Source organism: Acinonyx jubatus, chromosome C1, assembly GCF_027475565.1.
Source record: "Acinonyx jubatus isolate Ajub_Pintada_27869175 chromosome C1, VMU_Ajub_asm_v1.0, whole genome shotgun sequence".
Classification (NCBI taxonomy): Eukaryota; Metazoa; Chordata; class Mammalia; order Carnivora; family Felidae; genus Acinonyx; species Acinonyx jubatus.
In genome coordinates, this window is record NC_069381.1 from 76,687,596 (window position 1) to 76,975,953 (window position 288,358).

At 36.9% G+C, this 288,358-nt stretch overlaps 3 protein-coding genes, 1 long non-coding RNA gene and 2 pseudogenes across 13 annotated transcripts in view; 4 read left to right on the forward strand and 2 right to left on the reverse strand.

Moving 5' to 3' along the window:
• Positions 1-3,416: 3,416 nt before the first annotated feature.
• LOC113599256 (uncharacterized) lies at positions 3,417-38,968 on the reverse strand. The gene is made up of 2 exons (XR_003420015.2): positions 38,404-38,968; positions 3,417-3,965 (listed from the first exon to the last, which is right to left on the reverse strand). It is a non-coding gene; the product is annotated as an uncharacterized LOC113599256 (long non-coding RNA).
• BRDT (bromodomain testis associated) lies at positions 38,584-117,765 on the forward strand. 6 transcript variants are annotated; one of them, XM_027058614.2, is made up of 20 exons: positions 38,584-38,881; positions 40,407-40,510; positions 49,948-50,088; positions 50,251-50,490; positions 51,280-51,417; positions 55,708-55,822; positions 60,909-61,081; positions 61,690-62,043; positions 67,067-67,195; positions 73,818-74,006; positions 74,598-74,767; positions 74,850-75,139; positions 75,226-75,339; positions 75,416-75,565; positions 83,216-83,274; positions 85,594-85,765; positions 92,813-92,913; positions 111,781-111,986; positions 112,630-112,804; positions 117,629-117,765. In XM_027058614.2, the coding sequence occupies exons 4-20, from the start codon at positions 50,302-50,304 to the stop codon at positions 117,695-117,697; spliced, it is 2,793 nt and encodes a 930-aa protein (XP_026914415.1). In that variant the 5' UTR covers positions 38,584-38,881; positions 40,407-40,510; positions 49,948-50,088; positions 50,251-50,301; the 3' UTR covers positions 117,698-117,765. The 6 variants fall into 6 exon arrangements, with proteins under 6 accessions (XP_026914415.1, XP_053070398.1, XP_014919914.1 ...); XM_027058613.2 differs by lacking the exon at positions 38,584-38,881 and adding an exon at positions 40,192-40,312; XM_053214423.1 differs by lacking the exon at positions 49,948-50,088.
• On the reverse strand, positions 90,344-91,847 carry LOC106968064 (protein S100-A11-like; annotated as a pseudogene).
• A 17,408-nt stretch (positions 117,766-135,173) lies between the features above and the next one.
• On the forward strand, positions 135,174-177,115 carry EPHX4 (epoxide hydrolase 4). Its single transcript, XM_027058618.2, has 7 exons — positions 135,174-135,518; positions 137,772-137,857; positions 151,028-151,185; positions 152,739-152,867; positions 156,687-156,790; positions 160,926-161,074; positions 175,093-177,115. Exons 1-7 carry the CDS (start codon positions 135,288-135,290, stop codon positions 175,322-175,324), a joined length of 1,089 nt encoding a protein of 362 aa, XP_026914419.1. The 5' UTR covers positions 135,174-135,287; the 3' UTR covers positions 175,325-177,115.
• A 227-nt stretch (positions 177,116-177,342) lies between these two features.
• LOC106968112 (lysophosphatidylcholine acyltransferase 2B-like) lies at positions 177,343-179,326 on the forward strand (annotated as a pseudogene).
• Positions 179,327-191,913: 12,587 nt separating this feature from the next.
• BTBD8 (BTB domain containing 8) overlaps positions 191,914-288,358 on the forward strand; it is a 114,362-nt gene continuing 17,917 nt past the window's right edge. For 2 of the 5 annotated variants that reach the window (XM_027058608.2, XM_015064429.3), the window contains exons 1-15: positions 191,914-192,264; positions 197,004-197,201; positions 215,541-215,761; positions 218,676-218,793; positions 250,660-250,749; positions 259,131-259,211; positions 260,436-260,532; positions 267,469-267,557; positions 267,998-268,100; positions 278,190-278,372; positions 279,062-279,199; positions 280,086-280,215; positions 282,631-282,692; positions 286,707-287,418; positions 287,675-287,759. In XM_027058608.2, the coding sequence (XP_026914409.2) occupies positions 192,116-192,264; positions 197,004-197,201; positions 215,541-215,761; positions 218,676-218,793; positions 250,660-250,749; positions 259,131-259,211; positions 260,436-260,532; positions 267,469-267,557; positions 267,998-268,100; positions 278,190-278,372; positions 279,062-279,199; positions 280,086-280,215; positions 282,631-282,692; positions 286,707-287,418; positions 287,675-287,759 (2,456 nt within the window). In that variant the 5' untranslated portion in view covers positions 191,914-192,115. Of the gene's footprint in view, positions 192,265-197,003; positions 197,202-215,540; positions 215,762-218,675; positions 218,794-250,659; positions 250,750-259,130; positions 259,212-260,435; positions 260,533-261,827; positions 261,956-265,926; positions 266,127-267,468; positions 267,558-267,997; positions 268,101-278,189; positions 278,373-279,061; positions 279,200-280,085; positions 280,216-282,630; positions 282,693-286,706; positions 287,419-287,674; positions 287,760-288,358 lie in introns of those variants that run through there. The other 3 variants (XM_053214424.1, XM_053214425.1, XM_027058609.2) reach the window with 3 other exon arrangements.

A 288,358-nucleotide genomic window follows, 5' to 3' on the forward strand; every position in this document is an offset into this window, starting at 1 on the left:
TAATTTATTATTTGATTTAAACAGTTATGCATTTCATCAGTGTATTTCATCAACAAATATTTCCTCTACTGGTGACTGATATCTACCAGAATGAGGTTCCAGAATGTTGTCCCTGGCTCACATTTCAGAGAAAGAGTTCTAGACCAACAATCAGGCCCTTTCCTTCCCTGTCTGCCTTTCTCCCTACAAATGGCCTTTATTTAGTCCTTATAAAATGGCAAGAAACTCTCTGACCTGAGATGCTGCCCACCTACCCACTTTGAATCAAACACTAGGCTTGAGGACTACTGTACCTCAGTTCCTTGTAATCTGAGTCAAATACCTGGGCTGCTTCTCCTGAGCTCCAGTGTGAAGATAAAGTACCATCAGGCCTTAAGATACTAAAGGAGTATTCTGAATCACCCCCCAAATTAAACTAGGTTCATATACAGTATTTTTTCAATTGTGATGGAAAAAACATAGCCTAAAATTTATCATCTTAACCATTTTTAGGTTTGCAGTTCAGTGTTCACACTGTTGCACAACACATCTCCAGAACTTTTGCATCTTGTAAAACTGAAATTCTATACCCATTGAATAACAACTTCCCCTTTCTCCCTTCCCCCAACCCCTGACAACACCATTTTATTTTCTGTGTTTATGAATTTGACTACTTTAGATTCTTCCTATAAATGGAATCATACAGTATTTGTCCTTTTGTGACTGGCTTATTTCACATGGCATAATGTCTTCAAGTCTATTCATGTTATAGTATGTTATGGGATTTTCTTTTTTAAGGCCAAGTAATATCCCATTATATACATTTTATTTAGTAATTTGTCCATTGATGAACATTTGTGTTGCTTCTGACTCTAGACTATTGTGAATAATGCTACAATGAACATGGAGGTACAACTATCTCTTTGAGAGTCTGCTTTCATTTTTGTCTATTTACCCAGAAGTAGGATTGCTGGATTGTCAGGTAATTCTATTTTTTACTTTTTGGGGATCTTCTGTACTGTTTTCCACAGTGGGTACACCATTTTACATTCCTACCAACAGAGCACAAGGGTTTTCTCCACATCCTCACAACACTTATTTTCTAGTTGTTGTTGTTTTTTTTTACAGTCTTATGTAGTTATTATGTGTATTTTTATTGGCTTTTATTTTATGAAAAAAATATAACAACTCTTCATTAATCCAAATATTTTTAAAAATTTTTTTTAACGTTTATTTATTTTTGAGAGAGAGAGACAGAGCATGAACGGGGGAGGGGCAGAGAGAGAGGGAGACACAGAATCAGAAGCAGGCTCCAGGCTCTGAGCCATCAGCCCAGAGCCCGACGGGGGCTCGAACTCACGGACCGCGAGATCGTGACCTGAGCTGAAGTCGGACGCTTAACCCACTGAGCCACCCAGGCGCCCCAGTCCAAATATTTTAATTACCTGGAACACAGACAAGTAGTCTCCAAAGAAAAATAAGTAGTTTCTCCAATATGAAAGGAAATCACAGTAAGAACCAAAATTACAAATATACATTAAGGTAAACTATATTTAAAAATCAGAATGAAACAAGTGAATCATTTTTGCAATTGCTTGATCTTTTATATAATTAAAATAGTAAGAATTTGAATTTGTTTTTAGTCAGCTATTTGTTCAGACAATAGCATTGTATACATTTGAACATTACAAACGCTATGATATACTGCATTATAATAAGTTTAAAAATATTAAGCTGACTTTTTCAACTGTTTTTGAAATTCTATGGAAATAAACATATCAGAATGAATGGTGTGTGTTTCTCTGATACTTGAGAGATTTCTAAGAAGTTTTCCTATCAATAGTAGGAGGGCCTATTATAATATTAGTGCTTTAAAACTTACAAAGTACTGGGGCGCCTGAGTGGCTCAGTCAGTTAAGTGTCCGACTCTTGATTTTGTCTCAGGTCATGATCTCATGGTTTGTGAATTTGAGCCCCGGGTTGGGCTCTGCGCTGTCAGTGCAGAGCCTGCTTAGATTCTCTCTCTCCCTCTTTCTCTGCCCCTCCCCCTGCTCATGCTCGCTCTCTCTCTCTCTCTCTCTCTCTCAAAATAAACTTTAAAAAAAAAAGAAAAAGAAAAACTGAGGTACAAATTATCTGTCCAAAACCATATATATGAGTGGTTAGCTGAAACTCAAAGCCAGGTGTTCTCTCTCCAAATCCCTAACTCTTTTCACTCCTCCATGAGAAAACATAGTTCTATTTGGATTAGTTTAGTTTTGAAAATATTTTTTCACATCATTTTGGGGTCTCTAAATACACAGAACATTTTTTTTTCTTTTTTCAAATAAGGGCTCAATTAATTACATTCTGGACTTAGTCTCTGTGTGGGAAGTTAAAGCAAACATGCAATGCCAATACAGCTCCCGGTTATGAAGAGTCAACATGAAAACAAGTTATTGTCACACATCCAGATGACAGGGGTCAGCAGCCCACACCCACACAAGAGACTTGGCTTATGAAAGAAGAAGTTTGTAGATGAGGACCAGTGCCATGCTTTCCACTCCCTTCCTGCCTGCTATGCCTAGAATCTCATAGATCAGCAGAGATGCCTTCCAAGGCTTCCAAAATTACTGAGGGTTTGTGCAATTCTGGAAACAACAGCAACCCCAGGTTCTGCTAAAAGTCTAACGGATTGGTTAGTTCACTTTTTTTTTTTTTCTATGCCAGCCTAGGCCTCTTTCTCTCATAAGAGAAAGAATTTAAAATTCAGATATCATACAATCAATCAATACTAAGATAAAATAAAATAAAAAATAAAAATAAATAAAATTCAGATATTGAATTGCTGATGGCAAATTGTGATTTACCCATAAGAGGTTTGAAATAGGACTCTCAGGTGAATTATAAATTCTTAAACTTGGCTCATAGTAGGTATAAAAAGCATACATATATTCATATACATATATTTATAAGTTCATATTTCATATACATATATTTATAAGTTCATATATATACTGGGAAGTACATATATTACATATTATATAATTGTATATGGATACAGATATATCCACTAGGAGCCAGGAATCTCTCCAAAATATGCTGGAAATTTTGATAATTGAATGAATTCTTACGAAGTTTGGAAACTTAAAGAGAGAACAGTGGTAAAAGCCTATGTTTTGAAATTAGAAAGATACAGGCTTAGATGTTGGTTCTCCTACTTGCTGGCTGTGTGAACTTGGGCATACTGCTAACCCTGATTCCTTATCTGTAAAAGGGAAATAATAACATCTACCTTTTAGAATTTCTGTGAGAATTAAATGTAAAACAACGACAGGCTTTGCACACTTCCTGGCACATAGAATGTGCCAATACATTGTAACTGTTATTAGCACAGAGCCTTCCCATCATTTCTCTTGGCATCAATTCCTATAGAATAATCTTATTAAGGCTGAAGATATAGGTGATTAAGCTGAATCTATAATGACACTCTGACATAACTTAGAATTACATATTTGAATAATCCTTAGGGACAGTTTACTTAACACTTGTCTCTAGGGTACAGGAAAATGTTAGTTATTTGAGCTTTCTAAATTTAGTATTCCAAACCAACAAAAACTTAATACTTCTCCAAAAGAAATTTTGATAAGATTTTCTATTACTCACAACTGTTGATGAGTTACTTTTGCTTGTACTGAGTTGATCATTCTCACCTCTAGATGGAAAGCAATATTCAAAGCTCTTTTGGTTGAAAGTGATAGAAATGACACTCAAATTAGCTTAAGAAAAAGGGAATGTATTGGCTCCAGCAACTGGAAAGTTGAAGGGTTGGTTTAGCTTCAGATGGTGGTAAATGTTGCCAGAGCTCTGGCTCCCTCCGTGTGTTGGCATCATTCTGCAGAGAGCTTCTTCCATGAAGCCTGGGGTTAGGACCATAAGCTGCAGGCTTATGTGGTTCTTTCAGCTTGACAGCACAGAGTAAAAGGAGCTCCTCTCTCTCCTGGCAGCTATAGATCGGAGAGAAACAAATCATAGAGAAGATTCTTATTAGTTCAGAGTAGGTGGGGCACTGCGGTCATCTGGCTGGGACCACATGGCCTGGGGGGAGGAGATTCCCAAAAGAAAATCAAGATCTGATTCCTGACAAAGGAGGATGGTAAAGCAAGAGATACCAACAGCAGATAGTCTGAATTGGATTGTCTGAAAACAAGGACCTGAGCAAGGCCATCACGGCATCTATTAAAATATACACTATTTCATGGAACCACATAAAAATGTTTCAAAGGGCATTGGGATGGGACATGCTTGACTCATGACTTAGCTTCATGCTAAGCTCCACATGTGGTAAACATCTGCAAAAAAAAAAAAAAAAAAAAAAGAACTTGTTATCCTCATGTGTTCTGTATCCTAAGCAGTACGGTATGTGTGTGATTACATGGAAAAAAAGGAAATTATTTTTCCATATTGCAAAAGCAAATAATACTATTAATAAATAATAATCACATAAATTAATGAAAAAGAAACAAAGGAAATATTCCTCCATATAAAAAAAGGACATTGGGATATTAATAATAATAGTCTAAAATTTTGCAAACTTCAAAATAAGAACAAAAGAGTTACCATTCTATAACCGATTTACATAATACCAAAAATAAAACAAAAAGAAGACATTAGCATTACTTGCATTAGCAGATGACTGTTGAGTCCATTTTTCTAAGTGAAACAGTACAATTCTTTTTGCAAGGGAAAATAAGTTACTGTGAATACAAAGTGCAAAAAGGAAAACTCTATTTTCTTTGTTTAGCCCCATTGATGAAAATAATTTTTAAACTCCTGATTTCATTCCCCAGCATTTCAGTAACCAAGTTCATAAAATACTGATGCCTTTCAAATTAGAAGATTCTTGCTGAGACCTCACTCTGCTCTACAAACATGATCTCATCTTTCAGCTTGGTTACATTCCAAATCCAGGAGTGAGGGCAAGTTTATGATCAGGGAGGAAAAAAAGGAAAATATTTACATAAGCCCCATAATACAACTTTTCTAAAAATCAAAAAGAAATCCATGCTATATATATATAAACTCTCTGATAGAATCCAAATAGAGAATAGTCACAGAATATGGGGAAGAGGTTTGAAAAAACAGCCACCCTTTCTTTGCAATGGAAACATGAAAAAGAATGAGATGAGCCATCTGAAGACACCCTCCCAAGAGTGACACACCCAAAATTTGATGCCTTATTATCAATCTAGTGCACAGTGTCTCCCTAAATCACCAACATATTACATTAAAAATCCCATATGGAAGTTATCACATCCAAACATCAACTTACTAATTAATATGTAATAAACTGGCATCCCAGAAGTGAAATATCGCAATGAGGAAGCTTTTGCAACTCGTAAGCTGAACATCAAGACTTTTCCTTTCTTTTTTTTTTTTTTTTTTTTTTTTTTTTTTGGTTTATCTCCAGAGCCCTTCTGAAGGTCAACGGACACTGTACACCCTATCATACATGGTAAGTTACTAGTATCACTTTAGGAAAATCTAATTTTTCCTCAACTATTCTCTAAATATTTACTAAGTTAGGAATGCCTGGGTGGCTTAGTCGGTTAAACATCTGACTTTGGCTCAGGTCATGATCTCATGGCTCGTGAGTTTGAGCCCCGCGTTGGACTCTGTGCTGACAGATCAGAGACTGGAGCCTGCTTCGGATTCTATGTGTCTTTCTCTCTCTGCCGCTCCCCTGCTTGTGCTCTCTCTCAAAAATAAATAAAAACTTTAAAAAAAACTATTTCCTAACTTCTATCCTGACAGTTTTGGTATCTTATCTGTACCATTTCAATTTACCTAAATAGGGTATAGTGTAACACCACCAGCCTTTAGTCATGATGTCTTTACAACCAAATGTGAAAGGTAGACTGGACAGCTTATTCACTCAATACAATTAAGACATATTTATTCTACTCTGTATAATTCCATGTTAGATCTGTGTTTGAATTATGGAGTTTCTTTCCTTAACATTCTAATTTCATTGTAAACTCTTCCATTTTTGATTCAGATTTTTCAATCCATTTAGATTTGGATTAAGATTCACTCTGTTGTAGCTCTCTCTTTTCACTTACATATGTCCCTTAAAGTATGCCTTCGGGTCCCCCGCTTTGTCCAGCATACAGCCACTTATGCCTAGGTGTTCAGATAGCATTCCTTAAGTGAATGACTAAAAGCCCCAAAAAGTTCCAAAAAAAGGGAAGATACTGTTCCCAACATGCATTTTTAGCCAGCATTTATGCTGCCAACCCCTATTTTGCTGAATGAGTATGAGGAAAGCATTCTGTTCTTTCACTGGCGCCTTCAGGAAATGCTCATGGCTCAAGCAGAGAACTACTGCTTTCTGTTACCTCCCAGGTAAACCCCCTGCAGACCCTCACCCCATCTGCCCCAACTTACAACAGCAAGTCAGCAAGTCTCCAGCTGAAGTTTCCTTTCTTTTTTGTTTTTTTCTTTCTTTAAGGGATATTATTTTTTTAAGAGAGAGAGAGAGCACAAGCAGGAGAGGGGCAGAGGGAGAGAGAGAATCCCAAGCAGGCTCCATGCTCAGTGCAGAGCTCACTTGGGGCTCGACGCTATGACCTTGGGATGGATCACGACCTGAGCCCAAAGCAAGAGTCAGACGCTCAACCAACAGAGCTACCGGTACCCCAAAGTTTCCCTCCTTTAGGTCCCCTTGAGTTAGATCAGTGAATCCAAGGGGAAAGAGAGGGACAGCCCACTTCGGTGTGCATCCTACTAGGGACCTGGCTGCTAGGAAAGAGGTTCTCTGATCATGTGGGATGTTGTTCTAGATTAAGCAGTGTTCCCTCATTTGCCCCTCCCCCTCACCACTTCCTTTTGGTGACATTCATTGAAAAAATAGGTTAGAAGTCTGGGCTCTAGCCCAACAACAATGTCAAGTTTGAGTCCTGGCTCTGCTAATTCTGTGACCACAGGCCACTGAATCTCTCTGAAGCTCAGTTTCCTCAGCCATAATTGGGGGTTGGTAATTATTGCTGTGAAGATGAAATGACACACTCCATATAAAGTACCCAGCACAATAAGTGCTATTACATGTCAATTATCATTAGAACTTGTTGTCAGACATGAATTTAAATGTTGATTATTATCCCTACTTTGGATTCAAAAGGCAATCTAAATGTAAAGAGATGTATGGTTTTCACTCAGCTGTAGCCTGGCACAGAGGAAAGCTGAGGAACTATGTCCAAACTTCAGTCTTGTTACTTATTGTTTATTTATCTGTTCAGAAAAGTCTTCTCTTTTGTGAATTATGTCTGATAAGACCTGCCTCTCCATATATGTCAAGTACTGGCTCATAGCAAATACTTTATAAATGTCAGTTCTCACTCTCCAATCCAGAACGGATCGCTCTGGCAAGGTTCTAAATTGAAGATAAAGTGACTAATTAGATCAAGGGATAACAAATAAAACAGCAAAATCTGTTACCAGCTCTGCCACTAGCTAGCTGAGTAATCTTAAACTCTTTGGCTCTCCTACAGAGAAAAGCAGAATTTTCTATGGAGATGTATATAGATTTAATCATAGAGAAAGCAATCACTTGTATATAGTAAACTATGAGCTAACGTGATGAACTTTCCTACTCTTTTAAATCAAGAAAAATAATATATCATGATATATTTATTCTATAGGTGTTCTTGGACTCAATCTATAATGATCTCAAGAGCATTTTGATAGCATGTTATTTATTCTTAGATTAAGATGTGGTTAAATGTTAAGCATTTCACTTCCACCTACCAACATAAAAGCTACCCAAAACCATCTCTTTAGCTCACTTCTGTGTCCTCAACATGTTGAACTGTGCCTGGTATGTGTGAAGACCTATAATACTTGCTCAAGTAGTGAACAAAAGGATGATGGAAAATGGTTCTTTATGACATGCAGTCAGGGCTCCTATCTCAGATCACCTGATGTTTACAAGTTGTTGGGCAACTTCCCATTACTAAGCATTCTTTTCAACCCTTAAATGATAGACATGTTAGGCAAGAGGGTTCACGTCTCTGTAAAATCTGGTAACACAAGCAGGATCCAGTCAAGTACTAGGGTTTTTTTGTTTGTTTTGTATAGATTATAGTGCAATTTTAACAATAACAAGAAAAAAAATGAGGATCTGAGGCTTTAACTCTACAAGGTCAAAATCACTAATTAAAAAATAAACTTTTTTATTAAAAAAAAGAGATTACCTTATTTCAATAAAATGTTTTGACCTCTATTTTTGCTAAAGCACCTTCTTGTTTGGGCATTGCAGTAAAACTGTATGTCAACTTTGAGACTGTTAACCCCAAAATTCTATTTTGTTTGAGATAAACTCTTCTTACAGATTCATCTCAAAGAGAAGACATCTTGTTTTTCTGTTCAGGCATCTACTGATAAGCAGCCAGCTGTTTATGCTCCAAACACTTCGAACACACCCCAAACAATGAGATCTGTGAAACTGGAATGAAGCTTTGAAAAATATGAATAACAATGACAATTATGATAAAAGATTAGCTGCAGTATTCAATATTTTCTCATGCTCACTTTTATGTTTAAAACTAATAGTACTAGTTTGAGAGTACTAATATGTTTCGTACTCTACTAAAAACACTTCTTGCTTTAAGTTTCAACTGCCCACCCAAAATATCAATTGAAACCAAAAAGTAAGCACTTTCATTTATTTATATTTCTACATCTACAAATACCCAGAAAACACAGCATCCATACAGTATTATTTTTTAGAGGAAAGAAATATGCTCACAGTGGAATGTCTCTGATGTTTATATTAAATGAATGTAGATACTAATCTCTCAAAGAATCTGAAGACTTCCTTTCCGTCCTAGACAAAGTAGAGTCCTCTGATTTAATATTTAGTTTGTTCATTAATCATCTTAGCTCTGCATTTAAAAAAAGCCCAATATGTTTTACAAAGCAAAACTGCTGACTCCTTGTTTACTTAAAATATGGTAGAAGCAAGCATGAACGAATCATAGAAAATACATTTTCGTTATCAAAATACAAAAGATTAAAAACATACTCTGTCTACATTAATAAAACTTTCAAAGGGATCGCAACCAATTCTGTCAGCCTCAGAAGTTCCTATTTTGGCAGTTAAAAGAGAAGAACATGAAATATTTTGTGAATTATTTTTCTTTGTGGATAATTAAACACAAGCCATGAGAAAACAAATGTACAGATGTACACCATATTTTCATCACTCTGAAGACTAGAGTCATTTATTTGGAGATTTAATATTCAAAAGAACTATGTTTGAGACATGTTATTGACTCTTCTCCTAGATTAATGTTTTTTGGTAATTCTATCAAGCTTTGCCCCCGTGTTCTCCTTTTTATTTGAAGTAACTGAGTTTGGTTATCATCTTTCTTCTTCTAGGGAAGCCAAACACACTGCCAAATAACCATGCATATTATTAAGGTGTGAGTGTCGGGTGAGGGTTGGCTCTGTATGCTGACAGGCATATCACAAAAGCAACACCATTTCTCCTGGGGCCTGAAAGAATGTAGAATGTGTCTTCTTCTGTTGGGTGTGGGAACTGATGTTCATAAGTAGACACTGATAGGTAACTATATGTACACTATATTCATATATGTACACTACACACACACACACACACACACACACACACCCTAAACGTATATACACACTTACAACTATCATAAGGACTAGGCAGAAACAGTATACAGTGCCATAAGGCTGAAAATAGGGGATTTGATGTAGTGGGAAGAGAGAGATGTCAGGATAGCTTCCCTAATAAAGTGGGTGTATTATTAGCTTCCCTAATAGAGTGAGAATATGGGGGAAAAGAAAGTATTCCAGACTCAGGGAGCAGTGAGGAGGGTGCCCGGGGAGCTGGAGAAATGTCAGTGCCACCGAAACTCACATGCAAAGCTGATAGGGATGGAAGAGGAGATGAACTCAGAAACACAGGCAATTGTTAGATCAAGGAAAGCTTTATGGTTTTTTCTCCAAGGACACTGAAGGGTGAGAAGTGTGCTTGCATGCTGAAATCCTCACTCTGGCAGCAGAGCTCGCAGGAGGGTCTGGGGCAGTGGGGCTAGGTGTGGGGATCTCTCGTAGTGTTTCTGCTGTAGGAGAGTCACAGGGGGCCTGCTGCTAAACTGAGGATGGGAGCAGCAGAGACAAGAGAAGGTAATATCAACTGGCCAGTAAATGTAACCATCACCTTGGAGAAAGTAGAAACTTCATCCCTTAAAATGCTGCAAATTCCATGCAATAGATTTTCTCTCATCATAGAGTAAAGCCATCTGCTGTGTCACTGGGGTTTCTTCCACTTTTCTACTCATTCTGGAAAAGAGTCTGCCAGCTTAGATTCTATCAGCAGTACACCAGGGGGAGAGGGAAGGATGTCTGACAGTGAGTTTCCAGGCTATGGCAGAGATGGGAGGAATCTGAGGGGGGCCATATATCTTTGGGGGGGCCACCACTCAATCCAATACATTCTCCATTACCCCTCACAGCCAATTCATCCATAAGTCCTGGAGAATGCATCTTCCATTTTTATCTCTCAGCCATCTCTCCTCATTGCTATGAAGATGCTATGCTCCACTGCTTTATTGCCACGACCCCCACTAAAGGTACTTTGGGTCTCTTGAGAATTTCTGCAATGGCTGCCTAGCCATTGGTCTCCGGCTTCTTCTACTCTTGGCCCTCTCCTCAGAGTTCATTCCCTATAGAGCAGCTTTTTAAATATATAAATCAGACCATATCACTCACATGCTTAGAAACTTCCAAAGCACTTAGAACTCCCTTTGCACTTAGTACAAAATGTGGCATTATCCAGTGCCTGCTCCCATACCCAGCCATCCACCAGCCTCTCCTGCGAACAGGCCCAGCCATGTGGGCCTCCTTCTAACTGGCCAGAGAGGCTGCCTCTGGCTGCCCTGCGTAAGGTGTTCTCGGCTACCCTCTAACACAGCACCCTATCCGTGACCCCTTAGCATTTCTCCACTTGGAATTCATTTACCAGTTTAGTCGCCATCTCTTGGCACTGCACCCCTCAGAGGTAGGAACCAAGCCCTTCTTACTCAGCACTATATATCCAGTGATTGGCTAAGTACATGGTGGACGCCCAATACGTAATTTGTTAAACAAATGATTGAGCTGATTAATTAATGGTTCCCATTGCTTATAGAACTAAGAACAAAACTTGCCTGGCATTCCAGGTCCCTGGCCTCTAGTCACCACCTACCACTTATGCTGCTCATGGGCCACTCTCAGTGGGAAGCCCCAGCTTCTACATATTCTGTCTTATCTTCCCACTTTGATTCATGCCATTTTCTCCTTCAGGAATGTCTACTCCCTCCTTTTGTTTACTACATCTTGGTTGTTTTTCTAGACCATTTGAAATCTCTCCTCCTCCAGGAAGCCTTCTTGACATCACCTCCACCTATGTTATTCTCTCCCACCTCTGTTTTCTTCTGGCTACTTTGTGGCACAAACTGTTCTAAGTGATTCTCACCTTTGCCTCCAACTGGACTAAAAGGTATAAGAGTAACTCTGTTTTATGCTTCTTTGAACGACATTATAGGAACTGAGACAATGCAATGTCCCAGAAACCAGCTGGGACTATTTTCTAGTCTCAGTCCTGTCCACAAGTAGCCATGTGACCCGGGGCACTTTACCTCACCTCTCAGTTTATTTTCTTTATGTGTAAAATAAGGGGTTAGACCATATTATGTCAAGCCTCCTTTAGTCCTAAAATGACAAAATTTTAATAATCAATCCATTTATTTAACAAATTTGCTTCAGAAGTGGCTATAGAGATTTAGTTATTATATAAGGAACTCAGAAGAGTGCCAGGAACTGAGAAAGCCCTCACTAAATGAGTTGCTGGTTACTTCATTTTTTTTTTCCAGCATGAAAATGAAGGCTTGGTGATTTAAATAAAGTAACCCAAGGTCAACAGCAGGCAATGACAAAGCCCATGACCTCCAACTTAAAAAAAAAAAAAGCTTTCCCATGTGATAATAACATGTGATAATATGTTGTGATAATAACAGTCACCTTACATACAGAGATTTTATAATTTAAGATTTTATTTATTTATTTTTAAATGTTTCTTTATTTATTTTTGAGAGAGAGAGAGAGAGAGAGAGTGCATTCAAGTAGGGGATGGGCAAAGAGAGGGGAAGAGAATCCCAAGCAGGCCCCATGCTGTCAGCACACAGCCTGACACGGGGCTCAATCTCAGGAACTGTGAGACCATGACCTGAGCCGAAGTCAAGAGTCAGATACTTAACTGACTGAGCCAGGTGGCCCCAAAGATCTTATTATTTTTAAGTAATCTCTACACCCAACACAAGGCTCGAACTTAAAACCTTGCAATCAAGAATTGCATGCTCTACTGACTGATCCAGCCAAGCGCCCCTACAGGGATTTTAGTTTATAAACCTTTTCATAATCATCTTATTTCACCTCCGTACCAACCCTGTGAGGCAGGTATTATTATATTATTTTTCACACAAGTGAAAGTTCAGTGAAGTTCAGGGGGGCTGAATCACTTGCTGAAGGTCTCACAACCAAGTGAGCAGGTAAACAAGGATCACACCCAAGACTTGAGCCCCCCAGCCTAAATTGTCTCTAATATGCCACACCACACTGCAGCAAGGTACAATTAATGAAGTGAACATTGTCAAATCACGTTTCTGCCAATAAAAGCGTAAGCTAAAAACATACCGACAGAAAACTTAGCAACTTAGAAAACTTAAGAACAATCATTGGATGAATTGAAGTGATAGTTTCTGCTATTCTACTCTAGTGGTCTTCCAGATCCATCCAGGGCTCAGTGCATGTGCGGTTCTCATTAATACTAATGTGAATCGCACACGCCAGCTCTTCACAGAAAACACACCCGAAAGCACTCAGCCATTTAAGAGGCAGAAACTTCCAAGAGTCAGGCACAAGAAGTCATGTGACTAGGCACCCTGCTACCCACTGACTCTGTCTGCAGACATAGTGTGTAAGCTTCATAACTCAAACTATTTTTCCCCCTGAACATCCTTTGAAGGTTGGGAAGATGCAAAAAGATGCATTTCAGGATCAATCCCAAGCCAAAAGGGGAGGTTGGAAAGCATTTATGGTTTGTTTACTTTTTTTTTTTTTTTTTAAGATTTTATTTTTAAGTAATCTCTACACCCCACACGGGGCTTGTGCTCACAACCCTGAGACGAAGAGTCACATGCTCCACCAGCTGAGCCCCTGGTTTGTTTCCTTTTTAAAAGCTAAAATGGATTTATATTTTCAGACTCTTTCACCATGGGAAATTTAGACTGACTAGCAAATTTCCAGGAAGGTCATTTCCCTCAATTTGAGTGAAACTGTGGAAAGAGGCCTGGACTACAAGGCCCAGGACATGGGTTCTAGTTCTAGCTCCAGTTTTAGCTTCTTTACTTGGATAAATCCCTTAAACTCGAGCCTCAGTTTCCCTGCTTGAAAAAGAAAACAGATTAAAAATAAACAGAGGGGCACCTGAGCAGCTCAGTTGGTTAAGCGTCTGACCGGCTCACGTCATGATCTCACAGTTTGTGAGTTTGAGCTCCACATCTGGCTCTGTGCTGACAGCTCAGAGCCTGAAGCCTGCTTCGGATTCTGTGTCTCCCTCTCTCTGCCCCGCCCCTGCTCACCCTCTCCCTCTCTCTCTCTCAAAAATAAATATTAAAAATTAAAAATAAATAAATAAATAATAAACAGAAAAATATCTGTCGTGCCTACTTCACAGGGGCATCATGAGATATTGTTTGTGAAAGTATTTTGCCTACTATAAAGTATTCCTCAAATAATTAATTAATATTACTGCTCCCAAAAGGTGAACCTGAGGGGGAAAAAAAAAAAGCCTCCATTTGCAAAGTATATATGCATATCCTGCCACCTAGTGGCCACATGAAGTTATTTTTAATTTTGCTCCTGGTATTAAGATCAAATTAAAGATATAAACCTTGTTAATATTTTTAGAAACTTTGACCCAATCCACTCAACTTATCAAATCTCCCATCAACTTTTTCTGACTCTATGTTTTATCACCGATGGAGCAGAAAAAATAATCATCAGAAACATAATTACAAAACATTAATCTATTTGAACTAAAATTTATAACCTGCCTAACACCACATTTTTTTCCATGTCAGATCTGGGTTTTTTTACCCCAGCATATAATCATTTAACATGAGAGTAGTTATCAGGTGCTGCCTTGTGCCAGGGCTACAGCAGGCAATGAAACAAAGTTCCTGCTTTTAAGCGAGCTTACATCATAGTGGCAGAGGCAATCAACGGATAAATATAAAATATGTTAGTTGATAACGAGTTGTATGAGAAGAAACAGAGTAGGGAATAGAGAGTGACTGGCAAGGCAGTACACGTTCCACTTCAGATACCATTATCAGGAAAAGCCTCTCAATAGGAAACCTAAAGTGAGTGGAGGCACCTGGGTGGCTCAGTCGATTAAGTGTTCAACTCTTGATTTTGACTCAGGTCATGATCTCATGGTTCACGGGATCGAGTCTGGCTTCAGGCTCTGCGCTGACAGCATGGAGCCTGCTTGGGATTCTCTCTCTCTCTCTCTCTCTCTCTCTCCCTCTGCTCCTCCCCTGCTCGTGCTCACACTCTCAAAATAAATAAAATAAACATTAAAAAAAAAAAAAAAAGGAAACCTAAAGGAAGTGAAGGAGAAAAATGCTAAAATTTGGGAGGCAAGAGTATTTGACTCCGATGGAACAGAAGGTACAAAATCCTGAAAATGGTGTAAGTTTGACATGACTGAAGAACAGCAAGGCCAGTGGAGCAGAGAATAAGGGGGTGGTAGGGATGCCAGGTTGGTAGAGGCCATGGTTAGGAATTCACATTTGGCATTGGGATCCCTGAGTCCAATAGGAAGGCATTGGAGGGTTATGAGTAGTGGAATGACCTAATCATTCTGAGTAACCCTCTGACAAACAAAATAAAATACCAAATAACCTGACAGACAAGTTTAATGGAATGCCTGGGGAGAAATGGTTCCCGTAAGAACATAAATTTCTCAAAACATTTATACAAGCAGCTCTTTTAAGGGAACTCACAGGGAGGGTGATACAAGAAGAATGCATAACATCTTTACACTGAAATAAGTTAAGTCAGGAAAGCCAGAGTTATTTTTACTCATGATTGCCTCAAAAAAAAAAAAAAAACTTTGGTAACAATTGTGCATAAATGCTGAAGACACTCTTCAACGCAGAAAATAAATATTTACTGAATGTCCACTACAGGTAGGTGACCTGGCAAGTTCAGTTTGGATCACACAAGACAGGACTCTGACCTTAAAAGCACTCAGAAGACATCTAAGGAGATAAAAGGCATGCACATAAAAGACAACACAAAGCAATGTATAAATGCTGAAGGGGAGCTGGTGCCAAGGCCACAGTTCATGGGAGAAAGGGCTTTGTGAGCTGCAGGAACTGAGGCAGGGAACACGGTGGGGGCAGGGTTAGGAGAGGTGGCCTGGGTCTAGGACAGAACCCAAAAAAGTCAAGAAGCTGTGCCTGGAATTAGAGGCTCACAAAATTTTAGAACTGGAAGAAACTCATCACAAGAAAAAAAAAAAAAATCTGTGTCTATGTATGGTAATGGTTGTTAACTAGACTTATTGTGGTGATCATTTCGCAATAGAGAGATGATACTCGACTTACAATGGTTTGATTTACAGTTTTTCAATGGTGTAAAGGTGATACGCATCCAGTAGAAAGCACACTTTGAATTTTGAATTGTGATCTTTTCCCAGGCTATCCATATGCAGTACAATGCTCTCTCGTGATGCTGGGCAGTGAGCCGAAGCTCCCACTCAGCCACACAATCACAAGGGTACAAAGCCAATACACCTACAACTACACTGTACCCATACAACTATCCGGGTTTTCACTTTTAGTACAGTATTCAATCAGTTACATAAGATATTTAACACTTATAAGGGTGCCTGGGGTGCTCAGTCAGTTAAGCGTCTGACTCAATTTTAGCTCAGGTCACGATCTTATGGTTAATGAGATTGAGTCTCTCGGCCGGCTCCATGCAGACAGTGTGGAGCTTGCTTGGGATTCTCTCTTTCCCTCTCCTTCTGCCCCCACCCCACTTGTGCACTGCTCTCTCTCTCAAAATAAATAAACTTTAAAAAACAGATATTCGGGTGCCTGGGTGGCTCAGTCTGTTGACCGACCGACTTTGGCTCAGGTCATGATCTCAGGGTGCATGAGTTCAAGCCCCACATTGGGCTCTGTGCTGACAGCTCAGAGCCTGGAGACTGCTTTGGATTATGTCTCCCCATCTCTCTCTGCCCCTCCCCCATTCACGCATGCACGCTCTAATATAAAAAAAATTTCTTTAAATTTTTTAAAAAGGTATTTAACACACTGTAAAATAGGTTTGGGTGGCTCAATTGGTTGAACATCTGACTGATGGTTTGAGTTCAAACCTCATGTCAGGCTTACTGCTGTCAGCAAGGAGCCTGCTTCAGATCCTCTGTCCCGTCTCTCTCTGCCCCTCCCCCCCCAAAATAAATAAATATTTTTTAAAAAAAAGAAGGAATAAAATAGGTTTTGTGTTACATGATTTTGCCCACCTGTAGGCTGACCTAAGTGTTCTGAGCACATTTAAGGTGGGCTAGGCTAAGCTATGATGTTTAGTAGGTTAGGTGTATTAATCATGTTTTTGACTTACAATATTTTCAACTCAGGATGGGTTTATCAGGATATAATACCATTATAAGTTGAGGAGGATCTGTATACAAATATTGAATCATTATATTGTATACCTGAAAATAACATAATGTTATATGTCAATCATACACACCTCGGTAAGAAAGAAAAAAAATTGGAGATGCTTCAATCTATTGCTCTTGTTTTATAAAAGAGGAAAATCATATCAAGATCCTATACTCTTAGTGACAGATCTGGACCTAGAACAAAAGCTCTTGAGTTTCAGTCCATTGCTTTTGCACATCACCACCAGGAAAATGACAGTGAGCTTATTGAATTCTCAAAATTATTCATCAAGGTTGGAATGGAGCCTCATGGGACCATGGAGAGAATGACCAGTATGCTGGTTAGAAAAAGGATACAGATATAGCAGCCAGATGGTCACGTAGATGGAAAGTAACTAGACATAAGATAATAGACAATATCTATTGGTCTTTGCCACTGGCTCCTGGCACAGAGCTCCTAAAACCCTTGTTAATTTCCCAAGTGACAAGAGCACTGGGAGCATCTTTTGTTCTAGTATTTGGTCTTTGACCCTGCTTCCTGACATAGGGCTCCTTAAATCCTTGTAATTTTCTGGGTGATAGGACTGTCTTCTTCTAAGAAGGTGACTCTGGATGAAAGCTGGTCACTGGAAAGACTAAGCCATGATTAGAAGCTTGGAATTTTCAGACCACCCCCCATTCTCCTAGAGAAGAGCTCAAAATGGAGTTAACCATCAATGATACCTATGGATAAGGATTCCAAAAAAAAAAAAAAAAAAAAAAAAAAAAAAAATCCCCAAGCTACGAGGTTCAGGGAGCTTCCAGATTGGTGAACACATGAAATGCTGGGGGAGTAGTGTCCCTGGAGAGGGCATGGAATCTTCCCTGCCCCTTTCCACATACCTTGTCCTTCACATCTCTTTCATCTGGCTGTTCATCTGTATCCTTTATCTTAGTTATTTTGTTAACATTTATTTATTTATTTTGAGAGAGAGAGTGCACGTGCACGAGCAGGGGAGGGGCAGAGAGAGAGCGAGAGAGAGAATACCAAGCAGGAGAGGAAAGTGAGCTGAGAGCCAAATCTTATTCGTCCCAGAGAAGGACAAGAATCAAGGCTAACTTGGGTCCACTTTCCTCTCTCTTTTCTTTTCACTTCTCCACTCTTCCGTTATCTTCATTCATTAAACAATATTGAACTCATGCCAAGCAGACAGTGTTAGTCACTACAAGAGATGCAAAAAATGAAAGGGACATTGGGTCACATTAGTCTTGCTCTGAGTCTGATGGTGAGGAGAGAATGTGTATGGCAAATATCTTAAACAGAAAGAAGAGAGTAAGGACTTTGACAGAGCACTAAATGTTTAATGTACTAGTTGTTGAAGGTATATTCTATAAATGGAGGACCTTTCTCTTTGTCTATGGGCTGCTCCCTGGTCTTTGGCAACATTAAATGAATGAATGAATGGGAAATAAAACTGGAAAAGTAGGTGAAAACCTGAAGAGCCTTGGATGACAAGCTAAATTTTCACTATTTTTGCTTATTTAAAGACTGTCAGGTGCATAGACTTGGATTGAGAATAATCCTTGTTTCATGACATACTCTCATCATTGGATCATCCTTTATTAAATAATAAACTAACTAGTTAGTTTTAACAAGGCAAATAAACATCCATGAACCCAGCCCCAACATAAAACCTACCACTTAACTTTGTCTATCTGTGCACACCTTTCTTCCTACCCCCTACCTCACCCTCCAGGCGGAATCCTGCTCCTCAATCTTGTCTCCATAATTGCCTTTCTTTTCTCTTTCTTTTTAAATTTTTTTTTAATGTTTATTTTTGAGACAGGGAGAGACAGAGTATGACCGGAGGAGGGGCAGAGAGAGAGTAAGACACAGAATCTGAAGCAGGCTCCAGGCTCTGAGCTGTCAGCACAGAGCCCAGCATGGTGCCTGAACCCACAAACTGTGAGATCATAACCTGAGCTGAAGTCAGACGCTCAACTGACTGAGCCACCCAGGCATCCCTTTCTTTTTGAGAGAGAAAGAGAGAGAGAGAGAGAGAGAGAGAGAGTGCAGGGGTGGGGCAGAGGGAGAGGGAGAGAGAGAATCTTAAGTAGTCTCCATCCCCAACACGGAGCTGACAGGGGCTCGATGTCTTGAACCGTGAGATCAGGACCTGAGCCGAAATCAAGTCGGACACTTAACCAACTGGGCCACCCAGGCGCCCCCTCCTTACTTTTCTTCTTAATAGGTTTGTTTTAACAGATAGATGATAAATATTTCCTAAAAGTACTTTTTAGTTGTTTATGATTTTCTTCAAAGAGTACCATGTCATAAGCTTTTGGGACATATATTTTTTCACTGAATCTGTTGTATGATATGCCAGTATGTATATATGCCAGTTTATTCATTCACACTCCTGTCAGCAGATGAGTTATTCCCTGGTGTCTGCTATTGTTAACTGTACTGTTAAGAACATTCTCTACATGTTTCTTGGTGTAGATGGGCTGGAGTTTCTTTTGGGGATTTATCTAAGAGTGCAATTTCTGGGTTGTAGAGTATGTGAAATTTCAATTTTAGAAAATATGGGGTGCCCGGGTGGCTCAGTCAGTTAAGTGTCTGACTTTGGCTCAGGTCATGATCTCACCATTTGTGGTTTGAGCCCCACGTCGGGCTCTGTGCTGACAGCTCAGAGCCGGGAGCCTGCTTCCAGTTCTGTGTCTCCCTCTCTCTCTGGCCCTTCCCTGCTCATGCTCTGTCTCACTCTCTCTCTCAAAAATAAATAAACATTAAAAAAAATACAAAAAAAAAAAAAAAGAAAAGAACGCCGAACTTTCAGAAAGTGTTTACATCAATATGCTCTCTTCAGACTCATTTTAACTTCTTAAAAAATTTTGTTTAATGTTTTTATTTATTTTTGAGACAGAGAGAGGCAGAGCATGAGCAGGGGAGGGGCAGAGAGAGGGAGACACAGTATCCAAAGCAGGCTCCAGGCTGTCAGGACAGAGCCCGACACAGGGCTCGAACTCACGGACTGTGAGATCATGACCCGAGCTGAAATTGGACGCTTAACCGACTGAGCCACCCAGGCACCCCAGACTCATTTTAGCTTAATCACCTCTTTTAAGGCTCTATTTAAATACAGTCACATTATGAGGTACTGAGGGTTAGGACATCAACATACAAATTTTGCAGGGTAAGGGGGTTACACAATTCAGCCTATAACACCTTCTATTCCTTATTTACTAAAAGTTGATATATGAATGGAAATTGAATTATATCAAATGCTTTTTTTTGCATCTATTAATAAGATCGTGTTGTTTTCCTCCTTTAACTGTTAATGTGATTATTTTCACTTGTGCTAATTTTAATATATGTTTATTATAAGTCGGTATACTATATTCAAACTTATTTTTCACTCTTCTTTCAGGTTCACCCCCTTCATCCTATGAAGGGTAGCAAAATAGACCACCCTAAAATATACCCCTTTGGTACACTGATTATTTTGATTGTATGTACTTGGAAACAGCAAATTCAGGGAAAAGTTTTCTCTGAACTAACATGTGCCTAAAGACAGATCCTCTAATAGGAATTCACTTGTCACAAATCCCCTCCCCAGGAGTTTCATCAACCAGGGAGGATTGACCCTTGTCACAGGAGATGAGAAGCCAACACCAAATCCTAACAAACTTTGTCACAAGCTGTCATACCTCAGATCTGTTCTTCCAAGGGCTCATTCACCTCTCCTAAAAATCAGTTATTCTTCCCTAATGGGCCTATGTTTCCCCCTCCTCTTTTCTTGTTAAGATGAAATTTAAGTCTAAATTCTAAGCCACTTCAGAGTTACTCATTTTTCCCTGGGTATCTTTCATAAATACATGAGGCATATATGCTAATAAATTTCTGTTTTTGTTTATCTTTTATTACAAGGGTCTCAACTAGGAACCCAGGAAGGTACGGAGAAAATTATTTTTCCTCCCCTATATCTATAATCAGCACAAAGCAAGAAAAAGTTTTTCCAATTTGTGTCAAGTAAAAGCCTACTCCTGAATTTGGTAATCTTTAAAAAAATTTTTTTTACATAAAGTATGCAATCTTGTAAAAAAAATTTTTTTAAGCAGAAATTTAAATCCACAGACATTTCAGCTCCTTTCTAATGGGTTTTAAAAATGGGGTGCAATGAATAGAAGCCCAAGACTTGATCCATGAAAATAATATAATAATAACAATTTTACTTATTATTGTTGGTATTTGTTGTGGATTAAATTGTATTCCCAAAAAAGTATATGCAAGTCCTAACCTCCCTATCCCCATATCTGTAAATGTCATCTTATTTGGAAATAAGGTCTTTGCAGACATAATTGAGATGTAAGATGAACTGTCCACAAGATAAGGAATGCCAAGGATTGCTGGCAAACCAGAAGCTAAGAGAAAGGCATGGGTAGATTCTCCCCTGCAGCATGTCCCTGCCAACATCAGGATCTCAGACTTCAACCCTCCAGAATTAAGGGAGAATATATTTCTGTTGTTTCCCATCATCCAGCCCGTGGTACTTTGTATTTGCAAACAAATACAGTATCTCTTAAGTCCGGTAAGCATCCAACTTCGGCTCAGGTCATGATCTCACAGCTCCTGAGTTCGAGCCTCACGTGGGACTCTGTGCTGACAGCTCAGACCGTGGAGCCTGCTTCAAATTCTGTGTCTCCCTCTCCCTCTGCCTCTTCCCCACTCATGTTCTGTCTCTCTCTCTCTCTCTCTCTCTCAAAAATAAACATTAAAGAAAATTTAAAAAAATAAAAAGAATAACTGTCTTTACTAAAGAGAGTAAATGCCTCTCTAAATCACAAGATTCCCAGTTTACTCTGAAATTAATTCCCAGCTAGTTATATAAAACTTTGTCATGGGGCGCCTGGGTGGCTCAGTCGGTTAAGCGGCCGACTTCGGCTCAGGTCATGATCTCTCGGTCCGTGAGTTCGAGCCCCGCGTCGGGCTCTGTGCTGACATCTCGGAGCCTGGAGCCTGTTTCAGATTCTGTGTCTCCCTCTCTCTGACCCTCCCCCATTCATGCTCAGTCTCTCTCTGTCTCAAAAATAAATAAACGTTAAAAAAAACAAAAAACTGGGGCACCTGGGTGGCGCAGTCGGTTAAGCGTGCGACTTCAGCCAGGTCACGATCTCGCGGTCCGGGAGTTCGAGCCCCGCGTCAGGCTCTGGGCTGATGGCTCAGAGCCTGGAGCCTGTTTCCGGTTCTGTGTCTCCCTCTCTCTTTGCCCCTCCCCCATTCATGCTCTGTCTCTCTCTGTCCCAGAAAAAATAAATAAACGTTGAAAAAGAAATTAAAAAAAACAAAAACAAAAAAACCAAAAAACTTTGTCAGATAAATGTCACATAAATAGCCTTAAAGATCAAGCAGGGAAGAGGAAAACATCTTAGTGATAGACCCAAAGCCTAAAATTAATCTTTTGAGTTCTTTAACCTATTGGTTTTGTATTTTATAAGGTCTACCTTCTTAGTACGATTGCTTTGTCTTTTACTTCTGAGATTGCATCTTATATACTTCTCCACTTTAAACAAATTATGTACAATTGTTAGGCAAGTACCAATTATGGCAAGACATTAGTTAAAATTAAAGCACTTCTTTTGATTATTGTGCATAAAAAACATTCATTCTGCTTTTGTGTGTGTGTCCATTTCTTCCCAGTACTTTATTATGAATTTTTTCAAACAAATAGCAAAGATGAAATAAATTTGAGTACCAGTATGTCACTATCTACCATTTTACCATTAACATTTTTGTACACTTGTTTCATCACCTATCCATTCCTCTATTGATCCATTAATCCACCTAATTTTCTGATGCATTTCCAAGTAAGTTTGAGAAATCAGTACATTTCCCCCTACATACTTCAACTTGTGTATAATTGACTAGTGTCAAATATTTTTCAGTTTAATTTCTTTTGACGTAAAATGTACATACAATAAAATGTTCAGATCTTAAGTGAACATTCAGAGTTTTGACAAGTAATATGCCTGTGTCACCCTAAACTCTATCAAAATACAGAATATTAACATTACCTAAGAAGGTTTCCTCATACTCCTCCTGGTCATTTCCCACCCCCCTCCACCCCCACCCCTCCCAAGCCACTACTTTTCTGATTGTTTTTCGTCCTTTTGCCTGTTCTAGAACCTCATTCATCATTCTTATTTTATTTTATTTTATTTTATTTTATTTTATTTTATGTAAGTATTTATTTTACCAGGAACCAAATACAGAGGTATTTTAATTTCATTGGATTCTATTTAATGTAAGTATTTATTTTACCAGGAACCAAATACAGAGGTAATTTAATTTCACTGGATTTATGATGCTTTGTTTGGACTCTCTCTTAAGAAAAGTTGAAGTGGGTACGCTAATCATCATCCTGCTTTTTTTTTTTTAATTTTTAATGCTTATTTTTTGAAGGAGAGAGAGAGAGACAGAGTGTGAGCAGGGGAGGGGCAGAGAGAGAGGGAAACACAGAACCTGAAGCAGGCTTCAGGCTCTGAGCTGTCAGCACAGAGCCCACAATGAGGCTCGAACTCACTGAGCTATGAGATCATGACCTGAGCCAAAGTCAGATGCTTAACCAACTGAGCCACCCAGGTGCCCCATCATTATTCTGCTTTTAAAATGGACTTTGCTCAGATAAAAATGTGTGCATCAGTAGGAAGGTAGACAGTCAAATCACTATATGTAAATTTTTTTTATTACACAAGCCATTTGTTAACTTCCACATCTAACAGGAAGGATAAAACTTAGAGGAGAATCTTTCATTCACAAAACTGTGGCAAATTTTGTATTTTTATTTTTTTATTTTTTTTAATTTTGTTTATTCATTTGTTTTTTGAAACGGGGGGGGGGGGGGGGAGGGGCGGCGCAGAGGCACAGAATCCGAAGCAGGTTCCAGGCTCCAAGCTAACAGCACAGAGCCCCACATGGGGCTCCGACTCACAAACGGTGAGATCATGACCAGAGAAGTCAGATGCTTAACCAACTGAGCCACCCAAGTACCCCAAATTTTGTAATTTTAAAATGAGATTGTGATATAATAAAAATTAAATATTTGGTCTTTGTTCCAGTTCCTGGCATAGAGGTCCTAAAACCCTTGAAATCTGTAGAGCGATGAGTAACTTTTCTATGGTAACAAGATGATTCAAGGTGGGAGCCCCTAGCTAGTTCCAGGATGGGGGGCTAGCCGTCAAATAAACCACTGGGTAACCAGAGAGTTCGAACTTTTAGCCCCACTTCCCTGGTCTTCAGGGAGGGGAAAGGAGTCAGGAGACTGAGTTCAATTACTAATGGCCAATAATTTAATCAGTTGTGCCTGTGTAACAAAACCTAGATAAAAGCCCCTAGATGATGGGGTCTGGGAGCTTCCAGGCTGGTAAACACAATGATGGGCCCAGAGGGAGGCCTGTTCAAGACAGCATGGAAAGTCTGTGCACACACACTCAACCTCTCCCACCAATACCTCACCCTATGCAACCCTGCAGTTTGGCTCTTCCCAAGTTGTATTCTTTATAACGAGCTGGTAAGTATAATAAATAAGGTGTTTTTTTCTGTGCTAAGTCATTCTAGGGAATTATCAAACTTGAGGTGGGGCAAGGGGCTTCATGGAAACCCCTAAATTTTAGTCTGCTGGGCAGAAGTGTGAGTACCCAGGCTTTCTACATGTTCACTATTAACAATGGCTTAAATTTCTGCTTCTCAGTTATGTTTTAATAGGAATATGGCCCATGACCACTAACTATGTATTTGGTGCTACCTTCTCCTTATAAACGCTAGTGTCAGAGAATTATATAAAATAAGTGAGGTGCTAAAGCTCCTGTTGAGAGATTAAGAGATCATCAACATAATAGAAAAATAAAGTTGAAGGTTTAATTGGGATTGTGCTTTTCTGTTACTCAATTAGTCCAGTAAGTAGACCAACTCTGATGACAGTTTGGAACCATGTAAAAGCAGCTCAGAAATGGGGAAGCTCTTCTCAAGCTCATGCCACTGTGGGTCATTATGTATCATCTTTCCTGAGGCTCAAAACAGATTCTGGAGTCATTTGAGAGATGTCTCTCAACCCTTTGTTTTTTCGTTCCAATTGAAAATCTCTTTCCTGATGCTGCTCATCAGGTTTTCAAATGACTGCTGCCATTTCCATATTTTGGTCACATTATGTATTTTATTCTGATTTGCTTGCAAGCCCTTCATGTTGAGGTATTTCAAGGATTTATCGAGGAAGAATTTGGTGTAGTTATAACATATGCCAACCTAGGAATGCTGCTTTTTTTCTTTAATATTAACTAATCTCTACACCCACCATGGGGCTTGAACTTATAACCCCGAGATCAAGAGTTGCATGCTCACCTGAGTCAGCAGGCACCCCTAGGAATGCTGCTTTTTATACAAGGGTCATTTCTTTTGCTAGGTATTAGCAACCTAAACGTTTATTCTTCATACTTATTCATTTTAAGTGTTGAAGTAAATGTTAAGTTTCTCCGGCAACATACACAATCCTTAGTTTTCTTATTGCAATTCTGATTTGTCTTTTTCTTGCATATTACTAGTGTGGATTATAGTTAATGTCTTCAACTTTATTAAGTTCTTAGACATCTTCTTAATACTGCTTCATCTCCTCTATTCACTTGTTTAGACCCACAGATTATTCAGTAAGAGATCCTGCTGCATTGCCATGACCTCTCAATATCTTAACAAGAGCTTTTAGCACCAGCAAGTATCTTCTTTATTTGGACAGTTCATTTTGGCCTCAATCCTTTGCAGCCATCTGCTGTGGCAGTTGGGGCTCAAAGGTGCCAGAGGGACCCACAGCCCCAGCAGAGACATTCCACATACCTGAAGAGTTTCCTCAGTGGTGGAGCTAACAGGGCTTCTGTCCCCTGCTCCATATCTGCTTTTTAATCAAACAAAAAAAAGAAAGTAAACTATTATAATATTTAATATACACAATGACACAGGTACCTAGACTAAGGAATGTAGGTAGACATTTGTTGTATTCATGGATGCCCAGCATTTTTTTATTAGCCTTTCCACATGGGTAGAAATTCCCACATTATGAGGCCATTCGCCTCGCTTGAACACACAGCAGGTGCAGTGGCTCTGCCAGTTAGTGATACCATCAGACTTCGATTCATTGATTCAGGAGTAAGTAAGAAAGGAAATTAATTGGGCTCTGAAAGGAATGTCTATCCTTGATGGCACAGTTGATGGCAGAGGCATCCAACTTTGGGGGGGTAGCGAGGACTGTAAGGTCAAGTTCCTGATGCAGAGAGGTCACCGTGAAAGACAGCAGGAGCAACTTGAGTAAAGTTTAGTGGGGCAGTTGATAGCAGCAATTTCCATTTAAGGCTAGTTCCACAGCAGGTGTGGAGTATTCCTGAAGTTTAGCTTTGAGTCTAGACTTCTCAACAATTTTGTGAGCTCCCTAATATCTGGTCCTTTTCCTGCTTAAATTAGCTAAGGTAGACTCTGTTCTTCGCAATTAGAAACTCTGATACAGCAAGATATTGGGAGTGTAAGTGGGAGCTAATAGTCGCAACCTTACTCAATAGTGAGTATTAACAGGAATAAAATTGTTCATTTTCAGCACACTGTAGTTGCAATTTTCATGGCTCTGCTTAAGAGTCACATAGGATATTATGTGGTATAATAAAATATAGGTATTTAATTTTGTTCCCCAATCCTGGCACAGAGCTCCTAAAGCCCTTGGAATCTCCGGATAGAAGCATGGGAGTGCCTTTGTTATTCAACACAAACCCTTTGTGACCACACCCGAGTTTGTGCTAACAAGGCGGCTCCGGGTGAGGCCCCTAGATTGCTTCAAAATGTGAGCTGGTCACCAGAAAGACCATTGATTAGAAGGTTGGAACTTGCAGCCCCATCCCCGACCTCCAAGTAGGGACCAGAGATTGAATTCCGTAAAAACTCTTAAACAAGAAGGTACAGGGAACTTCCCTGTCAGTCAACACACACTGAAGGGTCTGAAGGTTGGCTGCCAAGGAGAGGGTATGGAAGTTCCACACAGGCTCCCCTCACCTCCACCCCTTATCTTGCTCTGTGCATGTCTTCCATTTGGCTGTTCCTGAGTTGTATCCTTCATAATAAACCTCTAAATGTAAGAAAAGTATTTTTCTGAGTTTCGTGAGGCATTCTAGCAAATTATGCACTTAAGGAGGGGTCATGGGAACCCCATGGGCAGAAGTGTGGATGGCCTGGGTACCCCGTTTGTGAGTGGCATCTAAAGTACGGGCAGTCGTATGGGACTGAGCCCTTAACCTGCTGGGTTTGTGCTAACTCCTGACAGTGTCAGAATTGAATTAAATTACTAGAAACCCTGTTGTTGTTGGAGAACTGGTTGTTGGTGTCAGAAAAATCACACATTATATAGTTTGACTTTAAAAGGTTTCTGCAAATAAGACACAAACTGAAAATAATAACAGAAGCAGTATTATAACAGAAGTATTAATAAACAGCAGTGTTAATAAACAGAAGTATATTATGAGTTTTCCAGGTAAAAACTGTGGCACTTGATTAGATATAACAAGTAGTTATAGAATGAAGAAGAAAATCTCTGCTTTTTAAAAACTCATGCTATGGAAAGAACATTTTGAAAGTTGATCTATAAAATTATCTCCATCGTTTGGCAATTTTGTTCCCCAAAATGATGTAACTGTTACCTCTAAAGTCTTGCCTGGACAGTAAAAAGACTTGGAGATGTAATTTATGATTTGTTTAAAAACTTCAACAGGTTTTGAAACTATTTGCTAAAAATACTAAAAATGCAAAATCTCCTGGTTCACAAAAACATTGGTTAACATCAGGAAAGAAAGAAATTTACTAGCCAGGTCTTAAAAACTGAAAAATTTGTGTAATGAATTATAAAAATGAGTATCAAGACTTAGTAAGTACATGGTGCCTGGGTGGCTCGGTCATTAAGCATCTGACTTCGGCTCAGGTCACAATCTCACTGTTCGTGAGTTCAAGTCCCACATTGGGTGACCCCGAGCCCTGCTTCAGGTGAGCCCCGCTTCTTTCTCTCTCTGCCCCTCACTCATTTGCATCCTCTCTCTCTCTCTCTCTCTCTCTCTTAAAAAAAAAAAAAAGACTTACTAAGTACGGGCAACAGTGTATTTCCATTTGAATCTTTGTATCTTGGTGAGATATCTTTATCAGATAGAATTGTTATTAAAACCAATACCAAAATAAACTGAACTAGATCTTTAAATCTGAGACTGAACCCATAAAACTCATTAAAAACAAAAAAACAAAAAACCAGAGGCAGGGGCCCCTGGGTAGCTTAGTGGTTAAGTGTCCAACTTTGGCTCAGGTCATGATCTCACAGTTTGTGAGTTTGAGCCCCGCATCAGGCTCTGTGCTGACAGCTCAGAGCCTGGAGTCTGCTTCCATTCTGTGTCTCCCTCTCTCTCTGCCCCTCACCTGCTCTCTCTCTCTCTTTCTCTCCCAAAAATAAATAAACATTAAAACAAAAAAAACCCCAAAAAACAAAGGCAGTAATTTCTTTGACAGTGCCTTTGCAACATTTTTCTAGATATGTCTCCTCAGGAAAGGGAAACAAAAGCAAAAATAAATTCCGGGGACTACACCCAAATAAAAAACTTTTGCACATTAAAGGAAATCATCGACAAAACAAACCTACTAAACAACCTACTAAATGGAAGACAATATTTGCAAATGATATATGTGGTGAGGGATTAATACTCAAAATACAGGAATATAGACCTCTTTGTAATTCAACAAAAAAAAACCCCAATAATCCCATTAAAAATGTGTGGAGGGGGGCGCCTGGGTGGCACAGTCGGTTAAGCGTGCGACTTCAGCCAGGTCACGATCTCGCGGTCCGGGAGTTCGAGCCCCGCGTCAGGCTCTGGGCTGATGGCTCAGAGCCTGGAGCCTGTTTCCGATTCTGTGTCTCCCTCTCTCTCTGCCCCTCCCCCGTTCATGCGCTGTCTCTCTCTGTCCCAAAAATAAATAAACGTTGAAAAAAAAAATTTAAAAATGTGTGGAGGATCCAAATAGACATTTTTCCAAAGAAGACATCCAGATGGCCAACAGACACATGAAAAGATGCTCAACATCACTAATCATCAGGGAAATGCAAATCAAAACCACAATGAGATTTCACCTCACACCTGTCAGAATTGCTAGTGTCAAAAAAAAAGAAGAAATAACAAGTTAAAACAAGGATGTTGAGAAAAAAGTAACTATGTGCACTGTCAGTGGGAATGTATTTGGTGCAGCCAGTGTGGAAAACAGTATGGGGGTTCCTAAAAACATTAAAAATAGAAATATCATATGACACAGTAATTCCACTGCTGGGTTTTTTTTTTTTTTTTAATTTTTATTCTTAATTTAAAGAGAGAGAGAGCACGAGTGGGAGAGGAGCAGAGGGAGAGAGAAAGAATCTTAAACAGGCTCCATGCTCAGTGTGGAGCCCAATGCAGGGCTTGATCCCATGACCCTGGGATCATGAACTTAACTGGAATCAAGAGTCAGATGCTGAGCCATCCAGGCGCCCTTCCACTACTAAGTATTTCACCCAAAGAAAATGAAAACACTAATTTAAAAAGATATATGCATCCCTCTGTTTACTGCAGCATTGTTTACAATAGCCAAGATATGGAAGCAGCCCAAGTGCCCACTGATAAATGAATGGATCAGGAAGATGTGACACACACACACACACACACACACACACACACACACACACTGAAATATTACTCTGACAAAAAAAAAGAATGAGGGCTAGCCATTTGCAACAACACAGATGGCCTAGAGGGTATTATGCTAAGTGAAATAAGTCAGCCTGAGAAAGACAAATACCACATCATTTCACTTACATGTGGAATCTGAATAACAAATCAAACAAATAAAGGAGCAACAGATCCATAAATATAGAGAACTCAGGATGGCCAGAGGGCAGGGAGGTGGGGGGATGAGTAAAAAGGGGTGAAGGAGAGTGGGAGGTACAGGCTTCCAGTTATGGGATGAATAAGTCATAGGGGTGAAAGAGACAGCACAGGGATTACAGTCAATGCTATTATGATAATATTGTATAGTGACAGATGGTAGCTAAACTTGTGGTAAGCACCACATGACACACAGAGGTGTCAAATCACGATGCTGTACACCTGAAACTAATGTAATTTGTATGTAAAATAGACTTCAATAAAAAAAGGAAAAAGCAAAAAGGAAAAAATTACCTAAACCTTAATTTAAAAAGCAACAAATATGTACAAATGCATTACTCTGACTATATCACTTATTACATTAAATATTACGGGTGTATGCTAAAATTTTTACTCATGGGATACCTGGTCATACACGCACACAAACTGGATTGGTCTATGCCAGTGTTTTCTAAATGTTATTTATGGATGTGTACATCAGAATCTCCAGGGTATGCCCTTATATGCTATTTCTTGGGCCTTGTATTCAAGACAAACCAGCACCAAACTGACCTATTCTCTTGGGTTTAACAAGGGGTGAAAGAGAATTAAACATGTAATAATTTCATGATGCTGTGACTCCTGTTTTTTATTGCTATTGTCTGTGAAGCATCTCAAGTCACTCACCAGTGAGTTCTTCCCACACTTTAATCCATTGATTTGCAGCATTTCAACACAGATTCCATGTTAAGTAAAATCAGCATTAATGAAAAACCTAGACTTTATGCCATCAGCTGTTATTTACGTGTTTTTGTCACTTAGTGAACTAAAGGAAGGCACCAGAGATAGAGAAGACACAAATACAAGGAAATGAGTGAATACAGCTAGAAAGAGAAGAGCAGAGATGGCTTTTCCTTCCAGGACATTCTTGCCTCCCTGTTTCTCAATCTCCTCAACTCCAGAGACTTTCATTTCTACCGTTTTTCACCCATCCACCTTGGACCCAGCCTTCACTCAGAACTGCATGACCTCCAGGGCTTCAAAGGGAGTTTTCCTTTCTCTGATCACATCCCTCTTCCTTCCCCTCCGCCTGAGTTTGTTGACCTGCTTTTCCCTGTTGTAACTCTGGTCCCTTTGCCCTTCTCTTTTTTATCAAACCAGCTGGATGACCTCATTTCCGGTTTCTCTTCCCCTGATCCTTTGCCTAAAAAGGATCTAACATTGGGAAAGGGTTGTAAAACCCTGTTCCAAATGCTTCAGAGCCCAGAGTCCTTCATGCTACTGACCTCATTTTTTTTGTGCAGAGTGCCCCGCAGGGCCTGGTTAGAGGTTCCCTACATACTTAGGCGTGAGCATAAAGCGTGAGCATACATGCTGGCGTGAGTATAGCCCATAGACACAATCCAAAGCCCTACAGCTGACACTTATCATCTGGGATTCTAAGACTTCTTAAAAATTGAACTTAACAAGTCTTTGAATGCTATTCAAAAGTATAGAAAGCATACACCTATTAGATTTCTATACTCAAGTATTTGTTAAATAGATGATAGTGAAAAAAAAACAACAAAACTGTTCATTTTCAACAATTATCGCATTGGAGACTTTCGCTTATAAAAGAGACAGTAACAACACTGATTAAAATAGAATGAAAGACATATACGGGTTTTAAATAAGTAGCATTATCTCTCTGAAATTATATTACCTTATTGTACTTTCGAGAGACAATTTGCTTATTCTATTAGCCTGAGGGATCATAGGTTATAACACATTATCGCATTACTTATAATTTGAATTGCTTCATCTTCTGGTAGAACTTAGGATAAAGAAGTATAAGCATTGATACTGTAACAGTGTTGGTAGCTACACTTGTGGCCAGCCCAGCATAAGCTATAGAGATGAGATGCATCATTACATTGTACAGCTGAAACTAATGTGTGTAACATTGTGTGTCAACTACACTCAAAAAAATTTCTTAAATACAAGCATTAATGGGGTGGCTCAGTCAGTGGAGCATGTGACTCTCAATCTCCGAGTTGTGAGTTCAAGCCCAACACTGAGTATAGAGATTACTTACAAACAAAAATCTTAAAAAAAAAAAAAAGAAAGAAATATAGGCATAATTAATTCTGACTTCAAACCTCAGCATTTCTAGGTGAATACATAGAAGTTATAGATTCAGCTATATAAAAAATTTTTAAATAAAAAATTTTACCATTTTAAACATAGTCAAAAATCCTTTTTTTAACCACTAATAACATGTAAAATTTATCTACATGTCAATAATTAGCTCTCAAAGTAAAGTAAAACAAATTCAAAGGAAAACTAACCAAAATGAGTATATAAGAATTTCCTCCCCTTTCATGATCTGTACTCCACTTTGTCAAAATAAAATCCTTCTGTTGCTTATTTTTCTCTGAGGAGCCTTTGTGTACACTGTAAAAATTACCTATGTGCCAATAACAATTTAGGAAGTGGCTGAGTAACAATGTGCGAGTCTCCAATAGAAACGAATCCCTAGAATGTATTAGGTCAGGACAAGGGGTCAGAATTCACTAAAGTTAACATAAAAGGCTCCTAAGAAACAAAGAATAAGCAATGAGCAGACAACAAAAGAATCTTGACAAAAAGGTCTGGTTTCCTTTGAATTTAAGTGCTCTCATTTTACTAATGGCTCTTTCTCTGATTCTGTCAGAGGGGAATTTCGCCCTTTTGAATAACTTATTTTAGTTTTGGTAAAAGAATTCAGATATGGGAAAGACCCACTGGATCACTGAAGGGATCTTCTTCAGTCTCCTAATATGGATTATAATTGTTGAAAGCAGCCAAAAGACCGGCCATTATTACACACGTAAATTTTTCCTGTGGTCTCTTTGCTTTCTCAGTACAATAGAAAATATATGTGCCAATTTCCAGCCAATTGGTAGGGGTTTAGATCCATAGAGTTTTCATAATTTCAATGACATTTGAAAGCTGGTAGCCTGTTTAAATTGCTGGGCAACACCAGCAAATATTTAGGAACTCCCTAATCCACTCCAATACAAGATAGTCTCCTGTACTTAATACAGGCCATGTCAGGGAACTTCAGGCCTCTTCTCAAGCATAAGTCAGGGCACCATCTCTTACTTTTCACTTTGGACAGTGGATTTCTCAACTGAGAAATATATATCACTTTACACATTTGTCCCTTTTGGTGAAGAGTAGGTCTTTAGGCATAAATCATTTATTCATTATTAGACCACTATTAATTGAATACCTGCTATGTGCCAGATACTCTAATAGGTACTGAGGATAAGGCAGTGAACAAAACAGACAAAAATTTCTTCTAATGTTTATTTTTTTATTTTATTTATTTATTTTAATATGAAATTTATTGTCAAATTGGTTTCCATACAACATCCAGTGCCCATCACCTACTTTTGAAAGAGAAAAAAACATACGAGCAGGAGCGGGGGTGGGGCAGAGAGAGACAAGGACAGAGGATCTGAAGCTGGCTCTGTGCTGACAGCAGAGAGTTGGATGCGGGGCTCTAACTCAGCAACCATGAGATCATGACCTGAGCCGAAGGGACACTTAATCAACTGAGCTACCCAGGCACCCCAAAAGACAAAAATTTCTTTTCCGAGCTTCCATTCTATGGAGAGAGAGATATATTAAGTAAACGATTCTATAATGTATCAGATGGTTATATGTGCTATGGAGAAAACTATAGCACACAAAATGATTCGGGAGTGCGGGGATGGCAGTGGTAGCTGTTCTTTTCTTTAAAAGGCAGCTTGACAAGCATTGTTGTGACCTTTCCTTCAGTCACACTAAACTGTAAGGCAAAGAGTAGATGTAGACCTAAAAAGGATTAAATTTTAGGTTTAATAAGGGTTTAATGAACGTTGTAATCTTCCCAAGCATGAAATAAGGAAGAGGAGGTAGAGGAGTTAGGAGTGATTTCAAGAAGGGATTATCATGATTGGCTGTAATATGAAAGCTGGATAAGAAGGGAATAGGGGACAGTAGGTGGAAGGATAGCAAAAAAGGTGATAGGATTAATGGGTTACTGACTGATTCCTGTGTAAGTGAGGAGGTGCAGGATTGTCAGAGTCCTTAAGTTCCTAATACTGTCCTGGGACAGAAATCAGAAGCCCCAGTGAAATTTGATCCTCCATTTTTATTTTGGAGTATGTGGCTCATCAACACCCCTCTTCAGCCCTTTAGGAATCTAGACTTGGACAAATGGACACTTCATAATGGGTCTTCTCATAAAGAGCCTGAAAGTGCAATCAAAGCCAAACAGAGAAGCATCCTTGTTACTCTAGAGGGCTGGGAATTTCTGAGGACTTCCAGATTAGGTTATAGCCTTTTCACAGATTCTCTGTAACTTCCTACTGGACCTGATTTATATTTTTTATGCTGATAGAAATTCTTTATATCATATAGTTTCAGCATTGTAGATGCAAAATTAACTTTTAGTATTTTCCATTGTGATTTTATTATTTACAAAATCTTGATTGACAGGGTTAATGGGACCAAATCTTACAAATAAATCTTCTTAAGCTGATTAACTAAACTCAAGCTTTGTGGTACTACTATATAAAATTTGTGGCTCTTTTCTCACAGATGGGGCTCATGATTACTGCCCACCTCCCCAAAATTATTTGTAATCTTTATTTGAAATGATTATATTAAGATAACTCATTGTTTGTTACACATGTACATTCACATCCAAATTTGAATCTTCTACACATTTAAGTTACATTTGAGAAATATATATTCAATTATATTTAATACTATTTCCAAAATAAATTTGATAAAGGAAATTACAAGCTTTATACCTATGGAAAAACATTACACATTTTGTTAAAATGTTTAACATTTAAAAACTCGTTTAATTTTGCTTTTTAAAAAATTTTTTTAACGTTTATTCATTTTTGAGAGACAGAGTACAAGTAGGGGAGGGGCGGAGAGAGAGGGAGACACAGAATCTGAAGTAGGCTCTAGGATCCCAGCTGTCAGCACACAACCCGATGAGGGGCCTGAACTTGAGATCATGACCTGACCCGAAGTCGGCCGCTTAACTGACTGAGCCACTCAGGTGCTATTTTACTTTTAAAATAGAATGGAAAGTCTGCTGGTAAAAATATTGATATCTAAGGCAAGTAAGTAAAAGGTCAAAGTTTTCAACTATGAAATTGAATAGGGAGGAAGTAAGACTGGGACTACAAGCCATACCTCCCCTTGAGTTAAGTGTAGGTTATTTGACTCAAAACATTTTCTCATGCTTTGTCAACTAATAGGCAGATGGTGTAGAGCCTTGGAGATCACTGCAAGACTTTTTCACTATGAGGGACATGGGTAGCCATTGAAAAGTTCTGAGGAGTGGAGTGACGTGAGATAATTACCAAGATCATTCTATTGCTGTATTGAGGCTAGACTGAAGAAGACCAAAGGGAGAAGCAGAAGCATTGGCGATCTGTCTGCTGCAATAAACTAGATGAAACATTATATGGACTTGGACTAGTTTGGATTCTGGATAGGTTGTGAAAATGTAGCCACAAAGATTTGCTGATGAATCAAATCCTTTTAAACTTGATTGGCTGTAAGATGTGAGACAGGGGATGACTGAATTTTTTTAATTTTTAATTTTTATTATGTTTATTTATTGTTGATAGACAGAGAGAGACAGAGCACAAGTGGGGGAGGGGCACAGAGAGAAGGAGACATAGAATCCAAAGCATCCAAAGCAGGCTCCAGGCTCTGAGCTGTCAGCACAAAGCCCAATGCAGGGCTCGAACTCACAAACCGCGAGATCATGACCTGAGCTGAAGTGGTACGCTCAACCAACTGAGCCACCCAGGAGTCCTGAAATGTTTAGCCTAAGTAACTATTATAAGATTGGAGCTGCCATACACTGAGATGTGGAAGACTGTGGGCAGAGCAGTTTGAAGGGGGATTATCAGGAACTCAGGTCTGGACATAAATACCAAGTTTAAGATGCTCATTAGACTTTCCACATGGAGATATGCAGTAGGCAGTTGGAAGTATGAGTCTGGAGTTCAGGAAAAGGGTTCAAGATAGACATGTAAATTTGGGAGCCAAGGACAGATAAGCCTTGAGACTGGATGTGCTGTTCCTAAGGGTGTTTCAGTAGGGAGAAGGTCCAAGGACTGAGCATTGGAAATTCCAACATTGAGAAGAAAGAACTAGCAAGAGCTGACTTTCAGATTTAGCAACACAGAGTTAACGTATTTTTATTTTTAGTAACAAATTATCCTCTATAGCTGTATGTATTAAATTGCTTCCAAATTTCTATACAAAACCATTTATAAATTTAAATTCTTTTTTTATGTTTATTTATTTTGAGAGAAAGAGACAGAGTGGGGGAGGGCTAGAGAGAGAGGGAGAAAGAATCCCAACAAGGCTCCACACCCAGCACACAACCCACTTCAGACCGGAGCCAGATAATCAAGAGTCAGACACTTAACCAATTGAGCCACCTAGACACCCTGTAAATTTAAATTCTCTCAGTTATCTGGGGATCCTTGTAAATCCATAGGAGACCAGAAAGATGGGCTTCCTCTTGTTGAATGTGATGCTAGAATGTAAGATGGAAAGTTGAAAATGTCTTTCATCTATATTCATGTGATATATTGATTTAAACTAAAATGGAAATTTATGTTTTTCTAAAAAAAACCCATAATTACAACTATTTTATGTCACAGAATAGTCTTGTGATATCTTAGTCTTACTGTATTATGCTGTTACTGGTCTTCAGCCACTTTTTTACCAATAATTTAGAAGCAACTTTTCTGTATTATCTGTCACACATTCCCTGGAAAATCTCAATACTGGGGAAAAGCAATTATCTTCTCCATGAACAATTACAAATTTCTCCATCTTAACTGTCTCAGATATGTCTTACTAAGACATTTTCCCAGTCAATTTTTTCTCCTGTTCTCCATAAACATTATTTCAAAACTATTCAAAAATATTCAAAACTATTTTACTCTTGTAACTTCTTTCCTGCCTTCCTCTCCCATCTTTAACTTAGACTGAATTTTGAGCTGTATAATAAACACACCATTCAAAACCTCTATCCAGATATTTTATGGGCACCCTAAATTCATGTTCAAAACTGCACTCATTATCTTCCTCCTCCCCCAAACTTGCTCCCCTCCTACAATTCCCTTTCCAGTAAATGGTGCCTTCCTCCAAATGCTCAAGCCAGAAACACCATATCATCTTTACATCCACTCTAACAGCAAATCTTTGGGAGTCTACCTCCCAAATAAACCCATTCTCCAGATTCTCCATTTTACAAACATTTTAAGTTTCTTTAAAAAACTCAAATCTGTTTTTGTCACTCTCCCCCTCACTACCTCCCCCACCTTTAATTCAAATCTGATTTGTCACAGTCCTTAAAACTTGGCAGGATCAAAGGATAATGTACTTAATGATAATACACTCTGACTTTTGATACTTTGCATTCATGGTGCTTACTGTGTAGTGGGGAAAATAGACATTAACTATTTGCCTGGCTGTAAAATTACAATTGTAATGGGTGCTATGTAATATGGTTGTAATGAGAGTGTATAATAGGAAGACCAATCTAGTGGAGGCCTCCTTGAGGAAATGACTGAGCTGAGACCTGAGGGTAGGATGGGAGTAGAGAGAAGAAACCATCGTAGAAGCCCTGGGGGGAGAGGGGGAAGGAAGGGAGGAGAGAGTAATAGGGTACTGGAAAGAACTAAAAGGTCAGTGTGGCTGGAAATACGGGAACTGTTGGTGGGATGGTTGGAGCTGGAGATAGAGAATTCAGGTAGGCCTTGTAGCATTTTTTTTTTTTAAGTTTATTTATTTTGAAAGAGAGCCCGTGTGTGCATGGGGTGGGGGAGGGGGACAGAGAAAGAAGGAAAGACAGAATCCCAAGCAGGCCCTGAGGCCATCAGCACACAGCCCAATGCCTGGGCTCTGATGTGAGATCTAGGACCTGAGCCTGTGAGATCATGACCTGCAGCAAAATCAAGAGTCGCATGCTTAACCCACTGAGCCACCCAGGTGCCCCCTCTTGTAGTTCATCTAAAAGGTTTTGATATTTATCTTAAAAGTAATGGACAGTAATTGAAAGGTTTTAAGGGTGTTAACAAGATGAGATTTAGCTTTTTAAAAGATCACTGGAGTGTGGACTATGCGCTTCTCTCTTATATTGGTTCTCAGGAGGAGAGCCAAAAAGTTGACAGCTGAACAAGATTTGCACAGAGTCATTCCTGGCTTTTACTTCCTTTGACTTCCCTTAGGCCTTTCCCAGCGTAAAGGTCACACCCTAGGTCTATACCTAGATCACACCCTAGTTCCAATCTTTTTCCTACCTAATAAGGGTTTAAACAACAAAAACAAGAACACAAACATGAAATCTAAACCAAGTATACGCTACGGTATTGACTCTTCGGTGTTAAATACACTCTTCTAATACACGTCCACAAATAAAAAGGAGGTAGTCGCCAAGACTCTCAAAATCTTAAATCACTCTCTTCACGCAGCTGTCTTTAACTTTGGGGGGAACTGGAGAAAAGTACGAAAACGACGAAAACAATGCAAGCCAAAACTCAGGACACCCTCCCCCCCAAAACAACACAGGTCTAATGCATTGAATTGTTTTAACGATAAACTCTTGGGTGGCACTCCTTCTCCTAAACCCCCAGCTCTTTGCACCATACCTGGCATTCAGTAAAGGCTCAACAAACGTGCACTCCCAGGGTGAAAGACCTTGAACCTCGGCAAAAGCCGGACTGCGGAGCTGATACCTCGCGCACTTTACCCGCCGCCAGGCTCCAGGCGTGGCCACGTGACACGCTCAGGCCAATGGGCGGGCCGCCTGCCCCAGGTCCCCCATAAAGGCGCCTGTCGCTGCCGGCTAGTGGCCGCCGCCATTAGGGCGAGAGCTGGCGGCGACGGTCGGTGAAGGACTGCTACCTCGCACCGCTTCATCTTGTGCAAGCTGGAGGGGACGATCAGATAAGGTTTTTTTCACCAAAGGTAACAGAGCCTCTACCTGGAGCATTGCTTTGGGATCCGGGCCCTCGGCGGGACCCTGAGTAGGAAACAACCGTTTTTTTCTCTTCTCCCCTCCCCCATCAACACTGCGACTGGCGAGGCAGTTGGGGAGGCCATACCGGTGCGTGCGTTGCTGCCCAGGTGAGCTGCCAGTTGCTTTTCTTTGGCTTACCAACTGCAAGCTTGTTGCCCCAGTGGACCCTTTTAAAAACTGGGACCTTCCTCTTAAACGCTTTGGCATTTTTTGCAAGGAAGGGGTGGGAAGAAGGAGGTTAGGGCGAGGGGGTGACGTTCCGGTTACGCAACCGCCTACTCCCAACTCTTGAAAAACATTCCTGGTCTTTGTGCAGCTCTTAGGCCTAGGATTGGTGGGTCTCTAGATGTACTGTAGTTTTGGGTGTGCAGAATAACAGCTTTAGCTGTTGCTGGCATTTTATTGTTCATCCTGGGTATCATCGTTTGGGACAGGAAGATCCCTAGCCTTGATTTATTCCTTTATTTATTCGTTTAACATTATTAAGCTCTTAACATGCCTAATTAATCCTCTGTTGAGTGCGGCAGGTCAGGCTCACCTAACCTCAAGGCACTGGCTTACGTTAAGAATTCAGATGAAGTATCTACAAGTATCTACGTGGTGCTTTGGGACCCTTGGGAAGGACCCGAGTGGGTAGAAGGGGATGGGGGAGGTATCTGGGTAGAAGTGATAAATGAGCTGGGTTTTGAAAGACAGATAGAAATTAGCCTAAAGAGTGATGGGAGGAGCTCTGGTAAGCAGAAGAAAAATTTCAAAACCATGGACAGGTGTGAGCACAAAGTGGGGGCGGGGGGGGGGGGTCAGTGAAGAAGTGTAAATTTTTCGGTGTGGCTTATGCAGGTTGGGGATTAGGATAGTAGCAATATGAGTCTAAGGAGATAGGCAAGGGGGTTTATATATGTGTATATCACGAACAGCAGTGGGTTGAACAGTGTGGTTGTAAATTACTGAACAAAAATCAAAACCTCACTTTTGTATCAATTCAGGTGGGAGTAACAAGTGATTGAACAAAAAAAGTGGTTTGGGGGATCGAAAATAGAAATACCCTATGTACTCAGAATATGTAAATTTATATCCCAGAGTCAGGGAGTGTGTAGATGGAGTTTAAAAAAAACAAAACAAACAAACAAAAAAACCCAAAGAGCAAGGGAAGAACCCTGGAGGATATTAATAGGTTAGCAGAAAATGAGATGATGAAGGAGATAACATCCTCTGGATTTCCAGCCTGACTTCATTTGTTCCCATATCACCCAGTTCCTATCTCTGTCAAAGCAGTAATTATCGGTATCCTGTTGTAATTACCTATTTGTAAGTCTCTATAAAGAGACTGTATCCTCAATTCCTAGTTCAGTGCTTGGCACCATTGTAGGTGCTTTATAAGTATGTAATAAAAGAACAAATAGAATCTGGGGGAAAAAAATAGTGGTATCCTGGAAACCAGATAAGAATTTCAAGAGAGTCAAGATAGTCTAGTGACAGATATTGCTGAGGTCAAGTAAGATGTAACTCAAAAAGAATCCATTTAACAACTAAGTATGGTAAGTATTAGCCTTAGTGTAGGGGGAATTTTAGAGGCATGGCTGGGACAGAATTGAGTGTGAGGTGGGGAGTAAAAACAATGTCATTTTTTAGGATGCTCCGGTGTGAGGTATAGAAGAGAGAAGACTGAGGCTTCAAGGAGACAATAAGATCAAGAGAAGAATTTTTAAGGAGACTTGAGAAAGTGTATATGGAGGGTAAGCTAGTATAGAAATGTTGATGATACAAGCAAGAGAGATCAAGGACCATTGTTATCTCATTATGTAGAGTACCTGGAAACCAAGTTCTAGACAGGGAAGGTGTCCCATTTCTAGAATGAAAGGAGTAGACGACAAGATTGAATCATTGTGAAGAGTATACATTTTCTAGAAATTATCTGTTTGACTTTAAGTGAAGCCTGATTTTAATTTGAAGAAACCATTTTCTCCCTTGAATTGGAGACTGCTCATTTGATGAGGCAGGATTTGGAGTCCCTATTTGAGCTCACACTGGGTGGATTGTCTTTGACCTTTCTGAGCCCTGGAACCATGTGGTATTCAGAATCAAACTCTTGAGTTCCTTGCTGTACTGCTTCCCTGCATGTGTAAAATCTACCATGAAGTTCAACCAGAAGTACCACCACACAGCAGAATAACTTATTCTGTGCTATTTATTGAAATGATGGAAGATGGTTTTGAACAACCTTTATTCAAAACCTCAAAGTTCAGTTCCATCCAAAATTGAGTGTTAGGCTCAAAATATATTAATTTACATTATTTTGTTTTTCTTTTTTTTTTTTTTAACAGTTTGGCTGCTTTTAAAAAAAAAATTTTTTTTTAACGTTTATTTATTTTTGAGACAGAGAGAGACAGAGCATGAACGGGGGGGGGGGGGGGGGGCAGAGAGAGAGAGGGAGACACAAAATCTGAAACAGGCTCCAGGCTCTGAGCGGTCAGCACAGAGCCCGACGCGGGGCTCACAGACCGTGAGATCATGACCTGAGCCGAAGTCGGATGCTTAACCAACTGAGCCACCCAGGTGCCCAATTATTTTGTTTTTCAATCAGCTCAATTCCTTGAGACTTCAGTAAGCATATAGCGCAATACAATTTAATACTTGCACCATTGAGGTGGTAATAATTGAAGAATTTTGTAAACATTTTTTTCTTGGCAAACTCAAGAAGTTGGTTTTTGCCAAAGACATCAGACTCTTCCTGATATGTCTGTGCCTACATTGAATTTGAGGTGAACTTGTATGTTTCTTGTAACATTTTGGAAACATGTTTTAGCTTATGTGTGCATTTCAGGAAACCTTTGGCTTCGTTTATAACTTTTGTCAGGAATGACTGGAATATTCACAACCACTTCAAAGACTTTTGTTCCTTAGAAGTTTAAATTTTTATTCTTGTATGTTGTTGGTAGAGATATAAATTAGAATCTCTCAATGGCAATTAAACATATAGCAATATGTAAAAGTGTTGTCCTAAAAATCATTAATAGAAATATATCCAAAGGCCAGGCCAAAATTTATATATATATCTCTAATAGGTATTGGCAGATGTAAGCAATGATGTATTTATGAGGATATTGATTGCAACATTATATATATTTAATGGGAAGCCATTAAAAATAGAGGGGCTGGGGGTATTTGGAGGCTCATTTGGTTAAGCAAGTGACTCGATCTCTGTTCAGGTCATGATCTCATGGTTTGTGAAGTGAAGCCCTACATCAAGCTCTGCACTGATTGTGAGGAACCTGCTTGGAATTCTCTCTCTCCCTCTCTTTCTGCCTCTTCCTCTCTCTCTTTCTCAAAATAAATAAACTTAAAAATGGAGCTGCCCTGGGACCATTTCTAATATGAATTAAGTGTGAAAAAGTTTCTAAAAGGATGCACAAGAAACTGCTAACAGTAAGGAGGAGTCCTAGTTGGCTAAGGAACAAGAATGGGAAAGGAAACTTTGTATGCCACGTGGATGTTAAAATTCAAATAAACTCATTTTTTAATGAAGTCTATAAATAGTATATCATTCTTAAGAATTTTTCCAAAACTCAAAAGATTATTTTATAATGAGCTATTAAGTGAACAAAACAGGTCTGATTTTCAGGGCAGCTGGGTGGCTCAATTGAGTGTCTCTTGATTTCAGCTCAGGTCACAGTCCCAGGATCATAGGATGAAGCCTTGCATTGGGCTCTGTGCTGAGTGTGGGGCCTGCTTGGGATTCTCTTTCTCTGTCCCTCTCCCCTGCTTGCATGTGCTCTTTCTCTAAAATAGAAAATAAAATAAAATAAACATCTGATTTTCAGCCAATTTGTTCAGGGAACCATAGAAGGATCTGACAAGGTGATACTAATTATGTGATTATCTTAAAGTAAACCAGAACTTTTCAGAATTTGTTACATTGTCTTTGTGCAATTGTCAGTGGTGGTTGTTATGTAACATTGAATTGTTAAGAGATAGAGATTCTTAAGAGATGAATTCTCATTCTTAAGAGATGAATTCTTAAGAGATGAGGTAAGATTTCATCTGCCTTTGCTGTCTTTCCATGGATAAAAAGTGTCTGAAAGCAGAAACAATAATAAAATGACAACTCACCATGAACATTGGAAACAACAGTGAACTTTCACAGAGATAAGAGAGGCTACAGGTTATGTATATTTGGCAGTATACTTGTAACTCCATAGTTTAATCATGTTGGAGTATAAGTAAGTGACACCTTTCAGCTGATTAGAACCTACCATTATATCAAATAAGGTGAAAATATTTTGGGGGTTTGTGTTGCTGAACTATTATGCTGGCATTTTGTTTTCTATTACTGAGAACATTTTCTAATAAAAACTAATAATAAAATTATTAGGATTAATAATAAAAGAAAGGCTTTAGAGAAAGTAGAATCGTGTCAGCTAACAGAAATTTGCCAAATATAAAATACCACAACTCCTTAAAAAAATTTTTTTTAATGTTTTATTTATTTTTGAGACAGACACACAGCATGAGCAGGGGAGGGGCAGAGAGAGAGAGGGAGACACAGAATCCAAAGCAGGCTCTAGGCTCTAAGCTGTCAGCATAGAGCCCAACGAGGGGCTTGAACTCACAAACTGTGAGATCATGACCTGAGCTGAAGTCAGACACTTAACCGACTGAGCCACCCAGGTGCCCCCACCACAACTCCTTTAAAAATTTTTTTAGATAAGGGGGTGCCTGGGTTGCTCAGTCAAGCATCTGACTTCGGCTCAGGTCATGATCTCACAGTTTGTGAGTTCGAGCCCCATGTCAGGCTCTGTGCTGACAGCTCAGAGCCTGGAGCCTGCTTTGGGTTCTGTCTCCCTTTCTGTCTCTCTCTCTCCCTATTTCTCCCTCTCTCTCCCTCCCTCCCTATCTTTCAAAAATAAATAAACATTAAAAAATTAAAATTTTTTAATAAGAAATGGAAGATTAAAATACATTTAACAGAAAGACTGGGGTAATTACAAAGAATATTTTATAAAGGAAATAATTATTCTTTTGTCCAATGATAAATCAGAGCTCTTGTTCATGATCAGTCCATCTGCAGCCTTCAGCCATAGTGTACCATAAGTTTATTGCTTAAAATTTCCAATATATAGAAAAAATAGACCAAGAACACCTGTATATCTACCAACAATTGTCAATATTTTGCCCTGTTTGCTTGTGTATATAGGTTTTTCTCCCAAATCATTTAGAACCTATTTTAATGTTGTTATTCACATCAAATTTTTTGAGCATACATTTAAACACTTTTCTTACATAATCACTATACTATTCTCATATCTATCCTAATGTATTCTCAAACCTGTCAAAATGAACAATTCCATAATTTTCCCTAGTTGTCCCCAAAATATATTTAATAGTTGATCTCAAACCAATATTTGATCTAGGATGATAAAATTGAGTTCTGTTATGTCTTCAGACATTTTCTTTTATAATCTTTTTATAAAAGACAGACCATTTGTCTTTTTTTACTTGTTTTAGGTCATTTGTCTTATAGAATTTTATATATTCTACATTTGTCTGTTTTCTTAATGGTTTTGTTTCATTTTTTTTCTAGCACTGTCCCACAGAACTTTCCTGCACTGATAACAATGTTTTATAGCTGCATTGTCCCATATAGTAGCCAATAGACTTATAACTTATGGCTATTGAGCATTTGAAATGTGGATGAGTTTTTGACTTAGGAAATTTTGGTTAATTTGAACTTAAATACTTCCATGTGGCTAAAGGTTGTTATATTGGACAGTGCAGCTCTAGCCCTTTAATTTTTTTTTAAATTTATTTCATTTTGAGGGGGAGAGAGAGAATCCCAAGCAGGCTCTGCACTTTCAGCACAGAGCCTGACATGGGGCTCCAAATCACAAACCGTGAGATCCTGACCAGAGCCGAAACAGAGTCGGATGCTCAACCCACTAAGCTACCCAGATGCCCTAGCCCTTTAATTTTGTTACAAGAAAATTAAATCTAAAAGATTGTTAGATATTTTTCGCAAAATATGTAGGTGAACCTACAATGATAGCTCATCATCACCCAAAGTCCTTTGTTTGCTTTAGAGTTCACTCTTGGTGTTGTATATTCTGAGGGTTTGGGCCAATGTATAATGGCATGTTTCCATCATTATGATCTAATATGAAGTCTTTTCACTGCCCTAAAAATCCTCTGTGCTCTCCATCTTTTTCTCCTTCCCTCTCCCCAACTCCTGGTAACCATTGATCTTTTTGCTGTCTCCATAGTTTGCCTTTTACAGAATCTCATAGTTGGAATCATACAGTATGTATGTAGCCTTTTCAGATTGGCTTATTTTGCTTAATAGGCATTTAAGATTCCTCCATGTCTTTTCATGGCTTGATCGTTCTTTTATTTTTAGTGCTAAATAACCTTCCGTTTTCTGGATGTTTCCCAGTTTATCCATTCTCCTTCTGCAGGACATCTTGGTTGCTTCCAAGTTTTGGCAAAGTTTTAATAAAGCTGCTATAAACAACTGTGTGCAGGTTTTTGTGTGGAAAGGTGTTTTTAAGGAAAAAATTTAAGGCTGACTAGAGCATACCTACAGACATAAATACTAGCAGAAATTAATTATAAATAACTAATTTGTAAAGGCAAATTACAAATAAGACTTAATTACAAATAAGACTATAGAAAATATAGTCTTAAAAGCAGGAAATATAATTATGTATTGTATACTCTTTAGAGGAAAACTTTCTTAAACCTAATTAAAAAAGGAACCTACAATAGCAGAAATAAAGGAATTATTAATGAAATAATAGGATTCTGGAAAAGGGGAAAGATCTTCATGGAAAAGGGGAGGCACTTATGACGTAAGAGGAAATAGCAGGAAATAAAAGAAGTCAAGGGAAAGTAATTTTTAAAGGGTGTCTCTTCGGGATACCAGGGTGGTTCAGTTGGTTAAGCATCCAACTTCGGCTCAGGTCATGATCTAACGGTTCGGTTTGTGGGTTCGAGCCCCACAGTGGGCTCTGCTGATAACTCAGAGCCTGGAGCCTGCTTCTGATTCTGTCTGTCTCCCTCTCTCTCGGCCCCTCCCCAACTAGTGCTCTGTCTTTGTCTTTCAAAAATAAATGTTAAAATTTTTTTTAAATAAAGGGTTTCTTTTATAAACTGAGATCCTTTGCAAAAGGGTATAGTGGAGTTGAGGTTTTGATGAGGGGAACAGGTTTGGAAAAGGCATTTTTTTAACTGATAAGCATTCATTAAGTCATTCATTCATCTTTTTTTTAAGGCAGATTCCTGAGCAACGAGACTTAAAACATTCCTGAGCAACGAGACTTAAAACATTCTTTAAAAAATTTTTTTTTAATTTAATGTTTATTTTGAGAGAGAGAGAGACAGCATGGGCAGGGGAGGGACAGAGAGACAGGGAGACACAGTCTGAAGCAGGCTCCAGGCTCTGAGCTGTCCACAGAGTCCTACACAGGGCCTGAATTCCCAAGTCATGAGATCATGACCTGAGGTAAAGTTGGATGCTTAACAGACTGAGCCACCTAGGTACCCCAAAAGTAAAACATTCTTGATTTCTTCCCCTATTTCTCCCTATATAAAAAGTCACATCTTCTCTATCTCTAACATAAAACTGAATCTGAACACTTTAATTCAGCCTCTGTAGGCTCTGTCCTAGGCATTAGTCAAACAAGACCTCAGTCTGTCCTATAGCAATACAAACAAAGCAGGAGAGAGGGTTTGGGAGACAGATAGTAAACCAGTAGATAAACAAGGTAGTGGCAAAACAGTAATAGCTGAGGGATTAACATTGCAGACAAGAATGCCTATTTATGGGGTGCCTGGGTGACTCAGTTGGGTAAGTGTCTGACTTCGGCTCAGGTCATGATCTCACGGTATGTGAGTTCGAGCCCTGAATCGGGCTGTGTGCTGACACCTTGGAGCCTGGAGCCTGCTTTGGATTCTGTGTCTCCCTCTCTCTCTCTGCCGCTCCCCCACTTGTGTTCTGTTTTTCTCAAAAATAAGTAAAACAAAAATTTTTTTTAAAATGCCTATTTAAAATAAGGTTGTGAAGGAAAAGCATGGAGAAATACTTGGACCACACATAACAAAGGTTTTGTATTCAGACTATATGAAGAACTAAAAATCAGTAAGATAATAGCAGACAACCGAATAGAAAAATGGGTAGGACACTTCAGCAGGTGATTGACAAAGAAGATATTCATGTGGTCAATAGACATTAAACAGGTTTTTCATATCATGAATCCTCAGTGAAATATAAAAATCACAATGAGATCCCATCATACGCTCACCAGAATGGCTAAAATGGAACGCAGTGATAATTTTTTTTTAATTGAAACAATTTTTTTTGTGTTTTTATTTATTTTTTGAGAAAGAGAGCACGCAGGGGAGGGGCAGAGAGAGGGAGACAAGCAGGCTCCTCACTGCTTATGCAGAACCAGATGCGGGCTGGAACCCACAAACCATGAGCTCATGACAAGAGTCAAAGAGGCTCAACCAACTGAGACACACAGGCACCCTGCTAACCCTAAATATTAACAAGGATATGGAATAAGTGGGACTCTCAAACTGCTGCTCCTATAAATTGGTACATTTTTGAAATCTGGTATCTCCTAAAGTTGAATATACAAAACTTATGACCCAACATTTTCACTTCTGAGTTTATACCCAAAATAATGTATGTGCATATTCACCACAAGCATGTTCATAGCATGTACAAAGATGTCAGACACTGTAAGCAACCCAAAAGTTGCAAGATGAGTTGGATTGATTGTACAGTCCAATTCAATCATAATATACTATACAGCAATGAAGACGAACAAATAACAGATAAATCTCAAACATAATATTGATGAAAGGCCATACGCAGTGTAATACATAGTAAATAATACATTTATGTAAAGGTCAAGAGCAGTCACAATTTAATCTATGGGAAAGAAGTTATCTTAGTGGTTATCTTTGTGAAGAAGAGGGTCTAGTAATTGGGACACTCCAAAGATAGGTTAACTTTAAATAATTGCAAAACAGAACCAGTTTCAGTTGTAACACTAGACCATCCCCTTTGTTAATAACATTAATGGTTGTAGTCCATGGGCACCTGGGTGGCTAAGTCAGTTAAGCCTCTGACTTCAGCTCAGGTATGATCTCGTGGTTCACAAATTCGAGCCCTGTGTCAGGCTCTGCTGACAGCTCAGAGCCTGGAGCCTACTTCACATTTTGTGTCTCCCTCTCTGCCCCTCCCAGCTTATGCTGTCTCTCTCAAAAATAAAAACATTAAAAAAAAATAAAAAATTTAAAAAAAAGTTCACATTTGTATGACATGAGAAGAGTGTAATGAAGTGAAATAAATTATAAGATTGTTAATCGCCTTCAAGTTAATTCACTTCAGTGTAGTGGTTCTTAATCCTGGCTATACATCACAAGCACCGGGGATATGTAAAGAGTAAACTGATTTGCAAGCCCTGTCTCCAAGGGGCCTGGGCATTTGTCATTGGTATTTTTAAAATGATCCACAACACCTCACACCCATTATAATGGCTGGTAATTAAAAAAATAAAATTAGGGGCGCCTGGGTGGCTCAGTCGGTTGAGCGTCCGACTTGGGTTCAGGTCACGATCTCGTGGTCTGTGGGTTCGTGCCCCGTGTCGGGCTCTGGGCTGATGGCTCAGAGCCTGGAGCCTGCTTCCGATTCTGTGTCTCCCTCTCTCTGCCCCTCCCCCGTTCATGCTCTGTCTCTGTCTCAAAAATAAACAAACGTTAAAAAAAATATATTTTTTAAATAAAAAAAATAAAATTAAATAAAAGTGTGAGGAGGTGGAGAAAATTGGAACCCTGTAGACTGTTGATGGGAATGTAAAATATTGCTGGTGCCATGGAAAACAGTATGGGACTCCTCAAAAAAAAAAAAAAATTACCGTGTGGTCCAGCAGTTCTCACTTCTGCATTTCTGGGGTGTATCCATAAGAAATGAAGGCAGGGTCTTGAAGAGATAACTATATACCCATGTTTGTAGCAGTATTCATAATAAGCAAGAGGTGGAAGCTAACCAAGTGTCTGTTGAGGAAATGAATGGATACACAGAATGTGACATACAGATAATTAAATATTGAACTTTATAAAATGAAGGAAGTTCTGACATGCTACAATATAGATTAATCTTGAGGACATTATACTAAGACAAATATTATATGATTCCACTTAGATACCTACTAGAGTAGTTAAATTCATAGAAACAGGATGGTGGTTGCCAGGGGCTGGGGTGAAGAGAGAATGAGGAGTTATTTAATAGGTATAGAGTTTCAGTTTTGCAAGATGAAAAGGTTCTAAAGATTAGTTGCTCAAAAATGAATATACTTAATACCACTGAACTGTACACTGAAAAATAGTTAAAATGGTAAATTTTATGTATTTTATCATAATTTCTTTAAAAAGATCCAGAAGTGATTAATACGTGGTTGAGAACTAACACTGCTTTAATTTTTTTTTTTTTACATTTATTTTTGAGGAACAGTGAGACAAAGTGTGAGTGGGGGAGGGGCAGAGAGAGAAGGAGACACAGAACCCAAAGCAGGCTCCAGGTTCTGAGCGAGCAGTCAGCACAGAGCCTGATGCGGGGCTCGAACCCATGAACTGTGAGATCATGACCTGAGCTGAAGTCGGACGCTCAACCGACTGAGCCACCCAGGTGCCCCTAACTAACACTGCTTTAATGCAAACAAATACACTGGCTAAATCTAACACTGTTCTAAAAAAATGGACAATTTATTTAAACTCGCTTTTTGTTTCATTGATGTACTTCGTAGTACCTTTGCTCTTTTATCCTTAAAGTAATAATGCTGTGTAGGAATTTTAGATATTGTCTTACTGAAATACGAAGTTTTACTTTAGATATAGTAATATGCACTAAAGACTAGCATTTTAATATGTGTCATATTTCTTTCTAATAGGTTTTAAAAGGCACACTTTAGGGGTGCCTGGCTGGTTCACTCTGTTGGAGCATGTGACTCTTGATCTCAGGGTTATGAATTCAAGCCCCACGTTGGGCATGGAGCCTACTTAAAAAAAATAAATCACTTAAATTAGCCAGAAAAATCCTTTATTTTGCCTTTCTTTCACTGAATTAATAATTGTAGAGTAACTATAAACATTCCTGTTAATTCTTTTTTACCAGGAACTTACAGACTTTTTCTGTTAAGACCTCAGTTTGTGTTTTAGAAAGGCAGAAGAAATACTGTGAAATTTTAAATACCTTAAATCATCCAAAACTAAGGCATACATAATGAAAGAACTCTTAGTACTTACATAGAAAAAGGTTTGTATTTGTGTAAAAATGGATTCATTTATCATTTGGCTTTTCTGTCTTAATCATGATGTACTGCAAAATATAATACCACTCTTTAACCCTTTTTAGTTCCTATAGAAACTATATTAAATGTGCTTTGAAAGTAACTTAGTTTTGTATTTGTGTTTTAAGGACGTGTATTTGTAGGCAACATTGTACTATCAGTGTTTGACGCAGTTAAGAATGTCTCTGTCAAGTCGACAAACAGCAATTGTTAACCCTCCACCACCAGAATATATAAATACTAAGAAAAATGGGCGATTGACAAATCAACTGCAGTATCTACAAAAAGTTGTCCTGAAGGCTTTATGGAGGCATAATTTTTCCTGGCCTTTTCAGCAGCCTGTCGATGCTGTGAAACTAAAGTTGCCTGTAAGTGTGTCCTATGATTATGTTAACTATAAAAGAAAAATCCCATAGATCTCTAAAAGAAATAAACTAGTCTTTAATATTATAAAATATCTTTAATAAAGACGATTTATTCCATACCACTGAAGAATTTCCCAATGAGCATTTTTTTTAAATGACAAAGCTCATTTTTCTAAGCATTAATTCTTATTTTAACAGTTTGTAGTAAATTATAGTTAATGCTTTCTTGTTATAGAATGTGTCACTTTTTTTTGAATGTGTCGTTTGACCTTTTGATGCAAGGTTGTCATGAATGTCACCTTCTCCATGAAGTTGCTCTTGACACTTTTTGTCTTAGAAGCATCATACATAAGACTTAGAGGCATCATACATAGAATTCAATTTTAGGTCTTTTGTTAGGAATTTTTAGCCATCTGGTAACAGAACGGTTAAGTAATTTGTTAAGTAGTAAACCATGGCACTGGGATTATACTCTGGGTCTGTCATACTTCCTAAATTCTAGGTTTTTCTTCATGCCTTTCACTTTTTATTTTCCAGTATAGTTCTACTTTTATGTTCTTGTCTTTGTTAGTCTTATTTGTTGTTTATTTTTTTCTCTGAAGAAAAATGCCATGGCAGTCAGCTTTGTTTCTCATCACAAAGGTTTTGTTTTCTAGATTATAGCCTTTTAAAGGTAATCAATTGCTCTTTCTAGTTACACGTATATAGCTTCTTAAATTTCTTTGTGTACCAATAGTTGTGATGAATTTGTTCTTACTACTAACATTTAGAATTTTTTCATGAAAACCACAGGATTATTACGCCATTATAAAAACCCCAATGGATTTAAATACAATTAAGAAGCGCTTAGAACATAAATATTATATGAAGGCTTCAGAGTGTATAGAAGACTTCAACATAATGTTCTCAAATTGCTATTTATACAACAAGGTATGTAAGGTTTATGTTATACTTGATTATTTTTTTGGTCTTACATATAGAGGATGTGCATAAAAAGTGTGCTGATTTCAGTTTTCATACCTTGATTTGGGGTATTTGACATTTTTTTTTTAATTTTTTTAACGTTTATTTATTTTTGAGACAGAGAGAGACAGAGCATGAATGGGGGAGGGTCAAAGAGAGGGAGACACAGAGTCTGAAACAGGCTCCAGGCTCTGAGCTGTCAGCACAGAGCCCGACGCGGGGCTCGAACTCACCGCGAGATCATGACCTGAGCCAAAGCGAGATCATGACCTGAGCCGAAGTCGGACGCTTAACTGACTGAACCACCCAGGTGCCCCTGGGGTATTTTACATATTTTTAAGGATACGGGTTTTTTTTTTGCTGGATTTCATAATTTTCATGTATCAATATTTTTTCATGATCTATTTGCCATAATTTTGCCTGAAGAGGGAGGGAGAAATTCCCAAGCTGACTCCACCTTGTCAGTGCAGAGCCCAACATGGGACTTGATCTCACAGACCATGAGAACATAACCTGAGCCAAAATGCCAATGATAGCTGGTTTCTGTGAATAAAGTATCATTTATGTGTTCTTTACCATACTTCTGCCATTTCAGTTATAAATGATAAACCAATCTAAGTTAAATGTTCATGGTATGGATTCAAACAAATTACGTACATCTAAACTTCATGACATGACAAGTTAACCTAAAGATAATGTGTTCTATTCCAGTAGTAGTGTTTGCATTTGTGTTGATGCATTCACTTGTCTGATACTGTATGTGGACATTTTGACCCTAATTTTCACTTTTGCTTTCACCTGTAAAACTGGATTTGTGTATTAAGCTTTTTCTCCATATAGTATTCCTGTTTCCTAGAGTACTGCATCCTTTTTAAGCTGTTCCATATCTAAATATTTTAAAACTTGCATCCCATTTACTCAAAATCACTAGTGATGCTGAAATGTAATAGAAATTTGGTTCCCAAACTATCAGTGCCACCTTAAATTTAAGACTCTTAACAAGAACCATATGATCCTCTCAATAGATGCAGAGAAAATATTTGACAAAATACAGCATCCTTTCTTGATAAAAACCATCGAGAAAGTAGAGATAGAAGGAGTATACCTCGAGATCATAAAAGCCATATATGAATGACCCAATGCTAATATCATCCTCAATGGGGAAAAACTAAAATCTTTCCCCTAAGGTCAGGAACAAGACAGGGATGTCCACTCTCACCACTGTTATTCAACGTAGTATTGGAAGTCTTAGTCTCTGCAATCAGAAAACACAAATAAAAGGCATCCAAGTCAGCCAGGAGGAGGTCAAACTTTCACTCTTCGCAGATGACATGATACTCTATATGGAAAACCCAAAGGATTCCACCAAAAACCTGCTAGAACTGATCCATGAATTCAGCAAAGTCGCAGGATATAAAATCAACGCACAGAAATCAGTTGCATTCGTATACACCAACAATGAAGCGATAGAGAAGTCAAGGAATCGATCCCATTTAGAGTTGCACCAAAACCCATAAAATACTAGGAATAAATCCAACCAAAGAGGTGAAAAATCTATACACTGAAAACTATAGAAAGCTTATGAAAGAAATTGAAGAACTCACAAAAAAATGGAAAAAGATTCCATGCTCCTGCATAGGAAGAACAAATATTGTTAAAATGTCAATACTACCCAAAGCAATCTACATATTCAGTGCAATCCCTATCAAACCAGCATTTTTCACAGAGCTAGAACAAATAATCCTAAAATTTTTATGGAACCAGAAAAGACCCCAAATAGCCAAAGCGATCTTGAAAAAGAAAACCAAAGCAGGAGGCATCACAATCCCAGACTCCAGACTTCAAGCTATACTACAAAGCTGTAATCATCAAGACGGTATGGTACTGGCACAAGAACAGACACTCAGATCAATTGAACAGAATAGAGAACCCAGAAATGGACCCACAAATGTATGGCCAACTAATCTTTGACAAAGCAGGAAAGAATATCCAATGGAATAAAGACAGCCTCTTTAGCAAATGGTGCTGGGATAATTAGATGGCAACATGAAGAAGAATGAAACTAGACCACTTTCTTACACCATTCACAAAAATAAACTCAAAATGGATGAAAGACCTCAGTGTAAGACAGGAAGCCATCAAAATCCTTAAGGAGAAAGCAGACAAAAACCTCTTTGATCTTGGGCACAGCAACTTCTTACTCAACACATCTCTGGAGGCAAGGGAAACAAAAGCAAACATGAACTACTGGGACCTCATCAAAATAAAAAGCTTCTGCACAGCAAAGGAAACAATCAGCAAAACTAAAAGGCAACTGACAGAATGGGAGAAGATATTTGCAAATGACATATCAGATAAAGGGTTAGTATCCAAAATCTATAAAGAACTTAACAAACTCAACACCCAAGAAACAAATAATGCAGTGAAGAAATGGGCAAAAGACATGAATAGACACTTCTCCAAGGAAGACATCAAGATGGCCAACCGACACATGAAAAAATGCTCAACATCACTCATCATCAGGGAAATACAAATCAAAACCACAATGAGACACCACCTTACCCCTGCCAGAATGGCTAGCATTAACAACTGAGGCAACAACAGATGTTGGCGAGGACACGGAGAAAGAGGATCTCTTTTGCATTGTTGGTGGCAGCGCAAGCTGGTGCAGCCACTCTGGAAAACAGTATGGAGGCTCCTCAAAAAACTAAAAATAGAACTACCCTACGACCCAGCAATTGCACTACTAGGCATTTATCCATGGGATACAGGTGTGCTGTTTCAAAGGGACACATGCATCCCATGTTTATAGCAGTACTATCAACAATAGCCAAAGTATGGTAAGAGCCCAAATGTCCATCGGTGGATGAATGGATAAAGAAGATGTGGCATATGTATATATATGTGTGTGTGTGTGTGTGTGTGTGTGTATATATATATATACACATATATATATATATACACACACACACACACACACACACATACATACACACATACACAATGGAGTATTACTCAGCAATCAAAAAGAATGAAATCTTGCCATTTGCAACTACGTGGATGGAACTGGAGGGTATTATGCTAAGTGAAATTAGTCAGAGAAAGACAAAAATCATATGATTTCACTCCTATGAGGACTTTAAGAGACAAAACAGATGAACATAAGGGAAGGGAAATAAAAATAATATGAAAACAGGGAGGGGGACAAAACATAAGAGACTCATAAATATGGAGAATAAACTGAGGGTTACTGGAGGGGTTGTGGGAGGGGGGATGGGCTAAATGGGTAAGGGGCATTAAGGAATCTACTCCTGAAATCATTGTTGCACTATATGTTAACTAATTTGGATGTAAATTTTAAAAAATTAAAAATAAAATCAAAAATAAATAAAATAATAAAAATAAAATAAAAAATTTAAGACTCTTAGTCAATATGAATTTTTTTAAAAAATCAGAACTAATGGTATTCTGAAAGTGCCATTGGAAACTTCATTTTAATTTAACAATGTCAAGTGTATTTTTACATTTAACATATTAAAATGAAGTTCATTAATTTTCCTGACATACCTAACTCGAAGTCAGTGTTCTCTGCTTTAGGCTTTTTATCAGTAGTGAGTAAATCAAGTGGAAGACTTCCAAGCAGGTAGTTAAGATTTAAAAACTGAAAGAAAAAAAAAGGGGCAGCTGGATGGCTCAGTCATTTAAGTGACCAACTCTTGATTTTGGCTCAGGTCAGGCTCAGGTCACCCTGGGATTCTGCTGAGGGTGGAGCCTGTTTGGGAGTCTTTCTCTCCCTGCCTCTTTGTCCCTCCCAGCTTGCGCCCATGCACACATGCTCTCAGAATAAATTTTAAAAAAAGATTTAAAAACTAAATTAGCTCTGCAGTGTCATTTTATCACTTATAGTTAATTGAAAACAATCACATCAAGTCAAGTCATGTACTTTGCACAGCCATGAATGTATTTTAACTTATTTGTGAGGTAGAAATTTTAATTTCTAAAACCTTTCTGTATTAGTAGGATTGGTTGGATTGTAATCCTCTATTACTCATAAAGGCTACCTGGGTTATTTTTAGAAGTTACATGTTACATTCTAACGTGACTTGTTAGAATTTAAAATATGAGCCGCTGCACTATTTTGTAAACTTAATTTAGAAGCAATAAATACTGTTTAGTAAATACTAAGAGTACTGTGTCACTGTCTTCTCTAAGGTAGCCTGAATTGTTGACCATGTTGTAATCTTATATATTTTCTAGCCTGGAGATGACATTGTTCTTATGGCACAAGCTCTAGAGAAGTTGTTTAGGCAGAAATTATCTCAGATGCCACAAGAAGAACAAATTATAGGTGGTAAGGAAAGAATAAAGAAAGGTAAGACAGAAAAGTTTTATGTTTTCTTTCTTTCTCTGTGTTTTATATTATATGAATGTGTACATGTGCATGTATAAATATAATGACTAGAACTAAATAAATCCCTCAAAGGAGATAGGCAATCTGAAGTCCTTCTATATCCTATTTATTGGTATAAGGTGTCCATTTAAACAGTAAGGCAAACTTTGAAAACAAGGATGGCTATCATACAAGATTAGAGAGGATTGTCTCGATTATGGCCTTGGAGTCTGAGATTTCCTATAGCACAGTGCCATTCACATAGTAAGCACCCCATAAATTTATTAGTATTTTTAGTGGATCTTGTATCTGTGCTATACTAATAAGAGGGCAAAAATTTTCAATGTTCCTTGTACCAAAGATCCCATAGCTAAGAAAGAAATGTTACTGTTGTGTCTGAGGATTCTCCTATCTTTTAATTCAAAACATACAAACAAACAAACTTTAGAGGGAAATATTTTATAGCTAATAATCATAATATTTAAGTATGGAGTTACAAAACTAATCTTAGGTATTCAGTTGGATTTATGGTAGAGGTTAACCAAAGTTGTCATAGATGAAATGTTGGTTTATTTTTAGATCACTGCAGGTGTACATTTTGGCTAAGTTTCTTAATCACCATTCCATGTTAGTTTCTTCATGTATAATATCAGGAAAATATTTAGCTTTTGTGTTTGTAAAGTATATAGTTAAGTGGCTGGGATATAGGAGACTTATACCACTATAAGATTGTTTTAATTGATAATAATGTGTGCTTTTTTCCTTGTTGTTGATAGATCTTTAAGATGGGTCATGACTTAAAGCTTTACCCAATCCTGTGAGACACTCACTGTTTATTAAAGTTATTATTTGATTCTCACCTTTGGAAAAGGTTGTCCTTAAGTCTGACAGTAAATGGCCTAGGGTTCTGCAAGAGTATATCAGTATGCCATTTAAATTGTTAAAGCAAAGTGATAATTATTGCTGACTTAAATTATCAAGCATGGTAAAAATTATTTATCTTTAGAATGCTTCCCTTAAAAAAATATTTAATACTTTCTTGGTGGTTAAGTTGTAGCTACTTGTTTCAGATGCTCAGATTATTGCTAAAAGCATAAGATTCCGTCAGACAAAAGTTCTTTGACTTTGTTTTTCTGTCATTATGTATTTGGATGTTTGTCACTTAAAATGCACATATTGTGATGGTTACAAAGATGTATAACCAACCTAACTCAGCTTCAATTTACATTTTAGTTAGAAATAAAACTTTAAAAAAAATAAGACATGCATTATAACAGATGAAATTACACATAGTATGTGCTATAGTCCAAAAGAATAAGACATTCATACTGGCAAAGCTGGGGAAGGCTTTAGGGGTGATAGAAGCTGAGTTTGGTCTTGAAGGATTGGTAGAATTTCCAAATAACTTTTTTTAGGAGTTTTCTACTGCCAGAGTCATGTCATTTTTATGCACAGTGGTAGGGAAATTGTCATATGACAGCCAAATAATGTAGTTATGTGTTGATACATTATGGCAAAGAAGAAATTTAAATTTAGTACATTAAACTGAATTGATAGATGAAATACTTGAGTAACTTTTAGGTGCCACCACGCTGGTCAGCATTCTTGAGATATATCAAACAAAACAAAAACTTTTGCCATCTTGGAGTTTACATCGTAGTAGGAAAAGAGAGGCAAACAAACATGATGGGTTCAGAGTGGGCCTCATTAAGAAGTTAAGATTTGAACAAAGAAGAACATTCCAGGCAGGGGGATCAGCTAGAGCAAAGGTCTATAAAAGGATTCTTTCCATCTCTGTCACTTTGGGCCATTGCCTTCATGAGCTGGATCAGTCTTCATGTGACAATATTTAAGTAATATTTTTCTATTCTCATTTTACTTGATCTTAATCAGTATTTGCTTTAGAAGGCTACTGTCTCTTTCTTGAAATGCCTTTATTCTTTGTGCACACTCTAGTTGTGTGAGCTTACTTCCCATTCTGTAGTCCTCTTGGCATTATCATTCTTTTCTAAATACTGAAAACAAACTTTTTTTTTTGAGAGGGAGAGAGCAGGGGAGGGGCAGAAAGAGAAAGAGAAAGAGAATCCCAAGCAGGCTTTGCACTCTTAGTGCATGGGGCTCGACATGGAGCTCAAACTCACGAACCATGAGATCCTGTCCTGAGCTGAAATCAAGAGTCAGACACTTAACTGACTGAACCACCCTGGTGCCCCTATTCTTTTCTATTCGATTTCTAAAGTATTGGGGTTTTCTTTTCAGGGCTTGATATTAGTTATCCTTTTTCTAAATTCCATCTGTATGCTATTAATCCTCAAATCTATATCTCTAACACAGTCCTCCCTGAGAAACCAATTATTATCTTCAAGTCACTGGACATTTCCACTTGGATGTCTTATACACATCTCTCATTTACCTTGCTTATAGTTAAACACTGAACTTCTTAGGTTATTCTGTATAACAGAAAATGGTACTAATAAACAGTTATTCAAGCCAGAATAGAAGTTGTTCTTGATTCCTTCCTTCTTTGATTCTCTCTCCCCTTCTGTTCATTAGTAATCATTTGAATTCAATCCTAAGATTGTTTTTGCAGTAATACTAACTTGGGCTACAATCTTCTTAGCCCCTGTGATCTTGATTGTTCTGTGTTCTCTATACAATAGCAAAAGTAGTCTTTTATTTTTATTTATTTTTAAGTTTATTTTGAGAGAGAGAGCATGAGCAGGCGAGGAGTAGAGAGGAGGGGAGAGAGAATCATAAACAGGCTCCACCATCAACACAGAGTCTGATGTGGGGCTTGAACCCATGAGCCACGAGATCATGACCTGAGCTGAAACCAAGAGTCGGACGCTTGACTGATTGAGCCACCCAGGTGCCCTGCAAAGGCAGTCTTTTAAAAATAAACTATACATCAAAAAATAAAAATACATCATTAACCTGCTTAAAACCTCTGTAGCTTCTCATATTAAAATGAAGTCTGAATTCCTACCGTGGCCTTTTGGGATTAAATCTTTGCCCATTTCTCTATTCTCATCCTGAACTACTTTCATCTCACTCATTGAAGTTTTCCCTACTGATTGTCTTGGAATACAGTTTTACTGCCACCCCATTCTCTGGCTGGTTACTTCTTTCCAGTAACATCTGAATTGATACCTCTTCAAAGAGACTTCTTTGGCTATCTTCTTTATAGTAGGTCTCTGTCTTTTGTCAGTACTCCCATTTATTTCCTTTCTAGTGCTTAGCATCAATTGTAATCAATTTGATTACTTTTTTTTTCTATTTCTTATACTAGACAATATGGTCAACAAGGACAGAAACTCTCTATCTTGTTCATTATTGTGCCTGAGCACTTAGAATGGTGGCCTGATACATAATAAGCATACAATAAATATCCATTGAGTCCTCTTATGTCCCAAGTACTGTATTAGGCACAAGGGATATTGTAGAGATCAAAACAAAGTTCCTTTCCCCTCACAGAGCTTTTTGGTTTTGTTGAGGAAATTGGTAACACTAAGTAAATGTAAGTATTTCTCATTATACTTATCTGTTTAGCTCCTGAGTTCAAAGAGCCACAGTTGGAATATCAAAAGATAGGAGGTTATCTCAGTCTCTTTGGTTCCTAAGTTTTAGTTAGTGAGTAATGAGAAATAAGAGATTGAGGAATACCAGCCCTGTCTTAAAATATATTCAAAAATATTTGGTTCCTGAGTTTGTTAAGAATTTGGAGGGTCGGGGATATCTATATATTCTATGTCAAATGTGATAAGGGCAAAGAAAAAAATAAGAATAAGAGAACAAGAAAGTGGTGGGAGTGGAAGGAGAAACTTGTTCTATATAGGGTGGCTTGAGAAGGTAACATTTCAGCAAAGGCATGAAGGGAATGTTGGAGTGACCTGATGAGGCTATCTCCTTACAGGCAGAGCAAATTGTCTGCTTATGCTAACCAAATTTGAGGACAGTAGGCCAGTAGGCTAAGTGAAATTAGTGAAGGGGTGGAGTGATAGGAAGTGCGGTTGGAAGGAGGGCAGAGGTGGGGACGTGGGGGAGGAGCATAGGTAGAGAGATGACACAGGTCCTTACAAGGCATTGTAGGGACTTTGGCTATTATTTGAAAAGATTAGAAGTCATTGGGCATTGAGCAGAAGTGTCATGATCTTATTTGAATTTAAAATATCACCTCGAGGGCTATTTTGAGAACAGACTACAGGATGTAAAAGCAGAAGAAAGAAGGGCTCATAGGATACTACTGTAGAAATCCAGTTAAGAATTGATGCCTGGGACCAGGGTGATTACCACTTGTAATTGTAATCAGATTCTGGATAAGAAGATAGAGCCAAAAGAGTTTGCTGATGGATGGGGATATTGGGTTTGAACGACCGTGGAGTCAAAGATGACTCCAAGGTTTATGGCCCGAGTGATTAGAAGAATGGAGTTACCGTAGCAGCCCTCTTGGTGTAGTGGGCAGCACATTAGTCTCATAGTCTGAAGAATGGAGTTACCTGGATACAAGGATGGACTTTTGAAATAATAGATTTCAGAGCGATGTGATCCAAATGTCTTAAGTGTTGGTGTTCTCTGGGAACATACAAGGCAGAAGACCATATACAGTGGTTCCTTCGGCAGAGTCATCTGAAGGATATATTGATAAGAAGATTATGTTCATATCTATTGTTTTGTGTTAACCAATGATGGGCTCTGTCATAGTTTTAAGGTTCTTGGATATTTATGCAGAGCATTCTGGAGACCTCACATAGTATTATGTAGTTTGTCTCCAGGATGTCTAAAATTTACTGAAGCTACTCACAGAGCTCTATTAGTGTAAATTTAAGCCAGACACCTTTCTGAATAAAATTGATAAGTCTTCCATTAATATCAGGTTTGAAGTCTCTAATATTATATCTAAATTGGTCTAACAAATGTTAGCAAGTACCTGTGGGAGGGTTTCAAAGGAGAATGGGAGTTTCCTGTGTTTATATTGCTAAAAAGCTGAACTAAGTGAATTAAAATAGAATACTAATAGAAAAATAGTTTTATATTTTACTCATATTTACTCTGGTTCACACTTTACTAGGGATTCAACATAATGTAGCAGTTCCTTCTGGTAAAGAAAAACAATCCCCCAAAGCACTGGACAAAGTATTTAAGCAACAAGTGATTCCCTCTGTATTTCCTAAGACATCTATTTCTCCTTCAAACATGTCACAAGGTACTCTATTCAACACTACCTCACAAACAGTGGCCCAAGTAAGTTTACTATGACTTTAAAATGTTTCAGTGTAAGGGATTGTTGTAATGACTAAACCTTTTTTTAAGTTGATCTGAAAATTGGTCTTCAGTATACTACAGTCAATCTTTGTGTACATTTTTTAACAGATCTAGAATGTGAACCAAATTTTAGAGATTTTTAGGTAGAATTTGAACTGGCTTATATATTTTTATATTAGTATCAGTTGCCCAACTACCTATTTTGTGTGTGTTATGTAACTTCTTTTGAATCATAACTTGATGGGTTGATAATTTAAAATTGTATACCGTAGCTGATTTCAGGTATTCAGAACTTGTTTTTGCATAACAGTGACTTTTATTGCTTCCCATCTCTCATTGATCTCAAAGGTTTGCATAAGACCATTCTTTGGGATGTAGGAAGAAAATATTTGAGCTATTAATTTACCTGTAGAAAAGAAATTAACTTTTACTAATATTTAATATATAGACGACATGGTACTGATAATTTTTTCCTTTTTTTTTTTGTTTTTTTTTTTTTTAACTGTAGGAGTAACCATCAAAAAAGTTTGAAAACTGTTGCTGTGAATGTCACTTTAATTACAGTTGTTGTTATTGAATTGTTTCAGGTTACAAGGGGTGTGAAGAGGAAAGCAGATACCACGACTCCTACAACTTCAGTAGTTAAAGCAAGTGGTGAATCTTCCCCAACACTTGCAGAAAAAAAATCAGTGAAAATGCCACCTATGAAAGAAAATGTGCTGAAGACTGTTTTGCCGGATTCTCAGCAACTATGTAAAGTCATAAAGAGTGTTGAAGTGACCAAACAATTAAGGCACTGTAGTGAGATTCTTAAAGAAATGCTTGCAAAGAAACACTTGTCCTATGCATGGCCCTTTTATAATCCTGTTGATGTTAATGCTTTGGGGCTCTATAACTACTATGATATTGTGAAAAATCCAATGGATCTTGGAACTATTAAGGTAAATGTTTTCTTAATAGGAAGAACTTCTTTTCTTAATTATAAAAGTATTCTTGTCGTTGTAAAATTTTTTTTCAAGTTAGTTAACATAGAGTGTAGTCTTGGCTTCAGGAGTAGAACCCAGTGATTCATCTCTTACATATGATATCCAGCGCTCATCCTGAAAAAGTGCCCTCCTTAACGTCCATCACCCATTTAACCCACCACCCCACTCCAGCAGCCCTTAGTTTGTTCTGTATTTGTAAGTCTCTTATAATTTGAAACCCTCAGTGTTTTTATCTTATTTTTCCTTCCCTTCCCTTATGTCTGTTGTTTCTCATATTCCACATATGAGTGAAATCATGATATCTTTCTCTGACTTAATTTCGCTTAGCATAATACCCTCCAGTGCCATCCACATTGTTGCAAATGGCAAGATTTCATTCTTTTTCGTCACTGAGTAGTATTCCAGTGTGTGTGTGTGTGTGTGTGTGTGTGTGTGTGTGTGTGTGTGGAGAGAGAGAGAGAGAGAGAGAGAGAGAGAGAGAGACCATATCTTCTTAATCTCAGTTGATGGAATTTTGGGCTTTCTCCATAATTTGGGTATTGTTGATAGTGCTGCTATAAACATTGTGGGTGCATCTGCCCCTTTGAATCAGCATTTTTGTATCTTTTAGATGAATTCCTAGTAGTGCTATTGCTGGGTCATAGGGTAGTTCTATATTTAATTTTTTGAGGAACCTCCACAGTTTTCCAGAGTGGCTGCCCCAGTTTGTATTCCCACCGACAGTGCAAAAGGGTTCCCCTTTCTCCACATCCTCACCAATATCTGTTGTGTCCTGAGTTGTTAATTTTAACCATTCTGATTGGTGTGTGGTGCTATCGATGAGGTTGAGCATCTTTTCATGTGTCTATTAGCCATCTGGTTATCTTCTTTGGAAAAGTGTCTATTCATATCTTCTGCCCATTTCTTCACTGGATTATTTGTTTTTTGGCTGTTGAGTTTGGCAAGTTCTTTGTACAATTTGGATGCTAACCCTTTATCTGATACGTCATTTGCAAATATCTTCTCCCATTCCATCAGTAGTCTTTTTGTTGACTTTCCTTTGCTGTGCACAAGCCTTTTATCTTTATGAGGTCCCAGTAGTTCATTTTTGCTTTTATTTTCCTTGCCTCTGGAGACATATCAAGCAAGAAGTTGCTGTGGGCTAGGTCAGAGAGGTTGCTGCCTGTTTTCTCCTATACGATTTTGATGGTTTCCTGTCTCACATTTAGATCTTTCATCCATTTTGAATTTACTTTTGTGTATGGTGTAAGAAAGTGGTCCAGTTTCATTCTTCTTCATGTTGCTGTCTAATTATCCCAGCACCATTTGCTAAAGAGACTGTCTTCTTTCCACTGGATACTCTTTCCTGCTTTGTTGAAGATTAGTTGGCCATATATTTGTGGGTCCATTTCTGGGTTCTCTATTCCATTGTTCTGTGTGTCTGTTTTTGTGCCGATACCATACTGTCTTGATGATTCTAGCTTTGTAATACAGGTTAAAGTGTGGGATTGTGATGCCTCCCGATTTGGTTTTCTTTTTCAACGTTACTTTGGCTATTTGGGATCTTTTGTGGTTCCATATAAATTTTAGGATTGTTTGCTCTAGCTCTGTGAAGAATGTTGGTGTTATTTTGATAGGGATTGCACTGAGTGTGTAGATTGCTTTGGGTAGTATAGACCTTTTAACAATATTTGTTCTTTCTACATCACTGTCTTCCCACATTTTTCTTTATAAACAAAATGTTTAAGTGTATTTGAACACATAATGAAGTTATTATAATTTAAGCCCTGTAAGTTTGCTTGAGAAGTATCAGAAATATTCCTAAAATATTTTATAACCCCGGCACTTGATAGAACAATTCTCCTAAAAGCTGCTTCTTGATCTTTTCATTTTCTGTTCTCATATGGGCACACGGGTTAAGAAGTCTCACACCATTTACTTCTATTCTGAGGGGTAAGTTTTAAAACCTACTAATGGCACTTTGAGAATTAATTGAGACTTTGTTTTCACATGTGAACCAAATACTAGTCTCTTTAAAAGTCAGAGGAATTGTTTTGGATGTGCCTTGTAAGTACCGTCTTAAAATTTTTTTTTTTTTATGTTTATTTATTCTTGAGACAGAGACAGAGCGTGAACAGGGGAGGGGCAGAGAGAGAGGGAAACACAGAATCTGAAACAGGCTCCAGGCTCTGAGCTGTCAGCACAGAGCCCGACATGGGGCTCAAACCCACGAACTGTGAGATCATGACCTAAGCCGAAGTCAGACGCCCAACTGAGCCACCCAGGCACCCCAGTACTGTTTTTAAATATACACAAAAGCTAGGTTTGTATGGAGTTGACATATCTGAACTCCTCCTCTGACTTCTTGGTTTTATTTTAGCTAATGTTATCCAATCACCAGTAACTTTGGTCTTATTGGAGGGAAGGAGCAACTTTATACATGTGAGAAAAGTAAGTGTGTGTGTGTGTGTGTGTGTGTGTGTGTGTTGTTTTTTAGATGCAACATACGAGTGAAATGATATGGTATTTGTCTCTCTGTCTTATTTTGCTTAGCATAATACCTTGTAGGTCCATCCATGTTGTTAGAGATGACAAGATCTCATCCTTTTTTATGGCTGTGTGTGATATATGTGTGTGTATGTGAGTGTGTGACTGTCTGTGTGACATTCTTTATCCATTCATCTGTTGATAAACACTGAGGTTGCACCCATACCTTGACTATGTAAATAATAGTGCAATAACCAGAGATGCATATATATTTTTTGATTTAGTGTTTTTGTTTCCTTATATGAATTATTTATATATCTCGGATATTAACTCCTTATCAGATGAATCATTTGCAAGTATCTTCTCCCATTCAGTTGGTTGCATTTTTGTTTTGTTGATGATATCCTTCATTGTGTAAAAGGTTTTTCATCTGATGTACTTTATTTTTGCTTTTGTTTCCCTTGCCTGAGGACACATCCAAAAAAATGTTGCTAAGGCCCATGTCCAAGAGATTACTGCCTATGTTTTCTTCTAGGAGTTTTATGGTTTTATTTAGGTCTTTAATCCGTTTTTGAATTTTTGTGTATGGTGTACGAAAGTGGTTCAGTTTTCATTCTTCTGCATGTAGTGGTCCAGTTACCTCAGTACCATTTGAAGAGAGTCTATTCCCTACTGTATATTCTTGACTCCTTTGTCATAGATTGACTATGTAAGTGTGGGTTTATTTCTGGGCTCTCTCTATCCTGCTCCACTGATTTATGGGTCTATTTTTGTGTCAATAGCACACTATTTTGATTATTATAGCTTGGTAGTATATTTTGAAATCTGGGATTGTGATTCCTCTAGCTTTGTTCTTTTTTTTTTTTTTTTTTACATTTATTTTTGAGAGAGAAATAGTGACAGTGTGAGTGGGGAGGGGCAGAGAGAAAGGGAGAGAGAGAATCCCAAGCAGGCTTTGCACTGTCAGCACAGAGCCCAATTCAGGGTTCGAACCCACAAAAATCGTGAGATCATGACTTGAGCTGAAACCAAGAGTCTGACACTTAACCAACTGAGCCACCCAGTCTTCCCGGTCCTCTTTCTTAAGATTGCCTTGGCTATTCACGGTCTTTGTGGTTTAGGATTGTTTGTTCTAGTTCTATGAAAATTATGATTAGCATTTTCATCAGGATTGTATTGAATCTGTGGATTTCTTTGGGTGATATGGATATTTTAACAATATTAATTCTTCAAATTTCTGAGCATGGTTTATCTTTTCATTTGTGAAAAGACATTTCTTTCATCAGTGTCTTATAATTTTCAAAGTAAAGGTCTTTCACTCTATTGGTGAAATTTATTTTTAGGGAATTTTTGTTTTTGCTTTTTGATGCAGTTATAAATAGGATTGTTTTTCTTAATTTTTCTTTCTGCTACTTCAGTATTAGCATATAGAGGCAGTATGTTTCTGTATATTAATTTTGTATCCTGCAACTTTACTGAATTCATTTATTCTTATAGTTCTTTGGTGGAGTTTTTAGGGTTTTCTGTATATAGTATCATGTCATATACAAATAGTGAGTTTTACTTTTTCTGTACCACTTTGAGTGCCTTTTACTTTTTCTTGTCTAGTTACTGTGGTTAGGATTTTCAGTACTATATCGAGTAAAAGTGGTGAGAATGGACATTCTTGTCTTCGTGGTCTTAAATGGAAAGCTTTAAGTTTTTCACATTGAGTATGGTGTTAACTGGGTTTTTCATATATGGTCTTTATTATGTTGAGGTATGTTCTCTTTAAGCCCACTTTGTTGAGAGTTTTATCATGAAAAGATGTTGAAGTTTGTCAATTTTTTTCTGCATTTATTGAGATGGCCATATGGTTTTTATCCTTCATTTTGTTCACATGTTGTATAAGATTATTGAATCATCCTTGCATTCCTGGAGTAAATCCCATTTGCTCATGGTGAATGAATTTTGCTAATCTTCGTTAAGGATTTTTGCATCTATATTCATCAGGGATATTGATCTGTAATTTTTGTTTGTTTTTGTTTTTGTCTTTCATTTATTTCAGCTTTGATCTTTATTATTTCCTTCCTTTTACCAATTCTGTTCAATTTTTTACGTCTTTTCATTTTTAGGAGAATTTTAGTAAAAACCTTTCATTTAGATGTTCAGGGTTCTTTTAAGGAATTTATCTTTTCACCACTTTCCTGGGATCAAACTTGTCTATCCAAGATTACCTGGAAATGCACTGTTTTCCTGCTTTTGTGATTTTGTTTCTGTTTTTTGTTTTTGTTTTTACTTGGAATGTCCTCCTTCCTTATCTCTGCTTGTCAAAATTCATTGGATATTTTCAAAGTCAAAAAATACCAAAACAAATATAGCAGAATTTTTACATATGTCAAATTTGGAGGGTGGGTATCTGTTTCTGGTATTGTCTATGTTCTTCTGTTATTTGAACTATTTCGTAATGTAGGTGCTCAAATAATTTTTGAACTATGTTGTTTGTGAATCCTGTAATTTTTCCTTAATTTAGGGAAAAATGGACAACCAAGAATATAAAGATGCATATGAATTTGCGGCAGATGTTAGATTAATGTTCATGAATTGCTACAAGTACAATCCTCCAGACCATGAAGTAGTGACAATGGCAAGAACACTCCAGGTAAGTTGATAGGTGTGCTCTGAAAGTGAATTTCTTCTTTTTTTTTTTTTAATTTTTTTTTAACATGAAATTTATTGTCAAATTGGTTTCCATACAACACACAGTGCTCATCCCAACAGGTGCCCTCCTCAGTACCCATCACCCACTGTCCCCTCCCTCCCACCCCCATCAACTCTCAGTTTGTTCTCAGTTTTTAAGTCTCTTATGGTTTGGCTCCCTCCCTCTCTAACCTTTATTTATTCCTTCCCCTCCCCCATGGTCTTCTGTTAAGTTTCTCAGGATCCACATAAGAGTGAAAACATATGGTATCTGTCTTTCTCTGTATGACTTATTTCACTTAGCATAACACTCTCCAGTTCCATCCACGTTGCTAGAAAAGGCCATATTTCATTCTTTCTCATTGCCATGTAGTATTCCATTGTGTATATAAACCACAATTTCTTTATCCATTCATCAGTTGATGGACATTTAGGCTCTTTCCATAATTTGGCTATTGTTGAAAGTGATGCTCTAAACATTGGGGTACAAGTGCCCCTATGCATCAGCACTCCTGTATCCCTTGGGTAAATTCCTAGCAGTGCTATTGCTGGGTTATAGCATAGATCCATTTTTAATTTTTTGAGGAACCTCCACACTTTTTGCCAGAGTGGCTGTACCAGTTTGCATTCCCACCAACAGTGCAAGAGGGTTCCCGTTTCTCCACATCCTCACCAGTATCTATAGTCTCCTGATTTGTTCATTTTGGCCACTCTGACTGGCGTGAGGTGGTATCTCAGTGTGGTTTTGATTTGTATTTCCCTGATGAGGAGTGACATTGAGCGTCTTTTGTTTGTCCAGAGCATCCAGGAGCGACTGGATTATTTGTTTTTCGGGTGTTGAGTTTGGGGAATTCTTTATAGATTTTGTATACTAGCCCTTTGTCCAATATGACATTTGCAAATATCTTTTCCCATTCTGTTGGTTGCCTTTTAGTTTGTTGATTATTTCCTTTGCAGTGCAGAAGCTTTTTATCTTCATGAGGTCCCAATAGTTCATTTTTGTTTTTAATTCCCTTGCCTTTGGGGATGTGTCAAGTAAATAATTGCTGCAGCTGAGGTCAGAGAGGTTTTTTCCTGCTTTCTCCTCTAGGGTTTTGATGGTTTCCTGTCTCACATTCAGGTCCTTTATCCATTTTGAATTTATTTTTGTGAATGGTGTAAGAAAGTGGTCTAGTTTCATTCTTCTGCATGTTGCTGTCCAGTTCTCCCTGCACCATTTGTTAGAGACTGTCTTTTTTCCATTGGGTATTCTTTCCTGCTTTGTCAAAGATGAGTTGGCCATACTTTTGTGGGTCTAATTCTGGAGTCTCTATTCTATTCCATTGGTCTATGTGTCTGTTTTTGTGCCAATACCATGCTGTCTTGATGATTACAGCTTTGTAGTAGAGGCTAAAGTCTGGGATTGTGGTGCCTCCCGCTTTGGTCTTCTTCAATATTACTCTGTTTATTCGTGGTCTTTTGTGGTTCCGTACAAATTTTAGGATTGCTTGTTGTAGCTTCAAGAAGAATGCTGGTGCAATTTTGATTGGGATTGCATTGAATGTGTAGATAGTTTTGTGTAGTATTGACATTTTAACAATATTTATTCTTCCAATCAATGAACACAGAATGTTTTTCCATTTCTATATATCGTCTTCAATTTCCTTCATAAGCTTCCTAAAATTTTCAGCATACAGATCTTTTACATCTTTGGTTAGGTTTATTCCTAGGTATTTTATGATTCTTGGTGCAATTGTGAATGGGATCAGTTTCTTTGTCTTTCTTTTGCTTCATTATTAGTGTATAAGAATGCAACTGATTTCTGTACATTGATTTTGTATCCTGTGACTTTGCTGAGTTCAGGTATGTTCTAGCAGACTTTTGGTGGAGTCTGTTGGGTTTTCCACATATAATATCACATCACCTGCAAAATGTGAAAGCTTGACTTCATTTTTGCCAATTTGGTGCCTTTGATTTCCTTTTGTTGTCTGATTGCTGATGCTAGAACTTCCAACACTATGTTAAACAACAGCGGTGAGAGTGGATAGCCCTGTCATGTTCCTGATCTCAGGGGGGAAGCTCTCAGTTTTTCCCCATTGAGGATGATATTAGCTGTGGGCTTTTCATAAATGGCTTTTATGATGTTTAAGTATTTTCCTTCTATCCCAACTTTCTTGAGGGTTTTTATTAAGAAAGGATGCTGAATTTTGTCAAATGCTTTTTCTGCATCGATTGACAGGATCATATGGTTTTCTTTTCTTTTATTAATGTGATGTATCACATTGATTGATTTGCGAATGTTGAACCAGCCCTGCAGCCCAGGAATGAATCCCACTTGATCATGGTGAATAATTCTTTTTATATGCTGTTGAATTCAATTTGCTAGTGTCTTGTTGAGAATTTTTGCATCCATATTCATCAGGGATATTGTCCTGTAGTTCTCTTTTTTTTCTGGGTCTCTGTCTGGTTTGGGAATCAAAGTAATGCTGGCTTCATAGAATGAGTCTGGAAGTTTTCCTTCCCTTTCTATTTTTTGGAACAGCTTGAGAAGGATAAGTATTACCTCTGCTTTAAATGTCTGGTAGAATTCCCCAGGGAAGCCATCTGGTCTTGGACTCTTATGTGTTGGGAGGTTTTTGATAACTGATTCAGTTTCTTCGCTGGTTATGGGTCTGTTCAAATTTTCTATTTCTTCCTGTTTGAGATTTGGAAGTGTGTGGGTGCTTAGGAATTTGTCCATTTCTTCCAGGTTGTCCAGTTTGTTGGCATATAATTTTTCATAGTATTCCTTGATAATTGCTTGTATTTCTGAGGGATTGGTTGTAATAATTCCATTTTCATTCATGATTTTATCTATTTGGGTCCTCTCCCTTTTCTTTTTGAGAAGCCTGGCTAGAAGTTTATCAATTTTGTTTATTTTTTCAAAAACCAATTCTTGATTTCATTGATCTGCTGTACTGTTTTTTTTAGATTCTATATTGTTTATTTCTGCTCTGATCTTTATTATTTCTCTTCTTCTGCTGGGTTTGGGTGTCTTTGCTGTTCTGCTTCTAGTTCCTTTAGGTGTGCTGTTAGATTTTGTATTTGGGATTTTTCTTGTTTCTTGATATTGGCCTGGATTGCAATGTATTTTCCTCTCAGGACTGCCTTTGCTGCATCCCATAGCGTTTGGATTGTTGTATTTTCATTTTCATTTGTTTCCATATATTGTTAAGTTTCTTTTCTAATTGCTTGGTTGACCCATTCATTCTTTAGTAAGGTGTTCTTTAACCTCCATGCTTTTGGAGGTTTTCCAGACTTTTTCCTGTGGTTGATTTCAAGTTTCATAGCCTTGTGGTCTGAAAGTGTGCATGGTATGATCTCAATTCTTTTATACTTATGAAGGGCTGTTTTGTGACCCAGTATGTGATCTATCTTGGAGAATGTTCCATGTGCACTCGAGAAGAAAGTATATTCTGTTGCTTTGGGATGCAGAGTTCTAATACATCTGTCAAGTCCATCTGATCCAATGTATCATTCAGGGTCCTTGTTTCTTTATTGATCCTGTGTCTAGATGATCTATCCATTGTTGTAAGTGGAGTATTAAAGTCCCCTGGAGTTACCACATTCTCATCAATAAGGTAGCTTGTGTTTGTGATTGTTTTATATATTTGGGGGCTCCCGTAATCGGCTCATAGACATTTATATTTGTTAGCTCTTCCTGATGGATAGACCCTGTGATTATTATATAATGCCCTTCTTCATCTCTTGTTACAGCCTTTAATTTAAAGTCTAGTTTGCCTGATATACGTATGGCTACTCCAGCTTTCTTTTGACTTCCAGTAGCATGATAGATAGTTCTCCATCCCCTCACTTTCAATCTGAAGGTGTCCTCAGATCTAAAATGAGTCTCTTGTAGACAGAAAATAGATGGGTCTTGTTTTTTTATCCATTCTGATACCCTAAAATGAGTCTCTTGTAGACAGAAAATAGATGGGTCTTGTTTTTTATCCATTCTGATACCCTATACCCTATACCCTAAATGTAAATGGAGCATTTAGTCCATTTACATTCAGTGTTATTTTGAAAGATAAGGGTTTAGAGTCATTGTGATGTCTGTCGGTTTCATGCTTATAGTGATGTCTCTGGTACTTTGTGGTCCTTGCAACATTTCACTCACGGAATCCCCCTTAGGATCTCCAGTAGGGCTGGTTTAGTGGTGATGAATTCCTTCAGTTTTTGTTTGTTTGGGAAGACCTTTATGTCTCCTTCTATTCTGAATGACAGACTTGCTGGATAAAGGATTCTTGGCTGCATATTTTTTCTGTTCATCATATTGAAGATTTCCTGCCATTCCTTTCTGGCCTGCCAAATTTCAGTAGATAGGTCTGCCACTAGGCTTATGGGTCTCCCTTTATAAGTTAGAGCCTGTTTATCCCTAGCTGCTTTCAGAATTCCCTCTTTGTCCTTGTATTTTGCCAGTTTCACTATGATATGTCTTGCAGAAGATCGATTCAAGTTATGTCTAAAGGGAGTTCTCCGTGCCTCTTGGATTTCGATGCCTGTTTCCTTCCCCAGATCAGGGAAGTTATCAGCTATGATTTGTTCAAGTATACCTTCAGCCCCTTTCTCTCTCTCTTCTGGAATTCCTGTGATACGGATATTGTTCCATTTGATTGCATCACTTAGTTCTGTAATTCCCCCCTCATACTCCTGGATTTTTTTTATCTTTTTCTCAGCTTCCTCTTTTTCCATAATTTTATCGTCTAATTCACATATTCTCTCCTCTGCTTCTTCAGTCCATGACATGGCCGCCTCCATTTTATTTTGTACCTCATTTGTAGCATTTTTTAGCTCCTCATGACTATTTCTTAGTCCCTTGATCTCTGTAGCAATAGATTCTCTGCTATCCTCTATGCTTTTTTCAAGCCTAGTGATTAATGTTATGACTATTAGTCTAAATTCTTGTTCCATTACATTGCCTAAATCATTTTTGATCAGTTTGTTAGCTGTCACTACTTCCTGTAGTTTCTTTTGAGGTGAGTTCTTCTGTTTCATCATTTTGGGTAGTCCTGGGGTGGCGCCAAACTGCAGGGCACTTCCCCTGTGCTGTCTGGAGTAACTTGTGTTGGTGGGCAGGGCCATAGTCAGACCCAATGTCTGTCCCCAGCCCACCGCTGGGGCCACAGTCAGACTGGTGTGTATCTTATTTTCCCCTCTCCCAGGGGCAGGACTCACTGTGGAGTGGTCTGGCCCCTGTCTGGGCTGCTTGCAACACTGCCAGGCACAGTTGTGGTGCTGCTTTGATGGGATCTGGCGTATTAGCCAGGGTGGATCCTAAAGGTGCACAGGGACAGGAGTGGCAGGCTCGGCTTACTTTGCTGTAGGCGGTCCCCTGCAGGAGAGGCCCTGCAGCACTGGGAGGGAGGCAGACCCGTTGGAGGGATTGATCCGCAGAAGCACAGCATTGGGTGTTTGTGGCGCAAGCAAGTTCTGTGACGGGATCTGGTTCCCTTTGGGGTTTTGGCTGGGGGATGGGCGAGGGAGATGGCGCTGGCAAGCACCTTTGTTCCCCGCCAAGCTGAGCTCTGTTCTCCGGAGCTCAACACCTCTCCCTCCTGTTGTCCTCTAGCCCTCCCGTTCTCGGAGCAAAGCTGTTGACTTATAACATTCCAGATGTTAAGTCCTGCTGGCTGTCAGAACACACTCCGTCCAGCCTCTCCGCTTTGCATGCCAAACTCAGGGGCTCTGCCTTGCCAGGTGGGCCGGCTGCCCCTTCACCGCCCCGGCTCCCTCCCGCCAGTCCATGTAGCACGCACTGCCTCTCCACCCTTCTGACCCTCTTCCGTGGGCCTCTCATCTATGCTTGGCTCCGGAGAGTCCGTTCTGCTAGTCTTCTGGCAGTTTTCTGGGTTATTTAGGCAGATATGGGTGGAATCTAAGTGATCAGCAGGATGAGGTGAGCCCAGCATCCTCCTACGCTGCCATCTTCCATGTTCCTGAAAGTGAGTTTCTTCTGAACAGTTTGGAAATTTTTGAACCATAACTTAAAAGACAATGAACACCCTACTTCCCAAAATAAAGCACAATTTATTAAAGTGTAGAGATTGTTTGTTTGTTTTTGAGGTATAGCATACATTAGCACATCTTTTTATGAGGCTGCTGTGCACATAGAAGATATTGGAGAAATATTAGCGAAGAGGGGATAGTAGATAACTGAGATAGGATTGACTGGAGCCCATGTCTCCCTGAAGGGAAAGCTCGAGGACTGTTGAGGCTGACCCAGTGGGAGGTAGTGGAATGATGGATCAAAACATGGGGCAGGAGATCCTTGAAAGAACATTCTCTACACAATTTGAGAGGTCTGTCTTAGAAGAGACCTAGAAGAGAAGAGGAAAGTTGCTAAGGTTAGCAAGCAAGGAAGCACGAGTCTTATATTTCTTCTTCGGTAAATTAACATTGTGTAAGTTTAAGGTATACAACATAATGACTTGATGTATATATTATATAACGATTACCACAAGGAAAAATAGAATTATCAAAATGTGACACTTTTGTTGAAAGGTGTTATTGCTGCATTAAATTGGAAATACAGAAAATGTTTATAGTCTAATTTTCCATTATAGGATGTCTTTGAAATGCATTTTGCAAAGATCCCAGATGAACCTGTTGAGAGTATGCCTGTATGCTACATCAAAACAGATACCACAGAAGTCCATGATAGAGAAAGCAGAAGTGAAGCTTCCTCTGAAGATAACTCTTCTGGTGATTCTGAAGATGAACGAGTTCAACGTCTTGCAAAACTTCAGGAGCAGGTAGTTGATTGAATTGGTAAAAGTTTTGGTATTTTTGTGAACTCTTGATGCAGATCTATTATAAAATGCTTTTTGTAGATTAAAAGCTGTTACATTTAGATCACTTAGCAACTGTGGCTTTATTTACTTATTGGCACATTTATAATGTTTAATAGTCTTTCTTACCCAAAGGTCTATATATCTTAAAATTCTGTTATTTATATTCTTAACCCGAATGAATTGATTCTCATTGAAATGATTTATATGATGTAATCCAAGATATTTTATGGATGAGATTTTAACATTGCTACCTTTTGTGATAAAAGGTTAACCTTCTCTGAACTCAAGCCTGAAAAAAACAATTAAAAAGTTAAGATTACTGGAAATTTAATTTTCATGGTCTGGTTATAGCTGAATACCTAAGTTTATGGGTTGAGCACATGATAGTATTTCTAATTTAGTGTATGCCCTTCAAAATAATGAATTCATGAAATGAAATAAGAACCTGAAGGACATGAATTTCAGGATAGTCCTGACTTTTGAGTGCCTTCATTTTTTTTCTGATGTCTTTACTTAGAGCCGTGAATGTTTAAAGAATTTTTTCTTTATCAGCTGAAAGCTGTTCATCAACAGCTACAAGTTCTATCCCAAGTACCTTTCCGTAAGCTAAAGAAAAAGAATAAGTCTAAAAGGGAAAAGAAGAAAGAAAAGGTTAATAACAGAGATGAAAATCCAAGGAAAAAGTTTAAGCAAATGAAATTAAAGGAAAAGTCTAAAAGCAAGTAAGTATCTTTTATTAAAAATGCCTTATTCAAATCATAATATTATCTCAAATAATTTTGATTAAATTTAATTTTTGTTTAGTCAGCCAAAGAAGAGGAAACAGCAGGTGTTGGCTCTGAAACCTGAAGATGATGCTGATGTTAAACCTATGAACTATGATGAGAAAAGGCAGTTAAGCTTGGATATAAACAAACTCCCTGGAGATAAACTTGGGCGGGTTGTTCATATAATACAATCAAGAGAGCCTTCACTGAGAAATTCCAACCCTGATGAGATAGAGATAGACTTTGAAACACTAAAAGCATCAACACTGCGAGAACTAGAAAAGTATGTTGCTGCGTGTCTAAGAAAAAGACCACTAAAGCCTCATGGTATGTATTTCTGTGTAGCAGTAGAAGTCAGTCTGGTATTTGTTTTTGTTTTTGGTGATACTCTTTCTTCCTCTTAAATCCCATAGGTAAGAAGATAATGAAGTCCAGAGAAGAATTTCATTCACAGAAAAAACAGGAGTTGGAAAAGCGGTTACTAGAGGTCAATAATCAGTTAAACTGTAGAAAACGTCAACCAAAATGTAGGTGGCAGTCCTTTAAATGTTCCTTTGATTATGTAATTCTGGTAGCCTTGTAATGTCCTTCCCTATTTTGTAGCTGAGAAGACGCAGTCATCCAAGGCTGTTGGAAGTGGTTCCCGATTAAGCGAAAGCAGTAGCAGCAGCAGCAGCAACAACAGCAGCTCCTCGGAGACTGAAAGCAGTAGCAGTGATTCAGGCTCCTCAGACAGCAGTGATTCTGAATCAGGTTAGCTGACCCCTTAAGTGTACCTGTGTTTGTGTGGAAATTTTTTCCTTGTACTATTGAGACTTCGATTTTTAAGAAACGTCTGTCACTTACCCAGAACCTATGGTTTGGATGCCACACTTATTATTGAATTGCATGTTGAAAATCTTACTATTTTCTTTAAAAGATGCTGTGTAAAATGAAACTTCATATTACACATATGTGACTTAGAGGTGTGTAACATCGAAAATAAGTTTACTAAAGGTGGGATAGTTTCTTAATATATAACACCAGATCTTAATGCGAGAAAATAACAAATAATAAAATTCCAGTCTTCATTTTTTTATAAAGTAAAGGATTATTTGAGAACATTTACTCTCTATGATGTATCAGACTACTCTAATGTTACAGTTATGTCCCATTGTGACAATATATTCTGACTGAATATATTGAATGATTTCATCATTTTGAATTAAACCAGTCATCCCAGAAAATGTTTAAAGGAGAATTTTATTCACTTCTGTGTTTTCTTCATTGTAGAATATTATCTTCCATTCATAGAAAAATGTACTTCAAATTGAGATTTCCAGTTATGCTGAAGTACCATATTACCTTGGGTATATTTTCATCAACTGTATCAAGCTTAACTCATTCATGTTTTGTTTGTGCTGTTTCACTGATGGTCATGTAGTTGACAAGTAATCACTGCCCAAGGATGCCCAAGTGGCATTCCATCATTATCCACCAGAAGGCATGTTCAGAATATGGAGCACTTTTCTATCCCAAATTTTGCTTTATTTTGAATGAGATGCTTCTTGTTTGCCATGAGATTCAGTTCTCTTTAAAAAAAAAAAAAAAATCCTACACAGAATATTGTCATATCAGGGATTCTTACCTTTTGTAAGAACACCCCTCTTCTTTCACTGTGGTAGTAAGGGCTTGCTGGCTTGCAGTCCCTTTTGTTTCACTTTGGGTTCTGTTCAGACCAGTTTGCATTTATGTGGTGCTGATTGCTGCATTTTGTTTTTACATTTCTAAAGTATATAGTGGTAAACATTTTTGTTGGATTTGTCATACTAGAAAATTTTTAAATTGATTTAGGGCTGTAATTATACATTATTTTCTTATATTTGACAATAAAGCATAAAACAATGCTAGAAAAACTAAAGTTGCATTTAGAATTTTAAATTGTAATAATTAGCATTTGTAACTTCATCTAATAAAGCATTTGTGGCCTAATAAGTTACAGCACTTTGTCTTTTATTTGTAAGATAAAGCTGTTTGAGTTATCTAATTATATATTGGCTACTGATCAATAAATGCCTTAAGCATTAGTGGAAAAGTGATATATACAGAGTGCTTCAATAAAATACCTTAATTTCAGTTTCTGATAGATTCTTCCAACACACTGCTTGAAGGAAAGATGTTTATCATCTACTATGTGTTCTTAGAATGGTTCTTATATATGGTTTCCTAAATTTCCAGTGGAATAACTTGGCCTCAGAATTATAATTTTTTTTAACACATTTGTGTTGAATTTTTATTTTATGACTGATGTCCTTGTTTAATGTTATCTTTCTATAACAAGTACTGTTTTTAAAAACATTGTTAAAATCAAAGTAGCACATTGTTATGCTTCAACCTACATTATGAGAGTATATAGGTTTGTGACACTAAGGTCAGTTTTTCTTACATGATAGTATGAGTTTGTGAATTTCGTTGAAATTTTTATTGTTTTATAAACATTCAAACTGTGTACTTGGAAACACACTTACATGCATGTTATAAATTGCAAACTGAGTACTTACCTTAAATGAGCATTAAGTTCTCTCCTGTTTTTTTGTTTTTGCTTTATTTGCTTAAGAAAATAAATTAGTAAATGAAGCAATAGGACCTTTGTCTTAAATATTAACTTCACTTGTACCCATTAAAATACTATAAGGCTTTTTACTTCTGGTGTGTAAGCTAAGAACATTTTTTACTTTCTTGACAAAAACTATAAATGAAAGGATTGTAAATTATGAAAAATAATGAAGTCAGATCATAGCAATGATAATACTTAATGCAAAATAGTAAAAAGCATCTACTATTCTTAATTATGTATATGACATTATCAAAGAGCAGACAACAAATCCCAAATCAAGTCTCAGGGTAGAGGGAAGTGGAGCTACTTACTGAGAAAATACAATTTGTGAAAATTAGGAATGTCAGCAAAAACTTTATCTGTTACATAAGTACAAATTAACTGAAAAAATATATAAGATTTTGTAGCTTTTAAATTTATTGTGGTTTGTTCAGAACTTAGAGTTAGAATATCTTCATTGCCATAACTCTGGTTAATAAGGCTTTTGATTATTCAAGATAGGAGATATGAATATATTTTCATTTCAAAACTTTAATAGAGGAAACTTTTCTGATAGAAAGATATTGATCTTTAGCAATTTTTCTTAATCTTTTTAATACCTGCCTTCTAGAATTTTATAGCAGTTTGGCTATATGCAATTTCCTTAGCAAAATCATAATCTTTTGTAATTTTGGTTATCAAGGATGGAGCTCTAAATTAACTTTTATTAGTTCCTTAATATTGATTCATAGTTCTTTAACTATCCTTATTATGAGCTGCTCTGTCTTTACTGCAGTAGCATTCTGTTTAGATGTGTGAAATGTTTGAATGGTAACATCTGTGAAAAACATTTAAGTGTTGTAAATTGTGTTACAGTTGTTTATTCCACATTATTTAAATGATTATATTTCATGTATTTTCAAACCTTATTTTATGCACTTTTGAAAAATACAGGCTCAATTCTGCTTTATTAAATAAGATTAATTAAATGGCCAAGCTGTGATTTCCAAGGAAAGTTTTATTTAAAAATTCTTTAATTAAAATTTCAAATAAGATATTGAATCAGTTCTAAGGTGGAATTGGAATGAAATCCCAAATCTTTGAAAAATATAAATGAGATATCTTTGGAGTAAAAGCAGTACTTGACTGCAGATTTGTTGTGTTTTGGTTTTATCATTTAAATTATTTTCTTGACTGACATCAGTGTATGCAAATAGTCATGTGTAGCTTAGTCAAGAACATTTATTAAACATTCGTAAAAATGTAACGCTTTTCTAAATGATTTTTCATAACCTTCAAAATATCATCAAATATCAGATCAAATATGTAAATGAGATTTGACAGTAAAATGAATTCCAGATGCTTATATCCTATGTTAGCTGGGCTTTGCTAGTATGTACACAAAACCTATTGAGAGTTTTCTTCTTCTTCTTTTTCTTTTTTTTTTTTTTTTTCCTACTGATAGTTTTCTAATTCTCAACAGCTTTGGCTATCTTGAGTGATATAATAGGGAGGAATATAACTAATAGATTCAATTCCATAGATAATATTACTGAGAATCAAATGGGATCAGCTCATTGGTGGTAGTACTTTTAATTGAAATCTTAAAGAAAATAACTTAAGGAACTGTCTAAATGTTAGCTCAGATACTTGATTAGTGTGGAATAGAATTATTTTTCAGGGGGGCAGCTGAGTGGCTCAGTCGGTTAAGCGTCCAACTTCGGCTCAGGTCATGATTTCAGGGTTTGTGGGTTCGAGCCCTGTGTCAAGCTCTGTGCTGACAGCTCAGAGCCTGGAGCCAGCTTTAGATTCTGTGTGTCTCTCTCTGCCCCTCCCCTGTTCATGCTCTGTCTCTCTCTGAATCTCTCTCTCTCAAAAATAAAATAAACATTAAAAACAAAAAAAGGAATATTTTCAGGAATGTTTATAATTTCAGTTGTTTAATAGTTACACTCAAACTCAGCGGTTATGGCATCAATTCTTCACCTGATTAAGACAAAGTAAATTTGTCACTTCATTCATTAGACTTTTTGCTTTTATTGGCTTCAGTGTAACATTCAGAGGAGGAAATTTATGAAGCCCTTTAACAGTTTCTTTTTTAAAAACACTTCCTTAGTTATGGGTGACTTACAAACAGGACTAAAACAATTTCTCTTTTTAGTTTTACAACCTAGGTTTTCTGTAGAAGTGATGAGGATATGATTTTTTTTTTCATGCAAGGGGATAAAGGACAAAATGGACTTGGTTCAAGTCCAGATTTTGTTATACCTTTTTTAGGCGGAGAATGGTTTAGTGCATGTAGGAAGTACACAATGACAGTTGGGGAATACTCTTTGGCATTTAAGAGAAATAATTAGTTTATCACTTAAAATTTTAAAACTGTGATGACTTTCTCATCAACTAAAGTATTTTCAAAGCACTAGAAAGATAAATTCAAAGACCCAGCTTTGATTAAAAACCTATATATATTGAGGTCCACACTTGAGCCTTGAGTCTTTGAAAAAGAATGATAAATTTTGTCTTGTGTATTTAAAAATTATCTGTTCAAAAATGGGTCTTCCTGAATAAGCAGGCTGTCTAGAATAGTATTTTCTCAGTATGTTAGAATCACCTGCAAAACTTTTAAACTAGTGTCCAAACCTGAATTAAATATAGAATGGGGCTAGATATATGTGATATCTAAGTATTCCAAGTAACTTTAATACGCTGCTATGTTTGAGAACCATTGATCTAGGGGGTTTTTTGTTTCTACCTTTTTAATTTTTTTTTTTGTTATAAATGTTTATTTATTTTTGAGAGGGAGGGATAGCACAAATGGGGGAGTGTTGGAGAAAGGGGGACCACAGAATCTGAAGCAGGCCTCAGGCTCTGAGCTGTCAGCCCAAAGCCCAATGTGGGACTCGAACCCACAAACCTGAGCTGAAGTTTGATGCTAAACCAATCGAGTCACTCAGGCACCCCAGTTTCCACTTTTTGTACTTGGGTTGTGTTTATATATTAAAATAAGTACCAGACACTTCAATGAAAATTGCCAAAGCAGTCTGTAAAGGGAGCACATTTTTTTAGTTCAAAGACAAATTGCTTATTTGGTTTTTTTGTTTGTTTGTTTGGTTTTGGTTTTTTAACCAACAGACCATGTCTTAGGTGATAAGTTTGGGCAAATCATTTAACATCTCTGGACATGCTTTTTTCCTATAAAATAAGGTAACAGAAGCAGGTAGTGAATTCCAACTACCTTTTTAAACCCTGTTCTGTGTAACAGAAGTGTGATTTAGTTTTCTAATTCAAAAATCTTCAGTAATTTTTTTCCGATATATATGGCATAACGTTCTGGTTTTGCATTATGGTATTATATTCATATTCAGCTTATTAAACTTTTCTTAGTCTATACTGTCTTCCTGATAACATTTGCTATATCTGGAACATTTATCTCAGTGCTTTGAGAGGTGATGGATATTAAACCAACTCTTTAATCAAATATTCAATTCCAGCTCTCTTTTATTCTATAATTAAAATTTTTTGCCTTAGTTTAAAATGAAAACTTTTTTGTAATGTTTATTTTTGAGAGAGAGACAGAGAGCGAGCAGGGGACGGGGGCAGAGAGAGAGATACACAGAATCCACAGCAGGCTCCAGGCTCTAAGCTGTCAGCACAGAGCCAGACACAGGGGCTCTAACTCAATGAACTGCGAGATTATGACCTGAGTTGAAGTCAGATGCTCAACCGAGCCACCCAGGCGCCCCTAAAATAAAAACTTTTCCATCAGAGTTTTATGTTGAGGTTTTGGGGGAGATGTGAAAATAGAACATGTTACATAACATGCATAATATGCATTTGTTTAGTAGTTCACATATATTACCCAATTTGATTCTGTTAAGGTGGGTATGCATATTATCACAGTTCCCTGGAGAAATTAGTTGACAGTATATATGTTGTCACTATAGTGCTCAGTTTCATTAAGATTTGCAAGACCTGAAGAGCTTCTTCACTAATTGAAAGGGGATCTTAAACTTGATAGTGAAAATGTATATGTTTGCCTTTTAACTACAAGGGCCAGGAACTCATAAACAGTTTTATGTTTTATGTTTCTAGAAAGTCAACTATGTAAAAGTAGAATGAGAATCAAAATGCTGAGTTTTAGGCTGTCATTAATTATTCTTATGTCCATAGTCTAAGACTTTTATGAAACATACTGTATCGGATGGTTTTGACCTTTTTTTATTGCAGTATAACTGACATACAATATTAGTTTCAGGTGTACAACATAGTGATATGGCATTTGTGTACTTTGCAAAATAATGACTACAGTAAGTCTAGTTACCATTCTAGTTAAAAAAATTTTGATGCCTTTTCCTAGTGTCTTCAGATTCAGATAATTTTTAAAATTCTGAGCTATTATATCAGAAAACTAAGATAATGCCCTTGAATTTTTTAGTAGAACACTAATATATCTCATATTTTATTATACTTAAGAGTTTATGTAAATTGTAGAATAATGTAGTTTAGGTGCATATTTGAATATTTAAGATAGCTGTGTAGATGTGCATATATTATATGATCATATTAATGAAGTCTGTTTTTTTTGTTCAAAGCTGAAACCATAATTTATCCCCTAAATGTGAAAGCTACCTGGATCTATACCCTCAATCTTTGCTGTCTATATTCTTCCCTTCCCTTCCCTTCCACCTAGCCCCCAACACTTAAATAATACTTAGTGGAGTGACATTAAGATGGTTCGTGTCATTTCAAAACTTGAATTCTTTAAACTAAAGCACGTCATTGAGTGGCATTTAGCAATTTTAACAATGTCCAGCATCAAACATTTTAGGAGAGGAAAGAACAGTAACACATCCAGTGGAAACTGATGGCATTTCAGGAAGCAGAAGGTAATTATTAAAATTAGAACGTTTTAAGTTTGAATAAGATTTGGTATTAACCAGCTTTGGTGCCCTGGAGCCTGAAACAAATAATGCTAAGGTGGCTCATCAATGCCCACCTGGAGAGATGGGTCAAGGCATTAACTGGCAGTTTGGTGCTTTACTGCACTGGCCTAGGCTTATGATTGGGGAGGACAGCACCAGAAAATATTGTAAGATAAAGAAAGGAACTTATGAGTAGCATGTCAGAGATCTCTTTTTATATCTACTGTACCACCAGTGTCTGCTGTAAAGGTATTTCTAAAGGTAAAGAAGGTACTATAAAAACCATTTGTTACAACATAGATAGTTGAGGCTGCCAAATAGCTAGAGAGTAAATAAATAATTGTTTGGGATCTTCCCATAATGCTTAGTAAGCAGAGCAGACTTTACCATGAAATCAAATAGCTTCACTTTTCATAACAGACTGTATCCTCTCAGATCAGTGATATATCCTTCTCTTATAGTAAGTTCTTAATTATTTTAATTAAGTTCCTTGTGGCTGTATTTATGGCTACTTGGTAAAAGATGATTTTGCTATAATTCGTTCTACTTGTTTAAAACCTTATCTGTGTTGTAACTTGTTCCTGTTTAAACTGTCGCTTATTCAAGCTCTTTACTATGCTGTTCTTTTTTGCCTAAATAATCCAAACTGAAATTTGTGAGTGGGTATTTATTCAATTATGTGGAAAAGAAAATATCCCCTTTAAAACACAAGTATCTCTTTAGAATTTTGACTGATTCAAAGGGCAAAAACCTGGTAACTATAAGAATTTCTTGATTTAAGAGGTTGGTATTAAAGACATTTTCTTGAGATGACCATTTTATTTCTAATATGAAAACAATTTATAATTTAAATGGTAAGGTTTTAAGCTAATAAATATTGAAATATTTATTTATATACATTTGCAGAAATGTTTCCTAAATTTACTGAAGCAAAACAGAATGATTCTCCTAAAGAACAAGTAAAGGTAAGTTAATTCCTCCTTTTTTACCTCAGAATTTTAAAATGTATGTTATAACTCAACTGGTATAGTAGTAGCTTCTTTATAATTTGTTTTGATTTTGTTTATAATGAAGAGCTGTCACATTTTCAGTTTGTCAACTAAATACTCAAAGATTTCTTCCTAAAATTGAATACAGGAAGTATTTGGCTACATTTTTCTAATAAGATATAACTGTTCTATAAATCATATTAGTAGAACAAATGATAGAAGTTTTGAGTTAGTCTTGAGAGCAAATACAGAAGAAAGGCCTTGCTTTCCCTATGTGCACACAGTAGGATGTAGGGTACACACAGTAAGGTGGGATTTCTAAAGGGGGTAGGAAAATGGTAGGTAGGGTTTCTAAAGATAAAGCTTATAATTACCAGCTACTAATTTTAGCACATCTATCATTAGTAGTTGACATGCTTTGAAAAGGATAGAAGTAATTTTATCTCTTACTAATTCAAGTTGTAATTCTCATTAAAGTTTTAATCCTCTGTACCTTCCTGAATATAGAATTACAGGTATATACCTTTATTAAATTATAAATTAACATCATCTAACTAGGTTAGGGATGTACAACATAAATACCTCTGTTGAGGGAGCTCTCTATTATGAGAAGAGATAGATATATAATCACCCTATTAAGAGGTTGCATGATTAGCGCGATCATCTATTTTCATAATTGAGAAAATGTAGAAGGAATATATATACTATCTGAAGGAGAAAATGCTTAAAATGGCTTTTAAACTACAGGGAAGGGAAAGAAATGGTTAGTACATTGACGCAGATTAGGGACTTACTTTTTCTAAACAGAGGTAGTAGTGTGAAGAGAGGCAAAGAAGCACAGAAGTTGTGTTCAGGGAAAAATGGCAGCAGAGGGTATTTGTCAGGGATTAGCTGGCTTGGGGGACATAATAAAGAGGGCTTTGAACACCTAGATGAAATGGTAATTAATTTGGTAGACAAAAATCAGTTCTCAAAGGTACAGATTGTTGCCATAGATTTTAGTGAAATCAAAACTATATCAATGAACTTTGAAAGCATCCTCAATACATAGCATATAAAATGCTGTCTTTTTATTTTAATGTTTATGAGGGAGGGAGGGAGGAAAGGAGGCAGCAGAGAGAGAGGGAGACACAGAATCAGAAGCAGGCTCCAGGCTCTGAGCTGTCAGCACAGAGCCTGATGTGGGGCTCGAACTCACAGACTGAGATCATGACCTGAGCCGAAGTTGGACGCTCAACTGACTGAGCCACCCAAGTGCCTCTAGAATGCTCTCTTAATTATCTGTTTGTGGCCAGAATTTTTTCAGTCTCACTCACTGAGGAACAAAATGCCCATTGATAATAAAAGAGGGAATTTTTTTTAGAAATATGAGTAAATGCATATATTTGTGTGTTTCAGAAAGTGATTTTTTGTTGATTTAAACCTCAGCATTTGACTTTAACTTTGCGGCTTGGGTCTATATTATTGTTGGAACATTTCTATGGCATTAGTTTTATTCAAGCTAGCATAGGTATTCATACACTTGCCTTATTTACTCACTCACTCTAACCCCTTTATTAGATGGGGAAAGACTGTCTTACTGATCTCTGTACTATCTACAACTCAAAGCTTAGTAGATAAGACACCTGGGCTTTGGTACTATAACTTAGCTTGTGACTAAATAGTTGTGAGATTCTAGGAAAGTTGCTTTTATTATATCTGAGTCCTATTGTAAACTATAAACAGGGATAATAGTTACATTGAACTCATGAGATTATTGGTTGAATTGAAGAGCTTTATATAAAAGGTTTAGCCTGGTGCCTCACACATTGTAAGCATTAAATAAATGTTAGCTATATAATACAGTTTTTACTTACTAAATCAGAATTTTGTTGATAGTCTTACAGGTCAACTATCATGTGATTTTTACCCACCCTTCTCATTATGCCTATAATTCAGTAAGGTAAAGGGGGTAAAAGAAAGCAGATTAGTCTCTAGATTTGGTATAAAAGCTCCCAGGAAAGCATTTGGAAATAAGCAGCACTATTTAATAACGTATGTAAGTTTGTATGTATTATTAACTAAGACTATAGGCTTTGACTAACTCTACCTAAAACTATAGGATGGCCAAGTCTTTTAATCTTTCCACACCTTATTTTTCTCATCCCTAAGAATGGGATAATTATACCCTAATTATATCATAGTTGAAGGTAGTTTTAAATTATATTCTTTTCCTCTCTGTTTCTACTTTTTTAGTTAAACTTCTTGTGTGGTTAAAACTCTGAAAGACAGTTGTCTTTATCTTTGTCTTAACAGATACAGTCTTCTGCACAAGATCAAGCCTCTGCAAAAACTACCCTTTTTTGTCAGACTTCATATTCATGTGAAACACCACCAGATCACCATCAGTTAGCATTTAATCATCAAGAATTAGAACATTTACACAGTGTGAAAAACATTTCATCTTTACAAATTCTGCCTCCCTCAGGTAAGAAATTAACTAGTTAATAACTAGTAAATTTCAGGTTAGAAATAATCACTGAAGCACATTATTAGAAATTATCTGCTTTATTTTTAAAGGTATTCATTACATTTGAATAAGAAAATTATATGTACAGTTCACATGCAGTTTATTTTCATATAGATTATATACATTGGCTTGTGGGTCAAATACTAAAACCTTTCACTGCCAGAGCCCATACTACTGAGTTCTGAGCAGATTTGGGAAATGTTGCTCAATTTCCATGATTCCTATTTGAGTTGGAAAGGTAGGATGGAATAAGGAAAAGATAGAGGTTTTATAGGTAGAGAAATTAAATTTTATACATGAGAAGTAGTTTACAGCTAAGGAAACTTAGGACAAAAATACTTGCCTAGTGGTGGTTCCCATTTACCAAAATCATCTTCCAAACCTGGCTAAATTTTTATATTGTTACATTCATTTGACTACAAATATCTTGTCTGTTAGTCTTGTCAGAAGTGGAGTTATTGCCTGTCTCATCCTGATTCTCCTGCCGTGTATGCCACAAACGATAATTCTCCGATACTGATGAGCCCAGCCTAGGGAGTGCCTGAACCTTGAGATAGTATTCAGGTCTAGTCTAGAATCAGTTGTGAATATTCCTCATCCATGTCGCCTTCCCTCTAGGAGGCTGCCCACCAGTTTCTATTTGGCCTTCCAAGGGCAGGGGTTTCTCCAAAGCAGAAGTTGTTTCTAAATTGTTTTACTACAGTACAGATTAGGAGGAAGAGAAAAGTTTTGATCCTCCTTTAGTGCTTCCAGTGAAAGCTCTCTGTTTTGTGTTTCAGTATTTCATTTTGTATGTAACTCAAGTTATAGCTCTTCAGTGTGGAGAAGGGAATGGAGATCAAAAGAGAAAATACCTAAAGCAACACTGGAAGGCATCCCAGGAATTAAAAAAAAAAAAAAAAGATCCAAAGTATAAAATATTTATATCCATCCTTTTGTGGAAAAAGGTTTTCAAAGTATGCAGGAGCATAACTGAAGGTGTGTTAATTCTAGGTCATGAATTATCTTGAATGCAAGTGTTCCATTTGGGTCTTTTATTTTTCACACAACAAGTGGCTTTGTTTTTTTTTAACGTTTATTCATTTTTGAGAGACAAAGCGCAAGCAGGGGAGGGGCAGAGAGAGGGAGACACAGAAACTTAAGCAGGCTTCAGGCTCTAGCTGTCAGCACAGAGCCTGACACAGGGCTCAAACCCACGAACCGCGAGATCATGACCTGAGCCAAAGTCAGTCACCTAATCGACTGAGCCACCCAGGCGCCCCTCAACAACAAGTAGCTTTAAATAGTAGCCTAACAAAATTAGATTTTATAATCGGAACTGATTGCTGCTTAACTGTTTAGGGGACAGACAGATTTAAGATGAAGATGCTCTGATGTAGGTGGAACCAAGTAAGGAAGCTGAGTGCTATATAGTCTAGGAGAGAAATTATACGAGGACCATAACTGAGTCAGTAAGCATGGAAAGATGTGGATAAATTAGAAGAATATTTTTGTGGCACAGCGCATAGGCTTTGTTAGAATGAATGTCTCACCAAGGTATCATCCAATAGTTAGATTGAAAATAAGAGGCAGTGCTCACTTTGGGCATATTTGAGGTACAAGAGTATCTGATTAGAAATATACGACTAGAACTAATAGGGTATAGCAAGACTCATAATTTATGAATCACCAGCATATAGAAGCTACTTGAAGCTGTGAGAATGGATGAAAACATCCAGGAAAATGTACAAAGCAAGAAGAGGAAGGTTAAGGACGAAATTCTAGGAAACAAAACTTCCTCAGTAAAAATTTTAAAAAATTAGTTAAAAGATGATGTTATCAAATCACCAGAGTACAAAAGCGCCACAAGAATATACTACAGTGCATTAAAGTAAGATGAGGAGTGAGGCTTAAAGTTGGCAGTTGAGATTTTTTACTTTCGCAAAAGGTTTTTTTAGTGGCCATTGTGATTGAGGTAGAAGCCAGATTTTTGTAAATTGAGAAGTAATCTGAATGTAGCCAGTCTTTCAAGAAGTTTGTTGGAGAGGATAGCTGTAACTTTAACAGGAAGATAGGTGGGGTTTTTGTTTGTTTTGTTTTTGGGGGTTTTGGTGTTTTGTTTTTTGTTTGTTTTCTAAGACTGGGAGAAGTTGTTTTGTTATGTTTGAGTTTTTGAATCAGATTTGAGCATGATTGAAGGTTGATCAGAAAGAGCCACCGTAGGGAAAGGTTGCTGTTTTCATTATAGCACTTTTGTAGAACAATTGATAGGGATAGCCCTGAAGAAGAAATAGACAATGGAAAACCAAAAGAATGCATTCATGATGGTCTTTTGTTCCTATTTTGAGAAAACACCCTATCTGTGAAAAGTCAGGCTTTCAATATTTAAGTCTTCAGTTGGGGTAAGTTTATTGTATTTTACTTCAATTTGGGCTTATATGTGATTGTGAGTAACATAGTGTGTAAAAGGAATTTTGTATGATGCCACAGATGCTATTCTGTTGCACTAACCAGGTTTTTCAGAACCCAGTGGTTTGCATTCGCTAACTGTAGGTGGCACTATGCCCAAGGGAAACTACAAATGTATATAAGCTAAAATATATATAGAAGTCTACTTTTCTGGAGTTTAATCTCGATGGAAATAAATTTTTGGTTAAGTCTTTTAAACAATAAAGATTTTTTTCACTTAAGTTTTCTTAATAAAAAAAAGCTTGAAAAATGTTAGTACAGAAAAGCTTTAAGAAATTGAATCAAGTGTTGTCAGCTTTTCCCAAAATTACTGCCATCATCTCCATATGAACTAGAAGAAGCCTCTTTTTTTCCCCTTAAAATAAGTTGAAGCTCTTAGTTATAAAGGATTATTAGTCTTATTCTTATTACTTATCCATTTCCCAGCTTATAAAAATCTTCACTCAGTTGTATTAAGAATTAAAAAAAAATACTTACGCTGTCATATCATTGTGAATTAACATGGCAAATGAAAAGGTTAAAGAGTTAGCCATCAAGTAGGAGAAATAAACAATTGGGTATGCGAAATAAAAATAATGTTCCCTAAAAGAATCAAAATGAAATTTAAGGAGGTGAGGAAGGCAAAATTACCTGATCTCTTTGGCAGATGTGTATTTTACAGATTAAGTTATCATTTGAGCTGGATATTGGAGGAAGAAGTAAGACTTATCTATGTATATCTAGGACTGAAAGGCATTTTGGATGGAGAAAACAACATGAATGAAGGTATTTAGGCAATCAATAATTGGATGTGATTAAACCTTTGGTTGGATGAATAGGAATATGGGGAAATGAATTTGGGAAGGTAGACCAGTTCAGATCATAAAGAACCTTGATATCTAGAGACTTTGGACTTAATGGTAATGGTATAGTCAGTGGGGAGCCAGTGAAGGGTTTTGTTTTGTTTTGTTTTGTTTGTTTGTTTTTTTGTTTTTTTTTGGAGCAAAGGTGTGCTTCAAAGTAATTAATATGCCAACATTATGTAGGCCAGTTGGAGGAATGGGCCATAGGAAATAGCCCATTTCCTATGGGCTATTTCCATAGCAATTGCATTTTTGCAGTAGCAGAAAAAAAACGAAGTGATGGAAAGAAGGAAAAGGGAAAGGTTAAAAAATTATAAGGGTCGAACAAGCAAGTCTGCAAAAGATGAATATATGCTAGGTTTTAAGAACAAAGGAATATAAGCTTCAGTGACTCAGAGAATATGGGCTAGATACTGGTCCGGGTTGCAGAACATAAGTCTTAGGAAAGATGAGTTCTGTAGTGTTTTGGGTACCAGAGGGTAATCCCCATAAAAATGTTTTTCGGAAAGTTGGACCTTAACATACTTCCCCGGCTTCTGTGATACTATTTTCTTGATCGTCCCATCTCTCAGAATATTCCTTACAGATATCTCTGTATCTGCCTTAAGCCCTTAATATCTTTTTGCTTCAGGGCTTTCCAGCCATGTTCCAAAGCCTAGGTTTACTGAGCTAGTGATCCTCTCCACTTTCATAGCAATAGGCTTGGAGCAGCTTTCCCATTTACCCAGATTTTCCATACATTGATCATTTTCTACTTATTATAACATGTAAAAGGTTGAAAGGCAGTGATCTGTACATTGTGCCTAAGTGATCTTGGTGTCTGTTACTTCTGGTCTCATTTTTACAAATCAAGCATTGAGGCCCCATGCATGTTTATACACCTCTGCTGACCATCTTTCCTTCAGCATCTCATAGGTATGTCAAGCACAGCATGCCAAAACTGAATTTCCCGATTTTAATCTTTCCTCTTTAATTTTTTCATTTTTTGCTTTAAAAAACACTATGACTGGTGCGCCTGGGTGGTTCTGTGGGTTAAGTGTCCAACTTTTGGTTTCGGTTCAGGTCATGGTCTCCTGGTTCGTGAGTTCAAGCCCCACATCAGGCTCCATGCTGATAGTGCAGAGCCTGCTTGGGATTCTCTGTCTCCCTCTCTCTCTACCCTTCCCCCACCTCAAAAATAAATAAACTTAAAAAGATAAAAATAAATTATGAGAAATAAAAAACACTATTACTTTATTAACTACCAATAGAGCTGGCCTACATGGGGCAGTGGATGCTCTGGGCTCAGGGTACATGTAGGATGTGAGGAGGGGATAATGATTGAGAGTCTCTTTTGAAGGAGAGAGTGTGGTCTGGAGGCCAGGCCCAAGAGCACCTCACATTTGCTTCTAGAAATGGGTAGACCTAATAAAGTAGTCATGGCAAGATATGGCCATTCCACCAGAAAGATGCAGAAATTCTTGGAAATCTAGCTGTCCATCACAGTTGAGGTCTAGTTTTTTCATCATACAGTCTAGGACACCAGGGTCCTTCCGGTTCTTTAGGAAGGCTTCCACTTCTGTATTCATGAAGGCTGGGAACTCTTTCTTGGAGAGGTGCAGTTGTTAGCCTCCTTTCCAGCATACTTGTGGGAAACAGCAATCAGAAGCTCAATGCACTGCTCAGTCTCAGTAGGGCTGGATATTTTTGCCATGTCTATGTGAAGCAGGCATGGAGCCTGTGACCAGGCAGTGGCAGCACGGCTCCTTTTTCATTCTTTTTTTTTTAAATTTACATCCAAGTTAGTTAGCATATAGTGCAACAATGATTTCAGGAGTAGATTCCTTAGTGCTCCTTACCAATTTAGCCCATCCCCCCTCCCACAACCCCTCCAGTAACCCTCAGTTTGTTCTCCATATTTATGAGTCTCTTGCTTTGTCCCCCTCCCCGTTTTTATATTATTTTTGTTTCCCTTCCATTATGTCCATCAGTTTTGTCTCTTAAGGTCCTCATATGAGTGAAGTCATATGATGTTTGTCTTTCTCTGACTAATTTCATTAGCATAATACCCTCCAGCTCTATCCACGTAGCTGCAAATGGCAAGATTTCATTCTTTTTGATTGCTGAGTAATACTCCATTGTATATATATACCACATTTTCTTTATCTATTCATCCATCGATGGACATTTGGGCTCTTTTCATACTTTGGCTATTGTTGATAGTGCTGCTGTAAACATGGGGGTGCATGTGTCCCTTCGAAAGAGCACCTGTATCCCTTGGATAAATACCTAGTAGTGCAATTGCTGGGTCATAGGGTAGTTCTGTTTTTAGTTTTTTGAGGTACCTCCATAATGTTTTCCAGAGTGGCTGCACCAGCTTGCATTCCCAGCTCCTCTTTCATTCTTAATAACAGCACTGCCACCACCTATTTCAGCAAACTGAGTCATTTAGAATTTAATTCTCTTGACATGCATACTCTTTCTACATCTTAAATAATATGTGGCCTCAAGCATAGAAGGGATGTAGTTATGTACTTAAAGCTATACTCCCCGTTTTTCCCTTCCTTGTTGAACTGAGAAAAACATAGGTATGTTAGGCCATGTAGGGACATACAAGTTTAAACTTTGTTCTTTTATTCATGCCTCTGGTTTAACAGTTTTTTCTCACCCTTCCATGATCACTCCCATCTCTTAACATTCCTCTCTTTTTCAAGCCTCAACCTCAACTAGTAGGATTTGGCCAGAGAATCAGTCAAGGGATTGACGGATGGTAGAAGGTTCAATGTAAGTTCCTACATTATAGTATGTAAGTGGCCAGGATTTTGTGACCTTGGAATCAGTTAACAGAGATAGTAACTTAGTTGTCATTTGTCTCTTCTGACCTTTTGCTACTTGTTAGGGCCCGTAGTAAAGAACTAGGGAGAAGTGAAAGAGAAATGACTCAACTAAGTTTCTGCATTAGGATATTCATGGTTGCATATGCCAGAAAACTCAGTTCGAGATGACATGAATGATGTAAGTAATTTTGTTAGTTATATACAACCACTGGTCCAAAGGTAGGTCAGTCTAGGCATGGTTTGACCAAAGCTTAAGGTATTTTTCTGTAGTTATCTTTACTGGTGATAAGTGAAACATTTGTATGAAAGTTTAACAGCTAATACAATTGCATAGTTTGTTCTTTTTACCTCAGAGTCAAGCCAACCTCTTGCATTTCGTACATGTTATCTTCTCACTGGCTAGTCTACGTATTTAGTGTCTTAGTTCTTCCATTCTTTGTGTTTTCTTTGTTTTCAATTTGACCACCAAGAAGTATCTTTCCCTAGGATCCCTGCATTGGTGTAGGCCTGCTCTTTACTAAATGACTCACTTGTGTTGGGGTAGGATTACCATGATTGGTTTGGCCTAATGAAAACCCATCTTTGGAGCAGAGGTCATTCTGCACACTGGGGGACTGCTATACCATGGGGACAAAAAAAACAGATTTTGGTGGGTGGCCACTGTGTCAGCTATCCTTTATGAAGACAAAACAAGAGGACATAAGTTCCAAGCAAAAAAATGTTTATTTTTCAGTAGAACAATTCCTCAACTAAGAATATTCCAAAGTTAAACAGCATAAACAAATTAATCCTTTTGTTTTCGTAGTTTTTGACCTGGGTTGGGAGGGAGAAGAAGTCAAGTTATGGACAAACAAGATGAAATATCTTGATTATACTATTCTAAAAATGTGTGCATCTAGGTGATTGTGAACAACATTTGAATGGCCTAACTATGATGCATCAGTCTGGTGATAATGACACAACGGTGTTAGAATCTGAAGGTCCAGTACCTGTGCAGAAGGTAAGAGTGATGTTACTTTTTTTCCTAACAAATTTGAAGGGATTTAAAATTGAATATAGAAGTGGCACAAGAGGTATTTTAAGCCTTAACTTGAATGAGATTTTGGATCTCTAAGCCTATTTAATAAAAAAATTTTTTACCTATCTAATAAAATTAAAAAAATTTACTTGTGAGCAGCACCGCCCCCCATCCTCTATCATCAGTTCCCATGCTTGTGTTTAAGTTTTATAATGCTGCATTTGCCAGCTATCCAGATTTTAAAGCATGTCATAAAGCTGTCTTTTAGAATTTGTGGTGGGGGATTTCCTAATGGAGTCTTTTTGTGTACTTAATCTCAAACCACACATTGATCATCCTTTCCACAAATATTACAGATGTTTGGGATACATTAAATAGCTCAGCTACTCTTCTAGGCATTGGAGTCTTTCTCAGAAACTTACTGTAAAGGAGGTGTTTATATACCTTGTCTTTTCCTTCTTTCCCTCCCTCCCTCCCTCCCTTTCTTTCCTTTATTTTTCCTTGCAAATACTTCAGAGGACAAGTCTTATTATTCCTATGTTTCAGCACACTTAGGAATATGATTTTACCATAAGGAACACACTGATTTGGTCCTTGTGTTTTCTTAGTATCTTTAATTCTCTTTGATAATGTGCTAATAATTACTATCATCAAAGATTATGTTTAATTTGGGTGTCTTGTTATTGATAAGAACCATTTAAAAAAAGTGTCTTTTCTGATCATCCAACATTAATTTTTTTATTTTACTGGTTTTTGTTTTATTTAATTTTTCAATTTTTTTAACGTTTATTTATTTTTGAGAGAGCGTAAGCAGGGGAAGAGCAGAGAGGGAGACACAGAATCTGAAGCAGGCTCCATGCTCTGAGCTGTCAGTGCAGAGCCTGATGTGGGGCTCGAACTCATGAGCCATGAGATCATGACCTGAGCGAAAGTCAGACGCTTAACCAACTGAGCCACCCAGGCGCCCCCTGGTTTTTGTTTTAATAACAGAAGTGTCACCTATCCCCTTTACGATGGAAAGAATAGTACTGCAGAATTTATTTACTTTAAAAATTTTATTTTCGAGAGCGAGAGCAGGAGAGGGGCAGAGAGAGAGGGACGCAGGGGATCTGAAGCAGGCTCTGTGCTGAGAGTGCGCTGAGCCCGATGTAGGGCCCAAACCCACAAACCATGAGATCATAACCTAAGCCAAAGGCAGACATTTAACTGATTGAGCCACCCAGGTGCCCCAGTGCTCCAAAATTTCTAAAATATTTGGTTTACTGTAATCTTTATGTTTCTAATTTAACAACCTTGTTTATAATTTTGATTGAGCCAAAATAAAGTTTAAAAACAATAAGAAAATTTCCAAAAGGGCAAAAATAAGCAGCAAAACATCTAGTATATGTCATACAGTTGAAGTTTGTGCCATAGGTGAAAGTGACATAAGACCACTCTGATTATTTCCAATGTCTAGCATGTAGCAGGAACTAAAATGTTGACATGAAAGCTAAAGGAAGAATGGGATTCTGGGGATTGTTCTCTCACGACAGACTTTCCATTCTTGACATTTCCTACCATTGCTCCCTCACTGTCAGTAGTATTACCTCCTATTGAAAAGAGAGGCTATGGAATTTTGGTGCTAGAAGAGCTCTTTGAGAATTAGTCTATGTGAATAAACTGCAACCCAGATGGTTCAAGCATCCTGCCCAAATAAGAGCTGGGACTAAGACCAAAAAAATTTCAACGCACGCTCAGACTCTTGTCTTTTTACTTGGAAGCCCTAGCTTTGCCATTTTTCTCTTCTGCCTCAGGAAAAGATGTTTCGTTACCAAGACTAACTCATCTCTGTTCGTAATTCTCTTGCATTCAGCAGATTTATTATAGTGGAGGTCTCCTACCATCTCTGTAATCTCTATTATTTTTTTTCTTATTTGTGCCAGTACCATATTGTCTTGATGATTACAGCTTTGCAATACATCTTGAAGTCCAGGATTGTGATGCCTCCAGCTTTGGCTTTCTTTTTCAGGATTGCTTTGGCTATTCGGGGCCTTTTCTGGTTCCATACAAATTTTAGGATTGTTTGTTCCAGCTCTGTAAACAATGCTGGTGTTATTTTGATAGGGGCTGCATTGAATGTATAGATTGCTTTGGGTAGTAGCATCATTTTAACAATATTTGTCCTTCCAATCCATGAGCATGGAATATTTTTTCCTTTTTTGTGTGTCTTAATTTCTTTCATAAGCTTTCTATAGTTTTCAGTGTATAGACTTCTCACCTCTTTGGTTAGGTTTATTCCTAGATATTTTATGGTTTTTGGTGCAGTTGTAAATGAGATAGATTCCTTGACTTCTCTTTTTGTTGCTTCATTATTGCTGTATGGAAATGCAATTGATTTCTGTGCATTGATTTTATATCCTGCAACCTTCCTGAATTCATGGATCATTTCTAGCAGTTTTTTGGTGGAATCATTTGGGCTTTCCATATAGAGTATCATGTCGTCTGCGAAGAGTGAAAGTTTGACTTCCTCCTTGCTGATTTGGATGCCTTTATTCCTTTATTGCTTTATTCCTCTTTGCTATTTGGATGACTTTTATTGCTGAGGCTAGGACTTCCAATACTGTGTTGAATAACAGTGGTGAGAGTGGACATGCCTGTCTTGTTCCTGACCTGGGGGAAAGCTCTCAGTTTTTCCCCATTGAGGATATTAGCAGTGGGTCTTTCATATATGGCTTTTATGATCTCGAGGTATGATCCTTCTATCCCTACTTTCTTGAGGGTTTTTATCAAGATAGGATGCTGTATTTGCCAAATGCTTTCTCTGCATCTATTGAGGATCAATGTGGTTCTTGTCCTTTCCTTTATTGATATGATGTATCACATTGATTGTTTTGCAGATATTGAACCAGCCCTGCATCCCAGGTATAAATCCCACTTGGTCATGGTGAATAATTATTTTAATGTATTGTTGGATCTGGTTGGCTAGTATCTTGTTGAGGATGTTTGCATCCATATTCATCAGGGAAATTGGTCTGTAGTTCTCCTTTATAGTGGGGTATTTGTCTGGTTTTGGAATCAGGGTGATGCTGGTTTTATAGAATGAGTTTTGAAGTTTTCCCTCCATTTCTATTTTTTGGAACAGCTTGAAAAGAACAGGTGTTAACTCTTCTTTAAATGTTTGGTGGTAGAATTCCCCTGGAAAGCCGTCTGGCCCTGGACTCTGGTTTTTTGGGAGATTTTTGATTACTAATTTGATTTCTTTACTGGTTATGGGTCTGTTCAAATTTTCTATTTCTTCCTGTTTCAGTTTTGGTAGTTTATATGTTTCTAGGAGTTTGTCCATTTCTTCCAGATTGCCCAATTTATTGGCATATACTTGCTCATGATTCTCTTATTATTTGTATTTCTGCAGTGTTGGTTGTGATCTCTCCTCTTTCATTCTTGATTTTATTTATTTGGGTCCTTTTTCTTTTTGATCAAACTGACTAGGGGTTTATCAATTCTGTTAATTCTTTCAAAGAAACAGCTCCTGGTTTCATTGATCTGTTCTACTGATTTTTTGGTTTCAATACCATTGATTTCTGCTCTAATATTTATTATTTCCTGTCTTCTGCTGGTTTGGGGTTTTATTTGCTGTTCTTTTTCCAGATCTTTAAGGTGTAAGGTTAGGTTGTGTCTCTGAGGTCTTTCTTCCTTCTTTAGGAAGGCCTGGATTGTTATATACTTCCCTCTTATGACCACCTTTGCTGTGTCCCAGAGCTTTTGGACTGTGGTGTTATCATTTTCATTGGCTTCCATGTACTTTTCATTCCATTCATTATTTAGTAGGATCTTCTTTCATCTCCAAGTATTAGTGGTCTTTGCAAATTTTTTCTTGTGGTTGATTTTGAGTTTCATAGCGTTGTGATCTGAAAATATGCATGGTATGATCTTGATATTTTTGTATTTGTTGAGGGCTGATTTGTGTGCTAGTATTATCTATTCTGGATAACATTCCATGTGCACTGCAGAGGAATGAATATTCCACTGCATTAGGATGAAATGTTCTGAATATATCTGTTAAGTCCATCTGGTCCAGTGTGTCATTCAAGACATTGTTTCCTTGTTGATTTTCTGTGTAGATGATCTGTCCATTGCTGTAAATGGGGTGTTGAAGTCCCCTACTATTATGGTATTATTGTAAACGAGTTTCTTTATGTTTGTGATTAATTGATATATATATTGGGGTGCTTTCACATTTGGAGCATAGATGTTTATAATTGTTAGGTCTTCTTGGTGGATAGACCCCTTAATTATGATATAATGCCCTTCTTCATCTCTTGTTACAGTCTTTATTTTATTTAAAGTCTAGTTTGTCTGATATAAGTATGGGTACTCCGGTGACCATTAGCATGATAGATGGTTCTCCATCCCCTTACTTTCAATCTGAAGGTGTCTTTAGGTCTAAAATGGGTCTCTTGTAAACAGCATACAGATGGGTCTTGTTTTCTTAACCATTCTGTTACCCTTTGTGTTTTGATTGGAACATTTAGTCCATTGACATTTAAAGTGAGTATTGAAAGATATGAATTTATTGCCAGTATGTTGCCTGTAGAGTTGGATTTCTGGTGGTATTCTCTGATCCTTTATAGTCTCTGCTGCTTTTGGTCATTTTTGTTCTGTTTCATCTTTTCTCCCCTCAGAGAGTCCCCTTTAAAATTTCTTGCAGGGCCAGTTTAGTGGTCATGAACTCCTTTACTTTTTGTTTGTCTGGGAAACTTTTTTATCTTTCCTATTTTGAATGACAGCCTTGCTGGATAAAGAATTCTTGGCTGCATATTTCTCCAATTCAGCACATTGAATATATCCTGCCACTTCTTTCTGGCCTGCCAAGTTTCTGTGGATAGGTCTGCTGCAAACCTTATCTGTCTTCCCTTTTGGTTAAGGACTGTTTTTCCCTTGCTGCTTTCATGATTCTCTCCTTTCCTGAGTATTTTGTGAATTTGACTATGATATGCCTTGTTGATGGTCAGTTTTTGTTGAATCTAATGAGAGTTCTCTGTGTTTCCTGGATTTTCATGTCTGTGACTTTCCCCAGTTTAGTAAAGTTTTCTGCTATGATTTGCTCACATAAACCTTCTACCCCCTTTTGTTTCTCTTCACCTTCTGGGACACCTATGATTCAGATGTTACTCCTATTTAATGAGTCACTGAGTTCTCTAATTCTTATATTGTGTTCTTTTGCCTTAGTTTCCCTCTTTTTTTTCTACTTCAGTATTCTCCATACGTTTGTCCTCTATATCACTGATTCTCTGCTCTGCTTCATCCATCCTTGCCACCTGGCATCCATTCAAGATTGCATCTCAGTTATAGCATTCTAAATTTCATCCTGACTAGATGTTACTTTTTATCTCCACAGAAAGGGATTCTGTGTTTTCAACTCAGCTAGTATTATTATCATAATTCTAAATTCTGGTTCAGACATCTTTCTTGTATCTGTGTTAAGGCTCTGGCTGTCATTTCTTCCCGTTCTTTTTTTTGGGGTGAATTCCTTTGTCTTGTCATTTTGGAGGAAGAAATAGAATAAAATAAAAAATTAAAATTAAAAACAACACAAAAAAAATCAAATAAAGGATGCTAGATCCTAGGTGTGTTTTGGTCTGGTTGTTGAAAGACATTTGATAGAATTGAGAAAAAAGGGAAACAAAAAAGAAAATGTTTGAAAATTTTAAAAAAATTAATAAATAGCGTAAAATGAAATGATGAAAGTAAAATAGAATAAAAATTTACAAAAAAGTAAAAAATATAGAAAAAATTCGTTTTTATAAGAACAGAAAATAAAAATAATTTTTTCTCTTTGTATTCATGAAAAAGAAAAGAAAAAAAAAATTGAATAGATGGACCAGTGAACAGAATGGAGTACGATTGGAATTACATTCAGTTTTCCTTAGAAGTCAAACTATGAAGCACTCTATAGTCTATAAACTAAGCAGGCAGAGAGATTTGTGGTATTCCTCTAGACTGTGGTTGGCACAGTTGGACAGGGCTTGTGTAGCTGGTCCATTCTCCACTAAATGGTGCTGCTTAGTTTACTGGAGTGGATTGTTTTGGTGCATGTATTTTTGTATATGCATGCTTGGGAGAGGTGAAAATGGCATCACCCAGCTACCTTGTCTCTGGTATCGGAATTCTGTGTTCTCCCCGACTGGCAGTCAAGCACCTCTCCTTTTTCTCCAGCTTCTATCCACTCCCTGCTTCTACACCATCTGCTACCAAGCCATCAGCCTGCCAGGCAGTACCTCCCTCCCAAGTTTTATCTCAGATAGGGCTGTGTTTCCAAACCCGTCACTTCTGAGAGCCCTGTGGCTTTGACCCACTCAGACACTCTGTGGGACTGTCTCTCTGAGCAATGGCCAGGTTCTGTCCTGCCCCCAGAAACAGTCACTCAGCCACGCTGCTGCAAATGCCCAGAGCCTGTGGCTGGATGCCAGCCCACGCCCAAAAAAGTCTGTGCAATCGTGTAGCAGCAGTGTTTCAGGGATTATGGTAAATTGCAACACACATCTGGCGCCAAGCTTCACCACCCCGTAACATCCTTGTTCCAACACTAGCAAATGTGGCTGTTCGCTGGAGTCCGTGGGCACCTTTGCCTCTGTGGAGGCTGCACAGCCTCGGAACCACCTCTCCCCATGTGGCCTGAGGACCCCTCAGACCTTGCTGTCTGCTCCTCAGGATTCACCCTTCCCAACAGTGCTCCACCAGGTATTGAGCTGCAGAGTTTCAGACTCTGCACTCCCCTGTTCAGAGAATCTTAGGGGTATCCAAACCCTCTCCTTTCTCCTTTTTTCTTTCTCCCTTTCTTGTTAAGTCACTTATGGGTGTTTGCACTCTTTCTCTTCAGCTGCTTTTGGCGGGGGGGTGCTTTTCCTATACTCTGCCCTCCTAGCTCTGTCCTCTCTCTGCAAGCAAAAACAGCTCCCTACCCTCTGCAACTTCTCTCCCCAAGTTCACCTCTCTGTGCTGCATCTGCTGAGTTCTGTGGTTCAGGTTATGAAAATTGCTGTGTTAATCCTCAGATGAATTTTCTAGGTGTGAAAGATGTGTTGGTGTTGATATAGCTGCATTTCAGGGGCCAGAGATGCAAAAAACTTCCATGCTGCTCCGCCATCTTGGGCCCCTCCCCCTGAAGATGACATGCTTTAAATCACTTAAGTATCCAAAGGAATTCTGCAACTCATTTTTAGCTCATTCCATGGGTAAGAACAAAAATAGGGTTCATGGGCAATTTTGGAAGCACTTGTGAAGGATATCTAGGTGACTCCTGGTGATGTTTGACTCTCTTTAGTACTTCAGGATAGAAATTAAGGGCCTGTGAGTATATACAGTCATAAATTTTCTTATGCTTTATTTGGGACTCTTGACAAGTTCTCCTAGTATTTCATGGAAATCTGTGAAAAGAGTAAGTAAACATATTAAGGAGAAAATTATCAAAAAATGAATTTCAACAGAGGATGTTTAGGTATTGTATACTTTCCTACCATAGCTAGGCAGGTTAAATCTTTTGTTTTTATTGAGAAATAATTGACATACAACATGTTGGTTTTCTGATGTACAACATAATGATTCAGTATTTGTATATAATGATTAAATATTTGTATTTATTGTGAAATGATCACCACAGTAAGTCTAGTGCCACACATAGTTACAAATCGTTTTTCTTGTGATGCAAACTTCTAAGATCTATTCTCTTAGAACTTTCATATATAATACAGTATTATTAAGTATGGTGACCATGCTATACACTACGTCTGCAGGACTTATTTTATAACCAGAAGTTTCTACCTTTTAACCCTCTTCACCCAATTTCCCCACTTGTCACTACCCTCCTCTGACAGCCACCAATTCATTTTATCAAGAGTTTGGTTTTGTTTGTTTTAATTCCACATACAAGTGAAATTATACAGTATTTATCTTTCTCTATCTGCCTTATTTCACTTAGCACAACACTCTCAAAGTCAACCTATGTCATTACAAATGGCAAGATTTTCTTCTTTTTGTTGCCTGAATAATAGTCCATTACTTGTAATGTTCCATTATTGTATGTGTACCACATTTTCTTAATCTATTTATCCATTAGTGGACACCTAGATTGTTTTCATGTCTTGGGTATTGTAATGAACACAGGCATAGTTTTTCTAGTCAGTATGTGGCCTTTTCATTTTGTAGATGGTTTCCTTTGTTGTATAGAAGCATGTGGCTATCCAGTTTTCCCAATGCTATTTACTGAAGGGGTACCTGGGTGGCTCAGTTGATTGAGCATCTGACTCTTGATTTTGGCTCAGGTCATGATCTCATGGCTTATGGAATCAAGTCCCGTGTCAGGCTCTGTGATGACAGCATGGAGCCTGCTTGGGATTTTCTCTCTTTCTCTCTGCCCCTCCTGTGCTCATGCATGCACATGCTCTCTTTCTCTCTCTCAAATAAATAAACATTTTTGTTTATTTTAAGTGTTTATTTTTGAGAGACAGCATGAACAGTGGAGGGGCAGAGAGGGACAAAGGATCTGAAGCAGGCTCTGCGCTGGCTGCAGAGAGCCTGATGTGTGGCTTGAACCCACAAACTGTGAGATCATGACCTGAGTCAAAGTCAGATGCTTATTAACCAACTCAGCCACCCAGGTGCCCTTAAATAAAAATTTTTTTTAAATACCATTTATTGAAGAGATTGTTCTTTGCTCATTCTATACTCTTTACTCCTTTGTTGTACACTAATGGACCAAATTTGTATAATTTCATTTCTGGGCTCTGTTGACCTATGTGTCTGTTTTTACATCAATACCATAGTGTTGTGATTACTATAGCTTTATAATGTAGTTTGAAATTCAGAAACATGATACTAATTTTGTTCTTTTTCAAGATTGCTTTGGCTATTTGAAGTCTTTTGTGGTTCCATAAAAATTTAAAGATTGATTTCTGTGAAAAATGCCATTGAAATTTTGATAGGGATTTCACTGAATCCGTAGATTGCCTTGAGTAGTATGGACATTTTAACAATATTAATTCTTTCAATCCAGGAGCTTGGAATATTTTCTCATTTATGTCTTCTTCAATTTCTTTCATCAGTTTATTTCACCATGGTTACAGTTTTCAGTGTATAGGCCTTTGACTTCCTTAGTTTATTCCTAGGTATTTTTTGTTTTTCTTTTTTGATATAATTGTAAATGGCATTGTATTCTTAGTGTCTCTGACAGTTTGTTATTAGTGTATAGAAACAGCATAAATTTTCATATAATTTTGTGTCCAGCAACTCTACTGAATTTGTTTAATAGTTCTAACAGGTTTTTGTTGTTGTTGAGTCTATAGGGTTTTCTATATATACTATCATGTAATCTGCAAGTACTGGCAGTTTTACTTCGTCCTTTCTGATCTGACTGCCTTGTCTTTACCCTGCCAAATTGCTCTTGCTAGGACTTGTAATACTATGTTGAATAGAATTGCCAAGAGTGGGCATCTTTATTTTGTTCTTGATTTTAGAGGAAAAACGTTCATCTTTTCACTGTTATATTAGCTGTGGGGCTTGTCAGATACAGCTTTTATTATGTTGAGGCATCTTAATTTGATGCCCACTTTATTGAGAGTTTTTACCATAAACAGGTGTTGAATTTTGTTACATGCCTTTTCTGCATTGAGGTAATCATATGATTTTTATTCTTCATTTAGTTAATCTAGTATATCATATTGATTTGTGGATGTTGAACCATCCTTGCATCCCTGGAATAAATCCTACTTGATTGTGGTATATGATGCCTTTAATGTATTGTTGAATTGGGTTTGCTAATATTTTGTTGAGGACTTTTGTATGTATGTATGTTCATTAGGGATATTGGCCTATAATTTTCTTGTGTCCTTATCTGGTTTTGGTATCAGGGTAATGCTGGCCTCATAAAATGAGTTTGAAAGACTTTCCCTTCAGGGCACCTGTGTGACTCAGTCAGTTAAACATCTGACTTCAGCTCAGGACATGATTTCACAGTTAGTGAATCAGAGCCCCATATTGGTCTCTCTGTCGGTACTGAGCCTGCTTTGGATCCTCTGTCTCCCTCTCTCTGTCCCAACCCCCCCCCCCCACACACACACACATACACAATAAATACACTTTAAAAAAAAAAAAGACTTCCCCTTTAATTTTGGGGGGGGAGCTTGAAAAGGATTAGTATTAATTCTTTAAATGTGAAGCGATCTGGTCTTAGATTTTGTTTGTTTGAAGGGTTTTGATTACTTAGTGTCCTCACTAGTAATTATTCTGTTCAGATTTTCTGTTTCATCATCATTTAGTCTTGGAGGATTATGTTTTTAGAAATTTATACATTTCTTCCAGGTTGTCCATGTCATTGACATATAATTGCTTATAGTAGACTCTTATCTTCCTTTGTATTGCTGTGGTATAAGTTGTATATCTTTCATTTATGATTCTGATTATTTGAGTCTTCTTTCTCTTGGTGAGTCTAATCAAAGGTTTGTCTATTTCCTTTATCTTTACAAAAAAAAAAAATCAGCTTTTAGTTTCACTGATCTTTTCTAATGTCTTTTAGGACTCTTTCTTTTTTTTAAGTTTGTTTATTTTGAGAAAGAGTGAGTGTGAGTGGGAAAGGGGCAGAGAAATATGGAGAGAGAGAAACCCAAGCAGACTCCACACTCAGCACAGAGCCCAACATGGGGCTTGAACCCACGAACCATGATATCATGACCTGAGCTGAAATCAAGAGTTGGATGCTTAATCCACCCAGCCACCCAGGTGCCCCTAAAAATCTATTTCTACTCTGGTCTTTGTTTCTTCCTTCTGTAAGCCTTGGGCTTTGTTCTTTTTCTGGTTCCTTGAGGTATATACAGTTAGGTTTTGTGAGATCTTTCTTGTTTTTTGTGTGTGCATTTATCACTGTGAACTTTCCTCCTGAACTGCTTTTTCTGCATCCTATACATTTTGGTACATTTCCATTTTCATTTGTCTCAAGATATTTTTTACTTTTTGATTTCTTGTTTGAGCCATCGGTTGTTCAGTAGTAGAATGTTGTTTAATCTCCATATTTGTGAATTTTCCAGTTTTATTCTTGTAATTGATTCCTGGTTTCATAATGCTGTGGTCAAGAATGATGCTCGATAAATTTCAATCTTTTTAAATTTATGCAGACTTGTTTTGTGGCATAGCACATGATCTATACTAGATGATGTGGCACGTTAACTCTTAGAAGGGCCATCTAGACTTGAATTGTCCAATGTCTGATATGGTAGCCACTATCCACATATGGTTATTGAAACCTTGAAGTGTGGCTACTGCAACTGAAGAACTAAGTTTTAATCCTTATTTAATTAAATTTCAAAATTTGAAAATTAAATTTCAAAAATGTTCACTTTTTGGAACATTTAAGTATGTTTGGAACAGCTTGATTGTGCATATCTACTTTTTCAGCTGTATGTTTCATGAAATGCAGTTGCAAATCAATTGTTTCCTATCAGTTTAGCATTTGAATTGAGATATGCTATAAATATATAATAAACACCAATTTGGACTTACAAAAAATACAAAATTATCTTCAAACTTTTACACTGAGTGTATGTTGAAATAATAATGCTTTGAGTATATTTGGATAAATACTAAATTTTACACTTTTTAAACTTGTTAATGTATTAGAATATTTTTAAAAATTTTAATTCCAGTGTAGTTAACACAGTGTTATATTACTTTCAGGTGTGCAAAAAGTGATTTCAACAATTGCATACATTACTCATTGCTCATAACGATAAGTGTACTCTTAATCCCTCTCACTTCTTTCACCTATCCTCCCACCTACCTCCCCCCTAGTAACCATCAATTTGTATTCTACAATTAAGAGTCTGTTTTTTGGTTTGTCTTTTTTGTTTTGTTTCCTAAATTCCACATGAGTGAAATAATATGCTATTTGTCTTTCTCTGAATAGCTAATTTCACTTAGCTAGATGCTAAGTGATCCATCAATGTTGTTGCAACTGGTAAGATTTCGTTCCTTTTTGTGGCTGAGTAATATTCCATTGTATATATATACTACCTCTTTATCCACTCATCTATCAATGGACATTTGGGTTGCTTCCATAACTTGGCTATTGTAAATAATGCTACAATAAAAATAGGGGTGTATATATCTTTTGGAATCAGTGTTTCATATTCTTTGGATAAATACCCAGTAATGGAATAGGGTAGTTCTATTTTTTATTTTTTGAGGACTCCTCATACTGTTTTCCACAGTGGTTGCACCAGTTTGCATGTCCACCAACAACAGTGCACAAGGGTCTGTTTTTTTCCACATCCTTGCCAACACTTGTTTCTTGTGTGTTTGATTATAGCCCTTCTGACAGGTGTGAGGTGATCTCATTGTGGTTTTGATTTTCATTTCCCTAATGAGTAATGTTGAGCATCTGTTCATGCATCTTTTGGCCATCTGTCTGTCTTTGGAGAAATGGCCTTTTCATGTCTTCTGCCCATTTTTAAATTGGATTATTTGTGGGTTTTTGGTGTTAAGTTCTTTATATATTTTAGATACTGTTTATCCAATATGACATTTGCAAATATCTTCTTCCATTCAGTAGGTTGTGTTTTAGTTCTTTTTATTGTTTCTTTTGCTGTGCAGAAGCTTTTTATTTTGATGTAGTCCCAATAGTTTATTTTTGCTTTTGTTTCCCTTGCCTCAGGAGACATATCTAGAAAAATGTTGCTATGGCTGATGTTAGAGAAATCACTGCCTCTCCTCTCTTCAAGGATTTTTATGGTTTCAAGACTCACATCTAAATCTTTAATCCATTTTGAGTTTATTTTTGTGTATAGTCTAAGAAAGTAGTTCACTTTTCCTAACACCATTTGTTGAAGAGAATGTCTTTTTTCCCAGTGCATATTCTTGCCTCCTTTGTCAAAGATTTGTTTTTGTCAAAGATTAATCATGGGTTTATTTCTGGGCTCTGTATTCTGTTCCATTGATCAATGTGTCTATTTTTGTGCCAGTACCATTCTGTTTTGGTTACTGTAGCTTTGTAGTATATCTTGAAATCTGGGATTGTGATACCTCCAGTTTCATTCTTGTCCAATATTGCTTTGGGAATTTGGGGTCTTTTGTGGTTCTGTACAAATTTTAAGATTATTTCTTCTAGCTCTGTGAAAAATGCTATAGATATTTTGATAGGGATTGCATTAAATCAGTAGATTGTTTTGGGTAGTGTGGACATTTTAACAATATTTGTTCTTCCAACCCATGAGTATGAAATACCTTTACATTTGTTTGTGTCATCTTCAGTTTCTTTCATCAATAGTTTATACTTCTTAGAGTACAGGTCTTTCACCTCCTTGGTTAAGTTTATTCTTATGTGTCTTACTGTTTTTGGTGCAATTATAAATGGGATTGTTTTCTTAATTTCTCTTTCTGCTACTACATTATTAGCATATAGAAATGCAATGGATTTATGTAAGTTGATTTTTTTTTTTTTTTTGTAACCCTGTGACCTCACTGAATTCATTTATCAGTTCTAGTAGTTTTTTTGGTGGAATGTTTGGGTTTTCTATATATAGTATCATGTAATCTACAAACAGCTAAAGTTTTACTTCTTCCTTACCAATTGGGATGCCTTATATTTCTTTCTTTTGTGTGATTGCTGTGACTAGGACTTCCCACACTATGTTGAATAAAAGTGGTGAGAGCAGACATCCTCACCTTATTCCTGATCCTAGGGGAAAAGTTTCTATTTCATTTATATCTACTCTAATCTTCATCATTTCCTTCCTTCTGATGACTTTTAGACTTTAAAGCTTTTTCTAGCTCCTGTACGTGTCAGTTTAGGTTGCTTATTTCAGATGTTTCTTGCATCTTGAGGTAGGCCTATATTGCTAAAAACTTGCCTCTTAGAACAGCTTTTGCATATGGGGGGGATAGGGTAAGGGGCACTAAGGAAGACACTTGTTGGGATGAGCACTGGGTGTTATACTCGGGAGAATCACTGGAATCTACTCCTGAAATCATTATAGCACTATATGCTAACTAGTATGTGTATTAAAAAAAATTTTACATGTAAAAAAAATTAATTTGTAGAATAAAAAAAAAGAACAGCTTCTCCTGCATCCCAAACATGTTGGACCATTATGTTTTCATTTTCTTTTGTCTCAATGTATTTTTTGATTTCCTCTTTGATTTCTTGGTTGACACATTTGTTGTTTAGTAGCATGATATTTAACTTCCATGTATTTGTGTTGTTTCAGATTTTTTTTCTTGTGGTTGATGGCTAGTTTCATAGTGTTGTAGTCAGAAAAAGATGTATGGTATGACTTCTTTTTGAATTTCTTGAAACTTGTTTTGTGGCCTAACATGAAATCTATACTGGAGAGTGTTGTGTTCCACTTGAAAAGAATGTGTATTCTGTTTAATGATGGAATGTTCTGAATATACCTATTAGATCCATCTGGTGCTATGTGTCATTCAAAGCCACTGTTTTCTTGTTGATTTTTTGTTTAGGTGATCTATCCATTGGTGTAAGTGGGGTGTTCAAGTCCCCTACTATATTGTAATACTATTGATTATTTCCTTTATGTTTGTTATTAGCTGTTTTATGTATTTGGATACTCCCACGTTGGCTGCATAAATATTTACAGTTGTTCTATCTTGTTGGATTTTTCCCTTTATGATTATATAGTGTCCTTCTTTGTCTCTTGTTACAGTCTTTGTTTTAAAGTCTATTTTGTCTAATGTAAGTATTGCTCCCCTGGCTCTCCTTTTACTTCCATTTGCATGAGAACTGCTTTTCTGTTACTACACCTAATGCAAGGTTCAATCCCACAACCCTGGGGAACCCTCCTGAGCTGAAATCAAGAGTCAGACACTCAACTGATTTAGCCACTCAGGCACCCCTGCATGTATCTTTAGTATGAAATGAGTCTCTTGGAGACAGCATATAGATGGGTCTTGCTTTTTTGCATCCACTCCAAAACCCTATGTCTTTTGATTGAAGCATTTGGTCCTTTTATATTCAAAGTAATTATTGATAGGAATGGATTTATTGCTATTTTATTGCTTGTTTTATGTTTGCTTTGTAGTTCTTCCCTGTTCCTGTCTTCTCTTGCTCCCTTCTCTCAAGGTTTGCCAGCTTTCTTTAGTGACAGACTTTGGATTCTCTTCATTTTTTTACTTATCTATTACTGGTTTTTGATTTTTGGTTACTATTAGGTTTATATATAACATCTTCTATATATAGCTGTCTATACTAAAATGATGGTCCCTTAAGTTTGGACCCATTCTTCACTCCTGTCCTCCCCACCTATGTTTCAGGTATATGGTGTTATACCTTACATCCTTTTATTTTGTAAATCCCTTGACTGATTTTTATAGCTGTACTTAATTTTACTACTTCTGTGTTTCCTACTTTTCTTATTCCTACTTAGGATGTTTCTTTCCACTCAAAGAATCCTCTTTTAATATTTCTTATAGGGCTAGTTTTGTGGTGCTGAATTCCTTTAACTTTTGTTTGGGAAACTCTATCTCCTTATATTCTAAATGATAGCCTTGCAGGATAGAGTATTCTCTCTCTCTTTTAAGTATTTATCTATTTTGGGGGAGAGAGAGTGAAAGAAAGACAGCATGTGGGGAGGGGCAGAGAGAGGGAGACAGAATCACAAGCAGGCTCCGCACTGTCAGCGCAGAGCCCGACACAGGCCCTGACCTCATGAACCATGAGATCATCACCTCAACCAAAATCAAGAATCTGATGCTCAATGAGTCACCCCGACACCCCTAGATGGAGTATTCTTGATTGCAGATTGTTTTTTTCTTTCAGCACTTTGAATATATCATGTCTTCTCCCTTCTTGCTTACAAAGTTTCTGCTGAAGAATCAGCTGATAGCCTTGTGGGGTTTTCCCTTGTACGTAACTTTTTTTCTCCTGCTGCTTTTAAAACTATAGTTTGCCATTTTAATTTCTACATGTCTTGGAGTAGACCTCCTTGGATTGATTTTTGTTGGGAGCTTTCTGTGCCTCCTGGATCTGGATTTCTGGTTTCTTCCTCAGATTTTGGAAGTTTTCAGTCCCCCTTTTGTCCCTTGTTTTTCTGGGATCCCTATAATGTGAACGTTATTACCTTTGATGGTGTTGCTGACTTTCCTAAGTGTTGTTTCATTATTTATTTATTTATATTTTTGTCTCCTTTTCAGCTTGATTGTTTTCCATTACTCTTTCCTCCAGGTCACTAATCTCTTCTTGTGCTTCCTCTAGTCTACTATTTCTTCCACCTATTTTATTTTTAATTTCACTTTCTGAGTTTCTCATCTCTGATTGGTTCTTTTTTATGTTTTCTATCTCTTTCTTAATGGTCTCACCGAAGTCTCTTCCACTCTTGTCTGAAGTCCAGTGAGTATAATTATGACCAATACTTTAACTTCTCTATCAGGCATATTACCTATCTGTTTCACTTAGGTATCTTGCTGTGTATTTTTCCTGTTCTTTCATTTGGGACACATTCTTCTGTCTCCTCGTTTTGTCTAACTCTGTATGTCTGTGTCTGTGTGTTATGAAAGTCAGCTACACCTCTTACACTTGAAAGTAATGGCCTTTTGAAAAAGAGGTTCTATAGAGCCCTGCAACACAGTTGCTCCCTGTTCACCAGAACCTGGAGTTTCAGAGGTGTCTCTTATGTGTGTTGTGTGTGCCTTACTGTTGCCTTCAGCCCAGTCATCTGCAATGGCTCTCTTTGCCTGTTGTAGGTAGGATTTAGTCCCAATGCTCTTAATGAGCCAGTCTTTGGTTGCCTTGGGTTTGAGTTGACTCAGACCCAGCATTTGCCAGAGACACAGTAGCATAGGTGTTTTGCCCTGACAAGCTTTCTTTCTGTCTTTTTTTTTTTAATGTTTGTTTATTTTGAGAGAGGGAGAGGGTGGGGGAGAGTCAGAGAGAGAGAGAGAGGAAGACAGAATCTCAAGCAGGCTCTGTACTGTTAGCACAAGCCGAATGCGGGGCTCAATCTCATGAACAGTGAGTCAGTCGCTTAACCGACTGAGCCACCAAGGATCCCCACCATAACAAGCTTTCATTAGTGGCTGGGTACTGCAGCCAGACTAGATGTCTGCCCCCACCCTATTGCTGGGGCTGCATTTGAACTGGTGTGTGTGGTTATCTTTTTCTCTTCCCATGGTAGGGGTCACTTTGGAGTGGTGCTGGCCCCTTTCAGGGCTGCTTGCACACTGCCAGGCTTGTGGCATCACTTTGGATGGTCTCAGTGCCCAGGGAATATTTAAGGACTTGGACTCTGCTTTCCTGGTTTCTGAGTTCAGAGCCCTCTTATTTTTAATGTTTCAAGTGTTAAAAGTCCTGCTGATTGTAAGAACTTGTGAAATTTTGCCTCTATGGCTTTCAAAGCCAAATATTATGGAGCTTCATCTTCCTGGTGCCTAGGGTATCCATTTCTCTCTTCTCCCTGTGCTCAGCATCCTCCCTCCCACAGACAGTCCCACAGAGAGTCTGTTGGGTCTGTTTAGCTCCCCACCACCTCTAGCCCTTCCTACCCTCTTTGACATGGCCTCTTCTCTGTATTTAGCTGTGTAGAGGCTGCTCTGCCAGTCTTTGGTGATTTTCTGGGTTATTTACATTTATATGCTTGTTACCTAGTTGTATCCATGGAACAAGGTAAGCTTAAGATCCTCCTCCTCCACCTTCTTCCAGATATAATCCCTGTAGTGGAAAATTTTAAAGTATATATATTTCTGTTGGATTGCACTGATCTAGATCATGACACATCTCCCTTAAGAACAGCAGTCACAATCAGTTAATTATTAAGAAAGGAAAGACAAAGGCATGTCAGAGGGTTCCCAACAAATATGGCATTATCTTTCTTTGCCTCTTATTAATAATTTGTATATTTGGTTTATTTTCCCTATAGGACCAAAAATATCTTTATTTACAGTGACTAGTTTACTTATTTTTATATTCCTTGCAGATTCTCGTACTCTTAATATACAGTTGACCCTTGGGGCACCTGGGTGGCTCAGTTGGTTAAGCATCCAACATCAGCTCAGGTCATGATCTAGCAGTTCGTGAGTTCGAGCTCTGTGTCAGGCTCTGTGCTAACAGCTCAGAGCCTGGAGTCTGCTTCTGATTCTGTCTGTCTCTCTCTCTCTCTGCCTCTCCCCCACTCACACTCCGTCTCTGTCTCTCAAAAATGAATAAATGTTAAAAAATATATTTTTTTAAATATACAGTTGACCCTTGAACAACAGAGGTTTTGAACTCTGTGGGTCCCCTTATAGTTTTTGATACAGTTTGATACAGTTTTGATACAGTTTGATATAGTTTTGATACAGTTTGTACAGTTTTTTGATACAGTATAGTATTGTAAATATATTTTTATCTTCATTGTGATTTTCTCAATAACATTTTCTCTTCTAGCTTACTTTATGGTCAGGATGTAGTATGTAATACATATAACATAGAAAATATGTGTTAACTGACTGCTTATGTCAGTGGTTAAGGCCTCTAGTCAACAGTAGGCAATTAGTAGTTTTTTGGGGGAGTCAGAAGTTATACATGGACTTTTGACTATGCAGGCATCGGCACCCCTAATCCCCATGTTGTTCAAGGGTCAACTGTATATGTTTTACATTAAATTGAAATAATTGGTAAGTATGCTATTTTAATTTGGTCTTAGATGATTGAGTTTATCTGTTAATCATATTTTCATATTTTTTCTGACATCAGTTACCTTTAACTTAAGTTTAATAAAATTACAGGAAGTTCTTTAGAATCTTACTGTGATCTATTACTATATCAAAAATTATTGTTTTCCTTCCAAAATGTTGACATCTGTAGACACAGACTGAATCAACTATTTGTTTTAGGATATAAAGATCAAGAATGCAGACTCTTGGAAAAGTTTAGGCAAACCAGTCAAAACATCAGGTGTACTAAAGTCCTCAGATGAGCTCTTCAACCAATTTAGAAAAGCAGCAATAGAAAAAGAAGTAAAAGCTCGAACACAGGAACTAATTCGGAAACATGTGGAACAAAATACAAAGGAACCAAAAGTATTGCAAGAAAATCAGAGGTCTGTAATTTACTGGATTATAACTTGGGAGATATGGACTTTTTTTTTTCCATTTATCAGTTCCTTTTTATTTATTCAAGTATTCATTCATATCTGCATGCATTGACTATGTATAGCAATCTCCATTCCCTATGATGGACATATAATTTTAAATATATTAAATTTCTTTTTTCTCAAGTGACCATGATTAAGCTATTTAGTAGAATACAGAGCAAATTATAACTGCAAAAAGCAAATTTTTATTGATTTTTTTAATTAACAAGTGGTATCTACTTTGAAGAGGATAGAACTTATCAAGTGATTAAACTATCAAAGATACTAATGTAACTAAATTAGAAAGACGTTGTTTTCCAGAAATGTCTTAATGTTTCCATTCTATGTGTAAGAACATAATACAGTTGTATATAACCTTGGTCACAGTTTCTATGTAAACTTCTCTTTGTTAATATAGATTGTCTTTGTAAAATTTGACATCAAAAGTTAAGCTTAAAAATGGCATCATAACAAAAACCAACATCACAACATGACAAGGGGAATCTAAAACATTGCTTTATATTTATACTTTAATGACATATCTTTGTAACGTAATAAAAACTTTTAAGGAACTTTTGAAACCCACTTTGAGCTATACTGTTTCTTTAAGGGACCTTGGCTGCATTCAACAATCTTTTTCAAATAAAATGCAAAACCAGTGCCTTGGAAAAGAGCAGAAAGAACATCAGCAGTCTTTGGAAACTCAAGATAAATACAAACTCTTGCTTCTCAAAGACCGTAATTTAGCAAGGGAGAAAGAGCAAGAGCGGAGAAGGAGAGAAGCAGTAAGTAAATTTTAGTTCATTAAATCTAAGGAAAGATTTAACAGAGTACTGTCTTTTACATGTTCAAAGATATATTCAGGGTGATTTTCCGTGACAGTGGAGTTACATCTTTAGTGAGGATCAAGTTTTAAAATCAGAGCCTAAAATAAAAATTTTATACTCGAAGATCTAGAATATAATCATAGAGTATTGTCTTAGAGCTACTAGACTGTGTGGTTCAAATACTAGTTCTCCCATTTTCTAGACTTTTGGGCTTGGCAATTTATTTAACCTCTCTGTACCTCAGTCTACTTGTCGGTAATAAATAATACCTATTCTAAAGATGGAATGAATTTACATGTAGTAAACACATAGGAAAGTGCCTGGCACATAAAGTGGTTCATTACTTACAGTTATTACTCTTGAAAAAATCAATAAACTATCTATAAATTGTGGCCCAGAGTTATGCCATCTGCATAACTGCCCCAGGTCAGTGTTTCTTTAGTTCAACACTAGAGGAAGAAGTTGACTTCTATTATATATCAACTATATCTTAATAAGATTGGAAAGAAAAAAACCTGACTTGCTTAGGAGTCTTAATATACAGAAAATGATGTTTTAAAAACTAGGATTTCTTCTTTCATCCATGGATTATTTTTTCATTTTTATTTTGTTTTGTTTTTTATTTTGAGAGGGGGCAGAGAGAGAGGGGGGGAGAGAAAGAATCCCAAGCAGGCACCATACTGCTGGCTCAGCACAGAGCCTGATGTGGGGCTCAGTCTGCAAACCATGAGATCATCACCTGTGTTGAAATCAAGAGTCGGATGCTTAACCCACAGAGCCACCCAGGTGCCCCTCAGCCATGGATTATTTATTTAGAAGTATATTAGTTTCCAAATATTTGGGAATTATCTGGCTAGTAATTTGTTATTAATTTCTAATTAAATTCCAGTGTAATCAGAGAATATATAATGTATTGGATCCATTGAGACTTTTTTTTTTAATTTTTATTTTGAGAGAGAGAGCATGAGTGGGGGAGGGGCAGAGGGAGATAGTAAAAATCCCAAGCAGGCTCCACTCTCAGCTCAGTGCAGAGTCCAACTTAGGGCTCAATCTCATAACCGATGCTTAACTGACTGCACCACTCAGGCGCCCCCATTGAGACTTTTTTAATGGTCCACATTATGGTCTACCTTGGTAAATATTCTGTGTGCACATGAGCAGAATGTATGTTCTGGTGCTGTTGGGTAGCCAAGTTGGTTGAGCATGTTGTTCAAGACTCCTATATTCTTGCTGATTTTCTGCCTGCTCATTTTACCAAATGTCCAGAGGGGGCATTGGCATCTATGATTGTATGATTTGCAGATTTGTCTTTTTATCTTTGTAATTCTATTTTATTTCACGTATTTTGAAGCTGCATTGTTAGGCACCTAACATTTAGGGTTTTTATGGCCTCTTGATTAATTGACCCCCTTTTCATTACAAAATGATTTACTTGATTCCTGATATTATTTACTCTGAAATATAACCACTTCAACTTTTGTATGACTAGTGTTGGCATGATTTAAAAAATGTTTTCATCCTTTTATTTTTAACCTACCTGTGTTTTTATATTTAAAGTGAGTTTCATGTAGGCAACATGTATTGAGATCTTTTTTTTTTAATCCAATCTCTGCCTTTTATAGGAGTGTGTAGATCAACTGCGTTCAGTATGATTATTGATATGATTAAGTTTGAGTGCAACATCTTGTTCTTTTCTGTTTGTCCATTCTTTTTATCTCCTTTTTTTCCTGAATTCTTTTAATCAAGCATTTTTATGATCCCATTTTATTTTCTTCATTGACTTATTATCACTAACACTTTGTTATTTGATGGTTGCTTTAGGATTTTAGTACATACATTAGCTTAGCACAGTGTTCCTGTGAGTTATGCTATACCACTTCACATTTGATAGAATAGCTTTACAACAGTGTACTTCCATTTCTACCTTCCCTGCTTTTATGCTAATATTTAAGCCATAAAATAATCTTTTTAAAAGTTTTAAATAAGTTAAAATTTTATGTTTACCTGTGTAGTTACCATTTCCAGTGCTCTTCGTTCATTTAGCTCCAGATTTCCAAATGATACAATTTTCCTTCTTCCTAAAGGACTTTTAACATTTCTGGTAGTGTAGGTCAGTTGGTAATGAATTCTTTCAGCTTCTGTGTATCTGAAAATATCTTTATTTGGCCTTTTTATATCAGTAATAGACTTTATATTTTAGAGCATTTTAGATTCACAGCCAAGTTGAGCTTAAAATACAATGAGTTTCCACATACTCCTCCCCTCCTCCCATCAACACAAAACTTCACCATCAGCACCCCACAGTCCATGAACCAACATTAACACATCACTGTCAACCTCGGTTTATCAAGCAAAATCCATAGTTTACTTCAACATTCACCCTTAGTGTTGTACTTTTTATGGGTTTGACAAATGTATGATGACATAGATCAACAATTACAGTACCATCAGATTAATTTCCCTTTCTGGGGTGCCTGGGTGGCTTAGTCAGTTAAGCATCTGACTTTTGATCTCAGCTCAGGTCTTGATCTCAGGGTTGTGAGTTCAAGCCCTGCATTGGGCTCCACGCTGGGGGTGTAGCCTACTAAAAAATAAGAGTAATTTCCCTTTCTTAAAAGTCACCTGGGGGTGCTTGGGTAGCTCAGTCGGTTGAGTGTCTGACTTCGGCACAGATCATGATCTCACAGTTCGTGAGTTCAAACCCCACATAGGGCTTGCTGCTGTCAGCATGGAGCCTACATTGGATCCTCTGTCCCCTTCTCTCTCTGCCCCTACCCTACTTGTGCTCTCTCAAAAATAAATAAAACATTTTTTAAGTCTGTTTTTCTTTAAAAAAAAATTGCTTGTGTGCGTTCTACTCATGCCTTCCAACCACTGATCTGTTTATCTCCATAGTTTTGCCTTTTCCAGAATGTCATATAGTTGGAATCATATAATATGTAGCTGCTTCAGATTGGTTTCTTTCATTTTAGTAATATGAATTTAAGGTTCCTCTGTGTCTTTTTGTAGCTTAATAGCTTTTTTTTTCCCTTTGGCTGACTAAATACTTCCATTATATGGATGTACCACAGTTTATCCATTCATCTATTGACAGACATATTGGTTGTTTCCAGCTTACAGCATTTACAGTAAACCACTATAAATATTTGTGTGCAGGTTTTTGTGTGGATGTGTTTTAAACTGGCGTTTATTTTTTTAAATATGTTTTTGCTGGATATAGAATTCTAGATGGTTAGTGTTCTTTTCCCATTATTTATTTTTGAGAGAGAGAGAGAGAGACAGAGCGTGAGTGGGGGAGGGCCAGAGAGAGATGGAGACTAGAAACTGAAGCAGGCTTCAGGCTCTGAGCTGTCAGATACTTAACCAACTGAGCATGCAGCTCTTGATCTTGAGGTTGTGAGTTCAACCCTAAGTTACGTGTAGAGATTGCTTAAAAAATAAAACCTATTTTTAAAAAAAAGTGGTCTGGGTAAAGATTTTAAGAATTTATTTTTGGGGCGTCTGGGTGGCTCTGTTGGTTAAGCATCCAACTCTTGATTTTGGCTCAGGTCATGATCTCATAGTTGTGAGGTCGAGCCCCACAATTCTCTCTCCCTCCACCCCTCTCCTGCTCACATGCACGCTCTCTCTCAAAAAAAAATTCTTTTGTTCCTATGGCATATTTAAAGAAATATTTATAGTTTATAAGTCACATATATTATCCTTTTGGTAGCTAAATCATAATTCTAAATCTTCTCCCACATAGCCAATAAGAATACTGATTCTCATCAAGGAAGTTAACCAATTGATTGCAAATTGGCACATTTATCCATCACTCTGGGCTGTTACTATTTACTGATAAAAAAATTTTTTTTTTAATTTCATAGTTGGTATCATTTCAGATGCCAAAGACTAGTACCACATGGGCATTTATAGAAGGCTTCAAATATAGGAAACATTTATTTCCTTTGTCTTAATTTGCTTTTTGTTTACTTTATTTTTAATGGCTTTTTAGCATTTAATGAAAAACAGTGTGCTAAATGTTACATATGCAGTCTGATTCGATCTTCATAAATACCTACATTTGACAATATATAAAATAAACTTGGTTACAAAATTTGTCCTAGGTTACATAGTAAGTGGCAGAATCAAGGAAAGCCTGTAACTTTAATGTTAATAGTTTTCTCAAATAGTTAAGATATTGGTCTATTCAGAAAATAATTTTACGTGTCTTAGCACACTATGTTGATTACAGAGGTAGATGAAACAATATAATCTCAGTTCACATTCTTAATATTTTGCCAACATTGAGACTTTACTCTCTTAGTTGAAGAGAGAAGTTAAACTTGTTCTCAGTGTTATTGTAAGTTTTAAAACCTTTACTTATCACATGAGCAACATTTTTTTTTTTAATGGTTATTTATTTTTGAGAGAGAGACAGAGGGCAAGCAGGACAGGGGCAAAGAGAGAGGCAGACACAGAATCTGAAGCAGGCTCCAGGCTCTGAGCTGTCAGCACAGAGCCCGATGCGGGGCTTGAACTTACAGAGACCACAACAACATGACCTGAGCTGAAGTCAGATGCTCAACCGACTGAGCCACCCAGGTGCCCCAGATATGAGCAATATTTTAACAAAAATCAGATAGTATTTGAACAGAAATAGAAAACTGCATAAACTCATTATGTTAAATAGTGTTCATTTTGTATAATTTGTTTCAAATGTTGTGTAATCATTTTTATATAGTTATAATGAAGGCATACATTTTTTAAAAGTAACATTGAATTTTTTCCTTCTTTCTACAGATGGCTGGTACCATTGATATGACTCTTCAAAGCGATATTATGACAATGTTTGAAAACAACTTTGATTAAAACTTTTTAAATTAACCATCAGCTTAAAATGAATGATTTAAAAGATTAAAATGCATATGGTAAAATGATTGCTTTCAAACACCAGGATACCAATCTTATATTGTATTTTTGACTGCTCTAAAATGATTAAACAATTTTCACTATATTTTTTAATAGCTATATGTTCATTTTCTAAATGGTGTAATTTACAGGAAATTTTATAATTTTGAATCCCTAAAAATTGAATAAATTCCCAGATTTTATTTATTTTATAAATAATAGTCTGCTATGTATTATAGGCCTGTATAAGCAATGAAAATCCGAAAGAGCCCCTTGTTTAAAAATGAAAAAAATATATAAAGGTATATAAAAACCAGTTCCTGTTGAGTTTTTAACTTTTATAACAAGTATCTATCTGCCTTCAAAAACATTTAGAACCTCTAACAAATAATACTTGGTTTCTTTGAGCATCCGGTTACATAAAATTCTCTGCTGATTCTGTATGCAAAGTTGATAATGAAATCTAGCTTAAAGAAAATGTTACCTATGGTTTGGTTGATGTTAAATTTGAGCAAAATAATAGTAAATATGATGTAAGTTTCTATAGGAACTTATACATTTCTTAATGTGAATATGTGATAGCAATGAATGTTTACATTTTTACTTAACTATATAGTATTTATTTTAAATCTGTAAATTATTTTTGTTTCATCATCCTCAAGTTGCAATTATGTATCAATCATGTGTATCTGCTTCATATATTTTAACATTTTGCACTCTTGAAGTGTAAAATGATTCAGGCAGTATTAAGATACCATTTAAAGTAAAAATTCAAAGTTTGTGTGTATTGAGAGAAAGAGGAAAAGTTTTCTTGACTTCACTTGTTTTATAATCAATATAGTTTTTTGAAATACTTTAAACTACAGCCATTTTTTAAATTACGATCAACTAGTAGCTAAAATGGTGGTGACACCTTCAGGAAACAGCTAGAATTAAAGTGGTAATCCTATCCACTCAACTATAGCTATTTTTTAACCAAGAAATTAGTGTGTGTGTGTGTGTATATATATATACACTGAATAGTATGCATTGTTATTTTCGTAAAAGATCATCTGTAGATTAGATATATCTGTGTGTGTATTTTTTTTAAGGAAGATATATCAGATATATGTAGTGATTAGCAGAGAAAATATCAGCTTACTAACTAACTGATCCTTCCTATATTAGGCATTATTTTTTAGTAAAAGACTGTCGCTTTTTTTTAACTTCTTGTATGGAGTTTATTTCTGTTAATTTTACTCATGAAATACTGCATGTAACTTATTTGCCTTCAACTCAAGCCTAGTTTTGTGAGGACCCCATTTCTGTCCCCATCTCTTACTACTCTCCAACTTCTAAAACTGTTTCATATTGTTTTCTGGGATTCGGGATCAGTCCCGATATAATCAAGATTTTGCTTGTTTTTTCCCTCTTTTTCTTCTTGAGTTGTCTGGAAATGTGGTCCCAGGACCAGCTGCATTAGCATCATCTGAGAATGTTTTAGAAGTGCAAATTTTCAGACCTCAGAATTACTGAGTCAGAAACTCTGGGTGCAGGGTCCAATAATCCTTAGTTGAACGGTGATTCTAATACACATTAAAGTTGGAGAACCACTGCTCTGACTGAACATGGGCTCTCCCTTGCAAGCTCTCATTTAGTCCGTTTCTTCACTAGTGTTTTTCTTACCTTTGGGGTGCCACTTGCAGACCACCTTCCCCCCCACACCCTCGCAGTTCCTCCTTTTTATCCTCAGCTTTATGTTTGTCATGATCATCAGACTATACCACCCATAGTCATTTACCATCCCTGGTTCACTCCTTGTTTCCCAGAGATTTTAGTCTCTGTCTCAATATTTCTCTCTAACGGACACTTCTCAGTCCCTTGACCTCCCTGCTAATGATCAAAATAGCTAATTAACTTTAACCACTCCTTTGTCATTGCCAATAACTAAAATCTTTCCTTGATCTCAATTTCAAGCACGCTAGTTTCTTACTACTTCCTCATACCTTTTTTAGCTTACTCCAGATAACCCTTGACTCCAACAATTGTTAGACCTCACCATGACCTTAAAATCCATTAATCCTATAGATTTTCACAGTACCTCTCCCCTTCATACCCTCACTGCTTTCCTTATGCAAGTTTCTGTTCCTTATAATTTACTTTCATGTTGTATTCACTTGGCAAAACTCAAATCCTTATTAAATCTGACTGCCCGCTCTGCACCCATGAAGCTGTTTGTGGTTACAGAAACACATGGAACCATAACCAGTCTCACTTCAAATTCATGAGCATAAACTCGTTAGCCATAATGCTGCCCAGAAATCTTACTACCAATGTAGAGATAGTAAGAAACACTTTCCTCTCCACCCCAACTATTGAGAGATCAAAGATTTTTCAATCTTCTTTTGCTCATCCAAATATAGACATGTCAGGACATTGAGGGGGTTGTTTTTACAAAAACATGATCATTTACACATGTTACTTGACAGTTGGGTTTTTCTTAATGCATCATGAGCATCTGTCTAGGTCTTTAAATGGACATAGACTAATTCATTCTTTTTTAAAAGTATGTATTTCATTCCATAGAACAGACATATCATGGGGCGCCTGGATGGCTTGGTCGGTTAAGTGCCAGACTTCGGCTCAGGTCATGATCTCATGGTTCGTGGGTTCAAGTTCCACGTGGGGCTCTGTGTCGACAGCTCAGCCTGGAGCCTGCCTCAGATTCTGTGTCTCCCTCTCTCTCTACCCCTTCTTGGCTCGCTCTCTCTCTCTCAAAAGTAAATAAATGTTAAAATTTTTTTATTTTTTTTTAAAAGAACAGACATATCATGATTTATGTAATCCCCTACTGATTCAGTTGATTCCAGTCTTTTTCTACCATGAACAATGCTGAAGTAAATATACTGTTTATGTAGCCTTGCATAATTGTGCTTCTATTTCTAAAGAGTAGAGTTCTTAAAATGGGATTGCTGGGTTAGAAGTTACAATCAAAGGGAGTAGTTTTTATTTTAATAGGAGGTACCAGATAACTTTTCCAAAAAATGTTAGATCAGGTCACATTCCTAGGAGTTTGAAAGTACTATTTTCCCCATTATTCTCACCAGCATTGGATATTACTGCCTTCATATTCTTTGCTAATCTGAATGAAAAAATTATAATCGGCTTTTTAAATTTCTATTTCCCAGACTACAGGTGGAGTAGATTCTCTTGTATTTGTTAGCCATGTGACTTGCCTAGTAACCAATAATATCCTTTACTCATTCTCCTTTTGGGTTATCAATGTGGACAAGGCTGCTGCTGCTGCTGCTTCTTTTTTTTAAATGTTGGCCCTCTGGTTTAGAAACATTTTTTCACAATCTACTGCTTGTCTTTTGAGATTTATTGCCTTTTTTTCCATTAAAATTTAAAATTTTATATAGCCGTATGTCTAGATTTTCCTTTATAGTGTCTGGCTATTCTGCCTTGTTTTGGATTGTATCCCCCACGTCAAGATGATAAAATAGTCTTTATTTTGTACTTAAAATCCAGACAATTAAATTTTACACTAAGATTCCAGGTGGATTAAAGACATTTTTATATATAGTAAGAGATAGGAAACCAGATTTCTTTTTTTTCTAAATGAACTATCAATTATGCTGCCACAGTTTACTTAGCAAACCTTCGAATGGCAATAGCTCTCACTCTAAGAAATTTATAATCACTTTATCCAATTTGTAAAAGTTGAGTGAAAATAAAAATTAGAATTTTGATTGGGATTAGATTATAATTAGGTTTAGAGACCTACCAATTTTGTTTCTAGTATTACAAATATATCCTGCATGAGACCCATTTTTTAAGGCATTACCAGTCTCAGAGGCAGGGGAAACTCTCTGAGGACCAACCCCCTCCCTGCCACACACACATTTAGTTGGGAGGAGAGCAGTAAGCAACTGAAATGGTAGGGCTCTCTTGAGGTCAGATGCCAGGACCAATGTTGAGAGAATGTTGTCTTCAAGAAGCTGGAGTGGTCCCAGGTTGGCTAGAGACATAAGCAGGATCACCACAAATTAAGGTCAAGAAATTAGTATCAAAGATGAATGATACAAAAAGCAAGCCACAGTGGGTAAGAGTTAGCAGAAACAATGAACAACAAATATAGTTCATCACCTTCTTTCCAGGACTGCAGTAGACTAGCTATTTGTAAAATGTTTAAAGAAATAAGATTTTTGGAGGAAAATGGGCAGATTTGGAAAAAGATTTGTAGGAAAGAAAGTGTTGAAGTAAACCAAAAGCAAAACTCAATGGATGGGTTAAAACAATTAGACACATAAAGAGAAAATCAGCTAGAAATTATATACAGTAAATGTACCAGGATATAGCACAGACAAGGAGAAAGAAAATGCAAGAGCTATTAAGAGATCTATAGCAAGGATTGGCAGAGTACATCCCAAAGAAATCCATACCTATTTTTCAATGGTCTTAACAATACCATAAGCAGGCAGTCAGAGAAATGGAGTGATCACCAAATAGAAATAATGAGTTATTAGCAACAATGACCACCAAAGAGTGGAATTAAATCTTCAAATTTTTGAGAGAAAAATAACCGTCAGCTTGAAACGCAAAGAAATTTTGGAGGGCTATGATTTTTCCAGAATTAAACATGCATGTGTTAATTGTGAAGTTTATTTTCTTATTGTGTATGTATATATAGCTTTCCTCGCATCACAACCTTTTGATACTGTCCCTTAGGACACAGTTGTCAGTAACAATGTATCTCAATCATGGCTGCTTCTGTTTATTTATTTTTTTATTAACAAAGTTTCATAATGTTAGCATCTAGTTTTTGCAATCTCTATGTCTGAACTGTTTGTCACAGGAGAGTGTGTATTGATGAAATTCTAAATTTGGGTGGTTAAAAAAAATTTCTTTAGGGAGGGAAGGAAAATCTAAACATTTCACTGCTGAATGCAGGTTTCTTTCAGATTGTATGTAATCTATATACATTGTGTGTATAAAGAATGATCTTAGGTAATTGTGCTGTATCTATGTTTATCACTAGTCTTTGATTAAATAAAAAAGTTACCAGCTTGGAATTCTGTACCCAGCAAAACTATCAAAATGAAAGTGAAATAAAAATTTACTACAAAATGTTTTACTCTAAAGCAAATGTATAAAGGATATTCCATTTTCATGGAAAGTATGGCAGTGTGAGATGCCTTTTCCATGTTGTAATTATGCCATCTGGAACATATGGTCTCTAATATTGATGTGGCAGAGCAAGATAGGATCACACTGGATGTTTTTAAGGGCCAGACTTGGTAGAGACTTAGACTTCTTGCACTCATATCCTTCTGGCCACAGCCCACTTGGGCATACTTGACTACAGAGCAACATATGAATATAAGTAATTCTCTGTCATACACAGGCATTTCACTTAAGAGGAAAGTCATGTAGTTAATAAACATGAAAAGATACTCAGCCTTCTTATGTGTGGCATATGAAAATTTGAGGCCATAAGAAATACCAGTTTTTACCTATTGAATTAGCAAAAATAAGGTCTCTAACATTATAAAACGTTGGAGAGGATCAATGGGAACTCATATGCTGCTATTGGGGAGTGTAAATAGATACTGCCATTTTATAACCAACAACAGAATGCACTTTTTTTTTTTTTTTAAAGCATCCATGGGATGTTCACCAAGACACTAGCTCCTGGGTCATGAAACAAATTTAAAACAATTGAAATTATGTAGAGTATGTTCTTTAATCATAATAGTATCAGATCATAAATCAATAACAGACAATAGAAAAATCACAACACTGAACAATCCACTTACGAATAATTGATGGATCAAAGACGAAATCTTTTTTATTTTGATAGAGAGAATGCAAGCAAGGGGGGGGGGGGTGGAGAGAGAGAATCCCCAGCAGGCTCTGTGCTGCCAGTGCAGAGCCTGATGTGGGAATCGAACTCATGAACTGCGAGATCATGACCTGAGCCAAAATCAAGAAGCAGACGCTTAACTGACTGGCTGCCTAGGCACCACCAAGGAGGAAATCTTACAAGAAAATTTTAAAAACACAGAAATGAATGTCAACATACAACATACTAAAATATGTAGGATGCTGTTAAAGAGTACTAAATTTAGAAGTGCCAAGTGCTTGCATTAGAAACAAGGAAAAGTCTTAAGTCAATAATCTTAATTCCCTAACTCAACAACCTAGAAAAAGCACATCCAAAGCAGGACCAGAGCAGAGATTAATGAAATTCAAACAAACAAACAAACAAAAAAAGCTGGCGGTTGAGGGAGAAAAGGTAAAGTGTTTAAACAGCTAGCAAGACTAACAAAAAGACACAAATTACCAACAGTAAGAATGAAGTAGTGAATATCACCAAAGATCCTACAACTGTTAAAAAAAAAATAGAAAGGAATACTACCAATAACTACATTAAAAAAATTGAAGTGGACCAATTCTTCAAATAATAAACTACCAAAATTCAAAATGAAATAATCTGAATAGCCCTGTAACAATTTCAATTCATAATTTAAAAGCTCCTGAGAAAGAGATCTCCAAGCCTATACAGTTCCACTGGAAAATTACACCAAACATTTAGAGAAGAATTAATGCTAATTTAACACAGTCTCTTCCAGAAAAATCTATTCCAGAAAATTCTTCTTCCAGAAATTGGTTATATAATTTTTATCAACAGGACAAAAATTTTCTTTTTTAAGATTTTGATTGCAAGTAATCTCTATTCCCAATGTGGGGCTCAAATTTACAACCCCAAGATCAAGAGTCACATGCTGTACTGACTGAGCCAGCCACGTGTCCCATGACAGGACAAATTTTATCATTGGGAAGAAGGAACACTTTCCAACTCATTTTATAAGGCCAGTATTACCCTGATACTAGAACCAAATCCAAAAAAAAAAAAAAAAGAGGCTGCAGGCATTATCTCTCATGAATTTAGACACAAACATCTTCAAAAAAAATTAGCAAATTTTGTAAATGCTACAATAGATGGACATAATTATATACCATGAAAAATTGATTTATTCCAGGTATGCAAAGCTGTTTCAACATTTGAAATTAATCAGTGTAATCCAAAATCCAACTTGTTTGGATTCAGCAAGTTTTTTCAGGGAAATTTCTCCAATCTGATAGAGTATCCAGAAAAAATCCACAGCTAATGTTATACTTAATGGTGTTAAGTATAAAGAGCATCCAGAAAAAACCTGCAGCTAATGTTGTACTTAAGACTCCATGATTTCCCCCTAATTTGGGAACATGGCAAGAATATCCACTGAACCATTCTTATTCAACTTAGAATTAGAAATTCCACCCAATGTAATAAAAAGAAAAGTCATACAGATTGTTTCAGTTGGGTTTTTTTCAATTTCATTAGCTATACTTTCCCAAAATAATATCAAATAATGGAAGCGATAGTAATCATTCTTATTTACAATTTTAAAGAAAAGTACAGGATTTCACCATAAGCTATGGGGATTTTTTTTTGAAATTGTAACATTTAAGCAGTTTCTGAATTAATTTAGCTGAATTTTTGCACATGATTTTCTACATGGTAAATCCCAAGAAATCTACAAAAAACTTACAATAAATGACATAAGCAAGGTCAGAGGATACAGTATCAACATACAAAAATAAATCTGATCTCTCTTACTAATGAGCATATGGTAACTTAAAAACAGTAACATTTATAATCACTCCAAAGAAAATGAAATACTTAGGTATATGTTTAACAAAATGTACAGGATCTGTATGCTGAAAATTACAAAATGCTTATGGAAGAAATTGAAGAAAAAATTAAACAGACCTATTGTGTTCATAGATTGGAAGACTCAACACAGGAAAGATTCAGTTCTCAAACTAATCTGTTTTAATGCACATCCTATAAAATCCTAGTGAAGTTTTTCACAGACATAGACAAGCTTATGCTAAAACTCAGAATGGCAAAGGCGCTAGAATGAAGAATATTGACAAAAAAGGTGAGAGGAATAATTCTGTACGATATCAAGACTTACTATAAAGCTACAGTAATCAAGAAAATGTGGTATTAGTGGAATAGTGGACCCCAGAGCAAAGAACTCAGAAATAGACCCACACAAATAGGCTCAAGTGATTTTTGACAATGGTGCAATTCAATGGAGAAAAGACAGTCTTTTCAACAAATGGTGCTGGAGCAATTGGATATCCATGGGAATGGGAACTCAACCTAAAACTTGTATCTTATCCAAAAAGTAACACACAATGGATCTTGGATTCAGATGTAAAATAGAAAACTATAAAAATTGTAGAAAAAAAAATCTTTAGGTTCTACGGTTAGGCAAAGAGTTTTTAGACTTGATCCCAAAAGTATGGTCCATAAATGAAAAAACTGATAAACTGGATCTCATCAAAACTAGAAATTTTGCTCTGTGAAAAGGTAAGCTACAGATTAGGAAAATATTTACAAACCACATGTCTGACAAGGAATGGCATATAAGAAGGTATATCTATATCTATCTATATCTATCTAGATAGATACAGATAGATATATCTCAAAATCCAAGAGTAAAAAGAACTAATTAGAATGGGCAAAAGACATGAACAAAATTTCACCAAACAGCATATACATATAGCAAACACACATATGAAAGCATGTTCACCATCATTAGCAGCCATCAGTGACATGTAAATTGAAATCACAATGAGCTTTCACTGCACACCTATCAGGAAGGTTAAAATAAAAAATAGTGACTACACAAAATGCTGGCAAGGATGCAGAGAAACTGGATCATTCATACATTTCTTGTGGGAATGTAAAATGGTATCTAGCCACACTAGAAACCAGTTGTCACTTTCTTATAAATAAAACATACAAAGCCTCACCCAGTTTCCCTTTAGCCTTAGACTGTGTGCCGCCATCACCATCATGCTCGGCGCCCACTCTACCCCTTTGCAGTGCAGCAGCAGCCACCCCCCAATGCCAGCCCCTGAGGCCTCCTGTACCCTGCTCTGTCCTCCAGCCTCATGGCCGCTTTCCAGTCAATTCCCTGCTGCTCCCAGGGGTCACATGAGACAGATGAGGAGTTTGATGTTCACTGGGCAACATGCTTCAACAAGTCAGATATCGATGCCTGAGAATTGTCATAAAGGGATGAACACACTTCTTGGCTATGATCTGGTTCAAAAACCCAAAATCACTGATGCTACTCTGTGTTAATTGATGCAGATGGTTAAATGATTTTGCTAGTGCAGTTCACATCCTAGAAGTTGTGAAGGACAAAGCAGGACCTCACAAGGAAATCTACCACTATATTATCCAGGAACTTAGACCAACTTTTTTTTATGTTTATTTATTTTTGAGAGAGAGAGAGAGAGAGAGAGAGAGCGAGCGAGCAGGGGAGGGGCAGAGACAGAGGGAGACAGAATCAGAAGCAGGTTCCAGGCTTGAGCCTGTCAGCACAGAGCCTGATGTGGCACTCGAACTCACAGGCTGTGAGATCATGACCCCAGAAAACTCTACCACCTATAGGGCACTGATCATGACCTACTACAGCTGGGGAGAAGAAAACAGAAATAAACCTAATCTGGGACAGGGGCAGGAAATGTATCATGGCTCTAGACCATTAGAGAGACCCTGTCACTGGGGACAGGAAAGATCATTGAGAAGATCTCACCTTGAAATCCAAGATGCTCTGATATCCTAATATCCATAGTGTCTGCCTATGAGGTTGAATTAGGACAGCAGAGAATGCCCTTTTCCCTCCTGTACTTCCTACCACCAGGGTAATAAGCATTCAGTAACAGAAGCAGTCTACTGCTATCAGAGGAACAAAAGCATGGAGAGAGACCATCTCTCTATCACCAAGCATAAAGACTTAAAGATGAGCATGTAGCAGATACTGAGAAAAATTCACTGGCAAACCAGTCTCCACCCTAAACACAGGGTAACACTAGAGAAATTTGAAATTTATGGTATTGTTGGGGGTAACCATAGCAACAAATCCAACAAATCCAATCAACATCTGACTAGATTGACACAACCTCCATACTAAAAGCATAGCAAAAGAAAACACGTGTTAATTTTCAGGCAAAAAATAGATATCTTTCTCTATAGTCTTACACACAATGTCTTTCAACAAAACTTGAGACATACAAAACATCAAGGAAAACAAAAACCCCACTGGTAAAGGTAAAGCAATCAAAAGAAAGAAAAAGACTAAAGGATGATACATAGCTGAAAATATTTTTAAAAATTTAAATGACTATGATTAACGTATTAAAAGCTCTAGAGGAAAAATGGACAATGTGTGATCAAATGTGTAATTTCAGGGGTGCCTGAGTGACTCAGTCAGTTGAACATCCAATTCTTGATTTGGGCTCAGGTCATGATCTCACAGTTTGTGCAATCAAGCCCTGAATCAGGCTCTGTGCTGACAGTGCAGAGGCTGCTTGGAATTCTCTCTCTCTCTCTCTCTCTCAAAATAAATAAAACTTAAAAAAAGTTAAAAATGGGTAATTAGAATAGAAAGATAGAAATCCATAAAAAAAAAAATCAAATGGAAATGCTAGACATGAAAAACCTGGTAACAGAAATGAAGATACTGTTTGATGGGCTTATCAGTAGAATCAATACAGCCAAAGAAAGAATTAGTGAACCTAAATACTGATCAAAAGAAATTACCAGAACAAAAAAGCAAAGAACACAAAAAGTAAGGTGTGGTGGAAACAACAAAACAGAATGTCCAAAAGCTGTAGGGCAATATTAAACAGTATAACATAAAACCGAAATCTCAAGAGAAGAGAGAGATAATGGAATTAGAGAAATATCTGAAAGGACAATAGCTGAGAATTCTTCAAGATTATTATGTATTGGAAAAAGCCTCCAGTTTTTCCTTCTAAGTAGGGGGAAACCCTCAGTTCTTTCTCCTGTGTGCCTCTTTTACTACTCACATAGTAGGGGTTTTCCCCCCACCAAGCAATCCTCTGCAATACCATCTCAGTGTCCTCTGATTTAACTCAATTCTGACACTATCTACCTGGAGATAGCATCAGATCCCATGAGACTGACCCCCACCTCAGAGGTCCATTGCAAGTAGTATGTCACCAGGTTACTCACAACTTCTATCCAACTTGGCTACAGTTCATAGGTTCCCATGAACTCCTTTCACCTTGGATTCAATTATTTGCTAGAGTGGCCGACAGAACTCAGAGAAACACTTCTGTTTACCAGTTTATTAAAGGATATAATTAAGGATAGAGATGAAAAGTTAGATGGAGAGATACATAGGACAAGTTGTGAAAGGGTCCTGAGTTTAGGAACTTCTGTCCCTGTGAAGTTGAGGTACATCATCCTGGTACATGGATGTATTCACCCACCTGGAAGCTTTCTGAGCCCCAGAGAATTGAGATTTTTATGTAGGCTTCCTCACATAGGCATGATCAATTATTAACTCTATTTCCAGCCCCTCTCCCTCTGGAGGAGGCAGGGAGCTGAAAGTCCAAGCTTCTAATAATGGCTTGGCCTTTCTGGTAACCAGTCACCATCCAGGAGCCATCCAGGAACCCACTCAGAGTCACCTCATTAGAACAAAAGATGTTCCTAATGCTCTCACCACTATGAGTTTATGAAGGTCTTAGGAGCCCCGTGTCAGGTACAGGTTAAAGAGCAAATATTAGAACAAACGATGCTGCTAATGGTCTCATCACTTAGGAAATTACAAGGGTTTCAGGAGCTCTGTGACAGGAACTAGGGACAGAGACTAGTATATTTTTTTCCATTATTTCACATAATGAAAGACACAAAACCATAAATTCAAGAAGCTTATAAAATGCTAAACAAGATAAATACCCACCCACCCCTAATCCCACACACTTGGATACATCATATTTAAACTGCTAAAAGCAAAGACAAACAGAAAATATTGAGATACTCAAGGTAAAAAAGGCATTAAATACAGAAGAACAAAGATAAAAACACAGCAGTCCTCTCATCAGAAACTGTGAAAGCCATAAGACAATGAAGGGACATCTTTAAAGTTCTAAAATGAAAATCCTGTCAACCTAAACTTCTATATCCACTGGAAATATTTTCAAAATTGAAGGAGAAATAAACACTTTTTCAAATAAACAAAACCTGAAAGAATTAATTGCCAGCAGACCTATTCTACAAGAAAGGTTAAAGTTCTCTGATAGAAGGAAAATGATACCAGAGAGAAACTTGTATCTATATAATGAATGAAGAACACTGAGAATGGCATAAATGGAGGTAATTATAAAAATTCATTTTATCATATTTATAAATGCTCCAAAATATAACTATCTAAAGCAAAAACAGTAGGATTGTGTAGAAAGAAAGACAGACAAATCCCCCATTATTGATAGATTTCAACATTCTTCTCTCAGCAATTGATAAAACAAGTAGACCGGATATCAGTAAGGATCCTAACAGTCCTGAACAGCATTGCCAACCAATTTACCTAATTAACATATATACCACACTCCAGGTAACAACAACTTTTCAAATGCAGTTGGAACATTCACCAAAGTAGACCATATTCGGAGACATAAAGCAAACTTTGACAAATTTAAAAGAATAGATAGTTTCCAAGGTCAATTCTTTGGACAATACTGGATTGAAACTAGAAATTAACAACAAAAAATATATCTGCAAAATCCCCTCAAATACCTGGCAATTAAGCATTTCTAAGTAACACATTGTAAAAAGGGTAATCACATGAAGAATTAGAAAATACTTTGAATTTTATAAAAATGAAAACACAACATATTCAAATTTATGGAACGCAGTGGAAGCACTAAGAGGAAATTTTTTTTTGCGTTAAATGCTTACATTAAAACATAACAGATTTCAAATCAATCATTTAAGCTTCTATCTTAAGAAACTAAAAAGAGAAAAGCAAACTAAACCTAAATGTAGCAGAAGAAAGGAAATTAGAGCAGAAATCAATGAAATTAATAGCAAAAAAAAAAAAAAAAGGAAAATAAAACCAAAAGCTCTTTCTTCTCTAAAAAGATAATAAAATAAGCCTCTAACCAGACTTACCAAGAAAAACAAAAGACACAAATTATGAATGCCAAGTGTAAAAGGGAGGACATCACAAATCCACAGACATTCAATAGATAATAAGGGCATGAAGAGCGCTATGGCCATAAATTCAACAACTTACATGAAACGGATAAAATCTTGAGACAAAATAGCAAAGAAGAAACAGATCACTGAATAGTTCTATAACTATTAAACATATTGAAGTATATTTTATTTTATTTTATTTTTTAATTTTTTTTAATGTTTATTTATTTTTGAGACAGAGAGAGAAGAGCATGAACGGGGGAGGGGCAGAGAGACAGGGAGACACAGAATCGGAAGCAGGCTCCAGGCTCTGAGCCATCAGCCCAGAGCCCGACACGGGGCTCGAACTCCCGGATCGTGAGATTGTGACCTGAGCTGAAGTCAGACGCTTAACCGACTGAGCCACCCAGGCGCCCTTGAAGTATATTTTAAATAAATAAATAAATTGTATTTTAAAATCTTTGAGAAAAAAGAATTAAAAAAACAACTCAAGGCCTAGGTGGTTTTTTTGGATAATTCTACCAAACATTTAAGGAAGAAATAATACTAATTTTATATAAATTCTTCCAGAATATATAAGAAAATAGATAAGAAATATAGATGTAAAAATCATCAACCAAGTATTAAGTTGATTTCAACAAGTTACAAAAAATATATATTTCATGATCAAGTAGGGTTTAATCTGGCAATGAAAGGTTGGTTCAACATTAAAAAATTTTATATGTAATTAACCAAGTCAAAAATATTAAAGAGGAAAAACTATGATTATCTCGAGAAGCAAAAGCCTTTGACAAAATTTTACCTCCATTTATGAAAAACAAAAGAAAGCAAAACAAAAAAACCTCTCCAAAACCAGAAACAGAAAAGAACTTCCTCAACATGATAAATGGCATCTAATTAAATATTTAGCTAATACAATGTTTGACAGTGAAAGACTGAATGCTTTCTGCACCCTAAGATCAGGAATAAGGTAAAGATGTCCGTTCTCACCATCCTGCTCATTATTGTACTGGACGTCCTAGCCAGTGCAATATGGCAAGAAAAAGAAATAATAGGCAAACATACAGGAAAAGAAGAAATAAAACTGTTTCTATTCACAGATGACATGGTTATCTACATAAAAAACCCCAGTCTTTCAAAAAGCTACTAGAACTAATAAGTGAGTGCAGCAAGGTCTCAGGATCCAAGACAAAAACCAAAAATCTAGTAATAAGCAACTGGAAATTGAAAAAAGTAGCATTTACAATAATATAAAAAAAGAAATACTAAGGTATAAATCTTGCAAAATATATGCAATATTTGCATGTTTTAAATGATAAAAAAAAACTAATGAAAGAAATCAAAGATCTAAATAAATGGAGTGATATGTCATGTTTATGGACTGAATAACATAATACTGTTAAAATATCACTTTTCTCCAAAATCAATAGATACAATGCATTTCAATTAACAATTTTTGCCTAAAAATAGTAAATACTAAAAAACAATTTTTGGAAAAGGTTAAGTAACTTAAGAGTAGCCAAAACAATTTTTATTTATTTCCCAATGTTTATTTATTTATTTTGAGAGAGAGACAGAAAAAGAGAATGAGTGAATGAGAAAAAGAGAGACAGAAAAAGAGAATGAGTGAATATCCTAAGCAGGCCCCACGCTCAGTGTGGAGTCCATTGCAGGGCTCAATCCCACAACCATGAGATCATGACCTGAGCTGAAATCAAGAGTTGGAGGCTTAACTGACTGAGCCATCCAGGCACCCCCAAAAACAATTTTTATAAAGAAGAACAAAGTTTAAGGACTCATCTGAATTCTAGACTTACTGTACTACTTTCAAAAGTAGTGACAATGTGGTATTGGAGAAAATACAGACACACAGCTCAATGAAACAGACTAGCAGCTTAGAAATAGTCCTGCACATCAAGTGATTTTCAACAAAGGCACAAAGGCAATTCAGTAGAGGAAGAACACTCTTTTCAAAAAATCATACCAAAACAATTATACATCCACATGCAACACATAAATGTCAATCCATATTTTGTGCCCTATACAAAAATTAACTCAAAATGGATCATAAACCTGGTTCCTCAAAAAAAAAATTGAAAACAGAATTACCATATGATCCAGTAATTCCACTAACGGGTATTTACCCAAAGAGTACAATAACACCAATTCAAAAAGATATAGGCACCCCTGCATTATTACATTATTTATAACAGCCAAATTATGGAAACAGCCCAAGTATCCATCCATAGATGAATGGATAAAACAGACATCTCTCTCTCTCTCTCTCTCACACAGGAATATTACTCAGCCATAAGAAATAATGACATCTTGCCATTTGCAACAATATGGATGGATCTAGAGGGTATAATGTTAAGCAAAATAAGTCAATCAGAGAAAGACAAATTCAAATTTTTTTTGAATTCATAACATATGAATTCACTCATGTGGAATGTAAGAAACAAAACAAATGAATAAAAAAGGAGATATATAAAAAAACCAGACTCTTAATTATAGAAAGCAAACTGATGATTTAGCAGAGAAGAGGTGGGGTGGGGGGGGGGGTGGAATGGGTGAAACAGGTGAAGAGGATTAAGAGAACACTTATCATGGTGAGCCCTGAGTAATGTAGAGAGTTGTTGAATCACTATTAGTTTCAGGTGAATTAGTGCATTTGTCAGGTGAATTCACCTGAAACTAATAGAACACCATATGTTAACCATAGTGCAATTAAAAATGTTTACATAAACAGTAAAAAGTTTTGGAAAAAACTTATTCATAGACCTAAATATAAAATATAAAGCCATAAAACTTCTAGAAGAAAACATAGGAGAAAGAAATCCTGTTAACCATGAGTTATGCAAAGATTTCTTACATACAAGACCAAAAGTACCATCTATAAAAGACAAAAAGTGATAAATTGGATGGCATCAAAATTAAGAAATTTTGGGCGGCACCTGGCTGACTCAGTCAGTGGAGTGTACCACTCTTGATATCAGGGTCATGAGTTTGAACCCCACATTGGGTGTGGATCCTACTTTAAAAGAATAAATACATAAATAGAAATTTAAAATACAAATTAAATTGTGCTCTTCAAAAGTCTCCGTTATAAGACTGAAAAGGCATAGACAGTCTGGGAAAATATTTGCAAATCGCATGATGTATGATAAAGGATTTGTATCCAAAGTATATAGACAAATCGTGAACTCGATAGTAAGAAAACAAACAACACAATCTTTTAAAAACGAGTAAAAGATTTTAACAGACACGTTGTCAAAGAAGAATATATTCGAGTGGCACACAAGTACATAAAGATCCCCACACATTATTAGTCACTAGGGAAATGTAAAATAAAATTTCAATGAGATGCTACACACTTCCTGGAATTACAACAATTGAAAAAAAAATTTTTTTTGACAATACCAATTCCTTGCAAGAATATAACCAAGCCATAACTCCCACCCATAGCTGGTATGAATTCAAAGTTGTACAGTTTGGAAGCCAGTTTGGCAGTTTCTCATGAAGTTAAATGCACGTTTTACCTGACCCAGAAGTCCCACTTCTAAGTACTCACCCACGTGAAAGAAAAACTTAAGTTCACCCAAAAAACTTCACACGAGTGTTTACAGTGGCTTTATTCCTAACCACAAAACTGGAAACAACTCAAATGTCCTTTAACTGGGTAATGGATAAACAATATGGCACATCCATTCAATGAAACACTAGCTAGCAAGCAATAAAAAAGAAACAATACATGGAGCCGCGTAGTTGCATCTCAGATGCATTATGCTGGGTAAAAGGAGCCAAAGACAAAAAGTTACATATTTCATGATTGCATTTATATAATAGTCTTGCAAAGGAAAACTTACAGGGATGGAAAACAGACCAGGGGTTTCCAGAGGCGTGCCGTTGGAACCGGCGAGGCCTAGCTGGGCCGATAACCACTCTCAACCTTGTTGGAGAATATCAACACCTTCAGAAGAGTGTTAGGAATGAATAAAGTAATAACGTCTGTCATATAGTATGAAAACGTTCACTGCCTCTCTTGGCCGCGCGCCCCCACAATTCTCTGATCCAGAAAAAGGCCTAACGAAATTCCAGCAGTTAAGCAGGCAATGAGAGGACTTGAACCCGGGTCAAAGTAAGAGCGGAGATTTGGGAAAGTCGCACCTTCATGTTCCCCACAGTTTGGCAATTTCGAACCGGGGTCTCACTCTGCGGAGGAAGGCCGGGCTCTGCCCTCGCCCAGTCTCGGGCGGAACCCGCAGGGCAGGGGGTCTGACCCGCAGTGCTCCCGGGCAGGGCGCAGCGGCCCCGAGCGCGCACAGTGAGCGCGGAAGCCCGCGGCGGGGCCACGGGACGCCGGCCGAGCGCAGCCACCACGGGGCCCCGCAGGGAGGCGCGCCGCCGCGCCGGCTGTCTCGCTCCGCAGCCCGAGTGAGCGCCGCCGCTCCTGCGCCTCGGAAGGGCAGCGGGCCCCGCCGCCGGCCCCACCCGATGGCGAGGCTGCGGGACTGCCTGCTCCGCCTGACGGTCACGATCCGGTCCCTGCTCTTCTGGTCCCTGGTCTACTGCTACTGCGGGCTCTGCGCCTCCATCTACCTGCTCAAACTTTTGTGGAGCATCGGCAAGGGACCCGCTCAGACCTTCCGGAGGGTCGCCCGGGAACACCCTCCCGCGTGTTTGAACGACCCCTCTTTGGGTACCCACTGCTACGTGCGGATCAAGGTGAAGGCCGGCGCGGCCCGGCGGTATCGGGAGGGAACGTGACCGCCGCGAGAGCAGAGCGCGCGGGGCTGCTCCTTCCATGACGCCCAGCGTCCCTTAGGGTTCCTGGGTCTCGCCAGAGCGCGCGGCGGAGACAGGGAAGATACCAAGGGGAAGCAAGCGGGGCGAGGTGTGGCGGGACTGGGGTCGGGCGCGCGCGCGCGCGCGCGTGTGTGTGCGTGTGTGTGTGTGTGTGTGTGTGTGTGTGTGAGTGTGAGGTGGGGGGGAGGGAGTGAGAGGGAGAGAGAGAGGAACTGAGAATAGGTTATGTGGAGGGTCTCTCATCAGGGTCCTATATATATTACTGTCCCTTCCTGCTCCACCACAGCAACCCAGAATAATTCTGCTCCCTGTAAGGGAAAGCTGTCTCGTGTCACCTTTTTGCCCTTTAGAACTCAGATCAGCTGTAGGGGATTGTTCCTAGGCGCCCTACTGTCTCATGAGGCTGTCTTTGTCCAAATTTTAGAGATTGAAAGAGTAAATAGAGTAAGTCATTGGAAATAGGACTTTTATTCAGAGTAGCGGAATGGAGCGTTCGCAGATGACCTAACCAGTGAGAAACAATAAACAAATGGTATATGTTTGTGGGCAAGAAAGCAGACTTATGAAGTCAGAGACCAAAGGAGTGGAATAAAAAGCAAATGTCAACCATGCATTCAGACTGGAACTGTTCATGCTTGTCCCAAGCCTCCTGGCAGCCCCTGGATATTCCATTTCCTGAGGCTCCAGGTGGTGAAGAGATACAGCTTTTCATGATGCACCCTGCAGTCTGACTTACAAGACTTTCAAAACTAGCTTCACATGAGGGGATATTTATGTCACCAAGTGGAGGATTCCTAATAGGAGCTAGAGTGTCCAGCAGCTAGAGTTCAAAAGACCACGGGCACATTTTTCTTACCCTTATTCAGCCTGGGGTTGATATGAGAATAAAAGGAATTAATATATGGGGGGAAAAACTTTAAAAGACAACAAATAAACAAAAACTTAGAACAGCGCCTAGTACATGGTAAGTGCAATAAAGTATTTGTTCACTAAATCCAATCAAGTGGCCAAGATTCATCACCAATAACAGAAGTTACTGAACTTCTAGAAAGGCATTTTGCAATTGAGGGTAAAGTCAGGTTTGTTATCTGAGGAAGAAAAGCAGTGAGAAAGAATCATCTGGAATTCCTCATAATGCTTTTCCCCTGACTCTGGCCACCCTAAAGAGTTGCCCCAGAGACAGAACCACGGAGTGGAAAAGAACATTGTCCTGCAAGGTAGAAGAAAATGGGGTTCTGCTCACAGCCCTGCTCCCAACCACCTTTATGACCCATGTTCACATCTTTGAACTTCGGTTTCCTAACCTGTCAAAATGCTGGGGTTGAATTAATTGACCTTTTAAGATTTCTTCACATCTGAAAACCCCTTTGCTTGGGTTACCTGATATAACACCTAGTCTCGGCTCAGCTTTTGGTTCTTGGTTTCTTTCTTCACTTCTTTCTGAGTTTTTGTTTTCTTTTCTTGCTTTTTTCTCCATTTTCCTCTTTTCAGCTTGCCTTATATTTGCTGTATTCCTGTCTCACCCCTATGCTTTTCATTTTCCTTGGGCAGTCTTGTCTCCCGCATGCAGAGAAAAGTCTTGAGCACTCAGAGCATCCTGCTGTTAGAAATACATTGACATGACATGAGGAGCAGGAGGCAAGGGGAACGGTACATACAACTCTCAACTTAAAATAATAATGTGGGAAGGAGAGAACTAAAAATAAGGAAAGGAGGTGTGAATTATATAACTGATGGCACAGCTCTTGACGGGCAAGCTGAGAAAAGTACATGACTAGGAGGTAAACACGGCAGGAATATAAATTCAGATCAGAATTATTTACATGTCCTGCAGAATTTGAATGAGATGGAATGTGACACATCAGTAAGATGAAAGTCACAAATTGTGACACTGTTCCAGAAGCTTATAACATACAAATTGACCTTGTAAGGAGAACAAGACGGGAAGAGGGAAGGTACTACAAAGAGCAATGTTTAGAAAAGTAAATCTAATTTGCCCTATTAATAAATCATGGGACTTTTTTCCTTTTTGAAATTCAATAATATTTATTTTACTTCTTGATATTAAAAATAATGCAAGTTTTTTCTTTAATGAAATGGAAATACTAAATGCACTTTGACAATCAACACAAGATATCACTAAAATTCCATGCCCTCTATTTTCTACTGCAGGATTCGGGGTTAAGATTTCATTATGTTGCTACTGGTGAAAGAGGCAAACCACTTATGCTGCTGCTTCATGGATTTCCAGAATTCTGGTAAACTTGCCAACCAACTTTTTCTTGTGCATTAAGGACTTGTCTTATCACAGTGTCATTGTCTTGTTATGACTTTTCATGGACCTTACTCTATGCCCACTTACCCAGTTATCCTTCCCTATGGTTTTCCTTGTATTCTAAAGGAACGTGCATGGTGCTAGTCTTTTTTTTTTTTTTTAAGAACTAAAAGAAGTATGGTTTAGTGTTTCAAATTTCTGAACTAGCTACAAAAGAGTTTTTATAGTATTTGCTGCCAGCAAAATACAACATTGGGTAGGAAAAGGAGATTTAAAAGAAACCAAAGGCATAGAGTGCCTGTTTATCTGGAAGCTTCCGGTGAAGCCTGGGGTTAAGAGGAAGGTGGAGAGAGAGGAGAGGGCTCTTGGAAATTGAGAATGAACTATTTCCCAGCATGGAGCAAAAGGCTCATATGAATGCAGGACAAATGAAAGACCTGAATATTTCACATTAGGAAAAAACCTATAACCAAAAATACATAGTTGTTAGTTACCTAGGAGAAAATGTTCTGTTCTCTTTTGAACCTGAGTACAGATGAAAACAACATATAATTAAACTTTTAAAAAATGGATATCTTGGGGTGCCTGGGTGGCTCAGTCGCTTAAGCGTCTGACTCTTGGTTTCAGCTCAGGTCCTGATCTCACAGTTTGTAGGTTTCAGCCCTGTATCAGGCTCTGCGTTGACAGTGTGGAGTCGGCTTCGGATTCTCTCTCTCTCTCTCTCTCTCTCTCTGTCCTCTTCTTTCTCTCTCACAAAAATAAATAAATAAACTTTTTTTTTTTTTTTTAATGAATATCTTCCTGTGGGGGCGCCTGGGTGGCTCAGTCAGTTGGGTGTCTGACTTTGGTTCAGGTCATGATCTCGTGGTTCATGAGTTAGAGCCTGCTGACAGCTCAGAGCCTGGAGCTTGCTTTGGATTCTGTGTCTCCCTCTCTCTCTCGCTCTCTGCCCTTCCCCCACTCACGCTCAGTCTCTTTCTCTCTCTCAAAAATAAATAAAAACATTTTTAAAAATTTACAAAAATAAATATCTTTTTAACCAATGCTACATATGGTGGTAAAAGAAAACGGGATTTTTGATAACACAGAGCTATGATTTTGAGACAGTTCACAAACCATAAAAAAATGGATGAAAAATCATCATATTCTCTGAGCTGACGGAAAGGCAGAATATATGGTATCTTTTTAAAGGTCTGGGACAATGCCCTGTCCCCAGATTTCTCCCTTATTATCACTCTTAACACCTAGAATTTCACCATTACATATTCTGCACCTCCTTCGCAGTTTTAAAGACTTTGTGTTATCCAAAGTCCTGATTAAAAATGTACCTGGTTCTGAAAGAGGTCTGACCCTAATACACTTCAGTTAACATTTTATCAGTGAAAGAGAGTTTATAAATAAATACATTGAGAATGCCAGCACACTAGGAAGTATTAGGCATTGAAGAAAAGAATGGGGGATGGCAAGACCCCATTTACCTCATCATTTTTCCAGAGCAAAAAGGCTATAGATGTCTTTTTCTGAGATATTCCCTTCATGAAGATTTTCCTCCCCTTGGATTTGCCTACATGAATAAACATAAGTCGTTTTCATGTTAAACTTTTATCTGTTCTTCCATCTGGAGACAACTTAATTAGGTGGTAAACAACCCAGTGCAATTTAAGCATATGTATGTGGACTCGTTTAGTGGAGTGCTTGATATGATTGGCTCACAGTAAGATGTAAGTCTGAAGCCTTAGTCAAATCTGCATAAAGTAACATGGGCAGTGAATTCTGGCTTAATCACTTACTTGCTGCAGGATCCTGCACGATCATCTGCAATAATCTAGCAGAGCTGTTGTGAAGATAAAGAAAGGCAAAATACGCAGAAGGCCTTTTACATAGCCCCAGAGAATATTCTGTAAATGTTTCCTTTTCTTCCTTCATTCCCATTCACTCAATGTGGAGATCCATGTGCCAGCACTAATGTCCTCCATGCATTTATTAATAAAGTCCCTTTTACTGATAAAGTATTAACTAAAGGGCTTTGAGATCATACCTCTTTGAGAGCTAGCTGCATTTTCAATCAGGACTTTGGATGATACAAAATCCTTAATATATTTTTTAATGTTTATTTATTTTTGAGAGAGAGAGAGTGTGAGTGGGGGAGGGGCAGAGAGAGAGGGAGACACAGAATATGGAACAGGCTCCAGGCTCTGAGCTGTGAGCACAGAGCCCAATGTGGGGCTCAAACTCGTGAACCAACAAGATCATGACCTAAGCCAAAGCCAGATGCTTAACCAACTGAGCCACGCAGGTGCCATCCCTTTTTATTTTTTAATATTTTTTTTTCAAAATCTTTAAAATTTTAAAGGAGGTGAAGAATATGTGATAGTGGAATTCTAGGTTTAAGAGTGATAGTAAAATAATGGAATATTACTTGGCGATCAAAATGAATGAAATCTTGCCATTTGCAACGATGTGGATGGAGCTAGAGTGTATTATGCTAAGTGAAATAAGTCAGGGAAAGATGAATATCATGATTTCACTAATACATGGAATTTCGGAAGCACAACAGATGAACATAAAGGAAGGGAAGGGAAAATAAGATTTAAAAAAGAGAGGGAGACAAACCATAACAGACTCTTAAATACAGAGAACTGAGGGTTGCTGGAGGGGTGCGGGGGAGGATGGGCTAAATAGGTGATGGGCATTGAGTAGGGCACATGTTGGGATGAGCATTGGGTGTTATAAGTAAGTGATGAATCACTAAATTCTACTTCTGAAATCATTATTACACTATATGTTAACTAACTTGGATTTAATTTAAAAAAAAAGTGATAGTAATGAAGAAATTTGGGGACAGGCCATTGTCCCAGACCTGTAAAAAGATAATTTCCTGATTCTGGCGATGATGATGATGATGATGATGATGATGATGATGATGATAGTTAACATTTACTGACCATTTATTGTGTGCCAGGCACTCTTCTAAGTGTTTTGTGTAGATCATCTCATTTAAACCTAAGGCACACCTTGTTTTTGAACTTCAGAGCTAACCTCTGCTGCTTGTTCTTGGTATATAGGAATGATAATTACCTGATAATATACACTGATTTTCATCTTTCAAATTTCACACTTTATAGAAACATTCAAGAGGGTGTTAAAAAGTTAGCTAACAATGTTAGAACACCTCACCTTAACATTTTGGATCATCATTCTAAATAAAATTCATGATCTGTTGGGGTAGGGGTTGATATTTAACTTTTTAGAGAGAAAGATTTAAAAGCTATTCTGTCTCTTCACCCCACACCAACCCCAGTAATTGTCCATGTTCTTTATTCTCCTGGAACTTTACTTCTTACATGTGGAACAGTCAACTATTCCTACATAAAATAAAAATAAACCTACAGCCTCCTGAACCATTTGGTAATTGTTTCAAAGAGCAATTAGCACAGACTCTTAAATACAGAGAAATGAGGGTTGCTGGAGGGGTGGGGGGGGGGGGTTGGGCTAAATAGCAAATAGCAGTGATATGCTTTCAATTTAGGACAGTAGATGCATTCTGTCATATTTTAAGAATGATACTTTTTTGTACATATTTCAGAGCATTATCCCATTATTTATTCTTGATAAGAGTTCTTTTGCAAAAGAGAAATGCCTGGTGGTTCTTGTACATGTCCTCTAATCTTCAGTGAGTGGGACAGCCTAGGAGAGGCCTGGCACTGGCCCCTGGACACCAGTCCCATTTGCTCCAGGAAAGTCAAGTTTTGGATGTGTTACTCCAGGAGATTTAAAAACAACAACAATGAACTCCTGATAACTTGGTTACTCAAATAGAGCATATTGAATTTACTGAGCTTTGCCCAGCTGTTAATCTGAAAGCTACCCATTTGTTCAGGGAAAGTCCTAAAGCAACTACAAGGACATTGCTGGAAATCAGACACCTCGGTTTGACTACATCATACCCTAAACCAAGACCTCTATGTTGAGTCTTACTTTGTCTTTCCTTCCAATCAAATTACCACTATTACCTATTAGGAATCTAGTCAATTCCATTCAGGTACTCCATTCAGGAAAAAGGCAGATTCAGAGTTTAAGACAAAGCTGTTTTGATTAAGCCACTTCAAGTCTCTCTCTCTTGGCTTTCCCTTCTCTTTTTCCCAAAGCCCCTTCTCTGGCATTTTCATCTTTTTTTTTTTTTTTAAGTTTATTTATTTGAGAGAGACAGAGACAGTGCTAGTCAGGGAGGGGCAGGAAGAGAGAGTGAAAATCCCAAGCAAGCTCCAAGCTGCCAGTGCAGAGTCTGATGCAGGGCTCAAACCCACAAAACTGTGTGATCATGACCTGAGACAAAACCAAGAGTTGGACACTTAACTGACTGAGCCACCCAGACACCCCGTCTGTATCTTCTTTAAAAGCCCAAAACAGCAAAACAAAAAACTTTGACATTTCAAGCCAATGTAAATTTACATTATAAGTGTAAATAGGGATGCCTGGGTGGCTCAATTGGTTAAGTGTCCAACTCTTGATCTCAGCTCAGGTCATGATCCCCCACTTGGCAGCTTGGAGCTTGCTTGGGATTTTCTCTCTCTCTTCCTGCCCCTCCCTGACTAGCACTGTCTCTGTCTCTCTCAAATAAATAAACTTAAAAAAAAAAATGAAATGCCAGAGAAGGGGCTTTGGGAAAAAGAGAAGGGAAAGCCAAGAGAGAGAGACTTGAAGTGGCTTAATCAAAACAGCTTTGTCCTAAACTCTGAATCTGCCTTTTTTCTGAATGGAGTACTGAATGGAATTGACTAGATTCCTAATAGGTAATAGTGGTAATTTGATTGGAAGGAAAGACAAAGTAAGACTCAACATAGAGGTCTTGGTTTAGGGTATGATGTAGTCAAACCAAGGTGTCTGATTTCCAGTTCTGGGTTTGAGCCCCACATCGGGCTCTGTGCTGACAGCATGGATCCTGCTTGGGATTCTCTCTCTCCCTCTTTCTCTGTCCCTCCCCAACTTGCTCTTTCTCGCTTTCTTAAAATAAATAAACTTAAAATAATTTTTAAAATAAGTGTAAATATTATTCCTCTGTTAATGAAGTTTTGCCTAAATACACATAAAATTATAAGCTTATCTGTAGATCGAGTAGATCAGAATATTTGATACTGTGAAAACAAAATAATCCTAAATTGGCAATGTGTGTCAGAATGATTTTAAACAGAAAAGCACTATACAAATGCAATATATTATCTGTATTTATCATTATTACCTAAGAATAGCTATTGAGAATTAGTGACATTTAATATCAGATGTTACATGGAAACAATAAAAATTCTGGGTGTTCTTTCTTAAAAGCCGAAGGAAACATCAAACAGATACATCTATGAGACTTTTAGCTAAATTATCCCAAAATAAAATTGTCAGAAGATGTTTTTTCTCCCACTCTCTCTCCACCTCAATTTGCATTGCTTTTAAAAATATTTGGAGCTGATGCAGGCAGTTTCTTTGATTTGTCTTCATCACCAGCTGTATGGAATACATTCGTCATTACTCAAGTGCTGGGACAAGGGAGGGCTCTTCGTACACACAGCTGAGCAGAGGCTGATGACTGTGGCCTTTTTTCTGTTGTGAAGGGGAAAAGGATATTTTACATCTGAATGTGACTAGCCTGGTAAACCAGGAGCCCTCTTATGTCAAGAGTAATCACTAGGAAAGAGGTTGCCTTTTCAAAAGTGTCTTCTGCTATAACCTAAAGGCCCTAGAAAAAAAATGCGGATGAAAATAGCTAGCTTTGGTTATTTGTAATATTTTTAGGAGTTACTGATTTTGTAGTATGTTTCATTTCTGTGTCGGGGGGTCGTTTTTGTTTTATATCATATGAATGAAATGCCATCAGTCTATCACTGGGGTGATTTCTTTTTCAGTTTAAAGTGTGAATCAAATATGCTTTATTTATGAATTCTGGGAAGATAACATTTTTTTTAACTTGCCATTTATTAAGATAGCAGCTGCCCTATTTCTTTTTTTAAATAAGTGTATTTATTTATTTTGAGAGAGAGAGAAAGAGAGCGAGCGAGCAGGAGAGGGGCAGAGAGAGAGAAATAGAGAATCCCAAGCAGGCTCCACACTGTCAGCACAGACCGGGATGTGGGGCTTGAACTCATGAACTGTGAGATCATGACCTGAGCCGAAACCAAGAGTCAGAGGCTTAACTGACTGAGCCACACAGGTGGCCCACCAGCTGCCCTATTTCTTAGAAATGTTTAAGGTATTGTTTGGTTCTGCTCATGGATAACAGCAATAGTTGAATTATTTGTAAGGCAGTTTAAATTAAGAGAATGAAATACACAGGTATTATGTTTGCAAAATCTCTAATGAAATTTTAAATGCAAAATATTGCAGTATTCTACACATTACTTTGAGTCAAGTTTCTGCCTTGAAATCTCTAATTAAATAAATTTTGGGGGGTGTCTGGGTGGCTTAGTTAAGTGTTCAACAGTGGTCTCATGGTTAATGAGTTCGAGCCCCGCATCAGGCTTTCTGCTGTCAGCGTGGAGCCTGCTTTGGATCCTCTGTCCCGCACACACCCACCCCCCGCCCCCGCTTGTGTTCTCTTTCTCAAAAATAAATATTTAAAAAAATTATTTTTTTTAATGTTTATTTTTGAGAGAGTGTGTGAGCAGGGGAGGCGCAGAGAGAGAGAGAGAATCTGAAGCAGGTTTGGCACTGTCAGCTCAAAGCCTAATGTGGGGCTTGAACCCACGAACTTTGAGATCGTGACTTGAGCCAAAGTCAGATGCTCAACTGACTGAGCCACCCAGGTGCCCCAACTAATTAAATGAATTCTAAATGAAGACACAGATACTTATTCAAACAATGCACATTTTCATGGACACTGAATAGAAATTTCCCAGCAGGAGCTTGGGAACTTTAGTTGTCATTGTCTCACGGTTCAAGCTTTATTGAACAACTGGTATTTCTAGCGCTGTCGGGGCTTTCATTCGTTAGTTGTTTCACTTATTCAACACATCTTTACTGAGCGCCTACACTAAATATTCTGAGAGCTGAGGGAGCTCCCAATTGAGTGGAAGCACCAGACACCCCCGGTTCATTATAACACACAGGCCCAGTATGCTGAAAAGTGTATGTACAAGTGGGATAGTGTGAAGGGGCACCCTACCCACCTGTAAAGGTGGGGGGCCTGGGAAGTCTCCTGGAAGTGGACATGCTCAGCGTAAGGAGTGCAGTGAAGGGGAAGAGCAAGGATTGTGAGGAGGAGGGGAATGGTGGAGAAGGATGATGTTTCAGACAAAGGAAATCAGGTGAACAAAGTCAAAAGCAAAACGCAACACCGCGTTTATTCACTGCAAGTGCCTTAGCAGTAAGGGCAGTGTACCGTGGACTCAGGCCAGACTACCAGGGTTTGAATCCTGGCTCTGCTATTTGTTAATTCTGTGACCTTTGGGAAGACAGTTAACCTCTCTGTGTTTATGTTTCTTTAGCTCTAACGTGGTAATACCTACTTCATAGTTTCGCTTTGAAGATCAACATCACTATATGTGAAACACTTAGAATTGTGCCTGGCATGTAGTAAGAATGATATAAATGCGAGCTCTTTTTGTTAGCTGGCAAACGACAAAGACTATAAAGTAACCAGGCTGGAAGATTGGGCAGTAGTCAAACCTTACAGGTTTTTGTCTGCCGAAATGACGAGCTTGGGCTGCATGTTATGAGTATGGGTATACCTTGTTTTATAGTGCTTCACAGCTACCATGGTTTTTACAAATTGAAGGTTTGTGGCAACCCTGTGTCGTGCAAGTCTGTTAGAGTCACTTTTCCAAAAGAATTTTTTCACTTTGTGTCTCTGTATCACATTTTGGTAATTCTTGCAATATTTCAAACTTTTTCATTGTTATAATCATATTTGTTATGGTGTTCGGTGATCAGTGACCTCTGATGTTACTACTGTGATTGTCTTGGAAGAGCTACAAACCACACCCACATGAGATGGTGAACTTGATGATACATGTGGTATGTGTTCTGGCTACTTTACCAGTAAGCCACTCCCCCATCTTCCTCCCTCTCCTTGGGTCTCTCTTTCCTGAGACACAACAATATTGAAATGAGGCCAATTAACAACCCTACAAAGGCCTCTAAGTGTTCAAGTGAAGGGAAGAGTGGCACATCTCTCACTTTAAATCAAAAGCCAGAAATGATTAAGCTTAGTGAGGAAGGCATGTCATGAGCCAAAACAGGCCAAAAGGTAGGCCTCTTGTGCCAGTTAGCCAAGCTGTGAATACTATGAAAAAGTTCTTGAAATTAAAAGTGCTACTCCGGTGAGCACACAAATGATAAGAAAGCCAAACAGCCTTGTTTTCGGTACGGAGAAAGTTGTAGTGGTCTGGATGGAAGATCAAACCAGCCACAGCATTCCCTTCATTCAAAGCCTAATTCAAAGCAAGGCCCCAATTCTCTTCAATTCCTTGAAGAGTGAGAGAAGTGAGGAAGCTGCAGAAGAAAAGTTTGAAGCTAGCAGAGTTTGGTTCATGAGGTTTAAGGAAAAAAGTCATTTCCGTAACAAAAAAGTCCAAGGTAAAGCAGCAAGTGCTGATGTAGAAGCTGCAGCAAGTTATTGAGAAGATTCAGCTCAGATAATTCATGAATGTGGCTACAATAAACAATAGGTTTTCTATGCAGCAGGTAGCCTTCTATTGGTAGAAGATGCCATCTAGGACTTTCTTAGCTAGAGAGAAAAGTCAATGCCTGGCTTCAAAGCTTCAAAGGATAGGCTGACTCTCTTGTTTCTAATATAGCTGGTGACTTAAGAAGTTTAAACCAATGCCCATTGATGATTCTGAAAATCCTAAGACCCTTAAGAATTGTAAATCCACTCTGTTTTCTATAAATGGAACAACAAAGTCTGGATAACAGCACATCTGTTTACAACACAGTTTACTGAATATTTTAAACCCACTGTTGAGACCTATTGCTCAGAAAAAAAGGATTTCTTTCAAAATATTACTACTCATTGACAATGCACCAGGAGTCACCCAGGAGTTCTGATGGAGATGTACAACCAGATTAATGTTGTTTGTATGTCTGTTAACACAATATCCATTGTGCTTCCCATGGATCAGGAAGTTACTTAGACTTTGAAGTCTTATTATTTAAGAAATACATTTCATATGGCTATAGTTGCCATAGATAGTGATTCCTCTGATGGGTCTGGGCAAAGTCCATTGAAAACCTTCTGGAATAGTCCCATTCTAGATGCCATTAAAAACATTCATGATTCATGGGAAGAGGTCAAAATGTCAACATGAGCAGGAGTGGAAGAAATTGATTCCCACCCTCATGGATGACTTGGAGGGGCTCAGGACTTCAATGGAGGAAGTAACAGGTGTGGTGGAAACAGCAAGAGAACTAGAATGGGAAGTGGAGCCTGAACATGTGACTGAATGGCTGAAATCTAATGATAAAACTTTCATGGATGAGAAGTTTCTTCTTATGGATGAGCATAGGCAGTGGTTTCTTGAGATGGAATCTACTCCTGGTGAAGATGCTGTGAAGATTGTTGAAATGACAATAGAGGATTTAGAATATCACATCAACTTAGTTGATAAAGCAGAGGCAGGGTTTGAGAAGACTGACTCCAATTTCGAAAGAAGTTCTACTGTGTATAAAATGCTATCAAACCATCCCATGCTACAGGGTAATCATTTGTGAAAGGAAGAGTCAATTGATATGTCAAATGTCATTGCTGTCTTTTTGTAAGAAATTGCCACAGCCACCCGAGCCTTCAGCAACCACCACCCTGATCAGTCAGCAGCCATCGATATTGAGGTAAGACCCTCCAGCAAAAAGATCACAACTCACTGAAAATTGAGATGATGGGTAGCACATTTTTAGCAATAACGTATTTTTTCTTTTTCTTTTTGTTTAATTTTTATAACATTTTTAATTTTAATTCCAGTGTAGTTAACACACTGTGTTAGTTTCAGGTGTACAATATAGTGATTCAACAGTTCTACACAAGCAATTCTTTTATTCTTTTTTTAATGTTTATTTATTTTTAATAGAGACAGAGAGAAGGGGAGGGGCAGAGAGAGAAGGAGAGAGAGAGAGAGAGAGAGAGAGAGAGAGAGAGAGAGAGAGAGAGAGAGAATCCCCAGCAGGCTCCAAGCTGTCAGTGCAGAGCCCAACACGGGGCTTGATCCCACAAACCATGAGATCATGACCAGAGTCGAAGTCAGATGCTAAACTGGCTGAGCCACCCAGGTGACCCACAAACAATACTTTTTAAATTAAGGTATATACATTGTTTCTTAGGCATAATGCTATTGCACACTTAACAGACTACAATGTAAACATAACTTTTATATGCACTGGGAAACCAAAAATTCATTTAACTTACTTTATTGTGATATTTTGCTTTATTGTAGTGGTCTGGAACCAAACCCACAATATGTCTGATATATACATGTAATAGGGATTCAAGAAAAGATGTTAAACAGGGAAATTACATGGCAGAGTTTGTTTTTACAACCTCCCTCTGGTTTTGTAGAAGATAGAGCTAAGGGGAATGAAATACAGGTAGATCAATCGATAGGTTGCTGCATTAATGGAAGCCTGAATTAAGGTAATGATAGTAGGGATGGATGGGAAAAGTGATTAAATAAATATTTAAAAGGTTAAATCTGCAGAACTTTATTGATTGGTAATGAGATAATCCCTAAAGAGGGAAGAGTTGGGCCTCAGTTACAAAGACATAAAAAAAATCAATTGAAAATTTTAAGTAGGGCTAATGAGAAAAATAATATCATATGTGTTGACAAATGAGTATCTTTAAGGAAACAAACTGCTTTATTTGTTACAGCCCAGAGACACAATTAATAGCATTGCTATGACCTCACTAAGAAACACACTTTTTATTATTTTAACATTTTCAAATGTGTCTTAATTGGTAATGCTTTTGTAGATTTTCACAAATCATAGATATTCTAATAACAGATCATAGATTCTGTATCCATGTCTGACACTCTTCCTAATGACCTGTTGATGTAAAATACATAATTTGTTTCATTGATCTTACTGCTTTGTGTCCCTTGACATTGAAGTCTCTCTCACTATTAGTTTATAATCTCAGATCCCTGTATACACTTGCCTATTGCACTCCAAAAATCTTTTCTCCCAGTTGGCTTGTGTCAGATAATTCTACACTCTTTCCATGAACAGATATGCATGCAGATCCATTTTTTAAATGCATATTTGAAATTCCACAACATGTGAGTCACTTTGAAAAATCCATGTCTTTTTTTTTTTTTTTATCTGTTTGTTATCCAAATGATTTTGCTTATTTGAAGAAAATCTCACTGACCAGGGTGCCTAGGCTGGCTCAGTTGGTAGAGCATGCAACTCTTGAATCTCAGGGTCATAAGTATGAGCCCCACGCTGGGTATGGAGATTACACAAAAATAAAATCTGAAAGGAAGGAAGGAAGGAAGGAAGGAAGGAAGGAAGGAAGGAAGGAAGGAAGGAAGGAAGGAAGGAAGGAAGGAAGGAAGGAGGGAGGGAGGGAGGGGAAAGGAAAGGAAAGAAAACAAAAAGAAAAGAAAAGAAAAGAAAAGAAAAGAAAAGAAAAAGAAAAGAAAATCTCACAGATCTCTATATTTCGTTCAATAATGCAGTTCCATGACCAAGCAAAGGGGGGTTACCTGGCCCTGCAGAGGCCTCCAGGACCTGGCAAGAGCACTCTGGCCATTCTAATTGGTCAGTGCCGGTAACATTTTGGCTGTTAAATGGTTTTTTTTTGTTTTGTTTTGTCCTTAAAGTTTATTTATTTTGAGAAAGAGAGACAGTGCTCATGCACACAACCAGGAGAGGGGCAGAGAGAGAGAGAGAGAGAGAGAGAGAGAGAGAGAGAGAGAGAGGGAGAGAGAGAATCCCAAGCAGGCTCCCTGCTCTCAGCATAGAGCTTGTCACAGGGCTCGATTCCACAAACCGTGAGATCATGACGTGAGCCGAAACCAAGAGTCAAATGCTTAACTGACTGAGCCACCCAGGTGCCCCTGTTAAATGTTTTTAATATCACACTTGTTTGTGTTCATTCAGGATCTTCTCCACAGAAGAGTTTTGTTTTAGCAAACAAAGGTTTATCTTAAGCAGCTGTTATATTAGATTCTTTTAGTGATAATCTTTTTTAAAAATCTTCAGACTTTATCTATAAGTAAATTATGATTACTAAAATGTGGAGCCATATTTACAGTGGAGTAAAGTGAATAAAATCTACTTTTTAGGGAAATATATCTTCATCTCATAATTTTTTTTTTTTATGAATTACATGGTTCTGCAATACAGAAGCATTTGTAAGTACAGATTCCCTTATAGTTGTCAGCATTATTTAAGAAAAGCTTAGAAATTGATTTCTTGAGTACATATGGAAGTATATTGGTTTTAGGGGCACCTGGGTGACTCAGTCAGTTAAGCGTCTGACTTCAGCTCAGGTTATGATCTTGCAGTCCGTGAGTTCGAGCCCCATGTCTGGCTCTGTGCTGACTGCTGGCATTGTGGAGCCTGCTTCAATTCTGCATCTCCCTCTCTCTGCCCCACTCCCACTTGCATTCTCTCTCTCTCTCTCTCTCAAAAATAAACATTAAAAATTTTTAAAAAGAAGTATATTGGTTTTAATATCAGATATTTTGTAGTTTCTGTAAATATTGTCCCTTTGTTATATCCCACTGGATCTGGTAAAAAAAAATAAAACAAGAAATTTTAATAAAAAACATCAATGTGCCCTTCTCAAACATGTCCCTTCCTCTGACTCACACACAGCTATATAACCTTTCTTTTATTTTTTTTTTATTATTTTTTTTAATGTTTATTCTTGAGAGAGAGAGGGAGAGAATGAGCAGGGAGGAAGGGCAGAAGAGGGAGACACAGAGTCTGAAACAGGCTCCAGGCTCTGAGGTGTCCGCACAGAGCCCGACGCAGGGGTTCAAACTCACGAATCATGAGATCATGACCTGAGCCCAAGTCAGACGCTTAACCAACTGAGCCACCCAGGTGCCCCTACATAACCTTTCTTAATATAAAAAGTTTCTTACAGTTGTCCACTTAGAAAAGCTGTAATGTAACTCTTTGGATTAGTTACTGTGGTATTCTTAATGTTTCTTATTTCCTGCAGGTATTCTTGGCGTCACCAACTAAGGGAATTTAAAAGTGAATATCGAGTTGTAGCACTTGATCTGAGAGGCTATGGAGAAACAGATGCTCCCATTCATCGAGAGAATTATAAATTGGACTGTCTAATTACAGATGTAAAGGATATTTTAGACTCTTTAGGTAGGTCAGTTAAAAAAAAAAAAACAGTATTAATCCTTTTTAAGGGACTAACAGTCAACAAACTGAATTGGTAACCTCATGTCTTGGAAGGAAGCCTTTTCCATTTACCTGAGCTGTTGTCTGGATCCTGTCACCATGGTTTCGAGTGTACAGCTGAAAATATTTATAGAGGAAATTGAAAATAATACTATTATTTCAATATGGAATGACTATTCAGTCCACCAGCCAAGAATAACTTTAAAATTTGTTTTTAAAAATAGATCTAATGTATGCAATTTATTATTTTCAGAACTAATTATTAGAAATTTGATACTTGTACTCAGAAAATTTATTTCTTCAGAACCCACATCTAAATACTCATTTAAAAATGTTATAAGATACAGAAGCACTTGCACTGTCTTTCTTGTATTGATTAGCTAGTGCCACAATATTATTGTGTAACAAACATCCCAAACTCAGTGGCATATAGCCGTAGGCATTTATTCATATTCTTATGGATATACAAGTCAAGTGTAGGCTGGACCCCTGGGTCTTTGCCTCAAGTTACAGGTGTTGCTGGGACTGGCTTCTCCCTCTGAGTTGGACTGGAGCCCAAGCTAAAGGGGAGTAGCTACCAGGTGGTAGCTCTTTCTCTTCTCCTGGCAATGGCAGAAATGGCAAGAGGATGAGCCCAGCTGCGGAAGCATTATTTCAAGTTTCTGCTTGCAGCTTATTGGTCAAAGCAAATCATATGGCTGAGCCCAAAGTCAAGTCATATGCCCACCATACCACAGCAAATCACACGGCTAAGTCTCATATCAAAGGGGTCATAAAGGTATACTCCTTTTATGGCAGTGGGGAGAGGGGAGGAGTAAATACTTTTTAACAATAATTGAATCTACTACACCTCTTTTGACTAAAATCCAGCTGCTACCATGGTATGTTAATGGAGCCAATGTAGTGAGAAAGCCATGAAATCAAATTAAAGCTCTTTCTACAGCAATCTAATGAAAGCATAGGTCAGGCCAATATTCTAAGAAGAAAAAAAAATGAATGAGGTCTGGGGGTGTCAATGCAGTGTTGTCATTTAGTCTGATTACAATAAAATAGACTCAAAGACGTTGATTTCTGACAGCCATATTTCATTCATCTTTTGTGGTGATTCAGAGTTGCCTAAATTCATCTTCATGCAATTTTCTAGGCAAATCAATGACATAATATAATCTTGCTTATGACCGAATTATGTGTAATCTTTACCATGGTTTCCCAAACTCAGTTTTGTGGGACAAGAGCTGGGCTAGCTGTTTCTGATTTTTTTTTCATATAGATTCCTGGGAGAGATTCTAAATCTGTAGGTCTGGAATGGAGGTTGGACATCCAAGTTTTCTAAAAAGCTACTTAGGTGGTTCGTACATACAGGTTTTGGAAACACCAAACTCAGTATCTGCACGAAGTGCCTAATTACAGTCGGGTTATGGGAAGATTATTTTCAGAAGTGTACCCATTTTACATGAGGTAATAATGCATCCACCTGTTTCTTTTCAAAGATGTCAACATTTTTTTCTCCGTTACAGGATATAGCAAATGTGTTCTTATTGGCCACGACTGGGGAGGAATGATTGCTTGGCTAATTGCCATCTGTTATCCCGAAATGGTGATGAAGCTTATTGTTATTAACTTCCCTCATCCAAATGTATTTACAGGTGAGTTTAAATTTTCATTAAAACATATTTGTTAATGTGACAATTCACTATTGTCACTGACACTTTGGATTAAAAACAGCAAAATTTGAATATCAGTATTTTTTTCATTAAATGACTAAAATATGATATTAGCACATGACAATGTCAGATACCTTGGCTTTAAATATTCTTCAAGAGCCTGATAAATTGTAGCTTCATATTTGCTAGCATAATTTTATTTTAATTTTTTGAAGGACATTTTACTGCTAACTTGGAGAGGGATAAAGGGAAAAATGCAGTGACACTATTTTGACAGTAATGAATCTTGACAACCTAGACATAAATTCTCCTCTTGCCTGACCGCTTGGGCTATCAGGAATGACAGCATTCTTTAAAGCTGCAGTTCTCAAATTTTTGGTTTCAGGACTCCTTTATACTGTTAAAAATTATTAAAGACCCATTGAGTTTGTGTTTATATGGGTTACATATATAAATATTTACTATATTAGAAATTAAAAATGGGAAAAAATTTAAAATTCTTTATTAACTCATTAAAAAATAATAAATTCAGTACCTGTTAACATAAATAACATTTTAATGAAAACTAACTACATCTTCCAAAACACAATTTTAGTGAGAAGAATGTCATTGCTTTACATTTTTGCAAACCTCTTTAATTTTTGGCTTAATAGAAGACAGCTGGATTCTCACATCTGCTTCTGCATTCAATCTGTTGCAATATGTTGTTTTAAATGAAGTATATGAAGAAATCTGGCCTCACAGATTTGTAATTGGAAAAGGGACGAGTATTTTGATAGCCTTTTCAGATAACTGTGGATTTTCTTCTTTAATACTACACCAAACTCAAAAATTGGTGATTTCTTAACAGTTAGTAACAATGTAGAATCCAATGTCACATTAATGAGATTTTCATACTGTTACATTAAAATCCATTAGTCTCTTTAGCACTTTGAATGGATTTTTTACCCATGCATGATTTTGCATCATCATGCAGTGGACGATATTGGTTCATTGAGTTATGCAGATCTTCCATAAGTTGACATATTTTGTAATATTATACCAAAGAACCCACATTCATTAATATCACCCCAATTGTATCAAAAAGTCATTGAGTATTGCAAAGCTGTCATGCTCACAGTAGCAAATAAATGGTTCCAAACTTCTAATTTTCATTTGAAAGCTTGAATTTGGTCATTGGCAACAAATACTGTTGATTGTTTTCCCTCAAGTGACAGGCTCACTTCATTCATTTTCAAGAGACTGTCAGATACTGAAGTCTGACTGATGATAATTTGGTAGTCATCCATTCATGTAAAAATGGTATTCCATAAAAAATGCAGCTAATTCAACTAATCAACGCAAAGAACTGCAGAAATGCTATCCCTCGAGACAACCATTGTATCTGGGTGTTCAACAGAACTGCTTTATGTGTTCTTTGTGTTTCATCTTGGTACTCGAAAGCTGTGTACACAAAAGTTGAAATTTAAAATTAGTAGTTTTTGCTATTTTATCTAGAACATTCCTAAGTGAAAATGGCACTTAACTTTATGTATTTCTGTATTTGTTTGCTGCAAATGTGTGGTGGTGAAGAATACAATGACTACTCGTATTGTTCAGTGTCACTGCCGTGGTTTGTGCTCAGGCAGCAATGGCTTTATCTACCATTGCTTTGGTACCATGAGCACAAATCTCAACCAGATGAGAAAAGCTAATAATGTCTGAGTAGTGTAATGAATCTTGGGGCTTTCCAGAGGTCCACATGGACTATACTTTGAGAACCTCTGCTATAAAGGGAACTCTTAAAATCTTCAGAGTGTTCAAAGACCTGTGAACCATTACTAGGCACATTTTTATTTAGTTTTGGAAAAAATTATAATCTTGTCCTGTTTACCCTTGTCAAGTTTTCAGGTACTGCTTCAGGAGCTTCAGGTACTGCTGTTACCCTCAGCAGCCCACTAGGGAACAAAAAACTCAGAACAACTTATATCTATGTTGGAAACATGACTACATAAAAGGGAAAAGGGAACATGACTACTGAAATATTGTACAATATAAATGTAGGAGTTGATTTTTGGATATACCCAATTGTCCTATGTCTGTTGAGGTGACAGGATGGATGCTTAGGCTTCAAATATCAAACTGAGATGCACTAGACTGTTTTAGTTGCATTAGGTAGCAGATGTTGTGCTACCTGCTTAAGCCATTGATTGGGACCCTTGAATAAATGTTATTTTTGTGATGTTGCTGTATGGACAAGTTGTAATTGGTCACTTCAGCAAGAATATTCTTGGAATATTTCTGGAACTGTTTTATCAATAATAGGTTCAACCCTAGTCAGGTTAATACAAAGTCTTCAAGTAATATGCCTATATTTTCTGCTTAATTATAGTGATATCTCTTAATGCAGGGCTGAATAAATTTTGTTCGATGATGATTTTACAAAAAGTATAACATAACGATGCTCCACTTACCTGAGAATTATAGTTCTACAATTTCCAACCATGTTATTAAATGTAGTTACAAAATTAGAAATAAGAAAAAATTACCTGTATAGCAAAGAAAATTTTAAAAAAACAGTGCACAAGAAACAAGTATGCACACTTGATATGTATGATTACACTACTCTCCAGTTTAAAGATTCATTGTCTTCCCAAAGCACTTAAAGTCCATATCCTCTGGCCCTCCTTGACTGGACTTCTGCTTTGCTCTCTGATTCATCTCATGCCACCTCCTTCTCATTCACTACACCATCCACACTGATGTTTTTTCTGCTTCTTGAATGTGCCAAGCGTAGGACCTTTCTGTGCCTGTTTTTTTGTTTGTTTGTTTCTTTGTTTTTTAACATTTATTTATTATTGAGAGACAGAGAGAGACAGACTTTGAGCAGGGAAGAGGCAGAGAGAGAGGGAGACACAGAATCTGAAGCAGGCTTCAGGCTCTGAGCTGTCAGCACAGAGCCCTACTGGGGGCTCAAACTCACAAACCAAGAGATCATGACCTGAGCCAAAGTCGGACGCTTAACCAACTGAGCCACCCAGGTGGCCCCTTGTGCCGGGGTTTTTTTTCCTAGATCTTTGCATGGCTGACTCCCTCTTACCCTTCAGGACTCAGTCCACACTTCGTATACCCAGAGAAGCCTATTCTGACCACTTCTGCTGAATAATAGTCTCTCCACATCACCCAATAATAATTCTCAATCAGATTACCTTCTTTTAATTTTCTTTATATTACTGTTGCTATCTAAAGTGATCTTTTTAAATATTGGTTATTTATTGTATAAATTCCTTATTAATGGGAACCTTTTCTGTCTTATTAACTGCTAAACTCCCTCACACACAGTAGATATTAAAATATTCCTTGAATGAAGGAATTTTCTAGATTCATAAATGAATTTATAGGAAACATGTTAGTTTCTGTTGAGGCCAAATTAATAAGGTATTCAAATCCACCTGTAAACAAAATCTTTTAAACAACAGAAAATTACCTCCCCATTTATCCCTAGGGAAAGTGTGAGGTCACTGATAATAACCTTGGAGAAAAGGCAATGTCATTTGGGTTTCCTGTTCCCTTCTGAGTCAAGACTTTATATAATGAAATTTTCTTTTTATTTAAAGTGCTATAAATTTTCTAAATACTAGAAATGTCCCAAATAAAATATAAGAACGTAGAAATTGTTCCAAAGAGAAAAATACAGAAGGCTTATTTGTGGATTCTTTTATGGGATCATCTCAAAGGTGAAATTGCCTTGAAAAGAAGCTCTTTCAATAGTAAGTAATTTATACCCCTTGGATAAGATCTAACATGGCATTTTAATTTCAGAATATATTTTACGACACCCTGCCCAGCTGTTCAAATCCAGCCATTATTACTTCTTCCAAATACCATGGTTCCCAGAATTTATGTTCTCAATAAATGATTTCAAGGTAAGTCAAACATGGTGATGGATGTTAACTAGATTTATTGTGGTGATCATTTTTGAAATTATACAAATATTTAATCATTATGTTGCACACCTGAAACTAATATAATGTTATGTGTCAATTATACCTCAATAATAAAGTTGAAAAACTGGAGTCCAAGAGGATGACATAGTTAGGAAGTTAAAAATAAAATAAAGATAGACAGCAGCACTAGAAAAAGAAGGAAAGAAAAGAAATAACTGGTCCTGTTTATGTCATTTGTTTAAAATAATCATTTATTGATTGTTATTTGCTGTCCACCGTTAGGCTTTTCCTCTTATGCAAGAAAAAAAAAAGGCAAGTCAAGCAAATAATGTATTACTCTTAATGAAAAATATTTTAAATTAAAGTCCATCCTTCAGAAAGAAAAATAGACAAATGCTAACATTTAATAAATGCTTCTAAGACCTCATCTATAGGCTTACTTATTTTTACAGTCTCTGTATATTTGAGTGCCTGGTTGTTGCTCAATTTTTGTTGAGAGCCTGTATCCCTATAGGCAAACCTCTTTTTAGAGAACATTCCGTGGGGAGACAGGGAATATGAATACCAGGTGAGAGAATTTGACACAGCAGAAGTCGAGGCCCTTGAGTGCAAACAAAACCCTGAAACAAAGTAAACATGAGGGTTTTGGTGTACCCTATACACCTACAACCAGGAGTCATATATTGTATCTATTTCTTGGAAGTTTATTGAATGCTTTTTGTGTACCTAACACGGTATTAGATATTTAAGGAGGCTTCAAAAAGACAATATTGTTTTACCTGGAAAAACTTCTGCAGATAAGGACTTTTTAAAAACATAACTCCAACGCCATTATCAAACCTAACAAAATGAATACTTACTCCTTACTATCATTTAATACCTATTCAAATTTCCTTAACTGTCTCAATTATTTTTTTTTCCAATTTTGGACAATTTTATTTGGGGTACAAAAAAATCTGCACAAATTTTAGACTGTGTTAAAATTTCCAACAAGAGATTTGCTAAATGAGAGCTTCATTTGCTATTTAAGTATTAGTCTCTGGTACTATTAATCTTTGAACAGGTTATGATCAACTGTCTTTGTACACTTTATTTGTTTGAATTAGGAGCCAAACAAGGTCCACACATTATATTTGATTGTTGTAGTTTTTTCAGTGTATAACAGTTCCTTCTTATTTTTTTAACACTTTTTTTTTTTCCTGAAGAAATTTGGTCATTTGTCCTGGGGAATGATCCACATTTTGGATTTGGCTGACTACTTCATCATGGTGTTATTTAACTTTTTCTGCTAATTCTTATTTCTCATGCTTCATGGATGCTACTAATCTAGAGGCTTGGTTAAACTGAGTTTTCATTCGACAAGAATACTCGTAGGTGGTGCTGTGTATTTCCTAATGCATCACATCAGGGAAGCACATAAGGTCTAGTTGTTTCAGTTTTAGTAACACTAACAGTGACCAGTGGGCTCATGAGTTGTCAGCTTATCTAAATTTCCTAACAACCTGCCACCAAATAATTTTAGCATATCTTGATCATCATTGCCCACATCCGTATTTCATTAGAATCTGCAAAATGGTGATTTTTCTATTTCTATCATCTTTTCCTGCTCTTATTCACTAGAATACTTCCTTAAAGAAGAATGGTCCACATCTACTGTTTGGTTATTCTGAAATACAGTTCACACAAAAGAATGGCAGGATAAATGCTTCATTCTTTATCTTTATAAACAACTTCCAGAGCAATGACTCGGTGTCCTAGAAATTTCCAGTGATAACCAATGAAGTTTTCTTTTTTACTATATCATTAGGAGCTCATGAGTTTTAAAAAATATATTTGACATGTATCACTCAATTGCAGTCATTCTTTTTGATGCTCAGATTGTCTCATATTAGGCAATATGGCATAACAGGCAAGTGGAAACTCCTTCACGTTGGCTCCTATGTCCTTTTGACATACATCCTTCAGTCAGTAATAGCTTAGTTTCTTAATGTCCTAGGGTCATATTTTATTCCCTGCCCCAGATCTGGAATCAATCATTTATTGAAGGAACTCTGGCTCCTATTAGTCGGAAATGGTCTGGGTGTCAAGGTGATCATTGTTACTGGGTTTTTATGGCTTCTACATCCTTCTGTTGGACAGAATTTATACATACAAATTTTTTAGAGAGAAAAAAATAATGTGTTCTTATTCATATTTCCAAGCAAAATTAGGACCATAGAATTTTACTTAACTTTCATATTTTGTAAAAAGCATGTATATGGTTCAAGTCAAAACTCTAATATAAGGCACAGAGAGGTCTTGCTTAGGCCTCTGTTTCCTACCATCTTATTTCCTCCTCTTCCACAGAAACTATTCTGGTTAATTTTTGTTTCATTTTTTTTATTGTTTCTTTTTGAAAATATAAGGAGATGTGTATATATTTGTCTACTCCTTCTTACACAAAAGGTGGTAACATACTGTAAACACTGTTTTCCACCCTTTCTATTTTTTCCCCCACTTAAAGATATGTTCTGGGGGTCAGCTACTGTATATTAGCACATAATCATCTCCATCTTCTCTTGGAGTAGATAGAATGCATAATACACCATTGTGTGGCTATATCATAGTTTATTCAACTAATGCCCCACTGATGGACATTTTTTATTTCCTGTCTTTTGCTACTGCAAATAATGCTTCAATTAATCACCTTTTGCATAAATCATTTCATATTTTTGCAGGTGTGTTTGGGGGTTCAGGGATCTGCATTTTATTTTTTAATGTTTATTTTTGAGAGAGAGAGAGTGGGGGAGGGGCAGAAAGAGAGAGAGACAGACAGACGGACACAGGTTCCTAAGCAGACTCTGTGCTGAGAGCAGAGAAGAGAGCCTGCTGTGGGTCTCAAACTACGAATTAGGTTATCATGACCTGAGCAAAAGTCCTGACGCTTAACCGACTGAGCCACCCAGTCGCTCCCAGGGATCTGCATTTTAAACAAGAATCCTAATGACTCTGATGCAGGTGATTTAGATCTACACGCTGAGAAACACTAGTATAGAGCAGTGTTTTTCAGTTGTGGGTGGGGACCCATTAATGAGTCACGAAATCAGTTTAGTGGCTTGAATTCGAATTTTTTTAAAAAATAAAGTAGAACAGAAGTGAATTGAAAATATCAGTACACACTATAGTAAGAGTAAGGGATATTTCTTTAAAAATTTTTTTCATGTTTTTTATTTTTGAGAGAAGGAGAGACAGAGGGTGCATGGGCAAGGGGCAGAGAGAGAGGGAGACACAGACTCCCAAGCAGGCTCCAGGCTCTGAGCTGTCAGCACAGAACCCGATGCGGGGCTCAAACCCACAAACTGTGAGATCATGACCTGAGCCAAAGTCAGACACTTAACTGACTGAATCACCCAAGCGCCCCTCTAGATTCTACTTTTAAATCCTGTTTTCTTTTTTCTTTTTTTAAAAATTTTTAACGTTTATTTAGTTTTGAGAGACAGCACAAGCAGGAGAGGGGCAGAGAGAGAGAGGGAGACACAGAATCCGAAGCAGGCTCCAGATTCTGAGCTGTCAGCACAGAGCCCAATGTGGGGCTCAAACCCCCAAACTGTGACATCATGACCTAAGCCAAAGTTGGATGCTAAACCGACCTAGCCACCCAGGACCTCAAGAGATATTTCTTTAAACTTTTGTTTCAGAAAAGTATGTGTATAAGTCTGAACTGGATCATGACATATAATGTGTTTGTTGCTCTGGATTATCGTCCAAAAAAGTTCAAACAATTGTTGGGGGAGTAGATTGCCAGTAAACAGATAAACTACTATTAGCTAGAATATTAGGGAAGACTTTAGGGTAGCAATGGTATCTGAACTTAGCCTTATAGAATGTGAATAGGCACCAAGAACATAGGTTGCTTTTCATAAGCGTAAAGTGTACATGGGGTATTAGAAGGGAAGAATACCAAAAGTAAAGCCAGGAAAACAAAAATGTATATAGTGTGTAAACAGGTCTCCTACCTGGCTAGAGCAGAAATGGGAAGTTGTCACTGACACTAACCATCATTCTCTTTCAAAAGCCAAAGGTTTATTGTTAGGTAACTAAAAAGTTTTAATTATTTTCTTTTCACTTAAATTAGGCTTTGAAACATCTGTTTACCAGTCACAGCACTGGTATTGGAAGAAAAGGATGTCGATTAACAACAGAAGATCTTGAGGCTTATATTTATGTCTTCTCCCAGCCTGGAGCATTAAATGGTCCAATTAACCATTACCGAAATATCTTCAGGTCAGTATAATTTCTTTTTAGTTAAATAAAATATTCATTCCCTAAAGAGCCAATATTTTATTTATTTATTTTTCACAAGTATTACTTAAATTCCAGCTATTTAGGGGCACCTGGGTGGCTCAGTTGGTTAAGCCTTCGACTCATGATTTCAGCTCAGGTCATGATCTCAGGGTTCGTGGGATTGAACCCTACATCAGGCTCTGTGCTGTCCATGCTGGTTGGGATTCTCTCAGTCCTCTTTCTAGTCTTTCTCTGCCTCTTCCCTCAGTTGCATGCTTGTATACACATGTGCACACACCCTCTCTGTCTCTCTCAAAATAAATAAACATTAAAAAAATTCTAGCTAGTTAACATACAGTGTAATATTAGTCTCAGGTGTAGAATTTAGTGATTCGTCACTTACATACAACACCCAGTGCTCATCATAAGTGCCCTTCTAAATACCCATCACCTATTTAACCCATTCCCCCACACACCTTCCCCCCAGTAATCCTCAGTTTGTTCTCTATAGTTAAGCATCTGTTTGTTGGTTTGGCTCTCTTTTCTCCCCCTCCAAGTTCATTTGTTTTGTTTCTTAAATTCCACATAAGAGTGAAATCAGATGACATTTGTTTTTCTATGACTGATTTTGCTTAGCATAATACTCTCGAGTTCCAGCCACATTGTTGCAAATGGCAAGATTTTGTTCTTTTTTATGGCTGAGTAATATTCCATTGTATGTATATATACCACATCTTTATCCATTCAACAGTCAATGTTTGAATGTTCAGTCAATGTTTCAGTTCTTTCCATAATTTGGCTATTGTTGAAATTAACAACAGGTGTCGGTGAGGATGTGCAGAAAGGGGAACCCTCTTACGCTGTTGGTAGGAATGCAAACTTGGTGCAGCCACTCTGGAAAACAGTATGGACTTTCCTCAGAAAGTTAAAAATAGAACTACTTTACAATCCACCAATTGCACTATTACGTATTTTCCCAAAGGATACAAAAATACTAATTTGAAGGGATACATGCACCCTGATGTTTATAGCAACATTATAAACAACAGCCAATATTTTATTATTATTTTTTTAGTTTATTTGTTTGTTTTGAGAGAGAGACCACAGGCAGGGGAGGAGCAGAGAGGGAGAGAGAGAATCCCAAGCAGGCTCCGAGCTGTCAGTGCAGAGCCCAATGTAGGGCTCAATCTCACAAACCATGAGATCATGACCTGAGCTGAAACCAAGAGTTGGATGCTTAACTGGCTGAACCACTCAGGAGCCCCATCAATATTTTGTTTTTAAGATTAAGTTCACAGTTTATCCAAAGACTCAAAAGTGTTCATTTTGTAAGTTACATAGTCTTTTTCTAGGTAAAACTTTAAACATATGGAAAAGTAGAGAGAAGAATATAATGGAATCCCCATATAGTTGTCACTTGTTTTATCCATAACTATATCCACTTCTTATTTACCTTTGGATTATTGTGAATAGATGTATGTTTGTAATCATATTTTTAATGATTATTATTCATTCCAGAAATACATATTAAGCACTTTGTATGTTCTAGTCTATGCCAACACTCAGGATATAGTATTGAACAAAACGAGACAAAGGTCCCTGATCACTAGCCAAGTGGGGAAAACAGACATCAACTGTATAACCACAGTAATGAATATCCGGTTATAAACAAACAAAGACCATGATAGAAAGGGATGAGAACTGAGCAAATGATGTTTGAACAGAGAAATAGAGGATGAGTTACATATTGACTGAATAAAGATGGGGTCAGAGGGATTGGCATTTCAGGAAAAGGAAACAGCATGTACCAAAGCAGTGTGGGAAGATAAGAGAGTTGTGGTTTTAAATAATACAGTGAAGGCCATTGTAGCTAGAGCACAGAAAAAGAAAATAAAATGAGAATGGGTCCAAGAGAAGGCAGTGGCTGGTCTTACAGAGCCATGTAGACCATATTAAGTACTTAAGACCCATGAATGTAAAGCTAGTAAATGAGCATTTCAAGCAGGAAAGAGTAACAATCTAATCTGTATTTGTATACATTCATTCAATGTGAGGAAACTGCAGTGGTCCAGGCTAAAGATGATGGTAGCCTGAAATAGCCTGAAGGCAGTGGAGATGGGGAGAATGGGTAGATTTAAGAGATATTTAAGAGGAAAATTGACAGGGATTGGTGATGGGTTAGATGGGCGGGGGTGGAAGGTTGGGGAAGGAATGAGAAGAGGGGTATCAAGGATGGCTCCTGAATTTTTGGCTTGAACAGCTATATGGATATAGCTCATGCCATTCACTGAGGCAGAAAACACTAGAAGAGAACTGATTTTGAGGAGAAGGTCATAAACTTTATTGACCTTAAACTAGTTGAGTTTGATGTGGTATCTTAAATATTCAAACAGGCAGATAGATACAAGGGTTTGGAATTCAAAGGAGAGAATCTGTGATGAAGTTATATAAAATCTTGGTGTTGCTGATATACACAAATGAAGCTTTTGCTCAGAGTATATTGTCTAGGGAGAAAGTATAGAATGGAAGACAAGATATGGAGATTTGTCTGTTCAGGTTTGGACTCTAGACAGGAGAAAAAGATTTTCCTTGGGAATTCGCCACCACAGCCTGCCTTGAAAAGGTTTAGAGCCTTGAATATATGCTACCTCCATAACACTAGAATCTCAGGGAAATATATTTCAATATCATCGTAAGCTGGTAACACTTCCAAGCAAGCCTGGTAGAAACAAAGACAGAATTTCTCTGGAGGATACATCTCAACTCAGACTTACAATATTCCCACAGGTAGAGTCCCTTGAAGATGAGTTCATAATCCAAATTACAAAAAATACTAATCCACCATTAATGAGTCAGAATACAGTTGCAGTAGAACTCTTACAAGTTTCAAATACTACAACAGAGATTATGAAGTATGTTTAAATCATTAAATATGTGAAAGAATAAAAATTATGAGAAAAGAATAAGGAAATATCAAGACAGACTGGAAAAAGCTGAAAAAGAACAAAAGAACTTCTGGAAATGAAAAATACGGCTATTGAAATCTAAAATTCCATAAGTGAGTTAAATAGCAGATCAGACAAGCTAAAAAGAATTATGAATTAGAAGATAGCTCTGAAAAAATTACTTAAATATAGCTTAGAGAGATAAAGAAGTGAAAATATAAAACGTTATATTTGATATAGAGGGTAAAATTAGAAATCATATATTGGGGTGCCTGGGTGGCTCAGTTGGTTAAGCATCTGACTTTGGTTCATGGTTTGTGAGTTCAAGCCCCACATTAAGCTCTATGCTGACAGTATAGAGCCTGCTTGGGATTCTCTCTCTCTCTCTCTCTCTCTCTCTCTCTCACTCTCCTTGTGCTCTCTCTCTTTCTCTCAAACCAAAAAAATTATATAGATAGGTGATAGATAGAATTAGATACACATACATATATATAGATGCTAAGAATTTTTTTCTAGTAAAATAAAATAATGCAAATAGAATGTATTATTTTCAAACCAGTAGAGGGTGACAAGATAACTATCAATTCAAAAGAAGGCAGGAAAGAGAAAAGGGAAGCAAAGTACAGTCAATAGCATAAAATAAGATGTCAAAATCAATTTAAATATGTCAGTAAGCACAATAAATATGAATGTATTAAACTTTCCAGTTAAAAAATAAAATATCAGATTGGATTGAGTCACAAAGCATAAGGACATAAGAAGTTGATAGTAGGAAGGTAGAGAAAAGTTATAGTGGTGTTTTATTGGTTGATTAATTGATTTTATTTTTAAGTAATCTTTACATCCAACATGGGGTTTGAACTTAACAATGCCAAGATCAAAAGTTGCATGTTCCACTGACTGAGCCAGCCAGGTGCACCTAAAGAAATTATTTTATTTTATTTTATTTTATTTTATTTTATTTTATTTTATTTTATTTTATTTTTTAATGTTTATTTATTTTGGAGAGAGAGTGTGTGTGGGTGGGAGAGGGGCAGAGAGAAAGGGAGAGAGAGAGAACCCCCAGCAGGCTTTATGCTCAGCATGGAGCCTGAAGTGGAGCTTGATCTCATGACCATGAGATCATGACCTGAGCCAAAATCAAGAGTAGAATACTTAATCAACTGTGCCTACCCAGGTGCCCCAAAGGTGTTATTTTAAATAAAACAAAATCAAATTATTTGAATACAAAATCCAAGGGCAGTCAAGAGATTATATAAATGAGGGGAGAAGAGGTAAACCGAAACCTTTTTCTGACTAACAATAACAACAAAAAATTTACAAATATAAATGTAAATACCATCGATAAAACAGAGATGTTAATTTAAAAGGTATTTGTAGGTACCCATTTATCAAGCAAGGCAATGATTGACATTGCAGAGGCTGCAGTTACATCTCATAGGATATAGCAACATTGTCTCAAGTCCATGTTTTGTCATTTGTTGTTTGTTTTTTACAAACAACATTTGTAAAGAAAATTATAAGAGAAAATAGAACAATATATTTTCATACAAGCTTAAATTTTGAACAGGAGATAAAAATAATAGTTTTTAAATGTTGATTTACCTGTTTATCAAAAATCTAGCTTTGTGATACAAAACAATTAGCTACAGGGAAAAAGGAAAATATTCTGATGTTTCTCAAGTTATTTTACTAACATTTGTTCATTAGAGGATCTGCATTCTCAAGAGTAAGCTCTAGAATTCTGCTAATTAGGATGGAGAGAGAAAGAGAAAAAAAGCAGGCCTGTGAAGGTCAAAACTTACAATTTTAGATAAAGGTGAAAGTTTTAAACTAGATTGCTATAGGTTAAATCTAGCCAGGTCAAGGTCATATGGAATCTTCTGGAAGGTCACTTGACTCCCTCTAATGCTTCTTTATGTTAGGGTAATCGAGCCCAAGTACATAATTAAAAATGGTTATACGATATATAATGACTATACATAAGGTATAGTACATATACTCAGGTATGGAAATCACTGTCATTTATCACCCTTCCCAGGACCATAGACTCATCCAAGGACTCTCCAAAATTTGGAGTTAAGGAACCAGAATGAATGAACTAGGAATTAGATTAGTTATAGGATCTAACCTGCAAAAAGATAAATAAGTCTAAACTTATAACAAAGCACCAAATAATAAAGCAAAACTGACACAAGGGAAAATGCCAAATCCATAATCACTATTAGAGATTTTAACCCACCTCTCTCAAAAATTAATCAAGCAGGGAAAAAATAATAATAAAAATGTGAAAGATTTGAACAACCCAATTAACATCTTTGATCTGATGAACAAATCTAGTATCCTGCATCCAATAATTAGAAAATATATACTATTTTTAAGCACATAGAAATGTTTACAAAGGTTGATTAAATACTGGACTAGAGAGTAAATCCTAACCAATACCAAGGGATCAGTGTCGTATGGATGTGTTCTCTGAACACAATGCAATTAGAAATTAACAATCACACAAACTTCTAAAAAATTCCATATATTCAGAAATTTTAAAAACTTCTAAATTACTCTTGGCTATGATCCAGGTATTTACCCAAAGAATACAAAAATACTAATTCAAAGGGATACATGTGCCCTGATGTTTATAGCAGTATTATCTACAGTAGCCAAATTATGAAATAGCCCAAGTGTCCATTGATTGATGAGTGGATAAAGAAGATGTGATATATATATACAAGGGAATATTACTCAACCAAAAAAGAATGAAATCTCACCATTTGCCATGACGTGAATGGAGCTAGAATGCTAAGTGAATTAAGTCAGTCAGAGAAAGACAAATACCATATGATTTCACTCATATGCAGAACTTAAGAAACAAATGAGCAAAGGGGAAAAATAGGGAGAAAGACAAACCAGGAAACAGATTCTTAACTATAGAGAACAAACTGATGGTTACCCAAGGGGAGGTGGGTGGGGAGCTGGGTGAAGTAGATGATGGGGATTAAGGAGAACACTTGTGATGGGCATAGGTGTTGTATGGAAGAGCTGAATCACTATATTGTACACCAGAAAATAATATAATACTATGTGTTAACTGGAATTTAAATAGAAACTTTAAAAAAATTACTCATGGATCAAAAAAGATCATAATCGAGGAGTGCCTGGGTGGCTCAATTGGTTAAATGTCTGACTCTTGATTTCAGCTCAGGCCATGATCTCACGCTTTGTGAGATCAGCTCTGCATTGGGCTCCATGCTGACAGCACAGAGCCTGCTTGGGATTCTCTCTCTGCCCTTTCCCACTTGCACATGTGTGCATGTGCACTCTCACTCAAAAAAAAAAGAGACATTAAAAAAAATCATAATGGAAATTAGTAAAAACTTAGAAAAAATAATAATATCAAAATGCGGAATACAGTTAAAACAATATGTAGGAAGAAATATATTCATAGTTTTCCATGCATATATTAGAAAAGAAGATAGAAAAGAAGATTAGTGACCTAAGAGTACAATTTGAGAAGTTAGGAAAAGAACAATATGTAAAAAAAAATAAATTGGAAGGAAAATAATTTAAATTAGATAAAAAGCAGAAATTAATGCAATCAAAAACAAAGACACAATAGAATCAAAAAATCAAAAGCCGATTCTTTGAAGGTTATTAATATAAACTTCTGCCAAGATTGGTTTTTAAAAAGCATGAATAAACAATATTAGGAAGTAGAAAATAGATATAACTATAAACACAACAGAGATAAAATATAAAACTTAGGTTAACAAATTTAAGAACTGTGACAAAATGGGCAGTTTTTTAGAAAAATATAGCAACCAAAACTAACTCATGAAGAATTAGAAAACCTAAATAGACATAGCCATTAAAGAAATTGAATTATTAATTTAAAGCACATCTACCCACACAAATAGGCTGAAGTGGCTTTACATGTAAGTTCTAACACAGAACTCCCACTCTAATAGACACTTTTAGACATTATAAAAAGAAGGTATAGGCTTCAGCTCATTATGAAGCTGGTATAACTTTAATACCAAAAGAAGACGAAGATTGTATAAAACTGGAAAATTATAGTTCAAACTACATTATAAATGTAGATCCATAAATTTAAAATAAAATATTTTTGACCTGAATCCAGCATGGATTAAAAATTAAACCAAAGTTACCATTAAAATTCATTACTTTAAAAAGTAAAATTCATTACTTTAATTAGCCACATTAACAGATTAAAAGGAAAAATATGATCATGATCTCATGGTTCGTAAAATTGAGCCCTGCACTGGGCTCTGCACTGACAGCACAGCCTGCTTTGGATTCTCCCTCTCCCTCTCTCTCTGCCCCTCCCTCTCTCTCTCTTTTTCTTGCAGAATAAATAAACATTAAAAAAAAAATAGATACCCCTACGATAGCAACAACAACAAAATTAGGTGTATAGGAATGACTCTAACAAAAGATTACCTTTATAGATTGTCAAAACTTATTGGAAGTAGTCAAGAATACAGGCTCAGGGCAGTAGATATTTACTAATCAGTAGAGAAGTATTTTAACATTTTAACAATCCATACAGACATGCTGGTATAAACTAGTGAAAATTAGCCCTGGTTTATCATGTTCATGATTGGAAAACTTCAATATCATAAAGTTCTTGATTTCTCACAAACTATTAATTTAATTTAATTTCAATCAAAACTATAGGAAACTTTTTTGAAACTTGAAAAACTGATTCTGAAATTTGTATGAAAGAGCCTAAGGCTGAGAATGGCCAAGATAGTTTTAAAGGAAAGGATAGATGGATGACTAACCCTATTAAATATTAAGGCTTGTAATGAGGCTATAAAATTAGTAAAATATGGCATCGACTCTGGGATAGACAAATTGACTAACAAAACAGAGAAGAAAGCCCAAAAATGGAGCCACACATATGGGAACCTACTATGACAGAACATTTTGAGTCTGTGGTGAAAGATCCTATACATGTTGCTGGAACAATTAGATATCCATATAGAGTAAAATGAAATTAGATCCCTATCTCTTACTAAACAAGAAATAAACCTCAGGGAAATAAAAAACCTAAACATAAGTAAAACTTTCAAATGTTTGAAAGATAAGAAAATGCTTTCATAACTTCAGGTAGGAAAGATTTCTTAAATAAGACATAAACAGCTTAAATTATGAAGAAGACTGATAAATTTGACTGCATGAAAATAAAAACATTTATATATCAAATGATATAGAATGAGAGGCAAGTTTAGATGGGGAAACATTGTTTGCAATACACAGTCATGTGCTAACAATATCTAGAGTTTATAAAGAATGCCTCCGAATCAATAAAAAGGTAGCCCAATCAAAAAATGGGCAAATATATGAAAAGACAATTCACAGAAGAGGAATTTAATGGTCAATAACATTAAAGATGCCAAATCTTCCTAGTAGTCAGATATAGAACATAGGTTTCACTATTTGTAATAGAGACCTAAAATAATAGTATCATAAAAAAAGAAATGTATTTCTCTCACAAGTAAAAGTCTAGGTTGGTTTGTTGGCTTTGCTCCATGAAATCATCAAAACTGTCTCTTTGGTCCGAGACCTAGGCACTTTATGTCTTGTTATTCTGCCATCCCTGGGGTGTCGCCCTTGTTCGTGTGGTCCAAGATGGTTTACCACCATGGCTGCATTTCAGTCAGTGGGAAGAGGGGAGGGGAAGGCATAGTGTACACAACTTAGAAGTTACACACATTGTTTCTCCTATCTTCACCTTGCTGCAAGAACTCTGGCAAATGTAGGCAGTCTTTATTCTGGGTAGTCCCAGATTTTCCCAGATAGAAAACTAGATTTTCTATCACTGTGGTAGAAAGGAAGAGGTTTTAGGGAGCAGTCTCTACCACATCAGGTAAGTGAAAAGTATTCCACTCTCATTCGGTTGGAAATATTTAAACTTTTGAGAAAAGTGTTGGCAGTGATATGGAGCAAAATGAATTCTTACATGCTTCTTTGGAGCATACAATCAGCTCGGAAAACAACCTGACAGTATTGACTAAGGTTGAAGATGTGCATACTCTCTGAAGAAGCAATTCTGTTTTGGGGAATATACTGTAAGAAAACGCTTTCATATGTGCACAAGGGGGTGCACAAGGGGATGTACAAGAATAAGTTCAATATCATTTGAATTATCAAAATAATTGGAAATTTTTATTTATTTTTAATTTTTGTAATGCTTATTTATTTTTGACAGAGTGGGGGTGCGCGCGAGTGCGCCCAAGCCTATGAGTGGGGGAGGGGCAGGGAGTGGGAGACAAAGAAACCGAAGCTGACTCTAGGCTCAGAGCTGTCAGCACAGAGCCCAACTCACCAACTGTGAGATCATGACTTGAGCCAAAGTCAGACACTTAACCACCTGAGCCACCCAGGCACCCCTTAAATGGCCATTAACAGGAAAATGGATTAATTACGGTATAATCATAAGATGAAATTCTATATAGGAGTAAAAATGATGTAGAACTAAATGTATCATTAATAGATAATCTTAAAAATATAATATTAAGGGGCGCCTGGGTGGCTCAGTCGGTTAAGCAGCCGACTTCGGCTCAGGTCATAATCTCACGGTCTGTGAGTTCAAGCCCCGCGTGGGGCTCTGTGCTGACAGCTCAGAGCCTGGAGCCTGTTTCGGATTCTGTGTCTCCCTCTCTCTGACCCTCCCCTGTTCATGCTCTGTCTCTCCCTGTCTCAAAAATAAATAAAACGTTAAAAAAAATTATATATGTATATATATATATATATGTATATATATATATACATATATATATATAATATTAAGACACAGGTGTGGAAGCTTTTGTACAGTACTATACCATTTATATAGAGTTCTAGAAATGCAAAACACCTCCATATATTGTTTGTAGAAATCTGTGTACTATATTTGGGGATATCTGACAAATAGTACCCCCTTTTCCTGACTAATTTCTGAACAAGTTGAGAAATCAAACAAGGGTCAGTAAATGAAAACCAAAACATCCTTCATTACTGATTAAGGATAGATTGAAGACTATGGCTTAATATGAGAATGGTCTTGCTAATTCCCTACTGCTAGTCTAAACTTTAGATCAGTTCACTTGTGGAAGAGTTTGCAGAACAAACTCGACTTTCTCTGCCTCTCAGGTCACTGCCTTCCGTTATCTGGTAGAGAGAGAGAGGAGAAAGAGATTAAATCTGTCACCCTAAGCACATATTACTTGATAGACCCACCTAGTCCAGTACTCTGCACCAACAACTGTCACTCATCGTTCAGGGGTGGGACAAGGATCCAGGAGGGCTTAAGGAAAATCACTATTCAAAGAAACCATAGGAATGGGGGAGAGGTATCCTAATACATAAAATAAAAATTGAAAAACAGCACAGGGGTGATAATAACTAAATTCAACCTAGTCATTCCTCCTATGGTAGTAGTTCTTTACAATAGCATGTAAAACAGATGGCAGGACCCTACCATTCAGTCAGTCTGGGGTGGGTCCCAAGCGTTATTTCTGCCAAGTTCACAGATGCTGCTGATGCTGCTAGTCTGTTGCCCACACTTTGGGAACAACTGCCTTAGGGTGAGGTGAAGAAAAATGGTATCAAAGAAAGGTCAGCAGAAATATGTTATCATGTTTGCCATGTTTGGCTTCTTAAGCTAGTGGTGATTGGGTGTGATTATTTTCCACATTATCTTCTTATAGTAATAAAATATTTCCACACACAAAACTAATGGATGGAATGTATAACATTCTGGACACTGCTGCCTTAATACTTACACATCAGCTGATAACTCAGAGTTTGGAAGAGTAACATGGTAAAATCAGACATTTGAAATAGGTATGTTAAGATATATTTTGGTAGGTTGAATGATTAACAGTATAGATCAGAAATTGTTACTACCTGTTAACAGTTTTCAGATTTTTCAAATTGCTTCTGTACTAAGATTAGTCACTTTTAATCAGAAATATTTTATCAAGTGTTTTCCCAGTAAGTTCTTCAGCTTAACATACTCTTCTACAATGATGTTTTGCTTTTTATTTATTTGTTTATTTTATTTATATTGAGGTATAATTGACCTAAAACATTACATTAATTGTAGGTGTACAATGGTTTGATACTTGTATATATTATGAGATAATCACCAGAAGTCAAAATCTGTATACATAGTTATAAAGTTTTTGTGTGTTGAGAATTTTTAAGATCTACTCTCCCAGCAACTTTTAAATATGCAATGGAGTATTACTAACTATAGTCACCATGCTGTACATACTTTCTTTTATATGTAACATATTTCCTGTGAAGTTTAGCAGTTTGAAACCTCAGGACCAGAGAATGTGCTCTTCTTTTAGTTTTCTGGAAACTTCTCCCTTTTAAGTCCAATTTGATCTGGTAAATAATTTATATTTTTCTTTATTTTTTTTTCTTTTCTAAAAAGTTTTAAAATTTTTAAATTCATTTTATTTATTTGTTTATTTTGTTAATTCAACTATAATTACCACATAGTGTTATTTTAGTTTCAGGTGTAAAATATGGTGACTCAACAATTCTATACATTACTCAGTGATCATCATAATAAGTACACTCTTAATCCCTTTCACCTATTTCACCCATCCCCCACCTATCTCCCCTCTGGCAACTACCAGTTTGTTCTCTATAGTTAAGAGTTTGTTTGTTTGTTTGTTTGTTTTGATTTGTCTCCTTTTTTCTTTGTTCGTTTTGTTTCTTAAATTTCACATATGAGTGAAGAATTTATATTTTTCTTTGCTTTCTAACTAATTGTCTTTTAAAACTCTTCTTACCTTACTGATTCAATTATGACATGCTCACATATTGTTAAATATGCAGATAACTCTTAGAAACTGTTTTACTTTCGGGTGCGCCTGGGTGGCTCAAGTCAGTTAAGCCTCTGACTCCTGATTTGGGCTCAGGTCATGATCTCACACTTCTTGGGATTGAGCCCCAAGTCAGGCTCTGTGCTAGGAGTGGAGCCTGCTTAAAGATTCTCTCTCTGCCTCTCCCTCCACCCTTATGTGTGCTTGCTCTCTCCCTCTCTCTCTCAAAATAAATAAACTTTAAGATGTTAAAAAAAAAAAGAAAGAAAATGTTTTACTTTTGAATATTTTATGAGCCCTAGAATTTGAGTGACTTGCAAGTTTGTATAGCAATCCATGTATCAAAATTATGCATAGAATGAATATATTTTCTTTTTTTTTTTAATTTTTTTAACATTTATTTATTTTTGAGACAGAGAGAGACAAAGCATGAACGGGGGAGGGTCAGAGAGAGAGGGAGACACAGAATCTGAAACAGACTCCAGACTCTGAGCAGTCAGCACGACTGCGGGGCTCGAACTCACGGACAGTGAGATCGTGACCTGAGCCAAAGTCGGACGCTTAACCGACTGAGCCACCCAGCCGCCCCGAATGAATATATTTTCTATTAGTTTACCCATTCACAAAGAATTTAATTTTTAGGAGCATTATAACCAAACAATGGCCACCTGCATGAGAGTCAAAAGTTAAGTCCTTAGTGGACATATGTGATATCCTGCACATTCAAGCAGCATCCTATTGACCCCAAGTAGCCACAGTCATGATTTTTGATAACTAGCAAAAATGGAAGTCAGTGCTGCAGAGTGTCTAGTAAGATGTTCATATTCATGCTTAGTCAACAGGATTGTAATTAATACCATCCCACCTTTCTGAAAAAGAGTGTAGCAGTAGCTGTCAAAAGCTTTAAAAATATTTATAGTCTTTAGCTCAGGAATTCCACTTCTAGGGATCTAGCTGAAAGAAATTATCTAAAATGGCAAAAAAGATTTGGGCACAGAATGCTCATTATAGCATCACTTAAAACATCATCCCCTTGTTTTAACTAATGATATAATCTAAAAATATTCATTTATAGGAGAATAGTCATTTATGGGTTATTTATGGGTAATTATACCATAAAATAGTATCTTTTATAATTATTTTTGATATAAAACATTATGAAATGAGAAAATTCTCAAGTTATAATGCAATGTGAAATTTGAATATGGATACTGTATATATATTGTGTATATTTATTGAATTTTATTTATAGTATGGTTTCAACTGTATGCATGGAAAATGGCCAAAAGGTTATCTCTTAATGATGGAATTATGCATGATTTTATTCTTTATACTTTACTTAAGAAAATAAACAATAAAACGTTGTTTTAAAAAGAATCTTCTGGGGTGCCTGGGTGGCTCAGTCAGTTGAACATCTGACTATTGATTTTGGCTCAGATCATGATGACAGAGTTGTGGGGATCAAGCCTCATGTCAGGCTCTGTACTGGGCATGGATGCCACTTGGGATTCTCTCTCTCTCTCCCTCTGCCTGCCTCTCTCTCTCTCTCTCTCTCTCTCTCTCTCTCTCTATATATATATATATATATATAAAATCTTCTTGCAAAATAAATACAGTACTATTTAATGGTAAAACTCAGTCCATATATATTTTCTGACTTCTCAGTTCCAATTTCATATAAAATGCATTATGTTATCTAAAAAACAATTTTGAATATATTTAAAGTGACACCATTTAAAACTCTTTTATCACACCACTCAAAAATTCTGGTATCCTTTTAAAGCAAATTATTCCTCATAGTGGTGAATTTCATACTTAATTTATATCCTTCATTATAAATTTTGTTAGCCTCATCCAATTAAACATTTTATTGAGCCCTTTCTTAAATAGCCTTTTAAATTTTTTATTGTATAGATTGATTGCCTAAAGCATTGTTTCTCAACCATTCATTCTTTCATCATCACCTCCTTAAGGAGCCATTTTAGATGAGTTTTTTTTCCCAATTGCTCCCCACCCTATGAAATTTTAATATTTGTTTATATACTGTGTGTATAACCATGATCTATATATAAAGAAAGTAATATTGTTATCACTCTCCCGAGAACCAAATTTCACCCTATTGGTGACAATATTGCTTCCTGTGAGCACGTATGGCCTAAAGGAATATAATGGAAAAATGTTATTTTAATTTTTACAATGAATCTCAAATCCACGTGTTTTGTTTTTATAGCTGCCTGCCTCTCAAACATCACATGGTGACCACTCCAACACTCCTACTGTGGGGAGAAAAAGATGCATTTATGGAGGCTGAGATGGCTGAAGTCACAAAGATTTATGTTAAAAATTATTTCAGGCTAACTATACTGTCAGATGTCAGTCACTGGCTTCAGCAAGAACAACCTGATATAGTGAACAAATTGATATGGACATTTCTGAAGGAAGAAACAAGAAGAAAAGATTGACTTTTCTGTGTCTTCTATGAGGGATCTGTAATGAAATCTCTAACTAATTTTTAATAATTGTTCATCAACCTCTTTAAGCTTATTAGGAAAAAATTGTTTTAATATGCTTTATCATAAGTATCCTGACAAATCATATTGAAAAAAATCTGAGAATGTGTGAACTTGTAACATGATATCAATTTTCTTCTGTTGAATTTTGCACAGAAAAGCAGCTGCCTTAAAATGTGTGCAATAGTACAAACAGGAAGTTGGGGGAAATGGCTCAGTTTTGGTTTCTTGCATTCTTTGCCCTGTTAACATCTGGTGCCTTTTACAAATGTAAATTAAAGATTAGCTGTGCCATATTTTAAAAAAAGGTAAACCTGCAATGGTATATAAATTTTCATTTTATTGTTCAAAAGTTCTTTTTACTATTTTTCAACCATTAAAAAATTCTATTGTCAAATCTCTTGGATTTATAGTATATTTATTAGTTTGAAGGCAAATATGACTAGAAGAATATGCATTTTTAAAACAGGCCATAATACTACTTATACTGGAAAGCTAATAACAGGTGATGTAGAGATTCTCATGTATACATATATATGTACTAAACATTGCAAAGTAGAAAAGCACATCCAACAAATTACTTGTCTAAATCTTCCAGCTAAATTGGTGAGAGATTTAGACAAAGGATCAAAATGTCCTTTTGCCCCATTAAGGCAACCAGAATTGAATTCAGTATTTCCTATGTGCACTAGAATCTAAGCTCCACAAGGCAGAGTTTTTTACTGTTCTATTAACTAGCATATATCCATCATCTAGAATAAGGGCCTGGCTCCATTGTAGGCACTCACATATTTGCTTAATGAATAAATAACATATCTGACACATTGCTAGGCATGTGAGGGAAATATAAAAGAAAGACGGCATGGTAACATGGAACTTTCCCTTAAAGAAGCATACACACAACGCAGTTAAATTAAACAAGGATTCAAGAGTAGAAATAAACATTACAAATAAGAATGGGAAGAGTTACAAAATAGAGAATGATATAAGCTCAAGGGAATACTACTCATTCTCTTGGGTTGCTCTCCTTTAGCATGGGAGACAACCAGTAACATCGCCAAATTATGGTTCCATAGAAACTACAACTGTGTTCCTAAACAAGACTAAGTTGGTGAAAAAAATGTATTCCTAAGTGTAGTTCTGATAGTGACAGAAGAAAGTGGAATGTCTCTAAGAATTCTCATCATTGTATCCTAAGCAACTTGTATATATTAATAAAAACCCAATTTTCTGTATACATTGTGCTTGTGCCTCATAATAACATTGCAAGGTACAGAGTATTACCAATTTATAGATGTGAAAATAAGGTTGGCCAATGCCCACAGCATAACTGTTGGAACCAGAATCTGACCTAGATTCATCTGGTTATAAAGCCTCTAATCTTTCCAGTAAGATAACAGGCTCTGTATCTACACTGCTCTTTCTGTTTTATTGGTAACCTGCTGTGCTTCAATAAATAGAAACATTTCTCAGAAACCTACAATTTGACTTTTAATCCTGGGAAAAGGAAGTTATGTTAGTAATTAGCAAATATAGGAATATCCTATATAGCACTTTCAGAGTTGCAAATTTTACAAGGTATAGAAGAAAGCCTGGTTCACACCAACTTTGATTATGCTTTCCTCTTGATCCTTTCTGAAGGGCAGCAACAAAGGGAGGAATAGGACTTCATTGGCAGTGTATGTTGACCCAGTAAAATAGTCCTGACTTATTTTACTGAAAACTTGTTACTGACAAAGGTGATTTTAGGGTTTGTTGTTGTTACTTAATGTCAGTTAAGTATATGTTAAGAATATGAATCAAATGTGCCATGGCTAATTCCAGCCTATGATAATGGATATATTCTAATTTTCTATTCATGTGGAAGAGTGCTTGTGACAGATATAAAGGCTGAAGGGTGCCATCAGTTAAACCTCTTAGCATGAAGTGATATTACTGTCTCTGTAGAAATCAATTTGTAGGGAGAGTAAATGAATTTGACTTACCAGCTCCCAAAGCATCTCACAGTAAGTAAACTTTAGTGGTAATGGCATTTAAATGAAAAAGTTGTAATTAATATTCATCTATTTAAATTAAAATATCCCTAGTAGGTATATAATATGTCCTTAATATAAATGTCAAAAATTATGTGAAAATAATTTATTAAACATATATGTCAAAAGGAAAACATTTAAAAAAAACAAAAATGATTATACTCTTGATTTGATTCTACTACACCATTTATCATTTTTAACTTTTCTGATTTTAGAGGTAATTCATCCTCATTTCCTATTAACCCACATTATATCTGAGAGTTCTAATTATGTGTGAACAGAAAGAGCACTTGAATGTGGGGAAGGAGTGCGCTCTGAGGGTTGCCCCCAGATCCAATCTACCCACAGCCTGAGACCACTGAGAAGTTGGCCTCAGGGCTCAGCCAAGCTTGGAATTCGAGGTGCAGGTGTGGGAGTCCACCGTGAGTCATGGGATGAGCATGTCGTACCCACCTGCAGTGGCCAACCCCTTCAGGTGGCAGAGGCACCTCAGTTGGTGGTGCTGGGCCTGTCTTATCCTCACTGGGACTGTGCTGGTGCTGGGATGTGAGTCCTGCATCGCCTTCCTCTTCATTGGCCTCTGGCCAGTGGCCACACTTTCCACCAAGGGCGGTTCTGCTCAACCAGCCAACACCACTACGAGTTGGGGGAAGGAGCAGGTGCAACCAGTCCTCAAATTCTTGTTTCAGTCAACATTCTGTTTAGTGGGGTTCCTCGTTAAAGTGAAGGGGGAAAATGCAACCAGAGATGAGGCTCTCATCTTTGTTACAGTGCCGCACTCCACTTTCTTTGATCCAATTGCCTGTGTGGTGGCAGGGTTACCCTAGATGGTCTAGGCAAGTCAAAACACACAGACCCCAGTGGCTGGAAAACTCCTAATGCCAACACAGCCTCTGCTTGTAACCTGATAGGACCCCAGTTCCAGGAAGAATACATGGAATGAAATCCTGAAGCTATTCACATCTGAAAGGAAGTGGCCACAGATCCTGATTTTCTTGGAAGGAGTGTGCACCAATTGTACCTGTCTGGTCACTTTTAAACTAGGGGACTTCTCTCTGGGTGTTCCTGTGCAGCCAGTGCTACCTAGGTACCTAAACACACTGGACACAGTGACCTAGATCTAGGAGGGGTTTACAGGTCTATAGACAGGTTTAGGTCTATATATTGACCTTGAGTCAACTCTTCACCAGAGGAGAAGTGGTGTTCATGCCTATTTATATACAAAATAATCAAGAAAAAAAAAGACACATCCCTTTTGCTGATATAGTGAGGATCAACATGGCAAATGCTCTGAGTGTCTGTGACAGACCATAGTTATGAAGATTGTAGACTAATGATTTTCACAGGTAACCTTTAACTACCCATGGAAGATAGTTTGGTGGAATTCACAGAAATTAGCCAGAAATTGAAGTGAGATTGGGGTAATATTCATCAGCATCTGGATGAATATGCTGCAATTACAGTTGCCTCTAAGGGAGAGAAGATAGGACTTGAAGAGTTTGCAAATTATTTAAAAATCCTAATTTCAGAGCCCTTAGAACAACTTTTTGCCCCCTTTGACAGGAATAATGATGGTAGCATAGAATTCAGAGAATATGTGATAGGACTGACTGCCCTGTGCAATCCTATCAACACTGAAAAGATTCTACAAATGTCATTTAAGCTTTTTGATCTTGATGAGGTTGGTTTCATAACACAGCAGGAGTTAGTTAGCTGCTACACTTTGGGAAGCCTTTAGAGTGCCAGATCTTGATGTTTCCAGACTCTTTCAGAAAATAGCTGGACAGAATTCAAAATACATATTATACAAGAACTTTAAGAAATTTGCCTGAAGCATCCAGAATATAACAAGTTACTTAATTCATACTTGGATCTCTCCGCAGCCTATATATATTCATTATCACATCAAGTAGCAGTTTAATTGCTGTATTCAAATGTTAAAGTCAGCCCTGAAAATTGTGAAGTTACCTTCCAGAGAGAAACTATGATTGAAATAAAATTATCCTTTGAGGAAAAACACAATAGTTTTTTACTTTCATCACTTAACTGTGCTATGTATAATATGCTTGAGAAATATATATTTCAATTAGATCTTATAGTACCTATGTTGCTTAATATATGTTTGCTTTAACGTGACTAAAGGTGGAGAACAAGAGGTCTATTCATAAGGGGAGCTAAGATGGTAACATAGTAGGAGGACCCTAGGCTTGTCTCATCCCCTGAACACACCTACATAACTATCAAATCATTCTGAATAGCCAAGAAATCAACCTGAGAACTGACAGGACAAACTGCACAACTAGAGGGAGATAAGACGCTACACTGAGGAAGGTAGGAAGTGCAGAGATTGAGACGTGGTTTAGGGGAGAAATGGATCAGGAGCGATGCAGAGGGGAGGGAGCTGTGGTCGCAGAGAAAGGCAAATGAGAGTGGAGCACACAGGGGATCACACAAGGAGAGCATTTCCACAAAGTCATTGGCTGGGAAAATAAGAGGAGTTGATCTTCATGAGTTTTTGTAATCTTTGGGGCTCAAAGAGTGGAGTTTTAGAGATCAGGTGGTGTTGGTTAGGATAGAGCCCTGAAGGCACTGCCCTACTGAAGAGAAGACATGTGAGCAATCCTGGGGCAGATGGCCCTGATGTGAGGATCACCTAAGCACATGGAGAGAGACTATTTGCTTTTCTTGGAACACATCTGTGAGAGGTGGCATTTGCAGAGTTGCCTCTCTGAAGACAAAAGAGCTGGCAGGCACCATTTCCCTCCCCCTCCCCTCAGCATAGGCACAGAAACACCTGCTGAAGGTGCCTAACCCAGACACTGGCTGTTTAGTCTGTTTTGCTCCAAATCCCTTGCCCCTGTGCTCTGTTGTGACTGCCCTTCTCCGTCAAACCTGTATCCATCCCAGAGTGGCAAAACCATCCCACAGAAGACCAGTGCAGACCCTCTGCACAGTAATTCCCTAAAGTTTGGCGTTTTAAAAGTCAGCAGACTTGGCTGGGATAGAGCCCAAAGGGCACTGCACTGCTCCAGGAAGTCAAGCAAAGCAACCTAGAGACAGATTGTGTGAAAACAGTGATCTGAAAAATGCCTGAGGTGGGTGAGGGAAAATTATTCGATCTTCTGGGGGGGGTGCTTCCCTAAGAGCAGCAAGCACAGAGACCCCTCTCTGGGGACAAAGGAGCTGCTGGTGCCATTTCCCTCCCCCACCCCTCAGCATAAAACCAACTTCAGTAAGCAGCACAGCACTGACAGTGGCTGCCTAACCTACTTATACCAAGTCCCACCACCCTGCACTCTGCTGGTGCTACTTTTCTTGGTCAGGCATGCCAAGGACCAGCACAGTGGGCCTCTTTCCTACAAGACCAGCACAACCCACACCCCCCACGCCCCCCCCCCCCAAGGTCTTATTTAACAAGCAGACCAGAGTACACCTAGTTAAAATACACTACACTCTTGCTAAGGTCCAAATGCTACCATTTGCAGATGACTGACTTGAGGGATAAAGCAGCCAAAACACAGCAGCAGAGTGCACACAGCACACACCAGAAACACTCCCTGAAGTTCCAGGAGCTGGACACAACATGACCTCTTCTTCATAAAGCCATTACTTTCTGGAGCAGGAAGTATATAATAGGCTTTTCTAACTCACAGAAAAAGATACAGACATTGACAAAATGCCAAGATGGAGAAATTTATCTCAAAAGAAAGAACAAGTCATAGCCAGGGATCTAATCGAAACAGATATAAGTAATATGCCTGAGAGAGAATTAAAGCAACAATCATAAGGATACTTGCTGGGCTTGGGAAAGCATGGAAGATATAAGGGACACTCTTACCACAGAGATAAAAGAGTTAAAAAAATCAGAAATGAAAAATATAATAAGGGAGATTTGAAACAGATTGGATGTAATGACCATAAGGATGAAAGAAGCAGAGGAATGAATAAGTGATATAGAAGATAGAATAATGGAAACTAATGAACCTGAACAAAAGAGAGAAAGAAGAATTATGGGTCATGAGAGTAGAGTTAAGGAACTCAGTGACTCCGTCAAACATAATAACATTTGTATTATAGGAGTCCCAGAAGAAGAGAGAGAAAAGGGGGCAGAAGGTTTACTTGAGGAAATAATAGGTGAAAATTTCCCTAATCTGGGGAAGGAAACAGACATCTAATTTCCAGGAGGCACAGAGAACTCCCATCAAAATCAGCAAAAGCGGGGCAACAAGACATACTGCAGTTAAAATTTCAAAATATAGGGATAAATAAAAAATCCTAATAGCAGCAAGATAAAAGAAGTCCCTAACTTACAAAGGAAGACCAGTAAAGCTAGTTGCAGATCTCTCTACAGAAACTTGGCAGGCCAGAAGGGAGTGGCATGATATATTCAAAATGCTGAATGGAAAAATAATCATCAGCCAAGAATATTCTACCCAGCAAGTCTATCATTCAGAATAGAAGGAGAGATAAAGAGTTTCCCAGGGTGCCTGGATGGCTCAGTCAGTTAAGCACAGTTAAGCATCTGACTTCAGCTCAGGTCATGATCTCATGGTTTGTGAGTTCAAGCCCCATGTCAAGCTCTGTGCTGACAGCTCGGAGCCTGGAGCCTCCTTTGGATCCTGTATCTCCCTCTCTTTCTGCCCCTCCCCTGCTTGCTCTCTGTCTCCCTCTCTTGAAAATAAATAAACATTAAAAAAAAAAAAGAGTTTCCCACACAAACAAAAATTAAAGGAGTTTGTGACCACTAAACCATCCCTGCAAGACATATCTAAGGGGATGCTTTGAGTGGGATAGAAAGACCAAAAGTGACAAAAACTAGAAAGGAACAGAGAAAATCTCCAGAAACAATGACAAAACAAGCAATAAAATGGCACTAAATACATATCTACCAATAATTACTCTGAATGTAAATGGACTAAATGCTCCAATCAAAAGACATAGGATATTAGAATGGACCAAAAAACAAGACCCATCTATATGCTGCCCATGAGAGACTCATTTTATTTTTTTTAATTTTTTTAATGTTTATTCACTTTTTGACAGAGAGAGAATGAGTGGAGGAGGGACAGAGAGAGAGGAAGACACAGAATCTGAAGCAGGCTCCAGGCTCTGAGCTGTCAGCATAGAGTCCAACATGGGGCTCAAACCCACAAACCATGAGATCATGACCTGAGTTGAAGTCAGACGCTTAACTCACTGAGCCACCCAGGAGCCCCAAGAGACTAATGTTTTATTTATGTATGTATGTATGTATGTATGTATGTATGTATGTGTTTAATCATTTTGAGAAAGAGAGAGAGAGAATGTGAGCAGGAAAGGGGTAGAGAAGGAGAGAGAGACAGAGAGACAGAAAGAGAGAGAGAGAGAACCCAAGCAGGCTCTGCACTGTCAGCACAGAGTCCAACATAGGGCTTGAACCCATGAATCATGAGATCATGACCTGAGCCATAATCAAGAGTTGGATGCTTAACCGATGGAGCCACCCAGGTGGATGCAAAGAAATTGAATCAGTAATGAAAAATCTCCTAAAAACAAAAGTCCAGGGCTAAATGGCTTCACAGAGGAATTCTCCCAAACATTTAAAGTAGAGTTAATACCTATTGTTCTCAGTTTGTTCCAAAAAAATACAAATAGAAAGAAAACTTCCAAACTTGTTCTATGAGCCCAGCATTACCCAGATTCCAAAACAAGACAAAGACTCAAACTAAAAAGAGAACTACAGACCAATATCCCTGATGAACATGGATGCAAAAATTCTCAACAAATACTGGCAAATTGAATCCAACAGCACATTCAAAGAATCATTCACCATGATCAAGTGGGATTTATTCCTGGTCTGCAAGGTGGTTTAATATTCTCAAATCAATTAATTTGATACACCACATTAGTAAAAAGAAAGGATAAGAACCACATGATCCTCTCAATAGATGCAGAAAAAGCATCTCACAAAGTACAACATTCATTCATAAGAAAAACCTTTTACATAGTCGGGATAAAGGGAACATACCTCAACATAAACCCTAGCCTCAGCAATCAGATAACAAAAAGAAGTAAAAGGCATCCAAACCAGCAAGGAAGAAGTCAAACTTTCACTGTTTGCAGATGACATGATACTCTATATAGAAAACCCAAAAGATTCCACCAAAAAATTTCTAGAACTGATCCACAAATTCAGTAAAGTCACAGAATGCAAAATCAACACAGAGAAATCTGTTGCACTTATTTTTTTAAATGTTTATTTATTTATTTTGAGAGAGAGAGAGAAGGAGAAAGAGAGCAAGTGAACATGAGTTGGGTAGGGGCAGAGAGAGGAGAGAGAATTCCAAGCAGGCTCTATGCTATCAGCACAGGGCCTGATGTAGGGTCCGAACTCACAAATCCTGAGCCGAGATCAAGAGTTGGGTCCTTAACCAACTGAGCCACCCAGGTGCCCAATCTTTTGGATTTCTATACATCAATAATGAGGTATCAGAAAGATAAATCAAGGTATCCATCCCATTTACAATTGCACCAAAACCCATAAGATACCTAGAAATAAACTGAACCAAAAAGGTAAAAGTTCTGTACTCTGAAAACTATAAAACGCTTATGAAAGAAATTGAAGATGATACAAAGAAATGGAAAAACATTCCATGCTCATAGATTGGAAGAACAAATCTTGTTAAAATGTCTATACTACCCAAAGCAATCTACACATTTAATGCAATCCCTATCAAAATTACACCAGCATTTTTCACAGAGATAGAATAAACAATCCTAAAATTCATATGGGTCCACAAAAGACCCTGAACAGCAAAAGAAATCTTGAAAATGAAAAGCAAAGCTAGAGGCATCACAATTCCAGACTTCAAGCTGTATTACAAGGCTGTAGCCATCAAGACAGTATGGTACTAGCACAAAAAAGACATATAGATCAAGAGAACAGAATGGAAAACCCAGAAACGAACCCAAACTATATGGTCAGCTAATCTCGACAAAGCAGGAAAAGAATATTCAATGGAAAAAAAAAAAGACAGTCTCTTCAACAAATGGTGTTGGGAAAACTGGTCAGCAACATGCAAAAGAATGAAACTGGACCACTTTCTTACACCATAGAGAAAAATAAATTCAGAATGGATTAAAAACATAAATATGAGACAGGAAACCATCACAATCCTAGAGGAGAACACAGGTAGTAACCTCTTTGGTTATACTGGCTATAGCAACTTCTTACCAGATATGTTTCCTGAGGAAACAAAAGCAAAAATGAACTACAGAGATGTCATCAAAATAAAAAGCATCTGCACCATGAAGGAAACAATCAATAAAACTAAAAGGCAATTGATGGAATGGGAGAAGATATTTGCAAATGATGTATCTGATAAAGGGTTAGTATCCAAAATACATAAAGAACTTATAAAACTGAACACCCAAAAAACAAATAATCCCATTAGAAAATGAACAAAAGACATGAATAGATGTTTTTCTAAGGAAAACATACAGATGGTTAACAGATACATGAAAAGATGTTCAACATCACTCATCATCATGGAAATACAAATCAAAACCACAGTGAGATACCACCTCACACCAGTTAGAATGGCTAAAATCAACAACACAGGAAATAACAGGTGTTGGCGAGGATGCAGAGAAAGGGGAAGCCTCTTGTACCATTAGTGGGAATGCAAACCGGTGCAGCCACTCTGGGTAACAGTAGGGACGTTCCTCAAAAGGTTAAAAATAGAACCATCCTATGATCCAGCAATTGCACTACCAGGTATTTACCCAAAGGATACAAAAATACTTATTCGAAGGGATACATGACCCAGATGTTTATAGCAGCATTATCAATAATAGCTAAATTATAGAAAGAGCCAAAGTGTCCATTGACTGATGATGGATAAAAAAGAGGTGGTATATATATATATACATACATACAATGACATATTACTCAGCCATAAAAAAGAATGAAATCTTGCCATTTGCAACGATGTAGATGGAGTTAGTATTATGCTAAACTAGTTAAGTCAGTTAGCGAAAGACAGATACTATATGATTTCACTCATATGTGGAATTTAAGAAACAAAACAGATGAATGTAGCGGGGAAAAGAGAAACAAATTAGGAAACAGACTTTTAACTATAGACAACAAACTGAGGGTTATGGAGGGAGGTGGGCAGGGGGATGGGTTAAATAGGCGATAGGAATTATGAGGGCACTGTTATGATGAGTACTGTGTGCTGTATATAAGTGTCCAATCACTAAATTCTACATCTAAAACTAATATTACACTGTATGTTAACTGGAATTTAAATAAAAACTTTAAAAATAAGATAAAAAAGAGAGATCTATTCATAAACATTGTTCACCTTGTTCTAGTTAATGCCTTTATTTTGTTTAGTGCTAAAGTAAGGCCAGAAGAAGTATAGCTTGTCACCTGTCCTTCAGTTTTGCAGAGAAAATATCGCATTAAGAGCTTCACTGGCAATAAATAGGTACACTAAATTGTCATTTTTATTCTCTCCAAAAAGTATCTTCTGGATAAATGCCTCTTTGTTCTTTCTCAGAATAGCCCAAATATTTTATAAGACAAAATAAAAAGAAACATCAGGAAGACATAGTATTGGAAATAACATTGAAAAAATTATCAATGGTATCGCTGCTATTTAAAATTGTTTTTTTCTAGATATGAAAGTGATTATTTAGAATGAGTAAAGAAATTACAACAGACTACAATTTCTGGAAAGCTCACTAATATCACAAACATAAGATATAAACACAAGAATTCTGATAAATTCTATTTTGTCTGAGTCTCAACAAAGGGGAAATTTGTGTTTATAATTGCGTAGTCTGCATTATTGAGAATACTCCTCTTATTCTGACTAGGGACTGACAAGAACTGGAGCTTCTACTTAATGTTGAATACCTCCTTACTATCGATATACCTCTAGCACCCTTTGCTGTAAGACATATTCACATTTGATGTGATGTCATGTGGCCTTGGGCCCTATTCCTTCATGTCACTATGCAGGAAGATTCAGCAAAGTATTCCTGGAAGCCATTCCTGGACCAGAACAGGGAGCAACAATTTATCTAGATGTGGAAATGGTTGCAAATCAATAAACATCCCTTGCTAGCCCAAACTACTGTACCCTTAACTTAGTTTCACTGAGGCCATTTCCCAAAAATGTAGCCACTCAGTGCCACCATACAGGAGGGGGACATTTGGCTAAGAAGAAAGTCTTGATCAATCATGGTAAAATATCTTCGCTAAATTTACAAAAACATACCCCCAAAAGTACAAAAAGTAGACACATTTCTAGGGACCCCACTGGGGCCTTGGAAGGGGCTTGTACAAGTGGGGCCCCTAAAGCTTAAACTTCATTAGGTAGCTTCCTGATATTTTGAGAAGGAAGAAGAGATGGGTGAGGGGAAGGTGAGCAGAAGAGGAAAGCTTAAGGAAAGAGAAAGAAAAAAGATAAATATTGTTTTTTTTAAGTTTATTTTGAGAGAGAGAGAGAGAGAGAGAGAGAGAGAGATTGAAGGTGAGGGGCAGAGAGAGGGAGAGACAGAATCCCAAGCAGGCTCTGCACTATTGGCGAGGAGCCCAACATGGGGCTCAAACCAATGAAACGTGAGATCATGACCTGAGCTGAGATCAAGAGTAAGATGCTTAACCCACTGAGCCACCCAGGTGCCCCTAAATATTGGTTTGAGATAATTTCCATGCATTTCTTACTGAAGAAAGGAGATGAGTAAGTGATATTTTATAATCGTCACTGCCTTAGTCAGTTCAGGGTGTTGTAACAAAAATACTATGGGTGGCTTAAACAACCAATATTTATTTCTTATAGTTCTAGAAGCTGCAAAGTCCAAGATCAATGGACTGACACATTTGGTGTCTTATAAGACCTTGCTTCCTGATGTGTAAACAGCTGTCTTCTTACTGTGTCCTCCCATGGTGAAAGGGGCAAGGGAGTTCTCTGGGGTCTCTTTTATAACAGAACTAATCTTATACATGAGGGCTCTACCCTTATGACCTGATCACTTCTTAAAGGCTCCAACTCCAAATTCCATCACATTGGGGATCAGATTTCCATGTATGAATTTGGGGAGGACACAAATAGTAGTTCTATAGTAACCACCCAACTTGATATTCCCATCATTATAATGCAAAATACCTTAAATTGAACGCAGTCTAATTGTTAGTAGCAATATTCATATTATTATGAAACTCTAATAACTTCTATAGGAACATTTGGATAAGTAATTCTGTTAACGTTGTTAGGAATCAAGAGTTTTTCAGTGCAAGAAAAAAAAAAGAATGGAGTTTAAAAAGAAAGTATCTGAAAATCTCATAATGTTAAATTTGAATCAGATATAGTATAAATTCAGCAATTTCTTTAAATTTAACTTTTTTTGAGAGAGAGAGAGAGAGAGAATATGCTTGAGATGGAGAGGGGTAGAGGGAGAGAGAGAATCCCAAGCACCATCAGGCTCAAGCCTGATGAGGGCTTGATCTCATGACTGTGAGATCATGACCTAAGCCATGAAATCAAGAGTCAGATGTTTAACTAAGTCACCCAGGTGCCCCAGCAACTTTTTTTCTTATAAAACTATATTGTTTAGAAACAACATGGCCCTCCAATATTGGTGAGCACACTTAGCACCCAGATTGTGGGCTCTACCTACCATTCCACACTTTGGAGGAACTGTAGTTCTTTGGAGGAATAGATGGAGTGGGAAATAAACAAGGTATCTGGTATCTGGTTGTGCCAGAAAGCAAGGATACTACCACAGATTAAAGAATGTGTCAAAAGGACATCGGAGCCAATATAAAGGAACTCCCGTGGGCCAGATAAAGCAATTTGAGCATCAAAAACAATAATAAATGAATTCATAAAAATTTATAAAAATTTATAAAATTTATAAAAATCAATGAGTTCATGAAGATAACAAAAATGAACTGAACATATTGGAATTAACAAGGGTACCAACTCCTTACTTTGAAAAATGATAATTTAAATAAGAGAATTAAGCATTTATCCTGCCCTTACAGTGTGAAATGTCTTTCTGGATATCCAATACTTCTAACTGATGAGGGATAGTTCTTCTTTAAGGAAGATTTCCAGCAAATGTCCAGCAGATAAATTTAGATTATGATAGAATTATGAAATCATTTTGCAATCTCTAGTTGGTTCAAACAAGAATTATCAAAATTATCAGATGAAACCTATGATACATTTTAGCAACATTAAAGGGAGGATAACCAAACATTATATGACTCCTGATATGATACAAAATGAATTACCACTTGTGGTAAGCAGGATTATGCTTGCCCCCACCCTCCTGAAAGACGTCCATATCCTAATCCCAGAACATGGCAAAGGGGAATTAAGGTTGTAAATAGAATTAAGGTTGCTAATTAGCTGACCTTAAAACAGGGAGATTATCCTGGATTATCCAATTGCACTGCACATAATCAAAAGAGTCCTTAGAAGAGCAAAGGAGTAGGCAGAAGAAAATGTCAGAATAATGCAATGTGAGAAAGACTCAACCTACTGGCTCGGAAAAAGGGGGAAAGGAAGCCAATAGCCAAGGAATATAAGCAGCCTCTAGAAGCTGAAAAACCAAGGAAAGTCTCCCTTAGAGCCTCCATAAGAGAATCCAGTCCTGCCTACACCTTGATGTTAGCCCAGTGAGATACATGTGGAACTTCCAACCTACAGAACTGAAGGTAAAAAATTTGTATTGTTTTTAAGCCACTAAATTTTCGGTAATTAAAGCATCAGTAGTAAACTAACATACCATCTATTAAATTTTTTTTTTGCTAAAAAATTGAACCTGAATTTAATCAAGGCTCTGAAACATATATTTGCAGGAAATGTATGGTATAGATGGACATAGCAAGTGATACTACAAGGACACAAACAGTAAAATTTTAAATGTGGGATATTCTATAGCTTAGTCTGCCAGGCTTCAGCCACAACATCAATGGCATGAAGATAAAAATGAGAGAGTGAACTGCTCTAGATTAGAAGAGACTCAGGAGACATAAGAACAAAATGCGACCTCTGAATCATTTGAAAACTGATTCTTTATCCAACTATAAAGGATATTTTTTAGGACAGTTAGGAAAATTTTATAATGGGCTATATAGTAAATGGAATCATTAATTTGTAAGGAATAATGTTAGTGGCTATATAATGTGTTTATGTTAGGAAACATCCAATTTTTTTTTTGAGGTGCATATTGAAATATATAGGAATAAAATTAATGTCTGTGCCTTTACTTTAAAAAATTTTAGAAGGAAGGAAGGAAGAAAGGAAGGAAGGAAGGAAGGAAGGAAGGAAGGAAGGAAGGAAGGAAAGAAAGAAAAATATAAGAAAGGACCAAAAGGAAAGAAGACTCCATAAAGCATATATGCCCAAATCATGATAATTGTTGAATCTTGGTAATGGGTAAATTGGTAAATGGGTAAAGTGAAGTAAATTTCTTTACTTTGTATGTTTGAAATATTTCATATGAAGGGTGCCTGGGTGGCTCACCTGAACAATCAACTCTTGATACTGGCTCAGGTCATGATCATAGGGTCATGGGATTGAGCCCCTTGTGGGCTTTGCACCGGGTGTGGAGCCTGCTTGAGATTCTCTCTCTCCCTCTGCCCCTCTCCCCCTCTCATATGTGCTCTCTCTCTGTAAAAAAGAAAAAGAAAAAAATTGAAATATTTCACATGAAACATTTTTAAAGAAGGAAAAATAATGCTCCCCAAAAATCACTTTTCTTTCATGAAACTGTAGTCCTTGGAAGAGTCTTTTGCCTCCCAAGGCAATTTTACCTAAAATTTTCACACATGAGAATCATAATTAAGGCCAACCCTAACCAAAATTATGTGTTTAGCTGTGTCTACCTTCAAAGCTCCCATTACTAGTTCCTTAGGATCCTCTTTTCTTCCTAAATGTCTTTCAGGAAAAAAAAAATCAGATAATTTCTCTCACATTAAGGTATAAATAACTTCACAGCCGGAATTAATTAAAATAAAAATAATGCTTTAAAATTCTCCAATGGTGATGAGAGTTTTGCTTTTTAAAGGTGGACTTTTTCTTTAATCATTTCATGTAGTCAATTGCCTAAGGTGTTTTAAGAGAATTAAATTACATGAACCGGAAACCAGTCTGTCATCCTTTTCCAACCAGTGAGTTAATAATAAACACAATTGTGCATAATAAAAGTGTTGGGATATTACTTCACTGGCTGATAAAGGGACATGGTAGAAATTTTGCAGGACTTTGAAGGCAAGAGCTGGGTGCTAGTCTAAGTTTTAACATCTAGGCCACCACTATACTGGCTGTGTGACCTTGCCCTATCTTGTCATGCCTCAACTTCCTCACCTGTAGATTAGGCTCATAGTAGTACCTACCTAAGTGGTGGTTGCAAAGATTGAGTTAATGTATATAAACCAAGTAGAGCAGTTCCCTCACCTAATAAGCATTCAATAAACATTAGCTATTTTTGTATTATCTTTGGCATTCCTCATACTACACGTGTGATTAAGAATCCTCTAAACAGTTATTCTTTTCATAATTAATGTGTCTGAATATCTGAAAGGAGCATTATTCGGAGAAACGACTACTTTTTGCGCAATCTTATGGTACGAGGTCCATACATTTTCCAAATACTTGGTATTTGTTTAGAAGAGACTCAGGAGACATAAGAACCAAATATAACCACTGAAACGTTGAAAACTGATTTAAACCAAGCAACCATAAAGGATACCTTTGTACAGAGCTTCTGAATGAAGCAGAACTATTGAGCCTTCTTCCTTTGGAGGAAATAATTTTTAAAAATACCAAAATATTTAAAAATGATATCCATCCAGCTATTTTCTTCAGGGCAAAATATTCAAAATTCTATACCTCACCAATCCATTCACTTCCCCATTCAATTAAAGGCCTTGCTCTTTCAGCCTTACCTCCTCACTTCCTCGTCATAAATATTATGGCTTTATATGCAAAGGGCTGGAATACAACCTGATATTTCCCAGCTAAAGTTCATGAGAGGTTATATGAGCCACTCCTTGGATTAGAAAGCGATGGCGGTCTTTTAGACGTTGTATACACCTTTTCAGGGGATTCATGAATGTTCTAACCTCTCGCTGATTTTACGAAGTTCTTTCCCTACTCCTCACATCCCGTTTTTCTTGCTCAAAACAACAAAGCGAGGGAGCGTGACTCGCTACAGGAAAGGTCTCATCGCCCTGTTCTTTCCTGGAAAAAAAAAGTTCTGACATCCCAGGAAGACATAATGTGGAAAAGCGCGCAGGTTCATTTGAACTCAGCTCGCAATGAAACATCCAATAAAAGGAATGGCCAGCACCACCCGCAACACAAAGAGGAAGAGGACAAGGAGTCGCACAGATTGGTTATCCCGGGAGATGGTTTGATCCCTGGGCAATCGGGGCGGGGTGCCCGCCGGCCGAAGTAAACAGAGCTACTACGCCTGCGCACACCCTTCCTGGGTCACGTGCAGGCGCCGGCCTCTGAGAATGCCCTAGAGAGCTGTCCGGCCGCTGTAGGGGACCGTGTGCAAAAGGACCAGAGGCGTCAACCTTTCCCTGAGGGGCGGATTCGGGTAGGAGAGGAGCGTTGGGTCGGAAACGCCCCTTTCTTCCACAGCCGGGAATTGAGAGCCAGTACTGGGCCTGCGGGGCGCCGCCGTACCTTTGTGGGACATGGCCCGCTGTGGGGAGGGGAGCGCGACGCCCGTGGTACTTCTGAGGTCCCCTGGAGTTTGCAGTAAGGGGTTGCAAAAGAAGGGGCCCTTTGAGCGGCGCCGACTGAAGGCGGTGATATCGGAGCAGCTCAGCCAGGATCTGCTCAGGTAGGAGGAGGCGGGAACCCTGGCTGCCTCAGTTGTTAAGGCATCCATCTCCGCCCCAGTGGCTCCTTCTCTGCCTCTCCATCCCTCCTCTCCTCGTTCTCCTCGCCTCAGGCTTTTGAGGGACGTGTACCAGTCTCCTCGCTACAGAGCCGTTGGCTCGCCCTAAAACACCAGTCCCGAGCACGTCGGAGACTATGTACCAGATACAAAAAGGAAGCCAAAATTATCATCATAGTTACGTGCGGCACCAGTCTATGCCGAAATAACACGAGCAGGCTTAGTTCTTGAAAGACCTATCGCTAAGGTGGTGTTGGATCCAGGTTTCATGGTCCTGAAACGTACCCTTAAAAAAAAACAAAACAAAAAAAACCTTAAACAGTTTCAGAAAAATGATAAAATCCGGTATGAAAATGAATATTTATTTAGATTAAGGAAAATAGAACAATTAGTGTAGCCTCGGAGGTCACTTTCTTCAGAGCTCTCTTTAAACAGTTTACCAGAAATGCTTACATCAAAATACTTCCCGATTGCAACCCGGCTTCCACTCTCTGCCTAGAACACTATACAGCTCCCAGCAACTCCCAGCTCCCATAAGGGCCCAAGCAAATGGTAGGTTGTTATGAACCTTAACTCAGGCTTTGGTGAATCCAGGTAATGACATCTCAGTTTATAAAGAAAATGAAGCTTAGGAATGTACCCTAGCCAATTGCCATTTCCACCGAAAGTGATTCCCGAGCTTCAGTGTGCAGCAGAATCACCTGGAGGACTTGTTAAAATTTAGATTTTCTAGGTCCCAGACTCTAGTACTCATTCAGTTGGTCTGGGATAGAGCTTTTGCATTTCTAATGAGGTCCCAGGTGATGGTGATGCTGCTGGCCTAGGTTACACTTTAAGAACTACTGAACTAGAGTAAACATAATTACCAGTAATAACCAACTGTTGTGCAGCATTCTACATTTTAAAAAGTGCTTTCTGTTGCCCACACTTAAGGCTCCAGCAGCTATAAGCTGAGCTTTCTATAAAGTAAAAGAAAATTCCCTTTTAATTTGGGCCTGTCTGCCAAAGATGCTGCTTTGACTCCACCAGTGGGGGATTAATGTAATTGGTGGAAAAATGAAGTTGTTCCGTTTCTAGGGTGAATCTGTAAGGATGAGGCATTCCTTCCCTTTAGTGGCTTTATTCTCCTGGCTTAAGGTGTCAGGCATTTAAGGAAGATAACATGTCTATATAAAGAAAATGAAATTAAGGTATAGCAAGTGAACAATCTATGCTTATCCTAGGAATAATTAAGGATAAGACCCTGAACTCCCAAGTTCCTGTTACAGGCAAATAAAAATAGATGTAGCAGTTCTTTTGTTTGCTTGTTTAATTCTTTTTTTTTTTAAGTTTATTTATTTTGAGAGAGAGAGTGCGCGTGTGCATGCGAGAGCACAAGTAGGGGAGGGGCAGAAAGGAGAGACAAAATCCAAGCAGGCTCTATGCCATCAGCCCTGGATGATGGATTCCAACTCACAAACTGTGAGGTCATAACCTAAGTTGAGAGATCAAGAGTCAGACACTTAACTGATGGTGCCAACCAGGTGCCCTCCCCCCGACTTTTTAAATGAAAAACTTCATATGTACACCCAGCCACCTTAATTGCTGTGCCAAATTAATCTTTTTCAAGCACAGCAATATAATGGATTTATTCGGCAAATATTAATGAAGTATCTAGCACCCACCATGTACCTAGATTTGTACTAGGTCCTGAAGAATCAAAGATTAATAAGACATGGCTTTGGTGCTGTGCTTACACTCTAGTAAGAGAGATAATAGCCAAACAAAGGTGATGGGGACTGGGGTGAGTTTGGGGAAGGCTTTTTAAGGTGACATTTGAGTGATCTGTTGAGGATCTGTTGTTGTGCAGCAATTTCCTCATCTTCGTTCTCATTTCCCCCTACTTCCTTTTTTTCACAACTAGTAAACTCCTCTTCTACACAACTAATAGATGATATTATGATATCATCTATCCATAGATGATTCATAGATTCATCATAGATAAATATGAATTTGTCTATGTTTTAAGTCATTTGACGCCCCTTCAACTGTAACACAGAGTTAAACTCTTTGCCTCTTATTTATCTGCAGCTTCATTTGTCACTTCTCAGCCCCTCAGTACTCTCTGCTGACCAGTTTGTAACTCCATACCCACACGTACCTTAGCAAGGAATGTGGAGCCAAGAACTCTCTGTGACCTTGCCTTGTTCCCCTGACCAACTCTTACTTGATCTTTAAAATGCTTTTTTTTTTTTTTTGTCCTCTGTAAGGTCTTCTTTCATGTCTGTCTTTGAAAAAAATTTACTGGGGCGCCTGGGTGGCTCAGTCGGTTAAGCGCCCGACTTCAACTCAGCTCATGATTTCGCGGTCTGTGAGTTTGAGCTCCACATCAGGCTCTGTGCCAACAGCTTAGAACCTGGAGTTTGTTTCAGATTCTGTGTCTCCCTCTCTCTCTGACCCTCACCTGTTCATGCTGTGTCGCTCTCTGTCTCAAAAATAAATAAACGTTAAAAAAAAATTTAGAAAAAAATTTATTTGTGTTATTGAATACATCACACTCTCTAGTTTTCAGACCTGTCTTCCCTGCTATTCAATAAAATTCTTGAATGCACATATGATGTTTTAGTCATTATCTGTCCACAGTGCTTGGTACATAGTACATGTTCAGGAAATTTTTAGTGATAATCAGCAGTCCAAAATGCACTAGATAGGTTAATGCATAGTTGGCAGAGAAATGACAAAGAAGCTGGGCCTTGACATGGCTGAAGCTTTGTTCCAACCTGTCCTTCCTGTAGACTTTGCTATTAGATGAGCCAATAAACCCCCTTTAATGGTTAAGCCAGTCCAAGTCAGATAATTCTGTTACTTTTAACACACAATATATACTTGTAACTGATATGGTTTTATAAAAAAAAAAGCACTATATTTTCATATTAACAATTTTTAAACACATTAAATTTTTTAATTTAACAAATACCTATGAGCATATATTATGAACAAGGCAGGTACCCTAGTGATGGTTATATGGCTACTAGCTGCATTGTTTCCTTATTCACTTGAGGATGAGTGTAGGATGGAGAGAAGGTGGGTGGGAGGAAGGAACAAATTGAGTATTTGTACAATTTTTTTTAATTAATGTTTGAGAGACAAATACATTTTCGCCTAACTTTATTATTTTTTTAATTAAAAAATTTTTTTTAACGTTTATTCATTTTTGAGAGACAGAGAGACAGAGTGTGAGTGGGGGGAGGGTCAGAGAGAGAGAGAGAGGGAGACACAGAATCCAAGCAGGCTCCAGGCTCCAAGCTGTCAGCACAGAGCCTGACACGGGGCCGGAACTCAAGAGCCACAAGACCATGACCCGAGCCAAAGTCAGATGCCCAACTGACTGAACCACCCAGGCGCCCCTGTTTTTGCATAACTTTAAAAACCACTTATGAAAATGATATATTGATGAAAATATTGTCTAAAATGCTTCTGTCTGCTCATTGTTTCCAAGGTTCTGAAAGTTGTGCTCTGAAGCATTTGTTTTGTTTAGGGTAAAATACAACAAAATTCAACAAGCAGATACTGAGCTCTACATACTAAATATACAGTTTTTGCCTTTGGAGAGTTTATCGTCTAGTAGAGAGAAAGACACATACAAATAATGCTGCAATGACAAGTGCTATAATAGAGGTATGCACCAAGTGTGTTGGAATCAGAGGAAGGAGCCATTAACTTGGTCTTGGAGGAATGTGAGTGTCAATGGTAACATTCGAAGCTTTCACTGTAATGGATATCTATATCCATTACTTGTACCTCCTATAGTGTACTGGTGTGATTGCCAGTTATAGCCTGCAATACGGAAATCCCCTGAGAATACATACCTTGCTGAGCATAATGATACAGTAATAGGAAGTATTAGTATTTAGAGTAGAAATGTATAGTTTTCACAGGGACAAAAGATTATGACAGTATTATGATGCTGATTTCTGTTCTTCCATCACTTGACATGTAATCAGTGGGCTTTACAACAACTATGTCTGTGTGCTAATAAAGGGATTTCAGTGGGTTACCCCAGGAGCCCATTTTAATAATAGGTTAGAGCATGGTTCTATTTGTGTGAGGAAAAAATGGAAAAGGGCTTAAATGTCACATTCTTGATGGCCAAGCCTGCCTTTTCAGACTTGGTATTTAACAATAGTTGGAACAAAATGTACCAGTTTCTAATCTGGATTGTCTGTTGTTATATTTGGTTTGCATGTGTTGTTGACATTTTACTTTCTTTGCTTCTTTTAGTAAGATTTTAAAAAATTGATTCTTTTCAATAGTCAATGACAATACTACTTTGTGTTCTTTTTCTGAAATAAGTCTAAAGTAGGTACATTTTTAAGGAAAATCAACATAAATAGCAGGAGATAAATTTTATTATTACCAGAAAGAATTAAAAAGAAATTTTCTAAAAGTCCTATTGTTTTTGGTATAATTACCTTTGTTTTCACTATAAATTTCAGAAAATTAGATTCAAAGCTAATATTAAACGGTGTTCTTTGGAATGAACTAAGAACAAACTCCTTTTCATGTTAACCTATTTTTATTGTGTTACTTATCTCTGTAATTTTTAGTTTGAGTTATTTTAAAAAGTTATTTTATAAAAATGCATATGTTATATATTTCTGAGCATCACTAATTAAACTATGGTTTCTTTTTATTCATTACAGGCTCCTAATGGAAGAAATCCATACAGATGTTATTTTCTCCATAGGTTATACTTTGTTCAAAGCACACAAAGCAGTCCTTTTAGCAAGGGTTCCTGACTTCTATTTTCATACTATTGGACAGACATCAGATAATTTAACAAATCATGAGCCTGTTGTTGTAGAGAACTTTGAAACTTCAGAATTTAGAACATTTTTACAGTAAGTGCTTTCTTTATCTTTTTTCCTCTTACATTTAAGTCTAATATATAATTGTTTATCTTTTAAACATATTTTGTATCTGTTTTATAACCTAAGAAAAATCCATTCATTTAAATTCTAAATTATCTTAGTAATTAGTATTAGTAGAGGCTAAATATTAGTATTAGAGTATTAGAGCCTTAGTATTAGAAAAGATTAAGTACTAATTTGAGATTGAGCCTGAAAGAGGAGAAATGGTGTGTTCTCTGGTAATTCAAGTGAGTTACTCCTTGCCAGGGATTTTGGACAGTGTCTCTATTGACATTTTGGGTTGGGTAATTCTCTTGTGGGGGCTGTGCTGTGCAGTTTAGGATGTTTAGCAGCATCCCTGTCCTCTGGCCCCTGGATGCCAGTAGCACCCTTCCTGAGTTCCCTCTATCCCCAAGTTGTGAGAACCAAAATGCCTGCCAGACATCACTGAATGTCCTCTTGAGGGTGGAATTATCCCCCTATTGAGAACCATTGCTATATATTCTTACAATATATAAATTTGTATATATTTATATAACCATTTATATATATGTGTATTTGATTTTTTTTAATGTTTATTTTTGAGAGAGAGAGACAGAGTGTGAGAGGGGGAGGGGCAGAGAGAGAGGGAGACCCAGAATCTGAAGCAGGCTCCAGGCTCTGAGCTGTCAGCATAGAGCTCGACACGGGGCTTGAATTCATGAGTTGTGAAATCATGACCTGAGCTGAAGTCAGACATTTAACCAACTGAGCCACCCAAGTGCCCCTACTGAATTCTGTATTATTGGTATGCAAAGCTTTATTCTTTATTCTTTATTCTTTATTCTTTATTCTTTATTCTTTATTCTTATGGCTTGTGCATGGTCAAAATTTTTGAAAACAGAATGTCCATTGAACTGATTTGTAATTTTGGGGGCTTGTGTTTGCTGAACTTAGAGATTTCATCAGCTAAATAATGGGAGAAATTAGTTTAATCCCGATTCTAATTGAATAGAATTTCATTTTAATGCCTTATTATTTTATGCTCATATGTGTGATTATTTGACATTCATTTTTGCTAAATGTATCCAGGAGAGAAGTATTTTCTAATGTAGTTCCTCAAAATTATATCTTTTAGTCTTCATAACATTTAAATGACATGGACTCTAAGGCTAGAATGCCTGAGTTTAAATTCTCTACTCTGCCATTTGGTAGCTGTGTGCCTCAAACTTAATCCCTCTGTGCCTGGAATTTTCTCAGATGTAAAATGTCTGGGACGTAATAAGCACCATAAAAATTCACTAAGTTTTTTATGTTTTTAAATCTTGAAGTGTTTATTTGTATTTCATTTCAGTTTTTTAAATCCCGCCCTCCCATTTCTTCCCTTTTTCTAATATATGGAAGTTGGGTATTGTTCTAAATGATATTTTAGTGGTTTTCTGTCACACCACCCCTCACATATACTTATTCAGCAGGTGTTTATTGTGCCCGGTTATGGGCAGGGCTCTGTGTAAAGGGCAATGTATGTACTGGTTAGTAGGTTCTTGATTTGAGTGCTTAATGATGACAAGTAAATGTGGAACTAAGTTTAAAGCCAATACTGGCAATGACATCATTGTATTGTACTACAAATTTGTCAATTACCAGTTTTTAAGAATAGCTTTATTGGGATATAATTCATATACCACAGATATAATCCACCTATTTAAAGTGTAAAATTCAGTGGTTTTAGTATTCACACAGAGTTGTACAGCCATATCCATGATTTAGAGTGTTTTCAACATCCCCAAAAGAAACCCCATAGCCATTAGGTATCACTGTCCATTCTCTCACCCTCCTGCCCGAGGCAACACTAATCTACTTTTTGTGTCTGTGGATTTGCCTATTCTGGACTTCTCACAGATGTAGAATCATAAAATTTGTGGGGTTTTGTGACTAGATTATTTCACTAACCATGATGTTTTCAAGTTTCAGCTTAGTTGCATGAATCACTACCTCATTTTTTTTAATTGCCAAATAATACTCCATTGTATGCCTATACCATGTTTTGTTTATCCATTTATCAGTTGGTGAATATTTATATTGTTTCTACTTTGGGACTATTATGACTAATGCTGCAGTGAACATTTGTATGCCAATTTGTGTGTGAACCTGTTTTCACTTCTCTTAGGTATATACCTAGGAGTGGAATTATAGGTCATATGGCAACTCTGTTTAACTTTTTGAGGAACTGCTAGATTCTTTTCCTAAAGAGGCCATACTGTTTTACATTGCGACTGGCAATGTGGAGGATTGCAGTTTCTCCACATCCTTGTAACACATGTTATTATCTTCTTTTTTATTATAAACATCCTAGGGAACATTAAGTGGTACCTCATATTCATTTGTATATCCCTGATGGCTAATGATGTTGGCATATTTCTTGTGTTTGTTTGCCATATTATATGTTCTTTAGAGAACTGTCTATTCACATCCTTTGTCCATTTTTTTCAACGGGTTATTTGTCTATTATTGAATTATAAGCATTCTTTATATATTCTGGCTATTAGGCTCTTATCAGACACATGACTTGCAGACATTTTCTCCCATTGTATTGGTTGTCTTTTTACTTTCTTCATGGTGTCATCTGCAACACAGAAGTTTTGGATTTTGTTTATTTTATTTATTTTTATTTATTTTTTGTTTTGGATTTTAATATAGCCTAGTTTATCTAATTTTTTGTTTGTCACTTGTGCTTTTGGTATGTTATAAATGAGAAACCATTGCCTAATCCAGGGTTACAAAGATTTATTCTTATATTTTCTTCTAAGAATTTTATGGTTTTATGCTTTTAGCTCTTACATTAGGTCTGTGATCCATTTTGAGTTAATTTTTGTGTATAATGTAAAGAAAGGGTCCAAATTCATTCCTTTGTGTGTGGATATCTAGTTCCAGCACCATTTTTAAAGAGACTATTTTTTCCCTAATAGATTGTCTGTGTACTCTCGTTGAAAATCACTTGCCCACTGTTACGGACTGAATTGTTCCCCCTCAAATTCATATATTGAAACCCTAACCACCAAGGTGATGGTGTTTGGAGATTGTGCTTTTGGGAGGTAATTGGATTTAGGTGAGGTCATGAAGGTCCCACCTCAAGACTGTAGTAATGCCCTTAAAAGAAGAGACCCCAGAGAGCTTGTTTTCTCTCTGTACCGTGTGAGAACACAGTAAGAAAGCGACTGACTACAAGCTATGAGGGGAATTCTTACTGGAATCCAACCATGGTGGCTCCCTCATCTTGCATTTCCAGCCACCAGAACTGTGAGAAATAAATTTGTGTTGTTTAAGCCAATCTGGCTCCTAAATCATAATCCATTACCATATTTTGTCATGGTAGCCTGAGCTAATAATACACATGTAAATGTTAGGGTTTATTTCTGGTCTCTTGATTCTATTCTATTGGTCTGTATGTCTGTTCTTAATGTCAGTTTGACTTTTGTGAGAAATCGAAGTTGGATTTTTGTGTTTTTATGTCCTGGATCCTAAGTGTTTTTTGATGCTAGTCTTTATTTGCTGACATACATTTTGCCTGTGATCCAAATCATATTGACTTTAGTGTAGAAAATTCTTTTTGGGTAATTAAATTTTAAGTGTATTTGTGTGATTTGGCTTACTTTTTTCTTTTTATGCTCTGACATGCTTGAATGATCTGATTTTTTATTATTTCAGAGTTTCTTATATGAAACTCCTATAAGCATAAATGGAAAATTGCCTAACCTTGACTCACCCTGTGTGTAAGAATAGTATGACATAATTTAAACAGATACTTTAGGTGCAGTTTAAAAAATCATTATCATTTTTTAATATAGATCATAGGCTCATCATTGAGTTCTGACTATTGGTTTTAAAATGTATACTTTTTTTGTTCTATTATGTGGTATAGTGGTATTGTCATAAGAGCAGGCTCTGTAGTCAAGCCAGGTATACCACTTCTAACTGTGTGAACTTTGACTAATCACTTACTGTTAGTTTCCTCATGTGAAAAATGGACATAACAATATCTACCTCAGAGTGTTATTGTGAGGGTTAAATGAGATGCTTATAAAGCACTTAGCATAGTGGTTTGGCATATAGTAAGCACTGAATATATTTTAATAAGTATTTATAGTAGTTGGCCCTATGACATGATACATTTCTTGTATGTAAGTTTATTATTTTATTTAAAAAAAAAATGCATCCAGCATGGGGCTCAAAATCACAATCCCTAGGTCAAGAATTGCATGCTCTACTGACTGTGCCAGCCAGGCGCCCCTTGAGTGCATGTTTAAATGAGATGCATGGGATCTGTTAAATTTTTATATATCAGAGAAAGGAGGAAACTACATCAGTGTTTTCCTGTATTTATTGTCATTGGAAGTGATAGATAAAAAGATTGAGAGACAGCATGGGTAGAGTGGAGGAGGCACCGGACTTGGCAGCAAAGCAGAGATCTGCCTTTGGGCTGTGCATTATCTTATGTTATGATTTCTTTGAGCCTCAGTGTTCTCATATTTAGAACAAGGAGGTTGGAGTAGATGGCTTTGTGCTTCACAGCACTTCACAGGCCTCTCTATTTTAAGCACTTAATCACATTTTGTTTTGTATTAGGTTAGTCATATATGTCTGTGGTTATGTAAGCTCCTTGAAATTAGATCATCTCATGGATGTGAACATGCTCAGTGGTTTTTTGTATAGTATTTTGCACATAGAAAATGCTTGTGATGTACCCATTCCATTTTTTTTTTAGCAGATTGCATTGGAATTTCTCTATATTAATTAAAGTGTAAGGAGAGGATTATAATGTAAAATATTGAGATTAGTTTTTTTTAGTAAAACTTCTGAAAAATAATCTTTACAATTTTTACTTATGAAATTCAGTCCTTATTAGTGACTTTATCGCACATTCTTTCTTTTTAGATAAACAATAAAATTTTTGAAGTATTGTTATATTGCTACTCATTGTAGAGTCCTTTGGTATTATATGCACTTTAGAGTGGGAAATGCAGCCTTTGAAATATGGTTTTATATACAGTGGCATCATATGTGGTTCAAACAATTGGCAGTGGAACATAGTTCTTGCTTCATGACCTCATGGTTAAAATTCAACTTAGTGTCTTAAAAATCTTTGATTTCCCAAGAAGACTTACCCTGTTATAGTTGTCAGAGTGTATATATGTTTGTGTGTGTGCATGTGTGTGTGAGGAAAAAAAAGAGGAAAGACCTTTCTTTTTTCACACTTCAACTGTTTATTCCATTGTTTTTTGTTTGTTTTTTTTTAAGAGGCATGACCTTTGAATTTTCAGTTTACCATCAATAACTGGGGGATGCTAAGATAACTTGTCAGTAAGGTAAACACATAGAATAGCACAGAAGAAAAGATTGTATTTCCCCTGCAGCTTTGTCAGGTAGCGGTTATTTTCTCTCATATTTCTTATACTAGTAGGGCTGGAAGTGGGTGGGATAGGTGTTTTGTTGTATTACCTATATTTAACTATATTTTCTGTATTATTGATGTTCTGACATCTGCGGCCTCACTGGGGAGAGATTGCTCCTCCCAGGGCTAGGTAATTCCTGTGAGCACACCAAGTAATCCTGAATCCATTTCAACACCTACCTCCTTTATCTGATTCTTATACTCCAAAAGGCAATATTCCTCTGCCCTAATCTTCCCAGGGCAAAGTATCAGAAAACTAAAGGTCACCCTTATAGCCCAGAGCCCCCCATCCTTCCCACCCCCAATTCCGATTATTCAAACTATCTAATATTAAGCTCCTTCAGCTGCTTATCTTATGTCACCCATGCCTTCCCTCAGAAAACAAGAGAAAAAGGTTCTGCCTATGCCTTTGCATCTCCCTCCTTCAGCCTCCAGACCAACCCTATTGCTTCTCTATGTGGCCATTCCTGGTTGGGGTGTGTCTCTCTCTGCTTGGGGATTATAAATTACAAACTATTTTTTTTCAATGGCATTCATTTCCTAATCATCTGGCCTCAACATACCTGAATAAAGCCAATTCCCAGGTGCATTTTAAAACACTTGAATACTTAATTGCTACCTTTATATCTTTCTCTCTCCCATCTTCCTAAACTGCCTTTCTTTGAATCTCATCTTGGCAGTCTATACCACTAGTCGGTCATCTATAGACACCCCCAAGTCAGTCTTCCTCATTTCTTCTTTTTTCTTACTTAAAAAAAAATATGTTAATAATTTTTAATTTTAGTTCTAGTATATTTAACATACAGTAGTATATAAGTTTCAGGTGTACAATACAGTGATTCAGCAATTCTATACAATACTCAGTGTTCATCATGATAGGTGTACTCTTAATCCCCTTCACATATTTCACCCATTCCCTCACCCACCTCCCCTCTGCTAACCATCTGTTTGTTCTCTATAGTTGAATCTGCTTTTTGTTTTTGTTTTTGTTTTTTAATGTTTATTTATTTTTGAGACAGAGAGAGACAGAGCATGAACGGGGAGGGGCAGAGAGAGAGGGAGACACAGAATCGGAAGCAGGCTCCAGGCTCTGAGCCATCAGCCCAGAGCCCGACGCGGAGCTTGAACTCACGGACCGCGAGATCGTGACCTGAGCTGAAGTCGGACGCTTAACCGACTGAGCCACCCAGGCGCCCCAGATGAATCTGCTTTTTGGTTTGTCTCTGTTTTGTTTTGTTTCTTAATTTCCACATATGAGTGAAATCATGGTATTTGTCTTGCTCTGGCAGACTTACTTCCCTTAGCATTCTATCTTCTAGATCCATCCATGTCATTGCAGCTGGCAAGATTTCATTCTTTTTTTTATGGCTGAGTAATATTTCATTATATATATATATATACATACCACATCTTCTTTATCCATTCATTTATTGATGGACACTTGGGTTGCTTCCATAATTTGGCTCTTGTAAATAATGCTACAGTTAACATATGAGTGCATATAATCTTTTCCAGTTAGTGTTTTTGTATTCTTCAGGTAAATACCCAGTAGTGGAATTACTGGATCATTTAGTAATTCTATTTTTAATTTTTTGAGGAACCTCGGTACTATTTTCCACAGTGGCTGTACCAGTTTGTGTTCCTACCAGTAATGCACGAGGGTTCCTTTTTCTCTATATCCTCGCCAACACTTGTTTCTTGTGTTTTTGATTATAGCCATCTGACAGTTGTGAGGTGATAGCTAATTAATGGTTTTGATTTGCATTTCCCTGATGATGAGTGCAATTGACTATATTTTCATATGTTGGTCATCAGTCTTCTTTGGAAAAATGTCTACTCAGTTCCTCTGCCCATTTTTTGGTTTTAATTTTTTTTTATGTTTATTTATTTTTGAGAGAGAGGGAGGGACAGAGCGTGAGCAGGGGAGGGGCAGAGAGAGAGGGAAACATAGAATCTGAAGCAGGCTCCAGGCTCCGAGCTGTCAGCACAGAGTCTGACATGGGACGCGAACTCACGAACTGCAAGGTCATGACCTGAGCTGAAGTTAGACGGTCAGCAGACTGAGCCACCCAGGCGCCCCTCCTCTGCCCATTTTTTAATGGGATTATTTGTTTTTTTGGTGTTGAGTTTGTGTATACAGACACATATACATACATATACATAGTTATACATATATACATATGTATATATGCACTTTTTTTTTTTTTGAGAGAGAGTGCACAAATAGGGGAGGGGGCAGAGGGAGAGAAACAATTCTTAGCAGGCTCCACACTTGGTGCAGACCCTCATGCAGGGCTTGATTCCGTGACCCTGGGATCACAACCTGAGCTGAAATCAAGAATTGGACATTCAGTTGAGCCACCCATGTGCCCCAATGAGCATGGAATATATTTCCATTTCATTGTGTTATCTTCAGTTTCTTTCATCGATGTTTTATAGTTTTTAGTGTATAGGTCTTTCACCTCCTTGGATAAGTTTATTCCTAGGTATTTTATTATTTTGGGTACAATTGTAAATTGGATTGTTTTCTTAATTTCTCTTTCTGCTGCTTCATTATTAGTGTATAGAAATGCAACAGATTTCTGTACATTGATTTTGTATCCTGCTACTTTACTGAATTCATTTATTAGTTAGTAGTTTTTTGGTGGAGCCTTTCGGGTTTTCTATATAGAGTATCATGTCATCTGCAAATATTGAAAGTTTGACTTCTTCCTTGCCAATTTGGATACCTTTTCTTTTTGTTGTCTGATAGCTGAGGCTAGGACTTCCAGAACTATGTTAAGTAGCAGTGGTGAGAATGTATATCCCTGTCTTGTTCCTGACCATAGAGGAAAAGCTCTCAGTTTTTTCCCATTGAGGTTGATATTAGTTGTGGATTTTTCATATATGGCCTTTATTATGTTGAGGTAATGTTCCCTCTGTTCCTACTTTGTTGAGGGTTTTTATTGTGAATGGATGTTGTATTTTTTTATTTTTTAAAAAAAAATTTTTTTTTTCAACGTTTTATTTATTTTTGGGACAGAGAGAGACAGAGCATGAACGGGGGAGGGGCAGAGAGAGAGGGAGACACAGAATCGGAAACAGGCTCCAGGCTCTGAGCCATCAGCCCAGAGCCCGACGCGGGGCTCGAACTCACGGACTGCGAGATCGTGACCTGGCTGAAGTCAGACGTTTAACCGACTGCGCCACCCAGGCGCCCCTGTTGTATTTTTTTAAATGCTTTTTCTGCATCTATTCAAATGATCAAATGTTTTTTATTTTTTCTCATGTTGATGTGATGTATCATGTTGATTGAGTTGCAAGAATAAATCCCTCTTGATCATGATGAATAATTTTTTAATGCATTGTTGAATTTGGTTTGCTAATATTTTGTTAAACTTTTGCATCTATATTAATCATATTGACCTATAGTTTTTCTTTTCTTGTGTCTTTATCTGGTTTTTGTATCAGGATAATGTTAGCCTCATAGAATGAATTTGGAAGTTTTCCTTTCTCTTCTGTTTTTTGGAAATGTTTGAGAAGAACAGGTATTAACTGTTCTTTAAGTGTTTGGTAGAATTCCCCTGTAAAGCCGTCTGATCCTGGACTTTTGTTTGTGGGGGGTTTTTTGATTACTGGTTTAATTTCATAGTTGGTAATTGGTCTGTTCAAATTTTTGGAGTCACCTGATTCAGTTTTGGGTGGGTGTATGTTTCTAGGAATTTATCCATTTCTTCTAGATTGTTCAGTTTGTTGGCATATAATTTTTCATAATATTCTCTTAAAAGGTTGTTTGTATTTCTGTGGCGTTGGTTGTTATTACTCCTCTTTCATTTGTGATTTTGAGTTCTCTCTCTTTTTATGAATCTGGCTAGAGGTACCACTTTTGTTGATCTTTTCAGAGAACCAGCTCCAGGTTCCATTGATATATTCTATTGTTTGTTTTTGTTCCTATATCATTTTTTCTGCTCTGATCTTTACTATTTTCTTCTACTGTTTCTGAGTTCTGTTTCTTCTTTTTCTAGCTCCTTTTAGGTAGAAGGTTAGGTTGTTTATTTGAGATTTCTTGCTTCTTGACTGTAGGCCTAAATTGCTATAAAGTTGCCTCTTAGGGCATTTTTGCTGCATCCCAAAGATTTTGGACCATCATGTTTTCATTTGACTTCATTTTATTTCCTCTTTGGTTTCCGGTTAACCCATTCAATTGTTTAGTAGTATGTTATTTAATGTCCGTATATTTGTGTTCTTTCCATATTTTTTCTTATGGTTGATGGTTAGTTTTATAGCATTGTGATTGGAAAAGATACTTGGTATGACTTTGATCTTTTTGAATTTGTTGAGGCTTATTTTGTGACCTAATATATGATCTGTTCTGGAGAATGTGCCATTAGCATTTGAAAAGAGTGTGTATTCTGCTGTTTTAGGATGCAGTGTTCTGAGTATATCTGTTAGATCCATCTGGTCCAATGTGTCATTCAAAGCTACTGTTCCTATGTTGATTGTGTTTGGATGATCAGCCCATTGATGTAAAGTGGGGGATTCAAGTCGCCTACTTTTATTATATTACCATGGATTACTTCCTTTATGTTTGTTATTAACTGTGTTATGTATTTGGGTGCATAAATATGTACAATTATTATATCTTGTTGGATTGTTCCCTTTGTGATTATATAGTGTTTTTCTTTGTCTCTTGTTACAGTCTTTGTTTTAATGTTTATTTTGTCCATGGTAAGTATTATGCTCCTGGCATTCTTTTCACTTCCATTTGCATGATAAATGCTTTTCCATCCCTTCACTTTCAATCTGCATGTGTCTTTAGGTCTGAAATGAGCCTCTCGTAGACAGCACATAGATGGGTCCTGCTTTTTTAAAAACTTGTTTTTAATTTGAGAGAGAGAGAGAGAGAGAGCATGAGCAAGGGAGAGGGACAAAGGGGCAGAGAGAGAATCCCAAACAGGTTCCATACTCATCATGGAGCCCAATGTGGAGCTCGATCCTATGACCCTGAGATCATGACCTGAGCCGTTACCAATAACGGCAACCCTTCGTAATCTTGATTCCAAGCATCTCAACCTCTGACTTCTACCTATCTTTCTAGCTTACTCCTTTAAAACTCCCAACTCTAATGATGTATGGCTTCATCAGGGCCTGCAATGACTTTTGCCACACTTCTATTGTCTCTTATCTTCTCATGTCCTCAGTTCTATCCTTACTTAGCTTAAATTTCTTTGTCATTATATCACTTCCTTTACATATAGCCTCTCTTCCCTTGTCCCCTCTGAATTTGTCTTATTTGAAAGTCAAAACTCCAAACCTTAAATCAGGCTTTTTGACTTTTCCACTCCTGCATCCACACACTTGAATGGCTGGAGAAAAACACATGCTGATTGGTCTCACTTTTTTTTTTTTTTATATATGTAATTTATTGTCAAATTGGTTTCCATACAACAACCAGTGCTCATCCCAACATGTGCCTTCCTCAATTCCCATCACCCACTTTCCCCTCTCTCCCACCCCCCCCCCCATCAACTCTCAGTTTGTTCTCAGTATTTAAGGGTCTCTTATGGTTTGCCTCCTTCCCGCTCTGTAACTTTTCCCTCCCTCCCCCTCCCCCCTGGTCTTTTGTTGAGTTTCTCAGGATCCACGTATGAGTGAAAACATACGGTATCTGTCTTTCTCTGCCTGACTTATTTCACTTAGCATAACACTCTCCAGTTCCATCCACGTTGCTACAAATGGCCAGATTTCATTCTTTCTCATTGCCAAGTAGTACTCCATTGTATATATAAACCACATCTTCTTTATCCATTCATCAGTTGATGGACATTTAGGCTCTTTCCATAATTTGGCTATTGTTGAAAGTGCTGCTGTAAACATTGGGGTACAAGTGCCCCTATGCATCAGTACTCCTGTATCCCTTGGGTAAATTCCTAGCAGTGGTATTGCTGGGTCATAGGGTAGGTCTATTTTTAATTTTTTGAGGAACCTCCACACTGTTTTCCAGAGCGGCTGCACGAGTTTGCATTCCCACCAACACTGCAAGAGGGTTCCCATTTCTCCACATCCTCTCCAGCATCTATAGCCTCCTGATTTGTTCATTTTAGCCAATCTGACCAGCGTGAGGTAGTATCTCAGTGTGGTTTTGATTTGTATTTCCCTGATGAGGAGTGACATTGAGCATCTTTTCATGTGCCTATTGGCCATCTGGATGTCTTCTTTAGAAGAAAAGTGTCTATTCATGTCTTCTGCCCATTTCTGCACTGGATTATTTGTTTTTCGGGTGTGGAGTTTGGTGAGTTCTTTATAGATTTTGGATACTAGCCCTTTGTCCAATATGTCATTTGCAAATATCTTTTTCCATGCCATCGGTTGCCTTTTAGTTTTGTTGATTGTTTCCTTTGCAGTGCAGAAGCTTTTTATCTTCATGAGGTCCCAATAGTTCATTTTTGCTTTTAATTCCCTTGCCTTTGGAGATCTGTCGAGTAAGAAATTGCTGCAGTTGAGGTCAGAGAGGTTTTTTCCTGCTTTCTCCTCTAGGGTTGTGATGGTTTCCTGTCTCACATTCACGTCCTTCATCCATTTTGAGTTTATTTTTGTGAATGGTGTAAGAAAGTGGTCTAGTTTCATTCTTCTGCATGTTGCTGTCCAGTTCTCCCAGCACCATTTGTTAAAGAGACTGTCTTTTTTCCATTGGGTATTCTTTCCTGCTTTGTCAAAGATTAGTTGGCCATATATTTGTGGGTCCAATTCTGGAGTCTCTATTGTATTCCATTGGTCTATGTGTCTGTTTTTGTGCCAATACCATGCTGTCTTGATGATTACAGCTTTGTACTAGAGGCTAAAGTCTGGGATTGTGATGCCTCCCGCTTTGGTTTTCTTCTTCAATATTACTTTGGCTATGGTCTCACTTTAAATCAATGCCTTAAGTAGGCACTTAGTGCTGTCAGTCAGTCATATGCATGTAGTCATACTTTATTTCCCTAGTCCCATTTGCTCTCCTCCTTTCCTAGATTATTTCACACCGCCTTTTTTTTTAACCTTCAGTTGCTCTTCCCCCATCTTCCTTCTCACTTGATGAGCTTTCTTTCTATTTCACTAAGAAAATCAAAGCAGTTAGAAGAGAACTTTCACGAACTGTTCCCACATCTATTCATTTAGTTGCATTTGTACCATATATTTTGTCTTCTCTCCTGTTACTATTGAGGAACTTTCAGTGCTTCTATAACCATTCCTTCCACTCGTCTACCAGATCTCACCATATTTCTTTCCACCTATTGAGGGACATTTCTCCAGCAATTTCACTTTCCCAAAAAGAGTTCCTTTTCTCTTGCATCTTCTCATTGGTATATAAACATGATATTTTATCCCCACATTAAAAATAACAGAAGCCTTTCTTGACCTCATTTCCTTTCCAACTAATACTTTACCAGTGAGTACTCTAATGCTCTTTTCCCTTTTATATTAAAGCTCAAGAGTTACTTACTACACTGCTCCAATTCCTCTCCTATTCTCAGTCTTTTAAAAAATTGAACTATAATTCACACACCTTAAAATTCACTCTTTTAAACTGTTTAAATTCAGTGGTTTTAGTATATTTACAGTGTTTTGCCGCTATCACGTCTCCAATTCCAGAATATTTTCACCATCCTAAAACGAAATTCCATGCCCCCGGCAATCATGTCTCACTCTCTTTTCTCCCAGTTCCTAGCAACCAATAATCTACTTTCTGCCTTTATGGTTTTGCCTATTCTGGGCATTTCATATAAATGGAATCATATAGTACACATCCCTTTATGTCTGGCTTTTTAAACTTGGTGTGATGTTTTCAAGGTTCATTGATGTGGTGTTTATCAGTACTTCATTGGTTTTCATGGCTGAATATTTCAGTGTATGATGGATAAAGGATCATCCAGATCATCCTCAGGTTTGATGATTTCCTAGGAGGGCTCCTAGGACTCAGCACATAGTCATATTCTAGGCTATGATTTATTACAAAAGAAATAAAGAGAAAAGGCACATGATGTGAAGTCCATGGGAAACGAGGTACAAGCTTCCAAGAGTCTTCTTCCAGTGGAGTCACACAGTACATGCTTAATTCCCCTAGCAATGAGTTGTGACAGCACTTCTGAAATGTTGCCAACCAGGGGAGCTCATTAGAAGCTCAGTGCCCAGGGTTTTTACTAAGCATTTGTCATGTAGGCACCCTGTGTCTATTTCGCATTCATATTCCAGACTCCTGGAAGGCAAGCGGGTGTTTAACATAACCCATATTGTTCGTGTAAATAGTTTAAACATAACAAGCCACCCTTATCATTTATAGAATTCCAGGAAAACTCCTAAAATCATGTTCTCAGATACAAGCCAAGGGCTAACCTTATAATTAAATCTTTTAAAAGATAGTAGTCAGGGCTGCTATGTTAAATCTCTTCTATGCATATGGATATACCATATTTTGTTTATCCATTCATGAGTTGATAGACATTTGGGTTGTTTTGACTTTTTGGCTGTTATGAATAATTCCACTCTGAACATTGATGTGCACATTTTTGTGTGAACATGTTTTCATTTCTCTCATGTTATATACCTAGGAGGGAAATTGCTGGATCATATGGTAAACTTTTGAGGAAATGCCAGACTCTTTTCCAAAGAGGCTACACCATTTTACATTCCTACCAGCATGTATGAGGATTCCAATTTTTCTGCATTCTTGACAACACTTGTTGTTATCTGTCATTTTGATTATAGCCACCTTAGTAGGTGTGAAAGGTATCTCATTGTGGTTTTGATTTGCATTTCTCTGATGGCTAATGATGTTGAATATCTTTTTTGTGTGCATATTGGCTGTTATATATTTTCTTTGGTAAACTCTATTCACATTCTTTTCGTTATATATAACTTTTTAAAGTTTATTTATTTTGAAAGAGACAGGATGTGTACAAGCTGGGGAGGGACAGAGAGAGAGAATCCCAAGCAGAGCCTGATGCAGGGCTTAAACTCATGAACAGCGAGATCATGACCCGATCTGAAATCAAGAGTCAGATTCTTAAACAACTCAGTCACCCAGGCGTCCTGATCTCTATTCATATTCTTTGCCCATTTGTAAGTTGAATCATTTATCTTTATATTATTGAACATCATTTATATTTTTTAATTCTTTATATATTCTATATTTTTGTTTTTATTTTTTTTAATGTTTATTTATTTTGAGAGAGAGAGAGAGAGAGAGTACACACAAGCAGGGGAGGGGCACAGAGAGAGGGAGAGAGGGAATTCCAAGCAGGCTCTGTGCTGTGAACATGAGGTTCCATCCCATAAACTGTGAGATCATGACCTGAGCCAAAATCAGTAGTTGGCTGCTTAACTCACTGAGCCACCTAGGTGCCCTGTTTTTATTTGTTATATAGTCTCTATGTAAGAATTTTATTCTATATAAAAGAATTTTTAAAATTCTTTATATATTCTAGTTACAAGTTTCTTATCAGGTATGTGATTTGCAAGTATTTTCTCCCATTCTTTGAGTTGTCTGTTAACTTTCTTCATATGTCCTTGAAAGTACAAAAGTTTATAATTTCTGTGATTTTCATTTTGTCTTTTTTTGGTTACTTGTGTTTTTGGGGTTATATGTAAGAAACCATTCCCTAATCCAAGGTCATGAAGATTTATACCTTTGTATACTTTTTAAATTCTTACATTTAGATCTTTAACCTATTCTGAATTAATTTTTGTATGTACTGTGAAGCTCATATCCAGCTTTTTTGCATTTGGAAATCCAGTTGTCTCAGCACCGACTTTTGAAGAGCCTAGTCTTTTCCTGTTGGATTGTCTGGACACCTGTAAAGAAAGAACATGTTATTGTGTGTCTCCTTTACTTTTAATACTCTACTCAGAGAATATGTCACTTCTGACCTTTCTGGTCACCAAATGGGTGGGAGTTTTCCCCCATACCAAGCAATTCTGAGATTCTCCAGACACCAGCTGGGTGTCCTACAGATTTAACTCAATTCTGACACTACTTGGAGATATTATTTGATCCCACAGATTAAAGGTTCAGTTCCATAAGACTGTCCCCAACCTTTTCAGATGCCAGTTGCAAGTCCAAGTTGTTCCTTCTCTGTGCTTCTGACCAACCAGATGTGAATTGGAGGTTCCCATAAACCCTTTCTCAGGTTCAATTAATTTGCTAGAATAGTTCATAGAATGCAGGAAAAGATTATACTTGCTAGATTGCCAATTATCTAAAAAAGGATATAACTCAAGAACAGCCAGATGGAAGAGATTCAAAGGGCTAGGATGTGGGAAGGGGTGTGGAGCTCCCATGCCCTCTGTGGGTACACCACTCTCCCAGCACCTCCATGTATTCAACAACCAAGAGGTTCTCCAAATCCCATCCTTTAGGTATGGAGGATTTATTGCATAGACACGATGGATTAAGTCATTGGCCATTGATGATTCTCTCTTGCCAACCAGCGCCCATCCTTGGTGACTTTCCAAATGTCACCTAGCTCATTAATGTAAACTCTGCTGTGGTTCAAAGGGCTTGTTATGAATAAGAAAAGCCATCCATTTCACTTTTATTCCTTTTATTTCAGAAGCTAAGAACAAAGCTAAATATTATAACAAAAGATGTCTCTATGGCTCTTGCATAGGAAATTATAACGGTTTTAGGAAATATGTGCCCAGAACGGTAGGCAAAGACCAAATATACATTTCATATTATAAATCACAAAATCACAACAGTGTTGTCAAATTTGTTGCATATATATGTAGTTCTTAATAGTCAGTTCTGTTCCACTGATTTGTATGTTTATTCTCATGTCATTACCACATAGTATGGATGATTGTAGCTTTGTAGGAAGCTTAGAAATTTGGGAACTTATGAATTGTCCAACTTTGTTCTTTGTCAAGATTGTTTTGACTATTCTGGGTCCCTTGCATTTATGTTTGAATTTGAGGATTGATTTTTTGATTTCTGCAGAAAAGTAGTTGAATTTTGATAGATAATACATTATATCTGTAGATCAATTGAGAGAGTAGTGCCATCTTTTTTTAAATGTTTATTTTTAAGAGAGAGAAAGAGCTAGTTGGGAGAGGGGTTGGGGGGGTGCACAGAAGATCTGAAGTGGGCTCTGCGCTGACTGTAGAGAGCGAGATGCAGGGCTTGAACCCACAAGCCGTGAGAGATCATGACCTGAGCCGAAGTCAGTTGCTTAACCTAACTGAACCACCCAGGTGCCCCAGAGAGTACTGCCATTCTAACAATATTAAATCATCTGGAATGTATTTCCATTTATAAAATTGCTTTCAGCATTGTTTTATAGTTTTCAGCATACAAGTCTTATGCTTTTTGGTGAAATATGTCCTTAAGTGTTTTATCTTTTTGATGCTATTATAAATGGTATTATTTTCTAATTTTGTTTTGGATTGTTCATTGTTAGTATCTAAAAATATGGTTGATTACTGCATATTGATTTTGTATCCTGCAACCTTGTAGAACGGGGTTAACAAATAGTTTTTTGTAGTGGATTTCCAAGGATTTCTGTATATAAGTTTGCCATTTGTAAATAGAGATAGCTTTACTTGTTCCTTCAATCCAGATGCCTCTTCTTTTTCTTGCCTAATCCCCTGGATAGAACCTCCAGTTAAATGTTGAATAGAAGTAATAAGAACAGGCAGGCATCCTTTCTGATTTAGAAGGAAAGCTTTCAGTCTTGTACTATTAAATACAGTGTTAGCTGTGGGTTTTTCATAGATGTTCTTTACCAGGTTGGGGACTTGCCTTCTATTCCTAGTTTTTTTTGAGTGTATTATTTTGACAGGGTATTGGATTTTGTCAAATGCTTTTTCTGCATCTATAGGGGTGATCATATGGTGTTTGTCCCGTTGATATGGTGTCTTAGTCCTGCTAAGAGGACTAAATTTAAAAGGTTTTGTGAGGTCTTTGGGCTGCTGTAACAAAATACTACAGACTGAGTGGCATATAAACAACAAAAATTTATTTCTCATAGTTCTGGAGGCTGGAAGTTCAAGGTCAGAGTGCCAGTATGATAGGATTCTGGTGAAAACCCTATTCTGGGTTGCAGATGCTGACTTCTCACTGTGCTCATGGTGGAAGGAGGAGAGGGATCTTTTTGGAGCCTCTTATATAAGGGCACTAATCCTATTCATGAGGGCTCCACCTAATTACCTCCTAGAGAATTTTGAGGGTATACAAATATTCAGACTATAGCATATGATGTATAATATTGATTTTTATTTGCTTAGCTACCCTTGAATTCCTGAAATAAGCCCCATTTGTTTGTAATGTATAATACTTTTTATATGTTGCTAGATTCAGTTTGCTATTACTTTGCTAAGGAATTTTTTCATCTATAGTAATAAGGAATATTAGTCTGTGGTTTTCTTATGATGTCTTTGTCTGCTTTTGTATCAGGTAATAATGGCCTCAGAATGAGTTAGAGTGTGTTCTGAGTTATGTTTTTTGGAAAAGTTTGTGAAGGATTGGTGTTAATTCTTTAAGCATTTGGTCAAGTTCACCTATGGAGCCATCTAGTTCTGGATTTTTCTTTGTGGGAAGTTTTTGATTACTAACTCAGTCTCTCTAGTTGGTATAAGACCTATACCTGAACAGACCGTTCAGTTATTCTATTTCTTCTTAAGTCAGGTTTGGTAGTGTGTGCCTTTCTAGGAATTGTCCATTTCATCTGGGTCGTCTAGTTTGATGGTATTATATATTCTGAACATTAAAATATTTTATAGACTACTTTTAAAACTTTCTGCTCTTTGAGATTGATCTTTTTTCCAGTTAGCCCAGATAAAAATAGTTATAAAATTATGTCGTTGTTTTATATGAAGGCAGTGCTTGGTAAACTAGCTTTTAAGAACCACTAACATTTTTAGTAATACTTTACATATTCTTTTAGGGTTGTATATTCATCAGACAGAAACATAAGAAACTATGAAGAAGAAATTCTTAGGAAAAAGATAGTGGTGAGGGGAGTGCCACAAAAGAAATGTGACTTCAGCTTTGGAATCTGCACTGACAACGATGGAAGATCATCTGTAGAGTCATCTGATTGTTCTCTTCAGAAGCATGAAGTTCCAGAGGATGTCGATGTTGGAGTACACAATTTAATTTCTACTGGTGAGCTATTTTTTGGTGGATTTTTAGAAAATTGTATAGCTGTGAAAGTAATTATATTCTGATACAGTTGGAGAAAACATATTTCAAAAATCAATTCTACTGATCTCTTTTTTATAGGAGATGAAATAAAGGTAGAATGAAAGTAGATGTAATAAAAGTAACTGAAAGTAAATTTTTTATGGGTAAGTGAAACTCCTAGTTTTCCCAAACAATTGGAGATGGTATTAATCTGAATAAATACACATATAATTCACAATTCTCCTCTTAAACCTCCACGTCACCATCCTTATTCTTGTCTATACCAATGAAAGCTTTAGCAGACTATAGAGTCAGTTCTGTTATAACACAATATAGGCCCTACTTAAAAACAATATGCAGCATAAAAATCACCATTATATTTTATCATGACAAAAAAATTACTGAAAATTTTGTTGTGCTATGTTTTAAAAAGATAGGAATCTAATAAAAATGATACAGTTTTACACATGTCAAGAAATACATAAATAGTATAGTAAATATGGTGTTTGTCCTTGAAAAATAACTTTAGTTTGTGGAAGTGGGTGTCAGAAGGGTTATAGTTTGTGAACTATTGTGAATTGGCAGAAGGAGGATGTTAAGGGCACAGGAATAGGTACAGATAGATAAAAGTATAAATGATACAGATATAGTAATAGATATTCTAACAGGAACCTTGAAATCTCTGGATCACAAAATTGACTGTTTATTACTTACATAGTGTCTTAGTGCCAGTTCCCAACCCCCAGTCCCCACAAGGTTATGTGACCTGATGTTACCTTGCACATGCCGTGGCATTGCACCACAAGAGAGGAACACCAAAATTAGGAGACTTTCATAGGTTTTTGGCAGATCTGCCCATCCTCCTCTGCACATAGAGTTAGAGATGAAGATGGAGAGATAGAAAGGAGTGATATCTGAGTTGAATCTCAGTGGAAAAAAACAGGAGTTAGCCAGGCTAAAGAGTTTAGGGGAGAAGTACTACAGGCAAAGGAAAAAAACATGACCTGCCTATTAGAGGCAGAACGACCCCAGGCACAGAGCAAATTTTGAAGACTGGTAATAGTTTGTTGTAGGACCGGGGTGGAAGAGGGGACAAGAATGGTCACAGTAAGAGATGAACCTGGAGATACAAGCAGAAGCCAGATCACTGAAAACCTTATATAAAGGATGACCTTATTTCTTATTGTCCAAATTTGGATACTTTTGAAAGAGTGCAAAGTTATTACTGCAGTTTATAATTACTCTGGGGCAACAGGCATTAACTGGGATTGTCCCAGGCAAACCAAGACTAGTAGTCACTTTCCTTATAAACCATTTTTTTAATGTTTATTTATTTTTGAGAGAAAGAGAGACAGACAGAGTGTGAGCAGGAAAGGTGCAGAGAGAGAGAGAGGGAGACACAGAATCCCAAGCAGGCTGCAGGATCTGAGCTGTCAGCACAGAGTCTGATATGGGGCTCGAACTCCCGGACTGTGAGATCATGACCTGAGCTGAAGTCAGACGCTTAACTGACTGAGCCACCCAGGCGCCCCTCCTTATAAGCCATTTTAGAGAGTTTGGGTGGTACTATTTGGCAGGCTTATGGAGTATAAGCAGAGGAAGATTAGGATAGAGTGGAACGATGACTTCAGCTTGAGGAACATTGAGTTTTGGGTTTCTGTGATTGTGGTTTTTTTTCTTGGCACCACTTCTGACACCAAAATGTGGGTGTTTTTTTCTCCACACCAACCAATTATCCAGTATCAATTGGGTATCCAACAATTCAATTCTGACACTAAGGGTTATACTGTTATGCAGATAAGAGTCAGGTGCACAGTATGCACCCCGTCAGCCTGCATTGGGCAGCTGTGGCCCTCCAGGATGAGAGAGCTCGGACTAGTCCCCAACCACCTGCATAGTGAGGAGCCAGATGTTGTGGGGCCTGGTAAGCCATTGTAAGACTTTGGCTTTTACTGTAAAAAAAAAAAAAAAAAAAAAAGGACAGAGTCATAAGGTTTTGAACTGGGATGGATCAGGATTTGAATTGCATTTTAAAACATGCCTCTAAATGCTTTGTCAAAAATAGACTGTGGGAGTCAAGAGTGGGAGATGTGTTGGGAAGTTACTGCAAAAATCTAGGTGCGAGGTGATGGTGGCTTGGACTGCAGTGGTAGCTATGGAGATACTGAGTTGTGGTTGGATTCTGGCTGTCTTTTGGTATAGGACCAATAATGACGTTCTGGCTTATAAATATATAAATTTATAAATTTGTAATTTGGTTAGTGGGAATCTGTCCCCAATGACAGATCCTCAGCAGATGTACTGACTAAAGTTTCTGGATTGATATAGCTATGATATGTAGTGTAGTAATTTCTTAAAATGTAAACATGTTTTACATTTCACTCCTCACTTTCTGAATGATGAATCTTTTGAAGTAGAGATACTTTTTAAAATATTTATTTTCTTAAGTGCTGAACAAATCCCATTGCTTACAGTTGAGAATCTGTTGGTTTAAATGCCATTCTCACCAAAAATTCATGAACAAGAGTAGGAAGGAATTAGGTAGTGAAAGAGGATATCAAAATTGGAAAATTTTCTAGCATCTTAAGAGTTCATAAAGTGGCTTCAATTTTGGTGTATAGTTTTGTATAATATTATCTACATTTAAATATGTACCTACATTAAAAGATATGTTTGTATTTAAACATAAGTTGAAGTTTATATTTCAAAATAAGATATAGATGATTTTTAAATTGTTTTATTTTGAATTTACCAGTTCAGTATTTCAGTTACTGTTGTTCTCTCTTAGTAGCTAATCAAGATAATTATGGGGAAAAACATTAGGTTAATATTAAAACACAGAATTTTTGTGTATTTATAATAAACTATTTTTTAGTTTTCTTTTTCTCTTTTAAAGATAATTATGACTTGGATCCTGCATCTGAATTAGGAGAAGATTTATTGAAACTATACGTGAAACATTGTTGCCCAGATATTGATATTTATGTTGATGGAAAAAATTTTAAAGCTCACAGGTAAATAGGCATGTGATTGATTTGGTGTGTTGGTTGTGAAAGTAAAGATTAAAAGGGTGGCTGTCTCTTTCTAGCACAGTGGTTTTCAAGCTCTTATTCACAAAAATAAAAGGGGTTTCATGGTGATGCCTCAGGGGGCCTTTGACAGGGGAGGAAGTTGGACATCAGGCAGGGTATTCTGCCTGAGGCTCACACAGGCATGCATCGCCCCACCCAGATATGTGTGGTGCTTCAGCCAGAACAGATGTCTGCTTTGCGTTGGACATGAACCTAAGATTTCATTAGGAAAAAATACTCTGTTGCCTAAAATAGGTTTGAAAGCCACTGTCACAGAAAATGTAATTAAATGCAGTTTTTAATTTCACAGGCATTATAGTATTGAGAATGATTACTTCTACATGAATGACATGTATTTTCTCTGGATGCATTTTGGCTCGAAGTCTTTGATTCAGAATAGATATTCTTATGAATAGTGTTGATTAGGAGGTTTAATATTTCAATGTACTTTTTAAAAACCATTATTGTGCTTTACAATTGGGTTGCTTAGACATTCTAGGCTTTTGGATTTCAAATTAAAGCCTACTCTTTTTTGCAAGTAACTAAAATCTGCTGAAAAGAAGAACAAATTTTAATAAGAAATACAGATTTTCTTTTGGAATTCAAGGGAAAGAAGTACAGATGGGCCTCAAAGGGACTAGAAACAGAACCAGAAAACTGAGGAACCCGGTCTCTTTTTTCTCCCTCTCTTTGTGTTTCAAATAGAATGTTGATAAGTTATTCTGGTTCTCCTGAAGAGAAAGAACCAGACTATTAGTAGTGGCAAGAAGCAGTCTTCTAGGTTCAAGGGTTCACATTCTTGATGAAATTAGCAATGGGTTCAGATTATAAGAATCCGCCATGCCGACAGTAGTGATGTTTGTGCTCTTAAAAATCATACTGGCTTTGCCAGTTAATTGACAGGAGTACATTGCTAACTCTAGGATTGCCAGTTTTTATCAGACTGTTTACCATTCAAAATTTGAACTTTTCTCTTGGGAACATGTATTTTGTAACTATAAGAACTACATACGCACATTTTTTCAAATTTTTATGAAATCTGCATTATACATAGTAAAATGCAGAGTATAATGCAGAATTATATATACTTTTAAACATTTATTTTAAGAGAGAGAAAGCAAACGTGAGTGGGGGACAAATAGGGGGAGAGAGAGAGAGAGAGAGAGAGAGAGAGAGAGAGAGAGAGAAAATCCCAAGCAGGCTCCATGCTATCAGCATAGAGCCCAACACAAGGCTCGGACTCACAAACCGTAAGATCATGACCTGGCCCAAAACCAAGAGTCAGATGCTTCATCAACTGAGCCACCCAGGTGCCCCAATACAGATTTATTAATATTTTCCATATCATGTATATATATTTCCCAAATTGTGTGTGTGTGTGTGTGTGTGTGTGTGTGTGTGTACATGTGTATGTTTGTGTCTTTCTTTTTGGTGGAAGGGAAGCAATGCAATTTTATTTTAAAGATTAATTATGTGTTTAGGTTTTTCTTTTTTTTTTTTAATTTTTTTTTAATGTTTATTTCTAGACAGAGAAAGACAGAGCATGAGTGGGGGAAGGGCAGAGAGAGAGAGAGGGAGACACAGAATCCGAAGCAGGCTCCAGGCTCCAAGCAGCACAGAGCCCGATGTGGGGCTCAAACTCACAAACCGTGAGATCATGACCTGAGCCGAAGTCAGTCGCTCAACCGACTGAGCCACCCAGGCGCCCCAGGTTTTTCTTGAAACCACATGGACATTCTACCAAAGTTTTATTTATAGAGCCCTAAGGTTATTGTTCTCATTCAGGGAAAGCAAGACCTTGTGATCTTGCAATATATCCTCAAACAGTGTTTATATTTGGTCTCTGTGTGCTGCTTGACAGTGAACTATGTTTTAGGAACTGGATCTAGAATATTAGGTTTGCTTTCCAGGAGAGTTCTTGCTCACATTTCTGGTTTATTTTGTTCACCAAGCAATAAAAATATATACTCCCTAGAAAGGCAACTTCCTGAGCATATGTTCTAAGAAGGTCTGGCTTTAGTTTTCCTACTTTGTTGTTAGCACACTTATGTGAGTTACAGTGGCAAATTCTCAATCTCAAGATTGCCATTCTAGTCCAAACTTGAACAACTGTTTAGTACATAATAATTTTATTATTCAGTTTAAGGAATATTATGTCAGTAGTTCAGAAGACACATATTCATATCATGTAGTCTAAAGCCCAACATCAGAACTTTCTGAATAACTTCTTGTTCTAGCTAATCAGTGTCAGCATTTATCTTAGTGGTGTGACTAAAAATCCATTTGTGATATGGCCATTTTAATTTTTAATTTATATGTACTGATATATTAAAATATCAGGCAAGTACTCACAAATACCAGGATTTATTATCAGAATTACATTCTCATTAGGTCTTTATAACAGTTTAGTTTGCTAATTTAATATGTCCAAATTGATGTGGTAATGAGGTAGTTTCTTCTTTTCTTGAGTCCCTGTCTTTCCCTCATGGTCAAGGTCCTCCCTCAAAAACATCCCTGATATCTGGTTCTTCCAAGATTATCTCTCCAAGTTGCTAGTTGCTCTGTCCAGTCTTTATTTTGATCCCCAGCTTAGTGCCTGGAGCTCTTCATAGCAATGCTTCAAGACAGTCTTATGCCATTCACTTGCTTGGGGTGGCACAATTAAGCCAAAGAAGTCATTTTATAACAGAGTGTTTAAGAGTGTGTGAACTGTGTGTAGAACCTTTCTTCGTGGGTTTGAATTCTAGCTCTACTATCTTTTAGCTATGTGAATTTGGGCATTTAACCATTCTGTGCTTCACCATCCTCATCAAACATGGAGATTCTTAAAGTACTCATCTCACAAGGTGATTATGAGGATTAAATTACTTTAAAGTACTGTATGGGTATTTGCTTTTCTCATCCAGGCAATAGGCCTTTGATACAAGCTTTTGTGGAGATAGTAGCAACAGCTTGTATGCACTTTACTTATGTGGGACAAGCAGAGAAACATGGTTTGGATCACTTGCATTTCCCCCCAACCCAAGGAATGGTGGACAGCAATAGGCCTCCAGGAAAAGTCACATTTACTGTATTCTTCTCCATCTACATAGGTCTTTTGCCCTTTGAAGCATCCTCTTCACTCTTCACACGTATTTGTCCTTGTTATTTCCAATACTTCTACTCAAAGGAGAACTGAAGAGAGTTCTTTCTGAGAGGAGGGAGGTTATATATAATAAAAGGAGTACCCATTAGAGTTCATTGATCCTGTTTGTTATGTTACTCCTTTCCGGAGAGTATTGCTTCCTGGGACACTACTACACTTTATCCTCTTTTGTAGACCTCTGTAACATTACTTCCCTGCCCAAATTGCTCTCAATCACTAGATGAATTGTACATTTCTGTCTTCTTGTATTTCCTTCTGTCATCTTCAGCCTACCCCTAAGTTTCTTCCTGATCCAATCTATTGCCAATCTCCTACGTTATGGCATTATTTATTATTGTAGTGTTTTCTGAGAAAAGTTGAATGTTATAATTTTTTTTTAAGATTTTATTTTTAAATAATCTCTATACCAATCGTGGGACTCAAACTTACAATCCTAAGATCAAGAGTTGCACCCTCTGGGCACCTGGGTGACTCAGTTGGTTAAGCCCCTGACTTCGCTCAGGTCATGATCTCATGGTTCGTGGATTCAAGCCCTATGTCAGGCTCTGTGCCGGCAGTTCAGAGCCCGGAGCCTGCTTCAGATTCTGTCTCTGTCTCTGTCTCTGTCTCTCTCTCTCTCCTTCTGCCCCTCACCCGTTCATGCTCTGTCTCTTGCAAATATAAATAAACATTAAAAAAAAAAAAAAAAAGAGTTGCACCTTCTACTGACTGAGCCAGCCAGGCACCCCAAACCTGTTACATTTTTAAGATAGTCTGTTTGTTGCACTTCTGTGTTCCATAATTAAGATTTCCTTGTGCTGCTTTATTGAAAAAGTTTGGCAGTGGGTCCTGATTTTAGCTTTGACACTCTAGATCTGATACCGTTTCCAAAATACCTTTCTTCCCAGTGCCTGATATTATACCATTAGACTTTCATTCATTGATTTAAAGTGTTCAATTCTCCCTTTAAAATTTTTTTTCCTGAATATTTAGCAAATTAGCACTGAATCGGGTCAGTGTTCTAGTTTGTGCCATAGGTACGTATTAGTTATATGTTCACATGAAAGCTTTTTCAGAAGTGTGTATTTTAGTTATTCAGAAGTCAGTCTTTCAGTGTTTAGATTCTGACTCCCCCATTTACAGAATGGTTGGGAAGTTACTTAATGTCTTCAAGTCTCAATTTCTTTATCTGTGAAAAGAATAATAACAGTCATTATAGCATAGAATGGCTGTGATGATTGAATCAGGTGATATACACAAAACACTTAGCCCAATAGCTGGCACACTAAGCTTTCAGTAAATGTTAGTTGCTACAAATGTGTATTAGGTACCCGGAAGGGGGACACATTGTTGCCTATTGTACCTTATCTTATAGTGGAGGTTGGCAAACCATGGCTCAGATCTGGTCACTGCTCTCTTTTTATATAAAACAACCAAAGACAAAGAACCATATGCAACAGTAACCTGTAATGCCTGATACTTATATCTGATATTTTTTACCTGTCCCTTTACAGAAAAAGTTTGCCATCCCCTGTCTTGTTCAGATTGCCAGGAGCCTATAATGAAATAATTATAATAAAATTCCAAATTACCATGCAATAAAATGAGTCACTAACATCTTAATATTAATTACTTTGTTAGTGATAAATGGTCAACCTTGTCCACTTGGGGCGTTTGATGTGCAAACAGTAGAGGGAAAAGAGATAAAATTCCTTGGTGCCACAGGCTTTTGAGGGAGGTTGCAGTAGGAAACCAAAGCAAAAGGCTTTGGGTGCCTGAAAGAAAACAAACCACCTGCAGTAGAAGCTCCTCAACCACACTTGACTAAAACTGCTCTTTAGATATTCTCTATAGAACGTGCTAGTAGCACAGTGGGCGGACTGTCAGGTGTAAGAGGCTATTCTCTAGTATGCTTCTACTTTTCTGTTCCTATCACTGAATTTGTGTCTTCCAAGAGTCACTTGGGTTGTTCCCAAATCTATTTAATGCCATTTGAACTTAATTATTTTCATGGCATAACTTAACAAAATACCAAATAAACCAATGATACATGAAGATGAAAAGAGTTATTGTTCCAGTGAAAACTAAAGTAAATGGAAAGATCCAGTAAAGGAGAGATGCTTTAAAAGTTGCTGTTGAATTTAATATAGGTGAGCAATATAAAATTTGAGGGGAAGTTAGGAAAATCTAAAATGATTCTATACCTGAGTTGCTTCACAGAAGCTTTAGATTTTATTCTTCACCTTTTTTTTTTTTTGAAGTTCATTTACTTATTTTGAGAGAGGGGAAGGGGCAGAGAGGGGCTATCTACACTGACAGCACAGAGCCTGACACGGGGCTCAAACTCATGAGCCCACAGATTATGACCTGAGCCAAAATCAAGAGTCGGACACTTAACCGACTGAGCCACCAAAGTGCTCATCATCTTCACCTTAAAGAAGTTTGAATTAGAAATTATGGGTGTTGTGTACATATAGTTTTTGCAAGAAATAAAAGGTTCTAGTCAGTGAACTCACATTAAAGAAAAGAGGGAATGACCTTACAGTGAAAGATTTGTGAATGAATTCATATGTATTTTTTTAAGTAATTGGCAGGTGTTTTATTAAAATGTGGTTTTTGGAAGTGGGAGAGATGTTCTAACTGGTCTTCAGGTACTTTTGTCAGTGATTGGTTGGCTGTAAGCGAGCAAGCAGACAGTTTGGAGAGTTTCAGAGGAGGAAGGATTGTTCAGTGTTAGGGGTAAAGAGTTTTTTTGAGACTGCTAATTTCCTGCAAGAAGTCAGAGTCATTATCAAGTGGTTGGTGGTATTCTCTCCTTGAAGAATATAGAAGTTTTTTAGCTTACTTCTACCCATATAATTTGGAATTTCTGGAGTTGTTTTAACACTCAGTAAAAAGATTTTTTTTATTGTAGTTGACATGTAATATTATATTAATTTCAAGTGCATAACATAGTGATTCAACAACTTATACATTATGCAATGCTCACCATGATGAGTGTAGTTACCACTGTCCCTATACACAGTTATTATAGTATCATTGTCTGTATTTCCTATGCTATACTTTTTCCATATTTAAGTTACAACAAAATGATTATGATATATACAAAAAATTTTTAAAATCCTCTTAATTTTTTGATTAACCAAATGACTATTAGTCCTAATTTTGTTGGATAATAGGGCATCCATTATACTTTACAAATCATTTTTTAACTTAGGAAAGCCTAATCCTATGAAAGCTGTAGTCAGTGGATGTTAAAATGGATGTCTCAAGAGAAAGCTTTTTTAAAGTTTCTGTTTTCTAAAATGTTTGCAAAGAAGTGCACTAGGTAATAGTGACAACTCCAGAATGTTTGGATTCACTACCCTGGGCTTAACCTTTATCTAGTTTGGTAGAGTTAAAAGTTTAGAAAGTGTTCTTGGAGCAAGATTACTTAAAAAAAAAAAAAAAGTTGTAGTAAAAAAAAAGTCCTTCTTTAGAGCTTCTCTGAGTAATCCAGGCCACTATTCTGCCTGGAGTAGTGAATCTAGTTCAGCTAACATCAGGAAGTATTGAATAGCAAGCAGTGTACTAAAGCAAGAGCAAGGGGGAATTTAGGGCATCTTGACAGAGCCAGAAGCAGCCTTGTCAGTGGAGATTAAATTTAATCAAAAGGAGAAAATGGTTTTCGGCATGTTTTTTGGAAAGTGAAAAATCTGGCAAGGATTTTTAATACACCGTGCCATCTACAGCATTAGTTTTGAAACGGAGGCTTGTATCCTAATTAAGTAGGAATGTTTTCTAAGTTTCTATCCTAAAGTCAGGCCAATTGTGTAAGTCTCAGATGCGTTTAATCTTACTTAAATGGAAATAGCATGCTGTGTTAGTTCAAGTCTTCTGAGAAGCAGACATGGGGATTGAGGTTAGACTTGCAAGAAATGTATTAGGTAAATGCACATGAGAGAATGTGGGAAGGAATCCAGAGGTGACTGGAGGAGCTGTTAAACTGTTGTGTTGATCTGAACCTAAGGGAAGGAGAAGAGGAAGGATGGAAGCATGGGTAGGAATGGCTTAGGCTGTGGTGCAGTTCTAGGGAAAGTCGGCAGACTGTTAGAAAGTTCCCAGGCCATAATCACCCATCAGAAAAGGCCCTGTCTCTCTGAAATAGGCCTGTTTTGTGTCCCTGATGTGTTCAGTCATTTGCAGGGAACAGCCTGTGACAAAGTGGCCTTGGCACCCATGTACTACAGAATACAGAGTACTCTACTGGAGCCATAGGTTACTTACACAGTCACATTCTTTTTTTTTTCCCATTTAATTTTTTTTCATCTTTTTTTTAATTTCATTTTTTATTTTTTAAAATTTACGTCCAAATTAGTTAGCATATAGTGAAACAGTGATTTCAGGAGGAGGTTCCTTAATGCCCCTTACCCATTTAGCCCATCCCCCCTTTCATAACCTCTCCCGTAACCCTCAGTTTGTTCTCCATATTTATGAGTCTCTTATGTTTTGTCCCCCTCCCTGTTTTTATATTATTTTTGTTTCCCATCCGTTATGTTCATGTGTTTTATCTCTTAAAGTCCTCATATGAGTGAAGTCATATCATTTTTGTCTTTCTCTGACTGACTAATTTCACTTAGCATAATACCCTCCAGTTCCATCCATGTAGTTGCAAATGGCAAGATTTCATTCTTTTTGATTGCCGAGTAATACTGCATTGTATATATATATATACCACATTTTCTTTATCCATTCATCCACCGATGGACATTTCAGCTCTTCATACTTTGGCTATTGTTGATAGTGCTGCTATAAACATGGGGGTGCATGTGTCCCTTCGAAACAGCACACCTGTATCCCATGGATAAATGCCTAGTAGTGCAAATGCTGGGTCATAGAGTAGTTCTATTTTTAGTTTTTTGAGGAACCTCCATACTGTTTTCCAGAGTGGCTGCACCAGCTTGCATTGCCACCAACAATGCAAAAGAGATCCTCTTTCTCTGCATCCTCGCCAACATCTGTTGTTGCCTGAGTCGTTAATGCTAGCCATTCTGACAGGTGTAAGGTGGTGTCTCATTGTGGTTTTGATTTGTATTTCCCTGATGATGAGTGATGTTGAGCATTTTTTCATGTGTCGGTTGGCCATCTGGATGTCTTCCTTGGAGAAGTGTCTATTCATGTCTTTTGCCCATTTCTTCACTGCATTATTTGCTTTTTGGGTGTTGAGTTTGATAAGTTCTTTATAGATTTTGGATACTAACCCTTTATCTGATATGTCATTTGCAAATATCTTCTCCCATTCTGTCAGTTACCTTTTAGTTTTGCTGATTGTTTCCTTCACTGTGCAAAAGCTTTTTATTTTGATGAGGTCCCAGTAGTTCATTTTTGCTTTTGTTTCCCTTGCCTCCGGAGATGTGTTGAGTAAGAAGTTGCTGCGGCCAAGATCAAAGAGGTTTTGCCTGCTTTCTCCTTAAGGATTTTGATGGCTTCCTGTCTTACATTGAGGTCTTTCATCCATTTTGAGTTTATTTTTGTGTATAGTGTAAGAAAGTGGTCCAGGTTCATTCTTCTACATGTCGCTGTCCAGTTTTCCCATCACCACTTGCTGAAGAGACTGTCTTTATTCCATTGGATATTCTTTCCTGCTTTGTCAAAGATTAGTTGGCCATACATTTGTGGGTCCATTTCTGGGTTCTCTATTCTGTTCCACTGATCTGAGTGTCTGTTCTTGTGCCAGTACCATACTGTCTTGATTACAGCTTTGTAGTATAGTTTGAAGTCTGGGATTTTGATGCCTCCTGCTTTGGTTTTCTTTTTCAAGATTGCTTTGGCTATTCGGGTCTCTTCTGTTTCCATACAAATTTTAGGATTATTTGTTCTAGTTCTGTGAAGAATGCTGGTGTTACTTTGATAGGGGTCGCATTGAATATGTAGATTACTTTGGGTAGTATGACTACACAGTCAAAAATCAATGAGATGCATTCTCGTGACCACCACACATGTAAGTCATGACATGCTATCTGTTTATGCAGGCATTCCTCCTTCTAATGCACTTGGCTTTATTGCACTTGGCAGATAATATATTTTTTACAGATTGAACATTTCTGCATCAAACAAGTCTGTCAGTGCCACTTGCCAACTGCATTTGTTCACTTCATGTCTCTGGGTCACATTTTGGTAATTTTTACAATATTTCAAAATTTTTTTCATTATTATATTTGTTGTGGTGATCTGTGATCAGTGATCTTTGATGTTATTATTTTTATTGTGCTGAGTTGGCATGAACTGCACCGATATAACATGGTGAACTTAATCGATACATATTGTGTTTGTTCTTACTTCTATACCAGTCAACTATTCCTTCTTCTTTCTCCCTCTCCTTGGGCCTCCCTTTTCCCTGAGACACAAAAGTATTGAAATTAGGCCAATTAATAATCCTACAAGGGCTTCTAAGTATTCAAGTGAAGGGAAGAGTTGCACATCTCTCACTTTAAATCAAAAGCTAGAAATAATTAAGCTTAGTAACGAAGGCATGTTGAAAGCCAAAATAGGCTGAAAGCTAGACTTCTTGTGCCAAACACCTAGCCAAGCTGGAGTGCCAAGGAAATGTTCTTGAAGGAAATTAATAGTGCTACTCTAGTGAACACACAAATGTTAAGAAAGTGAAACAGCCTTATAGCTCATATGGAGAAAGTTTTAGTGGTTTGGATGAAAGATCAAACCAGCCACAACATTCCCTTAAGCCACAGCCTAATCCAGAGCAAGGCCCTAACTCTTTTCAACTCTGTGAAGGGTGAGAGAGGTGAGAAAGCTGTAGAAGAGAATTTTGAAGATACCAGAGATTGGGTCATGAAGTTTAAGGAAAGAAGCTGTCTCCCTAACGGAAAAGTACAAGCTGAAGCAGCCAATGCTGATGTAGAAGCTGCAGCAAATTATCGAGATCTAGCTCATTCATGAAGGTGACTATATTAAACCACAGATTTTCAATGTAGACAAAATAGCCTATTGAAAAAAGATGCAATCATATTTGTAAATGATATAACTGATAAAGGGTCAGTATCTAAAATCTGTAAAGAACTTAATCAAACTCAGTATCCAAAAACCAATAATCCAGTTAAGCTATGGGAAGAAGGAATGAATAGACATTTCTCTAAAGAAGATATTCAGATGGCTAACAGACACATGAAAAGATGCTCAACGTCACTCATGATCAGGGAAATACAAATCAAAACTAAAATGAGATAGCACCTCAAACCTGTCGGAATGGCTGAAATTAACAATATAGGAAACAACAGATTTTGGGGAGGATGCAGAGAAAGGGGAATCCTCTTACACTGGTGGTGGGAATGCAAACTGGTGCATCTACTATCTGAAAACAGTATGGAGTTTCCTCAAAAAATTAAAAATAGAACTACCCTATTATGCAGCAATCGCACTACTAGGTATTTACCCAGAGGATACAAAAATACTGATTTGAAGGGATACATGCACCCTGATGTTTTAGCAGCATTATCAACAGTAGCCAAATTATGGAAAGAGCCCAAATGTCTGTTGCCTAACAAATGGATAAAGAAGAGAGAGAGAGAGAGAGAGAGAGTGTGTGTGTGTGTGTGTGTACATGTACACATAGGCTGGAATATTACTCAGCCATAAGAGAATAAAGAATAAAATCTTGCCATTTGGAGCTAGAGTGTATTATACTAAGTGAAATAAGCCAAGAAAAGACAAATACTATATGAATTCACTCATACATGGAATTTAAGAAATGAAACAGATGAACATGGAAGAGGGGAAGAGAGAGGCAAACCAGAAAACAGACTTTTAACTATAGAGAACAAACTGAGGGTTACTGAAGGGGAGGGTTAAATGGATGATGGATATTAAGGAGGGCACTTGGGATGAGCACTGGGTATTATATGTAAGTGATGAATCACTAAATTCTCCTGAAACTAATATTACTAAATTAAATTCTAGTTAACTAACTTGAAGGGGTGCCTGGGTGGCTCAGTCCGTTGAGCATTTGACTCTTTTTTTTAAATTTTTAAATGGTTATTTATTTTTGAAAGAGGAAGACAGATCATGAGTGGGAGAGGGGCAGAGAGAGACACAGAATCTGAAGCAGGCTCCAGGCTCTAAACTGTCAGCACAGAGCCCGATGTGAGGCTCTAACCCATGAGCTGTGAGATCATGACCTGAGCTGAAGTCAGCCATTTAACCGACTGAGCCACCCAGGCTCTCCAAGCATCTGACTCTTGACACTTGGGTCATGATCCCAGGGTTGTGGAAATGAGCCCCATGTTAGGCTGTGCGCTGAGTGTGGCTCCTTAGGATTTCTGTTTCTCCCTCTCTCATTCTATCTTTCTCTCCCCCCTCCTTACCCCTCTCCCCTACTCTGTCTCTCTAAAATAATAATAATGAATAAAAACTTGAAACTTTAAAAAAAAAAAAAAGAAGATGCAACCTAGGACTTTCTTAGCTAGAGAGAAGTCAATGCCTGGCTTCAAAACTTCAAAGGACAAGCTTTCTCTCTCTCTCTTTGTCTTTTTAAAATATTTTTATTTATTTTAGAGAGAGACAGAGTGTGAGTGGGGGAGGAGCAGAGAGAGAGGGAGACATAGAATTGGAAGCAGTTTCCAGGCTCTGAGCTGTCAGCACAGAGCCTGACGTGGGGCTCAAATTCAGTGAACTGCGATATCATGACCTGAGCCGAAGTTGGACGCTAAACTGGACTGAGCCATCCATGCACCCCCAAACTAATGCTCTTGTTGAGACCTGTTCAGAAGAAGAGTTTTCTTTCAAAATATTACTACTCATTGACAGTGTACCTGGTCACCCAGGAGCTTTGATGGAGTTGTACAACCAGATAAATGTTTTCATGTTTGCTAACACATCCATCCATTGTGCAACTCATGGATCAAGGAGTCATTTCAACTTTCAAGTCTTATTATCTAAGAAATACATTACAGAAGGCTGTAGTTCCCCTAGATAGTGATTCCTCTGATGGATCTTGGCAAAGTCAATTGAAAACCTCTGGAAAGGATTCACTATCAGCAGCCATCAACATCAAGGCAAGATCCTCCACCAGCAAAAAGATTACAACTCACTGAAAATTCAGATGATAGTTAGCATTTTTTAGCATTGAAGTATTTTTAAATTAAGGTGTACACATTTTTAGACATCATAGCATTATGTATTTTATGTATATTATATACAAAATAACACACTATTGTCATAATATATACTTAATAGACAGTAGTATCATGTAAATACAACTATCATATGTACTAGGAAACCAAAAAATTCATTTGACTTGCTTAATTACAATATTTGCTTTTATTGTGGTGGTCTGTAACCTAACCCTAGATATCTCTTAGGTATGCCTGTATATCTTTTAGGTATAATCAGGTAAAGTAAGTAGATAGAAGGATATAATTCTAATAGCATTCTTCATTAAGAATTATTTAATCACTTAGTATATGCCACTACTGTGTTTTGTGCTGTGATTGAGATTTGTATGCTTTTCAAGTGCATATGGATTTTAGTGAATGTTTCATATGTACTTGAAAAGAATGTGTCTGCTGCTGCACTGGGGTGAAGGTTTCTATAGATGTCAAATAGGTTGGTAGTGTTGTTCAAGTCTTAGTCTTCCATATCCTAAACTAACTTTTTGTCTACTTGTTCTGGTAGTTACTGAGAAAAATGTCTCTAAGTATGATTTGCCTATTTCTCCCTTCAGTTTTATTGGTTATTGTTGCATGTATTTTGAAGCTATCTTGTTTTTTTGATTGAAGTATAATTGACATATAACATTATATTAGTTTCAGGTATATAACATACTGATTCAATATTTGTATGTATTACAAAATGATCACTACAATAATTCTAGTTAGCATTCCACTCTAGATTTCTTCTGATTAGTGTTTATGTGGCATATCTTTTCCCATCCTTTCACTTTTAACTTCTCTGTGTCTATATTTTAAGTGGTTTAAAATTTATTTCTTGTAGACAGCATATAGTTGTGTCTTACTTTCATTATCTGATCTCATAATCTCCTTTTAATTAGATAATTTAGGCCATTTATAGTAATGTTGGGATTTGAGTCTACTATTTACTATTTATTTTCATTTTTTCCTTGTTCTCTTTTTTCTCTTTTCCTTTCTGTTGTATTAATTGAATTAAAAAATTTTTAAAAAGTTACAGTTTATTTTTAGTGTTGACACATTAGCCATGTTTTGTGTATATTGTCTTTGTGTTTATTAGTGTGTGTTTATTAGTGGTCGCTCTATTATTTACCATATGCATTGTTAACTTCCCACCATTAATGTTCACTTAATATAAAGATACATGTATTTTTTTCCACCTGTTCTTTATGCTATTCCTGTTATACATTTCACTTTTATATGTATTCTAAACCCTACCATAAATTGTAATTATTTTTTAAAACAATTATCTTTTTGGTAATTTTTTAAATGAGGAAAACGTATTTCATATATACCCACATGTTACCATTTCTTGCAATTTTAACCTTTTATTTAAGTCCACGTTTCCATCTCTTAAAAGTTTTGTTAGGTTTAAAGAACTGTATTTAAATTTCTTTTAATACAGGTCAGTTGCCAGTGACTTTTATCAGCTTTTGTCTAGAAAAGGTCTTCATTTAGACTTCATTTTTGAAAGATATTTTTGCTGGATACAGAATTATAACTTGGCAATTTTTTAATTTCTTCCAGTGCTTATAGATGTAATTTTATTGTTATCTGGCTTGTATTGTTTCTGACAAAAAGCCTGTGATTATGCCTAGTTTTGCTTATCACTGTGTCATGTGCCTTTTTTCTCTGGCTGCTTTAAAAGCTTTTTTCTCTAGAATTAGTTTTCAGCAATTTCATTATGATGTACCTTGTGCTTTTATTTATATTTATCCTGCTCATGATTTATTGAGCTTCTTAGATCTATGGGTTTGTGGTTTCTTGTGAAATTTGGAAAATTTACAAGGATCATTTTTTTTCAAATTTTGTTACAATCCCCTTCTTTCTCTCCTTTACACATGGAATTCCAATTAATATGTATGTTAGTCCCATAGCTCACTTAAGCTTTTTTTTTCAAATGTTTATTTATTTTTGATAGAGACAGACAGAAAAGACAGAGCGCAAGAAGGGGAGGGGCAGAGAGAGAGAGAGACAGAGAATCCAAAGCAGACTTCAGGCTCTGGGCTATCAGCACAGAGCCTGACATGGGGCTCGAACTCATGTACTGTGCGATTATGACCTGAGCCTAAGACTGAGCCACCTAGGAGCCCCAAGCTTTTTTTTTTTTTAGTTTCTTTTCTCCCTACATTTTATTTGGATAATTTGTATTGCTATGTGCACAGGTACAGTAGTCTTTTCTTTTTCAGTATCTAATTTTCTTTTAAGTCCATGCATGAATTTCTTCATTTCTAATGTTCCATATTTCATCTCTAAAATTTCTGTTTTTTTCTTGACTCTTCCATTTTTTCTTCATTATGTTCCTTATTAAGAAAATCCTTGAACATATCTATGATAGCTTTTTATTTTTTTTTAATGTTTTTTAAGTTTATTTATTTTGAGACAGACTGAGTGTGAGTTGGGGAGGGGCAGAGAGAGAGGGAAACAGAATCCCAAGTAGGCTCCTTATCAGCATGGAGCCTGATGCGGGGCTCAAGCTCGCAAAACCATGAGATTGTGACCTAAGCCAAAACCCAGAGTCAGAAGCTTAACCAACTGAGCCACGCAAGCACAGCTGTGATAGTTTTTAAAAATGCTTTGTCTGCTAATTCCATCATCTCTTTCATTTCTGGGTCTGTTTCTATTGACTGATTTTTCTTGTGGTTATAGTTAACATTTTGCTGCTTCTTTACATACCTAGTAATTTTTTATTAGGTGCTGGATGTTATGTTGTTATTTGAATTTTGTTGTCTGTCTTTAAAAAGACAGTTGTTGAAGTTTGTTTTAGCAGGTAATTTAGTTACTGTGGATCCACTTTATGTTTATGAGACTTGTTTTTAAACTTTGTTAGGGTGGATTTAGTGTAGGCTTTGCTCTAAATGTTGCATAGCTCTTTTACTGAGATGCGACCCTTTTGGAAGCTTCGTGCTCCAAGTATTCAGTTCTGACTGGAAGGAACTTGAATGTCTGCCAGTCCTGTGTAAACAGGTGTATACTTCCTGGCTTTTATTCTTTGCTTACGTCATGAGATTTACCCTAAGTATGTTCAGATTATATTCAGACAAAAGCTCAAGGGGATCATTCCTTTAATTTCTGGAGCTCTTTTTCTTATAACTCCCATTTCCATAGTATTGTGCCCCATAAATTCCAGCTGAGTCGTCTTCCTAAAGCTGCTGTATGTTTTTTCAACTCAGTAAGACAACCAGGTTCTGCTTGTGTTTGTCCTCATTGTGCCATGATCTAGGAATTGTTTCCACAAGGAATAAACATCATAACTGCAGGGCTTACCTCAATTGTTTTCTTTCTCTTAGGGATTACTCCTGTACTGCCTCTTTTTTCCAGTGTCCTATTTTATTCACTTTTCTACTTGTTAATGTAGAAAAGTTATCTTTCAAAAGTAGAAGCAGAATCTCTGATAGTTTCTTAATACGCTTTGGTTTTTTTTTTTTTTAACTTTTTAAACACTTACTCATTTTTGAGAGAGATAGAGAGATGCAAAGTGTGAGTGAGGGAAGGGCAGAGAGAGGGAGACACAGAATCTGAAGCAGCTCCAGGCTCCAAGCTCTCAGCACAGAGCCTGATGTGGGGCCCGAACTCACAAACCATGAGAACTGACCTGAGCCGAAGTCAGATGCTTAACTGACTGAGTCACTGAGGCACCCCAATATACTTCATTTTTTTAAGAACAATTTTAAATTTACAAAAAATTTAGTAGAGAGTACAGAGATTTCTCATATGCCCCCACACTCAATTCCGGTATTATCAACATCTTATGTATACATTTAGTATGGTATATTTGTTATAGTTAATGAACCAACATTGAGATATTATTAACTAAAGTCCATAGTTTATTCAGAATTATTTAGTTTTTGCCTAATGTCCTTTTTTCCCCTAGGATCCATTCAAGATGCCATATTACATTTAGTGGTCCTGTCTCCTTAGTCTTCTCTTGGCTGTAACAGTTTCATAGACTTTGCTTGTTTTAATGACTTGGACAGTTTGAGTTCTGGGCAACTATTTTGTAGAAATGTTCTCTGGTACAAAAACAGACACTCAGATCAGTGGAACAGAATAGAGAGCCCAGAAACGGACCCACAAAGGTATGGCCAACTAATCTTTAAAAAAAATTTTTTTTTAACGTTTATTCATTTTTGAGAGACAAAGAGAGACAGAGCACGAGTAGGGAAGGGAAAGAGAGAGGGAGACACAGAATCTGAAGCAGGCTCCAGGCTCTGACCTGTTAGTACAGAGCCTGATGCGGGGCTCGAACTCATGAACTGTGAGATCATGACCTGAGCCAAAGTCAGATGCTCAACCAACTGAGCCACCCAGGTGCCCCCAACTAATCTTTGACAAAGCAGGAAAGAATATGCAATGGAATAAAGACAGTCTCTTCAGCAAGTGGTGATGGGAAAACTGGACAGCAACATGCAGAAGAATGAATCTGGACCACTTTCTTATACCATACACAAAAAATAAACTCAAAATGGATGAAAGACCTCAATGTAAGACAGGAAGCCATCAAAATCCTCAAGGAGAAAGCAGGCAAAAACCTCTTTGACCTTGACTGCAACAACTTCTCACTCAACACGTCTCCAGAGGCAAGGGAAACAAAAGCAAAAATGAACTACTGGGACCTCATCAAAATAAAAAGCTTTTGCACAGTGAAGGAAACAATCAGCAAAACTAAAAGGCAACGGATGGAATGGGAGAAGATATTTTTAAACAATGTATCAGATAAAGGGTTAGTATCCAAAATCTATAAAGAATTTAACAAACTCAACACCCAAAAAACAAATAATCCAGTGAAGAAATGGGCAGAAGACATGAATAGACACATCTCCAAAGAAGACATCCAGATGGTGAACAGATACATGAAAAATGTTCAACATCACTCTTCATCAGGGAAATACAAATTAAAACCACAATGAGATACCACCTCACACCTGTCAGAATGGCTAAAATTAACAACTCAGGCAACAACAGATGTTGGTGAAGATGCGGAGAAAGAGGATCTCTTTTGCACTGCTGGTGGAAATGCAAACTGGTGCAGCCACTCTGGAAAACAGTCTGGAGGTTCCTCAAAAAATTAAAAATAGAACTACCCTACGACCCAGCAATTGCACTACTAGGTATATATCCAAGGGATACAGGTGTGCTGTTCTGAAGAGGCACATGCACCCCAATGTTTATAGCAGCACTATGAACAATAGCCAAAGTATGAAGAGCCCAAATGTCCGTCGATGGATGAATGGATAAAGAAAATGTGGTATATATATATATATATATACAATGGAGCATTACTCAGGAATCAAAAAGAATGAAATCTTGCCATTTGCAACTACGTGGATGAAACTGGAGGGTATTCTAAGCAAAATTAGAGAAAGACAAATCTATGACTTCACTCATTTGAGGACTTTAAAATACAAAACAGATGAACATAAGAGAAGGGAAGCAAAAATCATATAAAAACAGGGAGGGGGACAAAACATAAGAGAATCTTAAATATGGAGAACAAATGGAGGGTTACTGGATGGGTTGTGGGAGGGGGGATGGGCTAAATGGGTGAGGGGCATTAAGGAATCTACTCCTGAAATCATTGTTGCACTGTATGCTAACTAACTTGGATGTAAACTAAAAAAGTAAATTAAATTAAAAAAATAAAATCCATCCATGTTTTTGTCTTGATAGCTAATTCTTATTTTATCACTGAGTAATATTCTGTTGTAAAGAATGTACCGCAATTTACTTATTTAAAAAAAATTTTTTTTAATGTTTAGTTTTGAGTGAGAGAGTGAGAGAGAGCGCGCTAGTGGGGGGGGGACAGAGAGAGAGAGCGGGAGACACAGAATCTGAAGCAGGCTCCAGGCTCTGACCTGTTAGCACAGAGCCTGATGCGGGGCTCGAACTCACAGACCATGAGAGCGTGACCTGAACAGAAGTCAGACACTTAACTGTCTGAGCTACCCAGGCGCCCGCAAATGTACCACAATTTATTGATTCACCTGTTGAGGGGCATTATGATTACCTTAGACTTGGTGATTAGGAATAAAGTTGTTGTAAACATTTGTGTGCATGTTTTCGTGTGGTCATAGTTTTCTGATCCACTGGGTAAATACCCATGAGTGTGACCGTCAGATCATATGGTAAGATTATGTTTAGCTTGCTAAGAAACTGCCGAACTTTATTTCAAAGTGGCTATAGCATCTGCATTTCTGGTAGTTCCTTTTGGTCTTCATCCTCATCGGCAATTGATGTTGTCAGTGTTTTGGATTTCAGTCGTTCTAATAGGTGTGTACCAGTAACTCATTTTACTCTTTTTTAAAAAATATTTGTTATTTTAAGTAGGCTCTACACGCAACGTGAGACTCGAACTTAAACCCTGTGTTCAAGAGTTGCACGCTTCACTGAGCCAGCCACGCACCCCTCATTTTACTTTTTATTTCTCTAATGACAGACGATCTTGAGAATCTTTTTATAGGATTATTTACCATCTCTGTATATCATTGGGAGTTTTTTGTTCATATCTTCTGCTCATTTTTTAAGTCGGTTGTTTGTTATCTAATGTTGAATTTTAAGAATTTTATATTTTGGACAGAAGTCCTTTATCTGATATGTGCTTTACAAATACTTTCTCCCTGATGGTGCCTTGCCTTCTTATTCTCTTCACAGTGTCTTTTACAGTGCAAAAGTTTTCCATTTTCTTTTTTGAGTTAAAATTGACATATTGTATTTGTTTCAGGTATTCAACATAATCATTCGATACTTGTATACATGGTGAAGTGGTCACCACAATAAGTCTAATTACCATCTATCACCATACAAAGTTGCGAAAAGTTTTTTTCCCTTGTGATGAGAAGTTTTAAGATTTACTTTTTGGCAACATTCAAATATACCATAAAATATTATTGAGGGGTACCTGGGTGGCTCAGTTGGTTGAGCATCCATCTCTTGGATTTCTGCTCAGGTCATGGGATTGAGCCCTGTGTCAGGCTCTGCACTCAACATGGAGCCTGTTGAGATTCTGTCTCTCTCTTCTTCTAGCCCCTCTCCCATACTCGTGCTCTCTCTCTCTCAAATTAAAATAGTAATAATAGTAATAATAATAATAATAAAAATAAAATATTCTTGACTGTAGTTGCCATGCTAAAATTTTTAATTTTAATAGAACCCAGCTTACCAGTTTTTTCTTTTATAAGTTGTACTTTGGTGTTGTATCTAAATTCATCACCAAACCCAAAATCTTATGTTTTCTTCTAGAAATTTAGGGTTTTGTATTTTAAATTTATATCTCTGATCGATTTTGAGTTAATTTTTATATAAGGTACAAGGTCTGTATCTAGGTTTACTTTTTTTGCATGTGGATATCCAATTGTTCCAGCACTATTTGTTGAAAAGACTATCACAATTGAATTGCCATGGTGCTTTTGTCAAAACTCAGTTGACTATATTCCTGTAGGTCTGTTTTTGGCCTCTGTTCTATTCCACTGGTCTCTGTGTCTCTTCTTTCAACAGTACATGCTGTCTTGAGTACTGTAGCTGTATAGTTACTCTTGAAATCAGGTAGTCTGAGTCCTTCAACTTTGTTCTTCTTTTCCAACATTGTGTTGGCTATTTTGGGTTCTTTGCCTTTCCATATAAGTTTTAGAATCACTTTGTCAATATCTACAAAATAGCTTTCTGAGATTTTGATGAGACTTACCTAAATTTTTAAAATAATAAATTGGTGTTGAAATTTGTCAAATGCTTTTCTGCATCTGTTTTTAATGATCACAGTTTTCTCCTTTATTTTTTTAATGTGCTGAAGTATATTACTTGATTTTGAAATGTTAAAGCAATCTTGCATTCCTATAATAATTTCAACGTGATGTTTTACTCAATCTGCTTATAGCTAGATAAGTTACCTGGTATTTTGTTGAATATTTTTGCAACTATATTTCTGAGAGAAGTTGCCCTATAATTTTTTCTTTGTTTGTAGTGTCCTTGTTATGTTTAGATCTCAAGATCATGTTAACTTCATAAAATGAGTTAGGAAGTATTTCTTCTTTTTTTTCTATTTATTTGTTTTTTAAATTTATTTGGATAAGATTGATATTATATCTTCCTTAAATGTTTATTTGACTTTACTAGAGAAGTCATCTTGGCCTGTAATTTTTCTGTATTAAGTAGCTTTTATTTTTATTCTTTTTTTTTTTACAGTTAAGTTTATTAGGTTAGAATTCACATATAATCAAATGCAGACAGCTTAAAGTCCAATTTAATGAGTTTTTTAAATTTTTTAATTAAAAAATTTACTTCTATAGTTACCGTATGGTGTTATATTAGTTTCAGATGTACAATACAGTGATTTGATAATTTTATACATTACTCAGTGCTCATAATTGATAAGTGTACTTTAATCCCCCTCACCTATTTCACCCCCCCTCCACTTCCCTTCTCGTAACATGTGTTTGTTCTTTATAATTTAAGAGTCCACTATTTGGTTTGTCTCTTTTTTACTTTTTTCTTTTTTAAGCCTTAAGAGTTTATTATTTTATTTTATTTTATTATTTTAATTTTTAATTTACATCCAAGTTAGTTAACATATAGTGTAATAATGATTTCAGGAATAGAATTTAGTGATTTATCACTTACATATAACACCCAGTGCTTATCCCAGCAAGTGTCCTCTTTAGTGCCCCTTGCCCATTTAGTCCATTCCCCCATCCAAAACCCCTCCAGCAACCCTCAGTTCTCTGTATTTAAGAGTCTCTTAAGTTTTGTCCCCCTCCCTGTTTCTATATTATTTTTGCTTCCCTTCCCTTATGTTCATCTGTTTGTAACTTAAATTCCACATAGGAGTGATGTCATATGATATTTGTCTTTCTCTGACTGACTTATTTCACTTAGCATAATACCATCTGGTTCTGTCCACATTGTTGCAAGTGGCAAGATTTCATTATTTTTAATCACCAAGTAATATTCCAGTGTGTGTGTGTGTGTGTGTGTGTGTGTGTGTGTGTGTGTGTGTGTGTGTATACACACCACATTTTCTTTATCCATTCATCCGTTGATGGACATTTAGGCTCTTTCCATACTTTGTCTCTTGTCAATAGCACTGCTATAAACAGGGTGCCTGTGCCCCTTTGAGACAGCACTTCTGTATCCTTTGGATATATACCTAGTAGTGCAGTTGCTGGGTCATAGGGTAGTTCTATTTTTAATTTTTTGAGGAACCTCCATACTGATTTCCAAATGCAAGCACCAGCTTGCATTTTCACCAGCAGTGCAAAAGAGATCCTCTTTCTCTGCATCCTTGTGAACATCTGTTGTTGCCTGAGTTGTTAATTTTAGCCATTCTGACAGGTGTGAGGTGGTATCTCATTGTGGTTTTATTGTATTTCCTTGATGATAAGTGAGGCTGAGCATCTTCTGTATGTCTGTTAGCCATCTGGATGTCTTTGGAAAAGTGTCTGTTCATGTCTTCTGTGCAGTTCTTCAATGGATTATTTGTTTTTTGGGTGTTGGATTTGATAAGCTCTTTATAGATTTTGGATACTATTTATCAGATATGTCATTTACAAATATCTTCTTCCATTCTGTAGACTGCCTTTTAGTTTTGCTGATTGTTTCCTTCACTGTGCAGAAGATTTTTATTTTGATGAGGTCCCAATAGTTCATTTTTGCTTTTGTTTCCTTTGCCTCTGGAGACATGTCAAATAAGTTACTGCAGCTGTGGTCAAAGAGGTTGTTGCTTGCTTTAGCCATTCTGACAGGTATAATGTGATATCTCATAGTGGTTTTGATTTGCATTTCTCTGATGATGAGTGCTGTTGAGCATCTTTTCATGTATGTCTGTATGTCTTCTTTGTAGAAATGTCTGTTTATGTCTTCTGCCCATTTTTAACTTGGATTGTTTGCTTTTTTGGTGTTGAATTGTATAAGTTCCTTATATATTTTTGATTCTATTTATTAGATATGTCTTTTGCAAATATCTTCTCCCATTCTGTAGGTTGTCTTTTAGTTTTGTCAATTATTTCCTTTGCTTTCTCAAGCTTTTTATCTTGATGTAGTCCCAATAGTTTATTTTGCTTTTGTTTACCTTGTGTCAGGAGACATATCTAGAAAAATGTAGCTATGGACAATGTCAGAATCATTGCCTGTGCTGTCTTCTAGGGTTTTTATGTTTTCAGGTCTCACATTAGGTCTTTAATCCATTTTAAGTTCATTTTTGTATATGGTCTGAGAAAGTGATCCCGTTTCATTCTTTTGCTTGTAACTGTCCTATTTCCCCAATACCATTTGTTGAAGGGACTTTTTTCCCATTGCATATTCTTACTTCCTTTGTTGAAAATTAATCCATGTGAGATGTTAATCATGGTTTATTTCCAGGCTCTCTGTTCTGTTCCATTGATCTATGTGTCTATTTTGTGTCATTACTTTACTGTTTTGATTACAATAGCTTTATAGTATATCTTAAAACCCTGGATTGTGATACCTCCAGTTTTCTTTTTCAAAATTGGTTTGGCTATTTTGTGGTTCCATACAGATTTTAAGATTATTTGAATTTACTGAAAAATGCTGTTGGTATTTTGATAAGGATTACATTAAATCTGCAGATTGCTTTGGGCAGTATAGACTTGTAACAATACTTGTTCTTCCAATACACGAGCATGGAACATCTTTCTATTTGTCTGTGTCATCTTCATTTTCTGTATCACGTTTTGTAATAGAGTACAGGTCTCTCACCTCCTTGGTTAGGTTTATTTCTGGGTATCTTCTTATTTTTGGTGCAATTGTAAATTAATTTCTCTTTCTGCTACTTCTAGTGTATAGAAATGCAACAGATTTCTGTATGTTGATTATGTGTCCTCTGTCCCTGTTGCATTCATTTACCAATTCTAGTAGGGTTTTTTTTGGCGTCTTTAGGGTTTGCTATATATATATGTATGTATGTATATATATATATATATCATGTCATCTGCAAATAGTGACAGTTTTACTTATCCTCATTGATATGGATACTTTTTATTTCTTTTTCATGTCTGATTGCTGTGTCTGACTTTCAATACTGTGTTGAATAAAAAGTGACGAGAATGGACATTCTTGTCTTATTCCTGATCTTAGGGGAAAACCTCAGTTTTTCACCATTGAATTTGATGATAGCTGTGTGTTTTTTACATTTTTATGTAAATAATAATACCTCTTATTATTTTGAGGTATGTTCCCTTTAAACCTACTTTGTTGAGGGTTTTTTTTTTTTTATCATGAATGAATGTTTTACTTTGTCAAATGCTTTTTCTGCATCTCTTGGAATGATGGTGTATGGTTTTTAACCTTTCTTGTGTTGATGTTTTATGTTGATTGATTTGTGAATATTGAACCACACTTATATTTGCATGTCAGTAATGAATCCCACTTGATTGTGAATGATTTTTTTAAAAATACATGTTGGATCTGGTTTGCTAATATTTTGTTGGTGATTTTGCATCTAAATTCATCAGAGGTATGGACCCGTAGTTTTCTTTTTTTGTGGGCTTTTTAACTGCTTTTGGAGTAAGGGAAGTACTGGCCTCATAGAAAGAATTTGGAAGCTGCTCTTCCTCTTTTATGTTTTGGAATAGTTTGAGAAGAATAGGTATTAACTCTTCTTCTTTGAATGTTTTTTAGACTTCAGTCAGGATCATCTGGTCCTGGATTTCTATTTGTTGGTAGATTTTTGATTAATGATTTAATTTCATTGCTGGTAATTGGCCTGTTCAAATTTTCTATTTCATCTGATTCAGTTTTGGGTATTTATACATTTCTAGGAATTTATGGATTTCTTATAGATTGTGCAATTTGTTGGCATATAATTTTTCAAAATATTTTCTTATAATCCTTGGTATTTCTGTGGTATCTGTTACTATTTCTCCTCTTTCATTTCTGATGTTATTTGAGTCCTCTCTCTCCACCTTTTTTTTTTTTTTTTGAGTGGTTGAATATTTACCAATTTTGTTGATCTTTTCAAAGATTCACCTTCTGGTTTCATTAATCTGTTCTATTGTTCTTAGTTTCTGTTTTGTTTATTTCTGTTCTAATTTTTATTATTTCTTTCCTGCTACTGGTTTTGAAGGTTTTTTTCTTCCTAGCTCCTTAAGGAGTAAGGTTAGGTTGTTAATTTGAGATTTTTCTTCTTGAGGTAGGCTTATATTACTATAAACTTTATTCTTAAAATGGTTTTTGTTGCATCCCAAAGATTTTGGACTGTTGTGTTACTTTCATCTGTCTCCATGTATTTTTTTATTTCCTCTTTGATTTCTTGGTTGACTCCTTCATTGGAAGTAGCATTTTATTTAACTTTCATATATTTGTGTTCTTTCCAGATTTTTTCTTGTGGTTGATTTCTGATATCATAGCATTGTGGTCAGAAAAGCTCTATGGCTTAATTTCCATCTTTTTGAATTTGTTGACACTTGTTTTGTGACCTAATGTGATCTGTATATTAATGCTGATCCATACATGAATACTCCATGTGCACTTGAAAAGAATGTGTGTTCTGATACTTTATGATGGAATATTCTAAATATATTTGTTAGATCCATCTCCTCCAATGTGTCATTTAAAGCCACTGTTTACTTAAATGATTTTCTGTTTGGATGATCTATCTACTGATGTAAATTGGTGTTAAAATCCCCTAGTATTGTTGTATTACTGTCAGTTGCTTCCATTATGTTTGTTATTAACTGCTTTTTGTATTTGGGTGCCTCAGTGTTGGGTGCATTAACATGTACAGTTGCTACATCTTCTTGTTGGATTGTTCCCTTTATGATTATATAGTGTCCTCTGTCTCTTGTTACAGTCTTTGTTTTAAAGTTTATTTTGTCCAATATAAATATTGCTCCCTTGGCTTTCTTTTCACTTCCATTTGCATGATGTTTCTTCACTTTCAATCTGCATGTGTCTTTAGTATGAAATGAGTCTCTTGTAGGCAGCATATAGATGGGTCTTGCTTTTTTATCCATTCCATCACCCTATGTCTTTTTATTGGAACATTTAGTCCATTTACATTAAAGTAATTATTGATATGTATGGACTTACTGCTATTTTGTTACTTGTTACGGTTGTTTTTGTATTTCTAATCTGTTCCTTTCTTACTCTCTTCTCTCATGGTTTGCTGGCTATCTTTAGTGATATAATTGGATTCCTTTCTCTTTATTTTTTTGCATATCTGTTACTGGTTTTGATTTATGGTTGTCGTTAAGTTTATATGTAACATCTTTTGCATATAGCAGTCTGTATTAAGTTGATGATCGCTTTAAGTTCAAACGCATTCTTTATACCTCTCCCTGCCACCCTTTCCCCCGCGTTTTAGGTATATAAGTGTCATACTTTACATCCTTTTATTTTGTGAATCCCTTGACCAATATTTATATATGTACTTTATTTCACTGCTTTTCTGCTTCCTGCTTTTCTTAGTCATACTTATGGTCTTTCCTTTCATTTCAAAAATTCCTTTTAACATTTCTTGTATGGCTAGTTTAGTGGTGATGAATTCCTTTAACTTTTGTTTGTCTGGCACCCTCTTTATCTCTCCTTCAATTCTGAATGATAGCCTTGCTGGATAGAGTTCTTGGCTGCAGGGTTTTTTCTTTCAGCAGTTTGAATATGTCATGCTACTCCCTTCTGTCCTGGAAAATTTCTGCTGAAAAATTTGCTGATAGCTTTATGGGATTTCCTTTGTATGTAACTTTTCTTTTCTTTTCTTTTCTTTTTTTTTCTTGCTGCTTTAAAATTTTTCTCTTTATCATTACTTTTTTCCATTTTAATTGCTATGTGTCTTGGTATGGACTTCTTTGGGTTGATTTTGTTGGTGGCACTCTGTGTCTCCTGGATCTGGATTTCTGTTTGCTTCCCCAGGTTTGGGAAGTTTTCAGCTATTATTTGTTCAAATAAATTTTCTGTCTCTTTTCTCTCCCCTTTTCTCTCTCTTCTTCCTGTGTCCCTGTTATGTGAATGTTATTGTGCTTGATGGTGTTGCTGAGTTCCCTAAGTCTATTTTTAATTCTTTTTTCTCTCCCCTGTTCAGGTTGATTGCTTTCCATTACTCTATCTTCCAGGTCTCAATCCTTTCTGCTTCTTCTAGTCTACAATTTATTCTCTTTAATGTATTTTTACTTTTAGTTATTGTGTTCTTCATCTGTGATTGGTTCTTTTATGTTTCCTATCTCTTTGTTGAGAGGTCCTCCACTCTTTTCTCAAGTCCAGTAAGTATCTTTATGACCATTACTTAAAATTCTCCATTTTATTTACATCTCTTATAATTTTGTCTTGTTCTTTCATTTGGGACATACTCCTCTTTCTCTTCATTTTTTCTAACTCTGTGTATGTGTAGTAGGAAAGTCATCTACATCTCATGGTCTTGAAAGTAGTGGCCTTATGAAGAAGAGATTCTATAGTGCTCTGCTTTGCGGTGCCCTATTCATCAGAACCTCGTACTTCAGTGGTGTCTCCTATATGTGTACATGTGACCTACTGTTGTTGCTGAGCCACTTTTGCCTCAGTCCATTTGGCTCTCTTTACCTGTCGTGGGTAGGCGTTGCTCCCTGTGCTCTTAGTGGGCCAGTCTGGGGCCACCTTGGGCTTAACTGAGTCAGACCAGGCATTTGCCAGAGATGCAGTAGCATGGAACTGTAGGGCCCTTTCCCTCTGTTGTCCCCTGAGAAGCTTTTTTTTGGTGATTAGGTCACACTCTCAGACCCAGTATCTGCCCCTAGCCCACTTGTAGGGCTGGAGTTAGACCAGTATGTGTAGTTATTTTCCTCTCTCACTGATGGCAGGAGGCGTTTTGGAGTGGTGCTGGCCCCTTATAGGGGTGCTTGCACATTGCCATGCCTGTGGCACTGCTTTGGATAATCTCCTGTCAAGAGTGTATTGGAGAGGGCATGTTCGCAGGAGAACATGGAGGTGGGATGCTCTTTGTCAGGAAGGTCTGAGCTACTGTACTGCAGGAGGGGACCTGCAGCTGCCCAGGAAAACACCTATGCAGGCTGGGATGAAGGAGATGGGTCCCCAGGAGAATTTGGGGGGTGAGACATGCTATTAAAAGCTAGGTGGAGAGTGTACATGTTTCACTGGTTCTCACAGGTGTCCATGTATGTATGCTAGGGGGTGGGGAAGGATAATGGTGCCTACCGGCTCTTTTGTTCTTGGAGAAGTCTCCCAATTATCACTGTCCCTCCAGCATATACTCTGGCTTAGTAAATAAATCTCCACCTGTATACCCCAGGTGTCTTTGAAACTGGTGCTTCTATGCTATATCTCAGCAGGGCTGTTTGTTGTGCTTTCTCTTAAGGGCAGGGATTCTGTGTTCCTGGCTCTTGCAGAGCTGAGGCTAATTTTTAGAGTTCCAGGTTTTAAGCCCCACTGATGATTAGGCCCTTCTGATATTTAAAGCCAAATTTTGTGGGGATTGCCTTCCCTGTGCAGGTTCCTCCTTACCTGGGTGTCTGGTTAGGGGGTCTGCCCCTCTCTGCACTGGTGGTGCCCCTCCCACCACACACAATCCCACTGATCTGTTTGGCTCCTGACGGCATCTCTGCCATTCCTACCCTTTCAACGTGGCCTCTTCTCTACTTTTAGCTGTGGAGAGACTGTTCTGCCAGTCTTTGTATCATTTCTGAGATATTATACTGACGTGGGTATTACTTAGCTGTATCCATGGGATGAGGTGGACATTGAAGCCTAGCACATTGCCACCTACCTGGAAGTCCTGATGGGTTGTTACTAATGTATAAACTGTGGAACTTCTGCAATCAAGATAGAGAATTTTCATCACCTGAAAGTTCTCCCATGTCCGTTTACCTCCCCTCTCCCTAGCTCCACAAATTAAGTTTCATATGCTTATTTGCCATATGTATATCTTCTTTGGTGCATGTGTGTTCATATCTTTTGCTCATTTTTAAATTGGGTTCTTTTCCTATTTTTGTGTGTTTTTAATCATAGGTTATTTTACCTGTCTTAGAATTTCATGTAAATGAACTTAGACATACTATGTCTGGTTTCATTTGTTTGGTATAATGTTTTTGAGCTTTATCTTTGAATATTATACATATCAGTATTTTATTCAGTTTTTACTGGTGAAAAGTTTTGCAGTATTTTTGGATATGCCACATTAGCTCTTTCTCCTGTTTTTAGATATATTGGTTTCTCTCATTTAGCTTTTACTAAGAAAGGTGGATTTTCTGTGCAAGTCTTTGTGTAAATATATATTTTCATTTCTCTTGGGTAAATTCCTAGGGATAATTTCTAGGTTTATGGTAAGTGAGTGTTAGCTTTTTGTGAAATTGACAAACATTTCTTCAAAGAGGTGGTGCCATTTTACTGCATGCTAGGAAGTGTTCTAGTTGTTCCGCATCTTCACCACCAGTTGACATTTGTCAGTCTTTTTAATTTTTGCCACTCTAGTAGATGTGTAGTGGTATCACACTGTGGTTTTATTTGCATTCCCCTAATCTACATAGTAATGTTGATTATCATTTCATAAGCTTATTGGCCATTTGCATATATTGTGATTTTTCTGGTCACCTTTTGCCCATTTTTTAAAAAAAAATTTTTTTTTAACACTTATTCATTTTTGAGAGACAGAGACAGAGCATGAGTGGGGAAGGGGCAGGGAGAGAGGGAGACACAGAACCCGAAGCAGGCTACAGGCTCTGAGCCATCAGCACAGAGCCTGATGCAGGGCTCGAACCCACGAACTGCGAGATCATGACCTGAGCCGAAGTCGGGCGCTCAGCCAACTGAGCCACCCAGGCGCCCCTTTAAAGCATTCTTAAAGGAACTGATTTGGCACAAATTTTAATATAAGTAAACTATTGAGAAACAGATATGTATCTTTTCCCCCCTTAACAGGAATCATGTCCTGTTCTGACCATAGCTTTTTCAGTCCTAATCTAATGCTCAAAACTTGATGTGCTATCTTGCTATACAACTGAGCATAAACTTGTTTTTTGAAGGAAGATAGTTTCTGTCAATATATTATCTGATAAATTTTTTGTGTATGCCCATTTTTTACCTGGATTATTTATGTGCTTGTATTTAGTTGTGATAGTTCTCTACACACTCTGGATTCAAGTTATTTGGTAGATATATGTTTTACAGGTATTTTCTCTGAATATTTTGCTTATCTTTCCATTTTCCTACAAATGATTTTTAAAGGACTAAAGTTTTTAATTTTGTTAAATTTAAAATTTTTATGTTAAAAAAACTTTTTTTTTTAATTTTACATTTATTTATTTTTGAGAGACAGAGTGAGACAGAGCACGAGCAGGGAGGGCCAGAGAGAGGAGACACAGAATCTGAAGCAGCCTCCAGGCTCTGAGTAAGCAGTCAGCACAGAGCCTGACACGGGGCTTGAACCCATGAACTGTGAAATCATGACCTGAGCTGAAGTCGGACACTCAACCGACTGAGCCACCCAGTCGCCCCTAAAATTTTTATGTTTTTTTAACAAACTGGTTCATGCTTTTTGTTGCCCTAAGAAATCTTCGCCTACCCCAGAGTTGCAAAGATTTTCATCTTTTTTCTTCTAGAGATTTTATAGCATTAGCTTTTATATTTAGGTTTTGGTTCATTTTGAGTAGGTTTTTGTGTATGGTGTGAGGTTAACTGTCAAGGTTCATTTCTTTCCCTTCAAATCTCCACTTCCAGTACCTTTTGTTGATAACACTGTCTTTACCCCCATCAAATTACCTTAACAACTTTGTTGAAAAGCAGTTGGCCATATATGTGTGGTCGGTTTTTGGATTTTCAGCTCTGTTCCATAATCTGTGTGTCTGTCCCTACATAAATACCATATTATCTTGATTACTGTCACTTTATAGTAAGTCTGAAAATCATGTCTTCCAACTTTTTTTCTCCTTTCTGATGCTTATTTGGCTATTGTAGTTCCTTTGTTTTTCCATATACCTTTTAAATCAACTTATCAGTTGCCACTTAAAAAACTTGATTGAGATTGTGTTGAAATGAGAAATTAATTTAGGCAAAATGAATGTGTTAACAATTTTGGATCTTCAAATTATGAGCAAAGTTTAGCCCTCTCTAGGTCTTTTAAAATTTATTTCAGCAATGTTTTATAGCTTTTAATGTGGAGGTTTTGCACTCTTTTGTTACATTTTTTTTCCTATTTATTTGACCTCTTTTGATATTAGTGTAAATGAAGTTCTTTCCTTCATTTTCTAGTTCACTATTACGCCTGATTATCTTTGGATGATTGCTAGAAATTTTATCGAATATTTATAGAAATAATTTGACACTCTGGGTGATGTTATTTTAACGAAGACTGAATTTCCTTCTGCTTCTGTCCAGATGTTAGACTAGATGCAGATCACTTTAATCCAGTTAGGGATTGAGCAGATTCAAAGTGGGACTTCAGTGCTAAAAAGGGCTTTTCTATTTCCTGTTCATTCTTCATTTAGGGTGTAGCCCTTCAGAATCCAACTGAAATTTTGAGATCTCCACCAAAGCCTCCCCTCTTTGATTGACACGAATTTCAGTTTGTATGCCTCCAAGCTTATAAAGATTGCCAAAAGCTATACTCAGCTTCTTACCTCTCAATCATTTTTTTTTTTTTTTTTTGGCTTTCATTTGGCAATCACCTCAATGGAAAAAGTTTCCTAAAATACTTGAGTCAGCTCTTTTGTCTTCTTTCTTATAACTTATCTCAAAATCTGTGACCATGGTATCTTTCTGAGGCCTTCAAATCATTCCTGCTGTCTTAAAAAAAAATCTATGTGCATGTCTATATCTATATGTGTCTCCCTTTTTTCTTAGCTATTTTCAGGAGTGTTGCTCTGAGACACCCTAATAAGTCATTGCCAGAAGTATATTTTTCTTCTTGTCCCCTCCACTCTTCCATCTCATTTTCCACTAGAATATAATATTGTTCTCTGTATCTCATTTACTGCTGTATTCCTAGCACTTAGTATACTGCCTAGCACAAAATAGCACAAAAATATCTAGTCAATAGATATTTGTCAAATTAAAAAAGGAATAATACATTGACATTTTCTGTGAAAAGATAGAATGGAAATTCAGAAGAAAATATCTTCCCTGTTATTTCTCATAGCTAAGATATAGCTATTCTTTAGAATAATAGGGTGAGTTCTGAACTTGAATTCAGGACCTTTATAGTTCTAGTGCCTTTTTAATTGATATTCCCTCAAAATGTTAAATAACATCTTTTCTTTATCCATTTGTAAATTATTTATTACTCTCTTATTCATGGAAATAGTTTCAACTGTTATTATAAAGTTAAAGAGTTTTCAAGGGAAAAAATAAAAAAAGATAAAAAGGACATTGGAATTAATGTTCTAATTAACTAATCAAAATATTTAAGTATAAATATAGGTTTGTAATTTTTATGATGGTTGTAATTCTTCCAGTGAATACAATCAAGGCAAATAGCTTGTTATCATGTTTTAAGAGGTAAAGATGAAGAATTTCATTAAAAATTACATTTTGCATAGTACATAAATGTCTACCTGTGTTTTTCTCCCTTTCCTTTAGAGCCATTTTAAGTGCCAGATCCAGTTATTTTGCTGCAATGCTGAGTGGCTGCTGGGCTGAAAGCTCCCAAAAGTGTATTACTCTTCAAGGGTAAGCATAATTTTTACAAGGCAGCTTGACTGCAAATAATACTTCATACAGAACACTTCTAATGAATCTGTTTTCTCCATATATTCATTGAAATGTTTCTCATGTTGTGGAATTCAATGAAGTACATCTTCTGAAAATGAGAGATAGTAGGGAACATTTAGTAATAGAGATAGCGTGTTAGTCTTCCCAGACTGCTAAAATAAAATATCACTACTGAGTGGCTTAAACAACAGAAATTTATTTTCTCAGAATTTGGCAAGATCAGAGTACCAGCAAGGTTTGTCTTATGAGAGCTCTTACCTTGGGTTGCAGACAGCTTATTCTCTGTGTGTGCTTAATGGCCTTCCCTTAGTGCATGGGGGCAAGGGGAGGTGAAAAGAAGGTAGAGGGAGAGAGACAGAGAGAGCTCTCTGGTTTCTTCTATTTTAGCACCTCAGGGCAGGGCCCCATCTTATTATCTAATTTAACCTGAATTCCTTATAAGCCCCATCTCCAAATATAGCCACATTGTGGAGTTAGGCCTCAGTATATAAATTTGGGTGCGTGGGGAAACACAAACATTCAGTATGTAAAAGGTAGTTTCTTTTTTATCTTTTAAAGAATAATTTGGATAGGTGTGGATTTCATTGACTTATGAGGCAATGGTGTATCTACACAGTTTGTGGCAGTTTATATAAACTGCTAAGATAGTTATTAAGAGATAAACTAGTACCTTAAATGATAAAAAGGACCCTTTGTTTTTTTAGTGTTTATTCATTTTTGAGAGAGAGAAAGAGAGAGCATGCGTGGGGAAGCAGCAGAGAGAGGGAGACATAGAATCCAAAGCAGGCTCCAGGCTATGAGCTGTCAGCACAGAGCCCAATGTGGGGCTCTAACCCACAAACTGTGAGATCATGACCTGAGCTGAAGTCAGACACTTAACCGACTAAGCCACCCAGGTGCCCCAAGAAGGACCCTTTTTTGGTCACAGATAATCACTGTGAGATTCTGTAGTGTACAGTATGGGGAAGGGCTTTCTCAGTAGGAAAAATGCCTGGGAGTTCTGAGGGAACCTCTCAGCCCTGCATCTTGGCCAGAATCTTGGGTACGGCATAGTGATAGTGGCAATTCCATGAAAATGGATGCATGGAAATTACTGATAAATTCTTAACCATTTATTTGTCACCCTGACCTATAATTTTGGGTCTTCTTGGTTATAATCATCTGGTTCTCTTACTAAGTAGAACAAATCTCCAAATGCCTGTCATTTTGTAATTTTTCACTCTATAAAAAATGGATTTTATATGCCAAGCTAAAGAGTTTATTATCCTGGGTAAAAGGGATGTATAGATAGAGCAATTGGTGACATTCTGTTATCACTATTGAAAACACTCTGAAAAGTATACGTATCCTACTGATAAGATCTCTTCCTTTATGATGAATTTAAAATATCTGCTGAATAAATAGTGCTAGTAGAGGCTAGAATCTTTCTAAGTGTGCCAATCCTAGGGATAATTATATTGGTGTAATTTTGGAAAATTTTAGATGTTTTAGACATCATTTTAAAAAAACTGTCAATCCACTCTCCTTAGAAATGAATGCAACAGAAATTTAAATGGAGAGAGAACACTAGTTTGACTCAAAATGCAACTTCTGACAGTCATTAAAAAATCACGTGATTCTGTGTAGTGAGAAAAAAGTCAAAAGAAGAGTGTGATTATGGGATCTCATTCTACAGCAAGGGAAAGTAATTTACAGAAAGCACATGTCTGATTTTTTCCTAGAAGAAATCTTAGTTCCTTGTAGGTTTAGTGACAGTTTTTACTATCTGATGTCTATTAGGTAGCTATTTCTTTCTTCCTTTCTCCAAATAGATTTTGTCCTCAGGAGTAATAGTAATGCCATGTTTTTTCTAGGCTTCTTCCACATTTACTATGCACTTTGATTTTTAGAATCAGTCTTTGAGAGAGCAGGTGTATTCATATATTGCAGATGAGTAAAAACAAGATCAGTTAAGTTAAATGTCTTCCTGGAGTCACCTGGTAAATAAGTGCTTATGCTGAATATAAATCACATGGTTTTGATAAGTACTTCAGTGTCGATTCCACCACAGTCACTAAAGAGTTTAAAAGTTTCCTGTTGGCATGTATTCTTGAGCTAGTGCATACTCGTCTCCTCCACTGTTTAAATCCTTGATTTTCAAATTTTATCCCATAGAACCCTAAAGTTCTTGGTAGTGTGTTAGGAAACACATGGCATGGGATTGGGATCTGAGGGGAAAACTATATAGGAAGGGCTGCCCCTTCAACCAGAACTGCTCTACTTTTATCTCTTTTATGTTGTTTAAGATGACCTCTGAGTTTAGCTATAGGAATAAAGGCAGTCCTTAATCAGCCCTCATGAGTGATCAGATTAAACATTCAAAACACACAGGCTTTTAAAGATGCAGTTTATTTAGAGGTTAGTAGGCAAGAAGGAAGTAGTAGCATCAACTGCTGGTCTCTACTGTCTTAACCTATAATTTTCCATCCTTTATTATGATGGATGTGATGGATGAATATCTCCTGTTATAATATGGCCTACCACTGACCAACTTTAGTAGCTTGCTCAAGGGAAAGCCAAATAGAAGTAGCCAAACTTGTTTTAGAGTTCTGTTTGGCTTTCCCTTGAGCAAGCTACTAAAGTTGATGAATGGTAGTCAGAGACAGATATCATATGATTTCACTTATATGTGAAATCTAAAAAGCAAAACAAATGAATAAACAAACAAAAGGCAGAAACAGACCCATAAATACAGAGAACTAATGACTGACAGAGGGGGAGGGTGTGGGTGTGGGCAAAATGGGTGAAAGAGAGTGGGAGATATAGGCTTCCAGTTGTAGAAAGAATAAGTCACAGGAATAAAAGGTACAGCATAGGGAATATAGTCAATGGTATTGTAATAGTGTTGCATGGTGACAGATGGTAGCTACACTTGAGGTGAGCATAGCATAATATATAGAGTGGTTGAATCACCGCGTTGTATTCTTGAAACTTAAGTAACATTGTGTGTCAACTATACTAAAAAAAATGTCATTGAAATAAAAGCATGTTGTAGTAGTGACAGCAATGATCAGGCTCACTCCCCTTATAGTATTTTCCTCTCTCTTCGGTTGTGGTAAGCAAGGCTCTGTTTCTCACTGGTTCATCTTTCCTATAGCTACTAGGTCAGCAGTGGTGGCTTACTGCTGGAAATCTCACATTGGAAATAAGGACACATTTCTTTTTGGCTCAACTGTTTTGTTTGGTAAAGCAAGGTTTTCTAATACTAAAATGAAGGAAGAAGGTTTCTCCTGACAGATACTGGGTTTTATCCATATCCTTTATTATCATCACACAGTATTTTTTGCTTTCCCCTCTTGTACCACGTATCAAATTGACTGTGTCAAATTACCACCTACAATGGTATTAGTATCATAGGATATAAAGCTATAGGAAGGCTAAAGGGAATTTAAGAAAATTGAGGCTAAAAAGGATTTAGAAATTTTGCTTTTTAAAAAACTGCACCTTAAAATTTTTTTTTATATTATAACAATCTACAAAACAAATTCTTTTTTCACATTCACATTAGCTTGTATTGTGTACTTAGGTAGATGTTTGTGTGGGTAATATAGTACAGTAAAAAGATCATGGACGTCGGTGTCATTATAGGTAGTCCAGTATCCAGTCCTAACTTGCTACATGACTTTAGGGTCATTGTGTGTCTTCCCTGAGTTTCCTAAAGTTGTTGAAAGGATTAAATGAGATATAGTGCTTGGTATGTAATATATAGTGCTTATTAATATTTGTCTTTTCTTTTTTCCCTAGATTAGATTGTTCTCATTTTCTAGAGACAAATGGGTTCAAGCAAGGTCCATTACCAATACCAGGACAGCAATGCCTGCTTTTGCTTGATCAGCAGCCTTTTTTGGAACTGTGCCATTGTTGTATGTCTGCAGGATGTTCCCTGCAGTAGATTAGAACGAAATCCTGTCTGTCCTCACAGAAAAGAATTACAGTGTTTTTAATGAGTTGGTAACTCATAGACCTATAATGCATATGATATTTTTCAAAAGGGATAGCCTTCAGTAAATGGAGGTAGGAATAGTAGAGTCCTGTAATCCTGGTTCTACCTGTGCCCCAGTATTGGGAGGTCGTAGGAAGTTGTCCAGTTTTCATGGACAAAGGTGGAAATTCTCAACATCCTATACTGGAAATTGAGCCACAGCCAGTATTTATATAACTGCACACATTTCAATTTTTATATAAATAGAAGTCTTCCATTGGTGGCTTGAGGCTTTAGAACATAAATCTGGATTTTCTCATCTCCCTTGGGAGATTCCTGGGATTACACTAAATTTTCAGAATGATCTTTCGAAATATAAATTAGATATATGTATTTCTCTTCTGACTAAAATTGCTCAATGCCGTCTCATCACAGTGAGAATTAAACTGAAATCTTTACCACCAACCTATAAGACCCTGTATGATCTGGCTCCTGGGTTTTTCCAGACCATCCCACCTAAATTAACTACAGCCCAACTCTCCAGTTACCCTCTTTTATATTATCTTGTTATGTTGTTTTCATGGCACTTTTCACTATTAAAAGTACCTTTTATATATACATTTGTTTACATATTTACTGTCCATGGCCTCCCTCTACAATGAAAGCTTCTTATATCTTTGAGGTCTAGAATAGAACCTATTACTCAATAAATAATTGAATGTGAATGAACAAACGAATGAATGAGTCCCTATGTTACCTTAGCCCACAGACACAGGACCCTGAAACTTTAGGAAGCACACATAAAGCACAGAGATTTTAGTAGACTAGATGTATGTTTATTCTCTGATCTTAGAGCTCTGTCCTCTCATAGGTCTTTCTTCCCTAAATATATGTAATGTTTTCATCTCCTAAAAGCTTTTATTCTGATTACATTTATTTGTTTAAAAAAATTTTTTTTTAATGGTTTTATTTATTTTTGAAGGAGAGAGAGAGACAGAGCATGAGTGGGGGGGGAGGAGCAGAGAGAGAGGGAGACACAGAATTCGAAGCAGGCTCCAGGCTCCAAGCTGTCAGCACAGAGCCCGATGCAGGGCTCGAACCCATGAACTGTGAGATCATGACCTGAGCCGAAGTCGTACGCCTAACTGACTGAGCCACCCAGGCACCCCTATTCTGATTACATTTAAATGGGGATAGTGCTTTCAGTCTTTCCATTTAAACTGTGGGCTATTGAAGTGATTTGTTGTTTTTCTAGGTCATTTGATCATGTTTTTATAAATACTTTTAGTAAAAATACAAATGAGTTACGACACTGTGATGAAAATGCAGTTTAGTAAAACATCTGTAAAACTGAGGGAAAATGTTTTCTTGCTGTTTTTATAACCATATATTGTTATATAGGCCCAAATGTCTGGATGTTCCTATCTAGTTTAATAAAACTATTGTTTTTCTTTAGTCATTATTATCTTTTGCTTGAAAAGTCAGGTCTGGAAAGAAACTATTATTTAACCATAAATGACCAATCCTCATTAATAGTAAGAAGAATAGCTCTTGAAATTTTGATGGAAAGTGCATTGAATAGTATATATTCTAGTAATTACGCTAGTGTTTTAGATTAGCAGACTGCAGATAATGTGGCATGATTATTCTGAGATTAAATCTTGACATATCCATAGTATGTAAATTAGAAGAGATTTGACTTTTTTTCCTAAGTATTAAAGATGTGGAGTTTTTGAACCAGCATAAACCAGTACTTGGCCATAGTGGGGGGCCAGTAAATATGTATTAAATTAATTAATACATATTTAAATTAATTAATTAAAAAATACTTACATATTTTCAACTTAGTATTCCTCTGAAGGCAATGCTATAAGTGTCCAAGTAAGCCATTCATTAAACATTCTTCAAACATGTCTTGAGCATATGTTGTATAAGACCATAGAATCAAACACCTGAGTCCTACCCTGTGGAACTCTATTTCTTTTCTTCTCTCTTTCCTTCTTTCTTGCTTTTAGCAGATTAGATACTGTAATATCTTAAGATTGTATAATATTGTTAAGCTAGCTTAACAAACTGTGGGAGTCTTATCAGCACTGTTCCCACCCTGATTTCCACTGCAGAGCTCCAATATTGTGTGGGGGAAGAAAATTCTTCTCATCCTGGGGGTACAGAATCAATGCTGACATTCGGTTGCTACTAGAATGACAAGGATAAATAAGATACAGCCTGCCCTAGCAGGACTCAGTCTAGAAGGAGAAACAAATGTGTAAATAAAGATATCACAAGTCAGTCTGATAAATGTGATAATGGAAGTATATAGTATAGTGTACTGCTTAAGAGCCCATACTTTGGAGTCAATAGGCCTGGATTTAAATGATAGTGTATCGCTAGCCATTTGGCCTTGGGCAAGTTACTTGATTTCAGTTTTTCATTTATAAAACAAGACTAATAATAGTATCTCCTATTGAGTTGTTACGATTATTAAACGAGCCAGTGGCACTCAAAATGCTTATTAGCTCAGTGACTGGTTCATAAGTGCTCAATAAATGTTAGTTATTACTATGTTTACCATTCAGTGATTTTTTTTTTTCCCTTGGAAACATTAAGGAAACAATCAGAGATAAAGAGCCACGTGTCTGGTTTCTGAAAGATGAAGGAAGTAGAGAGGGAGAATATTTTAAACAGAGTATATGGATGTACTAAGGCATAGATGTATAAGGAATTATAAGTAGTTCAGGTGCAGGAAATGAGTAGTTCATTTATCTTGGAACAGCTGCTAGAGAGGGTGAACTAGAGGTCAGATGATAAAGAACACTATACACCAGTCTAAGGAATTTGAACTTTTTTTCTATGGGCAATAGAGAATTGTTGAAGGGTTTTCACTCTAATAGCAGTGTGGGAAATGGGATGCAAAGAGATTATTTCAGGTAGGAAACTTACATGAGAGAGAAGATACAGTCATAGTACAGATTAGAGGAAAAATTTCACCTCTCCCAGAGCAGTCAGAGGAGAAACAGACAGCAGAGGCTAACTTCCAGAAATTTTTGAAGCTATAAGTGATGAGATATAATGAGGGAGAGGATTAACATGAATCTCATGGTCTAATTTAGGTATCTGGGGGTGCCTGGGTGGCTCAGTCGGTTGAACGTCTGACTTCGGCTCAGGTCATGATCTCGCAGTCTGTGAGTTGGAGCCCCGTGTCAGGCTCTGTGCTGACAGCTCAGAGCCTGGAGCCTGCTTCAGATTCTGTGTCTCCCTCTCTCTCTGCCCCTCCCCAACTCATTCTGTCTCTTTCTCTTTCTGTCAAAAATAAATAAACATTAAAAAAATTAAAAAAAAATAATTTAGGTATCTAGATGATAATCTAGATGCTGAGATTTTTGGGCGGACTTCTTCCTGTTCAAAATAATATGAAAGAGTCAGTAGATGAAGTAAGAAAACATTTTCTTTGTTATTGACAAAAACACTTCAAATAGTAAAACATGTGTTAAGGTAAGAGCCAAAGTTGACTTGCTTACTGTGTCTCCTCTATGACTACCCACCTGAAAGAAAGTCTGAAATTGGATAGCAGATGCACTTTTTCCCAATCACATCTTCAGACTCGTTCAGCAGAGAAGAAAGGAAAAAAGAAATTACATTACCTCTCATCTTGGGTTCCTCTGGACCATTGATAAGTGGTTATTGTCCATGAACCAGATGCAAGAAGCCCTGTAACAGTGCTATGAACAAAATAGGAACAGCAAAAAATAAATAAATAAAGACTGAATCTGGGGTGCTGGGAGAGGTAGGAAAGAGGAAGGAGGCCATGAAATCAGTTTGAGATCTAGTAGTCAGTAGGACGTAAAAGTTACCACTCCAGACTACTTCTTTAAGTCATATCTTTTCTTTTCATCTGTAATAAGGATGTTGGCCAAGCTAGAGGTGCTGGATAGGTATTACAAATTAAGAAATCAGTGCAGCATAACAAGAATCTTTTTAGTGAATAGAACTGTTCATCAGAGGCTTTAAGAAGACCAGAGGCCATTTGTCAGTGATGCTGAGGAGAGGATTTCCTAATGAGCCAGAGGTTGGACTGGGACCTCTCAGATCCCTTCTAACTCTAAAAGTTCATTAAAGAAGATGCTCAACAAATAATTAGTGATTTGCTAACATACCAATAATATTTTATAACATATAAAAATTTATAACTGTAGTTATACTTCATTTTAAATTAATGGAATAACTGCATGGATGTTATTTGAAGAACATACTCTTCAGATAAAAGTGAGATTAAAACTTTATCTTAGCTAAAATTTTATGAGAAAATAGAGTGTATTGTTGATATCAGTTTCACTTTAATTATTTCTGGATTTGAATTTGGTTTTCTTTTATATTTCAGTATAAACCATGTAGAAATGAACGTTATGATGCATTTTATATATGGAGGAACTTTGGACTTTCCAGAGAAAACTAATGTTGGGTATGTATTATTTTTAAATCATTTTAAGTATAAAAGTATTAATACTTTGTGGTGTCTGCTTTGTTGAGCTTTGTTTTAAAGTGTCAATACAGTAGAAGCTTCACTTTCATTATTTTGCCATATCATGTGTATTTGGGGAGTATCTAAAAACAGGAGGTCGCCTTATTTAGAAGAAAAGATGATCTAGCAACTCACAGTAATAAGATTAAGAAAAGTCTTTATTTGACTCAGATTTTGTTAGAAAGACCTTATATTTGTTTTGGAAAATAAACAACAGGTTTTTATAAAGTAAAATTGAATATCAAATTTTGAACAATTTACTATTTTGTTTTCAAATTTTAGGACTACTCTTTTAAACAGCAAGAGAAAAGTAAAAAGAAAAACCTTAAAATTACTTTATAGACATCCTAAAAAACAACAATGGTTCTTAAGTGCTGTTTAGTGAAATGCCATGTAAGCACTGAAACTGTAGTAGAGAGTGAAATCTACCTTGCTCTTCCAATTTTTTGGATGTGTTCTTCTTCTATTGCTGTTTTCATACCAAACAAATGAAAGCTGCTTTTTAATTTAAATATTCATTGGTTTTTTAAATTACAAACTGAGTAAATGATTTTGGGGGGAAAATGTCATGCATGAGTCACAGGGATTGAGTATTGAAATTTATCCCCCTGGAAACCTATAGGAAATTTTATCATGCCCTCAAGGCTTGTAGGTTTCCTAAGTACCTAAAGTGAGTGTGGTACTTGGAAATTCTTGCCAAATGAAAGAAGCAGTGGAAACTCGCTGAGGCATTGGATACTGTTTTCAGTCTTAGAGTCTTTTGTAGGTATTTTCAGTATGATAAACATCAATTAATTGCCCTCCTCCCAAGTTTTTATTATACAGATTTCTTGCAAAGAGTTTTATAACTTTTACAGCCTTTGAAGCAGCTTCCTGGACTTTGCTGAATATGTCACTGACGATATGAGGGGAATTTGAAACATCTCCAATTTACTTCATGTTATTCTCCACTAACCAAGTCATCTGACAGTACTTTCAAACTTTGACCTGTGTCCTTTTTATTATCCATAAAGGATATCTACTATGTAGGACAGAAAGTTAGAGTTAAAATAATTCAGATTATTATTATTTTTTTAAACAGGCTATCTATTATTAAGACATTACTGTGTATTAGTCCTTAGTTTTTAAATTGGAAAATTAACAGTCTATCTGTTTTTATTTTAGTCAGATACTCAATATGGCTGATATGTATGGACTAGAAGGATTAAAAGAAGTAGCAATCTATATTTTAAGAAGAGATTACTGTAATTTCTTTCAGAAGGTAATTATTGAGTCTCAGAAATCTTTTACCCAGTGCTTAAAGTCACCCATTATTATCTACTAGATTTTTAACTCTGATAGTGAATAGTGCTTTGAATCTTAAAAAATATTCAGTCAATTTAACTAATGGGAACTCTAGTTGAGAAATAGCTCATATGATATGCTTACAAAAAAACAAATTAATTCAGATCATTTAAGTAAAATAAAATTGACATGGAGTTTATTGAAAGGATATAGGAGTATCCTTTATAATTCAAAGGTGGAGTGTGCAGCTGGGACTGAGTCAGGGTGGGTGGCTCAGTCAGTTAAGCGTCCAACTCTTAATCTTGGTTCAGGTCATGATCTTGTAGTTTGTGAGATCGAGCCCCACATTGGGCTCTGCACTGACATTGCAGAGCCTGCCTGGGATACTCTCTCTCTCTGTGTGTCTCTCTGTCCTTCCCTCCCCTGCTTGTGTCCATGCGTTCTCTCTCTCACTCAAAATAAATAAACAGAGAAAAAAAAACACATTTATCACAAGTGTTTCATTTGTTCTTTTCCCTGAAAGTACGCTCTTCCTTCCTGTCACTTCTCTTTATAGCATCTACTTGAGATGGAATATATTTCTCTTCTCATCAAGTGGAGTATGAATACTAACTTTTAACTTTAGTTAATATAAACATAAATTTATTGTCTAAAGAAAGATCTCCTACTACACATTTGTACAGATGCCATTTTGTACATTATTCTTAGATTATCTAATGTTTTAACTTACTCTGTGACTATAGGTTATTTTTTATGTACTTAATCATTTTCTAAATTCTCTACAGTGATCATATATTATTACTTTTATAATCAACAAAAAAGCAAATCTTAAAATAGTTGTTTTACATTGATATTCCCTTCTTATTGGGTACTTGAGGCAGCAGTATATATTGTATGCATTTTAATTAGGTAATTTTAATAATTTTAATAACATGTAAATTTATATTTTTGTGTTGGGTAGGACTTTCCTACCTCTGTATAAGTTGCAGCTGAAGAAGCACCCCATGTACTAAAAGAGAGCCATGAACAGTTGCCTATAGCACCACCTCCACTACCACCCAGAGTTTACTGAGAAACATTAAACTCCTCAGCTACCTTTAATCAATCATTTATTCCAGCCTCTAGAAGTAAGGAAATTAGAAGAAGGAGGGTGGTCTGTGGTATCCTGAACTTTGTAGAAAGTGAATAATTCTGATGAAAGATTTTCCTTCTCTTTCGTCTGCTTCCCTCATCTTCCCAGCCAAGTGAAAGTTAGGAGGGAGATCCAAGCATATCTGAATAAAAATTAAAGATAGAGGGTATCTGCAATGAGGAGATATGTCTTATCCTTCAGATGGACATATGCCACATCTGTAAAACCAGCCCACTTTGGAGCTTCCATTAAAGAATAAAAGAAAATGGTAAGAGATTTCTTGGGAGAGCCTGAATTTCTTGGAATATGCCTCAGAAGCCAGTAAGAGTACCCTCATATGTGGAGATTTCTAAAGGGAGAAGCCAGTACTAGTTTGGCCATTAGGGACAACAGCTGTTGTCATGTGTAGAAAAAAGTAGGGGTGCCTGTCTGGCTCAGTTGGTAGAGTGTGCAACTCCTGATTTCGGTGTTGTGAGTTCAAGCCCCACATTGGGTGTAGAGATTACTTAAAAGTAAAATCTTAAAAAGAAGAAAAGAAAAAAGTATGGGGAGTCCACTCCACACCCGTTACACCTGGTTCGTGGGGAGGGAAGAGGACCTTAGTGGTTCTTTGAAGATTAGAGGTTGCTGGTACAGGGCCAAATGATGCTGTGTCCCACCTAGGGATCACTGCGCATCATGAACCACTAGAAGAATCTTTATCCACTGAGGGGCTAGGGTTACATATAGTCTGCTCCTCAAGAGTCATTGGCAAACGCCATCAACATCTTTTTTTTTTTAATTTTTTTTAATGTTTATTTATTTTTGAGAGAGAGAAACAGAGCATGAGCGGGGGAGGAGCAGAGAGAGAGGGAGGCACAGAATCCGAAACAGGCTCCAGGCTCTGAGCTGTCAGCACAGAGCCTGACGTAGGGCTCGAACTCACAAACTGTGAGATCATGACCTGAACCGAAGCCAGACGCTTAACCAAATGAGCCACCCAGGTGCCCCAAAGGCCATCAACATCTTAATTAGAGCAAACTCAGTGACATCAACCTATTTCCATGCTGTGTCTGGTTATTTATATGGCCATTCATAGCCCTCTTTCACAGGAGTTAGACCTAGAAAATGGAGGAGCAAGAGGAGACCACACCATGCTCTACTCCTGATTCCATATTTCCCCAACTATAAATGTAATCAGTGATGGGGGAGAGAAAGATGTAAAGCCAGATATAAGATAGGTGTCTAAATAGTACTGTGCTGATTTCAATTCCAAAAAATAACCAGAAAATACTGGAATTTGCCTATAATGTCATGAAGGGATGGAAAAAAGGAGAATTTGACACAGCATTATCTGGGAAAAAAGTTTTATGTTAGTATCTCCTCTGAACTGAGACTCCTCAATAAATGAATTACATCTAACATTTTATTTATTTTTTATTTTTAAAAAATGTTTTATTTTCATTTTTTATTTTTTTATTTTCCTTTTTTGAAAATATGATTTATTGTCAAATTGGCTTGCATACAACACCCAGTGCTCATCCCAAGTGCCTTCCTCAATGCCCATCACCTATTTTCCCTCTCCCCCCACCCACCCCCATCCACCCTCAGTTTGTTCTCTGTATTTAAGAGTCTCTTGTGGTTTGCCTCCCTCCCTCTCTGTAACTATATCTTTTTCCCTTTCCCTTCCTCCTTGGTCTTCTGTTAAGTTTCTCAAGATCCACATATGAATGAAAACATATGTGGTTTATATATACAATGGAATACCACTTGGCAATGAGAAAGAATGAAATCATGCCATTTGCAGCAACATGGATGGAACTGGAAGGTATTATGCTGAGTGAAATAAGTCAGAGAAGGACTGGTATCATACATTTTCATACATTGTGGGGAATAAGCTTGGAAATTCCCTGGGCTTACACCAATGGGTTAACAAAGCATAAAGAATTACAAAGCCATAGGATGCTCACACCCAAGTTTGGGTAAACAAGATTAGGTGAATAAAGGTAGAGAAGGGGGGCTAAGGCCCCCAGAATAAAGTAGGGGGAAAAGGCCCCCAGAATAGAGGGGGGCAAATGTCCCCAATATAAAGGTATATGAGGTAAGCAATATTAGGTATTCAGGGTGAAAGCACCCCCCCAATTTAGTACTATAGCAGAAAGCTGCTTTCACAGGAAGGAAGGACCAACGTAGGTAAACAGGTAAATAGGGCTATAGACCTCTGTGCTGCAGTGAAGCTGTCCAGAGCAGAGCTGATTAACAAAAGAAAGGTGTCTTGTTAACCCTGAAGTTACTTGCTGTATCTGTCTTATCCCCTAGGCTGGCTAAGATAAACAGACATGGTGCTTCCTGTCTGCCATTAACAATCATCTGACCATCTGCCTGGGGCCAGGATTTTGTTTTGTATTAATCCAAACCCCTAACCCCAAATATCTTCAAGACCCCCTTTCCTTCGTGTCCATAAGTTAGTGTTCATAGTTTCATTGCCTCTTTGTGTGCATCCATCACCATGTTTGTAAGCCTTCTGATCCTAATACAAATGGTGCAAGGACCCTCATTCAGGGCTCTTGTCTTTTCTTGGACATTAGCCATCTCTCGCTTTTAATCCTGCGTCCGCTCTCTTGTGGGACAAAAGAGAACTTTAGACTTAGAGTCTATACAATACATCTAACATTTTAAAAATAATCTCTTTTATGGATAGTCTTTGGACCATTGCCTCTAGTTTTTAGTATGTTTATAAGTATACATAGGTTGTATGCAGCTTCTTGCATTTTACTTACAATAATTCACATGATTTTTAAAACACAGAAGGCATATTTGTTAACATTAAAACAACAGAAAATGAAATTTTAAATAGATTATCAATATGATACTTTGTTGAAAACTTTTTTCACTTGTTTTAATATATTTTATTGTGGTAACAGATATTTGAGAGAATAATTTTTGCTTTTATTGCTTGATCTTTAAACTTTTGCTTTACATATTTTTATAATATATAACTTTATAAATATATCTTTGAAAGTATAATTTTTAACTTCTAGATCTCAGGGGTATCTGGGTGGCTCAGTCGGTTAAGCATCTGACTTTGGCTCAGGTCATGGTCTCGCCATCCATGAGTTTGAGCCCTGCATCCGGCTCTGTGCTGGCAGCTCAGAACCTGGAGTCTGCTTTGAATTCTATGTCTACCTCTCTCTTTGCCCCTCCCCTGCTCATGCTCTGACTCTCCCTCAAAAAGAAATAAACATTTAAAAAAGTTTTAACTTCTAGATCTTAATTATGTAGTTTCTTGCCAGTGACTTACTTGCATGTGATAAGCCTATTGTAACACACTGCACAGTAATACAAATTTGGGTAGAAAGTAATGGGTAACTGGCCCTGAAACTTCTGACAAGCTTTAGTCATTTCATTAACTTCACAATTTTACCTTTTACACAATTAAAATTTTTGGACTTCATTTATAGAATTACAGTGAACTTTACATTATATATTTTTCATCACTTCTTTTTTTTTTAAGTTTATTTTTCAGAGAGACAGAGACAGAGCAAGCGGGAGAGTGAGAGTGAGAGAGAGAGAGAGAGAGAGAGAGAGAGAGAATCGCAAGCAGGCTCTGCACTACCAGTGCAGATGTGGGGCTTGAGCTCACACAACCATGAGATCATGACCTGAGTGGAAACCAAGAGTTGGACTCTTAGCCAACTGAGCCACCTAGATGCCCCTTTTTTGCCACTTCTTTAAAAACATATCTTGGGTAGTGATTTAAATATATCTCTTCCCAAATTCTGCAAGCAGATTTTGAAAATGACTAAAGGTCTGTCATCCTGTTACAAAATACTTGGAAATTAGCATTTTTATATAAGTGAAATTCTCAGAGAGTTAAAGTAACCTTTTAAGTCAGTGGTCAGTAAACCTTTTCTGTAAAAGGCCAGATAGCAGATATTGTAGGCTTTGTGGGCCATGCATTCTCTATCACATCTACTCAGCTCTGCTGTTGTGGAACAGAAGCAACTACAGACAACATGTAAAGGAACATCATAGTAGTATTGCAATAAAACTTTATTCACAAAAACAGTGATGGGCTACATTGGCCCACAAGTATAGTTCCCTAGTCTCTGCTTTATGCAGCAAATTACTTTGTATTTTAATTTTTTTATGGAAATTATTCTTATACATCAATTAGTGGACTTTGTGTTGTAAAGAGCTGGTTATTCCTAAATTAGATTGCTGGACCTCTTTTTTTTTTTTTTTTTTTTTTTGAGCGAGAGTGAGGGAAGAGAGAATCTTTAAATTTTTTACTTTTGTATTTATTTTTATTTTAGAGAGAGCATGAGCTAAGGTGAGGGGCAGAGGGAGAGAGAGAATCTTAAGCTGGGTCCATGCTGACACAGGACTTGAGCACAGCCCTGGGATCATGACATGAGCTGAAATCAAGAGTTGGATGCTGAACAAACTGAGCTACCCAGGTGCCCCACATTCCTGGACGTTTTAACTCTTGTGTTTACTTTTATAATTTTTTAGACTTCTGAGTGTTTTTATGTTTATACCAGTAGTTTCTTTCCAAGAGTTTGATATTCTTGTCTGAAGTGGTTCAGAAAACCAAATTATTTAACTTGGTAGAATTATCACTGCATCATCTATATAGTGATAGCCATTTTTATTTTATTTTTTTTTTTTATTCCTTTTTTTGTTATTTTGAGAGAGAGAAAGAGAGTGCACAAGCTGGGGAGGGGCAGAGAGAAGGAGAGACAGAATCTCAAGCAGGCTCCACACCATCAGTGCAGAACCCAGTGTGGGGCTCGAACTCACAAACCATGAGATTATGACCTGAGCCGAAATCAAGACTTGGACTCTTAACCAACTGACCATTTTTTATTTTAGAATAGCCTAGAGTACCTCCAGTTTTTGCAAAGGGAATGACCAGTTTGTTCATATACAAAGCAAAATATTTACATTCAATTTATTGAACACTAATGTAATACTTTTAGGAGAAGTGTATTAGAAACTCAAATTAATAGCAGTTCATAATTTTAAAAGTTGCAAATCACTAACCTTATTAGAAGGATTACCCTGGGTGTAATTCTAAAGAAGCTTTGCTCTTCTCTGAGAGCAAGGGATCTTCAGAAAGATACACTTAGAGACCACATACACAAATTGGCTGATTGATGATCTTTATTTAGTATATAAACCCCACATTACAACAAATGAATGTGTACCAAGAGAAGTTGAACTCTATTCACCCTAATAGGCAATAGATATGCTTAGAAAATAATCCAAAACCTGAAAATAAGTGATATGGGCAATATGTAGCAAAGAGGCTTAACACCAAGAGCAATGAGTTGTTGTCACTACTTACATCTACATTTTTTGTTTTAATTACTTCCATATATGAACTTTTAAAAATACATTATATAATTATGATCTAATTTCTGTCATTTTGTCTGAGGTCAGAGTAGGACTTCCCATTGCACATGCACTTAGAGTTATATTTATACTTCAGGAAGCAGATTAGATCATATGGTTGCATTGCAGTATGATGTGCTAGAAATTACACCATTTTAATGTAAAAAATAAGCTAAATGAAATTAAAATAAAACCTGTGTTCATTCTGATAGCTGAGAGAGTTCAAATGCTATTCTATAAAACTAAAGGTTGTTAGTGATACTCTGTTTTACAAGAATAGACTTTTGAATTATGCACATTTATTCTGCAGTTTAGGTATACAAATCAGATCATGTTTATGAACCAAATACTTTTAGCCTCTGAAAGTTGAAAAAGAATACATGTGGTGTTTTCTATTAATTTTAGCCTATTCCCAGAACGTTGGCGTCTGTACTAGAATGCCTGATTATTGCTCATTCAGTTGGAGTGGACAGTCTTTTTGCTGACTGCATGAAGTAAGTGATTTGAAGTAGTGTCAATACTATTAATATAAAGATTTTGTTCTTCTATTCTTGTAATTTTCTGGGAAATTTTGGAATTGGCCTGTTTTCTTGGGTACATTGTAGGGAGCTTAATGCTTAACTAGTTGTAACAATTGAGAAGTATTATGGACTTAGATATTATTCAAGATGCTTGGGATCTATTTTATTTTAGCCTAACCATGGTTATTTATGTCAAAAGCTATGCATCAAACTTAAAGTAGAATTAAAACATTTGTTTACAGAAAAGGGAGGACAATTAAGTCCATCATAGAGTTCACAAAATTAACGGTAAGAGTTAGTCATCATATATTTATGTACAACTTATATCATTGAAAATAAAAGTGTTATTTGAATACTGTAATCCAAAATATTTTCATTTCTCTAACTTGAGATTCTTTTATTTTTTTTAACAGGTGGATTGTAAAGCATTTTGCAAGGTTTTGGTCTGAGAGAAGTTTTGCAAATGTACCTCCTGAGATTCAGAAAAGTTGTCTTAACATGTTGATTCAGTCTTTAGTAAGTATAAACTGAATACCCTTGTTTGTATTTGTCATCAAAAAGTTTATTCAGTTTTGTGTAGGTACTTTCAACGTTTTAAACATAAATGTAGAATTCTATGGTAAAAGCAAGATGAGAGAACCGATTTCAGATAACCCAGAACCAGTTGAGAACCTGTCCTCAAGATTTTGTTCCCCTCTACCAAATTCGTTAGTTAGGGTTCAGAGAAGCAGAACCACTATTTTGGTTCATGAACAAAGGGGGCCTGGTGCCACAGATGGAGGTTATGCATTGGTATCAACAACATGGATTTCTACTCACTAAGGTAGATTTGGTACAGCGCTGAAACTTCTCTGTGGCAACATTCCCCACGAGAACCAGCCATTTACTTGGAGGCCAGTTAATTATATTGGACCACTTCATCATGGAAAAGGCAGTGCTGTGTTCTCATTGGAGTAGACATTTGCTCTAAATACAGATATGCCTTCCTTGCTTCCAGTATTTCTGCTAAAACCACTATCCGTGGTCTTACAGAATGCCTTTTCCATAATCGTGGTGTTTCACACAGCATCACTTATGACTAATGAACTCACTTCACAGCAAATCAAGTCTGGCTCATGATTTCACTGGTGTTACCATGTTTTCTGTCATCCTGAAACAACTGGCTTGATAAATACCAGCCATGACCAGGTTACCAGTTACAGAAATGAGGTTCTAGTAGTTATGATATAAACATTAATTCCCCCTTTTTATATGAATATTTGTTTACATAAACCACTGTTTATGTATACTCCTTCCACTGTCTCATATCTCTACCATCTAATATAAGACCTGTTAATAATGGTTAATTTTATATCTCCATATTTAAGTTACAGGATACCAAAGGGGAGTGGGAATCAGTCTGAAGAACAATAAATGTTTCCCAAAGACAAAATAAAGACTTTATATCCTCTTACAGTGAAGGGCTAGCATGTTTGTTGTATACAGGATACTTATACCATGTCAGGCAAAAGCATAACTTTGTTATTGTCTCCATTTGAAATTAAGTATTGTTTAAAGAGATGTGTATGGGTGCCAAGCCCACAGGGGTGGACTGCAGTGATTTTGTAACATTGTCAGCTTGGCTCAGATAAACTGTTTCCCAGAATTTCCCTCTTTGAATGTTTCCACTTGGAGTGGCCACAAGGGACAATTTGGCATGAGATTTGGAGGGTAAAAGTGAAGAAGCAGCCTTTTTTTTTTTTTTTTTAACACCAGGACTATTGGGGCAGGCACTTTTATCTCATACGTGTTGCTTGTTTACTGGCTCACCTTGTGGATGTGAAACAGCAGCCAGGCCATATCTGCTCCACCATGCCCTGTGTCCTTTTTTAGCTGCTCTCACCTCTGTGCCAGAGATATGTTTACTTCCATGATGAAGAGTACCAGCATCGCCTGAAGGACACCTATTTCATCCAGGTTGTAGGCAGTGAAAACTGAAATGAGTCCATCCTTGTGGATTACAGCTTGTGTTCTTGGTGTTAGTATGTCCTTGCTGTCCTCTCTTCTCATATCAGCTGCCTTCCCTGTGGTCTTCAAACTATATCTTCATTTATAAATACCATTTAACCAGCTCCCACGATTACATAAAGTCAAATCTCTGTAACAAATTCCTTTATATATATATACAATTAACTCCTAGTGGTTCTCTTTCTCTGAACCCTAAATGATACGTCAGACTGGGTTACATAGAAGATACATCTAAACCTAACTGGGAAAATAAGTGTAGGCCATCAGCTGGTGAAATACTACCAGCAAAAAATAAATCTCAATCTATATTTATGCTAATGAAGGACTTTGTGGCTTAGTTTCTTAATATTTTGCATTCGTTTCTTTGGTCAGTGAATAGCTACTCCCTGTTCATGAAGGCAAACCATGTCCCAGCTATACTTCAGCTTCACAGAAGTAGAAACATCATTTACTACTATTGCTGCTGCTGTTGTTGTTGTTGTTGTTGTTGTTATTATTATTTAGTGGGTGTTTTTAGACCTTTATAGTTCAAAAAATACTTGGCATTTTTAAAATTTTATGTAAGACAGGTACTCTAACCTCTATTTCACATATGAGAAAAGAGAATCAGAAGTGCTTTATTCAAATTCAAAATGTCAGTAAATGACAAAGCCATATCTTTTGTTGTTGTTGTTAATTTATTTATTTTGAGAGAGAGAGAGAGAGAGTGAGTACAAGCAGAGGAGGAGCAGAGAGAGAGGAAGACAGAGAATCTTAAGCAGGCTTCGTGCTGTCAGCGCAGAGATCACGAACTGTGAGTGAGATCATGACCTGAGCTGAAATCAAGAGTCAGACGCTTAACTGACTGAACCACCCAGGCACCCCCAAAGCCAGATCTTAAAACCAATTGCTGCCATTCTAAAGATAATATGATCGGTGCTCACTGTGGGCAAATTTTTCTTTAAAGAAATGTGGACCTTGACTTTATCATCTCACAAATTGGTGGAAGAATGGGCATTTAAATAACTAAGTATAATACAAGTTAAACTATGATGAGTACTAATATTAAGTTCCTTGTCAGTCTAATTTACCCTGGTAGCCTCAGCCTTAGAGCAGTGCCTGGCTCATATTAGCAACTCAGTATATATTTTCAAATAGGTAAATAAATGAAAGAATAAGTATAAGTTAAAATTCAGGTGTGTACATGGGATCACAGAGGTTAAAACAATTGATTCTGATTAGAAGGATGAGAGAAGTAATTTGAGATGAACCTGAAGCTAGAGGAAAAGTTCAGAATAAAACAAGTACATTAGGATATTCCTGACAGACTGTTAAATTGTGACCAGAGACCTGGAGACAGACAGTTCCAATATTCTGCTATAACTGGAATGAGAAGAGATAAGTCTGGGGAGAGGCTAAGGCCAGATTGGGAGGGATCTTAACTGAATGTCTTGTTAAGAAGTTTGATTTTGGGGGGCACTGGGTGGCTTAATTGGTTAGTTAAGCATCCAACTTCGGCTCAGGTCATGATCTCACAGTTCCTCAGTTCAAGCCCTGCATGGGGCTCTCTTCTGTCAGTGCAGAGCCCATTTCAGATCCTCTGTCCCCCTCTCCTTCTACCCCTCCCCCGCTCACGTGAACACTCTCTCTCAGAAATAAACATTAAAAAAAAGGTTTGATTGTTTAGTAAGTGGTAAGTATGTGAGTTTAATTGAAGAATAAGCCCTTCATATGATGCCTCTCCCTCTGTTAACAATATTTTGATTTTATAACTCTAATCAGGTCTTTGTAAGCTTTGTGAATATTTGTTTTTTACTTTTAAGACAGATGAAAAGATGACATCAGAGCAGCTGAACATGCAGTTTAATTGAAATTTTGAAATTATGTCTTTCTTTTTTTAGGTTTTTGTTTTTATTTATTTTGAGAGAGAGAGTACAAGTGGGAAAAGGGAAGAGAGAGAGAGGGAGAGACAGAATCACAGGAAGGCTCTGCACCACCAGCACCGAGCCCAATGCAGAGCTCGAACCCACAAACTGTGAGATCATGACCTGAGCCAAAATTGGAGCCACCCAGGTGCCCCTGAAATTATATCTTTCTTTGTGAATAGTCAGGCTTTCAGAAACAGTAACTTAATCTATTTTTCATATTTTATTATATAAATAAAGTATATTTTGCTTTTGATTAAAAAAATCGGATATTTTTTAATGGTGCTGGGAAAACTGGACAACTACATGCAAAAGAATGAAACTGGACCACTTGCTAACACTATACACAAAAATAAACTCAAAATGGATTAAAGACCTAAATGTGGAACCTTAAAAATGTTAACCATTTTTAACCATAAAAATTACCATTTCCTAAATGGTAACCATAAAAATCCTAGAAGAAAACATAGGCAAATAATATCCCTGACATGGCCATAGCAACATTTTTCTAGATATGTCTCCTCAGGCAAGGAAAACAAAAGCAAAAATAAATTGGGATTAAATCAAAATAAAAGGGGTTTGCACAGTGAGGGAAAGCATCAAGAAAACAAAAAGGCAACCTACTGAATGGAAGAAGGTATTTGCAAATGATACATCCAGTAAGGGGTTAATATCCAAAACACATGAAGAATTTATACAGTTTAATATTAAAAAAAAAAAAAATCCAATTAAAAATGGGGAGAAGACCTGAATAGACATTTTTTCCAAAGCGTATACACAGATGGCCAACAATACATGAAAAGATACTCAATATCACTAATTACGAGAGAAGCGCAAATCAAAACCACAATGAGAGACCATCTCAGACCAGTCAGAATAGTTATCAAAAAGACAAGAAATAACAAGTGTTGGAGAGGATATTCAGAAAAAGGAACCCTCATGCACTGTTGGTGGAAATGCAAACTGGTGCAGCCACTGTGGAAAACAGTATGGAGGTTCCTCAAAAGATTAAAAATAGAATTACCATATGGTCCAGTAATCCCACCACTGGGTATTTACCTAAAGAAGATGAGAACACTAATTCAAAAAGATACATGCACCTCTGTGTTTATTGCTACATTATTTATTAGAGCCAAGATATGGAAGCAACCTAAGTGTCTACTGATAGACAAATGGATGAGGAAGATGTACACACACAGAGAGGAGTATTATACAGCCATAAAAAGGATGAAATATTACCATTTGTGACAATATGAATGGACCTGGAGGATATTATGCTAAGTGAAATAAGTCATACTGCAAAAAACAAATACCATATGAATTCACTTATATGTGAAATCTGAACAAACAAATGCATAAACAAAAAGCAGAATCAAACCTATAAATACAGAGAACAAGCTGGGGGGTTGCTAGAAGAAAGGGGTGGGAGGATGGGAACAATGGGTGAAAGGAAGTGGTGGGTACAAACTTCCAGTTATGGAAAGAATAAGTCACAAGAATAAAAGGCCCAGCATAGGGAGTGTAGTCAATGGTATCGTAATAGCACTGTATGTTGACAGATGGTAGCTACACTTGCAGTAAGCACAACATATGTTGTACACCTGAAACTAGTGTAACATTATGTGTCAACTAAAAAATTTTTTAAGAAAATTTTTTAATTGTTTCAAATTAAAATTTGAAATATGTTATCCAAAAAGTGAAAGAGCAGCAGTCTTCTTAGTTTTCTTTAGTTCTAATTCAGCTCAACTGCATGTGCCATGGTGGGCACTTAACTGCATCAGTGACATGCCCAACACTGTCATATACGAAGGGAGATAAGAAAGTGCTACATTGAACTATATTTGGAGGATTTTCTTGGTCTTTTATTAATGTGAGGGGATTTGAGGTTTTTTTCCCTTTCTGGGTCTATGCAGCAGTTCAGTAAAATGTGGCTGCTCCCTCCTACCACGTACAACCATTGCTTTTGGTTAGAAGAGAAAGCAGGGTGAAGGCATGAGTACAAGAGAGAAAGGTGTTAGAAAAGTTATAATTTTATAATGTAATTACTTGAACTGTTTCAAAACATTAAATTTTTCTGTGCCAAAATGTTTAAGCCCTTATAAAAGCAAATTATGAAGAGTTTTTAAATGGAGGGAAGTTAAAACAAAAGTAGGGATGGTCAGTAGGGTAAAACAAAGTTGTATATATTATGCTATTTAGTCCTAAGGTCAAAGGATAGCTTAAGACCTATTTGATCAACACAATATCATAAGGATTAAGAAATAATATGACTCACAGTATTTATTCAATATATGGTATTATCCAGGAAGCTGGCTGGAAGAATTTTCAGTTGGATCTATACTTCATATCCTGGTATGCAAGGGATACATTCCAAATAGATCAAAGGTTTGAATGTGGGGGGGAAAAGCCGTTAAAATATTACAGTACACCCTGGGAGAATTATAACCTTGACAGGAGAGTGGAGATGTAAAATTCAGAAGGCTTAAAAAATTGATTACATAAAAACACAAAATTTTATGTAGTAAAAACAACCAAGCAAAGTCAAAAGACAAATGACAGTTTATATCATACTTTTGGCTCTAGTTTTCCTAATATAGAGGATTCTCACAAGTTGATTTAAAAATATAGGACAAAATTAGATGGTTCACAAAGACAATACAGATACTTCTTAATTTGATGAATAAATCCTCAACTTCATTTAAGAGAAATGGACATGAAAATGACAGTATCAAACCATTTTCTATCTTTTAGAATGAAACGAAAAAGGGAATGTGTACTAGGTTAGTAAGGATGTAGGGAAGAAGTACTTTTATTCATTCTTGGGAAGGGTATAAATTAGCACATCTGTTGCTGTGTTTTTCAAACTTTTTTAACTGTAACCGAGAGTGAGAATTTTCTTTTACATTGTAACCCAGTACACTCACACATAGAAAACTAAAACAAGTTTCACAAAAGAATGCTTACCATTATTACATGATGTACTAATATTTCCTGTTTTTCTCTTTTCTCTGTTTTTTTGTTTTGTTTTCTAATGCTGATTGTAAGCCACTAAAAATATTTCTGTTGGTTGCTAGGAGAGAAATCCACAGTTTGGAAAACAGTCCTTCATTGAATATATACTGGTGATGTTTAGGATACTTCTGGTGCCCCACCTCATATCCTCTTGGCCAATGTGTGAACGCCAACCATTGCTGCAGCATACAGCTTCATAGGCATGCAGTCTGACAGCATTTTTCATCAGCCACATCACACTTATTTCTCATTTCTTGTCTTAAGGCTTCACTATCACTCCACACAGGGTACCTATGACTCAGCAATTCTGATACCTGTGCAAACCTGGAAGTAGAAGGAAGTTAACACCTCAGGGGACAAGCCTTGACTAAGGGGAGATTAGAGCCAGTGGTTATGTTTCCCTGTTTTGTCCCTTGGGCAGAATAATTCAAGGTGCATTCTTTGTGGCTCTTCAGAGGGTCCCCAGCAAGACTGAGCCCCACTTGCCTGTAATAGTGAATACTAACTATATCAGTGCTTCTCAAACTTTAATATATATACAAAACATTTCAGGATCTTGGTTAAATGCAGATTCTAATTCAGTAAGTCAGAGGTGGAGTTTGAGAGTCTATGTTTCTAACAAGCTCCAACGGATGCTGATGCTGTGGGTCACACTGAGTAGCAAGAAGCTAGAAAACATATCCTTCCATTGGCTTTTCTGCCTTCCCTGTTTCGCTCTCATTATGCCTCAGATTCTCTTGGGATCACATCCCAAAATAAACTGTCTGCATACAAGCCTATTTCTCAGGCTCAGGATTTAGGCAGAACCCAGGTTAAGACAAGTAGTATTGACCCAGCAATTCTGTTTCTGGGAGTTTATCCTATAGATATGTTCACACACACACACACACACACACACGTATGAAATATTATTTACAAGATCTTTCATTACAACATTGTAACAGCAAAAATTTGGAAACAATGTAAACATAAGTAGAGGATTAAATGACTTACCCATATTGTGGGCTATTATATAGCTATTAAAACAATAACAAGGCTCTTTATATTCTGATAAAAATATTTAAGATGTATGCTAAGTGTAAAGGACAAGATACTGAGAATTATTCACATTAATGCTTCCATTTGAGTAAAATAAAGGTTATTGCATATATTTTTTGTTTGTGTATGTATAAAATAACTCTAGAAAGATATACAAAATTATATTTTTTTAAGTGTATTTACTTAGTGCAGGAGGGGCAGAGAGAGGGAGGGAGGGAGAGAGAATCCCAAGCTGGCTCTGCACTGTCAGTGCAAAGCCTGATGTGGGGCTCAAACTCATGAAGCATGAGATCATGACCTGAGCTGAAACCAAGAGTCAGATGCTTAACCAACTTAGCCACCTAGGGGACCCCAGAAAATAAATAATATTGGTTTGGAAGAGAGAAAATGAGTAGCTTGGGGACAGGAAAGGGAAGGAGACTTTTCTTAGTACTGCCATTTATATGTTGTTGAAATTTGAAGAATATGTTAACTATTGGATTACAATTTTATGTGTTTTGTCTAGAAATGCATTATTATGTTTTCTTCCTTCTTTGAGCTTCAACCTTCTTTGAACTCTAACATTTAATGTTATATATTCAGATCAGTATGGAATAAGATTACATACCACCTATGTTATCATTTAGTCCATATTTTAGTAGGTTCCGATCTAAATTATAACTATACTTTATATCTATATTTTTAAGAAAATTATTGTCATATCACATAACATGTGTAATAAGCACTTTGTAGATATCTACCAAGTTTATTTGAATATCCTACATTTGTCTTCACCACCAGAACAATCATTAGAGTAGAACAAATTGGGCTTAGTGCCTAAAAACACAGTTACTCAGGATGTCGTCAGAGGGGGAAAGGGTGATGGTACCCCCCCAAAAGAATTATAGCATTACATGATTTTTTTTACTCTAATAAAGCAAGGGAAACATATAATACATTTTTTTAAAATTCTTGGTTAAGCGGCGGGGGGGGGCGGCATGCATGGGTGGCTCAGTCAGTTAAGCACCTGACTCTTGATTTCAGTTCCTGAGACTGAGCCCCCTCATTGGGGGCTGTTGGGATTCTGTCTCTCCTTTTTTCTCTCTTCCCCTCCCCACTCACACTTGTGCAAACATGCTCTCTCCACCTCTCAAAATAAACATTCAAAATAGAAAATGTTAAAAATTTTGTTCAAGGATTAAACAATTTAGGAATTCACATATGGATTCTCACTCTCTGATGATGCTAAGAGATGAACAAATATTTCAGGGTCTACTATGACCCAATTCTGTACTAGGCCCTGGGATGCAATGGTGTGCCAAAATAGACATGGTTTCACGCTCAGTAAACATACAGCCCAGTGAGAAAGATGGATATTAATCCAGTAGTTATGTTTATGATAGAATAATTAGAAATGAATTAAGTACTCTAAAAAAAGGGACAGGTTCTCTGGTGGCATGTATAAAAGAAATCTAATATAGGGATAGAGATCAGGGTCAGATAGAGTTTGAGTTGAGATCTGAAACATAGAGAGGGTGTGCAAAGTTTACATCATGCAGCCTATGTTAAGGATGTCAGTCTATCACTTCCAGATTTATCAGTTGTCTATTGCTCTATAACAAACTACCCTAAAACGAAGGGGCTTAAAACTACAATTTATTATTTCTCATAATTTTGTGGGTTGACTGGGTAATTTTTCTGATTGTTTCCTGAGTTCCATCCTGCAGCTGCTTTCACCTGGTGGCTCAGTTGGAGCTTGGGTTCCCACTCCATGTGGTCTTCCTTACCCAGCTTCTTCATGGCCTTGTGATCCCAGAATTGCAAGTTGCAGGGCTTTTTGAGACCTTGGCTCTGGAACTTGCACAGTACCGATATTTGTGCAAGCAAGTGAAAAGTGCCTAGGTTCAAGGGGTGAGTAAATAAATTCTACCTTTTGATGGATGGAGCTAGAAAGAACTGGTGGCCATGTTTTTTAGTCTACTACAATCCATCAGGTAACTCTTTACACATCAAACAGTTATTTACTAAGCATTGTTTTAAGAACTAGAAGCCAAATATAATTTATATGTTGCCATTTTTTCTTTTTCATTGGAGCACATGGTATTTGTGAATTATCATTCCACTTTCCATAGAGATCAGTATTGTGAATATTTTTTTCCTGTGGAATAAAAATGAATCATCATTAAGTGAATAAAATATAAAGAGTTTTACCTAATTAGAGTGGAGGAAGAAAATCACTGGAGAATATAAGCAATTTTAGACTTTCTAGATTTGTAATAAAGAGCATGTATTTTATAGTCAGGAAAGAATTAAGGTTATGTCAGTGTAGCTATACAGTTATGAATGATACCTATAAGCACAAAAACTAATTCAGTAGGGAAAATCTCAGAGAGGTCAAGTTTTTCTTTGTAGTTCTATTATAGCTCTTCTCTCAGGTTTCTTTTAGCTATCTTTTAGAGATGATTTGTTCCCAGTTCAAAATTTGCCTTTTTGGATAATTCAGAATGAGGAAATAAAAAAATATTATATGTCATGACAAAGATATTAGCAACCTGGAATTTTGTTTTTTTGCAGGAAACATCATAAGAAAACAAAAGTATTTGATTTGTTTAAAAAGTTATTTTATAAATAGTAACTTTTTTCCCAATATTTTTTAAATTATAAGAATGATAAGAATGCTGCTTTTCTTCTGATGGAAAGTGACAGGCTAATCATCAGTTTACCCAGAGTGAAGTGGACAGAAGTAGCCCTGACTATGGCATCTCGGCTGCAAGAAGAATGTATTGCATTTATTATAGAAAACTTCTCCAAGATCATTCACAGTGAAAATTTTTCTCTTCTCTTACAGGTACTATGTCTAAAAGTATTTCCTATATTTAGCCCATCTTTGTGTTCTGATTATAGTTATGTAAGAGTTTTTAAATGCAGGTTGCCTTTGATTAAATTAGTGTGACTTAAATAAATTCCATAACAGATGGCATGCTTGCATAGGATTTACAGCAGTGGTGGACAGGATTTTTGGCTTACAAGATAGTGAGGCAGTAAGGGGACAGGTTTGAATGCACTGGTAAGACGTAATGGAACTCTGGCCAGCAATAGCCCTCAATCAGCATAAGCCATATTTTAGAAACCAGTCATTAATGTATTGTTTTGTCAGTAATACCATTACAGTCCATGCAAAATTCTGTCTTATTGGGGACCCACTTGCTCTAAATTTAGTTATTGAATAAAGAACTTTGATTATTTATTTCTAATTCTGTTTTTAGGACTATTTTGGTTCCTAGGAACTGTGTGTGTGTGTGTGTGTGTGTGTGTCTTTTTTTTAAAGGAAAGATTTTTATAATGCTTATTATTATAATTACATAATTGTAATATATATTATAAAATATAATTATTATATTATTATCAGAGGAAATAAGATTTCTGGCTGACTTCCAATGGTCAGTTATGATGAATGTTTTGTTGTTAAGCCAGACTTTCACATTTCTTACACATTTTACATGTATTCCTATTAAATATAATTTCTGTGTTTTGTAGTCACAAGCAATGAGCAGCACAGCTGATCTGTTGGACAAAATTTTAAAAGCAATTGAAGAAAACATTACCACTGAGAATAGCTGCTCTCTTCTTATGGCTCTGGACACGTTACTGAACTCTGACAGTACAAAGGAAATGGTATTGAAAGTGATGGAATTCATTTAAATGATATATTTGAATTGCTTTAAGTTTTTAAAATATATGCACATGTTAAATGTTGTAGCATTCATTAAAACTTGGTGATGGGTGGTTGGTTATAGTCCCTAATTTTGTGTCTGTTGGAATTTTTCCTAAATAAAAATTTAATTTCATTTACCTCCAAGAAGATTTACTATAAAAGTTCAGAATTTGGCAGTTTGACTTGCTAATTCTAAACATAGTTTGGTGCTTAACAATATTAATTGGTACGGCGTAACTCTGGTATTTCTCCCATGTTACTATATTAGATATCTTAAATGTAAAACTTACTGAAAATTTTAAGTAATTTTTTAGAATTTTTAATAATCAGTGTCTTTTATTTTCAGAATATGTCAATTCCTTTTTGCCTTCAGGAAAAAAAAACATTTAAAATTGGATTGACTAGGAAAAAGCAAAATGAAAATATTTGTTTTTAAATGCAATTAATCAATGATAATAGTAAGCTTATTGCAAATTATTAACCTTTTGTTTTTGTTCAACAAGAATGATAAAAAAATTTTTTATCATATTTATTACTATTGGATAGAGTATTTGACCTTGTAATGTCATAGTTGATTTGAAAAGGCTGTAGAAGGTATTCATGTAAAGGCCATTGGTGTTTTAAAATAATGTTTGTTTGAAAGGATAAGGTTTAGCTTCATGTTCAGTATAAAATTCTGTTTTTGAAGAGTAAGCCTTCATAAATAACATGAACCCGACGATTTTAAAAATCTAAGTGATGACATCATTGATCTAGCTTAGGAGTAAGTAGATTCGGAAAGGAATAATGACTGGTTGCTATGACAATGTGGCTCTCACCAGCTGCTGATTTGTTGCTTGAACACAGGGTTTTACGTGCAAGATCCAGGCTCTGCGTGATAAGCTGTGGATCTTCCTGGTTCAGTCTTTCTATGCTGTTCGTCATACAGAAAGCTGGAAGCTGATGAGCACAGATGATCAACAGAAAATCCAAGCAGGTATGGTAGCCTTGAGATTTCTTATTCTTATATTATGATCTTTGTAACAAGAGATATCTTGAGGGGATTCTAGTAAGTAGTAGGATTAACATTGTTTGCTTCTGTTCAGTAATAGCTTGCTAATTGAAACTAGCGATAGTATGTTTAGGCAGTTTTAACAAATCATGCTTTGCTGTTCTTAGAAGATGACTCATTTCCTTTATATGTGTATGTATATATATGTATGTATATATGTCAGTTTTTAATCCTATTCTGTATTCTGTATTAGCAGCAGTGTTCCAGCCAAATTTGCTCAAAAGCATTCTTATAAAGAGATTAGAAGTATAGGAAAATGTAATTCACATAGAACATATTACCAGACATACTTTCTCTTCCTTTTTAAATATATTTTGCCATAAAGCTTTTCTGTCTTTTGCATCAGGTATCATTTCTTGTGGTTTTGTATAAATTAGATGGCTTTATTTCACAATTGATTGGTTCAGTGATATGGTGTGTGCTATTGCGGAGTGTCCCTCAGGAGCCGCACAGTAGTCTCTGACATTTAATAGGTACCATTTGAAACGTTAGCATTAAACAAAAGATGTATATTGCTCAGAATATGTTTGTTTCAAAAATACTAAGAAACAATTTTGAGGGTGTGGAACTAAAAATGGCTTCATGACTATTTTTGGGTTAAAGCAGGTGCCTTAGAAAAAATATTTGCAGATTCAGCAAGTATACTTTTAAAAACATTTTAAGAAACTGTATTTTAGGAAGTGAACATTTTTGTACTATAAAACATGAAAGCCATATGTGATATATTCTTGATAGTGCATAGATATGTTAAATTCTTTAATGGAATAGTCAGAATATGATTTGCTCTGTCTTGCATTATGAGCATAACATGATAGTGTAGCTAGATGTGATCTCAAGAGCACTTTTCAAAGAAATTCCAACAAAATCATGAAACAACGAAAATCTCAAGGTCTTCAGGAATTTGAAATTTTTTCCTTGTGACTATTTGTGTAGTGATTTTTAGATAACAGTTTATTTTTACTACAAAATGTATTCAGTGTGAAGAAATAAGATCAGCATTCCATGAGTAGGTGCCATTCAACTCTTTTCTGATTGGTAGTAAACTTTGCTTTTCTTCATTTTAAAGAATTTCATAGTTAAGTTGGGCCTTAAATAATGTTCTTTTTCTTAATTCTACAAAGTGATAATGATAAATACATGCAAATACATACATATACATATGTAAAACAAAATGTTATTGGTAATTGTATAAATTGTCAAAAAGAACTTTTCAATCTATTCTACCAATGTAATAATTTTTTTTTTTTTTTAATCTTCAGCATGTTGAATGGATAGTTACTGCATTAGGAAACCCCATATAAAGGGGTGGTTCTAGGTTGTCTTTTGTTATAACATTTCTTATATTTTAATTGAGTTACTACCTTTGGGAGAAACCTTATATTAATTTCTTTTTGTATAGGACTGTGCAGAGTCATCTGCTTACTACAGATCAGTTCTTATAATACCATTTATAGGATCCTGCTTTGCCTTATACCACAGATCCTATCGAACACAAATAGAAGATGCATGGTAGTGTTGCAAATAATTTAATATATTTCTCATCAGCTATTGTAATATCACATAAATTTTGGAGATTGTATATATTTTTTCAAACTACATTTTCAAACCCTATAACCTTCAAAAGAAAGAAATACATTAGCTGAACTATATTTATAGCTCTCGTCCCATTATTTCTGTATATTTTCCTGACGTCATTCAAATTCTTATTTGCAGAACATAAACATGAGTTCCCCAATAACTCCCATATAATAATCTACAAAATAAATTTTTATGTAATTCTAAAAAGAATGATATGGGTTTGAGGATTCTTTCTTGTTTTATTTTCAACAGAACCTTATTTTTTCCCCTTCTCTTTTTTTCTTCCTTATGATATACCTGCAAAACCAGGAAAAATTTGTACTTAATTTCAACAGAGTATTTTTACATTTTTTAGGATGGACATTTTCTCATATTTAATGTTTTTTAAAATACCACATTTGCCACAACCTGTAATTTTTTGTAAATTTGTAAAACTAAATGAAACCAATTATCTCTAAAATTTCACAGCTTGAGAAAATTCCTTTTTTTTATAAATGTATGAAATCCTGTCATGAGATTTTACATTTCTTTTTTTTACATTTCTTATTAATTTTAATAACATAAACTCAATGCAGACCAGAAAATAAGATTGAAAATAGGGTTCTTTAAAAAAAAAGTTCTAAAATATAATATGGTATTATTTATGTGTACTAGTTTGTTTTTAAGCCTGTTTTAAGTTACTTTCATTAAAATGTAACCTTTTTCTATTTTTATGGTAATAATAGTGTTTCCTATAAAAATAAATTGTTGTTTTTCCTACAGCTGCATTTGACAAAGGTGATGATCGAAGACTTGGCAAAAAGCCTGTTTTCAGTAGCTCTCAGGTAAACTTTAAAAATTTTATAGGTCCAAATGAAAAAAGATACTAAATAATTTAAATTGTATTAATTTATATTTCATTGATTTTTAAAATGTATTTTTCATAATTATAGTTGTTTCTTGATGAAAATAATTTTGACATTTTAATCAAGTGAATATTCTATATATTTTTAAATTATGTGAATTTTTGATGTCCAGCTGGCATAGAAAGTGAATTTTTTTTTTCAATATGTGAAATTTATTGTCAAATTGGTTTACATACAGCACCCAGTGCTCATCCCAAAAGGTGCCCTCCTCAATAACCGTCACCCACCCTCCCCTCCCTCCCACCCCCCATCAACCCTCAGTTTGTTCTCAGTTTTTAAGAGTCTCTTATGCTTTGGCTCTCTCCCACTCTAACCTCTTTTTTTTTTTTTTTTCCTTCCCCTCCCCCATGGGTTTCTGTTAAGTTTCTCAGGATCCACATAAGAGTGAAAACATATGGTATCTGTCTTAGAAAGTGAAATATTGTCTGTCTTTTTTATTTCCTTGAAAACCTTTTTTGGCAACTAACATATTGGAGCTATTCCAATAGATCAGAAATTGTCTAAAATTCTAGACCTAATTCAATGTCTAATTTTCTAATTAACCTACTTCTTACAAAAGATTTTAGTTGTCCCACTTTTCTCTATACTAAGATTTTAATTCACATAATACATTTTTGGTGTGAAAAAAGGCACTTAGTATCAAGAGTATAGTTGTGTTTAAAAGTTACTTGCTATATTTTTATGAGGTATCTAAAGTAGTCAAACTCCTAGAAATAGGGAGTAGAAGAGTGGTTGCCAGGGGCTTGGGGGTATAAGGAAAAGGGCAGTTTTTCAGTGGGTATAGAATTTTAGTTCTACAAGATGAGAAAGTTCTAGAGATTTGTTGTTAATATTACTGTACTTTCCACTTAAAAATGGTTAAGATGCATTTGTTATACACCAATGTTGAAACATTTTTCTTTCCCTAAGCACCAAACACTGCTAGACTCCCCCTTGACCATTCTGAAGTATATTATAGAGTTCCATAGAACATACTTTAGGAAGTGTTACCTTAGGACATTTTTCTCTATGTACTAGTTCCCTGCTATCCCCAGTGGGTGGGTGGGTGGTTTCGTTGGTTTTTTAGGCCCCCAAAGAATTAGCCTACCTGCTTTGCTTTCTCCTGTTCTACTGACTATTACCAACTAGGCTATCGCTCTTTCCTTGTCTTATAGTAAAATAGAACAAAGTCTCATTATTCTTCCTTACCATCGTGACTTTTAGGTTGTCCAAGGATTTATACTGTTAACCACAGTGGGAAGGAAACAGGGTAATATGTTTCCTTAAAAAGGGCAGTGGTATACTGAAATGGGTGCTGGGCATAGAATAAGAGTTAAAATCTTGACTTCACATTTATTATCTCTGCCATATCTGAGTCTTAGTTTGCTTGTCTGTAAAATGGAATAATAAAACCTAGCAGAGTTATTGTGAAAAATAAGTGAAATAATTTATGTGCAATTATTTGGTATGTAGTAGGTGCTCAATAAGTATGGAATGAATAAATGTGTTTTCCAAAAAGAGGTGAGTTCTTCTGGGATAGGAGAAAAGTTAATGAGATAAGACAAAGAGAAAGGTTTAAGAAGAGTGCTGGTACCAGAATACTTAAGGTAATGATGTCTGGAATTTACTTCAAAATAGAATGGTAGTAGTTATATATGAAACAAAATTGGCCAAGAGCTGATTATTGTTAAAGTTGGGTAATAGGTACGTGGGGATTCATAATACTATTCTATTTTCTTTTGATTGTGTGTAACCTTTACTATAATAAAAATTTAAACAAAAAGAATAGTACTGGAACCAAAAGGGAGGATTGCCTTCTTTTTCTCACTTTTGTCAATAGCATGTGGTGACCTTTCCAGTTGGCCATTTGTATACAATAAATCTATGTAAATTTTGCAGATGTAAGTTAGAGAATGCCTAGGTGTGTGTATACTCTGAATCCTCATCATGCTATACTATGTTAATATGAAGTTTCTAAAAGAGTGTGGTTACCCCATGTACTACATAGATCTCACCCATAACATGGTGCTTTAAAATAGATAGATTTAACAATATAGTAAATTAAGTAGGGTCAGTTTCAAGGGTGAGAAGAAGTCTAAAATCAGAAGTCTACCTAGTGTTAGGTGTTAAAAATAGAGGTGGCTCTTTTCTGCCCATAGGTCCTGTCCCCATGCTTTAACAAAAACACCTTTTTGCACCAAAAAAAAAAACCCAAATAAAAATAGAGAAAGGTTATTTTTTGAGCTAAGATTTGATCAAGAAAACAAAAACTAAGGACCAAATATTTGAACTTTATAAATATTACACAGAATCTTAGAATACTACACTGAATAGGACCAGTCTCCAACCCTCTCTAGAATTAAATATTAATAATATGAGGCTCAATGATGTTAATGACTTCTTAAATATCCTAAGTCAGTTACAGGTAAAGCTATGACAAGAATCCAATGATTCTTTTATTAGTACTACACCTAGCTTTTCCCTAAACTTAGTCAGGTGATTTATTGTGTGTGTGTGTGTGTGTGTGTGTGTGTGTGTGTGTATTTACATACATACATACATGTATGTATATGTTATCTTTATCTTGGACACATTTGGAATAGTTAGTCCTTGAACTGTATATCAATATATGCTCAGATTTAACAACATGCTTCACATTTTTAAAAAATGTTTATTTGTTTTGAGAGAGAGAGAGAGAGTGCACATGCAGGCGGGGGCGAGGGAGAGGGAGAGACAGAGAATCAGAAGCAGACTCTGCACTGTCTGCGCAGAGCCCACTGCACAGGGCTTAAGCCCACGAACCATGAAATCATGACCTGAACTGAAAGCAGGAGATGGATGCTTAACCAACCGAGCCACCCAAGCGCCCTTAACAACATGCATCACTTTTTTCTGAGTATTCATTATGTTATGGACATAGTGCTAAGGGATACAAAGATGAAGACAACACAGGCTCTTCCTCAGATCTGTGCAATTTCATACGGCTTTTCAAGGCGGGGGAGGGCATATTTAATAAAGAGTAGCAACTATAATCTTAAAATTTTATTTCCAGTTCCTACCAATTTTTTAAATGTTGTTATTCCTTCCATAGCAAGGTTGACTCTAACCAAAATGATGTAGGTGCCTTGTCTTCAGTGTTTTCATTGTCTTGCTATTTTCCTCTTTTTACCTACTTCACCTGTCTTTAGGACCCCTTTTCCTCCACTTTGTCCATATAGCCAGAGCTGTATTACTATCTTGTTTCTTCCAAAAGCCAAACTTTTCATATATACTGTCTTGTTTCCCAGGGGCTTCCAAACCCCAACCCCCCAAAGATTAAGTCTTTAGTGATAAAATTTCTGGCATTTGGGATAGGATTGAAGAGAGTTTTTTGTGAAAACCTTTATCATGGCCCTCAAATTATACCATATAGATGACTGCCAGCTTAAAGCAGTTAATCATGAACTCAAGTCCTACTTCCGTCCTTATCAGCATTTGACCTTGGTAAATCACATACCTGCCTTAATCCCCAATTTCCTGTCTAAGAAACGGAGTTAACAACAGGAGCTCTCTCACAGGAGTGTTGTAAGTATTAAGTGAGATGACCTATGAAAGGATTTTAGCATACAGCCTGGAAGTGGACCCTCAAAAAATGTTGGACATTGTTACCATTGACCAAAGGCATCGTGACACCTTTCGGTATTAATCTCTACTATAGTATAACTTCACAAAGTTAAATAGTATGCCTTTTTAAAATAACATTGCCTTTTAATTTTTTTATGCTGTATTTCAGATTTGATTAAGGTAATGTGACCAAAGACACATTCAAATGATCAAAGATAATTCAAATTTTGAACTGTCTTATATCATAATGTGATTTTTACTTTTTTCTCTTTGAAAAACTGGCTTATTGAAACAAAGTATTATAAGTCAAAGACATCAGTCAAGTTATAAAGTATTTTTTCTTCTTTGTAGCAAAGGAGACAAGCTTCTGACTCTGATGTTATAAATAACAAATCGTGGAGAGGAAATACCAAGAAGGAGTGTTGGAGTTATCCCTCTACTAAGCAAAAGATGAAATCTGATGGATTAGGAGCATCTGGACATTCATCAAGTTCTAACAGAAATACTATAAATAAAACTTTGAAGCATGATGATTTAAAGGAAAAGGGTGGTACAAAAACAGCTTCCAAGGTTACTAAAGAACTTAAAACTGGGGGAAAAAATGTTTCTGGAAAACCCAAAGCTATAATAAAGTCCCAAACAGAAAACGGTGATAATGCAAAGTCAGCAAACATGTCGCCTAGACAAGCTGTGGAAAGATCAGCAGCAGTGGCAGCAAATGGACAGAAAAATTCATTAAATGGGAAAGGAGTAAGAAATCAGGAAGGGCACATTACTGGCGCCAGACCCAAGGTACTCACTGGAAACTTAAATGCGCAAGCCAAAGCAAAGCCTCTGAAGAAAGTGACAGGAAAGGATTCTCCATGCCTCAGCATCACAGGGCCCTCCAGCAGATCTACAAATTCAAGTATGGAATTATTGATTTCCACTGAATGTCTGGATGAACCAAAAGAAAATGGATCAGTAGGAGAAGAGAAGCCTTCTAGTGAGAAACTGTCCTGTTGTGAATTTCCAGGACAGACCATGAAAAACAGTGTGGAAAGTATCAAAACTTCCACTGTAGGTGGGTTTTAGTACCCTCACTTTTAATAGCTCCTGATAGTTAAAGTTCCTACAAAAAATGATTCTGTGTTTGGATGTTTATTTAGTTTGAAATGCCAAAAAGCATTTATTTATGTGTGTTCATGCAAACTGAGAGAAACCATACTTCATCCCACATTAACATTTAATTTTGGATATAGTGTCTGACCACTGAATTTATGCATGACTTTTACATATTCAGTTCTCTGTTTCATGACTCACTGTTTCTTAATTTACAGCAGTAAAATCTCGACCTGTTTCAAAAGTTACCAATGGAACTTCAAATAAAAAAAGCATTCACGAAGAAACTAGTATAAATAACAGGTAAGTTCTCCCTTCATTATTTTACCTATACGTTAGCTTTTTCTAAGTTAATTGTATACTGACTTCTAGCTAAATATTTTAAAAATATCTTTTCGGGGCACTTGGGTGGCTCAGTCAGTTAAGCATCTGACTCTTGATTTTACTCAGGTCATGATCTCAAGGTCCATGAGTTCAAGCCCCTCATTGGGATCTGCACTGCCAGATTGTCTCTCTCCCTCTCTCTCTGCCCCTCCCCTGCTCACACACTGTCTCTAAAAATAAATAAATAAACATTAAAAATATTTTTGAAATATATCTTTTCTTTTTTGTTAGAAAATTTAATGTATTTATACAATGATATTTTAAAACTATTTCTTAAAAGGAAATAGTATATTTACACAGAATGACTATGGATGCAAAATGATAGATTACATTTGTGGCACTTGATTATGCATTGCTTTATCATACTTGACCCACAAGCTTATGAACTTAAAGACTTATGAACATATGATTTTTCGATTTTTAGAACAAAAGATATTTTTTAATTTGAGAAAAAATATATTTCATATATGGGTCTTTTGAAAGTTCATGTGTTGGGGGCATCTGTGTGGCTCAGTCAG

Excerpts from the sequence above, each read along its gene's own strand:
- BRDT (XM_027058614.2), top strand. The coding sequence starts at position 50,302 with ATGTCTCTGTCAAGTCGACAAACAGCAATTGTTAACCCTCCACCACCA. Across the intron at positions 83,275-85,593 it reads CTCCTAAAGAACAAGTAAAG|ATACAGTCTTCTGCACAAGA; the intron begins GTAAGTTAATTC and ends TTGTCTTAACAG. Across the intron at positions 111,987-112,629 it reads GTATTGCAAGAAAATCAGAG|GGACCTTGGCTGCATTCAAC; the intron begins GTCTGTAATTTA and ends TGTTTCTTTAAG.
- EPHX4 (XM_027058618.2), top strand. The coding sequence starts at position 135,288 with ATGGCGAGGCTGCGGGACTGCCTGCTCCGCCTGACGGTCACGATCCGG. Across the intron at positions 137,858-151,027 it reads CATGGATTTCCAGAATTCTG|GTATTCTTGGCGTCACCAAC; the intron begins GTAAACTTGCCA and ends TATTTCCTGCAG. Across the intron at positions 151,186-152,738 it reads GGATATTTTAGACTCTTTAG|GATATAGCAAATGTGTTCTT; the intron begins GTAGGTCAGTTA and ends TCTCCGTTACAG.